The 230,256-nt window shown below is 40.8% G+C and overlaps 8 protein-coding genes across 13 annotated transcripts; 5 read left to right on the top strand and 3 right to left on the bottom strand.

Annotated features, from left to right (window-relative positions):
• Window positions 1-8,469: 8,469 nt before the first annotated feature.
• MCUB (mitochondrial calcium uniporter dominant negative subunit beta) lies at window positions 8,470-61,219 on the top strand. The gene is made up of 8 exons (XM_075751459.1): window positions 8,470-8,844; window positions 52,378-52,453; window positions 53,207-53,377; window positions 57,059-57,163; window positions 57,370-57,530; window positions 58,375-58,578; window positions 59,937-60,053; window positions 61,018-61,219. The coding sequence occupies exons 1-8, from the start codon at window positions 8,716-8,718 to the stop codon at window positions 61,093-61,095; spliced, it is 1,041 nt and encodes a 346-aa protein (XP_075607574.1). The 5' UTR covers window positions 8,470-8,715; the 3' UTR covers window positions 61,096-61,219.
• Window positions 61,220-61,616: 397 nt separating this feature from the next.
• CASP6 (caspase 6) lies at window positions 61,617-72,662 on the bottom strand. The gene is made up of 8 exons (XM_075751461.1): window positions 72,458-72,662; window positions 70,104-70,145; window positions 69,294-69,336; window positions 67,114-67,260; window positions 66,626-66,702; window positions 66,011-66,186; window positions 63,652-63,808; window positions 61,617-63,031 (listed from the first exon to the last, which is right to left on the bottom strand). The coding sequence occupies exons 1-8, from the start codon at window positions 72,486-72,488 to the stop codon at window positions 62,793-62,795; spliced, it is 912 nt and encodes a 303-aa protein (XP_075607576.1). The 5' UTR covers window positions 72,489-72,662; the 3' UTR covers window positions 61,617-62,792.
• A 2,466-nt stretch (window positions 72,663-75,128) lies between these two features.
• On the bottom strand, window positions 75,129-80,600 carry PLA2G12A (phospholipase A2 group XIIA). The gene is made up of 4 exons (XM_075751455.1): window positions 80,279-80,600; window positions 79,036-79,112; window positions 77,740-77,905; window positions 75,129-76,716 (listed from the first exon to the last, which is right to left on the bottom strand). The coding sequence occupies exons 1-4, from the start codon at window positions 80,481-80,483 to the stop codon at window positions 76,598-76,600; spliced, it is 567 nt and encodes a 188-aa protein (XP_075607570.1). The 5' UTR covers window positions 80,484-80,600; the 3' UTR covers window positions 75,129-76,597.
• A 2,644-nt stretch (window positions 80,601-83,244) lies between these two features.
• CFI (complement factor I) lies at window positions 83,245-99,669 on the bottom strand. The gene is made up of 12 exons (XM_010303607.2): window positions 98,613-99,669; window positions 96,938-97,256; window positions 95,825-95,969; window positions 94,300-94,478; window positions 93,210-93,320; window positions 91,513-91,629; window positions 90,287-90,325; window positions 89,706-89,809; window positions 89,001-89,116; window positions 87,080-87,354; window positions 85,860-85,961; window positions 83,245-84,231 (listed from the first exon to the last, which is right to left on the bottom strand). Exons 1-12 carry the CDS (start codon window positions 98,670-98,672, stop codon window positions 84,014-84,016), a joined length of 1,785 nt encoding a protein of 594 aa, XP_010301909.2. The 5' UTR covers window positions 98,673-99,669; the 3' UTR covers window positions 83,245-84,013.
• GAR1 (GAR1 ribonucleoprotein) lies at window positions 97,697-104,588 on the top strand. 3 transcript variants are annotated; one of them, XM_075751454.1, is made up of 8 exons: window positions 99,718-99,847; window positions 100,459-100,631; window positions 100,712-100,866; window positions 102,327-102,386; window positions 102,801-102,936; window positions 103,892-103,912; window positions 103,949-104,005; window positions 104,355-104,588. In XM_075751454.1, exons 2-8 carry the CDS (start codon window positions 100,472-100,474, stop codon window positions 104,366-104,368), a joined length of 603 nt encoding a protein of 200 aa, XP_075607569.1. In that variant the 5' UTR covers window positions 99,718-99,847; window positions 100,459-100,471; the 3' UTR covers window positions 104,369-104,588. The 3 variants fall into 3 exon arrangements, with proteins under 3 accessions (XP_075607568.1, XP_075607569.1, XP_075607567.1); XM_075751453.1 differs by lacking the exon at window positions 99,718-99,847 and adding an exon at window positions 97,697-97,718 and having other exon boundaries at window positions 103,892-104,005; XM_075751452.1 differs by having other exon boundaries at window positions 103,892-104,005.
• A 4,883-nt stretch (window positions 104,589-109,471) lies between these two features.
• RRH (retinal pigment epithelium-derived rhodopsin homolog) lies at window positions 109,472-123,539 on the top strand. The gene is made up of 7 exons (XM_010307205.2): window positions 109,472-110,984; window positions 116,455-116,645; window positions 118,273-118,372; window positions 119,093-119,246; window positions 119,610-119,778; window positions 122,336-122,514; window positions 123,413-123,539. The coding sequence occupies exons 1-7, from the start codon at window positions 110,879-110,881 to the stop codon at window positions 123,516-123,518; spliced, it is 1,005 nt and encodes a 334-aa protein (XP_010305507.1). The 5' UTR covers window positions 109,472-110,878; the 3' UTR covers window positions 123,519-123,539.
• Window positions 123,540-124,938: 1,399 nt separating this feature from the next.
• Window positions 124,939-138,644, top strand: LRIT3 (leucine rich repeat, Ig-like and transmembrane domains 3). Its single transcript, XM_075751451.1, has 4 exons — window positions 124,939-125,073; window positions 126,304-126,782; window positions 134,896-135,201; window positions 136,277-138,644. The coding sequence occupies exons 1-4, from the start codon at window positions 124,958-124,960 to the stop codon at window positions 137,377-137,379; spliced, it is 2,004 nt and encodes a 667-aa protein (XP_075607566.1). The 5' UTR covers window positions 124,939-124,957; the 3' UTR covers window positions 137,380-138,644.
• Window positions 138,645-158,199: 19,555 nt separating this feature from the next.
• On the top strand, window positions 158,200-218,923 carry EGF (epidermal growth factor). 4 transcript variants are annotated; one of them, XM_075751446.1, is made up of 25 exons: window positions 158,200-158,833; window positions 168,178-168,309; window positions 171,785-171,984; window positions 172,977-173,158; window positions 176,040-176,270; window positions 177,981-178,183; window positions 182,881-183,006; window positions 184,019-184,141; window positions 186,607-186,729; window positions 187,945-188,070; window positions 189,053-189,189; window positions 191,024-191,172; window positions 192,766-192,870; window positions 194,619-194,842; window positions 197,968-198,135; window positions 198,902-199,051; window positions 199,491-199,640; window positions 200,266-200,382; window positions 201,429-201,554; window positions 202,641-202,760; window positions 204,541-204,691; window positions 207,338-207,502; window positions 211,024-211,126; window positions 214,567-214,669; window positions 216,193-218,923. In XM_075751446.1, the coding sequence occupies exons 1-25, from the start codon at window positions 158,707-158,709 to the stop codon at window positions 216,396-216,398; spliced, it is 3,747 nt and encodes a 1,248-aa protein (XP_075607561.1). In that variant the 5' UTR covers window positions 158,200-158,706; the 3' UTR covers window positions 216,399-218,923. The 4 variants fall into 4 exon arrangements, with proteins under 4 accessions (XP_075607561.1, XP_075607562.1, XP_075607563.1 ...); XM_075751447.1 differs by having other exon boundaries at window positions 158,572-158,833; window positions 207,338-207,442; window positions 216,193-216,541; XM_075751448.1 differs by lacking the exon at window positions 200,266-200,382 and having other exon boundaries at window positions 158,572-158,833; window positions 216,193-216,541.
• The last annotated feature ends 11,333 nt before the right edge of the window (window positions 218,924-230,256 follow it).

Here is a 230,256-nt window from a genome sequence, read left to right as displayed (position 1 = left end):
AATTCTCACACAATTAGTGCCATGTAAAAGATTATTACGAGAGCAATGAAAAACCAAATAACCACGCTATAGGTGTTTTGTCAATTTGTGCTCCAATCCTGAATTCTTGCTGATTTCCACTTGCAGAGCCTTTGTCTTTTCCTTTACAATTTTGATAACTAGAAAATACCAAATACTTCACAGAGTTTCTTACTTTCCTCTGAAAGTCCTTAGCAAAAGTGATGAGGCTACCTAATTCAGAATACCAATCATGCACACTTTTACAGAAGATAAATAGAGGAGATGACAGAACTCCTGGAAATAGAACCTGTTTAAAAAAAAGGAGAATGAAGTTTTTAATCTTGTTTTTCTTGCACCTGTCCACCTTTATGAATTTCTGGTTTATATTTTCTTAAAGCCACCATGCTAGAGGCATCAGCAAATACCGATCTCCAATTACACCCTTAATCGTGTTACCATTAAAAGAAAAATGACGGTTTAAAAAAAGGTCAAGAGTGTTGGAAGGAAGTACTGTTTGGCTAGCAAGTAATATAATATTTCTTCTGTTTATCAACACAAGCAGAAAGTCTCTGCTTGTGAGACACTGAGGCTTTGTGGGATTCTTGAGTGAAGCGTTTACTGGCACAAGAATCCTCAGGCGCGAGGAAGAGTTGGTGATAATTAACCCTCTTGGTAATCTGCTAGCCATAGGAAATGTTATTCTCATAAACTGTTTGGAAAAAGTGTTTAAAAAATTAACAGAAGATTTTATTTTAATGTTAGTAAATAATTAAGGAAAATACTGTCTTTTGTTAATAACTGCTGTAGATACGATGCTTCAAACAAATTCTACAGGCTGTAAATCCCAGCTTTTCTGAATACAAAATGTTACTAAAAACTCCCTGATGCTTTCCTAATGATAAAGCAAAGAAAAAAGAAAAAACCAATGTGTAGTAATCTTCTGTAGTTAAGAAATTTTTTCTGCTTTTCTTTGGCGGCTGAGTACGCTGCCTTCATTGTCTGGGGTAGGGCTTGGGGAAAGCCAGGAGTAAGAGCAGAACTGGAACCACTGGTGTGTGTGCTGGGTGTCTTCAGCCAGCTTGGTGAGAATGTGCCTAGCTTCTGAAAGACTGGTGCTTTGGCTGTCTATCCAGATGTTGGAGTTTAGCAATTTCTTGTGATGTGACTGTATTTCTAAGTACCTTCTATTTTTGTTCAAAGTACAAGGCCATTTGAGTTTCCAAGCTCTCCCCTTTCCCCTATCCAATTACCAGAAGTACTTTGTTTACACAAAAGCATAATTTATTCGTGGAAACCAAGCACGAAATCTTTCAGCCTTCCAAACACGTATTTTGAAAATTTAAGAGTGGCAAGTGCCTCTGCACCCGTGACGTGGCGCCTCTAGCAGTGCAGATGGGGTGCATTGGTTCTTCAGGAGGATTGCAGCTGTTGAGAAAAGCAGCGCATGAGGGGTCTGTCAGCTGCTCCATCGCTGCCAAACTGCAGCTAGATCGTCGAGCCGCAGTGCCCATCCATCTGCTCCTGCATCCTGCCTCCTTTGAGAGTGACCGCTGTCGGATGGTCTGGGGCGAAACATGAGAAATCCCTCGCGTGCAGGTTGTCCTACCCTGACTTGCGTCTCTGCCTGACGTATTTAGAGATCAACTTGACATGTGAAACCCTGTTGGTGTTTTTGCTAATCTGAATAACTGACTATTGTTGACCTTAGAAGAAATTATTCATTCTAATGAAAAGCTTTGCAATCTAATCACCTGTGAAGAAAAGTATAAGTTATTTCTGAGAGTTGCTGAACACCGTTGCTTCCTGTGCTGGGGAGAAAAGGAAATACCAAACTGCTCTGTACCCTTCTTTCTTTGATACACTGTTATCATGTCCTCTCCTTAATTTGCTTTCTAAGGCTTTCAGTTTCTCGGTGTGTTTAAATTTTTAACGGTGTTCCATCTGTTCTCACACCACCTGCCAGGACTATACTTGAGATAGAGCACCTGGTACTATGCAAGGTATCGCAAATGGTGCTGCATGAACCGATTTACATAAAGGTGGGATATCACCACCCTTTTCTACTCTTTTCCATCCTAATTTCTTGTTACAGTGAACTTTGTTAACAGTAATACCTGGTTCTTTAAATAAGTCTGTTACAAAAATTAAGTTCTGGAGAAGTTTAAAAAGCAAAAAGGCAAAACAAACCTGTGAACTACCTTCCCTCCTCAGTGGCAGTTTCCTAAGGTAGCAGGAAGATTCAGCCTCTTACTTCAGAGTTTAGGACTTGCATTATAAAATAACTAGAAGTAACCAAAGTCTTGCAGAAACTGTGCACATTATGGAAAAGGTCTAGGCAAGACTGCAGGGTTTACTGAAGCAAGAGTTAGGACCTCTAGAAATGTCTTTCAGCTTTAACTTGTGAATTTTACGTCAATCAAATGTAAAATGGCTTAGAAGCCAGCCTTTTCTCCAACAAATTGTCATGCTCCTGGCAGTCTTTCTTCCTTAGCCTAAAACAATAACAGAGTGGACAACACATCACCTCAAAGGGAGGGAGAACTACTACCCAGACCAAGAATATTACCACAAAGTGCAGTATATTTTCTTGGGACGTGAGTGGGGTTGGAATGGATGCTCAGGGCCCTGAATATTTCCATAAAATGGGATGTCAGAATTTTTAGAATGAAGATGATTGTGACTCAGAGTTCAGGCTCAGCTCTGGCGTTCGTTTGAAATGACTGATGTGAAATGATGTAACAAAAACAAACAGAACCTGTGTATCTAGGCGTGCATGGCTTCCTGTGGTATAACAAATGTTTATGCTTGTTTGAGGAGTCCTTTGTTATTGCTATTGGCAGTTTTTGGACTGTAAAGTATTTATTTCGGTTCCACTCTTTCACCTTGATTCCAGGGTCTCTTCCGCGTATTTGGGTGAACAGTGTGTCGAGGTGTGCGTAGCTGTTACTGACTCTCAGTTACTAGCACTGAGTACTTAGAGGTTTCGCCGAGGACCCCTGACCATAAGGATTGCGCTGTGCTCTGCTCTGAGCACTCGTCGCTTCCTATCCCACGCTGATGACATTCATTTTAGATGTTCTCACGTTTTAAGCTGTGAGTCGCTCAAAGGTGTAGTGTAGGTCGTAAATACTGCCTGAGTGAGGAAAACCATGTACATAAACACTGGGTTTCTAACCTCTCTGATACTGCAGGTGCCAAGCTCAAGACTTGAGCTCTATCGCTGTGGCAAACTGGTGCAAAAGGAGCCAGAGCCTGAAACCGGCTGAAGTTCTGCCCGATGCGGGTGGTGTATCAAGGGAAGAGGGAACAGCTGAACTTTTCCATCGTGCTGCTGCTCTCTGATGACAGATTATCTGGCCTTCAGCAGGAGCTGGGCCTGGAATGGCTCCAGAACGAGGAAACCCTAAACGGGAGATCTCCGCCCTTATTTTCCGGGTGTGTTGGTTGTGTATTTCTCCCTGGAGCTGTGGCCGATTTCCCTGTGCAATGGTGCCAAAAGGGGAATCTCTTTCCTGTCCCCACACGCTCCCCCCACCTCCTTTGTGTCAGTGGCAACGATTGGGTGGCTACTTGTCCTGAGACACGGGCATTCACAACCGGGCAGCCAAGTAAACTCTCAGCACAGATTCAAAGAATGCCTACAGCATTCATGTCAGCCTATACAAGCCATTCCTCTCGGTTTCAGCTGGCTGTTCCTGCAGGGTCTTGACTGCTCAGCACCTTGAGGGACAGGGAATATAAACTTAATTTTATCCACCAGAAAAGATGTTAGCGACAGGGACCTAGAAACGTGCAGGGCTCTTCTCTTTGGGGTTGTAAGGAAGGCTCTTTGCTGAAGAGGTGCGCTGGTGTTGGGACCTGCTGTGCAACGGCCTAACGGACTGCTAAAATTGTACTGGGAACATGAAATTAAAACCTGTTATGCTCCTTCCACAACTAGAACAAACTTGACATTGAACTGGTGACTTAATATTAACATACTCAAACAACAATTTGTGCCGTAGATGCTATTCTGGGTAAATTCCTAATGATCTGGCCTGTGTTATCACACATTTAAATGTCAACTGCAGCCTTTCCCTCTTGGACAAGTTCTTTCTTAACCTGAACTTTTTTTGGGAGATGGGCTCTGAACTATATTCCATGCGCTGATTTCCTGCCTGGTGCAAGCCATCTTTGTGTGTGCAATCCCGACCTGAATAATAGCTTACTGCTTAGCTGTGATAGTTTTTTGAGATTTTTGTGTATATCAGGTGATCCTGTGTGTCAGTCCTGTGTTAAGTTCCTAAATGTGATAATTATTTTTGTAAAAATTTTTGCTTACAATGCATCTAAGAGAAATTTACAAGCAAGAGAAAGCATAGAGGAAAGTTGAAGCAAACAAGGAAACACAGTAAAAAGTCTCAGAAGAGGGAGGAAGAAATGACAACTGTGGATGATGCAACCTCCCTATAATCGCCAGTCAGGTCTCTGCTCTGCTGACTTCATGCTCCAGTGCAATTTAGACAGCCTGGCAACTCTGTAATAAGAGTGTAATTTACAACCCTCCACCTAGTCTAAGCACTTGTCATTCCTTGAGTAACAATTTATCTCTGTAATTCGAGTCCAGGTCTTTTCCCATGTGGCATTACACCTTCCAGCATGTTATTTAGAAAATCTTATGGGCATGATCCACAGCTCTATAGAAAATACAGAGCTTTTTTTTAGGTTCTGTGCGATTCAGTGATAGGTCTGAACTCACTCTTCCTTTACAAAAGCAGGAGGATTGGTATATTGGTACTGGCAGAGCTAACATTTTGCAATGAGCTCCTCTTCTATACTTTGAAGAGAGTTTTTTGTTCTCTGTGCACTGGGAGGGATCATAGTTTTCCCTGCTGAAAAAGTTTGTCTTTACATTGAAGGGCCACAGTGCTGTTACTATTTCCAGAAGGAGCAAGACAACTTTGTGTGCTCCCCGCTTCACAAAAACATAGGAGTTTGGGTTTCATCCTTGTGACTTCTGGGAAGATTCAGGCTGTTTGACTTGTAATGGCCTTACCTGGAATTCTGCAAGCAAGGCTCAAGACCTTAGCTTGTATTTGCTGCTGAAGAGGAGAGATTTTGCAGCAGCTTCTCATTAATAAATCTCTCAGTAGACACATTGATTTTGGAACACGTATCACGTAATTTTATTACATTCCATTATATTTTCTGGTTTGAGCTGTAGTATGCAATAGTTAAACTCTACCTGTTGGTTTTCAAGTAAGATACACTGGAAAGTTTTGTTCCAGGGGTATGCTGGAAGTGGGAGGAGGAAATCCTCCTTTCTGCATAGAACTGCCTTGAGGGGAGAGCTTCAAGCTATCTGCCATGGGTTTGGTATTGTTGTACAGATGGAGACTGTGAGTTTTGTCATCAGGTTTTTCCTACTCTCTCTCTCTCTTACCCCCCAACTCTGGAAAGGTACTTGTTAACAAACAAGGAAGCATTAAAAGAACTGTGATGAAGTAAGCAAGACAGAGGATGAGGAAAAGGGCTCTGGTTTCCATGTAATCATAACTGCAGTAAGCATATTTGTTCCCTTGAGTGACGGGAACATCATCCTTAATTGGGGTCCTGATTCATTTTGTCACTGGACTCCTATAGCTGGCTAATGAAGATGATTACCCTGTAGTTAGGCTGTGTGCCTTCCCCTTCTGAATGTATTTGGAATATGATGTACAGCACTTTCGGTCACGTTCCTCCCTGTGGTGAGAGATCTCTGCTTTCGCAGTTTTGTGCCTCTGACAATTGAGTTGGTGAGACATGTCTGGAGTTGGGGTGCTCTCCTAGGGCTTGATATTTTGCCCAGGGAAAAAGTTCTTAATTCAGAAGATCATCTTTGTCCTTCGGTCCTACCCTAAAGTTTGTTTGGTTTTTTTACCTCGACAAAAATTTGAAACGAATGCCGTGAGATTTATGAGACAGACCCTTTGCCACTTGGGAACAATGTGGCCAGGGTCCCTCTTATTCCCCCTTAGCTTTGCACTTCCCTAGAACTCCATCTGGTTTTATTTTAGTAAATAGTTTCCTCTTTAAAAAAATGTCCCTGAGAATATGACTTGAAACATTAAATCTTAATCCATTTTCTTACTGGAACTGAGGCCAGTCATGTATGTATAATACGATGACAAGACCCCTGATGCTGTGCATGCTCAAATCACTCCCCTTGAAGTGCCATTTCCTATTGGCAGAGCACATAGATACCAGAAGGGAAGAGATTAATTTGCATCTCAGAGAAGCAAGCTCATTCCAAGCTTGTTTCAAGTTAATGTAATCTAACTCCTTGTTACCAACTACATTATAAGCACAAGGCGGGGAAAAAAGGCAAAAGTTTGGAAACTAGCAAGTCATCCTAAAAGCTGTCCTCTTGAACAGCCTTCAGGTCCAGACCTTATTTTAGTGGTTGCACACAAGAAATGTTCCTGTTCGCTCTGTTTTATAGCTATTTTAATGGTGTCTGTGACCGTAGTGATGTTTCACAGGATTGTTTTATATTTACTGTATTCGATGGGTATGAACAGATAAAAACAATGATAGTTTTATGTAGACTTTTCTGTCAAGTGTTAATTATGTATAATGTTAATTTAGAAGTGAAGTACATTATAGATACATTTTGAGGTACGACTTGAAAAAAACCCGAAGTTACAGTGAACTTACTTACAGTGGAAATTGTAAGACACAAAACATGCTGCTTAACGAACAAAGCAGGAGCTGCCTCATAAGGTAATTTGAAAGGTGTGAAAGGTAAACATAGTGTAGGTTTTTCAAACACTCAAAGAACTTTTAAAGCAGAGTACAGAAAGTGTAGCACTGTACAATGACCAAAACTAATCAAGACTTTACAACTCCCTGAAAGGAGGTTGTAGCCAGGTGGGTGTTGGTCTCTTCTCCCAAGTAACAAGCGATAGGACAAGAGGAGATGGCCTCCAGTTGCGCCAGGGGAGGTTTAGATTGGATATTTGGAAAAAATTCTTCTCCAAAAGGGTTGTCAAGCACTGGAACAGGCTGCCCAGGGAAGTGGTTGAGTCACCATCCCTGGAGGTTTTTAAAAGCCGTGTAGATGTGGTGCTTAGGGATGTGGTTTAGTGGTGGGCTTGACAGTGCTAGGTTAACAGCTGGACTTGATGATCTTAAAGGTCTTTTCCAACCTAAACTTCTATGATTCTAAATGATCTCTTTTCTAGTCCTGATAGTGATTTTTTCCTCCCTAAATAATATTTTTGATAAAACCATTATTATGTGGTAGGAGTAAAAAAAAAAAAAAAAAAAAAAGCTGTTTTACCATGACCTGGTTACCTCTGCTTGATGACAACATAAATATTCCATCTTGAATTAATATACTTAACCCTTTAATCCTTTATTTCACCTTCAGCAACTTCATGGATATTAATATAATTTGCTTAATAATGTACATGAGTCCAGAAATTAACTCTTACTTTAGCTAAAGGAAAATTACTTCAATAAAACTTGAGGAATTTTTGCTATAATAAATATTAATTGGGATTGAATCACACCTTAATGCCTTTGGGAGTCAGTGCCTGTTAACAGTGCAACTTCTCTTCTTCTGCTGTCACCTGAATAGATTGCAGTGACCCTGCGATGGGAATGAGTGGCTCCATGAGCTCAGCTGCATAAGCTTTCCCTTGCAGAGCTCGCAGGATGGACACAAGTGGGGTCTTATTTAGTCCTCCAGAGTCATCAAGTCTGCAATCAGTTGTGGAGGTTTTCCGTGACAGTCTTTTAGATCTGGAACAGCCCAGTTTCTAAGATCCTTTTGTCATCATCAGGTGAAGTTGGTTTTGGTTTGTGCAGTGCTGCTTTGGAGGAACACCATAAAGGGCAGCGAAAGCTGAGGAATACGCCACTTTCCTCCGTTTCCCTGATGTATTGCCATGGGTCTGGTGTGCTTCAGTGGTTTGTACCGAACACAAAAACCTACATTTGTGAGCAAGGAGGTGCTGTAGGGTAAAGTGATACCAAACAAATGACTGACTAGAAAAGGGTGAAGCCTTGCTGATCGCTCTACTGCTGTAAGCTGAACTTTCTTGTAAAATAACAAACTCCGAGTGCTTTCCTTTTGTGCTTTGCCGTTCATTTCTGTGCTACGAGAATGTGTTTATTCCACTGAAACATGGCGGGTGGCAATAGTCCTGTTTCTCAAAAGCAGGCCCGTTGGAAAGTAACGATCCAATACCCAGCTACATAAAAGGCAGGTGTTCAGGTAAAACAGAAATTTATGCTTAATCTCATTTATAATCTCATTTATAAATACAGTTACTGAAATCCGTTTTCAATTGCATGAAGAAGAAAGGTGCAGAAGACGGGGGACAGTACCTGTATGCGAAGGGCGGTGGGTTGCGCCCAGCCGAGGCACCGAGTGGACGGATGGATGGACGGACGGACGGACGGACAGACACACACACACTCCCCCACACCCCCCACCCGCGCATCCGCTGCCGCCCCCGCCCGCCCTGGGGATCGCCCCGCCAAGCGGGACGGAGGGAGCTGCCCATCCCGGCCCGGCCCCTCCTCGGCGGCTGGCGGGAAGGAGAAGAGGAAAATCCACCCGGCCGCCGGAGGAGACGCCCTCCGCTCGGACTCGCCCACGCCCGGCGTGGCAGCCAGCGCCGCCCGCCCCGAGCCGAGCGCGCCCGGAGGCGGCCCGGTCCCCGCTGCCGCCGGAGAAGGTCTAGGACGATGCTGGCAGGGCTGGGGCGGGCGGTGCGGAGCGGCTGGGCGCCGGGCAAGCGGCAGCCCCCGGCGCGGCTGGGCGGCTGGGCAGCGCGGGGCAGGCGGGATGTCTGCCCGCCGCCCTCAGCGCCTCAGGTAAGCCGGGCAGCGGGCGAGGTTCACCGCGGGACGGCGTCGGAGAGAGGCGGAACTCCCCCTCGCGGCTGCTGGCGCCTCGCCTGCCTCCCCCCCGGCGGCGGAGCTCCCCGGCCGCCCCCGGGGCCGCCCTGAGGCGCGGAGGCACAAAACTTGGGGGAAGTTCAGCCCCGGAGCGGCGTTGCCCCGGCTGGGCTGGAGCCGGAGGGGCTCCGGGGGCCCGCTGCGGGGCCCTCCCGTCCCGCTGCTGCCCCGCTTCCCCGCGGCACGGGGACGGGGGGAGGTTGCGGGAGGGGCCCCCAGGGCGAGAGGCGCGGTGAGTCACGGCGGGGAGGAGCGGCTGTAACGGCGGCGGTGTGGGGACAGCAGGGGTGGGCGGCGGGGCGGCCGGGGCCTCGCCGGGCCTCCGTCCTCACAGCTTCGGGAGTTATTTTTCAGGTGTTGCGTTTCTTTTCCGACTCTGAGTTGGTTGGAGAGTAATAGGTGAATCACGGGCTGCTGTTGTAAAGGGCGAGAAATAAAATGGGAGCGCAAAAAAAGAAGTTTTCCATATGTGCTCTCATGGAACCGCCTCGTATGTATAAAAGTAATGAAGTCCATCTGCCTCTGAGCTTCTCTTGGCTTTAAGAAGTCTCAGAGATCCTGTGAGTAGGATGGATGATGGAAAACAAGAAGGCACAATGACTTTAAAAATAAGTATCTGCTGGGACATAGGACAACGTGTTTGTAGAGTCCTGAACGACAGCCTGCTGGGAGACGAGACAGTGAAACCGGTGATTATTGTTTTTTAAGAATAGAGATGATGTATGTGCCTGCTGAGATGGAACACAGCAAAACCCGGTCCCTTGCGTCCATAGCAAGGGCGTCTCTGGGGCGGGTGGTGCCATCCAGAGAAGGAAGCGCAGGGCGCTCTGGGGCGCGTTACTGGGCGGCTTCCACGACTGGGGTCTCAAACCCTGCGGTGGCAGTTGGAGCGGAGGAGTTGTGCAGAATGGACTCTGTACTTGACTCTGTACTTTTTTGCTAAGAATTTTTGTGCAAGCTGTTCAACGACCTGGTATTAATTTGCCCCACCTCTGTTAATATGAATGGCCCTTCATTGCTTTGTCACGTGCGTATATGAGGACAATTATGAAGGGAATTTAAGATAAATATTGACTTAGCCTCCTTAATCTTCTAAGGTTCAAACAGTGTGCTTGAAAACATCTTGCACCTCACTGAGAGCATTTACACTGTCATTCAGCACACATTGATACTACATATTCAGTTTGTCACCTCTAACTTCTTCAGAGTACTGCTTTGCAGACAAGCTTCATGCTTTTCTAAGGCTCCAAAATGAGACCGAAGGCTGATAAAGCTTCAAGAAGAGACACCAAAAAGGAGAGGAGGAGGAGGAGGAAAAGCTCTTGCTTTGCCAGTGCTGTCATTTATAAGAAAGAGTAGAAAAATGATCAGCCCTGTTACTTCGTGGGATGGAACATGACAGTGATGTCACTCAGGAATTAAAATCTTGCACCAAATAGGTGAAGGAAAATTTTAATTTGGAAAAGTGTTTAATGCAAAATTTTGTTTATTTCTTGGGTGGAATTTTTTGGAATAAATTAATATGAAATGCTTTTTATATATGCATTCCATAGTTCTAGTTTTTCTACAGAGTTTCTAGCATGCCAGGTAACGGAACATGTTTACTGATTTCCCCCTTCTATTTCCATCTTTGGATACCTTTCAATTTTTTGGCTATGTGTCTGCAGAACAGTTCAGGCAGTTAAAATATTTGTTCTTGTAAATATTAAATGAATAGCCTATAGCTGTAATTTCAAGCTAGTGAAAATAAAAAATGTCCCAATTGTTATTGCAGTTGCTTAGCTCTTTAGATTTCGATGCAATGCAGAATGTCAGACTGTGCACATCTTGTCCAGTGCAAACTGTTGTGGTTATTTGATTTTTTTTCAGCAGTATTTTTCAGTTTAGATTTTTTTTTTTTTTTAATCCTTGCTGTTGTGTGTTGCTAGCTCTGCTGCTTGCCATTTGGGTGACCAAATATTTGCTCTGGAAGGAAAGGTCGGAGTGCTCGCGTGGGGCTGAGGAAAACAGGGCTTGGTAGCTTGTTGCCTTTGCGCTTGGGGTGGTTGGGTGCCATCACGGGCCGTGTTCTCTGGCATCTTTCGTGCTGTGTTTCGCGATGGGAATCGGTTTGTCCAAATATGTTTTGGGGCATTGACTGTAGCTTTCCATTTGGAAAACCAGAGGTGATACTTCAGTGGCCACGCAGGGTTGTAGTACGTGTCCTTAATCATCACATACTGTGAGATACTCAAGTAGTGATGAGCAGATGTGTAAGTATGACATGTATTTGTGTGCTGTGTTTTAGACTAATAAATACACTGCCGTGGGAGCAGACAAACTATTTTGCAATGGTTAATTTACTGTAATTTCTCTGTAAAAGCAGGGACTCCTAAAGAGTTTTATCCTTAATTGTTAGCTTCTTAGCTCCACTTTTAGACAAAATCACAACTCTTCTGATAGCTGTGATTAGCTGCTTTGCCTTTGTAGCAATGCTTATACAAATTCCTCTTAGTTTTGTAAAGTTCAGCTTTTTGTTATGTGAAGGTTTTTCTTTTTTTCTTTTTTAAGTGGCTGGTGCTTAGGCAGACACTTAGATATTCAAACTAAGTGAAGCATGTTCTATTGTGTTCTTTGGACTGGCTTGCTTATTACCCATAATTTTGTTCCCAAAAGGGTGCAGTTCATTTTGCTGGAGTCCTGGATGTGTAATGCTGCAGTTTTATTTTGCATGTGGTAAAACCTAAAGGTTGCCAGCGCTTTCGCTTCCTCTTCTCTCGCACATTTTAACTCCCGCAGCTCTTACTGAGAGAAACACTCTGCTTGCACTGCACTCCGGGAGGAAAAGCTTCCCTCCCTGTGTTGCAATGGAGAACAGATGTGTTAACACAGAGTCAAAGCTAAAAATTGCTGGGTGGTTTTTGGGGTTTTTTTTTGGGTATATTCATAAACCTTCTAAGCCAGGACACATTGAAGGGGCTGGATTTAATTTCTTTTTTTAGATGATCTTAGTTTCTCTGTAGTGCTGAATCCAACTGATCTCAAATTGTGTTGCTTTTTATGGCCATTCATATATGTGAGATTCCCAGTTTAGTCCGTACTATGGAGATCTGCACCAGCATGCCTACATCACTGGGGATTGGCGGCAAGTGTGGAAAATGAAGCCTGGGTTATGCAGTTTCTCTTAGCTTAAAACCAGGTTTCTTTACAGTCATGCAGCCCCGTTCTAGCTAAAACTGTATCTGTCCTGTATGAAGATGCGGGAGTGGTGACATTGCAAGGTTTGCTTTGAAGAGGTATGAGTGAGGGAACTACAATGGGAAAACTTAAATAAATTCACATTTAAAAAAACCCCAAACATCATTAATTCAGAATGCATTCCATTTTTGTGTGCAAAGCTCTCTCAGAATTGTGCCTCTGGAATGCATTGGTGAGGGGAGAGATTGTGTGTAAGCTGGCAAGATCAAATTGCAAAGGCTTCTGTGAAAAACATTACGGATTTGTTTCTTCCTTGATTAGGATATCACGTATGCTTGTTGCTGAGGGGAATTTTCTTCCTAGTTGCAAACTGCAGCCAGTAGAAGAGTCATTGGTTGTGTTTATCTGCAGAAAGCAGAGAGGGGTTTATTTTTTGGGGGTTTTTTTTGGTGTTTTGTTTTGGTTTTTTTGTCAATTCCCAGTGTCTTCCATATCTGTCAATGTTTCTTTTAATGCTTTCAGCTGATAAGTTGTTGACTACCGAGTTCCTCAGACTGGCTTGAACTTTTTTCCTGTCCTTCCTGTTAGTTTTTATAGTTATTCTTCTTACTCCCAGCATTATACCTATCCACTTTGTCCTCCAGTTGTATTCAGTCTTATAAGTGAGGATCTAAATGTGTCCAGATAGCCACAGAATAATTTGAAATGTGGGTTTGGTGCAGTTTTTTATTATTATTTGGATTTCTAATTTTGCCCCGTTTTCTTTTGCACATACTCTGCTGTGGGGATTTCTAAATTACTCTGTCACAGCAGCAACGCCAGGATGTCCCAGGCAGCTACAGAGAAGTGAATTATCATTGAGTGTCTTGTGCAGCTGAATATTTCACATAAATGTGGTTAAATTTCCTGCTTTGTATTTTCAGCCTACTGGAGTCCTTTGGAAATTGAGATCTAACTGGGGTCAAGAACTGGGAGTAATTTGTGAGGGCTGGGCCTGTTTTCCTGTCTTTCCTTCCCATTGAAAGCCTTGCACAACAAAAGTGAGCTTGTTGATCCACGTCTTGTTTTCTAAACAGAAACCTTGTCTTTATACTGCTGTGTATCAACAAAAACACACAACCCAAAAAACCTGTTTGTTTATGGAAGTCCTCTTCACTCTTACAAATATAAATGCCCTAAAAAGGCCATTTGGGAGATTTCCAGCACTTGCTGTAGGAAATGTGCGTGTCTCAGCAGGTTCGTTTATTTGCCTTTGATACTGGGTCTATGCCAGAATAACAGGACGGCATTGGCAATGGCTGCTAGCCATTTGCTGTTGTCTCTTCTCATCTGGCAGCTGGGAGGTGGCTACATTTGCTCCGAGAAATACACTTTTAGGGAGAGATGTGATGTCTAGCACAGAAATTCACAATCCTTTGTACTTCTACAGATGGTCTCTTATACTGCTTTTCTGCGTCTTTTCTTTCCAGTACAGTTTCTGTACAGTAACTCAGTGGGTTGTGTGATATTCTTGTATGTGTATATATAATTACCTGCTAAACACCATTTATTTTGGAGGTTTAGGAAATTTCTAATAACCGGCTTCACTCAGTGTTTGAAACTGGCATCAACAGTGTGACTTCCCAAAATTGTTGGTGTTTTTTTTCCAACAGGGCAAATGACCGAGAAGAGAAAAATTGGGATGTGTAGATCAAATCAGCTGTCTTTGCATAGAATATTAGAATGGTTTTTTGCATATTCTGATTAATAGGTGCGTGTCTTTGCCGTTTGTGTGAATATGGCAATTCCTAAGAAAGGAAATGAAAACCAGCTCCTGCAAAGTTGGAAAAGGTGCAGTCGTGCTCTTCAGGATCACAGGCTTAAAGAAGTTGGAGCTTTCGTGTGCTAAGTAGAGGCTGTGTCGTACTGCAGAAAATGTAAAGAAACCCTAAAACTGAAATGCTGGTCTAACATGACTATCTATGTACTGTTATACTATGTATAATATTTTAGCAAACTTCCTGAAGAGCTTTCTCCTATGTGATATGGGAGTAATAGGCTGTGCTTCCCAAAGGTCAGAAAATAAATGACTCCAAATATATGCAACAGGCTCATGATAATAGCAAATAAAAATTTACATAACTTCCTGTTGATAACCATAGTGACATTGTTTATTCATTTCATATTTTTTTTTAATTTAGAATGGGGATAGGAATAGTCATACCATGAAGTGCTAACTGTATCGGGTGCTCTGTGTGTAATAAAGTAGATGACAGAAAACGATGCTGTGATTTCATTTGAAATGGGTGCTGTGGTCATCCAAACATTGCTGTAAATGTGAGTAATTTTTTTTTTTGTTGCTCATGGGATGAGGAACATCTAAGTCTGGCACTGTTCCTTCTAGCACTCTGTGCAAGGCCCTTACTCTCAGTTTTTGTGTACCTGTAAAGAGACTAATACTAAACCTCTAGAGGAAGTCTGAGAAAATTGCTTTGCAAATGCCTTGGGTGCTCTGATGGTTTACCACAAATCACTGAAGTGCTGAGTATTTAATGCTGTTTACAAACCTAGTGCATGTTTTAAGAATATTAGTCTCTTCTGATTATGTGGTTTGGGGTTTTTTTTCTTTTTACATTTTTATGTTTTAAAATCATGTTTTACAGCTTGCAGGGCAAAAATGTAGACCCTATTCCAGAGCTTATAATATCCTAATTTCTGAAGAAGTGGGAGAGCAAAGAGAGGAAAATACAGATTTTTGTTTGTTTGTTTGTTTGATTGGTTTTTTCTTTTTTGGGGGTTTTCTTTACCTTCTGAAATCCTTCTTACACAGAAAGATTTCTGACATTGGAGAGGCAGCAAACAGTATACTTGTTCTCAACATCTAGTTAAAACATGAAAATCTTGATTTTCACCCTTCCCTTTGAGGGGAAATGAGCTGAAGGAAAATGAATGGAATAGCTGGGCTTGCTTTCTCTAGGACCATCTTCACTCTGACTCATACTTGCAAGTCAGCAGCAAAGGTTAGTTTCTCTTTGGGTTGCTCATTGCCGGGGGGTTTCCTACAGCCAGGTGAGAAGGCAATAAGCTCTTCTGAGCTTGGAGGTGTTTCACAGTCACTTCTGGGCCTTGTTAATAATGATGTTAATTAAGGGCATGTAACACAAGCTCTTGCTCTGGGTTGTTTTCTCTTCTCTTTTGCTGTTTTCCAGAAAGATGAAAGGGAGAGACAGGTTGTCTGTCTTGCTGCCTTGTCCTCTATCTTGCTGTCAAGATATTGACTAATAACTTGGTGATTAGGTTTACGTGGGGAAGAGGTGGCTTTTTATAAGGTCACTTCTGCCACTCATGACTTCTTACTGCGTCATCTCTGGTATCCCAAGCTCATCTGAGGAGCCCAGTGAACAATGCAATTAAGCTATTTGTCCTGTGAGTTCACATAGGGAGGCTAGGAGGACAGTTTTCAGGCCTGCAAGTTATTTGCTGTGACTTTTTCCATCCCCAACTGACCCATGAGTCCTGGATCATCTTGAAATTGCATCCAATGCAGGTATTCTTACATGCTGTCCCCACTATACTTTGTGTTTGCCAGGCAGGCTGCTCTTTAATTCCTGCAATATGTGGAGAGTGGCTTGGTCTATCAAAGTGCTGCTGTACACCCCTTTGTAACTGACACAGCGTATGAGGAATCTGTGACGTGACCATGGTGAGGATAGAGGGCTTACGGGGAATGCTTTACCCAAAGTCCATGATCCCCAAGTGCTGGGAAAGCACAAATCTAGACTCTGAAGGTCAGGTCCGTCACTAGTAAAATAAATCCGTTGTGTTAGAACGACTCTATTTACTGTAACACAACAGCTGAAGAAGGAAATAGAAGTTAAAAATGAACATTGTTCGGCTGCCTGCCTACTAAAGGTGGTAACTTTTGTGGTCCATGAACTAATTCTCCAAGGGGGGGCTGGCTGGGGTAAGTGACCTACTACTCTGTGTGGAGCAGTCAGGTGTCGGCAGTCATTGCATGGATGAACAAATAAAACAGGCTTTGTGTTTGATGATGACTGGCAAGCACAACCTCCCCTTACTGATGAGGAAACGTTCAGTACTCAGGCTGAAATGGAAAAAAGATGCTTACTCTAAAAATGGGAAATTTATACCTTTTAAAAGCTGCATTTCTCATGATGAGCACAGGCAGTGCATCTTCAAAAGGGGAGAAAAATTGAATACATTATACACAGGCAAGATATAATTTACTCTTTTTTTTTTACTTCAAATAAACAATTTTGAAGCAATTATCTTCACATTTACTGTCTGGTCATTTTAGATAAAAATTACTTCAGTCTTCACTGTCTAGTCAGATGGAGAGAAAAAAATTACCATCTTTTAAGAAATGTTTTGTTTATCTGCCAAGTAGGCAACGATTTCATCTTCCCAGTATTTCCCCATTGCTACTTAAAAATACGGAAAAAGACCACGAAGTTGATTTAGAGATCAGAAAAGCATCTTTAAATTTCTTGCATGTTTGCCAGAGTGGAGGAAAAATTACATTGCTGCTCTTCCTGCTTAATATATCATGAGGACATCACTTTGGTCAGAGTGCCGTGATGGGGAAATGAGTGCTGTCCACGTACAGTGCAGTCGCCTGTTTTACCTGAAGCGCTTCTGCCGTACTGTTCACAGAACAAAGTTCCTGCGGTTTTGGTTGAAGTTTCTTTTTTTGAGGGCCTGACCTGACCTCCTCTGTACCTTCTCGTGCAAACTGTTCATTATTTGATATTTTGTACTTGCTTTTTGAACCATCCTCTCTCTGCCTGTGACAGCACACCTGTGCCCATATTCCGTGGTGCTATCTGTGGAAGAAAGACCTATTTTTTTTTATAAAACATATCCCTCGCCTTTAAGTGTTTGTTCTAAATAGAAATATGAAGGTGCCAGGCCCCTGGGATGCAGCAGCATCTACACTCCTAGGGACCTCTGTGGCCCTGGCTGCTCCTCATCCGGCCCCTTTAGGCTGGAGTCCCTCACGTGAAACGCGGTCACGGCAGGGTTCCTGGTCCAAGGAGCAAACCTAGCGCAAATGGGGGTTCGCAGTGACAGGGCTGGAGGGAAGGTTGGTGTAGCGGTGGGCTCGTGGCCAGGCTGAGCTAGGCAGAGGCTGGGTGCTGGAGGGATGGTTCAGCTGGGAGTGGGGCAGAGAGTTTGGCTAGCCCAGGATATGCGGTTGAAAAGTGTGTTGGCAAATAATCAAGTTTTAAGTTAATTGCAATAAATTAAGGTGGATTAAACTGTCAGAGAAGATGGCAAACCCACTTCATAACCACAAGGTAGTTTGGCTTCCTTTTCTGCAGATGCTATCTCTGCCTTGCCCTAGGGAAGGAAAGAAGCTGAAAAAAATGTTTGCAAACAGTGAAATGAAAACGGTTACAAAAATATAAGCCCAGTGGAAGAAATACATCTGTAATAAAATAAAGACTATGTGAGAAGTTTGAGTTAATGGTCCTGCTGTCCTGAACGCTGTACCCAAGGCTAGCAATTCTGAATCAGCTGAGTGTTGGAAGTCAAGGATCTTGATCAGTGGCTCAGGTAAATACTTGATGCTGTTAACATATAAAAAATAGTTGAAACTTAAAGGCAGTCACCATCCACAGCTATATCATAAGAGCTGCCTATCTGATTTGCATATCTTACATGTTTTAAGTAGAACGGATATCTGTGAAATGGCAAGGTTAGGAGTTTATCTTTGCTTCTCCGTGGATCAGTTTCAACTTACTGGCGCCTTCCTTCCCCCCTCCCCCCTCCTTCTTGCAGCTTTTGAGAATTTTAGAATTCCAGAGAAAACTACCAGGAAGTTGTTAACAACTCAGCAGCTTCTTTAGAGTTAAAGTTTACACTGAGCTCATGAATTCAGAACCTAGGCAGGTGAATTCCTCAGCTCTGTAAATAAAACTGTTTTTTAGAGCACTACTCATGCTAATATTTTTAACTAAAGGTAGGAAGTCTCTTAAGCGACACAGCAGTTAGTGATCTTGAGCAATGTTTTCTGCTGGTGCCAGAGGCGAGAGGGTGAGTGTGTCTCTTCTGCCTTCCGCTGGTTTGATTTGACTGCTGCGTGGCCCCGAAATATGTTTAAACAGGAAAACGGAATCAAGTCCTTGGGGCTCGTTTGTGAGGAGCTTTTGTGCTCAGTAACCAAATGCCATGATTCAACTCTATCTGTGTTAGATGGGACTTTGCTTTTAGTTTACACGTTCCCTTTTAATCTTACATGCTGCTGGTGGTATCCTGGATTCTTATTAGTGCCTTCCCAAAGGCTGCTTTTCAATGAACCCTTAACTATTCAGGCACCGTGTTACTTGTGTTTGTTGCGCATCTTGTGGCAGTTTGCTTGTTGGTTTGGAAATGTTTTTGAAGCCATAGTGTGTTCCTTATAATATCCCAAAACATAAGCCTTGTTAAAGGTGTAACACAAGGAGACTGTGAAGGTTTGGAATGGGGAGGTTCCTGGGAGATTTGCCCTCAGTTAGTTGGCTTGGGCAATGACCAGTGCTGCAGGATGAGTTGCAACACATTTAAACCAAGAAAAGTCTAATAAAAATCTTGAGACAAGATTCCTGCCAGAATGTATTCCCAGTCATCAGCACCACAGCAGTATCTTTTACCTTGCAGTCAGTTCTGACTGGTACAGTTTCTCAGCTAACTGCAATGGCTTTCAGTCAAAACCAGTTCCTTGTAAGGCAGGTAACACTATTTTTTGCAGAGCTGGAGCTAGTCCCAATTTAATGTGCAGACACTGAAATTTCTGCACTAAGTTTTCTACCACTTTTTTCTCATTTTAATTTGTTGGTTGCTTATTGTAGTAATTTTAAAAAACATTATCTGAAGCCATAAGGTTTGATGTGCTATAGGATACAAAACTGTAGTTCATATTTAGGTCTGTGTGCTTTAGTCAGAAACCAAAGGTGTGCATTCAGTGTTTGTAGCCTTTCTGGTGTAATCAGGTGTGCTCAGACGATTGCAGTTTGAAGGCTTGGTCTTGCAGTACCCTGTAACTGTAAGCAAGCTGGAAATGTGACTGAGCTGGAATAATTTAAAGAGACATAGAATCATAGAATCTTTAAGGTTGGAAAAGACCTCTAAGATCATCAAGTCCAACCATCAACCCAACACCACCATGTCTACTAGACCATGTCCCGAAGTGCCATGTCTGCACCCTTTTTGAACACCTCCAGGGATGGTGACTCCACCACCTCTCTGGGGAGCCTGTTCCAATGTCTGACCACCCTTTCAGTGAAGAAATTTTTCCTAATATCCAATCTAAACCTCCCCTGGAGCAACTTGAGGCCGTTTCCTCTTGTCCTATCGCTTGTTACTTGGGAGAAGAGACCAACACCCACCTGGCTACAACCTCCTTTCAGGGACCTGCAGAGAGCCATCGGTCTCCCCTCAACCTCCTCTTCTCCAGGCTAAACAACCCCAGTTCCCTCAGCCGCTCCTCATCAGACTTGTGCTCCAGACCCTTCACCAGCTTCGTTGCCCCTCTCTGGAGATGCTCTAACACCTCAATGTCCTTCTTGTAGTGAGGGGCCCAAAACTCAACCCAGTACTCGAGGTGTGGCCTCACCAGTGCCGAATACAGGGGGACGCTCACTTCCCTGGTCCTGCTGGCCACACCATTTCTGATACAAGCCAGGATGCTGTTGGCCACCTTGGCCACCTGGGCACACTGCTGGCTCATATTCAGCCAGCTGTTGACCAGCACCCCCAGGTCCTTTTCCACCAGGCAGCTTTCCAGCCACTCTTCCCCAAGCCTGCAGCGTTGCCTGGGGTTGTTGTGACCCAAGTGCAGGACCTGGCACTGAGCCTTCTTGAACCTCGTTCAGTCAGCCTCGGCCCCTCAATCCAGCTGGTCCAGATCCCTCTGTAGAGCCTTCTTACCCTCAAGCAGATCGATACTCCCTCCCAACTTGGTGTCATCTGCAAACTTCCTGAGGGTGCACTCTATCCTCTCATCCAGATCATTGATAAAGATATTAAACAAGACTGGCCTCAAGACTGAGCCCTGGGGAACACTGCATGTTACCGCCTGCCAACTGGATTTAACTCTGTTCACCACAACTCTCTGGGCTTGGCCTTCCAGCCAGTTTTTTGCCCAGCGAAGAGTGCACCTGTCTAGGCCATGAGCTGCCAGCATTCTCTAGGAGAATGCTGTGGGAGACCGTGTTGAAGGCATCAAATAGCCCAGGCCCTAAAACTGAATTATAGCTGTTAAACCATGCGTGTTCCTTGGACTACTGAGACCAAGCCGTTCATGGCAGTGGAAGTGTTAAGTGAGTATATTTTGCTATAGATCAGATCTTGATATGACTTTAATCTGGGCAAACCATCATAGTGGTGCTGTTCTTCAGCATTTCATAATGCTGCACATGCTGTAGCTTGTTTTCTTGAGAGTCGGTTACCATTCCTTCTGCAATGGCCGTGTTACCTTTCTCGAGAACAGGGCTGTAACTGTCATGGGGGATTCCCCTGAGGCAGCAGATGAAAGCTCTACTCTCGTTGGCATTCAAATATAAGTACAGTTTTGGGTTGTTGGGAAGTAAGATCTTACAACCTTGCACTTTACCACTAATGATTATAGCACATCTTGTCTTACTTGGCATTTGCTATTGGTAGTCAATAGTTTTCTTGACATATTGTAAAAGCTTTTGTGCAAGTTATGAATATTCATAACTAATGTAAGAAGTAACTGCATAAAGCTACATAATAAGGTAGATGCTATCGGAAGTTATTAACAGGCTTAAACAAAAATGCTGATGTTGATTATCCATATGTTGCTAATAATTTTGAATGTCATATAACATTTAGAATTCAAACCCTTTGATACTGCTGTTGGCCTTTGCGGTGTTCCTGATAGTTTTCCAGATTTTGGATGAGGCTCTGCAATGGTGGATCAGCCTGTTGTGTAATTCAATGACTCAAGGATTTGAGCTTTAAGAAAAATACACAGCACCTCATGGCAGCAGTCAGACCAGTGAGGTTCACCAGAAGCAGCCAGCAGCAATGTGCTAGTTCACAGGTCAGTGCATGCTCTTGTGGCACAGGCTGATCTTATCTGCAAGCGTACAAGAGAGAAATAATGTATTTCCATGAGACAAAATTTGAAATACTCCGTATGCACAAGCAATACAAAGTTCTGGAAGTGGCCATCATAAAAAATAGTCAGCAGCAGCTATTCCTAGGCCTGGAGCTGATGGGGACCATCTTCTCTGCTGTTTTTTTATTTCATTTGTAGCCAAACTCAAACCTGGGATGGCAGGTCACATGTTACATTTAAAATCAGGTGGTTGCTGGTGTCAAAGGGGCTCCCTTGCTGCTGTTAGAAATTCACTGGTGTGTGTCATTTAAAATGAAAAAAAAAAAAAAAAAAAAAAGGCAAACCAGTTTATCTCTCGTAGTGTTGCTGGCACCCCACGTAGCCCAGCCCAACGCAGTTGGCCCTCAGTCTGTGTGTATCTCCTGCTCCAGGCGCCTCTCTGCTCTTTCGCTCGGGAGGTTGCCGTACGGTGCAGCCCGGAGCCCTGTGGAGCAGTGAGGGTCGCTCAGCTGCAGTGCTGCTTTCTCAGCCGCTCTTGGGTCGTGGTGTGGTTTTCACTGTTCTCAGGGGATCCACTTCAGCGGGAAGCTGTAGTTGGAGGAACTTGTTTTGTTTTGTTCCCGGCTTTCACGCGCTGTCCCTGTCTCTTTATACTCTGTGTAGCCATAAAACAAGTGAGGAAAGAGGTTTTTCAGTACGTTTATTAATCCATACAAATCCTCGCTCTTGGAATTGGCACACTGAAAAAGCATATTGCAGCAAAATATGGTGGTGTCAAAGAGATTGTGACTGTATTTCCCTCGTACTTTCTTCCAGGATGACAGGTTGCAAACGTGGTTATGAATCTGTTGCTCACTTGTTGTTAATCAGGTATTTTTTCTAATTTGCTAGACTTTTGATAAGCTATCACTGAAAAAAATCAGACACTATTTTACACTCCAGGAAAAGTTACAAGCTACTGCAGTTTCTCCAAACTGCAGTTTTCTCAAGAAGATGCGAGTTTTATAATGTGAGAAAGATTTACAAGAATCCTTTTACTATGTATTTGTGGGGAACTTAGCTCAACTCCCACTGTCTGTCTTCCTCACCACAAAGCAACAGACAGTCTGTGAGCATGGCGGATCCCGTTTTCTCCATTTCGGTAGGGATGATGGTGAGTTGATAGTCCTGGGTATCTGCATTTCATGTTGCAGATGGTCTTGGATGCAGACTGGGCTCTGTGAGCATGAGATTATGCTTTCCACTGCGGCTCGTTCTGAGTGGGCTGCTATATCCAGAAAACACTGTCCATATGGAGGGACTAGCTGGGATCCTGGAAGCAGCGTGTAGCTGCTCAGTGTGTTGGTGCACCTGGACCAGAAAGTCCTTCTGTATTGCACGGTGTGTATGTAGCGTGCACCTACAGAAGAGGTAGCCGTGGTGCCAGAGCGTGTTTGAGGCTCTTGCTTCAGGATGCAGCTTTTTGTCAAGTGTCAAATTCACAAACACAAACCAAAAATATTCCTTAACCAAAGTAGATTATAGGGTACAAAAGACTTTTTTCCCTCTGTATTTCTAGCAGTGAATATATTCTGTGTCCACTTCAGTCACTTGACAGCAAGCAGTCCTTGAATATTTTGTATGTGTGTGTGTGGTTTTTTTTAATGTCATAGCTTCTCAGAAACGTTAGGCACTTATTTTCTAAACAAAATATTATGGTTCAGTGTACTTGCCTTCCATTAGGATTTGAGCTTTTGAGATGGATTTGAATAGTGGGTTTTTTTCAAGCTCTTTCATAGTCAAGAGACTAATACATTCTTTTATAAAAACTGAGATTCTTATCCTGTAGACAAGCAATTATAAAAGATCTGAAAAAAAATAGCACAAGGATTTGGAGCGTGTGCATATCTGTGAGTAGCTGATGGATATGTTTGGCTGGCTGGGATTGGACTTTTTTAATTTGTTTTTTTAACTTGGTCAGCAGTATTGACCTAAGGTAAAGCTTGACTGAATGTGATGGGTGTTGTTTCAGAAGAGAATGGGTTTCAGCATCAAATAGATTTTCCAAACAAAGGAAGTCTGATTACTGCCTCGATCATGTTTCAGGTATTTTCCGTCGAAGTATTTTTTGATCTCATTCAAAAACTAAAACCACTTTCAATTTTAGTGTTCAGCCTCTTCTACGTAACGAAAGAGTCAGTTAATCTGTACTAGCATGATTTAACACAAAGTAGCTTGAGCAGACATTGTTTTGCTAATAGAATTTACAAACTGCTAAAATTAAGAAAGATGTACCAGTCAAAGCACTACTTGTGCTGGTACAGCTCCATCTGCAGTAGGAATTCTGCCTTTTGAAACCTGTAATGAACAGAGATTTTTCCAGCCAAAGTCCTAGAGTTGGTGGAAGCCAAGGAACTGGTGTTAATCCTAGCTTAAGATCTTTGAAGGAAGAAGAATAAGTGTAATTATTTACCTGGTTTGCATATGTGAGATGTTTCTACACAGACAGGCTTTGTTGGTATATTATGAATCTTTTTTGTGAACACTGACAAACAGGAGACATAATATTTATAACCACTGTTTTCGGTTTTCGAGTTTAACTTACAGCATTTACTAGTCAGCTGTTTTCTGTTTACTTTGAAAGTTCTAAGCTTAAAATACTTAGAATAGCATGCTATCATTAATATTAATATACTTACACATTTAATTTAGGGTAGATATTTAAAATAATAAGAAATATGAAAGAATATGAGTGATGCTCTGATAAACGTACAGGGAGGTCTCAATATCTAGCTATGTAATTGCCTCTAGATTTTACTATTGATTGATCATATTCTATATTGCAGGTGATAGCTTTGATAATTAATGGGGAAGAAAAGTGGGGTGGATTTATTTTTTTTATTAGATGCTTCAGAGCCAGTAGTAGTAGCTAAAGGACTCCCATAGATATATATATATCTCCTGTGTTTTAGTTGAGATGTTTCCTGATGATAGCTATATCAATAAGCTCTTTCTAATGTTGATAATGCCTTAGCAGAGCTAATGTGAAAAAAAATTTAAAAACATGTAACGCCATCTTTTAGATCTTAATTACAGCGAGGCAAGAACTAAATCCAGTGTTGAGCCAGCTGGACACTAATCACATCTATCCAGTGATGCCATGAATCAAGGTGAGCAGCTTCTCAAGAATAACACGTCAAATTGTCTTTTTCTTTGCTAAAGCAGAGGTTAAGCCTGCTGATAGGTACTCAGTGGAAGCCAGAGGTGCTGTCTCTCAAAGAAGTGAGATGCTGCCAGCCAGCTAATCAGCAGTATCTTGCCTCTAAGTGAGGCAGCAACTCTCAGTTTCTGTTCAGCGTAGAGCACTGTGGGAGTCCGGAGCTGGGAGCTAGTGACTCTCAACGCACTGGGACACCGGCCTTGTGCCAGCCTGCCAGCATGGTCCCCAGCACTAGCCATAGAGCATCTTTTGGCACCAGCACCAAGGGATGCTGAGCTCTCCTTTGTAGAAAGGACAGAGGCCAAACTGGAAGCTGTTTTTTCTCAGCCGCTGGCAAATACAAAATAATCGTCTGTTTTGTTGCTACTAATGCTGAAGTAAATTTAACTCATGCTAATAAAATGCTTGCAGAGAGTCTCCTGCATTCTTAGTGGAATACGGAAGTGAAACAGCTGGTGTAATAATGAGATCTGCTGCTTGCTATGGATCCAAAGGTGTATTTGGGAGTGCAGTCCTGGCATCAGTCTTCTAATGGTGCTGGTGACAGTTGAGCTGGAGTTACAGAAATACGTAATGTTCTACATTCTCATTAAAAAAACCCATTTCTTCTGTTGAAAACAGTCTTAACTAGAGGGTTTTGCTGCAAATCAAGAGATACGAATGTAAGCTGCTTTGTCATATCTTTGCAGTGGCACCTAAAAGATGTAAAAAGAAATTGTGATGTTGCTTAGACCCACAGATGTGTCGAGAACTGCACTTCAGATTGGCCCTTTGGATTTGATGCCTTTTGTAGCGTTTTAATCAATATGAATGTATTTGATTTTCTTAGCAAATAGATTTACAGATTGGGAGCCTGTAACTCTAGTTCTTGGAGTTTTGGGTAGTGCCTATTCTTTTCTGCAGGCTGCTCCAGTGATCCTTTCAGTTTTGAATGCTGGCAGGAGCATGGCTTTAGAGGATTCTGTTCAGACTTTTTCCTAGGGAGATCTGAACATGCTGGATACTGTCAGCATAAGTTTAAAAGGCTCAAGACATGAGGAAAAGAAGAGGGAGAAGTGATATTTGTAACTCCAGCCACTCCCTCCTTCAAAGTCTGCAGGGAAGGAGATGCCTCGAACAGACAGTGGCCAGGACTCGTCTTGCACCCTCAGAAGGCTGCAAGAAATTGGGGCTGCTCTACACTTGCTACTGACCTTTCCCTGTAGCTGCCGGGGCCTGGAGTTGGCTGATGACTTTTTCCATGCCTGCCCTTCCCCACCCCAGTCTATACCCAACTGGAGAACAGTTGATCCATAGCTGTGAAATGCCACCCCTCTGTCTCCTCCCAATAATTCTAGAGACTAAGAAACATTCTCCCCCTCTGCTACCACTTGAGAAAAGGGCAAGTTGGAGCTCATAAAGCAACGTGTAGAACAAACATTCAGATGATTCCTTATCTGAACAGGTAAGAGGAGTGACTGAAGTTCATCTCATATTAAACGCTGTTGTAACCTATTAGTAGGATCCATTCACATCCTGGATGAGGAGTACACGTACATTGCTAAATATGATACGCTATCAGCTTCAGACCATAGGGGAAGATGAAAGCATGATGCTGAAGTAAAGTTAAGGAGAATCAAGCTGAGAAGTATGTTGGCATGATTCTAGTAGTTAAATATTTACCAGAAGCAGGCTGTTCTTAGAGTTTCATTTTTCTTCAACCCTTGGTATAATAAGGTAATAAAACATGCATAGATCATAGTTCTCCAGGGAAATGGCTGCAAAGGGTCCTGCTTCTTGAGCAAGGAAAATTAATGTCTAGTTACTTTAAAAAAAGAAACTAGAATATATTGAATATTTGTTGAGAGTTGCTGGAAAACAAAAGTTTCTGCTTGAGCTGTAGAGTTGGTATAACACCAATGTAAGGAAATACTCTGCCTGAGTTCACTTCTGTGAGTATCAGGACAGGTGCTGGCTGTAATAGGGTAGCTGTTAAAGTGGATGTGAATTTAGTGATTTGATGGGGTTGGATTTTGCTGTTTATCAGCTGTGAGTTCAGTAGCCAATCTTGTCTCTCTTTAGTCTGCTGTCTGTAAAGGAGTTTTTGAGCCTGCAGTCCCGATGGTAATTTGCGTTAGTGTTGGGTCAATGGGTACAGCGATTATGCAAGGCCTCTCTCCTTATCATAAATCACTTTTGCAGGCATGGTCATGAGTTTGCCAGCTTGATTTGGCATTGTCCTCCTCCACAGCCCCTTACATGCTCACCCTGGTTTCTCCCTCTGGACTGAAATCCTTAACGCTCCTGCAGAGGTTACCTGGAAGGGGAAGAGCAGCAGCAGTACGGCAGCGCCTGCTGTGTCTTAACGCAGCTCCCAGCATCGCCCTGCAGCTGCTGCTACCGAATAGAGAGACCCTGCTTACCTGTACCTTACGTTTCGCACATGCAGAATACAAGATGAAGTTCTGAAGTGGCCGGTGTATTTTTTTCCCGGACCTTGCTGGTGCTGAAAATATAGAGCCATTTGAAAAAGAGATGAATAACTATAAAACCCTCTTGTGTCCCAGTGAAATCCAATGGCACAGATGTTGAGAGAGAGTCTGAAAGGCATCTGAAGAGCAATGTAAAAGTGACAGGCTTTAGGGGGATCAACATAGTACTTATTTTGTAATTTATATTGTAAGAAAGTAAACTTGAAGTCACTTGATACTGCATTTTACTCAGTGCTAGACAAAAAATTGTTAGACAAAAGGAAAAAAGCAAATTTACTACCTTTGTCATGCTCCTCCCCGTCTCCCTGGGAGGAAACCCACTGAATTTTGGCATTCCTGAAAAAAAAAAAAGTTTTAATGATGAGGAAACGGTGTGAATATGCTAGGGTGGTAGGAAAGACGAGTGTCATTTGTGTTGCATGTGTGGGAGGAATTGTTTCAGGGGACAAGAGAATAAGAGCGCTGCTATGACAGTACCTGAAATATTCTATTAGGCTTCAGTGTTCCTATTACCGTAAAGATATTGATCATTGAAGGGAACTCAAAGCAGTGTGAATGGGTAGAAGCTGTAGAGATTCACTTATGAGGAAAAAATTAAGAATTAAATATGTATAACTTGCCTAAGCAATGACTACAAGGGTTCATAAATCTAACAAGCATGAGAGGTGCAAGCACAGAAAAAAGAACTATGTGTATAGTCGGGGATAGGCTGAAGTAGAAACTTTGAGTGTCCTACATGTGACTTTCTGAGAGTGAAATGGTCTCAGCTATTAAATGCCTTGCTTTGGGAGAGGACAGGAATCCATTACTTGACATAGACAGAGCTAAGGTAGACAGTAATCTAATAAATATGTAGTAAGAAAATTCCTGTCCTTTTAGGATGGTTAGATGTATGTATTGAGTCTGGCTTCATCCTGTGATGTTAGTCACATTAGCTGTCAGCGTTATTTGTATCTAGTGTGAAGGACATGCTACGCAACAAGAGTTATCCGTGCTGTCTTGCGTCCTGCAGACAAATGTGGGTTTATAAACCTGACAAACTCCTTACTCTCTTCTCACCCTTGAACACCAGGTTGGGGGGAGGAGAGTGTCATAGTCCTTTTGGATCTCTCAAATTTACAGGACAAGGTACTCTGTAAATTAAATTTTATTTAATGAGCTCATTAGGAAACAAAACAAAGGACCATATCAAACAAGAGCTCAGTCCCCTTTGTACAGACTAGTCTAACACATGAATTCACTGATTCTTCACTTAATTCATGAGGGTTCTGACTCCCAAGTTCACCCATTCATAAAAGCAAAGCGGTTACCTCGCTGAGGGTGGGAGTACTCCTCCTCCTTCCTCCTGCACAGCGCAGGCATCCCCTGTGTCACACCGGGAAGCACAGAAGCCTCAGCAGTTCTGCTGCTGCTCGATCTGCCTCAGAAGCTTTTTGGGTAAGCTGAGGAAGTTGAGTCTATACAATTTCTGTAGGTCAGTGGATTCTGGAAAAAAAAAAAAAAGCCAAGCAATTGAAATGCAAGGATGATGGCTGCAGGAGGCAGCAAGCTGCAGGAGATAGCAGCTGACTAATGACCTTTAACCCTTCCTGCCCTTTGTGTCCTGCCAATGCATTGCTCTCGCTTTGACCTAATGGCGCTGCTCCCGGCATACGTCAGGCCTGGGGATGGGCTGCGTGTTAGCCAAAACCTGAGCAGGAGCTGCGTGAACAGGCACAGAGAGACCTTCTCAGACCTGCCTCTCCATCTGATGGTCAGGCCGAAGCTAAGTGGTAACAACTCCTCCTCCTTTGCCAGGGACTCGTTCTTAGACTTTTGCTGCTCTTCCTTGGGATTCCCCAGTTGCATTTTCTGCTGCTTACAGTCACTGAAGTATGCAGCCATGACAGAAGTCTACCTGAAATGGGCCAGAGTCTGAAGTAGACTTGGCTGCTGTACAGCTGCTCGGTGCTGCACTTGTTGCTTCCACTTGTTGCAGCTATTTTCTACATTTAGCAAAATAGCTGAAGGCTATGAAATTGGGTCTTCTAAAACCGAGTTGCTGAGTGTCTTTAATATGTGTTATCTTTGCAGTGATAGTTGTGAGACAAAGCAGAATTATAGCATGACAAGGACATCAAGCTGCCATACTTTGTGAAACTCCCACTAAACGCACTTGTATTTTGCTTTTTCAAAGAGGAGATGTGCTGTGGAAGGGAATGAAAACATTATTGCCCTGTTCTCATTCCTCCCGGGGCATCCCTAAGGGATCTGCCCACCCACAGTTGGGTGGGGGGGATGTTGAGCTAGCTGGACTCTTGTCTGGACCATGATGGCCATTCATAGAGTCTGAGACCAGTTCTGGGGTTCAGCGTGGTTTGTTCTTCTTGACACCTGATCTGCTATGCCCCCAAAATACATGCAGCAGTTGGGACAGCACTCCAAAAAAACCCCAAGGTCCTTTGATCAAAAAATAGTTAAATCAACAAAAATATGCACTTATTAAAAAAAAAAAAAAGCAGGATTTAGACATAGATTTAAAGTTAAAAAGTTGTAGGTGGATAGTTTACAATGTAATGTTCATCTTGGTAGGGTTTTTTTCTGCTGAGTCCTAGAACAGGGAAGCACATGGCACTCTTTCATATGTGATGCAGAGATGATACTTGATGCTCAGGTTTTGTTCTTTGCTCCACCATAAGCTTTGTGTGTTACCTTTGGCAAGTCACTTAAGCCGTGTTTTTTCAATCCAGATAAAGAAGTAATTGTACTTCCCTGCCTGCAGCAGTTGTCTGAGGATCAGAGACAGAGATGGTCAATTATAGCATGAAGAAGAGACTTATAATCAAATTAGCTCTAAGTGCTCTAAAAGATTAGAACATGTTTCCTGCCTCCAACCTTTCGCTCTTTTCCAAAGCAATTTTTTCCAAAGAATCTTTTGGCAGGCTCACCGCTTTGTTGTTGCGCGGCGAATACTGATAGCTGTTATGTTCTGGGACGAGGTGCTCTTTACTGTCTGTGCCTGAACAGTTGAAAATAAAGCACTGGAAAGGATTAAGATGCCAAGTGTTCATTCTGTTTCATGTTTAGGAAGCCAGCTGTGATTAGGATACCAACCGCCTAGGGTCAGGCTGTTGAAGTGGAGGCATCGTTCAGAGAAGGTGAAGTGAGGAGCTGTGAAGGGCCATCTAGGAGCACCCACTCTTTCTTTCTTGGTGGGTGTCATCAGCTCCTGACTGTCACAGGCTGGAAGTGCCTGAAAGGAGATATCAGAGCAGCTTCTTCTTGGGCATTGATTGCAGTGAGACAGGAGCGTGACTTTTTTTCCACAACAGGGGCTAAACAGTAACGTGAACTAAAGCTAACGATGTGGCGTAAAGAGGCAGCATCCCGCAAAGACCTAGGAATCCTGCAGCCCTATAAAAATTTTTGCTGTTGTTGCCAGTTCAATTTTTGGAAAGGACTTGTTCTTTCCTAATTTGAGCTGTTTTGTTATTGTTTAAAAGCAGCTGTCCCTTGAAGGGTTGAACTCATGAAGCATATTGTTAATTTAGTCAGGTAGTTAACAATTACTTTATAAAGTCCCAATGAATTACGCAGTGTGCAGTAAATACAGGTTTTCAGCACTTTGACTCATATACAGGTATGTTTGGGCTACTGGAGCCTGGCTAAATCTTCACGCTCCGAGCCAATGGATATTGCCAGTAGTTGTTCCAGTTCTGTCATCAGTGAAATATTCACAAATTTATTGTCAGCTTGGAAGTGAAGCTGTCAAAACAACCTGCCTGATAATGATAAAGAAATAGCTATCAGAGAAGTGGCAGGCAGCTTCCAGGCTGAAGTGTTCCGCTTCAGAAATTTCACCACGATTTGCTTTTTGTATCATTTCTGAGAAATGCATAAATAAAAATTCTTTCTCATTTGTGGGGTTTTTTTAAGGATTTTGAAATGTCCAAACTTGTCATCTGGCTATTGTTTTTAGTGAGTTTTGACTATTTTTCCTTGCAAAGGAAGAAAGAAAGAGGAAATAGATTAATGACTTACTACACAGGTTTTAAAAAAAAAAAAATACCCAGTGATGGATGAATTTATACAGCTGAACTGCCTGACCACATTGTCTGCAGGCCAGTGGTTGAAGCTTATTGTTTTAAAGTTTTCAGAAGAGACTGTCATATTGATGTCATAGTAGTGTGGGTTCAGTACCCACAATTAGAAACGCAGTAGTTGATGTCAGCTATTTCCTATCTGATTTCTTAAACACAGATCTACTTTTCAGATGGAGGAAACGAAAGGAAACTGTGCTATGGTACTGGGTTGTTTGGCTCTGTGTGGAAGCTCTTCCTTTCACGATCTAAGGGAAATAAGAATGGGATGTGGAAATGGTCTCATCTGGGATCCAAGCGAGGGTATATTATGAAAGCAAGTGCAGACTGAAAAAGAGAGCAACTTAGAGAAATATGCCAAAGCTGCAAACAGAACATCACCCTTCTCTGTAGGAGGGATGAGGATATTGTGTCTTTGCCACTATGCAGTGTCCGCCTCAAAAACAGCTGCTGACTGACTGCTTTTTTTGTCCCATTGCAGTAGTTTTAATTTCCTTTGCCTTCCATGCTGTTCTTTTTCTCTATAGCTTCAAATGAAAGCCATAAAGATGAGAGGAGCAAGGGGCAAAGACACTAGGGAGAAAGCCCAGCTTCTAAGGAAGTAGATGCATGGGGTGAGAAAGCAGCACGCAGTCTGTGTTCCCTGCAGCACACAGATCGTGGTCGGCTCCGCTGCTCTGGGATTTGGCTCAAGTTCCACTTGGACACTGTGCATGTCCCAGCCCTCTAAATCCATGTCTGCAAATCTTCATTTGGGTCACTCTGATATTTGGCCTGGCTGTTTGGGGAGCTGATACCTAGTCAGCTGGTGACCTGCCCGAGGTCACCAGCCAGGGTTATTGTCACTGGGGACATCTTGTGCAGTGGCAGAGGAAGATTTCGGGCAGCGAAGGATGAAGCAGAGCTCGGAGTACAGGTTGCGTGCCTTGCCGGTCCCTGGCCTTCTGGCGCTGTCTGCGTGCGCTGTGTGGGCATCTCAGTCCCTCCTTAGGTGAGCTCCTGTTCCTCAGCTTTGCTCTTACATTGCTAGCAACCATTAAATTGCTCTGTGCATCAGTGCCTCAGATAAAAGTTAATGCTTTCCATATAATATATTTAGCATACAACATAGTTACCAGTGCAGCAAAATTCACCTGTTCTTGTGACTTTCCTTTTAGGACACAGATTGGTTTTTTCCATTCAGAGGACAACTGACGTCCTACTTGATTGTTTCGGTTGGTTTGTCTTCTGATCGAGTTCAAGCTAAACAGTTTCCCGTAGGTGCCGCCTTCAAGATTAGTTTAGGCTAAGATGCTCCTTCCCTGGTTCCTTTTTTCCTGCCTTTTGTGCTCAGAGTACAGAGTGAATCCACTTGAAATCTCTCCTGCCTCTCCTCTCCTCTCCTCTCCCTCCTCTATCCTTTTATTGTTTTTCTTCTCTTTCTGGGCTGGTTTTCACTTGGCTCAGTTTCCTGTTGTGGTTGATCAGGTGGTTGTAGTGATGAAGCTGGGACAAGCCATTTTGCTGTGACCTGCACTCCGTACCTCCTTAAGATGATCATAAAATTGTCCTGATGTTCCTGAATGCTCAGCCAAGGAAATATGTTTGCAAGCACCTTCAGGCTAGCTGAGGGAGTTGCCAGGAGTATTGGAGGTTGAGAGCAGTGCTCCCAACAGAGATTCCTTGAAGCCTTTCTTCTCCTCCCCCGGGGGTCTGTCCTTCCTGCCCTGTCCTTATTATGGGGGGTCTGCCCACCCATTGCTGTCAGTAGTCAAACAGTTAGCTCTAGAAACAAAGAAACTACACCCTTAATTTGCGGTTTATTTTTGTTGACGTCTCAGGCTCTTTTAGAGAAAACACAGGCTGTACCTAGTACCTGTAAAATTGAGGTGGTAATAGCACAATATAGGTGAGATGTTAGGGGTGATTAAAATGCAAATTGAGAGTCAGAGGGAGGTGTCCCATAGGAATAGTGGCACCGGCGCAGGGTGCAAGATCGAGGTGGGTAAGGAGTTGCGGATAGAAAAGCAGCGAGTCTCTGGTGCCATAGCTTGGTGTTGTGATGCCGATCACGCCTGCCCTGCTGAGCTCCCCTCTGCTAGAATTAAACAGTACAGAAAATACAAACATCATTGCTGAAAACAGCTAATGTGCTTCAATTTTATACCTTTAGGCCTGCAACATACTGTGAAAGCTTTTATAGCTGCAGCAACCCCCTTCCCTCCTCTGTCTACTTGGTTTTGCAGAATGTTTTGTCAAACCTACAAGTGGTTTGGATTCATTCTTTGGAATATGAGGAAGCGGGATTTTCCTTATTTAAATTAATATGGGAGAGCTGGTTAGTTATCACGCTTTCTCTGAAATATCTGCTTAGTTTTGGGCTGAATTGCTCTGGAACAGCAGGAAACGTGAGTGTTGCCTGGTGGGAACTCTCTGTTCTGTGTAAATTTGAGGTATGTGCAAAATTGATGCAGAGTTAAAGATCCCATAACAGCTTTTCTTGATGTTTATATTCAGGTAGCCTGTAGTGATGTGATTATAGGTTGTGTAGGAAAAGCTGTCATGGTTAGATGGCTCGTAGACTTAAGGACCCTGTTTTTCTGCACATGCGTGCCAAATATTCCCCCGGTCATCCTTGTCCTCGCCCACAGGACTTGGGTTGTCGGGCAGGGAGCGGGCAGTGTCGGCAGGTCCCCGGCTGGTAACACAAGGGCTGTCTGTGTGCCTCTGGGAGTGGGTGAGCCATTGCCTCTCCCTCTCTGGGGGTGTTAATTTGCATTAATTTGTCTCTCTTCCATTCAGTCTCTGTTTTCTTCCATGCAACGTGCAAGAACATAATAACCTTGAGACCTCTACCATCTCTCAGGATGAAAACTGAAATTTGCTGGCAGGTTCAGAAGCTCTTTGGATAAGGAGAACAGGCAACTGTCTTACAGAAGCATGGCTTCCTTACAAACCTGTGCTATCATCATGGTGCACAGGTACAGTGCAACGAGTGGAAAAATGGAATAATTTATCTTAAGAAATACTACTGGAGGGGATTTGACACTCAGTGGTCTCTGATGGGGGGAGGAAGAGCGATGTCTCGGCGTGTGTGCATGCTTCAAATGCTCATTTCTGGCTAGGCACAGGCAATTCCGTGCCCTTAAAACCATGAGTTCAAGCCTATCTTCCAGTGTCTCTTTACACGGAGGTAAAATTGTGGTGTTGATTTTAGAAGAAAAGTTCATTAGCCAGAGGTTTTTTTGTTTGTTTTTAATCTCATAGACAGCAAGGAGGACAATCGGTTTTGCTCAGTGGAGGAGCATGCTGGAGAAACAGAACAGATGGTAAATGGAAATCTTTGTAATTCTATGTTTAGATTATTTTCTTCCTTTTGTTAACTTATTTGTTACTATTTTGACCACTTTGGTCAGGTGGATTTGGCTGAGTGCTGGGATACTTGATGAATCTCTGCCCATATGCAGCTGTTCAGCATGCTGATAAGAGTCTAAGAGATTCCTTTTAACGAAAAAAAATTCTCTTTAGACTACAAAAGCGCTTTGGGAGCTCCACGAAAGCGGTCTCAATGCCTGTGTTTGTATTCCTGCTTGGTATGAATAATTACTGCCCTAGTTTTTGAGAATTGGGCGCTACGTGTTACAGAAAGTTTAATGAAAATACAGTGTAATATACAATTTATCAAGACCAAAGAAAAAGCTATATGGTTCAGTACATTGTGGAGATAACACCGTGATAGACAAGTGAGGATCTTCTGCAGGCGTGACCGGCGTGGGAAGACCACCTTGGAAACCTGGGGAGAACTGCTTACCGTCACTACCAAACTAGGTGTTCAGCTGGTTAAAAACAAATCCCCAGACTCCTACGCTCTTATCTTGTTTACAAGTCCTCTCTTGATACTGCTCAATTTTATTCTCATCTAACAAACTCCTGTGGAAAGCTACTGGATGTTCAAGAAGACTTTCTTGGGAGGCAGCTGCTCTTTTTGGCTGGCGAGGATCAGCAGCCCCGTGCGGCCATATGGGGGGCTCTGCCCTGGTTCCCTCCCTCTCAGCGGACCTGAAACAACACACGGGATTTTCTCCTTACTGCGGGCTGCAGGGTGTGATTCCAGGTAGTGAGGCTGGAATGCAAAGTTTAAAGTTCTGCAAGTAAATGAGTGCTGTTAGGTGGCAAAACAGAAATAGAATCAAGTTGGATCCAAAATAATATTGCTGTTTCTTACCAGAAGAGAATTTTTAAATGAACTGGGGCGTTCACTGACCACATCCACCTGGTTTTCAGGCTTTTCTAATTTAGGCCAAGGACAGGAAGGATATATCTACCAAATAGCTAGTTGTATTTCATGATGCTGCCTCTGATGTCATTTTCCCATAGCTCAGGGCTTGAGATACTTGTCTGCTCTAGGCAGGAGTATGAGTCTCTACGGAGTGACCTGTCATTTACCTTTGCCAGTTAACATGAAACTCTGGCTAATAAGTATTCCTTGATTTGTTGCTTTAATCTTCGAGAGGTAACGCTTAGCGTTTGACGTTGCCTCCCTTTCCCTGGGAAAAAAATTGAGTCTCTAAGCCTCTTAAAGAGCATAAATGGTTTTCTTAGAAACTTCTGACTCCATTTCACTTACATGTGAATGCTATGATCTTACTTGTAGGACATTAATTATGAAACAAAAGTGAGTAATTTTTTTAAATTATGATGCTAGAGACGTCTTACTGATTGCCTCAAAATTGCCTGCTGCTGACAGCTTAGAATTTCAAAACAGAAAGGAAAGGACAAAGGTTGGGCTCTGGCTGGTATGCAATTTGGTAAGGAAATAGGTAATCACATGTAATGTAATAGAGGTACGAGATGGCAGGCAGGCTAGGTTGACCATAAGGAGAAAAAAAATAGGCAGTGTCTTCTGATTGCAGGGAATCCTTACGCACTGATTATGATTGTGCTGTATGAAACCTTTTGCTGTTGTCTCTATTGCATTTCATCTTTAATTTATATTCTTGAAGCCAGTTCTCCTTGTAAAATTCACCTGAAAACTTGTCTTTCTCCTTTTTGTACAAGGAGTCAGTCTGGCACTGTGAAAGGTACAGTAATCCAGTTTAAATCTTAGTTTGACAAACCAGAGGTAGGAACCAGTAAGACCTAACTGAGCTACCAACATGCTGATTAGTAATACCTACTAAAATGTACTTGTCTTTGATTCATAAATAAGATGTCAATAAAGCGAGAGCACAAAATTAACTGTAATGCAGTGATGCCATATGTTTGGGGTGGCTGCATAAGAGCTCTTACCTGCTGCTATTTGAGTATCCTAAGCATCTAGAGCAAAATACAATTACTGGTAAAATGTACAGATTACCTAAACAATATGGTTTACCAGTTGTTTGGCTGATTAATGGAGAGGTCAGTGGCGGGTAACCCTGGGCGCTTGCTGAGGTTGATCCCTTTTCATCCCTTGTAACATGTAAAGGCTGGTAGAAGTTAGGGTAAGTGTCATTATTTCTATCTTAAGATACCCCTATTTCAAGATATGGGGAACTGAGGCACAGTAAGAGGTCCAAGGTTTTTGCAGTATCTTGTGTATCTTGCTTTCACCCAGTGGTGTCGTTTGAATATGTTAAAAAAAAAAAAATTATAGGACGTAAAAAACAAGGTCCTCCATCTGGAACAAAGAATGTAAATGGCAGACTATGTCCTGTAAAGCAGCCGTTCTGAAAGGGGCATGGAGGCTGTGATGGTTGGATTGGAATCCCATCGTGAGGTTGTAGTCAAAAGATTTTTGGGCAGATGAGTATGGGGAGGGAACTGTAAGGTAGGAGCATTATTCTCCCGTATAACATACGTGAGTCTGGAATTGTGAATGCTGGAAAGCTGGAAAGTTTGAGTTTCATTTAACAAAGTTACAAGAATTGCGTTCAGAGTGGAAAAATATTCTAGAACAAAAAACTGAAGACTTTCTATCCAAATAACTATGGGTACCTACAAAGGAGAGACATTTCTGAGGCTCATCAGCTCTTAATATAAGCAGGTTAAACTCTACAGAGATTAACTTGCTCAATCCATTACAGGGAAACATAGTACCTGGTTGGGTTTTTTTTTTATTATGGTAGTTTGTAATTGTCATCTCTAATTTATGGAAATTCTACAACATCCTTTTTTAATCCATTTAAAATCTTTTAAATCAAGGCAAAGATATTTTCTGAAAAAATCTGTTTCAGCTTAGGCTTAGCTTTGTGCAGAAATTGCCATGCTGTATTATACAGCATGTCAGATAGGATTGATCTTGCTGGTCCATTCCCTTCTTAATATCTCTGGGTGTGTTTTCTGATCTGTACGGTGCCGGTCTGATTCCCTAGCTATTTTTAATAACTGAACTCGATAGCAAAAAAACTCCCCAACAAACCCAAACAACAACAAACCAAACAAAAAGCCCCTAAGGTTCTTACTCTTCATTTTTCCATATGATGCAGGTACCAATGTAAAGGTCCGATAAACAGTGATGTATGGAAATGCTCTGTGTCAAAATATATAAAGGGCTAAACAGAGCAAGAATTTAGGGAGTTTGTCTTGTTTGACAGCCAGCACTAAGAAAACTTCTCCCTGGAATGTAGGCTTGTGTTTAGATGGTAGAGGTGTATTTTCTGGTGAGACCAGCAGGTTGTTTACCTGTGCAGAAGACATGGACCCTGCAACATGACGTCCCGGTGTGTGCTGCAGAGCTGGGACACCAGCGCTAGTTCTGCTGGTCGGGCGCTGCTCAGCTCCTTTCTGACGTGCGGCGTTACTCACACGTTTCTCTGTTCTGCCTCCCCCAAACAAGTACATTTTTGTGGAAATAAGAATCCCTGCCTTGCTGTGTTCTGTTTGATTGCTTGTGAGGTCCCTGAGCTGAAATAGCATTGAGGCAATTTAAATAAGGTTACGCTCCTGGCTGCGTGTATATTGGAAATATATAAACAGTACTAATATATTGTGACATTTCTTACGCAATTCTCTTTCTAATAAAAATGTGGGAAGGCAAAAGCTAACAACAACCAGTTATTTGCTATCCTCATGTGTTGTTTATCTGATCATACTAGATGTTTGATTGTATTCAGTTTTTATTACTGCAAAGACATGGATTGGATTTCATGTGGTTGTTTACATGAATTTAATTTACTTATATATAGGATATCATATTTGGGCACTACCTGAACAAATTAATTTGTGTACCTGTTGGCCGTTGAGCTTTCAACCTTAACTAAAAAAGTAAGTTTTATTCATGGCATTTTAAATATGGGGAGAAAAAAAAGAATTAATTCAGATACTGTTAGTGGTGTTCTATCACTCTGAGCCACCCTGAGGGATACCAGTGAATCTGTATGCTGTTTCTCCTCTAAATTCACCATTTTGTTTGTGATAGGAATTTATGACTAGACTTTTCATTGTTTTGTATCCTGCAGTTCCCTTCAGCTAGCCGTTCACGTATTGAGTACATTATCTGCTTTATCCTTTTGAAAAAGTAAATCTTCAACATCACTATTTGTAGTTTGAAGAATATTATTACCAAAAATGTGAAGATGGCTGAACACTTCTTATAAAAACCCAGGAATGTTGTCTTGCCTGTTTTCCATACGCTTTCTGACATACACACAAACCAGTTATACTTTCCTGCAAAGCTGAATATATACCATGTTATCAGTGAGGGTATCCATTAATGGAGATGTAAATCTGGACAACTGCAATGACCTGTAGCACAAAATCAGATTGTTGGTTTTTTTTCTGGAGAAAATTCTTAAAATATCTTAGAGTAACACTGAGGTTAGTATTTTTTCCATATACGTGCGTTTTGAGATTAAAGGAAAGGTTGGAGAAGAGGACATCGTTCCAACCTTAGGAAGATATTACACTGTTATGTCTCACGAATATAAAAACATGATGCACAAATGTATGCTTTCAGCTGAATCTCTTCATCCCACTTACAATAAACATTGTAAGTGATGAATGTATTACAAATCCCTGTAAGTGTCCATATGGAAATCTCCAGTTCTGATTACTACAGCTTGCTCTCTGCTAGATAGATCCATGACCCAGCTCTCCTTAAATCTCATCCTCATGTGGAAGTGGATCTGTGTTAACCTCTAGTGGTCTAGATTATGGTGTGTGGTTGGCTCCATGGTCTGCTGAAAGTCTTAAGAGTATATTTCCGCTGCAAAGCTGAAGTTTAGAGACTGAATAACCCTACGTTTTATGACACGTACGTGGATTTGGGGTGCTCGGTTGGAAGGCAGGTTGTAACTGAGGCAACTTTTGGGTGCTCGATGCCAGGCTTAAATACTCAAGTGTGAAACACCTTGAGGTTAGTGCCCTGTCTGAAGACCTGGATGTGAGTGACTTGGCCAAGTCTGCATGGTGAGTCAGAACCAGAATTACCGCCTGGTCTGACTTCCAGGTCACCTGCTCGCATTGCCAGCAGGAAGAAAATTGCCACACTGTAAAATAGCAGAGAATCCATTAGTGTGTTTCTTTTGCTTTTATGGATGTTAAAATTGGTACTTTTACTAAGATAAGAAAGCTATGCTCCTATAATAGATTCCAGGAACAGTCTGTGCTGTCCCTGGCTGAGGCAGCCTGGGTTGGGAAGAGCTTGCAATAGGACTGCAAGAAAAATGACTGAAAAGTGCATCAAAGATTAGAGTACCTGTGTATACATTAAGTAGCTTATAAAGCCAGTTTCCTACAGAATGGTGGGTTTTCACCGTAGATTGCACATCTTTTCCATGCTTCTAACACCTTTGTTATAACTTGATTGTTCTGAGACTGGTACTAAATAACCTGTCTGAATATGGTGCCCGCAGTGCCCTTACCTCGCCACCATCCGGGCTTCTTGGGGACCCCAGCCCCTGAACAGCAATATTTGCAATGCTCCAGTGCTCGCTCTGGAGGTAAAGCTGCTGGTGACCTTTATGGAAGATGACAGTCTTTCCACATTGTTAGGGATAAAGAGGCAGAAAGTGGGTTTTTTTGTTGGTTTGGATGCTTTTGTCCATATGCACAGAAGAACATGTTAAAGCTATTCTAAATACAAATTGATTGTTGTTAGAAGGGTGCTGAGTAAACACCTTGAGATGGAACAGCTCGCCCTTGCTCCTTAATAGTCGTTTTGGTGGTACGGAATGGCAAGCGTGCTGCTAGGAATAAGCAGATGTTAGATATCAATTTTGAGTAACCTCTCTGTAATTATATTTAATTTAAAAGTAACATCTCTAATGATTTATGCATCTGAGTAGAGGGAGTGTAGGCTGTTGGATCTTTGAGCGCTTGTTAACTGTTTCTGACTGTGAGTGGCTGGTGGCTGTGTAATTAAATAATCTTAAATCGTAGTGGAAACTGACTTTGGCAAACAGATATCCAGCGTGATTATGTGCCTTGTTCCTATAGGAAACCACACTACCAAAGCAAAGGACAAATCCATATCATCCATAACTGCACAATTGTCCTAACGTGAAGTGGGATGTTACTGACGGGGGGTTTCCCCTCTTCTTCTCTTGGCAGAGTTAGTAAGGCTTTGAATTGCCCCTGATGGACTGAGAAACTTCACTTGGAAAATACTAGCTCACTTGGAAAGTCAAAAGTACTAATTAATGAGATATGTAATACGGAGCTGCCTGGCTAATCAGTTTACGAAGATAAAAGTGCAGTTAAGACACTTTAGATTTGGAGATTTTGTAGCTGCCAATATAACCTGTGTCTATATCTTCCTTCAGATCAAAGCTGATAAAAGGGAGAAACAGGATCTGTAATTTTTAAGGGCTAAGTGTAATTTTGACATCAATTTTATATTTTTTCACTTTACAATTAATAGCTTTCCAGTACATGGTTTAATTGGTGTATCAAAAATATAGACTGTCGCTCTGTGTTAGTGTTTTCAGGATGAATTTCTTGGTTGTTTTGAAGAGAAATTGAATGCAACATGCTAGAATACCTGTTGGCTTCCCCCTCCCACCACCCCACCCACTGCCCCCAGCCTGTTTTTTGGGGTTTTTTTCTGCACAAACTTCATATACATAATGCTTTACAAAATAAGACAAACTCGATATTCTTTGATTCCTAATATCGAAACATAGTGGCAGAATATTTTCCTGGTAGGAAATCTCTATGCATATGCACATTTACATAACAGAGAAGGAGTAACTTTAATTTTCCAGTGATCTTGTGTTAAAATTCCAAGATTAAGAACTAAACAATTTTCAAATCCTTTGGATGTGAGAAGTTTCTGTGTTCCACTGCTTGCTCTGATAGTAAAGCATTAACAACGAGTATGTCAGACCCATAATAATTATAAAAGTTATTTGAAATTTGCCTTTACATAGAATTCTTGTACTCATTTGGGTGCATGTGGGGGGTGGAGTGAATAGAATGGCTACAGACCATTCATTTTCTGCGTGGTGTGGTGGCTTGTTCTGGAGTACAGGCTGTAAACACGGCAACCTGACATTGAGCACTCTGCAGGATTTATTTACCTTACTTTAGAGTTTTCTTTTAGCAATGCTTTCCCCAAATGATACGCTCCCATTCAGTTAGGAGCAAGTCTGAGGACAAAACAGGGCTTTAACTGCAAACGTCACTTGATTAATCAACACGGTGAGAGGATTTGTTGGAGAGAGCTTAGAGAAAACTTGCCGCCATTAACCAGACTTTCATTGGCATTGCAGGCTAGAGATTCTGCTGTCCGCAGGGGGCTGATTCATCAGTGGCAGCTTCATGTAAATGTGACCCAAAGTACGGAGCTGGATAGAAGGTTCTACTTCTGCATTATAGCAGTCTGCTTGTGTTGGAGGACCAGATGACTACATCTGATATACATTGATGTTACTGTTGGCCTGGGGGGAAGAGCAGCAGCTTTTGAGTATTGTCTGCTTGTTCTGCGTGGCATTAAATTCTTGTTTGCTTTAGCATTAAAATGGGCTCCTAAAAACAGATGGTAAACCCTGTATTTACAGAATGCCGGTTCTTGTTCCATCAGTCTTTCAAATACATGTCCTAAGTGAATTAATAGAGGAAGGGGAAATAGAACGACTCTTAATTGCCTGGAGTTCAAAGGCTTTGGGGTGAAAAGTGAGCAGCTAACGCGCAGATTTGCCAGCCCCCCTGGGAGGCACGCCGGGCGCATCGGAACACGCGTGCTGGACCATCCGGGGCATACAGAGCCTTTCATCTTCTTGTATGTACTGGTTTTAATTGTTTTTCTCATGATAGTAAGCTTTAGAAAAAGCCATTGGAAACCTCTTCAGGAAATCTTTAGTTTCTCTGTGTGCTTTGCCTGCTTTATTGAAAGATATAAATGTACAGACTTGTACAGAGTAAAGACTGAAGGGCAGAGTGATAACTCAGTGTAGCACAGCCAGTATTGGTTGTTGATTTCCAAATATCGCTGCTGTCTGTATGCTTTGTACTTTTACTCCTATAGGAAGAAGGTGAAAATCAGACAAAGGTATGTTTTTAAAACACTGGTGTCAACAGCTGAAACACGAATGTGGGCAGCATCAGTAAAGCTACAGCCATTTGATGTTTTTAGATTAAAATAGCTTCTTGAACAGCAATGGAAGAAGATAGACTTCCAAAAGAAAAAATAGAAATTAAAGCAAAGATGTTTTTTTCTTAACATCTGGCACTGAGATACTTTGGTGTATCTCATTGGGCGATAGCAATGTTTGAGACCTCCTGTCCACAAGTATTTAAGTGTGATAGTTTCCTTAGACAGAACTCTTAAAGTGCCAGGACACGCTCCTCAGGACCTTTGCTGAACTCTTGGGTTAGCGAGACCTCTGCACGCTCAACGGCACGGCCGTGTTTTGTTTCATGCCAGAACAGCGGTGGGATTTTCTAGGCATCTCTGCTGTAGCTACCCATTTAGCAGGAACACTGTTGAAGCTACTTCTCCCAGCAAAGCTCTTTTCCAAGAAAACAAATAGGTGGTTGTAAGCTTTGCCTACTTAGATGAGTTTTGTGGTTTTAGAAATATTTATGTAGACCTCCGATAAGGGACTTTGAACAAAGTTGTCTTCTAAAGTGAAGTGTTGCTGTTGCTACGACAGTGTTGCTAAACCCAGCTTATTCCAACTTTTCTGTCAAGTGTGCATGAAGGCTGGAAGATCCTAAACACATTGGTACTGATGTGTTTGTAGTGGTCCCTTTTATCTTGTTGCTTAGAAATGTTTACTTGCTTTGCTTTTCTCTAATTATTATTTTTTTAATTTACTTTATATTTTCCTGCTGCCAGGGTCTATTAAATTGCAGCTGTACAGTTGCTGACAAAACCTGTTCAAGTTTCTATTAAATTGTGATCTTAAGTTCACTGTTGGTTAATGGCTACAGATGTTCTTACAGTATCTGCCCTAGAATTTTTTAAATGTTATTCAGCAGAAACTATAGAAGGGGAAAGGATTAGCCCTCTCTGTTTACTTGTCTGTTTATGCCTTTTGTTTTCTTTGGTTACTTTCTAACAAGTAATTTGAGCATCCATGGGACGCATATAAAGCTGGAATATAAACTGACTACTAAGTTCCTTTTGGGAATTACTCTGTAACTATCTGTTATAAGGGATATAAATCATTGTATCTACATACTAATACCAACTGCTAACAGAGAAAGACTTTTGATTTTTATCTAATCTGTCAGTTCTTCTGTTCCTACCTTTTAAGCAAACACTGGTTCCTAACTGTTTGGGCTTGTCTAACTGCAGACCTTTTAAAAATAAAAAATGAAGGAATGGTGATGTGGCGATGCTTATAGAAACATCTTTTTATGGTCTGCCGTGTTAAAATAATTACATAAACAAATCATTCCTAGAAATGTCGTGGCAGGGGAAAAAGGAGAAACCTCTCTAATAGTGCAACATTCAGATCCTTGCACCTAGATTTGCTCTAAGTTATGCTGGGGCTAAGCCAGACGCGGACATAAGACTAAGTACCTATTCTCTGTTACTGTCCTTTGTTGCCTTAGATTTGATCCCTAACATTTTCCTGCCACTCCAAATACTAATTAATTATCTAATTAACAAAGCCTGTTTGCTCAGTTTGGGTGGCCAAATGGAATGAATCCACTGTGGCCGGCTGCAGTCAAGGGCAGGATTTCTTGGTCTGCGTTTTCTTGCTGGGACGGCGTCCTCTGCGCTGAGGTGACCGGGGGAGTGTTTGTGAGCGACCGAGAGGAGAAGGGCTCTGCCCGCAGCTCTGCCCGTCTCAAAGCCGGGCTGGCGCGGGTGGCTCTGGATCTGCAGCTAACAGTCTGCACTGCCAAGAAACGTTCTGCTTTGGGGATGATGGTGCTTGGGTAGCACCCAAGAAATTGCGAGCTGTGGGGAAGTGGTCTTCAAGAGAGAACAAAATTTCACTACTACTGTATAAGATTAGTGCAGTTAAGGGTTGGTTTTTTTCGGGGGGGGGGGGGGAAGGTGATGCAATGGAGTAGTGGAGATGGTTGCTTTGATTTTTCAGGGTATTGAGGTACCTCATGGCTTGTGGTCAGACGCTAGGGAGGGCTGAGAGGGGACAAGGTGGGAAATGCACCCAGCGGGGAAGAGACGGAAGGGATTCGCTGGGGAGGTGGCTAAGTGGGGAAGGGAGGGGATGCTGCGGAGGAGAGCCAGCTTTCCCTGCCCAGCACGTTTCAGCAGTTGTGCAGCTGGGTCTCTTGCCAAGGTCTGTTTGATGGAGCGGATCTGCAGCGTGTTGCCTGCTAAAAAGCTTGCTGAAAAGCCAGGTGAGAGCTGTCGCTGGGAATTTCTCCACTGCTGCTAACTCTGACCTTTTTGCACGCATCTGTCAGATACTAATTCCAAACCCTGAGCACGCTCTTCTTTATTAGCCAAGCTGTAAATCTGCATAATTGAGTAAAGAAAAGCCTGGGAAAACAATACTCATAAAAATTAACAAAAGTGCATCCTTGTAGGTGTATAAAAAACTGGGCTTTTTTTGTGTTGGAGGTAGGGTTATTTATATTATAAATAGAAGTGTCCATTCTAAATGAAAATGTTGACAGGCGGTTCTGTTTTCTGAGTTATATCATCTTTTTCCTGTGTGCCCGGTGCTTTCAATCTGAAGAGCTCTGTAAGAGAAAAGTGAGAGTTGGCTGTAACTTTTGTAAACCTGCAAGTGCATTAATTTGACTTTGCATCCATTTGACTTTGCATCCTTATCTCTCTTCCGTTATCTCATTTCAGCTGAAATTTAAACAAGCCTTTTCTTGGCTGGCAATTTGGAGAATTAGTGTTATTCCTAGAGATGCATTTGAGAGGTTTTTTTTGAGAGAGATGCAAAAGCAGCTTCGTGCATTAAGGTACGCTCTTCTAAGACCTTTGTAGGAAAAGATACAGCAAGCCCATTTTCTTATCTAATGAGATGTACTATAATCGTATTTTTGGAAGCAAAGTCACTCTTGTTACCGTTAAAGTAAAATTTTGCAACATTTCCCAGGTTAGGATGCCTGTCCAAGAAGGCATGGCACAAGAGCACAGATCCATTCTGTGGGACAAATAAAAATCCTGTCTGTGCTGACAAATTAATCTTTTGACCAAGACTGTTGGTGGGGAACAGATGGCACAGTTCTCAAATGTAGCTTGCTTTTGCTTTTGATAAAGCACAAACATAGTTTCACGCTGTAATCCCTCCCTCTCAAAGTCTTAGTGCTCTTTGATTTGCAAACTTCCTTCTACATCTTCCATTCTGAAAATAAAGTAGGTTGGGAAGAACAGCAACTTTCACATGAGTAGGTTTATTGAAACCGGATGAAGATGCAAGATTTCCAATACCATACAACCTTAGACTCAGAGGAGATTTTAGATCTGCTTCTCTTTGTAGGAAGGGAAGAAGGTTTGATGACATAATAAGACACAATTCTTGGTGTTCCTCCTAACAATGTACTTGGCCTTGGTCTTGTTTTTTAGGCCTGTCCTTTTGCCTGCTTGAAAGTGCGCTTGCTTTGAAAGGCAAAGATTATCTTCAGAGTAGTGCCCAGAAGACACTGCAGGCAGAAGATGTCAGCTGGTGTTCGTTCTTCTCATCTCCTCAGCACTTTCTGGTGTTGCTTCTTTGCAGTGAGGGGTCATTGTTACTGAAATCATGCTTTTGGACAGAGGAGGGAGTGGCTTAATTTCGGCCTGTTTTCAGTATTTTCAGCAATAATTTTTATGGCTCGTAAAACCGATACGGATGCAAATCCAGGTGCTTCCCTTGATACCTGGAGCTCTGCATCCTCAGCTGCCCCATGGAGAGTCAGATGACCTCGGTGACATACAATGTGAGAAGAGGGACTTTGCCCCCTGTGATCACCCATGACTTGCAGGGGCTGCATGACAGCTTCTCTCTCCTACCTGCACATGCTGAGTGGAGGGGGGAGTGTGGGTGAGTGGAGGAAGAGTTTGAGCAGGGAGTGGGTGAGAGCGCACAAAGGAATCGTGAGCAGAAGTCAAGTGGAGGATGAGCACTTGCTCAGTGGAAGCTGGGTGGAAGGTCTCCCCAGCAAAGCCCTGCTGCAGTGGTGGATTTGACCAGCTGGACCTTCATAAAAGGGGTCTTGGTGGCTCGTCATCTCGATGCACTTCTCATCAGCTGTCACTTTGGTCATTGGTTGTGTTTGGCTGCTTAAATCTAGTGTTAACTTTTCTTGCAACCTGAGCAGAGGCAGGAAATGAAAGATCATCGGGGATGATAATGGCACAAAGAACAGCAGGCACATGAAACTGAACTATTTTTTTTTCCCCCAGTACTGTAAGACAAGTGAGTTTTGAAGAAAAGCCACATGAATCCTGTATTGCTTTTGCTTCTTCAAGATCACTGGAACATGCACAGTCATGTTGACACTTCTGCTTTGCTGCAAGACACCTCTTGGTTACCTTTTTAAACTTTGATTTGCACTGAGGAAGGGGTTGCAGCGCAGTTCTTGTAGTGCCTTATGGAGCAGCTGGGAGAAGGTATTCATCATGGTCTGTATTGAGGCAGAAAAGCCGTGTCTCAGGAAAATAAGAAAAACTGTCTTTTTTTTTTTTTTTTTTCCTCTCTCTAGGGAAGAGAAATATTTCCTGAATGCTCCCAAGTGTCAGAAGTATCTTCCCTGGCTGAAACTGTTAGTAGGTGTAGGGGTATTATGGCAGAATGAGTGATGTGTCTGTTGTGGGGGTTATGTTTGTTTAATTTAAGCTGGGCTTCCAAAGGATGTTGCTAAATCTGAGTGATGTGCCTTGAAGCTGCTGTTTGTATTGAGGCCGTTGTTGCATGATCATCTAAATAGGTTCTAGGACTAGTGGAGAAACAATGAAAATCCTTCCAGTGTAAGCAAAGACAAATTACAGAAAAGTTAATGAGAGAGAAGGTGTTTCTGTAACTCAGATGGGCACTTGCAAGATGATTGTAGATGGTTGTTAGGGCTCCTGGTGTCTTATTTTCCTTTTCATGTGGGATTGCTTGTAAAAACAGCACAGAAATTTAACAGCAGATTATCTCCAAAATGGCCTTTGTGACTCATTTTAAAAAGGGAAATACCTTATGTGTAGTTGTTATAAACTTGGTCTGAAACTGATTCCTTTTTGGTAATCTTGGTTGCACAAGATCTGCAAACTCAGTAGACTGTGACAGCACCTGCTATTTTTCCTCCTTTCCCTTGATTTAAACCTTTCTGCCACATCTGTGGATAGTTTATTCTGAAATTGCAGATTGTTACTCCATAATTAATTAATTGCTTGGTATGTTTCCCTTGGAGAATTAGACGGGAGGTGACATCCTTCATACACAGAGAACTTCTAGATGTGTTTACTAGAGATAGAAAAACATATTAAGTCAATATGGAAATTATAAATAGCCATTTACAGTACATGCACTCACTGAACAGTGGCTAACATGTTCCTGCCCTCATTTTCCTCCTGCTCCAGACAAGCAAGCAGCATGTAGAGAGGTGACTTGGCTTGCCCTCTCCTTCACAGGCTGGGCAAGATCAGCGCGTCGGGAGAATGATGCATACCGGGGATGTTGTCTCATCTAGTGACACTTAGAAAGAGAGGCCTCAAAATTCATTTTTAGGCATTGCAACTACTAGTTTCCCCCCTGATTTTTTTCTCCCTTCTGCTCCCTTCCTCCAGTGAAGGGAGCTGTACCAGGTCTTGGAGGAGGATTCCAGGAGATAACTGAGCTCTCCTCTCCTGCACTGTAACATCACTGTTGGAAAGCATGCTGCAAGATACATGTTAATTAGAGCGTGTTTTGTTGCAGTGTAATTACAAAAGGGATAAAAAGCTTACGCTCAGTGGAGTAGTGTGTTTTATCACTGTGCTTTTCTATTTCAGATTCTTATCATTGCCTTAGAGAGAAGGAAATGAGAATATGAGAGACTATAGCATTCATAGTAAGAGTCTGCGGTCATAATTTTTTGTGAGGGCTGCTTATGAGTTTGACTTGAGGCATTATCAACAGCATCTCACGCTAGAGGCATATAATACTTCAGTTGTAGTACTGCCTGGCACTTCAGGAAGAGTGCAGATGGAGTTGAGCTGACTTTATGTATTTTGGTTGGAATGAACAGCTTTCCACAAATGCAAATTATTGGAGACTTGAGTGTTGAAGGAGCATTACATTATTTTTGCTGTTGAAATAACAAACCAAAACTAATGAATCTTCTGAGATTTATATAAGCAAAGTCAAAACAGTTTCAAATATGTGATTGTTGGCTAGCTGAGTTTTGATTCAGATTTTTTACAACATTTTGGTATGGCAAGTCAAAATGAAATAAATCAACTAAGTGCCAAAGATAATTCTCAGGAAGTCTCCTAATGGCATCTTTTTGTAGAATTCCTTTTTCAAAGTCACTTTTTCAGGAGAAAAATATTTTTACTTCTTACTCTCTCCCTTCCCACCCACGTTGCAATTTTCCACAGAGCAGAAGTTACAGTTCCTGATGAGGTTTCTATTTGCATATGCAGTGCTGAGGAAGATCAGAGGCTTTCATGTCACCTCATATGCTGATGATACCGATTTCTTACACGTAACTGGTAACACATAAATTTGAGCTTAAGTTTGCAGCAACAGTTACTCAACATCCTAAGAGATTGCTTATTTAGAACAGCTAACTCCAGAAAATGCAATGTAGGTAGGTTCAGTGGTTTGCCACTCTCAGAAGTGGAAAAATACAGTATTGCTATCCCTGTCTTTCCCACCCCCCATGTCTGGCTGCTTAGTTTTCCAGCTCAGTTATGCTGCTACATTAGTCCCTAAAGCTGTGCTGCAAACCAGATCATTGACATTTCCACTCTGACTTTTTCCACTCTGACTTCAACAGCAGCAACTTCTCTGCTACTGGAGACAGGAGGTACCCTAAAGAGAGGAAGTACTTCTTTAAACTGGATATATATTTGCTTTTTTACACTAACTGCTACTTTTTAACAGAATATATTGGATTATTTTTACCATAATGATCATTCTGTGCCTGAAACTCTCATGAGTTTTCACTTCCAAAGTCCATGCCTTGAACTGAGTCAAGAGATGTAGGTCAGGGTGGCTGAGTGCTGCTCCCAGCTGGTTTGTGTTGGGAAGCAAATACAGCTGAGGGAGAAAGGATGTTTCACAGCCAAATGCTGTTCAAAAAACCTTTGGCCCAATTCCAGAATGTGGTTGTGATTGCATTAGAGGTGTTTTAGCCAGATGTCCTGCCATGTGCATGTTCGAGTTGCAGAAAGATGTAGAATAGCTTTGTTTAGCTTTTGTGTGGTTAGGTGAATTAGCCAAGGGGTGTGTGTACTGGCATATAAAAGAGTTAGTACTATGCTGTCCTCCTGACAATATCTCAAAGTTAAAGTCATGATGCAGTTAATTCAGGATATGTCCCTTCTGTTCCAGCTCTCACTGATGTTTCTGTGAGGGCAGTCTCATTGGTTTGGTCCCGTAGTTCAAGTCTTCCTTTTAGCTGTTGTGGTTGCCAACTTCATTTCTTTTCCAGTGGCAGGGTTGGGGTCATTCCAAGCACCTTGAAAGGGGCACAGTGATTTGGCTGTAGGGCACAAGCTAATGATTTAATAATTTCACTGAAACTGGAGATTTAAATCAGGGAACATAGGGAGAAAGTTAACTCAGCCCTTCATGTTTCCCAGCTAATCAACCTAGAGCTTGTATAGAAAGAGCGCATTATTTAGAGCTCAATTCAACTCCATGGCTTGGTGGCTTTTGCTTTTCTTATACTTCACATACTCTTTGCAGGTGATTTTAATGGGTAGGCTGCATTAACAGATATTCTAAAAAAGACAAAAAAAGCTTCACTATATAGAGATTCTTTCAATAGATCATGAATGGTAAATGTCAAAGTCAAAAGAATAATAGAATAAAATAGCTTAAAGATCTTATTTCAATAAATGGAATTTGATATAATAAATATTTTAAACCTAACATATTTAATATATCTAAATATTTTAATATATTAATATGTATTAATTGTTTAATGCATTGTTTCCTCCATAAGTGAAGTAGATATACCCAAATTCACCAAAATGGGGCTTTGGGCAGCCTGGTCTAGTGGAGGGTGTCTGCCCACGGCAGGGGGGTTGGAACTAGATGATCTTTGAGGTCCCTTCCAACCCAAACCATTCTGTGATTCTATGATTAAAAAAATAAATAAATCGAGGAACTTTCCAATACAAGCATGAAGCAGTTCCATGCCTGAATTCTTTATTTAACCTAACTGGATATTCCTATCCAGACAGTTGAGCCTGTGATTCTTTAAAAACAAATAAATCACATGAACGTGGTGAGCAGTGCTTGGCATACTGAATGGGCAGAGGCCTCTTGCATTTGTTGCTTTCCTTTCCTGCCTCATTGAAGCAGGTTAGCTTGCAGACTATGAAATGCTCTGGTCTTCAGGAAGATGAGCTATAAAGCTCACCGGAGGGAGAATCGGTCCTTGTCATCTCTCCCCACAATGTTTTCCACTTCCCTCAGCTATCATATTTCCATCCCCATGCCTTGGTCCAGCCCACGCACAATTTTTGTAACCAGCTTGGGGATGTGATTTCCATTCCTACTTCTTACACTTAGCTGATAGCCGTAACGCCTGCTTTCTGGGAGTCACTGCATTAAAATTGTTCCTCTCCTTGTGCAGGGGGACTAGCTGTAGAAGCAGAGGACTTTTGTGTTGGAGTAATTGCATCTTCCACAGTGTGGCTGGACTGCTTTAACTACATGGGTCTAATCAGAGCAGTGTGTCTTCTCTGTTTTGAAATGGCCGTGTTGAAGTGTCTTGTGGTTTAGCCCCAGCTGGCAGCTGAGCACCACGCGGCTGTTCACTCACTCCTCCACCCGCGATGGGATGGGGAGGAGAATTGGGAGAAAAAGGTAAAACTCCTGGGCTGGGATAAGGACAGTTTACTGGGACAGCAAAGGAAGAGGAAAATAACAACAACAGTACTAATAAAAGAATATACAAAATGGGTGATACGCAAAGCAATTTGCTCATCACCTGGAACCTGATGCCCAGCCCGTCCCCAAGCAGCAACTCCACTTCCCTGGCCAGCCCCCCCTTATATACAGAGCATGATGTCATCTGGTATGGAATATCCCTTTGGCTAGTTCGAGTTAGCTGTCCTGCCTGTTTCCCCTCCCAGCTTCTTGTGAATGTTAACTCTATCCCAGCCAAAAACCAGGACCCATCTTGATGGTTCCCACCAATGTCCCCGGAAGAGATGGGCTTGGGAGCGCCACCATGCAGGTTCAAAGTCCTGCTGTCGGGATACTTCCCACATCTGGGTGTGCCTCCTTCAGTGTGGTACCAGAGGCTGGTGGTGCTGTTAGTTGCAGCAACATCTCAGCTGCAGCTGAAACAGCCATTCAGATTTAAAAAATAAAAATATTTTTCATACTTCAGCAAGCTACATTGTTACCGTCTTTTAGCACCGTGAATGTCAATAGTTAACTTTTGGTATATGATATATAATTACAAAGCAAAGAGGAGTGACCTCAGTCTGCATTGGCTTTATTTTATTTGAGATTATGAAGAGTGCTGTTCTGTTTATGATTCGGCAATAAAAGACTTCACTGTAACCATGCACACTGTTTTAAGTTACACTGCTGACTCTGAATGGCTGCAGAACACTTCTGCCTGCAGGCACCATGATGTAGAGATCTTTCAAGTGGCTATTTTTGCAGTAGAGGAGAGAGCTTATTGTAAGAGTTGCATGAAGCACTTCAGAAACACTGCAATTTTTTTCCCTTTCTTTCCTTCCCCTTTTTCCTTGAGTTATTTACACCATGCTAAGTTGAACTATGGGCAATACCTTGGCAACATTTATGCTTCTGTAAGGATGGCTCTGTCTTTTAAACAGAAATCGGTAAGAGAGGGGTTTTTCTTCAGAAACCTCTGCTGTCAGATCACACAGAAGCAGATCACCATGACAGGCTGGGTACTGCCTTTGACCAGATAAATCTTACATGCTAACATTTCTAAAGCAAGCTCCCTGTGTCCGTGCTGCAGGTGTGGCTGTGGAAGCACACCAGAGCTTGGAGGGGCCAGGAAGGAGCACCTTACAACACGCTGGTGCCATCTGACGGTAAGCTTGCCTGGCAGGTTTTCCCCTTCCCATCAATGTCAGTAAGCTTTTCATTTATTTTGTGGGAGTAGGGTGAGATGACGTTAGTTGCATGTTATCATAGAATCATAGAATGGTTTGGGTTGGAAGGGACCTCAAAGATCATCTAGTTCCAACCCCCCCTGCTGCGGGCAGGGACACCCTCCACTAGACCACGTTGCCCAAAGCCCCATCCAGCCTGCTCTTCAACACTTCCAGGGATGGGGCATCCACAACCTCTCTGGGCAACCTGTTCCAGTGCCTCACCGTCCTCCTCATGAAGAATTTCTTCTTTATATCTAATCTAAATCTACCCCTCTTCAGCTTAAGGCCATTACCCCTTGTCCTATTACTCCATGCCTTTGTAACCAGTCCCTCTCCAGCTTTTCTGTAGGCCCCTTTTAGGCACTTGAAGGCTGCTATAAGGTCTCCCTGGAACCTTCTCTTCTCCAGGCTGAACAACCCCAACTCTCTCAGCCTGTCCTCATAGGAGAGGTGCTCCAGCCTTCTAATCATTTTTGTGGCCCTCCTCTGGACTCACTGCAACAACAATGTTATTTTTTTATATATCTGTATCTAATCTCCCAGAAATAGAAGTACTATATTCATTAAAGAAATCTGGAATGTTTTGTGTGGTTTTGTTTATTCATTCTGTGTTTTAAAAACAGCTTTTAAATTAAACTACAACTTCCAACATGACTTCTTCACTTACTTTTCTTTCCCCCCCCACCCCAGAAGTAACGATCAATTACAGACATGGTCTGCCTGTGGTAACTCTTATTCTGCCCACAAGAAGTGAACGCTGTCGGTTCACTGTGAAGCCAATGGTGACCACCGTAGGGGCATTCCTGCAGGATGTGCAGAGAGAAGATAAAGGAATTGAGAGGGCGGAAGTCTTTGCAACAGGTATCTTACATTTCTGTCATTCCTGAAAATGAGTACATTCCCTTTCAAATGGACTGTATGTCTCTCCTGAAGCATGAGTTCAGTCCTCCATCAGTTTAGCACTGCTGTTCTTGGGGTAGTTCTTGAATGCTTCTGGGGTTTATTGGTGTTTCAGATTTAATATCTGAGTCGTCTTGAACAGGATGATTAAAAATGCAAAATGGGACACATTACTTTAACCTTCTCTATATCCCATTTGTAATGTTCCCTTTCTTCTGGGTTGATATTGCAGAGGGCTGCAGGGACTTTTAAGGGAACTGAAACTAGATTGATGCTCCTAGAAGATCAGGAAGCCACAGATCTAGGAGAAGCTGCTTTAGTTGCCTTTGAGAGCATGTTTAGTAAAACAGGAAAATACCCCACAGAGCAATCTATTTATATCCTGTAGAACAACGGAGATGTGATCTGTGTGGATCCCAGTGTGTGCATGAGCTTCACGTACACAGGAACTTTGGGATTGTTGGTTGTGGAGGGGTTTGTAATGCTATGTCTGCTAGGCAGCAAAGGTAGAAAATTGTCTTGAAAAAGATAATTTTGTAAGAGGTTCTTGTATCTTGAGAAGCAACTGTAACAAATGGGCGTTGCCAGCAGCTTGCCTTTCTCCTTAACATGGAAATTTTCACTAAAAAGGTTTTCTTACAGGGGTGAGGCAGGGCTAGCCAAGAACATGTGTCTGCAAACAGTTAACCTCTGAGTACTGCTATCTCTGCAGAGACATCTTTGCTAGAGGTAGTTGTGATTCACTGCTGGATCCCATTCTTCTGTGGTATGTCAGCAAAACCTAACTACTCATTCTGCTTCACTGCAAATATCCGTCACTTGTGGAGCATAATTTCTGTAAGCAGCCTACAAGTCTGGCATTTTTGGCATGGAGGGGCAGCAGGTTCCAAAGTGGAAAGGAATTTGGGCTGTTTTCACTTGTTTAACACTGCTGCCTCCCCACCCCCCCACACCCCCCCCCCCCCCCAACTTTGAACTAGAAACATTGTCCAGTTTGATTAAAACAATGACTGTTAAGCAGCTATCTGCTCTGTATTTTTCAAGTGCTGGGCAACTGTAATGTTAGAGAACAGCTTAGATGTTTAATTTCTTAGGAAACTGGTACTGTAAAGAGAAACTATTGGTCAAGTATCCAGAGTTGAATTTAAATATTTATTATTAAAGAAAAATTATGAAGCCTTGATTTAGTGCAGACACTTCTTCCGTGTCATTTAGCCATTAAATGAAACCCAACCTTAACTGAACACATTAGTGCTCTGTATGATGACTCATTTTCATTTTCTGTGGATTCGATTTTGGTCCTGCAAAACTTCTGTAGACAAAAAATGGCCATTGGTCCATATTTGAACACTTGTGCTTAGGTGTAGGAAGGAAAGTAGCCTTTTGCTGAAAGCCTGTAAGGAATTTTCTAAAATAAAACACCTCCCCCCCCCCCGCAACTTTTCTGCTTTTCAGTTAATGAAAGGTTGGACAGGTTAATAAATCGGTGTTGTATCACATCCAGAACAAAGAGCCTGTCTGGCACTTCTTTTGAAAAGCATTTTTTGCTTAAATGTCACTTTATAAATGTCACCTTAATAATTTACATGCAAATGAGCCTTGATGTTCTACTACACTGTGAAAAAAAAAAAAAGAAGATATGAGTGGATGGGCACATTAAAATTTCAGATTGTGGATTGAAAGTGATAGCCTTCCAGGTTTGCTTTGCTACCCACACAGAGTGGGTCAGGGAGCCAGCTGGTGTGTTAGCTCAGGGCGTTCAGTAGTCTCAGCCTCAGCAGATGGGGCCTGAGAGCAGAGTTCTAGGGAATAAATAGTTGCAGGTGTGGGGTTATCTATGGTACCTTTCGTAGTGGGCATGTGGGGACAGATGGAGGAGCTGGGGCAGTAGCTCTGTGACAAATATTTACATACAAAAATCTTCATATTTTGTAGCCTGATCATTTTTCATCTCTGTCGTCCGCCACTGCCCGCCCCTCGGCAGGGGCAGAGGAAGATGCTGTTTTTATGTACAGGAAATGAAAACCATGTCAAACAACTACTGTGGAGCAGCTGTTGCGTGGCTTTTGAAAACCCCCCCCAATGCTGCAGCGGTGTGTCCAGCAGCAATGGTGTGCAGCTCCAGGGGTTCTCAGGCCACCCGAACCCCCTGCAGGGGCTGGTTTTACTGGGCACCTCTGAGATCTGCTGGACTTGAGCCAATGAGGGCTCTGGGGATCCACCATTACATGTTGTTGCTAATGACTCCGGGAGCTCCTTTTTGGTGTCTTCAGCTCCCTGTGGGACGTGATGTGTTCCTTTGTGTCTTGGCTGCAGTGAGGTGCCACAGATGGTGAAATGAAGAGGAGATATGAAAGCCATCAGGCAGGAGGAGTAGTAGTATACTAAAGAAAAGAGATTATTTACAAACTTCAGGCCCCTTTAATCAGGGAAACAAAAAGCAGAGATGGGACAAAACAGATCTTTTATATTTTAGCAGAGGTTTTGCATTACATCTGCCTTTGTGTATTGAATGTAAAATAGGAAGGGATCCATTTCTCATTGGGATGTAGCTATTTTTTCTGTTGTTCAAGAAATCAGAAATGTTGCCAGAGTACTAATCTTGCAAGATCTGCTGCGTTGAGCATGCCCTGAGAAGGGCTGCAGCATGTCCAGCTGTTGGATGAGAGCTGTTTCATATGCTGAAGTTGTGGTCCATCTACCAGTGGCAAATCTTTCCTAAGCCCTAGGCAGACACAGATACTGCCTTTTGGCTGAAAGACCCTTTGGCAAAGAAAAATGGTAGAGAGGGAATGAAAAGAAGGAACAAATATAAAAGCAGGTTAAAACCTTCAACAACCAGCTTTCCTGCTTGAATGTCACAGTTGTCCCCTTGTCTCTGATTTTAAGTCATGGAAAATAGATATGATGGTTTGTCTGGTTTTTTTCCTCAGTCTGTTCTCTGTGTTGCTGATGGGGTAGCATTCATGTAAATTTTTGCATAAAAAAGAAAAGTAGAAAAGGGATCTCCAGAGCTTTTTAGACTAATGCCTCTCTGGCTCTGGGTCTGCCTTGTACTGGACAGTCTAGCTATCTACTTCTGAACTCCCAGTCACAACTGATAGTGAAACAGAGTGATTGCAAGTACCCTTAATAAAAAATCGGAACACCACTACTGACAGGAATTGCTCCTTTTGCCTAGAAGAGCTTGTTTAAAGAAAGACATAAATCTATAACTGAAGATGAGGTCTTTGAAGGTCTTTTAATTTCCCAAGACCCTTTGTCCTAGTGAAGATGCAAACTCATGTGTGTATGGAGAAACAAAAATGCAGATCTTTATGTTCCAATTTGTTGCTGGTTTACATAAGGCTTCTTTTTCTTCTGCCCTCCCCTTCCCGATGGGTCAATACTAGTTATTTGTAACACAAGAAAATGTAAGTCTGCTCATAGGAATGCCAAGTCCGAATGACTCTGCTAGAGAAAGCATTCACTCTGCGTTGATGTGTTCTTTCTTTTTAAGTATCAGCTACCAGATTTACTAGAAGTACAGTTCCCTTCCAAACATTCCTAATAAAGAACTCCAGCACTTTTCCAAAGGGATATCAGCTAATGTTTAAGATTCCTTATGATAAATGATGTAGAACTTAAATCTTTCTTCTACAGATGGTAGCAAGGTCTCTGATGCAACCTTGATGGAGGTCTTATTGATGAATGACTTTAAACTTGTTATCAACAACACATCATACAGCGTGTCACCTCCTGTAAAAGGTAAGAGTGATGCTTAATAACTCTGATTATCTCACTTCATCTAGTGAAAGGCACAGGAAGTGTCACAAAACTGGAATCTGTCTGGAGAAAAGAATTTCTCTTTTTTTTACCATTGGATGGTCCTGCCTTTTGGGGTTGGAGGTGGGGAGAGCATGAAGACAGGTAGGTTCTTGAAATGTTTTATATGACAAACATTTTCTTTTCAGATAAGCTGAGTAGTGAGCGTGCTACTGAAATGGAAGATATCAAATCCTTGGTTCACAGACTGTTTGTGGCTCTACATTTAGAAGATCACCAGATCAGGAAAGAGAGAGAATTGCTACAGAAACTGGACCATCTGAAAGAAGAGCTACTGCCTCTTGAACAGGTTGGAAAGTGGGATTGCTTTTTATTTTAAAAAACTCAAAAACATTTCCTTTCATCAAGAGTAAGTCCTTCAACAGAAGAAAATGGGCATGAATGGCTAGGGTGTGTCTAATTTGTTTGTTATGCAAACAAGAGTCAATTCAAATATAATTCAACTTATTTTCAATTCAGTTATTTTCCCTGCTGTTATGCATGTGCCCTGGGCAGAAACCACAACACCTGGAAAAAGCTGTCATGAACAAGCCTCAGCATGGCTAGTATGGGGATTGAAAGTCCTCTTAGTCATCTGTTGCTCTACAAGTTCTGAATACCCATTACAGAAAAAACTATAGTGAGCTAGAAGTTGTTTGTGGCTTAGGCTAGGGTTTTCTATATTGCCAAGGTAGCAAGGCAAATTGTGTGGACTAATGGTTGCGATAATCCAAGAAGGGAAGGTATGAATGTTGATCTAGGGCAGGCTAAGCTAACCCAGCATGATGGGGGGAAGCCAGCAAGAGCCTGACAAAGTGGACAAAGTTTTCCTTGCCTTCAGACCTGCTTTGTGAGGACCAGCCTCAGCATTAACCAGGGCTGCCTTGAATGGTAAATGGAAATCCAGTAGACATAAATCCCTAGTAGTGGGAAGGGGAGATTAAAAGCTGTATTTCTTGGTGCACTACAGCCAGGAGATCTGGTTGCCCTTGGATTTCAGTCCTTTTCTTTCTCGGCAGGGGAAGTCGGCAAAAGGAGTCCGTAAAAGATCCTGAAAAAGGATCTAGCCCAACAAGAAGAAAACATAGTTGAGGAGCCGCTCATCAGTTGCACTCACATTTGCTTGAACAGGTTTCTGTATTTCTCTTCCTTAGATGAAAGCCCGAATCATGGACAGTGCCAATGCAAAGACCTCCAGGCTTCTGTGGGTTGGCTTAGCTCTGATGTCAACACAAGGGGGAGCGTTGGCGTGGCTCACGTGGTGGGTCTATTCGTGGGACATCATGGAGCCAGTCACATACTTCATCACTTACGGGAGTGCCATGGCTTTCTATGCCTACTTTGTTCTTACTAAACAGGTAAGTCCTCAATTTGTAAATGCCTGGAGTCTTGTAAAGGAGGAAGACTGACTCTGAGAATCACAATGTTTGGGCTCTGATGAAAACATTATTCAGTAAGTAGTCTTGCCATCAGATAGGGACTTGTTTGATCCTTAATGGGGCTGGATACATCATGCAAAGTCAAGCCAGGTACTGTTACACATAAACTGCAGACCAGGGGCTGAGCAGAACTACTGTCTGTAAGATTTCATAACCTAGGGAATGAAAAGTGATGAAAGCAGTCTTTCCTTTTATTTTGAATTGTTATAGATCACTTTGAATAATAAATGGCACCTTGCTTGTTGCTGTAAAGGGAAAGCAATTAGTAGCACTGTGCCAGTTTGGGAACGCTGCCTTACAGCAGGTCAGGAAGCAAATCACTGAAGAGTAGCTGTTATTTGCTGGAGTTTACATATATATATGGTGCAGGGTGCCAAACAGTTTGGAAATCTGGCAGTTGCATTATTGAAATATACCTAATTTAGTGCCTGAAAAAATGTTATTGCTTTGTTCTTCCCAATCTGACTGCTTTTTCTTGACTTTGAATGAATGGAGGTAAATCTAGGGCAGCTGAAATGAGGCAAGAAACAGGCTTTGTTTAGAAGAAAAAAATTTGATGAATAACAAAAATCCAGATCTTAACTGAGCTGCACAATACAGACGTGCCCTGAAATCCTGTAAGACTTCGAGGAACGTTTCTTTTTCCTGTTTTAACTCTGTACTTTACTCCCAAAGTGGATATCTCAATGTCGAATTTCTGTGATGCAAAACTCTTTTTGTTATGGAAGTGTGTGGAAGAGTAGCCAACACTTACTTCCATAATACCAGTGGATCTATAGACCTCGGAAAAAGCTCTGAATGCGAGTTTTAGTCATTCTCACTAATTTTTAAGAAGGGCTAAGGCATTCCCACTTTTTGTATATCAGTAGATAAAGAGATTACTACTTGGCGTTTTTAACAGCTGCTGGCGCCATTGCTTGAGACTTTCAGAAAAGTCTTTGAGAAATAGTAGTTGAACTTTCTCTGACTTCTTGGAAGTAGTGTTCATTGACTCAGGCAGCTCCAGTCATGAAGGTCACGCTATGGCTTTGTTATGATTGAAAATTCCATTGGACACAATAGAAATTATTCCTACCGTGTGTCTAGAAGTCCCTCATGACCTATAAGGGCATGTCTTCATATGTAGCCTCTTAACAGAACATGTGTGTGTGTTGAACTAGATAAATCTTCCTGAAACAGGCTGAATTTCTACGAAAAACTCATTTGTGCAGATAATCTTCTGACCTCTACCCAGTTTTCTTGCTAACCCCCCATATGTGCCCTGCTTTCTTCACCAGGACTACATTTACCCTGATGCTAAAGACAGGCAGTTCCTCCACTACTTCTATCGGAAATCCAAAAAACAGCATTTTAATGTGGAACGATATAATAAGCTCAAAGAAGACCTAGCAGAGGTATTTAAATACAGTCCTTAAATAATGATGTAGCCTCTGGGTTAAGACTTTTTCAGTAAACTCTCAGCTAAAATTGAAAAATTGACCTCGAAGTTTGTTACATTCAAACAGTGTATTGCTTATCAGCCATGTTTGAGCTGTTTAAATAACCATACAATGTTTGCCAAACTATATTTCAGTAAGTCATCAGAAAGGGAGACCTTCATGAATTTAATTTAAAACAAATAAGTCGGTTTTATCAGCCCTACACATCCATTTTTGCATATTTGAATATGTTGCATTTTTGGCCATTTTAATAGAATATCTGTATTACTTTCAGAGACGGTGTGTTTGCTGCACTGCTGTGGTAGCACAATCTTCTCCCTTCCTTGGAAGGAAATTGTCTTGTTCAACATTTGACCACTTAATCCTATTCCTCAGGGAAAAGCCTTAGATTTCCATCCAGTCACTGTATTCTGTAAAAGGCGGTGGTGCTTGTGCCTGGGAGAAACTCTGTAATCTTTGTGCCAGAATGTGGCAGATCCCACTCCTCAGTTCATACTCCCCCATTCCATCTCCCCAGCCCTGTGTTCAATGTCTTGTAGAGGAAAATTGAAACTACCCCCAATTTTAGTTCAAGACCTGTTGTTCAGGGTTATCATTTTATGAGCCACAATTGGCCTAAGGCTGGAGTTTGATGCTTTTTCAGTAGCCTTTGAGTATGAATTTTCTAATTGTAATTTCAGGAAAATAATACTTTGGGGTGGGGGTGAGTGGGTGGACGGGCAGAGCATGTGCTTTGCTCTGGAGCCTGGCTGAATGACCTGAGCAGGTCTGTAAATGTTCAGTGTCCTCCATTTGATTAGTTTGGTTCCTTGCATAAGACCAATGCTTCTGAGAAAGGAAAGATACTGGGTGTGTGGAAGAGGAGGAGAAGATGGAGGGCTGCCCAAGGATGAACTCACACTCTTTCTTGCACTGGCAGGCAGAAGAATCCCTGAGGCGACTGCGCCAACCTCTGCACCTGAGGCTGCCAATCCAGGAAATCCATGACAAGGACTGACTTTGGTTTTGTATACATTAGAATTGCCATTTCAAAGCTGATACGTACATTTAGTTACTGTATAGAAACTGGATATTTTTGACCACTATAGTTTTGAAAGTTGCAATAAATATCTATAAAACTTATTTGATCACTTGACAGTTTGGGTTTGGTTTTGTGCTGTTTTTCGGGGGTTTTTTTTAATACTATAAGGAAGGTGCTGAAGCAAAGTTCTTCAAGATATTTGTCGAAGCTCAGTAAAATGGAGGCATTCTGCTTTGCTGGTAAAATGACAGGGATGTTTCATGGAAAGAGGGCTGTCCATTTAGGACTATTTACTATAGCACAGCAGTAGCTCATAGAATAATTTTCTGCATTAAGTATTAAGGATTTTTTTCCCCCTGAAATTACCTTTTTCTTTTCCTTAGCTCTGCGCTTTGATATAACACCATTGCTGGAGGTTAGACTTGCATTACAGTCTGCTTTTTTAGTAAATATTGCTGGGAAAGTAAGATATATCAAACTCATTTACTATAAAATCATTCATGTTTCAGTGTTGCATTTTATTGAAAAAAATTATCAAAACATTGACCCTTATACATTCATGATTTATACAAAGCTTAAAAGTAGCCATAGTAAGATTTAACATCTGTGACTCAGAACACTGTATATGGAAAGATTTAACTAAACCGGAGCCAGTAAATCAATTCTTTTAGACCTAGGAAAGTGGATTAAGACACTTTCCTCAGCTTGAGTTCTCCACTGTCCCCCAGAGTTAAGCATATGTACCGATAATGTAAAAAATAATAAAAGAAATATTTGCTTCTAGTAAGTATTGAAAGTTCTGATGCTGCAGTAGTAGCAATCCTACAGTGATACATCCTGTGGTGATGAACGCTCCATCACTTTTATATACACCATGACAGTGTAGGGCTGATCTCCAGGCCAAGGGGAGGAAGAGGCTTATCCAACAGCAAGGCCTGAAGCATGAAGGTTTGCAGATGTTGTATTCTGCAGAGCTGCCTAGAGATGTCCACCAGTTGTAAGTGAGCCTGGAACCTTGAAATGATTTGCTTTAGCTTTAGAGATGTGTACAAGCTGTACGTGGTCTCATTTCACTACTGCTTTTCTCCTGAGGATGCAAAGCACCAGCAAGCTTTAATTATGCCCCAAACGTAAATGATGCGCAAGCAAAAAGAAGCCCTTTACCTATGTTAATGCTACAATTGTACTCAAGGAATTAAGTTCCTTTTTAGTGTTGAGAGAAAATTAAAAAATGTCTAAAAAGCTATAAATCCATAAAAATTGGAATGCTGTCTACAGATTTAAAAAGATGCCCTACTAACATATTCCCTGAAACTGTGCTCATGGAGCAGGAGAAGCTAATGTAATGCAACATTCAAAATGTTCTGGAAATAGTAAAGTGTGCCATAGGTAGACAGCAATCAAGCAAAAATCTTTTAAGAAAAAAGTAATCTAGAGCACCAATTTCAATAAAATCTGAGCACCTCTCAATAGTTTTGCACCAGCCAACTTTTCCCCTAGATGAAGAGAGCTGTAATACAAGCTTTAAAATTGCTTTAAGATTTTAGAGCCATTATATATACAAACTATAATGTTTGATTCCAGTGTTTTTGCAAACAAACAATCTTGTAGAAGATTAGTCTCCTAAAAGAAAGTGGTGTGTTTTTCATAGCAGTGAATATTAGTATAACAATCTACTTAGATTTTGGATGAAAATACAATTTTTTAGTTAACATAGAGGCAAAACAGGGAATCTGTTTTTTTCCTATAGCATTACTATCTCTGCACCTATCCACTTTGCGATGAGATACTTTCCTGTTAACGATGGTAAGCAGTTCCGTGAACTCCAAGGAAGAGCCGTGCTTCCTAAGTGCCTCACACAAGTCTTGAATGTACCAGGAACCGTTTAAAGTGTCACGATGAGAAAAGTACCCTATTGTAGAACAGGAACATAAAATTATATCCAAATGTAAGTAGTGATGCCACTTGAAAAATATTCATGAGAGTTACTGCTTGCTAGCTGTATCCGTAAGAGATTGCTAATGGGTGCAAATCTCACTTTGCCAATTATGTAATTTCACTGGAAATTGTAGATGGGAAGTGGCTTTGAGATGACTTATAGTGTTCAGCCAAGAGGAGCGTGGTTCAGGGACTGGTAGCTTACAGGACTGTATCTGCACGTTACAAGAGAGCAGATGGGACTGAGGACAAGATAGATGGAGGACTGGAAGACAGCCACATAATGCAAGGAAATTTATAAGCCACCAGAATCCTACAACCCTGGAAAAGAAGGGAATGCTTTCTGTCAGCAGACAGCTCAGTAGCAAGATTATGACGATAATGTTTCTACTTGGCAAATTAACTGCAACCTTGATGGTTTATTTTCACTTTTTCCCTAACACGTGAGGATTTTTCGCAGATGAGATGTCACTTATCAGACATGCAAAACAGACGACCTGGAACTGTACTCATTATTTTGACTGCAAAATGAAGAAGCATTCAAGCTTGTTACAGTGAGGTATCAGACAGCAGATGTAAAATATTAGAACTTACCTTGCGCCACAGAGTAGCACATGAGAAAGTCTGCACCAGCAGGCAGAGTATAGACACCAGCTGCATCCACTTCCGTCTCATTGATGATAGATTCATCGCTACTGTCTATTGAATCCTGAGCAATAACTGGATCATCATGTTTATCGCCTCGACATGCCTGTTGGTGAGAAGTATTATTATGCTTTCACCTCTGCCAACCTCACCTGTGTTAATACGATACTTCTGACACTGACCAGAGGGGACTTCTGTTCAGTTAGGTGTTCCACATTACCATGAGTCTGGATTGATAAAGACCCATGTACTTCTCTATCAATTAAAATATTGGTGACGGAAGTCCTGTGAAAGCTCTGAGATTATCACGGAATTGCTGATACTGGGAGGGACCTCTTGAGATGACCTAGTCCAACGCCCCTGGCTCAAGCAAGGTTAGCTAGAGCAGGTTGTCCGGGACTGTGTCCAGTCAGCTTTTGAGTATCTTCATAGGTGGAGACTCCATAACCTCTCTGGGTGACTTTTCAGTGTTTGATCATTCTCACAGTAAAAATGTTTTTTCCTGTGTTGAGATGGAATTTCATGTGTTTTAATTTGTGCCAGTTGCCTCTTGTGCTGTAACTGGGCACCACTTGAAGAAAAAGCCTGGGTCCCTCTTCTTTATTCCCTCCCACCAGGTGTTTATAACATTGATAAGATTCCCCTGAGCTGTCTCCTCCAAGCTGAACAGTCCCAGTTCTCTCAGCCTCTCCTCAGATGAGAGATGCTCCAGTCCCTTAATCATCTTTGTGGCCCTTTGCAGGACTCACTCCAGTAAGTCCATATCTTTCTTGTACTGGGGAACTCAGAACTGGACACAGTACTTCAGATGCAGCCTCACTGAGCAGAGAGGAAGAATCACCTCCCTCAGGCCTGTTGGCAAGGCAGCATTGAATAACCGCTCTGAAGCATAGCCATCATTATATGCTGTTACACTTCTGCTCTTAGTTCAGTCTCAAATGTGTTAGTTAAGGGAGGGGTTTTTTTTTGTGAGAAACCAGTAAGTGAGCCCAGTATTGTCAGAAAGGCTATACATGGAGGATAAGAAGGTAAGAACACATTGAAAAGGTCCAAAGTAGGTGAGGAACATTACTTAAGAACTATCACTAAAGACAGAAACATGAAAATCTTCTTTCATTTACAGTGATGAAGTTCCATCCTTGCTGTTTCCTCTGATTTCCAAAGGTAAATGTTATCCCAATTGTGCTGTAAAAGAACTCAGTTGATGAACTGACCTAAGCTTTTTGATGAGTATGTATTATAAATGTTTCCAAGTATTACTTATAACTTAAAATTTAAATATGTAAATATTTTTCCATCTTTCGCACCTGGTTAAAAAGAAATAAATCAAAGCTGAATGAGTCCTAATGAAAGATGAATTAACAATGTGCTGATTCTTGCAGCAGCCTTGTGCTTAAGGAAGCCATCATTTGGAAAAAAAAAGGTAACTCTTAGAATTACTCTACAAACTACTACAATTACAGTCTGCTGAAGGCCAGGTTCTCATTTGAGTTTGCTAATTCTAATCTGGATAAAGATAGGATAAAGCCCTGTGCAACCTGGTTTGACCCCATAACTGACTCTGTCTTGAACAGGAGGCTGGACTAGAGACCTCCCAACTCACATTATCCTGTGAACCAGGGAGTGAAACAGGAAGTTACATATGGGCTTTATATGACAACTTAGCACAAGCAGTATTTCTGAGACAATAAAACCTTAAATTGATTCTTTAAATTCTACAGAGATGCTAGGTATTGCTTATGGACAGAATAGAAACAAAACAAAATGGAAAAAAAGAAAACCAGAAGAAACATCACCACCACCACCAAAACCAACCCACCAAAAAAACCCTACAAAAAACAACTTACGTAAGGATCAAGTAAAGCGACTTGCCTGGAAGAAAACAGTGAAGGTAAGGAGCTTTGATAGCCTTCTACAGCCTAGTCTAGGGCTGAGAGGCGTGAACAGTAGGAACTGCACTGAGGCTGTACACAACTTTCTCAAAAAAATGTTACTGTCTTCTCTGCCATTAAATACATTAAATATACACTGACAGCCAATCCGACATGGGCTTAATTTGGGTTGCTCTTCATAAAATTGCTTATTAAATACAGCTAGAATCATAATATCAACACCTATATACATAAAGTGGTTTTTTTTAAAAAAAGAGAAGAATCCTTGCCTTTAAGGAACAGTTTTCCATACCTTCTTTCCTAAAGATGCAAAAACCTTCTCTTGCGGAAAGACTGTATGGAGAAAACTGACTTCTGTATTACAAGAAGACATAGGTCAGTGTTGACTCCACTGAATTCAGAAACAGACATCTTACCTGAATAATAAATATCTTTGGTTTTCCTACCAGACTCTGGCACTGGTCTCCTCTGAACATGTCTGTGATTGTCTCAATTTTAATTTGGCCATCATATGCGTAAACATGATCATTCTCACCGTGACTCAGGAACACACAAACAAAGCAGTCAGCATTGCTGTGGTCATCCTTAGAAGCTGAAATAGTCAAGCGGTGTTTAGATGACTAAACAGCAATCTTCAGGTTTAAAAAACATTGTACAGTTGTATCATATAACTTAATCTCCTATCAGTCCTTTTTCAAATGAATGCTCTTTTCACATAGTGTAACGCTGCAGAGATTTGAAGGTGCAATGATTCAACATGGCTGAAGGTAAAGGCCACTACAAGTAAAAAGAAGAAGATTATTAACTTCTCCCAGCTGCAGGTAGTTTCTTCCAGCTCTTAGCGACTTCATTATTTCTCTCTACCGAGAGAGACAGAAATAATCTGAAGTCTAACCCTTAAATCCTTCTAATGTTAAACAACTCCCTTGTGCACAAAAGTTACTTTAAGTTAGATGAACAGAGAATGGAAGAAAAGATACCTGGAAATCCTGCTAAAAATAGTTAGATGTAACCAATATATAGTTTCCTACCTTCACGAAGTTTCTGCAGCACATCTTCTGCTTTCAGATCATCAAACTGTCTGACTTCAAATCCAAGGTCTGTCAAACTATTGTTAAAACACATCAGTATCAGTAAAAATCTTACTCAAAGTTGCTACCAACTCAATTGTGTTCCCTGTGAGAGAATGAATATTTTTGTTTATGCATTATTTACGAAAAAAACCTAAACTTGAATTTGTACTCAAACTGGTGTCAAGTGCAGGTCTAATACCTAAAGTTACTTCAAAGAGTTTGCCCTAAGAGAGGTCTGGACACACTGGAATCATGGGACTTGTGCCAGCAGTTTCTGTGACTCAAAGGACTGTGCCTTGAAGCTTTTTTATTATGGTTGCGTAGGTGCTGATGTCTACAAAATCTTTTGTTCTATACTTAAATTTAAGATTTAGGTAACTGCTTATTTGACCGTGATTTCTGAAGTTTAGCTTTTTAAGCTTGAGTAGAGAAATGAAGTTTCTTACCTGTGTTTCAGATTGTTTCTGTCTGCAATAGTCCCACGTCTGTCTGCCAGCTTCAAATGCCAAAAAAAGTGCTCGTGATTGAAGATTAACGCAACTCCTCTTCTTTGATGGTTCATTTTGTATTGCACTGCAGGATCAAGTGTTTGTCTGTTGCCAGAGACGGAAAACATTCTTGATAAATAAGTTAATGGCTAATTGAATTCCCTTCCTGTATTCCTGCTAGGTGAGATTTTTGTAGTTGACTAGAGACTTTGAGGATCCAATTTCAGAAGACAAGACCTCAAAAGGTGCAGTATTTTAAGAAGAGCCTGAATCACTAGGTCTTTCTGAAAAGCTTGGGCATGTTAAGCAATTCAGTAAAAACAAGTGTTGGGGGCGTACCAGACTCTATCAGGTAGGTTGAACAGTTTCTCTACAATGTATTTCTATTTTCTCTTGTTAGGAGGCTGTCTCATTGGTAACGCAGTAAGGCATATAACTGCACTTTAGACTTGGCTCCAATTCTCTATGTGTTTAGCTAAATATTATTTTAACATAATTGGATAGTGCATATATACTTATTTTGAATTGTAGCTGTCTGAGATTTGCTTCAAGTTCAACTAACTAGAGTGCTGCATCATAACCAACAGACTATAAACTGGTGATGAGTTGGTATGCATAGTGTATCTTGCAAAAGGAGAACAAATTTGTATTATTTACTCTAACAATATGAAAGCTATGACAATACAACTGTTCATCTTAAGTTTTTAGCAACCAGCCAAAAAAATCCTAAAGCTGAAGGACAGTGTTCTGAAGAACAGAACAAATGACCAACACAGCTTCTAAGTAGAGCAATTAAAACTATCATGGCAATAAATGTATGGAGTACCTGTGTGTTTGGAGTAGTATTCAGCAATTTTATTGGTTTATGAGCAAAACACAACACAGAAGTCTGTGCTGGCGTGCTATGGACTGTACACTCGGACCCAAAAGGTTGTTCCCAAGTCTTGGCATGGCTGTATTTTGAGAGACAAAGCAGACAAGCTTACTGCTTTTGTAGACAGAGAGGTATCAGTGCAGGGAACGGAAACTAAAACAGTTCTGGCAATAGCCCTGGCAATAGACAAGGCCAGTGCTATAGATGTACAGAATGACAGTTCAAGTCATGCTGCCCTAGGACTGGCTCTAGTCAGAGCTGTCATTTTTGGCATGGTGGGTTTTTTTTCCTGCTATGGAATATTCAGTTTTCATGCCATTGGTGGAAGAAGTTGCTTAGAATATTTGCCTGCAGATGTTACTTAAAGATCCCAGTTTCATCAGCAAAATGCTTTTGTTTCACTACAAAATGACCAACGTTATCAATAAACTATTTCTGCTTCTCCACTTTATTATGAGCAGCCCCTTAGTAAAACATCTTTTTGTAATGTCTGCATAAGAATTCAAACAGGGAACAGGAATTCTGGATGACTGTTCAAAGTCTGGGGGTTTCTACAATGTTGGCCAGATAACCAATGAGAAAAGTTAAGTGGGGTGCTTTATCACACTCACCCCAATTTAACATAAAATGCAGATGATAAACTTTAGTCCTGTAATTATGAATATCTCTGTAAGAGAGTTTATTGAGATTTGGGCAATTTACCTTCCTTAGGATTCGGCTAGACGTAGGGCTAGAAGGTATTTTGGACAGTTAGGTCCTGGATTCTGTGAATGACCATCAAAGGATGGTTCCCTAAATAGTTCTTCCGCTGCTCAGCTGTATTCACTGAGTGGGCGAGGCAAAGGAAGTTATCAGGCAGGTACTTTACCTTTCCTAGGGCTAGATGATGTTGTAAGGTAGAGTAGGAAAAATTCATGGAATCACTATCCCGTGGTCCCTTTACCCTCCTTCTAGAGGAATATATTCCTGTGCAACACACTATCACTTCGTCTACCCAACTGTTCCTTAGATTCTGATGGTATTTTTGCCACAGTCTCTGCACATTGCCTAACATAAAAGGAGTCTGCTCCCAAGAGTCCCTTCTGCATGCCCTCATGATAAGAAGGGTGGTTCTACGTCTGGTGTAGCTAAAACTAGAAATGTATTCTATAAGTGGGTGGAGTTGAGTTGAATAATCCAGTCACACTCTTAACAAAAATCAGCAAACCCTGCACTGACCTCAGCACCACAGGCCATCTCTCTGTCACTGCCATCAGAACTTTACCTTATATCAAGTGCATCTACTTCTGTGATGTTCTGATTTCCATCTGTTAGAGAGATCAAAAAGTGATTTAGCCACTAAATCATTCATTAAAAAGAAACAATTAGAACTTGTGCACCCAGCCTTAAAGTTTAGCTCTTAATGTGAACCAAAAGCTCATTCACACATCACGTAAGTAGGCATGCAGTTAAACAGCTTCATTAGCGTTTGTACCCACAGTTTTTTGAGGCTGTTCTTAAAGTTCTGACTCAAGTAGTCTGAATTTTAGGTGGTCAAGACATGCATATTTTATATCTGTCTGTGTATCTGAATCTATGTAGACATATTCAGAGATCATGATTTTATATAACTAACTAGCTGACTGTACTTATTTAAACAGAGTCTCTAACTCAATAGTTATGATTTTACATAATCTAAAAATACTCTGGTGTTTCTTTTATTTCAGTAATGCTGCTAATGCAAAGCTGAGCATTCTGTTTGAGGTTGGATGCAGTATATGAGTCATAGCAGGTAGGGTAACAGTATGCGTAGCTAATCACAGCTGGGAAGATGCAAGATTTATACCTTTTCTTCTGCTAAACTATATATCAGAAGTATCGCCAGTAACAGAACACACATAAAGGTAACATTGTGGGAACAGGGAACATACATATCTTGAGAGCATGCAGAACTAAAGACTTGCAGATGGTTAGGCCAAAATATTTATTCCTTTTGCTTAAACATCTCAATGGGCTGTAAAATCACAGCTCCTACTACTACTACTGCTGGTGGAGACTAACTACCACATTATGAAAACTATGTACTGTGCTATACCTGTGGTGGTTAATGTAGGTCTGCTATCCAACTGGACATGGCCTGCAATGAGAAGAGGAGATGGGTCACATATTCATGTATTTTACAAACTATTTTGTATATGTGATACTACCTTTTCACATCTAATTAAAGCCTTTTGCAAAACAAACTAACAAAACTATGTAGTGATAGAGTAGAAAAGTTCATAAAGACATTAGAATAAACTTGCAGGAATCTAGAATTGGTTGTGGAAACTTTTATGTTGAACACTATAGCACAGGAGGGGGGTGGCTCAAAGAAAGTCACATGTTTCTAAGTGTTACTATTTACATGTAAACTTCCCACTGGCAATTCCGATCCTGCTTGCAGGTGTTGGATCTTACAATTATCACTAGTAACCTGAACGCACAAAAAAAGCTGTTGCAATTTCCTTGAAACATAACATATGGGTCAGATTAATGACGAGTGCTGAAAAATGAGCGTAGATAGAACATAGCAACAATACCTATGCCTGTGGCTCTGTTGATAATATGAAGTCAGACATCTTCAAGAGTCCATCTGTATGTTTAAATTTACACTGTATTTTTGCTTGTGTACCTGAGATCTGGCTGATGCTTTTGCCTCAACTTAAGGGGGGGAGGGGGTAATCCACCCCCCAAAAAAAATGAACTGACCATAGAAATGTTACAGTCATCAAACTTTTTGACAGAAAATTATGTCATGTAGACACAGGAAGAACAGGATTCCCAGGCCAAAGAAAACTAGGTAAAGATGGTTTTTCTGTTCTTGTAATCCTGTTTAGTCAATTCCCAGTCTTTAGCTTTTCATTGCCTGGACAGTCGCACTCAAAGAGTTGTGGTCAACAGCTCAACATCCAAGTGGAGAACGGTGACGAGCGGTGTTCCTCAGGGGTCGGTAGTGGGGCCAGCACTGTTCAACATCTTTGTGGGCGACATGGACAGTGGGATCGAGTGCACCCTCAGCAAGTTTGCCGATGACACCAAGCTGTGTGGTGTGGTCGACACGCTGGAGGGAAGGGATGCCATCCAGAAGGACCTTGACAGGCTGGAGAGGTGGGCCCGTGCGAAACGCATGAAGTTCAACAAGGCAAAAAGTACAAGGTCCTGCATGTGGGTTGGCGCAATCCCAAGCACGACTATAGGCTGGGCAAGGAATGGATTGAAAGCAGCCCTAGGAGAAGGACTTGGGGATATTGATTGATGAGAAGCTGAACATGAGCTGGGAGTGTGCGCTTGCAGCCCAGAAAGCCAACTGTGTCCTGGGCTGCATCAAAAGAGGCGTGACCAGCAGGTCAAGGGAGGTGATCCTGCCCCTCTGCTCTGCTCTTGTGAGACCCCACCTGGAGTACTGCACCCAGCTCTGGGGGCCCCAGTACAGGAGAGACATGGAGCTGTTGGAGGGAGTCCAGAGGAGGGCCACGAAGCTGATCAGAGGGCTGGAGCACCTCTCCTATGAGGACAGGCTGAGAGAGTTGGGGTTGTTCAGCCTGGAGAAGAGAAGGCTCTGGGGAGATCTAATTGTGGCTGACCAGTACCTGAAGGGGCCTACAGGAAAGATGGTGAGGGACTGTTTATGAGGGCATGTAGTGACAGGACAAGGGGTAATGGGTTTAAGCTGAAGGAGGGTCGATTTAGATTAGATGTTAGAAAGAAATTCTTTACTGTTAGAGTGGTGAGGCACTGGAACAGGTTGCCCAGAGAGGTTGTGGATGCCCCATCCCTGGAAGTGTTCAAGGCCAGGTTGGATGGGGCTTTGGGCAACGTGGTCTAGTGGAGGGTGTCCCTGCCCGCAGCAGGGGGGTTGGAACTAGATGATTCCCCCCCGCCTTTCATTTCCTCCAACTGTGGCGGGGGGAGGACGCGGGACTTTGCCCTCAGCGCAAATCTACTTCCTTGTTGCCTGTCTCCACTGCCGTGCCGTCCTGCTCGCCTGCCACCTTTCCCTGCTCCCCTTCCTTCTCTGAAGAGAAGCAAAGGCCACACTCTCCCCAGGCGTCGGCAGCGACCTCCGGGCAGCGCACCTCGGGCATAGCCCCCGCTCTGTGGCTTCGGGTCAGCTGAGGGGAGAGGCCCCTCTCCCCGCACCACCCCCGCAAAGACACCCCGCTCCCGCTCTTGCCCCGCGGGGGGCGATCGGCCCCGTGCCTACCCCTGGCGCCAGAGCACGGGGGCGGCCTGGAGACCGCCCAGACCGTTTAACGGCTCCGCACGTTAACAGGGGGCGCGCGAGGCGGGGGCCGCGCTGTTGGCTCCGGCACGCGCCGAACAAACGACACCCCCCCCCCCCCCCCCCCACCGGAGCCGGTGGCCGCCATTACCCGCCTCCCCTCTCCGTTGTACCCCGCGCCCACCTACCTGCCGGCGGCTGCTGCTCCGAGCCCGACATGACTGCGAACAGAGGTACCCTGGCACTGTGCTGTACTGTACTGTGCCTTCCCGGAGCCGGCCGGCCCGCCTTCTGGGCCCGGCCCAGGCACCCCTTTGGGGGTAGGGCGTTTATCGCCCTTTCATCCGTTGGCGGCCGCCGCCTCCGTAAGAAACTGAGTGGGAGAGGAGGAAAGCCTCCGGGGCGGGAGGCAGGCAGCGGCGGCAGCCTCCAGCCGGCGGGTCGGCCCGCTGCGGGGGTTTCGGGCCCTCCCGGGGCTGCGGACAGACGGCCGTGCTCGGAAGGTAAATCTATAATGGCAGTGGCGTGGTGTGGCGAGTCCCTCCTCGGGAGATTGCAAGGGCCGGCTGCCGTAGGTCGAAACTCAGCCGGGAAAATTGAAGGGGGATGTGTTAAAGCGTCTCCTATTACTTTTATAAGTTTATACGTATTCCTGTGATGGGTGCTTTAGTGGCCATGTTTCATTAACTGCACTGTCATATACAAAGGCGTCATACTGAAATACGGTGAGAAGCTACTGTGTTTGCTAGTGATTTTTCAAAACTGTATTAGAAGTCCCCTTAAAGGCACATACTGTTTGCTGTAAACGGTCACTCAAAATGCTTTTTCATTCGCACACCCGTGTATAAACCCTTGAGAGCATCAGTTCTCTTTGATGATCTTAGAACTGTGAGGAGAATGCCAAGGTATTGAAGAGAGTGCTGAGGTGTCTTCCAAACGCTGATATTCTTTTCATTATATGGCACTTACTGTTCACTGATTGCATAAGAAACAACAGATTCTAAACCAAAGTCAATGACAAAAAAAAAAAAAATATCCTGTATAAGAGCTTTGCAGACTTGTACCATGGATGAATCTGAATTTCCTATCCGGCCTATTTCTAGGTAGGTTCTAGGATAAACTCAAGTGCAAACACGCTCTTAGAGAGTGCTGCTACAAGCACGAAAGGAAGCAGATTTAGAGTGGGATTTTAGGTATTTTTACCCAGTCTGTTTGGCCTGTTTTTACACAGGCTTCTTGCATGACTAAATCTTTTAGACAAGATGTCTCCCTTTTGGTTAAAGGAGCTATTGGTATTTCTGTTTTTCTTTTACTTGTTCTCTCCTTGCACTCATTATCCTCAGACTGCCAGTAGGCAGCTAGATCAAGATAAAACTTGTTTAAATCGTCTTTGCATATTTTTTAGTTAGAACATGATACTATTATAAGAGTTTAGCATTTTCCACTGTGAAACATTTAGACTTTTATCCAGCAGATTCATTTTTTGCAAACTGCAAACCCTGGATCTCTCAGCTCAAGCTAGAGCTGCACCTAAACCCACTGGCTGCAAGAATCCTGTGTGAAGTAGCAGCTGTAGAACCTACATCTAGGACTCTCTAACAGCTTTCTGTTCAGCAGAGTTTGAACTTGTATCCTACATCCCTCAGACCAACAGTTAGCTTAGATCCTAATAAGACAACAAACATCTTTTCCACTTTGTTTTGTTGGAGGCTAAGAGCATTACTCAGACAACCACTGTGTTCAGATGAGCCACCAGTAACTTGATCACATGTATGAAGCCTAATGTACCATTTGACTTGTGTGCATTTCCACATATTTTAATAAATTAAAGTTTTTGTTATACATGCATGTACATGTTCTGAAACAATTTCAGATTGTTGCAGTAGCTCCACCCTAAAAGGGTATTTTTGGAAAAAAGCATTATGGGTATATCAGAACTGCAGTTCAAAGAAGGGAGCTTGATTATGGACACATGGCTGTTATTCAGATCATCCAGAAAAGCAAAATAGCCTGAGGGAGTATGAAGACTATAACCTATACAAAAAAAATTAAAAAAAAATCACTGCAATATTTAAACAGTATTGCTGACTACATAAAAGCATGCAGTCATGAGTCAAATGCCAAGAGCTGCTATATATAGTATTATATTTTTTACAGAGATTTTTTTTATATATATAAGTTGTTAAGTGGTATGATTAATCCTGGGACGATAGCTAGCCTTCATTTTGGGGCTGTGGCTTGTAAAATGTATTTTGTATAGTTTGCAGGTAACTGTAATCAAAGACTTCTGCTACAGGAAAAGCTTACACAAAGTAAAGACTCCCTGGAAGAAGTCAAATGCTTCCTCTGGTTTGCAAGCAGAACTATCAACAGGTCAGTTTTGGTATCTAGCTGTGTTAAAGCTCTTTGTAGTGTTATGAATGGTTTAAAGGAAACTCTTGAAGGCTTTCATGGTATAATTACAGGTCAATAGAGAAGGGAATAAACCCCACCTCTTTCTAACAGTGAAAGTTTTCTGTGTTCATTTAAGCATCTATTTTAAGCATGTTTCTATGCAATTCAACAGCCATCTCACTGAATTATAATGTTTTGGACTTGTTGTGGTACTTTTTTAATTTTAACCTAGCAATGCCATGGCCATTCCCTGCTTTGGTGCTAAAAGACTTTTAGGGTTCCAACCATGGAATTCAAGGGTAATTTAGAGTCCTTTCAATTCTAGGACAGAAAATAAATTTCACCAAATTGAGAGGAACCACAAGTTCTTCAAACATGGTTTTGTAAAACTCTATGGTAATACCTCTCTTGCAGTGCTACTTCATGTCCACATACATGAAAAGAAACTATGAAGCATGGCCAAAGAACTTTAGCAGGAACTTTATTGAACTTACATTCAGTGTCATGTACAGTAAGCTCTAGTTAAAAACAAAACACGAATACCACAAACAACTGGTAAAGAAAAACATATAAAAGTACTTCCAGAGGAGAAATCACATTATAGTCCATGAGTCTGGTAAATTTTAGGCTTTTAGCACGGTTTCCACTCCCTGTTCACAGATGCAATATTTTAATGTTCAGTCCTCTTCTCCTGTGGATTTCTAAGGCAGAATCAGGTCACCAGGAAAGCAAATGAAAATTTTTGACAGAGGACCTAATGCAAAAGTTAACTAAGGTCTGACAGCTGGAGATAAGCAATGAAAGATCAGTACAGAGAACAAACCCCAAATAATTGGACATCAGGTGATCACAGCTAGAGAAGTCAGGGAACAGATGACAGAAGTGCAGGCTCAGATGTTTCTGAGCCTCACTGAGGTCATGGGAACAGATGACAGAAATACAAGTTCAAATATCTGTCAGCCTCACAGAGGGCATTTTAAATAAAGGTTTGTTGGGCATACTGACCCTATCTGTGAACCTTCTTTTACTTTTCATCAGAATGGACTAAATGAAAGCAAAGATGAATACAGTAACCAAGTTGTGCCACAAGACAAATATAAATCAAATTCTTTGAACAATATATCCTTTCTATGCATATAATACACAAAACAAAATGTTTTATTTGAAAAATAAACATTTGATTCGTTTTTAAAATAACATAGCGACTACATTACACCTTTTTGTCAAATCAAAAGTCTCCTTTGGTTGCAAACTGTTCATTTTAGTGGTCAAGCCTTAAAAATATCAACATACTTGATCTGAAAAGTGCTGCAGAAGTAAGGTTGATATAGAATCAGGTAGAAATATGTAGTGCAGATGTATACCCTTGCTAAGAGTTTGAGGATTTTTGTTTGGTTTGGGTTTTTGTTTTTTTGAAGAAACCCATGGGAGAGCTTACATCGGAGAGAACTGAAGGCAATTGTACCAAAAGCAGGAAAGTACAGGCTATGTAAGATGCCATATTAACACACACAAAACACTCTTTCCTGTTGGATCTATCAGATGTATTGACTGCTAGTGAACATAAAATTTGACCTATATTCAAAATCATCTGAGAATTCAATACAACTCTTCTGCGCCTCTGATTTCCCCATTGTGGAGTTTTCTTAAAAAACTTTAAAATGGCACTAGTGTTTTACAATAGCATACCCTGAGCAGACATACACCAAAGGAAACTGATCTCAGTTTCCAAGCTTCTGGCGTAAGGGGGAAGAGAAGGAAGACTTGTTTCCTTTTTACAGGAAGAATATCATGGTGACTTTCAAATCAGCATACTGATGTCAGTGTTTAATATATTACTGTCTGAAAAGCATAAAGCTTTGTAACCAAACACTTGCTTTATTCCAGCTGAGTCTTTGACTTTATTTTACACTGTGTGATCTCAGTATGTTCTTTCAGAGATCTGTCTTATCCTCGTAACGACACATACATGCAGCTCTCTGGCTATCCAGGTATGGTTTACATCCTAAATGTATGACCGCATCAAACAACAGCTGAACAGTTGATTCACAAGCTGCAAGCAAAGAGGAATTCAGTTAAAAGTACCCTTTGAATGGAATATGAAACTAACAGAAATAACTCTAGCAAACTGAGGATGATTTTAAGAAAGAAGCAATCTTCTCTGGGCATAACAAATAGATTGTAAAATGAAAGACTAAACTAATACAGAATCATTTAAGTTGTGAGTAAAGACGTTCCTTTTGGTTAGCATATGAAAAAAGAAAATTCATTGTCTGTGGAATGTTATCAGTGTTAAAAATATTGCTTAGTCTTGGAAAGATGAAAGAGCTGTTTTAGTCCCTCACTTTTTGCATCTCAGTTTACGCAGAGGTTGTGATCTTTAACGGCGGCTCAACAGAACTGAGCAACTATTGACCAGCGTTAACACTACACAGTAACATGATGACTTCTTTGCAGTTAAATGAATTTGAGCAAGCATAGGCTTGTTCAAAAAACTGTCTGCTCTCAGTGGGACTACATACTGTAAGAGTGACATTGTCTAAGTTAAAAAGTGTGGTTATGTCATGTACTGATCAGATGCAGGCCAACATCCAGTAGTATCATATGTCCTGTTACTGAAAAACCTACAATTTAGTCACTAAGGGATGGCATTAACTACTTCCACTGTAACAATGTATTATTCTAATATCTTACTTTATAAAAGGAAACAATTCAGTATTTTCCTACAGTTTACTAGCCATCACATGTAGTAGACATTTAGAACTCAGCAGCATAGTGAATATTCAACAATACTACAGTAAATGCAAGAATTATACATGCATTTTGATCAACTTGTATTTCCATATTCATACTCCTAAATGGGAAGCATTATTTTTCCCCCTCAAGGTTAGTTTTAACCTTGATCATTTTCCTACGCTGTGTCATTGCTCGGCTGTACAAGTGTCTGGGCCACATGACAGAAGGACAGAACATAGCATCAGCTTAGGAAAATGTGGCATTACTGCGCTGCACAAAGATTCTTTGCAAAATAAGCTCAGTTAAACTTGAAAAAAAAGAAAGGCTTTTTCAGACTTACCCTGGACACTCTCTGAGATTCCAAGTGTTTTCTGCACATCTCTGCAAATTTTGGAGAGGCAGGACTGAAACTGCTCATCACAATCATTTTTTTTATTGCCACAAGTATCGTAGCATCTGTCGTGGTGATTGCAGCACTTTGTCATCGAAGGGATACCGATGTCAAACTGTGAAGAACCCCCCCGACATACTCCATTGGTATTCCAGTTAAGAAAGATATAGCCTATGAATATACTATAACAGTTAGAAATTAAAACCTAATGCAGTCAGTCCAGCTGTCATTCACTTATCTCTGCATTTTGCTGTTCACCTCTAGTAAGCTGTGGTGGTTCGACCCTGGCCAGCAGCCAAGCACCCACAGAGTTGCTTGCTCACCCCTGCCCCCCTCCAGGGAATGGAGGGGAGAATAGGAAGAGCCACAGCAAGAAAACTTTTGTGTTGAGATAAAGACAGTTTAATAGGTGAATGAAAGAGGGAAAAAATGCCCCAAAATAAGCAGTGCAAAAGCAATCATTCACCACATCCCACAAAGCAGATGCGCAGCCAGTCCCTGAACAACAGCCACCTCGGCAGCCAAACACACCCCACCGCTACCACCCGCTTCCCTTCCACTACTCCAGTTATTATTGCTGAGCATGACTGTGTAATACGGAATATCCCTCTGGCCAGTTCAGGTCAGCTGCCCCAGCTGTGTCCCCTCCCAGCCTCTTGCCCAGCACCAGCCTATGATCTGGGGTGGCAGATAGGCAGAGTGGGGGAAAAAAAAGAGAGAAAGTCACAAAGCTGTGCGATCACTGTTCAGCAATAGCCAAACCATCAACACTTTTAACCAAAAATCCCAAATACAGCGCCATGCAGCTTGCTATGAAGAAAGTTAACTCCATCCCAGCCAGAGCCAGTACATAAGCTAACCCAAATTTTCCTTCTAGCATTAAGGAAAAGGGGTTAGTGTCAGTAAGGATGGCAAGAGTCGGAGTCAAACCCTCCACTCTCACAGGGCTACACTTGGGGTTATTCACTGTTTTCAAGATTGTCAGAACAAAACACAGTTAACAAATTAGAAATTAATCATCATCATCATTCTATTTGATGTCAATGATGAAAATGTTTATGGTATGTTCACTTATAATACTAACATTTTCCATGTGTTTTTACCAAAGCATGTGCTGGAGCTGATAAAAGCAGGGACACTGTACATGGATGCTGTCTCAGAATGGGGTAGGGAAAAAACCACCCACATTGAGGAAAGTTGATATATGAAAGACACACAAAGAAGCCCCAAAACGGAAATACTTACCTGAACTCCAAATAAAGGAGATCCACAACCATTTGGTGGTGAAGGTTTATATCCGTAGCGAGGAAAGGGCTTTGATCCTGAAAAAGGTAATTTATCATGCCTCAAATAGATTTTTTGCACAGAATTTTAGTACTGTCAGAACTCACCACAGGTATTTATTTGTTGGGCTTAAGACAGTATCACTTAGATTTTTAACTTAAACATGTATTCAGGCACCCGAATATCAACAATTATCACCAAATTACAACTTAGGGGTACTAAGCATTTTTTTAAAAAAGGGGGACAAGACACCTGAGGAGATGTTAATGTTAGCTTCCCAAATTAAAAAGAGCTTGAGTTACTAAAAAATTGATGTGTCAAGTTGAGTGTGCAGTATGTAAGATTACATTAAAGAACAGAGTACTTTAGACTAAGTTCACTAATACTTCTATGCTTTATATGCAAGCAACAGTAGTGCTCTGATTTTTTAGCTTAACCTTTAAAATTAACTGGAATGAAGTATCTTTTTTATTTCTACAGTTGTAACATTAATAAAATTTAAATTAGCAAAGCCTGCTAAAGTCAAATCTCCCTGAACACTGACCACTGCAGCAAGACAGGGAATTCTGCATCCCAAGTTAAGGAAGGCTGTGGAGTTAATTTGAAAACTGACCCTTCACCTTGTTTCGGTATTGGAAACAGATTGAGGCCACAAGTAAAAGTAATGGAGAAGAAAAAAAAGGATTTGAAAAGTGCATATTCTAGTACAGAGAGGAAATGTCACGGTGTCCTGGTCACTCTGGTGGAGCCAGTCAGGGTGCCACCACCAAACTCATTTCCTCACTCAACAGATAACCCAGCCCGGTAAGCTGGGGGAAAGGCGATTCAGCCGAGGCAGACCAAGAGGATCTACGTGAACCTCCCGCTTCAGGGCGCTGCTGAAGCGCCGGTGAAAAGCAGAGCAAGAAACCCCTTTTCTGGAGCATCGCCCGCCTGGCACCCCTCCGCGGCAGCCGGGGACGACACAGGGCAGCCGACTCCAGTCAGGTACTGAGGTTTCCTCTGCGGCTGTGCCCCGTTTCCCTGGGAGCGGCTCCCGGGACCGGCGGGAGCGCTGCCACCAGCCGCCCGCCCTCGTAGCCCCAGCCGGTCTGATCGGGCCGGGCCCCCTGAAGCGAGCCGGCCGCCGGGAGGGCAAGGGTCGCCGCGGGCCGGCGGGGTCTCGGCCGCGCCGCCAGCCCCCCCTCCCCACCGCCCGCCTCACCGTCGCTGCACTTGTACTGGCAGAGGCCGTCCTCGCCGCCCAGGAGGTCGAGGGCCGCGTTGAGGTACACGTCGATCTTGTGCACTCCGTTGCGGATGGTCTTCAGCGTCATCCGCCAGTCGGGGGTCTGCGGCGCCTCCTGGCACCGCGCCGGCCGCGGGCCCAGCCAGGCGCAGGCCAGCAGCAGCAGCAGGGCGCGGACCATGCCGAGCGGCGCCCCGCCGGGCGACCGCTAAGCCCCCACCGCCTGTCCGCTCCCGCAGCGCCCCGCCGGCCCGGCTCGGCCCGCCGTCGCCATCGTCCCCGCGGGCACCGCCCCTGCCCTCCCGGCGGGGAGGGGCCTTCTGCCGCCGCGCCTCCAGGCGTCCCTCTCCGACGGCCCTGAGAGAAAGGGGGCCCTGACTGGCCGCCTGCCCGGGCTTCCGCCGGAGGAGGGGAGAGGCTTGTGCGAAAGTACGGGTAGAGCGGGCCTGGAGTGATTTAGGGGCAGAACGCCTTTCCCTGGGCTGCTGCCGACAGTCACCGGTCAGAGAGAGGGACTGGGGTGGGCTGGCCAGAGAAAATCGGTGATGGCTCTGAGGGGGAAAGTGGGGCAGGGCCTTCACCCCGCCTAGCGATAGCAGGAGGAGACGTTGCAAAACGCGGTCCAGCGCCCGCGTCGTTACAGCACGGACTGTTTCGACAGGAGAAGCGCCGCCGTCTCCAGTGGGTCATCGTGCCCCTTGTTCATGGGGGGGACCTTTTCCAAACCTGTCCGGATACAAACCGGGAGAGCAGCTGGCTGCCAGTTTGTATGGCAGGGTGGTGCTGGCTGAGCAGGGCCCTGGGAGGAACCGGTGCTATCGGACAATACGAAACCCCAAGCATTGTTTATTTGGAAAACCTTTATTTGATGACTTTGTTAGAAGTGGTAAACTTGGCATTGCTTAATGTGAAAGAGACAGCAATAGCGTTTTGGAGGAAGACAAAGGCTGATTTTCTAGCCAGCCGTCGAGATATGGTGGCCGTGGGGCTGCATGGAAGGAAGGGCAGGGTTAGTGCCCGCCGTGTCGGGGCTTGGTTAGCCTGGTGGCTCAGGAGCATGCCCAAACCACGTACTGCTCTTCACGGCAGTTGGGGAGAACCTGTATTAACACAGCTAGAAAAACATGACCTTTTAGAAAGCACACTCATTTAGAAGCCAAAAAAAAAAAAGCACTAGGGAATATGTACTTGAAGTGTTAAAATTTTAACCTATTTTTATGATGATGTTCAATGTGAAGGAAACTGATCCAGTGACCTTTACACATGTGAGTGATTCAGTTTCAGGTGACATCATTGAATGTGCAAGACTGGGTTGTAAAAGAGGACAAAATGAAAGAATATATTAAACACTAAAAGCCTGGTCTTGATTTGCTGAAAAGGAAAATCAGACCAAAATAGACTAGCTTGCTAAACATCCTGTTTGGTTTTGTGGTTTGTTTTTTTTTAATTATTATTATTATTATAAAATGCTTATTAATTTAATATTTAAATTCTAGATGCTTCACAGATGAGCTAAAGAGGAACCATGTGGGAATTGTTTTTGTAATGAAAGCTCTGTTTTAAGACCTGTGGAATCCCTCAGAACAGTAATATTGGGCTTCAGGACAAAGTTAACTATAAAGAAGAACAGGAAATGGAAAGAAAACTGAGAGAATTCCAGATCAACAGGCAGAGCAGAAAAATACATGTACATATTCTACTGTAGTTTTTTCTTCCTTTCAGCCTCAGCATCTAGTATTATTTGTAGTTAACTGAAAAAAATAGGTGGAAAAAGTTCTTTACAGAAGTTAATTAAGTCAAACAAAAGAGGGAGCTCTTCCTGCACCTGGCCAGCTTTTCCCTATGATTAATTTACAAAGACCCTGATTCAGCAAAATAATTCCTGTGTAGGAATATACTTAAATGCTTTCCTAAATAGCAAGCCTTGAGGGGGGGCGTGTTAAGCAATTCATACCCTTTAGTTACTGGTGATTGACAGTGTCTTTGCATGACAAATTCATGCTGATGTGTGTTTTTTACAAACTGGAAGATGAAGAAAAGTCAGTGCAAATGTAAAAATGTTGTCTGAAGCAGACTATGGTGAATATAGAAAAAACCACCACCACAAGAACAGTGTTGTGTGAACATATGCCATTTATTCAACAGATAATTAATTGAGAGGAATGAAGTAAAACAGATACTAAAAACCTTTGTAAATCAGAATACAGTGAAATATGTTCTAAAACTATTGAGCACTTTGATAGAACTGACTGAGATGGTGCTGAAGCTATTTGACAGTTTTGTGTCGAGGGTACCATCCACAAACCAAATTCTAGTACTTCTAAAAAATTTTGTGCACGCCTTCTGTGCATAACTCTTGCTGAGTGTGAGACTGTTATGTACAGACTGACATTTTCTTACAGCAGACACTATTACTGCTGTCTGAAAATGTGTAGCTTACGCAGCGGTCCTTTGAGCTGTCCTTCCTGATTATCATATGTGCAGAAGTTCCTCACAAGGATTAGTGAAAGCAGAAGGATTTTCTGCCTAATTGTTCCAGTTTTGTGGATGGCATGGTCTTGGTGATGTCTTGGTCCAGTTCTGGGTCAGTTAAGGCAGTTGCAAAACTCCCCCCTGACTGCACATTGCAGGATCAGGCCCTGGATGTTCTTTCCTGGTGTCACTGTTTCACGCTTCTGTATGTTGGTGTGGGATGCTTGTGCTCATTAGAGAATCTGGTGAGGTGTTATGACTGAGAGTATTAATTTTTTAACTTTAGATCTGTAACTTGGTTTTGTAGAATTAAGCCTATATGTATAATATATAGACTTTTAATATATTTATATAAATTTTGTTTATATGTGTGTGTATAAATATATATATACACATGCAGTAAAACCGTACTTGATGTTAAGAGTTTGTTGGATACTAGAAATGTATATATATACACATACACAGAGAACTTAAGATAGTAAAGATGCTTTTTATTTAAGGTGAAGAGTCAAGTTTTAAAATTCCTTTGTTTTTTGTGACCAGCTGCGGTTAAATTAATAAATCTTAGAGCTACAAAAATTACCCCAATCTAGATGATGAGATGAGGCGTATTAACTAGATAAAAATTGTCTGAGTCTGAGTTTGTAGCTGAAAAATCTACCACGAAGCAGAGTTGTTATTTGGGTAATAATTGTTGCATTACAACAAATGTCATGATCGTAATCAATCTGTCAATTAATAGGTGGTCTGAAGTCTACTTTCACAGTAAGCCTAAAGAATCAACTGCCAAGCAGTCCTGAGGGTTTCTAGTGACCTTGAGATGATGGAAGTTCTTTAAAGTACTCTGGTTGCTGTCCTTTCTGTGAAGTTCACATATTGCCAGTGCAGTCATTTTCCAACCACTACTTTCAGTATGGTTGTCCATTTTAAATAAATAAACAACCGCAAATGAAATGCTAGGTGAAATGTGGAAAAAACCCAAAATAACAACAACAAAAAGATATTTTATTTTCCCTGCTTTTATTAGAGACTTTTGTTGCGACTCATGTGACTAAAATTCTCTTCCTACAGGCTTCTGTAAAATTGTGATATTCATAGAGCATTAAGAATTTTCAAAATATATTCTTTAAATATTTGTACTAATTGTTGCTAAGTTATATGGTTGCTGATTGTAAAAAAGGACTAGCATTCATTTTTGCATGGGTGGTGATAAGAAGGAAGTATTTAATTTTCAAAGCTTCAGATATTATACCGTGAAATGAGATTCCTTGTCACATGATGGCTAATCCAGTCATAATAGCTGGCAACTTTTGTATACACGCCAGGGTGACCAGCCTCCCCGCAGTTCTCGCCCCAACTCACAATACCCCAGACGTACGCCACATTTTCTGCATCAAAACAGACCAAGGGTCCTCCTGAATCACCTTTGCAACTGTCTATGGAGCCATCATAAGTACCTGAAGCGAAAGAAGAAATAAAAAGCAAAAACAAGTTCACATACAAGCTAACAGACAAAACAGAGCTCAGGAAGTTTTTCAGGCCCATGTTGCTTCCTGACAGATGTTTGCCTGCTGGTCACCAGCAAAGGAGGTTCCTAACCTCTTCAGTCTGTTACTTCTCATTTCTTTTTAAGTGCGGAGCCTCTCTTTACATTTGTGGCTGGCCCAAATTCTCCTCATTCGCTTTGATGTCACTGATGTGAGTCTTGTTTTACTCTGTGCGATAGAGAAGGATTCAGCCATATTGCCTATTATATCATTAGAAGTAGCTCATAAAAAGTGTACATCAGTGCTCATGGAACTACTTGTTGGCAATTCAGCAAATACAGTGCTTGTGAAAAAATGAGTTAGGAGTGAAGGATGTGAGATAAACAGAAACACCACTACAGAGCTAGAATATGATTTATGCTTTGTCCTATATACTCAGTAAAAGTTTATTAATTTTTACACCCTTATCACACTTTTCTGGTTGACTGACCTAGTTTGAAGGAACCCATACTAAGCATGAGTCTCCAAGTTTTTAGAAATGTAACCTGTTTCTTGAATCTCTACATTACTGAGAAAGAGTTTTGTGAACTTTTCAGAGTTGGAATTACTAATCCTATAAAACAAGATTTTATTGCCTTTACTCAGTTTAATTAATATTTGCTTGTATAACTAACTCCTGTGGATACTAGCCCTTAATTCCAAAGTTTGTATTTGTGTCAGGGAGGGGAAGCTAACCCCAGATACCCCTTTTCTGATGTTGTTCCATGTGATACTGTCTTTGTTCCCTCCTGGTAAAGTATGATCACTTGAAATACATTGAAGACCAAGGAGGTAAGTTACGGAACTTGCACAGTAAACAAACCCAATATATTGCAGATATTATGCTGAATTTATCAAAAATTACTTGGCTTTTATATCTGTTTTTTAATTTTCTCATTAAGTAGTTTGTCTAAATATTGTCTTTACTTTTTGATTTAAAGAACAGTTGAAACTATCTGCCCTGTAAGTTGAATACTCATGACTCTTTTAGTCATGTATTTGGCAATACCTTTTGTTACTTGAGAAGCAAAAAATGTGTATTCAAAATCCTTAGTTTAGTCCTAGGAGTGACAACGAGTTTCATGGCCAGACTAACCTTAGTTTGAAAAGTTAATCGTATTTTTTCTGGGGTGCAGTGTGGTAGCAGCAAATGTCTGAGCGGATGGAATAGTCACTTTGTAGTCAGTGGGACTACTCATGTGCTCTAAGACAGGTATTTGCTTAAGTATGTTGCTGAATCAGAATCAAATATAGTAAAGGTAGGAAGTTCAGTGGGCTGTAAAGTGCTTGTTTATTTAGAAAACATAACTCAAATTGCATGTCGAAATTTGCCCACATAATCATAGAAACTTGGCACACTGTCATCTTAACTCTGTTTATAAATAGATATATGATGGTGGATGCAGCTAGGGTCCTGTGGCTAGCATTTGCTAATGGTCATACTGTGGCAGTCAGTTTATTGTCTTTCCCAAGTCTAAAAGATTCCCAGCTGGTATGTCTGACCTTATAAACAGTGGGTTTGATGGTAGAGAAATTATAGTAAGAAAACTGATGCTTGCCTGCACATGCCATTTGTTTAAAAAATCGTCCTGGATACAGTTCAGAACAATTCTGAAATAAATTAACATTGCCCCACTTGAGGATAAATTGTTTGGTGTAACCTAGAAAAGAAAAGAAAAGAAAAAAGAAAAAAGAAAAGAATAAACTTTTCTGAATTAAAAATGGTAGGTACATATTAGACACTTTTAATATAAATTGAAAGTTACATACTTGCTTATCTATAGAATATAATCTTCAATATTATAACCAGATACCTTAAACTGCCACTAACACTTACCCATATGAATTGCAGTACATTGGCCATATATTTCAAAATAAAACAGAGTGGTTTAATTGTAGTGTTAAATACAGTACTTTCATTTTGTGGCATTTTCACCCTTTCCCTTTCCTTGTCTTCCTCGAGTTTTTTCTGTGTTTTCCATACCAAGGTTTCCAGACACTGGGAAACTGGTATATTGTTTTCTCTGAAATGGAGATGTGGCTCTTATCATCCTTGTTACCTTTTTTTCCAATTCTGCTCTGTCTTTTTGGGATGAGTGGACCAGATATTGAAGATACAGGTGAACTAGGTTGAGATGCTCTGTTTTGTTCTCAGTCCGTTTGCTAGTAATTCCCAAATTGACATTTGCTTTATGGACCGCTACTGAGTATAGGCAGGAGAAGCCTCTCAACCAGTATGTGGTAACTCCAATGCCAGGCTGTAATCACTGTGATACAGAACAAATGCTTCCCAAATCTTTGACAGCATGATTACATTTGGCTTATCTGGGCCTGCGCAACCTTCTCTGGGCTAAACTTAAACACAGCTGAGACAAGATGTGCTGAGTTGGCTGCAGCTCAGATCCTCTTGTGTGACTGTGCGTACTGTGAGCTACTAACCATCACTTGCTAAATATCGTTACCAGGTCTCCACAGGTAATATAACTTACATTGGCAAAAGGAACATTTCTTATTGTGAGGGTAGTTTTCAACCAGGGGTGTCCTCCAGATGAATTTACTATGTGGCTGAAACAGCAGAGGAAGCAGTACAGAAAAGAGAACCAGCAGTGATGGGCGAATGCTGTACCACAGCCTATGTTTTCTGTACGCAGCCTCTTCTGAATCCACAACTTTTTTGTGCACAACTTACTCTTCAGCCTTTTCAAAATGAAAGTTCACCACAGTTAGAAAACAAGTGATAGAAATAACGCATTGTTGTAGTAAGCACTACAGCAATTACCTTTCTCTAGTCCCCATCCAGAAACCTTGCATTTGTCACCAGCCTTGAACATATACTCTGACCAGGGGATACAGGCAGGTGTGCTGTATGTCAGGGTGCATTCTCCTTTCCCAGGACCTTTCAGCTCCAGCAAAGCAATGTCATTTTCGTAAGTTGACGCATTATAATTTTCATGGATTATCACTTGGTTTAGTCTGAAAGTATCTGTCTCTTTGTCATAAGATATTGTATCCAACAGTCCAATCCAGACACGGTACAGATGAACTCGATTTGCCCTGGAAAAAACAGTGAAATAAAATATGTTTTGGTACTTAAGCCCTGTACATTTCAACTAGCTGTAAACTTTTGCATTTTATTAAATTGAGTGCACCCTCAGTAAGTTTGCAGATGACACCAAGTTGGGAGGGAGTATCGATCTGCTGGAGGGTAGGAAGGCTCTACAGAGGGATCTGGACAGGCTGGATCAATGGGCCAAGGCCGACTGAACGAGGTTCAAGAAGGCTCAGTGCCGGGTCCTGCACTTGGGTCACAACAACCCCAGGCAACGCTGCAGGCTTGGGGAAGAGTGGCTGGAAAGCTGCCTGGTGGAAAAGGACATGGGGGTGCTGGTTGACAGCTGGCTGAATGCGTGCCAGCAGTGTGCCCAGGTGGCCAAAAAGGCCAACAGCATCCTGGCTTGTATCAGAAATAGTGTGGCCAGCAGGACCAGGGAAATGATCGTCCCCCTGTACTCAGCACTGGTGAGGTCACACCTCGAGTGCTGTGTTCAGTTTTGGGCCCCTCACTACAAGAAGGACATTGAGGTGCTGGAGCATGTCCAGAGAAGGGCAACGAAGCTGGTGAAGGGTCTGGAGCACAAGTCTGATGAGGAGTGGCTGAGGGAACTGGGGTGATTAAGTCTGGAGAAGAGGAGGCTGAGGCTCCTGCAGCTCTCTTATGGCTCTCTGCAGCTACCTGAAAGGAGGTTGTAACCAGGTGGGTGTTGGTCTCTTCTCCCAAGTAACAAGTGATAGGACAAGAGGAAATGGCCTCAAGTTGTGCCAGGGGAAGTTTCGATTGGATATTAGGAGAAATTTCTTCACTGAAAGGGTTGTCAATCATTGGAACAGGCTGCCCAGGGAAGTGGTTGAGTCACCATCCCTGGAGGCATTTAAAAGCCATGTACATGTGGTGCTTAGGGACAGGGTTTAGTGGTTGGACTTGGCTAGTGCTAGGTTAACAGTTGGACTTGATGATCTTAAAGGTCTTTTCCAACCAAAACAATTCTATGATTCTATTCTAAAATTTCTCTAGAATAAAAATCCATATTATATACATGTAGGTTCTTTCTGGACTTGATGTCCAGGTTTTTCTGAAGTGTAGCAAATGCAAGGCAGATGACACTTACTGCTGAGTGCTGCAACTAATACAGAAGGAAATATTAAAGGCCAGCCTCTGTGTTTAGTGCTGTGACAAAGAGAAAGCAGGCGTGTTTGCCTCTCTGATTTCAAATGAAACAAGAGTGAGCAGATGTGGATGGGATGCTGGGACTGGCAAATCTTCCCTGTCTGCTCTTGCTTGTTCTGGGGAATATATGACCCCAGGGATGTTCTCAGGGAACAGATCACCAAAGCAGAGATGAGGAAGAAAGGAGGTCCCTTGTATCTATCCACCTTTCAGGCAAAGTGGTTACGGTGAACCTTTCCTGCCTGCCTACTATTTGACTGAAGAATGCCATGTCTCTTCAAACTCATCATTACTTTTTCATCTTCCTGTTCACTACCAAAATATTCTACTTTCTCTGAATCTTCCCATTTGTTAATGTGGTGAGCCTATGTTTTAAATTGTGTTATTCAATAGGCAAAAAGGAATTAGCAAACAGGTAGCTAAGAAGGGCAATAATATCCAAGAAGAAAATAATTTCCCAGTTTGTTGTTTTTACCTGACACAGTGTGCAGCAGTCAGAACCCAACAGCCACCAATATAAACCCCTCCACAGTACACTGTTGCACCTTCACTGCCAGTTTCTTTAATTGCCACTTGCCAAGGGAATTCACCCTATTCAAACAACAAACACCCAAATAATGTGAAATCAGAATACTATGTGTACTATTTTTAGCAGATAAATGGAAAGACACTTCTTGGTATCACCTCATCTCCTTGACTATATCTGATTGTAAATAAAAAATCTGCTGTCCCGAAATTGTGACTAGGGCTCCATCTGATATAAAGGATACATATTCTAAAATGCAGTAATTTTATTCCATCTTCTGACTTTGTGTGATGCCCTCCAGCTTTCTGTCATGAAACCCCTTGCAGCCAGAGAAACAGATGTAGAATCTGACCTGCTATGCTCAAGTATTACATTCCATTTTGTCAGAATTGTTATTTCTAGCTATAGTATTAAGTATTTTTTGGAATAATTTTCAATGTGTACTTGTACTGTAATGCTCAATTTTGCAACTTCATATTTTACTTTATAAATTGAGCTTCTCTTGCTTTCAGTGCAATGCCACTACTGCTGCAAAACATGAAATTAGTGTTGTAGCTGATTTTGTTATTTCTGTACATTGTAACAGAAGGACAATAATGCTGATTTAAATGGATGCTGAATGAACTCATATCTGATAAGGCTGGGGTTTTTTACCTTTCTTGCAATCTCTCCACCTACGATTCTTTTCCGTCGAGTTAATGTGTGATTTGTACGACCGCAGTGTATTTGGGGAAGAAGTGTCTTTATCATTTTTCTTTCTTTAACAAAAAGGAAAAATGTGTCTCAGAATTCAGGTATCCATTTTCTCTATTTGGAAACAAATTTCTCTTTATCTTGAAAATTTGAGTGCTGTGAATATGCCAGGAGCTGAAGTAGCAGGAAAACAAAGACCAAATATTTTAGCCTCTGTTTTTGCTTTGAAAATTGCTTGTATGTTAGCTTCACATTACTTCTTTTCATTTTCCACTGCTGCTTACGTGCAGGCAAACAATTTTAAAGCAGTTCCCCTAGATTTGCTGAAAGTTTACCTCCACTATTTGCTAAAACATGCAGATGTGTCCTCAGCCAGGGTGAATTATTATGGCATTCTTGAAATCAGTGGAAAGCGAGACAAATGGTAAGCTCCAGAGTGTATATTACTAAATCTGAGTATTCTGAATCTGACCAGCTGGCTGGTAGCTAGAAAGCCGCTCAGGAGGGTATGCTGTTCTTTTGGGAGCATTAGTTACACTTACCTTCATCCATACTGTGACTTTCAGCACCTTTGTCTTTGCCTGTAGTAGAATAACACAATACTGAAAATATTGGTAAACATTTACATTTGTTCTATCACTTGAATCTATGTTTGTGTGCCAAAATAGTGATACACATTTAAAATGCATAAGGGCGCACCATTTTCACATGGACAGCAATACTCTCAGCCTGGTGCCTGCTGTTTCCTTTTCTACTAGACACTCTTTGGCTGCCTCAGCCTACAAATGACCTACATCCAGCAAATACACATTTGTAAATACATGACATCTACTCTACTTCCCATGCCTAGGGAGCCCTTCTGGAAAGAAATCCTGAGAAATGGCCTTTGTTGTTGTTTTTTGATCTCTAAAGTGATAGCCCATTCTCCTCCACCAGGAAATAACACAAATTCCTCCTCCTGCCCCATCAACCTTTTGGAGCTTTCTAAAGCCCAAAGGAGCACTAGGTAACAGGATTTTTTTTTTCCAGTTTAGATGGTGCTGTTGTGTACTGTGTGCCTCCTTTAACAGGGTAAGAGAGGGTATTCAACATGAGAGGTAAATGAAATGCTTCCTGAATCTGGTTTGTCAGCTTTTATTCAAACAAAATGCCCATTGAATTCAGTGCCTAAATGGAGGCTGAGGATTGGGTCTGTTCTCATGTTACTAACAGTAATGTTTACATTTAGAGTTCAGTTTACCTTTACCAATTATCTTTTACCATTTACCAACAATATTTACTTTTTGGCTTTAGACTTCGTCTCTTATCAGAGCAAGGAAAAACATTCTAATTTCAAAACAAACCAAAATCTTTTCAACAGTGAGGGGAACAGCACAGAAGAATTATTATACTGACAAACTAGTTGAATTCCTCATCTGTGAGGAAAAAATTCCTGCCCACCCTGTCTATGCTTTCTTCACAAATAGGCGATACCAGTTTGATAGATGGCCACGTAGGCAAAAGACATAATCTGCCTTAAGCCTCCAAAACCATCATCTGTTTCTTCCTTCCTTTAGTTTTCTTGCCATTCTTTTCTAGAAGGAAAGGGAGCAAAATAATGTAAACTTTTCTTCCTACTATGCATAACATAGTATTGGGAAGACTAATTCTTGCATGCATTTTGGTTTTGCTAATTTGTTAAATAATTTAATAATATGTATTGTGTAGTCTGTAGTTATAATTGAGCAGAATGAAAAGAAAGAAACAAAAACATCTTTCAGAGGGAAACCTGCACAGAGAACTTGAGCTTCATCCTCTCCTGTGAGGCAGTCAATTTCTTTGTTGCAGACGTTCTTATTTGGAATGCAGATGTTTGACCGACAGTGGAAACTGTTGTCTCTGCACTCTGTAACACAGGAGAATTACAAATGTAAATCACAGGATCATATGATTCAGCAACCTCACATAGTTAGAGAGCTTTTAAAAATATAAACACAATATAGTATCCATGTTATGGGTACTTGGCTGTTCATAAACAGATGACAAAAGCAGGCTTTGTAAGTGTAAAACAAAATGAATACTTGACTATCCTCATTTACAATCTTGAAGTTTTTAGGACTTAAAAAAATGTGGATCTCTGTTACCAGTTCAGTACTGTACTTCTAGACTTGGTATCACTCCTTACCAGTCTCATCTACAATACACGCTCACACTCAACCTCAGCCAAAGGATTTCCAGTTTTGCCAGCATTACCGATCACCTCAGATGAGGAATTTATGATGCTTGGATTAAATTTCCACCCTGAAATCAGAGTCCAGGCAGCCTTTTGGTTGAATGAGCTAAATGCCTAAAGGGTGGGTTAGGAATCAAGAGTCCTGTTTTGAAGATACTGGATTTAATAAGTTATTTCTTCTAAAACTCTTGATTATATGAAATGTTATTATAAACCTGAGAACTCCCTTCCTTTTAATTCTTGTGATGACTTTGTATGTTATCAAAAGCAAAGCAGTGCTTGAATTTATGGCAGGTTTTTTTGAGCTATTTTATAATTTTATATGACTCTACTATTTAAGGATATATGTCTTTAATAGAAAATAAGATAGTTCTCTAAAAGTATCCAGATATCCCAACATGATCCTAAGACCACTGAACTCAGTTGAAATACTTCTTCTGACTCCAGGAAGCATTGTTTTCAGCCCATACAGCTGAAACAGCACTATTTTGGTCATGTGGAATCTGAAGAAATGTCCTCTAAATATATGAAGCCACAGATAATTTTTTTTTTTTTTTTTCTAAAAGGCCCGTGACTCTTTTTCCATGATTATCAGATTAAACTTACTGACAATTGTAAAACTACAAAAATAAGGTTATTTAGGGATAGTGATGGGATTTGCAACCCACATTACCATTTGGCACCTGAAACCCAACTTGTGAAAGTATTCTGCATTCGGGTCATGCTAGATCCATTCCTTGTTTCTAATCAAAATTGTTACAGCTGGAATTGCAGATGCTGAAAGACTGACTGCTCATGAAGACGTAATGTGACAGGAACTGTTCGCAGATATTCTATGGATAATCTTGTATTAGTAATAAATTTAAGAGAGATCTTAGTTTGGTTCAAAGATAGTTCATTGGAAAAACAGTGTCTTTGTTTAATTACTATTTATTTTCCCAACTAAAAAACCATTTTCATTCTAACACAGCTCATTTTTTATATCAATGTTTAACAGCCTCCTAAATGGTCTCATTGTATTTCCTCATCCTCCAAGGAAATCCAGATTCTCAGAGATCACTTGCCTGCTTCAAAGAATTATACTATGCCTACTTTTTTTGCACTTGTGTATACACTAACTATGGTTTGATTGCTTTAATGTAGTGACTTACTGGAAAAGACACTGTAGCTGTAACATCACTGTAAAAATTCTTTGGGGGTGGTTTTCTGCTGAAATGATTTTGAAATAGCTGAGAAAGAAAGGAAATTATTACCTCTACAGCACAGTTCATCACTTAGGTCTCCACAGTCATTGATTCCATCACAGGTTTTATCCAGAGAAATGCACTTCTTGTTGACACAATGAAACTCAGCATCTGAACAAGCTGTGAAGCACGATGAAAATGGAATTAGTGTGGAAATGTCTGTAGGTTCACAACTGCCCACGGAAATATTCATATATTCTGCTTGCATATTTTATTCTATCAGCAGTTTGGCCTATCAACAGTAGGCATTCTGGGACCCAGTAATGTGAATAGGAATCTTTTTTATTGTTTTAATCACCTTCTCATCAAGCTTACAATGTGACCACTTATTATCCTCCTCCAACTTGCAGTAGCCTGGCAAAAGGGAATGTCATTTCTTCTAGAGAAAGGCTAGAAATGATTGGTTCAAACCCACTGTAAGAGATCCAAGCGATTAAGATGATGAATGTTCTACTCTAGAAGTCATCAGGAGTCTGTGAACTCCTACTTCTGTGGCATAAGACAATTCATAGCTCTCCTAACCAGCAGCATCTCAGGCTGATGATTATCAGTGCCAAAGAAAGCCCACCACAGAGAATAGAAAGCTGTTCAGAAGTCAAAATAAGAACTCGATTTCCCCTTGTATCAGTGAAAAACAGGAGTCCCAAAACCCCCCAGAAGACATGAGCAGTTCTGCTATAGTCGTGCTTGTCTGGCTGCAGTGCTACTAGTGTCCTAATTGATCTCCCTCACAGACAAAGCAGTGAGTAGGAGGTTTTCACCTGTCTCTTCACCAGTTAACCCAGGAGAGACAAGACTTGTGGGATACCATGTACCTAGGTACCCTTGGAAGGGATGGAGGAACAAAAAGAACCATGGGTGAAATGTATTTACTTTTGGGAAATATCTGTAAAAATATGTTAGGAGCAACAGTGATTTTCCAAACTCAAAAACTCAAGACTGTCTTGACCTAAGACTTCCTCAATTGTCTTGAAGCCTGCAAAAGGTTTCAGTGGAGGTTTGCTGTGGCCAAGAATTCAGCAAACTAGGTCCTAATTATTTAAAATCAACTTGAAATGTAAGAACCCCAAATAGATATAAAAGTAAAAAACCTACTAACCTCTGATATTTTCATGGCACTGGAGGCTAACAAATCCCTCATTACTATCTCTTGATTTCATCTCTATGTGACATTCAGCAAGACTTGTCTCTAGGCCCCTGCAAGTTATTTGCAGACACTGCAGCGAATTTAAAGCAGATTCTGTGATGCTGGAATTGGCTTGGTAATATTCAGCACCTCTGTGAAGATACAAATAATAATAACAAATTACATTGTTTCGCAATGGAGTCTCCATGCTTTTATTGTTTAGAATGTGTGCGCGATTTTCCTCAGCGTTAAAAAATTTTGATCATGGCTTAATAAAGGCAGACTTCCCATGGAATTCTCTAGGAGTAAGTAGGAGATGTTAACTTTGAAGAAAAAGTAAAACAAAGTGCTAATTTTTGCGGGTTGCTGCATAGGACTGTCCCTAAATCCGTATGTAGCTCCATGATAGTCACTGTGTATCATGATGGATAGAAGAGTCTCCTTATGTAGCAAAACTTGTAAGCCCAGCTCTCTCCCTGTGTAGGCATAGGTGAGCCATAATTTGGAAACCATCCTGCATGTGGTCAAATATCCTTGAGGTCATCAAAACTAATGCATATTTAGGGAGATCAGGCCCCTGCAAGGCTGGGATTAATACATTTTATCTATCATCTCCCTTGGTTTTACCTGAGCCATGTCCTCCTAACAGTGTATGTGTCCCCTGCCTTAAAGTCATATGGAACAAGTAAATAAGTAACTAGAGAGGCTTACAACGGGACTCCAGGGCTGGATGCTCTGTCCCAGGAGAAACCCTTCTCTGCTATCTAAAGAGATACTGATCAGGACTGGGAAATACTTGCTTCCCACCTAGAGGGGACAATTTAGGGCACTGCAATAGCATTTTTAGTCTTCAGGTAGGGTTGGGGAGGCAGCCCTTCCTAAGTTAAATTAGTTGTATATGTGTAAAATTATTATGAACAAGATACAGAGTTGAGTCTCTGTGAGGAGCTGAATGTGCAACTCAGGTCATCAGTGTGGTGGCAGGAAACAGAACAAGCTCTGCGTGACTTCAGCCATCCCTGCGGCCAAAGCCAGCAATGGCAGCGGGGGCAAGGGGTGACCAAAAAAACTACGTTCTGGTTCGTGTTAGCCTGGCTGGTGCAAGTGGCAAAACAGAGCTGTACGCTGTTGTCAGCTAGCGTAAGGAACTTTTCTCTGCACACAGGTTATTGCTCAAAGCTACCTGGGGATGGTCCATCTGTGCACTTTCCCTTACACAGACCTGAGAGAAAAACCTCTGCCTTGGTCTTCAGCTTTATTTTAAAAGTAAAACAATTATGGTTTGTATAGTTGTAATCTGTAATAGAACACAGAAGTCTCTGCTTTAGCTTTCACTCTCAGGTATCAGTTTAAGAAGATTTATCAGAATATTGTAGCCAATACGTTGTTCATGAATTTTCTGTCTTAAGCGTTGGCTGACTGTGACTGACACTTATGTAAGCACCGCTACTTTTTCAGATTCCTTGCAGTTATCCAGAGACAAATTCCCCAGACTTACAATTCAAAGCCAAGGTGCTTGCAAGCCACGTTTGCTTCATTCATAGTCCACTCACTATCACATACAAAAACGTCAGTTTTTTGACTCACAGGTTTTACTCGAAGCAAACTTGAATCTCCATGGCCCACAGAGATTGAAAATGTTTCTAAAAAAAAAGAGAGAAATAAAAAAATCCTCAAATAAAATCATATTATATAGATGTATCTAGTGGAAAGAGAGCACGGAAACAAATCAGGACTGATTTTGTATTGACAGCCAAAGTTCATATGGAAAGAACAGTAGATTGGGAATCAGAAGCTTCAGGTATTATTCCTGATTTTTCTGAGGATTGACTTTGTGGCTTTGAGCCTGCCACTTTTTCAAAATATACCAATTTCAGGACAAATGAGGGTAATGGTACGAGTACCTGGAGGTCTACCGAGGAAAGGTTGCATCTTAGTATAATGACTTCCATTAGAGGACTTTTGATAGCCAACCAGTAACACTTCAATTGAGATGGCCAGATCCTGCTTCCACTACCTGTGTAGCAAAACTTCCGCTCTTTACAGTGGAGCCAAGGTCCTCAGCTTAATTTAGTGATGGCGTATGGGGAGCGCACCAGGAACACACAGAGGCTCTCTGACCCTTTTCAGTGGAACAGCTTTCCACGTTCATGAAATCCACAGCGTGAAGATGATTGAGGTGAACATGGCTTACCTTCTCCCCACGCACTCCCACACACACCTCAGCAGCTTGACTCCGTTCCTTGGACTCTTGCTCCTCTGAGGTCTGTCCCTCTCCCTCTCACTGCTAATGTGAGCAATGTGCAGGCCCTGTCCTGCTGTGCCTCCCACCAGTCAACACCCTGCCTGTACACCATGGAGCTCTTCCCTGTGCCTATTTCTTCCCTTTCTACCTGCTGATTTGAGCAACTTACCAGCAGCAGGGTGACCTGGGCCTGTCAGTCACTTTATTTTTATGAGAATCAACAGATACTGCCCACTTTCAATGACCTCTCATTTTCCGTTTCATGTCCTTACTAGCGCAAGGAAATGACCAGACTTTCTGAGCTGTAAACATCTCCTTGGCCACAAATGACTGACTGATACATTTTGGAAAAGGAGGTGTCAATACCTGCAGACATGCATTTTCCCTTATGCAGAAACTTTGCTTCGGGGCGTTGACACTCATAGCTCTTTAGGTGACAGTAAGTATGGAAGTACTTTCCATTGGTAGAACAAACTGAAGAGCCATTCTTTGGGCACTGGTAGGGAAGCTTACAAAGGCATTTTCCCTCCACGCATCTTTCCCATGGGTGACAAAAAACTTTCTTGCAGGACCTGTGTGTGTATTGGTTCCTTAAGCATTCTTCTATGAGGCACGTGTCTTGCTCAGCCAGCTGGGCAGGCTCAACCTGCTGAAACTGGTTTTCTTCAGCATTAGATGCTGCATTCTGCAAGGCACAAAATAATTAAAAAAGGGGGAGTAAAACTAGGAATTGCACCAAGAGTTCTGCAGATCCCTTTACTGACCTCCACAAAGTGTTCATTCGTAAGCCTTTTCCTATCTTACGAGCAAATCAAAACATAAGGGGACTTAAAACACCAGAAAAATAAAAAAATAGCAACTTGTTTTTTTCTGAGACTTTTTTTATTGACCTGGTTGGCTTTGGGTTTAAATATCACCCGTAAATATTTATGAATGTCTTAGAAGCAAATAAAGAAATCTAAAATGAATGTTTTGTTTCACCGAGTGACTGCTGAAGTAGCAAGTATCTTAAAGAAATTTAAAAATTAAGTGCCCTTCCTTATCGGCTCTTTTCCTGTCTCTTGCAGAGCAGTGGATTTGCAGTGTGGGTGCTGGTCATCGCTGGACTGCAACGACAGATTCTGACCCTCCGTCCGACTGCCTCTAGGTGAGTGACTCTGCACCTGCGTTTGTGCAGCTCTCTGGTGACTTCGCTGCTGGCTGAGTGCTTTTGCTTATTAAGATCTATGGGTAGGAAGAATGTTGAAACATGAAAAATATATATGGATGGACTTTGCCTAAAAATGGGAAAGAAAAATTAGTCCTCAAATGTGATTTATCAGCTTTGAGTGTGTCAAGTGAATCAATAGAGCTGAAGTTTAAAGTTCTCATGAAGAAATCCTGGCCATAGTAAAGTCAGTAGGGATGTTGTTGGGGCAAAATTTAATCCAACAAAACCCCTTTTAACAGTTGTATAATGTTACTAAATTCTCCCTGCTGTTCTCAGGTCAGTAGAATCCAAACCGTGAGCCAGATCTGGCTTGGCATAACTCCCACATTGTACTAGGCGGTCCTCCTGAATAGGAACAAAAGCTGCTGATTTTTATCTAAGGTTTTCTCTAAAAGACTCTTGGGGCATGGTGAACACTCAGCCCAGGTGGACTTTCTGGGACACTTCTGCCAGAAGTCATTCTGCAGCAACCTTCAGGCAGTACGAAACACGTTAGAAGACTGTAATCTCATTTCTGAAAAAAGGAAGGAGGGGGGCAGGGAAAATTGCAGCACCTTTCTGTGGTCAACCATGCTTGCAAATTGGGTTTAGGATGGGACTGAGATTAAAATCTTTTCCAGAAGCCTGTTAGCATAAACCCCAGATAGAATCAACACATGAAAGAGAAATAGCAAGCTTCAAACATTCATACTGGGCTAAAACAAATGTATGAAACACAAATGCTATGAAAAGAAGCTTAAAATAATAAACCCGTTTTTCTAACAATAAACTACTTTTTAACCGTTTTTTTTTTAAATAAATTACTGCTACCACAATAAAATAAATTCTTACCTTTGATCCACAAAACCAAAAGAGAGACAAGAAAACCAAGAAAACTGGGACTACTCGCATGATGAAATTTTATCTCTCTTTGTAGATAAATTCTGCTGGCTGGGATTCTTTTGAATGTCAGTTGTTAGGTTTGTGTTTAATTTTTAACCATTGGTAAAATAAAGTGTCTTTAGAAATAAAGTACAGGAGCCTCAACTATTAGCTGATAAATCTGATCTCTCCAAAAGGATCCTGCCTCGATTTAACTGGTTTTACTGTAAGCGCAAGACGAGATAACAAAAGTAAAGCCCTTAAAGTAAATGATTAAAAGAAGCTCTTATTAAGGATACACATTCCCTTTCTTTTGCTAGAGACTGATCAAATCATCACGCTGGTTCTCCTGATTGTACGCATTCATCTTTGCCAGATTATTGTAAAAGATACATGTGTTTTTACGTAAGAGATATATATGTCTTCATATATATATGGAGAGAGGGAGACAGAAACGCTCATATCCATGTAATGTCCATTACATACTCAGCTGGATTACCAGCTCATATTACACAACCCGCATAGAGAATTTTCAAGTGTTTGACAAATGCTTGAAGCGCTCTGCTGAAAGTCGGCTTCCAGGAACACGTAAAGGCAGCAGGGCCAACCCACCCCGTCCCCAAGCGCCCGCCAGCAGCACTGCTCTCCCTCCCGGGCAGGGGCTGGCAGGGAGAGGCGCTGGCTCGTTCCCCGTGGCGGAGCGAGCCGGGGCCCAGCCCGCCGCACCAAGCCCAAGGCTCCCCGCACCACGGCTGCGGAGGCCCGTCCATCGGGAGGGCAGAACCGCGCCGCCACCCGCAGCTGCGAGAGGCCGCACGCCCTGAGGCCTACAGCCGCACAGGCGGGACCGGGGCGCGCCGCCGGCTCAGACGCACGCCGTGCCGAGGGCGGCTCGTGAGCGCCACGGCTCCCTCCGGCTGCCCGCTGTTTCACACGGGAAAGCCGTACTCGCGAGCGGAGCGGTCGCGCCCGGCCGGCCGGGCCAGCCGCCTGTCCCCGTGCCCGCCGCCGCTCGGGTGAGACTTGCTTTGGGCTCCTTTTGCGACCGTGCCGCGCGGAGGTGCCGTTTCATTTACGGCAGGCAGCCTCGTTTCCGGCGGCGTGGGCGGTTTCCTGGTGGCGGTGCGCGCCGCTGACGCAAGCATCTGGCGGCAGTGGCGGCGGTCGGAACGGCGCGCACGTGGAGGTCCGCCACGTGCGAGGAGGTCGGTCTCGAGCCGCGTGTGGGGGCAGGCGGGAAGGGGGACGGAGCCGTTAGCGGCCGTCGGTGATTCCTGAGCGCCCGGGTGCGGGCTGCGGCGGGGCTGCCGCCGGCCCTCCCGCCCCGCGGCCCTGAGGACCGATGGCAGCCCCGAGGGAGGGCCGCGCTGGGCTGCGGGCGGGCGTCCGGGGGCGCGGGAGAGGGCGCCCTTCGCGGGGATCCCCACAGCCCGGCTGCAGGCCGTGCCCCGTGGGCCCTCTGAGGCGCTTGGGAAAGGCGCTGCGGTGTGCGCCCGGTGTGTGCTCGCTTTGTGCCGCTCCTTCGGCTGGGGAGTCGCACGGTCTTCTCCTGGGGCTGGAGAGAGTCGCGTTCAGCCCTCATACATAGGGATGGAAAACATGCCGACATCGCTGCTGGTCACGTTTTACAGGTGGGCGTTGCAATGGATGACGTCTCAGGTGTAAACTTCATTTTTTGATGTGCCTACGTGCGAGGACTGAAACAGCTAACCATTCTATTAACAACCAAAGCTGTCAGGAGACTTTAGTTTGTACAGCAAATCAAGAGTGAGATATGTTTTCCGTCTTAAACAACTGATTTTTGTCCACAATTTAGGAGGTAGTAGAGGATGTCTTTTCGTGGAAGAGGAGGCGGCTTCAATCGTGGAGGAGGTGGCGGTGACCGAGGTGGCTTTAATCGTGGCGGACGAGGTGGCTTTGGACGGGGAGGTGGACGAGGAGGCTTCAACAGAGGCGGATATGACCAAGGCCCTCCAGAAAGGGTAGTTTGTAAGTTACATGAAGGGATTATATTTATTTCATTTAGAATGACTGCTCCAGTTCTTTAGCTTGTTTGTTCTTTATTTCAGTATTGGGAGAGTTCATGCATCCGTGTGAAGATGACATTGTTTGTAAATGTAAAACAGAAGAAAACAAGGTGCCTTATTTTAACGCCCCAGTGTACTTGGATAATAAGGAACAGATTGGCAAAGTGGATGAAATCTTCGGACAGCTGAGAGATTTTGTATCCTTCAAAAATGTGTGACGTGCAATATTTTTTCTTCAAGGGCTGATTGATTATTAAATGGAATTTCTCTAGGGTTATAAAATAGTAAAGGCTTGGCTACCAGTTAGATGTGAACAGTCGTAAGTCTGGCTACAACTGTTGGTGTCAGTAGGTGCATCGTTCACATTAAGTGCCTTATCTTAAAGCTCTTTCAATATGACAGAGTACCTTATGTCAGGCAGGGGTTTTCAGTCAGTACCAGTACTGGCAGACGTCTTTGGGATTCATGGTGGTTTGAGATGTTCCTTTTTCGAGCTATTTGACCAAATTTTCTCCTATAGGTTACTCACCTATAACAGTTGATCAAAGGAACAGGGTATTTTTGTGTGTTAGGGGGACCTTGCTCGTGCTCCAGCTTATTACTTAATTATAAGTGCTAGGATCTCGTATTGCCCATTGTCCAGCTTATTACTTAAACTGCCAGTAAAAGTGGGGTTGTGCTAGGATATCCTTCTGCAAAGCAGGCTTGTTGAGACAGAGGCACTGGGTCCATTTTGTTGTCACTGCCAGATTGACAGAATCCATGACAAAAGCCGGACAACCAGGGTAGTAACCCTGTAACATTGCAGTGAGACTTAGCCTGCATTGTTGGTTGCTTGAGCATCAGTACCTAGCTGCATGCATTTTCCTCTCCCACATTAAACGTGAAGTCAAATGCACAGGTTTAAATCACTCTTGTGCTTTGAATGTATTAACTTGCAGATTTACCTTTTGTATCAGAATTATTTGAATTTCAGAAACTTATTTTCTTCCTACAATAACACATTAAGAAAGTAGGGATTTGGCCGATCCTTGCTTCCCCATTTAAACTTGAGTTTTAATTAAGCAGAGTTGGCCAGCAGCTCTTTTGGATCTTAGGAACTGCATACCAAAGTCCTTGTGTACTGGAGAGGCCTGTGGGGTTACAGAGAGTGTCTGTCACCTCACTGTAGAGTGAGGCTGGGCACGTGGTTGGCCCAACCATCCCTGTTGGCTCTTACTGTTCCACAGCCAGGCAGTTCTACCACCCAGCAGCAGCAGCACTAGCAGAGCCTCTGCAGCGTCTAAATTGTTCCAGACATGCCTTGATGTCACCCCGGGGCTAAGGGGGTAGTCGCTTGCTATACAAATTTGTTTCTTTACAGTTCTGGTTTTATGTACTCTTGCCACTGGTATGTTCTTCCTTATGCCCTAATACATGGAAAGAAAAAATGATTTTACCACAAAACACCATACTTGTAACTATGAAAAAACCCTGAGAAAAATTGAAAATAGTTTTTCCTGATTTTTTAATTGTAATTTTTCATTTGCAGTGATGATGTTTAACTTCATTGATAAAATACTAATGTAGAAAATGTCTGAATGTGCCTTTCGTATAATAATAAAATCCACTATTTCTAATGTTTTATTCCTGCTATGTTCCTTAAAGAAACTAACAGTATTTTTCAGTGAAACTGTCTGAGAACATGAAAGCCTCTTCATTTAAAAAAATGCAAAAGGTTAGCCAATCTCAATAACAGAATTCTACTGTATGTCATTAGTTAGGTAAATCTACTCTCTGTTGTCAGATAATAAAAGCTTTATTAAGTTTTTATTAACTTTAAAAGCTAGTTTTCCTTTGTAAACATAGGTATTCATTCCTCATTCTTTTCACTCATGTATCTGCCACATTCTTCCTTCTCGCTGCCCTGCAAAAAAAAAGATGTAAAAATGAAACTTACGCAAATATCATCTATATTTTAATAACTTTATAACACTGTGATTTATTTTTTGCATGCTTTCTTCATTTGGCTATTTGCAGAAGACAATTTGACTAAGGGCTAAGACCAAATTGTGGATATTTGTAAAGGGAGATATTAACATGCTCTCTGTCCTTGGTATTTTTAAAACCTAATGGAACTCTCTTCCTACAGTTTTACATTGATCCAGCAAAGCTGCTACCCCTTCAGAGATTTTTGCCAAGGCCACCCGGAGAAAAAGGTCCTCCCAGAGGAGGTGGTAGAGGAGGACGTGGCGGTGGACGTGGAGGAGGAAGAGGCGGTGGTAGAGGTAAGATCCCAAGAATGGAAGCTGCATAATGTTGGGGTGGTTTTGGGGTGGGATGTGCTTTTGGGGGGCTTTGTTTTGTTTCGTTTTGGTTTTTTTTTTGGGTGGGGGTTTTTTTTTGGTAAAGCTGCGGTTGAGTGGTTCAGTATCAACAGTTGTATCGCAAAGAAAAACGTTACACGTATTTCTGTTCGATAACTCAATGAAGGAGACAGTGATATCTTCCCAATGGCAAGACCTGGGCTTCTGTAGCTAGCTAAATAATAGCTCCAAAGCATAGGGAGGAGGGTACGCTGATTTATGACCAAGACAGAAAGCGTGACTGCTAAGAAACTTCATGGTAAAAGGTTGTAGATAATACGCACTCAAAACTCAGTGAAAACTGTATTTTTAGTATGTTCTAAAAATCTAGTTTGGACAAAATACTTGAAATGCAGTGTTTGAAAGAGGGGTGAATGACCTGGTAGATCTCATCCTTTTTTTTTGAACATATCTATGATGTACTCCTCAATTAAAGCTGAAGTTTAATTTTTTCTTACATCACACTTCCTTGCCTCTTTTCCCTACCCTGCCCCTTTGCAGTGAGGCCTGTGTTTCAAAATTTTTTTTTTTTTTTGGTTGGTGTGTTTTAATGTTCTGTTGAGTTGTAAGTAATAATTATTAATTAATAGTTGTAATTAATTTTTTGCTCCATGAAGGAAGTATATTGTGGAGTTTTGTTAGTGTCTTTAGTATTTTGGGCATTGTATATCAGATATTAAACAATAACTAAAATGCTGTAGATGGTCCTTAGAAGAAACAAGGTACTAGTGATTGACCTAGTAACTGTCCAGCAATTGACAGGTTCTGGTTTTTTGTTGTTGTTCTTTTCCTTTCAGAAGCTGTCAATGAAGTAAGTTGTTATGCATAACAAAGAATTAATATGCTCCTCAAAGTGTAATTTCTTTCCTGTGTTTAGGAGGATTTGGAGGAGGAAGAGGTGGAGGAAGAGGAGGAGGAGGAGGATTCAGAGGAGGAAGAGGAGGAGGAGGAGGATTCAGAGGAGGAAGAGGTGGTGGAGGAGGCTTTCGAGGTGATGTGCTGTTTTTACATTTCAGTAATAAGAATGGCTCCCAATTTCTCAATCTTTTAAATATTAAACAGAATGTTGTATTTTTTAATGTCTTATAGATGTTTATAGTTTTATGCAAAAAGTTTCTGTGCATCACAGTAGCTAGCTTAAACTGAAGCCACAGTATCTGCATTTTCTGATGCTTGTGTAAGACCATGCTAGGTTTTTTTGCTTTCATCTGTGGGAACACATAATGATGATAAATTATTTTATTCTATCAACTCATTTAGTGTTATGTATATAATTTATTTGCTTTAAATGCATCTAAGATGTGAATTGTTAAGTGTATTTTTCTTCCCTCTTAAAATAGGAAGAGGATATTAAAAATGGAGCCACGAGTATCTCCCTGCTGTCTTACCGTATCACCTGCAGAAGTGAAGAACAAGGAAAAGGACCCTGAAAAAGTTCTTTATAAAAAGAACTTGAAGCTGTAAAATGACAATTATTTTTATACTTATTGACTGTTGATCAACACAGGAGGAGAGCGTAGCCCCAGGCGAAGAACTGAAAACTGCTCTGAATATACTTGAACTTTTTTAACTAAGCCAGCATTCAATGTTTTTCTTAAACTGTTTCTGACAAGTGACGTAGTCAATTGTTGACTTCACGTTGGAGTTTGGAGTGAACAGTCAATTGAAATGTTTTTTCAAAAAACCCTACGGGTTCACTGCATGCACATTCGTCAGTATGAACCTGTTACCCAGGTGTGACTGATCCCTAGTTCTCATCCTCTTTTTATATTGAATCTTCTGGGTTGCTCTAAAGTGGACATGCTGTTTAAACAACCTTTGTGAACCTTTTTTTACAAACTAAACTTCAAAATTTTGTGCTGATAGAATTTTTTTTATACATAATAATGTATAAAGGAAAGGAAGATAGCAAAGGATGTTTTGTCAATTTTTCTGTATAAATCACAATGAAAGCCAAAGGCATTAAGATATGTTCTTCTGCTATGTAATGAATAAGACAAGGTTAATTAGAATTGCTCAGGGTTTATAACCACCCCCACCTCCCCTTTAGCCTGTTTCTCTTGAGGTTTTGATGTCCTGGCACTGCAGCTCTGTGGTGCTCTGAGTTTGCGTAGGGCTAAGATTAAGTAGCCCATCATAGGCTTCCTCTGCACACAGTGCTTTCAGTTACGTATTGCTTAAAAAAGGCATGAAAAAAAATCTGCAGGAGTCTTTTTTTCTCTTTAATTGGGTGCATTATGAGGATTGTTGAAAAGCTAGTACCTCTCTCTTCTGAAGGATAGAGGAGAACAGGGTACCTCTCAACTCTTTAACTTCAGAAATAGAATATAAAAGTAGAATCTCCCTGGATTTCATCTGGATACAGGAGTCCATTCACAGACTCTAATACCAAGCACTTTGAGGATCTGTAGAATCTACATGAAAGTATTTTGAACATCTTGTTCAGTGTGGAAAGAAGTACATTTCAGAACTGATCGTACTGTTACTCTTTTTAATTAATGACTGTAGTAACAGGAACATATTAGCCTTCTGCTTAACAAAAAGAAATAGGTAATTTGTCAACACCAGGATTGGACAGTTACTAGTAATTTTAACAAACCTAACTCTTAGGTTGAATAATCTCTGGAACAAAACTTGAAACAAGGTAGCAAAACAAATGTTCAAGAATTCGATTAAGTCTGAACAGGTGCTGTATATGATAATAGATTAAAAATGTTCTTCAGCTTAAAAAAAGAACGACAAAACATTGGAATTTCTGCTTTTGTGGGAAGAAACTGAGTATGCTGTTCAGCCACAGCACAATCAGGAGTTGAGGGATACTGATTATTTTCCTGGTATTGCTACAGACGTAACTTTAATGAGGTCAGTTAAATCCAGACCTCTGAAAATGTTTAGACTTTAGTTGCTGTGTATGGCTAGGCCTAAATGACTTAGGGCTCTGACTTGAGGCATTGTGGAATTGCCCCGTATCTAGACAAAATCCTATGCAAGTCGTTGCATCTCTGGCATGCCACACTGCGGTTGAACAATACCAACCTGCAGTGAAGCTGGAATTGTCATTACTTTTGTCACATTTGTCATTGCATCCTCTGCTGTGCTGTACTTTCTCACTGATGCTTCAGTGTAGCTAGTTGTGTGTAGCTGACTTAGATCTTTCCTTATTCTTCCGGCTTTGGAAGACTAAAACAACAGAGTCCTCACTCTTACACCAAATTCATGCTGTGCTTTGATATTCTCACTACATGCTTTAGGGACATACTTTTTCCCAGGATAGCAGAAGACTGTGCTGACATCACCTTTAAATTGCATGATGTGACAGCTGATGTTTCAATTGCATGAAGTACCATCTTGCAGCCTAGGACACGAAGTGTATGCTTTGAATCTCACAGCAGATGGAGCGGTGAGTCAGCCTGAAGCTGTTGCAAGGCCAAAGCAAAGACTTTTACATCTGTGTGCGGAGGGGTTAAAGAAATAGCCGTTGCAGCTTTAGAGGGAAGATTGCCCTCTTGATTATAGGGAACTGGATTGCAGTCCCAGCTGAGAAGTTCATGAGGAGCATGATGGCATGCCCTGCGCATACAAATGGTATTGGATGGGATTAACACAAATAGCCAGAGAAAACTTAAAATCTTAGGTCTTTGTGGAGGTTGTAGGATGTTCAGATGCTGATGGAAGAACGTCCTTAGTGATTTGGTGTGAAATGAGATGATATGAGGAAGCAGTGTCTGGATGTGTCTGCAATGTGGTGATGCCTTTTTTTTTTCTTCTTTTTTCTTTTTTTTTTTTTCTTCCCTCCTTCCCTGTTTTGGGGAAGGATGGTGTTTGGTTGTGGCAAGGCCCATCCAGTCCCTGTTCTGCCTTGTCTTCTCTGCACCGTGGCATAAGCCTGCCCTCCGAATGCAAGTAGTTGCTAACTGTAATGGATGAAAATACAATGTCTTAAAAAAATTAAGACAATATTTGTCTGCAGTGTAATGCTGCAATGAGCTAAAATACAGGTTTTCTAATTTTATATGATGTCTTCATCACTGTCTTGAACTTTTTATTCAAATCTTATCTGTGATTCTGTCCCTGTGCTCCTGATCCTAGTAAGCGAAGTGTTGAGTTTTATATATGTGCTTACAGATGTCCTAGGCTTTTTCTGCAGAGATTGGAAAGGTGGGCTCACCAGCACCCTGACAGAAATAAATACGTTGGCAGAAATGGGAAGTTTCAAGTAGCTGTAGTGTCTGGGGAAAAAAAAGTCACAGTGCAGTTTGAAGCCAGGGGGATGGGGGGAAGGTGTTAGTGGCAGTGTAGGCTCTCGGTGACAGTTTGGTTTTTCCCTGGGTTTCTCCTCACTGGCAGCTTTTGGGGCAAATGACTTGGCCACCTAAAGAACTTCTCACCTGCCACCCGCTCCAGCAGCAGAAAGGGGGTGGCTGTCCTGCAGTACCCCTCTGAAGCTCGGGAAGAAGGTAGGCTGCAGTGTGCCCCACGGGGCTTGGCCTCCCACCCAGGACACAGTAGTAGTGGTGTCACCTACCTGTCTCCTTGTCCGTCTGCATGTGCTCACTGCTGGCCGAGGCAGAGCATTCAATGACCAAGTCCCATTTCCAAAATAAAGTTGCAGGTGAATGCGTTAGCCAATGCAATATTTCACCCAGACACAGGGTCTGACTTTCAGCTAATTTTGAAAATGACAGCTAGTAAATCACTAGGATCAAGTTGCTTAAAGGTATTTAGAAGACCTTGAGCCTTTTGTCCTTGCCACACTAAAATTCTGGGGTTTTTTTGTAAAGCTTAAATTGTTGCCCATTGAGAAGGGCTTTAGCATCCCTGTGTTTCTTCTTGGAGGAATGTTTTTTCTCCTTGTGTTTTCTGTAGTTGCTGGGAAGAGATGGTTCAGTATAGTTCATAGATTTGCTATGTTACTTTGAGAGAGAAATCTGATGAAGTGCAGAAAATAATTGGGATATTTTAATTTACGTCTGCAGCACTGGCTGTTGCAGAACAGAAAGGATTCTCTAGCACTGACACGAAATTGTGGATGTTTGCCTGAAGCAATGCTGGATGGTCACATACATACTGGTGCAAAGTTATTTGTGGTTGTGCAAAGCATTGTCTTGGCAAGAAACAGTGTTGTCTTTAAGAAAAAGCATAGCTGCTGCAGGAAGTATGGCAAGTAAAAAGCTTTGTGGAATCACATATTTTTCAGGGCGTTTTCTTCAGTCAGCTGAAAAATCTCTTTGGAGTCAAACTTTTCTAATCAACAGTTTAAATGTTGTAAAAGTCTCTGTGGTGAAGAAAAGTAATTTATTAATTTGATTTCCAGTGGTTTTGAACTATTTGCACTTGTTTGTGAAAATAAGATTGAAGGGAAGTTCTGCCTTCTAGAGCCCTCTTGTGGTGATGTGCTTAATAAACGTGGGAGGATTTTGTTCTGGTGGTCTAGTGCAGTTACCACTGAAAATAGGAAAGAGGTTTTGTTTTGGTTTTGTTTTTTAATTTTTTTAATGCAAACGGTAAGTTACTTTACTCTTGTCGCTTGCGGATTGACATATACTTTCCACATGACTGAGAACAACTTGCTAAACCCTGTAATGAGTCTTGCATTGCCCCGTATCTATAGAGATACCTACAAATTGAAGAATGGACTTAAACAGAAATTGCATTTTGTTGCTACTGATCTGTGACAAGCAGGAAGTAAAAGCACCATTTGAGGTTATAAAGTGCTCCCCCTGACACTAGTAATTCTGTCTCTATTGGAGGATTAAAAACAGCCTGAGGTTTTGGATATTATTTTTTTTCTTATGCCAGCATTAAAAAGCAATGTGGTAAACCATATTTTATCTGGCTTAGGAACTGTTGTTCCAACTTCCTGGATTACTTGTATACTTTAATATTTAATTCCTTGCTTTATCTTTTTGGCTTGTTTTATGAACTGCAGTGTTCTAGAAAAAATTACTTTAGGTTAATGATAAGTAATGTCTACCTTTAATTTTCACTTTTTTCTCTCAATTTCTGTTGCTGTAAAATTAGCCAAATTTAAGACAAGAGGAGATGGAGACAATGGGATAGTATATAGGATGGACTGCGTATATTAGAAGCTTGCGTTTGAACCGATAAGTATAAAATCTGTATGGTCCCATTAACTGCTAGTCTTAAGTCTGGAATCCTATTTGAATAAAAATAGTAATGCTTCGCTTCTCTGAGACAACCGGCATTGCAAGCTCTGACTTCTGTGGAAGCTGCAAGATCTGAGATGCTTTTGAAAATCTTGCCAAAGTTTCAGGGGAGGAAAGCAAAGATATCAAATTATCACTATGCTTTTATCTGTCGAGGCAGGACTATGGGGCACTAGGGAAGTGGCTTCATTGCCAAACAGATCATCTTTCCTTTCGGAACCCTCCCACCCTTTTCCTGCCTAATCCTCTTCTGACAGGAAAAATACCGTAATAAAACAAGTACTCTGAGAACTGTGAGTCTAGATCTGTGGCATTAAAGAAAATGTTTCCTGGTAGAACTGTAACACATGATCATCTGTAGTAATGATGACTAAATGTTGTGACTGCACAAGTTTTATATCAAAATTTTCTTACCTTTAGATTCGAATGGGTGAAAGATGCAGGATGTCTGTTCTGGAAAGCTGAGGAGTGGGAGGGAATGCTCTGTGAGTGTTTCATGGGTTAGAGAGCACTCTTCAGGTATGCTTCCTTTCTGTGGGATGGCTTTATGCCTCAATACTGCCTGTGTCCCTACACCCTTACTGCTGCTCAGAAGACACAGCCCTAGCCAGGGAGCCTGCTTGGGCTGCCTGTCAACCACAGACAACTGAAGAACCACTGGTTGCTCATCCTTGTCACTTTTATACCCAGTCTGAGTACAAAACGAGACAAAAACTGTATGAAGGGGAACTGGTAGGAAACACCTTTGATTACTTACACTGATACTGCATATGAGCTCTTTGGGCAAGGGCTTACTGCAGCTAATATTTATGCAGGATTTTGTAAAAGGTCTTTACTTTGGTGTGCTGCTGCTTTGTCATTGCAGAGAAGAAAACTTGAGCTTCTGCTGCACAAGGCTTTGGAAAATGCCTAAAAATTTTCTGCCCAGTAACATGCTTAGGTAAATTTGCCGAAAGTAACCTTACATGTATGTGTTCAGGAGAGGGAGGGTGTTCAGACTTGTAAGGCAGATTCAAAACCATTTTCTGCAGATCAGGCTATTTTAGAAATGTAGCAATTGGGTTTTCTGAAAGTCGTGCTTCGCTTTAGAAAAATTCTGGACTGTGTTCTTGTGTCTACCTCAGCTTAAGAGTTTAAATCAAACTAAGAATCTTGAAGAAGTAGGTCTTTAAGGATTTGACTGAATGGACTTTAGTGTAAGTGTATCCTGCTTTTTAAAGAAATTTACATTTGTGTCTTTATGTTGTGCTGTGGTTTTGTGTGTTCGCTGTGATGATGGGAATTAATTCCAAGCCAGGCTGATGACCAACTGACCTGAGCCAACTTTTGTTAAGGTTTCCAAAGCATTGCACAAGAGGTTTGAAGGAAAAAGTTTGGGGGCATGTGACAGTTAATCTCTTTAGCAGTAAGAATGAAGTTTAAGCATACTGTTGGAAATGTACGCAGCTCTGTGCTGCTCTTTGTTTTAATTAACAATCTCCTGCATAGATTGGGAGCGTAAACTTCTTTGCACTTTAGACCAATTAAATCGTGCTTGGAGGCTGTCAATGGTGGGGGCAACTCCCCTCTACCCCCCTTTTTTTAATTGTTCAGTGAGTCTGTTGAATAATGAAAGAATTTGCCTGGCAGGGTTTTGTAGTGTTTCATCGTCTTGATGAATTATTGCAGAGGATAGACGCCAGTCTCTTTTGTCCAAAATGCATTGGAATGATTCATCCAATTCCTCAGAAAGTGACAATGAAGCTCATTCAGCCTTTACACAGACCGAGCACAACATAGTTGCAGCTTACTTAATAACAGCAGGTATGGGCCTTGGCAAATTGTTGCATAACTTTTTAAAATAGAACCGTAGATCTGAATGCTCTTTTTGTATAGTACCACCGATGGTATTTCATTTTGTATTACACAAATGTCTGATCACTTTTTCTCCATAGTTTCCTGACAAGTTAGCAATCAGCAGGCTGACTGAAGTGTGCAGAAATGTCTAAGTTTTCTGCTCTATATTTGAAGGCAGCATTGTGTCTCGAAAAATATATTTTGTTGATATGTAATTATAGAAGAGAGTGAGAATTAATTTCTGCCAGCTTGCAGAAGAGATAAAAATAAGGCATAGCTGTCACATCTTGCATTTTTCTGTGATGTGCTCGAAGCTATCTTGAGATTTCTCTTGGGCCACATGTTCGTAGTAATATATGTGTAGTCTGAGCATGTGAGCGGGTGTCTGTTAGGGGGATGTAAGGGGAAGGGTTGGAATGTGACTTAGAGGGAGGGAGCTGGTCATTAATCAGAGAAGAGCAGACTCCAGTTGCAGCTGTATTTTTCACCGATGACACATGTTAGAAAAAGCATGCTGGAAGGCTTGACATCGTGTTTGTTGCCTGTGACTGCAATGGCCTTTGGCTAAACCTGAATGATTATGGAATTCTTTTTTTCTTCCTTGAAAACTTTCTCATTGTTACAACCACAGCTGCTTCAGTAATGTTTTTCTGAAGCAGAGTGCTATAGCACTGACCAAATACTGAAACCTACTGTGTTGAAATATAGGCCTTTTATACCTTTATTATGGAAAATTAAATCCATTTATAAATACTTTATTCATAGACTATACCATATATTTTCTGTGTTATCATTAGCTTTTAAACTACTTTAAAATATTAATGTACTTTAAGTTTGTATGAAATAGTATTGCTGATGGCCACATTTTATTTAGCGTATCTGGTACTTATCATCTGAAGTAGTAAGTATCAAATTGCTGTTCTGGTAAAAAGGGTATTTTTGAATGCAAAGGCAGTAATTTATTTCAGTTTTTTAGAGAAATCGGTAGAACAGCTACACAGATCAGTAGACTTGTTAAGAAGCTGTAGATGATGTAGATGATGGTCAAGTATTGGAAGACTAGATGCAGTGCTGCAGTACTGCTACATTATTTGCAGGTAACTGGATCTATTAGGTGCTGCAAATATGAATGATACTTGTTGTGTTTTTTACTTAAAATTGATTACATTGTATGTAAAAGGTGGTCTTTTCAGATAGTTTGACCGCATGGTGTTAGGGATCAAAGCTATCGTCTGATCAATGGGATTAACCAGAATCAACCCAGCTCTTCTTTCTTAATCTTGCAGGGAAATTAAATGCTTGGGGTTTGGTTTTTTTTGTTTTTTTTTTTTTTAATACTTTGTGGTTTATTTGTTGGTTGTTGGTTGGGTTTTTTTGTTATTATAATTGGGGGAGTCTAGTAAATTTGCACCTGTAGCTTGGACTTTGCTTTCTTAATGAGGAATGTTTTTGACAGTTGGGTCTATAACGTCTTTGAAAGTATGATTGATTGCTTTGCAAATGCCTTACCATGGCAAATCTCACATCTGGAAAATTTAAGCTGTATTAATAAGCAGATGTCTAAGAATAAGAATGAAGTACAGGTACGGTGTTCATCATTATGCTGCTTTTAAAAAGTTTGAATGCTTTTTACAAATAATTGCTTTGTTTTCTGAGAAGGAAGTCATTGATAAGTATTGCAGGCTACAGTGGTCTGTATTAATTTTAGTGATGACAACAGGGATACTCAGGCTGCAGGAAGCAGTACTGTCTCATGGATATCCTTCAGTTTATAATGGTGAAATGCTCTGGTATCATTTTAAAATGCTAACTGGAAAAGTAAATTCCGTGTTATACATTGTTTTCATGCTACTATGTGTATTGCTTAACTCTGTTAAGGCTTGAATTTGCATTTGATCTGCCTTTAGTTTTTGTTGCTTCCTTGAGAAGAAGGAATATAAGAAATTCTTCTGCTCTTGATCAGGTCGTGATGTTTTTATCTGCATCTTGACAAAACTACAAGGTTTAATGGAAGAAATATGGGAATAGCTGTCTAACCCTACAGTGTTTCATAGGCCAACTGGCAGCATCGGTGTGCTTTTTTCTGAATCACATGAGTTTGTCCCAGCTGACAGTTTCAGGTTGCTGAAAGTCTTGGCTTGGTCTGCACTCCCTACCCTCTAAGAAATGCAGAAACTTTGTTCTACTTGACCTGATTCTCAGAAACAGGGAAGAGAGCATGTCTTGAATCGACATGTTTTTTCTCACTTTGTTCAAGATGGAATCCATCTTCTTTCTTACATTTTGCTCCCCAGAACATTTTTTTTTTTTTTTTTACTTTGGCTCTTTAATTTGTTTTAGTGGTGCTGAAATTTTTAATGAATATAGGTTTAGCAATTTCCACTTTCTCTTCCCTGGTTTGGTGTGTCATGTCCCCCCCCCAACTTCATTTTAAGATTGGGCTCTGAAGCACTAAATTTAGGTGTGTCTGACACGATCCTTCCCTCACCCTGAGGATATGAGTTTACAGTCCTGTTGTATTTCTGATTTCATTCTTGGTAGCTGTAGTATCTGTTCAAGCATGCCTCATAAGAAGGCTGTACTGTTTTATAAACATGTAATTCTATTTTGCTTCCTTTTTCCCAAGAGATGACGTACTGCCTGTCAACGGGAGAGCTGACAGAACCAGCGCTGAGAGCACTTTTACTATGGTGTTGGTTTCAGATTGGATCCCCAGCTCCCCCCTTTTGTTCATTTTAGGGGCTCATGGCATCGCAGTATCATTCCTGAAATGTGTGAATATATGAATATGATAGCTGGTGGCATCTATGTGGCTGTGCACCTCCAATGTAATCTTTAAGGTGTGTTTTATGTACTAAGCAAGAGACTTGCACCTGAGAACAGACATGCTTGGTGGTTTTAAAAAGAGAATGGAAAGAGAGATAGGCAAGGATTAATTATCATTTTGTCTCATTTGATTTTAAAATTACTGAATCTGTTAAGAGAGCTTCTGTTAGGTAGGAGGTTGGTACTGATTAGTAAAATGTTGCAGTGCAACTTCTTCTATGAGTTATAGGTATAATAAAAAGGTACCAATTTACATATTTGAAATGGAGAAACTCCCTTTAAGAGCTGAAGAATTGGTGGTGTCCCTAGTGTCCATTATCCAAAGTATCATCTTTGTTATATTTTTATGGATGTTGTTATGATTGCACTGGCTTTCCTTCTGCCCTTTTTCATATCTGTCGTGGTATTAACATAGCTCTTGCTGAGCATAGTGGTTCAGATGGTACTTCTGATGTGTATTTGACCCTAGAAATATCTGCCTCAGTTTGATGCACCGGGGTGTGTGCTGATATTTATACATCTATGGATTGTGTTCCTGTGGACTGCCAGTGATGAAGTCCACAGGACTTTCCATGATTTGAAGGAATTTCCATATTAATACTAGTTAAAGTCTTCAAAATTCAACTGTAGAGTTGAAGTGCTTGAAACTGATTATTGCCCTCAGGTTTTCTAATCCTGCTGATTTGAGGTTATTGTTTGAACTGCAGCGTGTTTGTAGTCAGACTGAAACTGATGTTAGAGATTTTTAACTGGGCTGCAGCATTGACAGTGACAGGTGGAAGAACATCGTATAATACTTAAAAACCCTATTGCCCTTTCCACAGAGGCGTGTCGGCAAAAAGTAAGCTCTGTGTGTCAGGTCTTTGGTGGAGCCAATAGAGGAGCAGAAATCCCATCAGTGAGGGTGATGGGTTGCTGGGGGACCAGAGCAGGATGGGCAGTGACTGTGAAAGAACATGGGTCTGTTTTCAGAAGTCCACATTCAGTATGACAGCCATTCACTCAAACTCCTTGCAGAACTATCCCTCAGATCTGTGACGATGAAAAGTACAGTGTTTTGATTCATAGGTCAAACTTTTAAAGTAAAAAAAAAAAAAAAAATAAAAATTCTGAGGGGCATTTCCATGGATAATGTGTTGTTAGGCTTTTACCAAAATAGCATTCCACTATGCACTTGTAATTTAAGGTGCCCAGGCTATACAAGTGTTTGTAAGTTTAGGATTTGGTTCAGTGATACTGTAACAGCTGTGCCAGACTAAGGGATCTATGGATGACTCTTACAAATTCCTGTTGTTATTTGCAAGCTATTTTTTTAATGGCTGTGTTTGCTAGAACATGTTGGAATTTTCTGTTGGTAAGGGCTGCGTGTCTTTCTCTGCTGAGGTGTGAGGGGGAGTTTTTAACCTTAATAGCTGTCTAGTAATAGTAGGTTAGTAAAAGTCTAGAAGATGGGAGTTTGCTCTGGATATATCTGCAACAGACTAGAGTCTGAAAAGAATAAAACCACAGCAAAACCCTCCCGTTCTGTGGGAGTGCCATGTAAACTCACTGCAAGAGCCATGCAGTGGGATTTGGCTAGGAAAGAGGAATAGCAGGAGAAAAGCAGGATCTGGAGGTTTTAATACAGGTCACCAGGATCAGAAAAAGCTTGCTGATGCATAGGGTCGTGAAGAGTGTCCTGGATGCCTTGGAGAGCATTGTTAAGTCCAAAGTAAATTCCAGAGGGACTGGACACCAAGAGAGGAGAATGTACATTTTAGCTTTAGTACTGTATTTCTTTATTACAACTCTTTGTCTACTGGCCTTTTCTTGGCTTGCCTAATAATAGACTTCAGGCACAGTTTGAGTCAAGCCAGGTCAAAGAGGTTTAAAAATACACAGGTTAGCGAGGCAGGAGCAAGTTCAGTGCACAGCTGGACTTTTACCGTGGCCATGACACAGCCCCAGAGCTTGTCAGGTGGAGGGAAGAGCTGCCACTGTGGCAGGCTGTGCAGATCTTCAGACCATTTGACAAGCCTTAGAAAACACCATTTGCAGCAACCTGAGTCAACTCTGATGCTTGCAAAGAACTGGGACCTCATGAGCAGAGAGGGAGTTAGTCTGGCTAGAATAATGGTAGCAAAGTCAAAGCTTCTATATTCCTTTTGCCCAGGATTATTGTCTGAATGCATTCTCTGCTGAGAAAGGAAAATCTCAGGTGTGGCAGGGGCCTTCTGCTAGATCAGGTGAATCATAAGGCTCACTTTTTTTAGCCAGTCACCAGCCTGCACTCTTTTTTGCCATGGAAGACAGCACTGTACTTGGTGGCCAGAGTGTTTGAATTGTAAGCCTAGATGCTTTTGAATTTCTGCTATGCTTGTTGTCATTGCATCAGAAGTCCCAGGTTGAGAAAAACACTCGCTTTTGTCCCTTACTAAATCCAAGTGCAAGTTATCTAATTGGAAAAGGTTTTTTTCTCCTTTTCAGGTGTCTGTCCTCTTTGCAAAATTGTGCTTGATTGAAAATAAAACTTGTTTAGGACTTAGATGTCAATAGGCTGCATTTTCTTCTACATGTATATTACTGGCTGGTGTGCATCTTTTGTAAAATTTCCCTTTTTCTGTTTCTACAGGAGTGATAAGCATTTTCAGTAACATTGTTGTGTTAGGCATCTTTGTTAAGTACAAAGAGCTTCGGACAGCAACCAACGCAATTATTATCAACTTGGCTTTTACTGACATTGGTGTTAGTGGCATTGGTTACCCCATGTCTGCTGCTTCAGACCTGCATGGAAGCTGGAAATTTGGATATACTGGATGCCAGGTATTGCAATTCAGTCAGAGAGAAAGTTTTGAGCACTTAAAAGCAAGCTGAGAAATAAGTAGTAGCTCTACCTGTTATTAGTTCTTTTAAGAGATAAGCTAGAGATGCAAAATTTGACTCTAGACCTGAAGCTGATGTTCTGTAATGTCAGCAATTTCTGGGTGTAGGATTTGGTGTGAATTTGATTCCAAACTTATATTTATAATCTGAAAACATTAAAATGTAACCTTATATTTATCAACTAAAGATTTTGAAATAGCTGTAAGCAAGTTTAGGAAATTGAATCCCCAAATGAAAATGTTTTATAGTAGCACATGCACATTTGATGACTTGATAGTTAAAAGACTTTGGATGTGGCTACTGTTTTGATGATAATCTTGACAGATCTTAATGAGTTCTGCTTGGCAAATACATGTTCTTTTGGATGGGACTGTTAGGATATCCAATATGAAGGCCTGCAAGGCTATTGGTCTCCATTTAAGATTTAGGCTAATTTTAATAGCTGTTTGCTTTTAAAAATAGATTGACTGAAAAATCATACTTTGATAGCAGAGAGATGGTGCCCTTTGCTCACTGTGTACAGTGATTTAAATCTACTTTTTTAAAGACTGTTGGGCTTAGGTGCCCAGGAAAATTAATAGTAGTGTGAAGGTGTATGCTGAAAATGTGACTCAAGGAAAATATTTGCAACACTGTACATTGTGGACCTTTACATAATGGATGTTTATAACAATCTGACATCCCTTGCCTGAAAACACAGTTATTTCAAGCTCAAAATTCAGTCACTGTTTGACAGGAAGCTTCACTTTTAACATCTTTTGATCTAAACTGACTTGTAGTGGGTTGAAGTTGATGTGAAATCTCACTACCGATGCTTTGGGAGTAAAGATCCCTTGAAGTACAACTCCTGTCAACCTAAACCAAATGAATCATGTGAACTGAGATGGCTAAATGTCATGTAGTTCCATCATAATGTCTGGTAGCATGTGGTCTGGCACAGGGCTCTATTTTGGGGGTGCCAGTGGTACCACAGCCCTCCCAGTCATCCTTCCCGGTCAGGCTGTCCGTGGGATGACTGGGCAGACACATTTAGAGCACGTTGGGATTGCAGCATATGTCAGCGTAGTAGATCTGACACGTGTAAAAATGGAGTCCGATGGGGAAAATCCATGTACCATATCTGTGAATTAAGTGTAGTTATACAATAGAGGAGAGAGTGACAATTCAGAACCTCACATTTGCTAAAGCCATAACTTTTTCAATGAGTCAAATGCTCTTCAGGTTTCTTTAACATATGTTGAAAACATTAATTGAACTCCCCTCCCCCCAACCTCCAAACTCTTTGTCTCTGAATCTCGAAATTTACTTATTGAAGTATGGTGTTTGCTTTTTAGACTACTGTCTTTAGGATTTCTGATGTGCACATGAGCAGGTTGCTTTTGAAATGTTTAATTTTAAATAAGCCAGCTCCAAATTGCCTATTTTGAATTAGTTCAGTACCTTGCTTATGGAAGAGAACACTGGCTGAATGTCATGTGTCATAGTGCCTTTGATTCAGTCCACAAATTTGTACTTGTACCTTTGAAAGATTTCTCAGAAAGGATTTTTTTGTTTGTTTTAATTTCAGATCTATGCTGCATTAAATATCTTTTTTGGGATGGCAAGTATTGGTTTGCTCACTGTTGTTGCAGTTGACCGTTATCTGACAATCTGCAGGCCTGATATAGGTACTGTACTTATGGTCAAAAATGGCTCACTGTTGGGCTTCTATGAAATAAGTATCTAATTGTATTGTTTTCTCATTAATAACTCCAGAATTACAGTGCTGGGCATAAATTGAATTTAGGGCATGATCCTACAGTACTTAGTTAAATAAGTTGTCTGGTTGGTGTGGATGGTACTGCTTGTGAAAGTGAAAAATTTCACAATTAGGCTGTTATTCTGTTTATAAGTTGCATTTTCATCACTGTTTCCAGTCTTTAAACACATCCATTTAGAGAAGCACGTGAAAAGCCTCTAGCTGTGGGAGGTTTTGACCACTGTCAAGCTGGTGTGTGCCTCTAGTCTTAACACAGTATGGGATGTTTTTCTCTCTTCTCTGTTACAGCTGTATTGTAACAGTTAATTCCTCCCCCGCAAGTATGCAAAGATGTACTTGAATGCAGTGCTACGTAATAAACTTTTTGGCTCGAGGTTAGGATCAGGTATTGCCTGAATGCTGTGAGTTGCAATGGGTGATGGTATTTAAATGGTGTTTAAGGCTGGAAAGCTTGAGATGTCATTCATCAGCACGAAAAAGGTATGCTACAGTGTTTGGGAGTGTAGGCCTTTGAAAGGATCATTATTAACCTGGTATGTGCTTGCTGGAAGCCACTTATTGTTCAAATATAACACAGGAAAGCAGCAAAAGATGACAATGGTTTGTGATTGTATGTGCTTGGCCACAGGAAGAAGAATGACTGCCCGTAGCTATGCCACTCTAATCCTTGCTGCTTGGATAAATGCAGTCTTTTGGGCTTCCATGCCTACTGTAGGCTGGGCTAGCTACGCTCCGGATCCAACTGGAGCAACTTGCACAGTAAATTGGAGGAAAAATGATGTGTAAGATTCCCCTTCACCTTTTCTTTTAAATTTGCTGTCTCATTGGAGGTTAAAATCATTTAATTCACCACTATATGAGCATAACTACTTCTTTCTGAAGTATGAAGCCTAATTTATAAAAATAATTTTAAAACAATGGAAATAATATAGACTGAGTCTAGAAAAAACATAGGAATTGAGCCATGCTTGAAAACTGCAAGGCTTGTAGTTGCTAATAGAAAAAATAAGGCTGAAGAAAATTTTCCTAATTCTTTAAAAGCTTGTTTTAAAATTTCATAATCAAATCAAAATATCAAATTCTGTAGTAACTTTTCCTGGATGGCTATTTGTAAGTTACTGTGTTTTGTTTTTCTGTCTTATCAGGTCCTTTGTTTCCTACACAATGAGTGTAATTGCTGTTAATTTTGTTGTACCCTTAACAGTCATGTTTTACTGTTATTACAACGTTTCCCGGACAATGAAACAATGTGCCAGCAGTAACTGCCTGGAGAGCATCAACATAGATTGGTCTGACCAAGTAGATGTCACAAAGGTATGGTAAATGAGGCCATGTTTTGTTTTAAGCATGTTCTTTTGTGTTAAAATCTTGGAGGCAAAGGAACCTTTTAAGCACTTCTGTTTCCTACATTCCCCCTTTTCCTTTCATACTAAATATTAACTGAATTTTAGCCTTGCTGAAAACTCTTGGCTTGACTTAAAACACTAGAATCTTTACTTTTGGCATAATAGTCTTTCCAGATGAATAGTTACTTTGAAGTCCGAGAACAACGTGAATTTTCCTTGCCTCTGCCCTCTGTCATTACATAGAAATGCACGTCAGAGATGTCCTAGAAGGACTTTTACTCTCTGTGTCTGCGGAGTCCTTAGGCTTTCTGCTAGGTCCACGGGTGTATCTGGTCTGAAATGGTTTGGTCAGCTCTGGCTTGAACTAATGGCCTAGAAATTAAAGTGCATTTCTAAGGTCCTGAGCTGTGTGATTCTGACTCCTTGTTCTTTTTAGTCTGTTGAACTTATCTCTTTCTTACGTAAACAGTAGTAAGTGTGAGTTATGGCATAAAATGATACATCCTGCCTTGGAAGGTTGACATTCTTTTAATGTATAAAAGTCCTTGAGGAACCTTGAAGTTCTTGAGCTCCTTTGATTTTGTGTAAAGGTATGATTTATGGTTAGGCATGATAAAAAAAGTAGGAGAGAATTGGACGGAAGAGTGTGTACCTATGCTTTTGAATTACTTATCAATGCAAACGTAACATTCCTGGGAAGACTTTCTCATCGCTAAACTTTGAAAAATGGTATTTTTACCTAAAGATAATAATTTGAGCATTTTGCTCCTCTGAAGAACTTTCAGAATGCTTGAAACTGAGGATTCAGTTATAAATTTAGACTCACATTTGTGAAGAAAATGCATTTTTCCTGTTTTTGCAGTTGAAGAGAGCTTTAACTTTTTAAAAAAAGGAGAGAAAAAGATTGACGCTTTGGAATTAAGCAGTGTCCTTCTTTAGAACTGGACTGCTTGCTTTTTCACAGATTAGCATCTTCTAAGCTTTCTATGCACCAAACAAACTTTTAGACAAAAGCATTCTTTCTTTATATTATTATCAGTAGGTATTGCATTTGCATTTAAATAGGAATCTTCTGTGGAGAGAGTCACTGCTCGTTTATTGGTTATGCTCTAGGACAACTCATATAAAGTAGCTGTTTACTTCTTTTTTCTCATTTTGTTTATCATGGAAAGAGTGAATTAGGGTAAAGGTAAAATACACTAGGGAATCCTGTACATACAGAGAGCCCTGCAGTTTTGTTTTGTTTTCTAGTGATTTGTTTTGTCCTCTTGATTAATTCAAGATTTCCATTACTGATTCATGTTCCTGACAAAAGCCAGGAAAGTCTGTCCTGGTTGATTCCTCTCCTGCTCTCCCAGTACCCCCAGTTTGTTGCTGTTTAGTTCTAGCTGTGGCATGGTGTGTTCTGGGGTGTGAGCCCCAGCGTGCCCACATTGGTCTCTCTGGCAGGCAGGCAAAGATGACAGATGACTGCTCAGATCTCTCCTCAGTATGATGCTTGAGCATGGCTATCACATTTCATTAAACCAAGCAGACACTTCTGGGTTCCTTAAGTATACGGAACTGAATCTTTGTGTCCTGGAAAATTTACTTTCTTTTATTTAACTGTTCTGTAGTTAAGCCTTATGAAACATTTTTATTAGGTTGGTTGTTTGGCTTAGATTTTTCTCTCTGTTCATATTTATTGTTTGTAGTAACATCCCAGTGTGACCTGGTTTTTGCTGGATTCCTTCTACTTGGGCTCTTCAGAATGGCAAAAAGAGGTTATATTGGAACTTCTTTTTGTTGATGTCTGTGTCAAGTCTATTTTGAAAGGGAATCTGTCATTCTGATAGAGCATTTTGTCTTCAGGAAGCAGTTTTATCATCTTTTCACTAGCAAGGTCAGAAAATTGATTTCAGGTTGTTTACACCTGAACAGAAAACAGAGGAAGGAGCTAGGAAGTAGTTAAACTAAGGTGATTTGTTTCAAAGTTGATGTCTCCTATGGCTCAGATCGTGTTGATTACCTGACCATTTGTAAATGTAGCATTTTCTTTTCATAGGGATGGATAGCCATCCTCTGGTGGATATCAGACTGCAGCTCTTCAGATATGTATGATAATAAAAACAATAATACAGCTAAGGTAACCTGCAGTTTGAAGGAGGGGATTTGTTGATAGCTTGCAGTGCATTTCCAGCTCTGAAGTGGTGGTCATAATTCATGTGTGAAATCCTTTCTGGAGTCCTCTCTGGCCATGTAAACTTTTGATGGCCAGATTTAACATAATCAGTAGTGCTGACTGTGAGGGATGATTGTATATAATGAAATAACAGCATGCCAAAATAAATGGCAGTGTGATGAGATATTAAATCCCCTAAGTGAGATTCCAGTATAACCTGTCAGAATTTGTCAGGTGTGCTTGTTTATGTGTTGTTATTTGGTTCTGGATAGCTCTATTTTCACACAGGTGCATGTGCTTTTGAGGTTAGGTTGTGAGGACGTAATCTTCAGGTAATATGGGCTATGTTCCTCTTGTTTTACAGATGTCTGTTGTGATGATTGTAATGTTCTTGGTGGCATGGTCTCCGTATTCTGTTGTGTGTTTATGGTCTTCCTTTGGAGATCCAAAGACAATTTCTCCTGCAATGGCCATCATAGCTCCTCTGTTTGCAAAATCTTCCACATTCTATAATCCCTGCATTTATGTAATTGCAAACAAAAAGTAAGTGCTCCTAATTTAGTACCAGTCTACTTCATGATTTTAGCATATCGTATAACTATGGAATGATCATCTGTAGCATGTGACAAACTGATTAGTGAAGGGATCAAAGGGTAAGCCACTGTTGATTTACCAAAGATGACCTTTTGAACAGGAAAGTCTAAAAGAAATTGTTTTGATCATCATCAGAACTTATTGAATTGATAAAGATTTTAAAGACATTAGTGAAGCTTTTGTAAGACAGTTTTGAAAGTCCCTTTGTGGTTTCTCAAAGGCACTCATGGAATTTGGGTTGTATCAGCAGTAGACTGGTTTTAATGACTGTGACCAAAATGTGTGTCGGCTTAGTGACATGTAACTTCTGTGGATTTCCTTGCTTGATTTGGGATGTGTCATATTCTGACTGATTAGGATGGATTGACACTTTTCGTTAAAGTAAATCAGTGAAGTCTATTCTTCTGTTTTAAGCAAGCATATCAAATGCTCTAACCAACCCAGCACCTCTGACTGGGAACTGGGTTTTGCAAGGAGGCATGCTTCCTTTTTCTACTACCAGAGCTTGGGCGACCTTATCTGATCCTGCTGAGTCAATGAAAAACTATCTCATTTTTACCCTGTTCTGTAAGTTCATCTTTGTCGTGGCTATACGCTGTCCTGGCACAAGCAAAAGCTGCTGCAACCTCTGTTGTAGAAGAGATACAGAGCTTAACTGAGTTATTCCTGTACGTGGAAGTGAAAAAGACTCAGGTCCTTCTGAATTCCAAGTACACATTTTTTATTAAGTAAGTTTTACTAAAATTGAAAACTGTTGTAATACTTATGGCCAGCTTATTCAGTTTTTCTTTTGTATTTGGCTCTCCAGCTAACGATCTTTCTGCTTTTCCTTTCTTGTCCTTTACAGGTTTCGGAGGGCAATCCTGGCAATGGTGCGATGTCAGACAAGACAAGAGATAACTATTAACAATGCCTTGCCCATGAGTGTATCTCAAAGTGCACTGACATCATAGAACTCATGTCATTGGCCTGCATAAGTTACATGGAAAGGCGTGAAATCTGGGTGAAAGTTAATTAATCTTTTGGAAGATTAATCTTTCGGAATAATAATCTGCCCCAGCCAGCAGTTTTCTATTAATCACAATAATCTTTTTTAGATAGGTTAAAAAGAAAAAAAAAAAAAAAAAGACAAAAACCACTAAGACTTTAGTTTTTGAGAGTGAGGTTTATTGGCCCAATATGTCTGTCCCAAACAAAAAAGGCTAGTGAAGTGTTCACTGTGACTCTTACAGGATTGAACAAGGTGACACGGGGGCAGGGAGAGGCTGAAACAGGAAGTGCTTAAGTTCAGTAACATAGATTTTGCACCTGTAATTCCTTTAATTAGTTACTTTCCCTCAACTTCCCTTGAAAGTTTTCCAGACTTGAAATACTCTGGATTCTCCCTGTGTGAGTGTATTTCTATACCAAGTGTCCGTGTTGGTGTGCCTTCTAAAGTGCTGTTTCTGCATTAAGATATCAAAATATCTAGCCAAACTCTATAGAACCTGTTATTAGCTGTTAGGAATTTGAAGGAGTTTCAGGATATTTAATGTATTTTTGAAGTTTTGCCTCACACGACCAAATGAATTTGTAGGAAAGATGGCTTTTGTTTTAGTAATAGTACGTTTCTAGTACTTGTGACTGCACAGCAAATCCTGAAAATGAGACAAAATGCATCCTAAAGCTTGACGCTTGGGAGGCACATAAAACTGAGTAACGATGGTAATTTCAAAGACAATCTTATGGTCATATAGGACTGTTGTGTAATTTTCAAAAACTACCTTTGACGATGTGAGCAATGGATTTATTCAGGATGGAAGAGATGACTATGTGTAGATCTATTTATGAATGATAGTATATGCACTCTTGATTCTCAGATTTTGAGAATAAATATCTTCTATTATTATGTATGCATGAATGAAGTTTGGCTTTGCAACGTGTAACTTATTTAAAATACACATGGCTTTTTTGGTAAAAACTTGCTTTTACAGGATTTTTTAAAAGCTCTGGAATCTTGGCTTCCTATTAATTTATAATTTTTAGTATTAAAGAAAATGTCATGCAATATCCTCATGCTGTACAGTAACTAATGCATTGCCTCTTAGAAGGAGCAAAGAGATATTTTATTACATACTAACCCTACAAGCTCTACGTATTAAAATAGCCTTGAAACGTGCTGTGGATATGTTTGAAACAGAGTGTGTTCTTCTGACAGAATAAAGAATCAGCTGGTTTAACTGATCCCTTTTAGGATACATTTGAAGGTTAAGCAACTACAGATCTCGGCTAATCTGATGTAATCTGCTGTTACTAAATGGATGTCTACATTCACATTCGTAGCACACTGCACATGAGTACCTAGGAATAAAGTTTTCAAATTTTTTCATACCAGTTCTGCTGGGAGGAAGCCATGTATCTGTTTATTTACTTCTACCTCCTAATGAGCTTTTTTGAAGAAGTGCACGGTTTTTGTCCTTCACAATGCACTTGCGTTTACCATGGCAGAAGTGATGGCACTGGAACAAGGTAAATATTTTATTATTTGTTTTTCAAGGCAATTTATAAGGAAAAGGTTTGAAGAAATTGGAAATAACATTCTCATGCATTGCAAATTAGTTCTAGCATAGTTGAAATAAAGGTGTGTCTTACTCTGGTGTTATATGGCTAGCAGCATTCCTGAACAGGAGCAGATGGCGATTATGGCTTTGTACTTAGCAAATAGCTACTCTAAATCTTCAGTTTTTGCAGCAGGCAATTTCTTTCTGCTCCGTGATTTTCCTACTATGGTAATGTCCTTTCTATTTCTACAAACTAGTTGTCTACTGTAAGGCGATTCTGGTTTAAATAAAAACAGTAGTTTATTCTTTTTTAATCTGCAGGAAAATCATGTAACTTTTGGTAATAAAGAGACTGATTTGAAATTTGACAATCTGGGTATTGTCATGTCAATTTTGGGACATACTGTTTGTCAGTGCTACTTATTGTTACAACATATCTAGTATAACGCTGCATGAAGAGAAAGTAAAATAGAGGGAGAATATAGAGAAAAGGGGGAAAAAATGAAAGATAGGCTTATTGAGGAGAAGGGAATCTTCGAGCTGATATGTGCAAACAATGTACCTGAAAGAAATGGAAACATACTGATTCTTGAAAATGCTAAAATCCCGTTTCACTGAAATCAACAGGAGCAGAAAGTTCTTAGCACATCTAAGAAGCAGGTAATTTCTATATGCACACCAGAAATAGGGCTACGAAGCTCTCCTTTAGAGAATTATGTCAATATTTTCTATTTTCAGTCTATTCTGAAAAGTAAATATAGACACAAAAATACTTTGAATCTTCATCATGCAGAAAAAATAGAAATTAATAATCCAATATTCTGAATTTTAGTAAAATAAATGGCATGCAGTTCCCACTTGAGATACATGCATGTATTATTCCTTATACAATGGCTTCTGATTTTCAGTTGTCAGTAGAATGATGGACAGAAGGTGGTCTTCACATGCTTTAGGATAAAGCAAATCTAGATTTCATGTGAAAGTGTCATTGCTACTTCGTATGCTTTTTCTCATTAGAAAATCCATGTTTATCTCTGCAATTTTGAAATGCAGAGGACTGTTCTTGATTTGACATTCTGTATTCTACTAGTAGTGTTGCAGAAAGTAATAGCACTTGCATTTAAATCTGAAATACAAATTTATGATAAATGCCAATTTTTTTTTTTTTATTTCCTTCTTTTTTTTCTTTTGATGCTAGGTCTGTGCTCTGTAATGATCCTGACATGTATGAGATCCCTGTGAATGTTCCTGTGGATACTGTAAAACTTCGTATAGAGAAAACTGTCATACGAAGGATTCCAACTGAAGCCTTTTACTACCTAGTAGATCTCAAATACCTGTGGGTAACTTACAACTGTGTAGCCAACATCGATATCAGCAGTTTCTATAACTTGAAACAACTGCATGAGCTACGGCTGGATGGTAATCTGCTCTCAACTTTCCCTTGGGAATCGCTGGCAGAGATGCCCAACCTACGGACTCTTGATTTACACAACAACAAAGTGACCAGCATTCCCACCGATGCTGGCCGGTACCTGAGAAACCTCACCTACCTGGACATATCCAGCAACAAGCTAACCACCTTGCCATCAGACTTGATGGACATTTGGCCCCCCTTCTCAGAAGCTGTCCTGTCTAAGAACATGGACATTCTGGTGACCCAGAGAGTCATTTTGGGTACGTTTAAACAACATGTCTCATTCCTTATTAAAATGTAGCTAAACGTTAAGTTGCAAGGCAGAGCAGGTGGGGGACCAGACTGGGATTCAGGAGAGGGGGTTTTATCCAAGTCAGTCTTCTGGTTTGGTCTATGATTGTTTGCTTGTTTATTTATTTATTTTCTGTTGGTGACAGAAAACTATAAAATGAAGATAGTGACCTCCATGTATGTTGTTGTCTCAAGGTTATAAAACTGAAGTAAAAACTACAGGATTCCTGTCTACAAGAATATAGGCCATATGTAGCATTCAGTATCCATATAAATGTAGGACCTCCAAAAAAGGTGTTTCTGATGACATTTCCCTCATCACTGTGTGTGATTGCAACTGTAAGCGTATCTATTTGCAATGTTTTTTTCCAGTGGCTCACAAGCCAAAGTAGCTAGAGCTGATGCTCATACGAAGCCTGTCCTGAGACACAGTGCTGCAGATAGTGTTGGTGGCTCAAAAGAGGGTGACTCCGCTCTCCCCAGGACTCCTGTTGACCTGGCGTTGCTCTAAAACTGACTGATTATCCTCAAGTTTTTCCCAATTTACATGTTGAATATGAGAGCGAGCGTAGGAATCTGATCCCTACAGCTTCACAGTACTTTTTATAGTATTTAAGGTAAGTATTTAAGAGTAGTTTGGCCAGACTCTTGATTTTTTTCCATATTTTTATTCCATCTCTCTAGTATGCCATCACATCAATTCTGTTTGTGACTCTTGTGTTTTATCTTACACTTCCTCTCCACTTCCTAGTCTTGCAGGTAACCCCTTCTGCAGTTTCAGAACATGGCTGGAACAGCTCTATCAATCGTGTTCTCTTCTGTTGCTGTTGATGTAAAAGTGCATGTTTTCATGCTGTTGTAGTGTAGCAGGTGGAAGGGAAGAAAACCACCTGACTCTCCATAAACTAACCGTAGTAGTTCTATACCCATTGGTATAGATCTGCCCTGCGTTGTACTGCCCAGTATTTCCAATTTCTTGATCTAAACCCCCGCTATTCAGTGTTCATTTGTTCAGCTGCTTTATTTCACAGCAGAAGCTGCAATTTGAAACTCGTTCAGATAAGATTGTATGTAAATAACTTAATAGAAGCAAGTAGGCTGAACGAGTTCCTCACATGCGTGGTAACTGTAGGTTTGCAGCATTAATTGGATCTTGGTTTATTCAGGATTAAAAAAAAAAAAAGAAAAAGCAGTTAAAGTAAGCCCCTTTGCCTGTCCCCGCACTGAAGGCTGCAGGAGGCAGTAAAGTAGGAGCTGACTGTGCTAGATCTAATCCTCCTGATGATCTCATGTGGGAGTCCCAGAGGTTATTTGGTTTCCTTGTCTTACATAGCCCTGACCACTTAAAGAAAACAAACCAAAAGGAACAAACAAACAAAAAACAACCCCCCAAAAACCCACCCAAAAAGCCCAAACCCACACCCTCTTCTCTCCTCCCTTTCCCTCTGGCAACCATCTGTAGGCTTTGTTGGTACAGGCACTTTGCCAGCCTCCTCTAGTCCTGGCACACCCTCTGGTGCCAGCATTAAGTTCTCTAGAAACTTGGGATGTGACCTTTGGGTCATTTGCATTTATGAACTACAACTCAGTGTGAACACAGATCTACAGAGGGGAACACACGCTGGGTTCAAACAGCACCTTGCTTCTCTTTTTTTAACATTTTGTGCTGAGGGAGGCTCTGTGCAGTCATTAGAGATTTGGATCTGAGAATGCAAAATGCCAGGTAGTACTTTCATTGTGTTGTGTTGAGCAAATCTGCCTTAGGGAAGCTGTGAATAATTAGCAGAATTTTCTTTCACTGACATCATAGCCTTCTGATGAGTACATCCCAATGCAGACAGTACCTGCTATATAAGAAACTCTATAGTGAATAAGAAAACATCCCCTTCCTCTGGAGATTAAAAAGTGCAGTCCTCTCTACGTCACGGATTATTTTGACAAGCTTAGTCTCCACTAAGTGTTAGTTCTATTATCTATATTACTAGAGCTTGTGAAGCTGTAGTTACGGCACTCACGCTGGCTGCCAGAGGCTCATTCTTAGGTTGCTGTTGATGGACTGTTACAAAGCAGTTGTTTTTCAGGAATGAATGATTGAGAGAAACTATCAGGCTAGAAAGATGACCTAGGAGTTGAGATGGCTCTATAATGCTCCGACCATGGATGTCAGCTTAGAATGACAGGAGCAAGGGGTGCTCTGTGGCATTGTTTTCTCTCTGACACCCCTCCTGTCTCTACCGGGATTGCTGGAGCCTGAGAGAGGAGAAACATATCCCATAGATACTCTCCTCCTCCTCCTCCTCAGTGGAAATAGTAATCACAGAGGTATGTAATCAGAAAGGGTTTTGAAATGCAGATCCAGACGAACTGAACGGTTCTGGTGAAGTCAGTGCTGTTCTTAAAGCCTGCAGCCAGACCATTCCAGAGCCTTCTCTGGTAACCTCTTCCAGTGCTTATCTATCAGGATAGTGAGAAAGTTTCTCTTAATATCTAACCTCAATCTCCCTTACTGCAAACTAAGCTGATTACCTCTTGTCCTACATGAGATGGACATGAAGAAAAACTAATTACCATCTCTTATAGTAACCTTTCATACATTTTCCTTTACTGTTTGCTGCCTTAACCAACTGCACCGTGTCTTTCACCAGTTTCTTATAGACTGTGGGTCTTGGGGTTTTTCCCCTCCCCCCATTTTCTACCATAGTTACTGGTTACCCTTTGGACTCGTTTGGGTTTGAAAAAAATAAAATAAATGTGATGCCCACAACTGCACACAGCGCTTGCTTTGATGCTCAGGAGTGTCCTGTGTGCTTCCAGCTGTTCTCTGTGGGAGCATTCAGCCCATGTGCCCACATGGAATGGTAGCTGTAGCCAGAGCTCTGCTAGAAGCTGGAACCCAGAGCAAATAAATGCTGTTTTGTCCAGTCAGGAAAGCAGCAGTCAGGTTCTACATAATGTAAGCAATTACGGTTTGAGCTAGCTTCTCTCCTAGTTCTGGCAAAACGAGATTGTCTCTTGTATTTAAGTAGCAAGATCAACAACAGCAAAGCCCCAAACTCAAATGTTTGTGCATATGTATTTTTTTATACCAGGGGGCAATTTTATCTTCAGTGTCTTGACTGAGCATCAAGAGGGTTGGGTGTAAGAGAAAGTTCAGGTTCCCCATGTTTACTTCAAGGACTCTTGGAGCATCCACAGGCTACTTTTGCCAGGGGACTGGCAGCTTAGCATCTTGTTATTCCAATTTGTAATCTCTGTACTTAGAGGTTTGGGATTTTTTTATTACCTCACATTGTTTGAAGTTCCTCTGTGTGGGCACTATGCCAGATGAAGAGGGTCAGGGAATGATTCCTGGACCTATGGCCAAGTGGCTCACTCTGGCTCTCATCCACACAGTTTAGGGCCAGGTCTCTTTAAAGCTGATTAGCTGTTTCATGCTTTGTAAGATTTAGCCATTGGTTTTCTGTGGGCTCTCGGGATGCTGCAGTGACTCTGAAATGTAACTGTGTGGGTGAGGATGTTTTTTCTTCAGTTCAAACTGCATGAAGTAATGTGAGAATTGCATTGCAACCCATAGAATTGTGCTTTTGTAATATAAAATAGCAAGGGTATATTGTATGCCTGATGGGCTGATAGGCACGCAGGATAGTTTGGAGGTGCAAAGCCTGCTGCACTTATGTTGCGGGGAAAGAACAGGATGGGAAGAGATGTCCTTGGTGTAGTCTTATCCATAAGCCCTTCAGGGAGCAGTCCCTGCAGTGTGAACTGTCCCTGGAGCCACATCTGACTTTGTCTTGGAGAGTGCCGTTTGGAACAGTTCAAAACAAAGCTGTGGAGTGAGCTGACAATTGAGCAGTGGAAATCATCAAGGGACCAATGTGTGAGTTCATCTGGCCCTCTCTTGGTTACGTCTGGAGCTATAGCCTAATACTTTGATCCAAATCACAGCTAAGTTTCGGCATTGGCTGCTGTACAGAGATTGAAATTTCTGGCGTGAATGATGGCAGAAGCATTTTCCGTATGGAAAATTACACCTAGTGAGTCACTGAGAGAAACAGAGGAATCCAGGGTTTGCTAGAGTGGCAGTTAGATGAGGTCTTGCCTCTGTTGCATGTAGAGGTGCCAAAAATTTGAAATGCTGCAGGTCCATCAGGCTCCCAGCTGTTATGCTGGGCTGTTGGGTAGATGCTGAAGTTACTCCCTAGCAATTACTATGTGTAGGAAACACTGGGACACGGTGTGGGAAGTGGGCTTTATTGTTTAGAACCCTGGATCAAAAGTCTTGTAGCTTCAGGTGGAAGAGAGCCTTGGGTAGCTTGGCCCAAGCTGTGGTGAATATTTCCATCAGCCCCTATTTCACATACTGCCATTTTACAGCACCTGAAAAGCAGTATATTATACAAGTTCTGGTCTGAGACTGGTTACTGATTTACCAGGGAAATTTCGCTCATAGCTATTTCAAATGCTAAAGTCCATATTGACACACCCTGCGGAAACCCTGCTTACTGAGAAGACTGCAGAAATGTGCATGCACAGACGCACATATACATATATTTGCCATTGTGTATGCAAGCATATATATAAATGTGTGAGAGTAAAATACGTTAATCTAGAATAAAGAAAGGTTTTTAGAGCAATTTATAATCCATATTTAATGTTAAAATACACTGCATTGGTATATTACAATGCATAAATATTTATCAATGTTTGTTTTGCCTTCATTAGTATTTCTTTCTCAGGTCAACAAGCTGCCTTAGTATTTCTACAAAAGAATCCAGGGTTTATAAAGACTTCGTGTTCCATCATATACACGTGCCATTGGAGACTTATCATTATTTCTATTTTCTCTTCTTAGGAAATTATTTTCCTGAGGGGATTCCATCTCATTCCTTTATTAAAGCTCTCCATTTTTTCCAGTTTCTTAATTTTTTCCTTTTTTTTAACCTTTTCTTTATTCTTTCATGTGTGTGTTCTCACTTTTACCATCTTGTAAACACAAGCTGTTAAATTTCAGAATGCTCTTTGTAGTTTGGAAACTAGGTTTACATTCCCATTTCCCAATAGCTAACTGAAGTATAATCAAAGTCAGTGTTTTATCCGTGCTTCCAACTCAATAGTACTTTCATCTTTTTATTCTGGGAATTCACATGGCTTGATGACATACAATGGCCGTGCAAGTTTACTAAAAATAATGTGAATACTGCCAGATATTTGCAAGACACAGATAAATAGAAGGAATGAGCCATGGGGCAAGAAAGGAACTCCTGTAGCTGTATATATTATATGTATTTATATATAAAGTCCTGCTTCTTTAGCCAGTTCCACTGGGAAGCATGATGGATGGGCGAGATGAGGTGACTAACTGAAATAACTCTCTCTTTGCACTAACGCCCAGAAGTACAGAGCCTTCTGGGACTAGAGCTTTCTTCTGAAGTTGAAACCAGGCCTTCAGAATGATTTGACATAGTCAAACCTGTGTCCCAGACTGGATTAAACAACCTTTCAATCTAAGGACTATCCATCTTTCCTTCATCATTCCTTCTATTTTGTCAGTTTCTGATACCTCATAACAACTTTGGGTCTTCTTTGGGACACTGGGAGAATATGAAAGCCATGTATTTATATATATTAGGAAAAAATTCTTCACCAAAATGGTTGCCAAGCATTGGAACAGGCTGCCCAGGGAAGTGGTTGAGTCACCATCCCTGGAGGTATTTAAAAGATATGTAGATGTGGTGCTTAGGGACAGGGTCTAGCGGTGGACTTGGTAGTAATGTTAGGTTTACGGTTGGAGTCGATGATCTTAAAGGTCTTTTCCAACTTAGATGATTCTATGATTCTGTTTGAAAGGCCTTTGAGCGCTGGTAGTTGTATTAGAAACAATAATAACCCCATCCTTTACTGCAGAAAAGCTTGTAGGATGCAGGAAGGTCACAGAAGAAATATTTTCAGTAGTGTTCAAAGTAATGGAGAATCTGCTGCCTGGTCTGTGGGATGGGAGCCATACTGGTGCTGCAAATCTGTCCTGATTAACACTGTGGAACCCCGAGTTCCTGCCCTGCTGCCTGCTTTTGTAGCACAGCTTCCCCGTGCTTCTGTCCTCTCAATAGCACGGAGGCCATGCTGGGAGTTCACCTGCATTTTAGCAGTGTTTGTTACGGAAGGTCTCTGGCAGTTGAGGCCTTGTCTCAAGGGGATTCCATCTTCTCCCTTATACTTTAGGGGAATGTAATTTCAAATTTAATTTTCAAATGCCCTTCTTAACATAGTGAGGAAAATTGATTCCTTATAAGGAAGTGAGAGTGAAAAAAGAAAAAAATTACAGGCATATTGTCTCTAACTACAAACTAAAGCTTGCCTAATTTAAAAGATGAGCACAAATAGTTACGTATGTGTGCTTGATTGGGCAGAATTTTTATGAGCACAAACAGTTGATGTGCCTAGACACATGGAAGACATTTGGATGGTATCTCTTTTCCTCTTTCGCTTGTGAATATATGTGTGAAGTTCACAGGAAAAATTTTTATATTTTGGAGACTATTTTTCTTTTTATTTTTTGAAGAAAAGCAGTTGCTGATAAGACTTTCCTTGATTTCTCCTTCTCCGTTCTAACAGGCAATAAGTAGTGAATAAATGTAAAATCTGTTATGTCTGGATTGAGTGAAATTGGATTGTGATGTCAAAGTCATGGAATCTCTTCAGGTCAAGTCTTGTTTTAAAGAGCAGGGATTAATCGAGATTTACCACAGTTTTAACCAATCACTGCCATTGTGCTTAAAATAACCTAACCTTGGTCATGCGATAAAAGGAAGCAGTAGTTAATTATTCATGTATTCTTTCATCTACAGGTTTCTTCCAGAACAAAAACCAGAATTCTTCCATTAGCTCTTTTGATAATTCCTAAAAATGCACACTGAACAATATATATTTTTTCAATTTTATTTTAAATAATTCAACTTGTCAGTTGCACTAATCAGTAAATTCAATAGTGAGGGGCTCTTGCATACCATCCCTTGTTTCAGACTGTAAGTTCTGTTTATTGTTAAAACTTGAAAAAAATGAAAAAGGTATGCCCAAAATTGTAAGTTGAATGAAAAAATATTTGAAAAAATATTTGAAAATATTGAATATTTGAGTGATATGCTGTGTGGCGTTTTACCTGGTGAAGCCGCTGTTGCTCTATGAAGGTCAACAGTGGAGTAATCAATACCAGCTGAGGATTTAGACTTATATTCCTCAGAAATGGCTACTCTCTTTCACCATAGTAAGTTCACCAAGAGGGAGAAGCCTCTCATTCAAAGACTTTGGAATCAAGAAACAAATGTTATAGCCCCTAACAGAAGATGAGGGATAATGTTCTTTTGTGCCATCATAAAAATATTGTAGTCATCAGCTTTTTTCCAGGGTCCTTCTCATTTTCTACTCCTCTGCTATTCTTTTTGAATGTATTTCAGAGGCTGTCCTAAATTGAAGCCAGATTTATAAGAATATTGGTATAGTTCAGAGCCAGATAAGAATTTTATTGGCCTAAAGCTTTTTCTCCTTAGCCTTTATCCTTTTTTCAAGGGGCAGAAATGTTGGTGTCAGCTCTAAACTCTGAAATCATCATGGGCTCTGCAAACATTGAAAAAAGGGTCTGACAGGATCAAACTGTAAGTGCCCAAAGAAGGACTAAGAGCAGAGAGTGACAAAATGCAATAGCCCTGAGAAGCTATCTTTCCAGAAGGCATGGGCAGGTGAAAATGTATCATCAGTCTTAAGACATCTTTTCAAAGTGTTTTTCCTAGATAAACAGAAAAGCTAAGCAAAGGTAGTGCCAGTATATTACTGTGCTCCAGTAAACTTCTGTGAAGAAAAAGTTTAGCTTAATAAACATTCATACTGTTCTTTCTCACCTTTGCAAAAACTCCCTCCACCAGTCAACCAAACAAAAAAGACAAACTGAAAGAGAAAAGTTTAACTCAGAATAGGTCCACAGTTCTCCTTGATTGTACATGGTGGTAGTCATGCATCATACTGTAATCACAATATCTGTATGCTGCCTGACAATTTTTTTTTTCCCTCCCTCTTCCCTCTCTGCTTCAGGTTTGCAGGACAACCCATGGTTTTGTGACTGTCGCATTTCAAAGCTAATTGAATTTTCCAAAATTGTGGACAACTCAGTAGTACTTCTTGATCCATTGGTTTCGTGTAGTGGACCTGAGAGCCTGGCAGGAATCTTGTTCCAGAGAGCTGAGTTAGAGCAGTGTCTTAAACCATCTGTGATGACGTCGGCGACAAAGATCACTTCCCCACTGGGAAGCAACGTTCTGCTACGCTGTGATGCGACTGGGTACCCAACACCGCAGCTTACTTGGACTAGGTCAGACAATATACCAGTGAACTATACAGGTATAATTACTCTTTTATAGGAAATGGGAGAGCCTGAAATTGTTGGGTTGCTGTGTCTTGAGATCATTATCAGTAACAATGGACCAGGGATCGCACCAAGCTGGCAATGGTATCTATGCAACAGCTTTTATGAAATTCTTTGTGTAGGTCTTGGTCTGAACAGGTGCAACAGACTGTTCTGATTCTGGATGTGGTCTGTAATAAGAACAATGTGCGTGGAAGAGGGAAATGGATGAAGCGGGGGAAGGATAAAGGAAAACGGAGGTTGGGATAGTTGGGCCCTAACTCCGAAGCTGAAAAAGCAGAAAGGAGAATTTGTTACTGGAATCTCCATTTTGGTTCAAAGTGTTCATGCTAAAAAAGTTAGTAAGGCCATAACTGAGCCCCTTAAAACTCACCATTGTAAACACAAGATATTCCAAAATCATGTTTTCTGTGTTATTTGCAAATGTTTATTGTTTATTTGCAACATCCATCTTGAATGCTAAGGAGGCTGTGATTATCTGATACCATTCTAGCTACTGTGCTAGATACTTAGGTGGTAACACAAATATAAAAAATGTTTCTTGCTAATGCCAAGTAGTTAGCAGTTATCTTAAATCATAGGTCTGAAGAAGGTAATAGTCCAAAGTACTTAAATATCTTAAGACAAAGGTAATTTTCAGAAATGTTTTAAATGGCTAGTGTGTTCAGTGTCACTTGAAATCAGTGAGACTTCTATTTCCTAGTCACTTAGCAGCTTTAAGACATTTGATTTCTCTTTATGTGGTTTTGTTTAACGTAGGGAAACTGCAAATTATATTGTAATTCCTCCAGACATTCAATTCCATTTTGCCCCAAGCTCCCAAGCTAAGCACTTTTCTGCAATAATAGAATATGGCAGGAAGTTTCGTAGTTTGTGTGTTTGGGGTTTTGTTTGTTTGTTTGTTCTTGGGGGTTTTTTTTGTTTGTTTTTAAAGTTTAATACTTGTGATTCCTTCTGGCAGCAATAACTTAAGGGAAGAAGTAGTCTAATAATATTTACTTTCTCTTCAGGTCCTTTTTATAATATTTTACTCTTTGCATTTTCCTGTAGTAATTCAAGAAACACCTGGAGAGGGTGTCAGATGGTCCATAATAAGCTTGACAGGGATTTCATACAAGGACGCAGGAGAATACAGATGTAAAGCCAAGAACTTAGCAGGAATGTCAGAAGCTGCTGTTACTGTCACAGTAGTTGGTGTAGTTACTACAACTGTGTCACCACAGAAGTATGGAAGGAAGGAAGAGGCAGAGAGACAGAATGCCACTCAGCAGAAATCCAAACCAGAACCTGAGAGGACAACCACGCCTCTTCCCACCACACCAGCCACCAGAGCACTGGTTAGCACTGAAAGATCAACGACCATCAGGTTTACTGACAAGAAGCAATCCAGGCCCCTGTTCGACGGAAAGAAAAATTCAAAGGGAGTGACGAATGGAAACAAAAAGCAGACTGGGGAGATAAACAAGAAAGGTGAGGAGACAAAACAGACTGAGGAGATGAGCAACCAAGGTGAGGAGGCTTCATTGAATACAGCAGGTCTGACTGAGGAAAATGTTACTGTAAAGAACCTGAGAGTGATCAGTGAAACTGATGAAAGAGTGACCTTAACTTGGAAAACTGTCAATGCCACAAGCAACTCTGCAGTGACGGTGTTATACTCAAAGTATGGTGAGAAAGATATGTTGCCCCTGAGCACTGATTCTAGTAAAAACAAAGTCACAATTGATGGTTTGCAACCTAGTACTCAATATATGGCATGTGTCTCACCCAAAGGAGTGCCACCTACAAAAGGGCAGTGCATTATTTTCTCCACTGATCGGTTAAATGATGAAAGCAGCTCTCAGTTTTCAATTCTGATATTGGCCAGCAGTGCAGCATGTGTGGTTGTTTTACCTTTGATATTTTTCTTACTCTACAAAGTTCTAAAACTTCGTGTGAAACCAAAAACTGCAAAGGAAGCTGACCTTGCAAAAGAGACGTATGTGAAATTTGAAACACTATCTCTGAAGCCTCGAACAGTGAATGCAGGAGAGCAGCTCTGGGCACGAAGGTACACAGATGAGTCGGAAAGACTTCTCCTTTGTTCTAGGTCAAGCATGGATTCTCAAATGACCTTCAAAAGTGAGGGCTCTAGATCTGAGTATCTGTGTTGAACATGGGTGAGGGTGGAGGAGATGGAATATACACTAGGTAAAATTAATCCAAAATGATAATACTGCATCTGGAAACAGGTTGGTGCTAGGTGGTGGTCAGAATATATTAACTGATGTGATGTACTGGATGGGTAGGGTGGTGGGTAGGAAGGAGAAGAAAAATGTTGCCTGTTTATTTTCTTTTTTTATGTTTGTGACTTTGGATGTGAAGGAATGATATTCTTCAAAAGATGAATACAGCATGAAGTGGTTGCCTGGTTAAAGATCTTCTATTTTTTCGTTTTCATTAAAACATCGTTGTGTTTTCTCTTCTCTCGTTTTACTGTATGATGTGCTAGTTGCATGTATCAAACATTAATCACAACCTTCATAAAAAATATGTACTTAAACATAATAGGAAAACAGTTTAAACTACTTCTATTGAAATCAAAACTCTATTTGAAAATACAAAGTTTTCTTGTGACATCAGCTTGTGCTTTGAGACGTCATACAGCTCTGTACAGTATCTTGGACTGGAAGTGATCTCAGGCCAATCAAGATTGAAGCTAGGTAGCCACAGCTTATGGACTCTGGAGAGGTACAATACACATCATATGGTCATTTTGCAGATGCTACAGCAAAGGAGCTTCTTTAGTGTTCTGAAGCTCAGGTAGGATATCACTATGAATAACTCTGTGAGAAATACTAGATATTAATAATGTTGATATGATCTTACTGCAAAATCTCAGCCTTAGAATTTACTTGGATGCATATGACTATATACCTCAATTTCAGAAATCTCTGTACGGAAAATGTTGTGGTACTGTGTAATACAACACACGCTCTATATATTACATAGATATTGCACAACATTATTTACTACGCCCTAGTAATATAATACATTTTGAGATACAGTAAGAGGAGGTCTTGTTCTCGGGTCATGTTGGATGTGTAATGAAGTTCAATGAGCATAGTGAAAGTTAATTGTGAGCATGTTTCCCAGTGTTTAAAAAATCAGGTATTAATATTAATAGTAACAATGAATGCAGAATTGCCTATTAATGATAACAATGAATTGTCTGTTCTGAGGCTGCTTTTTTATTGTCTGAAGTAAATAACAAAGCTTTTATTGGTTTAGGTTCAGATATTATGGTTAGGAGTATGTATGAATTGAGAACCAATTTTTCCTAAAAATTACAAATGCATTGTTTTCTTGGACCTTTCTATGCCTAGGAGAACTGTTTGTTTTGCTAGGAAATTAGGAATCTTCTCTTTCCAGAGGGAGAACTGTTTGTTTCGCTAGGAAATTAGGAATCTTCTCTTTCCAGAGGGAGAAATATTACTCAAAGCTACAAACCAAAGCTTAGTTAATTAACTTTAAAATAGTGACATTTCTTGGTGTCACTAGTGTAGGACTAAATTTTGCCTGCTGGAATGCTAGAGAGCTTATCTTGTAAGGCATAGTCTGGCAAGAGGAAAACACTTTGCCCAAAAACCTCCAACATAAAATCGTGGCAGAAAAAGAACACATTGAAAAATCTCCATAGCATCTACATCACAATGCTCGATGGTCAGGGATAACAGAATGAGTATTTGAGACCATGGGAGTAAGGAAGCAGGTGAGAAGTTCAAAACTGCAAAATTAGCTTTCCTGCCTATGCGTTTAGAATTAACCTTGGTATTCCTTGCTGTATTACTAGTATGCATGCTTAAAAAGTGATCTTTCTTCTTTCTCCATGGATAATTTTGATTGTAGTAAAAATGGTTTTAGTTTTCTGAGTGGAAAGTTTTTACTTTGGCAGGTTTTTTTGAAATTTGGGATTTTTTTAGGGAAAGCAGATTCTTTTTCTACCAAAACCAAGGTACATCTGACGAGCAATTTATGGTAAACTAAATTTTTAACAGGCTCTGAAGTGTTGTAATATTTGCCTTCTGTTTTCCATATAGGTACTGTAGCCAGTAGTTGTTGCTGAAGGTGTTTCCAATTAAAAACACCATGTTTGTCATTAATGAGAGCAATTATTTTAACATTTATTTTTTAATTCCTGAAGAATATTTGATTTCAGGTTTCAAAGCTTTGCAAGAAACTTGAATCTAGTTCTGGAGTTCAAAAATGGTATCACCTGACTTGTAGATGATACATCAATATGTCGGACTGAGGTGGTGCAAAACTCGTTTGAGAGAGCTCACTTGCAAATGTGAAACCTTTTGGTTTGACTAATCCTTGTGGAATTAGCACGTCCTAAAGTTAGAAATGAATCTTTATGACCACGTGTGCTATCGGTATATCAAGGATGGAATGTATTATAAAGGGCATGTTCTTTCAAGAAAACATGAGATACGTTGTTTTTTTCTGCAGTTCTTGAGACAACAGAGTTATATAACCCGGACGTACTTCTGTACCTCATGTCAAAAATTTGCTGGGGAATTTTGATAGAAATTTGATGCACAGACAAAATCACACAATAAAGACACATGCCCTGCATCACCCAGGACTGGTTTAATTAAAGAACTGAAGAAATACTTCTGGTAACAGATGCAAATTTTTATACTGTAAATTGTTAATGATGGAATCATTATGAGATAGATTATGTCACTTGTAATGAATTTGTATAATATCTTCTGAAATGTAGTAGTGACTCAATCATCACTATAAACAGTGATGACTAATCTATGCTTGCCTGGTAGGAGAATTTGGAGAGGATTTAACCAATGTTTATGCATCGCTTTTCATATATTTTTGCACTTTGTAAGCTCAATTCATCCTGCATTTCACCAAAAAGGTTAGACCTCTTTTTATACATTACCTACAATGGGTGTGTCAGAATTGGATGGTTAATGAAATAACTGAGTAATGTGAGCTGAATTCCAAATAGACCTCGTTTTTACTTAAAGCTTTAGCGGCCCTCAGCACTTGTCGTAGTTAACCACAACCCTTGCTTCAATGTGCACTTACTAAGCCAAACTTTAGGCATCCATGCATCTATTTTAGTCCTTGCCACTGCTCACAGTGGACTTTGTATTCCTTGCACTATCATCAGGTTCTCATGCTTTTCTCAGGCAGGGGACTGAGAGAGAAAACTCTTTCATGTGTACCATGAAAATGTCTGTAATAGCAAAAACATTCAGACTTGGGCTATACCTAAGAGGCTAAACAAAGAACATTTTAAACTCCTTACCTTTTCAAAAGAAGCAATTAAAATAGAAGTTGTTTTGATGTTAAAATAAAAGATTGTTTTTATACGTGACAGTGTGTTTGCCTGACCCTTTTATCTTTGTTTGTAGCTTTACACAATGTATGATGAGTGTAGCTGTGGGGACAAGAGGAAATCTGAGAAGAAATGAGAGATAATACATAAAGAAGGCTGACAAACAGTGGAAGGGTAATATCCTAGACAATGCTGCATGCCATAAAGTCTTTTGCTTCCAATTCTGCTATGTACATTGCAAGGTTGCTGGGCTGTCTGCAGACAGGTAACTAAAAAAAGGATGGATGAAGATACTGCCAGCTTATAGCAATGAGTGGAGATCTATACGTGCCCAGTTTCAACAAGGTAGAGGCAGCTATAAAATTGGAGTGTGGAACAAAGGTGCTAAGGGAATTTGAAGAATGTACTTGAAGTTGGTCTTAAAGCCTGCCTGTGTCCCAATGAAAGTTGTGAGAGCTTTTTGAAGAACATTGCTTATGAACTGAAAAGGGGAGAGTGAGTAGTTTATGCATTTATTGCAAGGAAGATGGGTATGTGTCAGTAGCAATTCTGGCTAGGGTGTGAACCCTAGATATAACATACTACAATGGTCTATTGTGATCTATGATTGTCTTTTAAAAACAACCAATCTGTTAGATTTGTGGCTGGGAGGTAGACCAATTCGAATTTCCTTCATGAGCACAGATGACATTTCAAAATGAACCTTTTTTTAATTATCTAACTGGGTGTCAGCTGGAAACATACTGACCTGGATGCCTCCTCTCACAGAATTCATTGCATCGTTCTAGGTGTTATAGTCAGCCACAGAAGCTCCAGGCAAGCACTGTCACTTCCCTCTGTTGAAAATGAGAAGTTTTCAATAGAATAGGTGCTTTCTCTTTTCTTTTTAAATCACTGAAAAAATTTTCTTCTGAATTGCTGAAGATCAAAATTCACATCAGACTGGAGGCATGATTGATGTGTCATTCTTATAAGCTATTTTTCACAAATCTGAAAGTCTCCCTTGCTAAACAGTGGCAAATCCAAGCTGAAATATCAGCCTGGAACAGCATATAGCAAGGAGACAATTATTTTTACAAAGCTGTGTACATTGGTCATCAGTGTTCAGGATGGGAATCTTTTCAATCAATAAGGCAGAAAGCAACTATGAACAGAAGGATATTGTCTTTCCCAAGACCTAAGTAAAAAAGATGCACTTTTTTCCAAGTTTCTATTTTTTTTATGAAGTAACATCCTAACCTTGAGTTTAGAAAATAATGTGAAATTGCTCAAATTATTGCAGCAAGTTCAGTAGCACCTATCAGGTATGCATTTAAAATATATTTGCTCTAACTTAAGGTCTGGTATTTTTTAAAGACACTTGATTGGATTAAGAGTGTTATGAAAGGAGTTGACTGTACAAACCACATAACTTTAACCTCTCATAATAGTCGAATACCAGTTTACTGACAATGTGTGAATTACTACATTTTGGAGAAGATACTCTGACAAGAGAATACTTTATTCTAAAATGCAATGAGTAATCAAATGTTTGGTACATCTTTTTAAGGAGGAGTCAAAGGAATTTGGTAGCAGTGTGCAGGTTTTGTTTCGTTTTTTTTTATGGAACTAAGGTGACTGAGAGAGGACTTGGTGAAATACTTCATGTCCAGGGAAGGCTAAAATGGAATGTGTTTTCTTCTTCTCTCTTAGTACAGGAGAAAGGAGCTTTATGTATGTGTGTATTGAGGGCAGGAAGAGAGTATTCCAGTGTTGCCTCGGACAGAGTTCAAGTAGTTTCTTCTGAGGGCTCTGGTACCAGGCTGCTGATACTTGAGAAATGCTATGGGACTAGATGGAAAGTAAGAACAATCCAAAGTGACAATTACTGGTAGGTTCAGTGCAACTGTAATTTGAATTCAGCGAGTTGCTTGTTCATTCAACTAAACAAGTGCTTTGTTGATCTATTTTTAGTCTTTTCATTCATTTAGACATACTGTTGGAGGAAACCTTTAGAGTCCTCAAACAGCTGTTTCTCTAATCCTTCAAAAAGTAAATTAATAAACAAATCTCCAGATTGTGTTCTTGCTTAACTCTTTCTCACTTATTCTTTCCAGTTTAATATTGTTTTGGAAAACAGGAACAAAACAATATGTATAGTCTGCTTTGTAATATTTTCCAGCCTCTGAAACAATTACACCTTTGTCAGAGAAAAAGGAAAATAAGTCCATTACCCATAAGTACCTTTTTTGTAAGAACCTGGTTTAACTAATGACGCTGAAGTCTAATGCCATGGGCTGATCGGATGGACTTCTGAGTCATGTGTCTTGAATTTTATGCTGCTAAGATTTGGCCAAACATTTGAGCCTCCAAAAAGAACTCGTACCAATTATATTTTTTTGCTTGATAGCCTAGTCCCTTGTGTTTAAGATCATGTGGAAGTTAAACCACAGAGGGAGAAAGAGGACAATATGAGAGTATGGTAAGCAGCCAGCTATAGAGCATGGCAAATTGCATTCAGAATAATATTACTTTCTCTTTTAATATTACTTTTCTCTTTTCTTTGTCTTTTAAATTTTATCATAGAATCATAGAATGGTTTGCATTGGAAGGGACCTTAAAGATCATCTAGTTCCAACCCCCCTGCTGTGGGCAGGTACACCCTTCACTAGACTACGTTGCCCAAAGCCTTATCCATACTTGACTTTGGATAGAGCCATGTTCTATGTTAGACTAATCCTGCAGTGTACTCCCAGCTTCAGATTACACATGAATGACATTATCCATGGGTATTTTTCCAGAGCATGCTCTTAGGTCTTAAGCGACCTGTTCTGATTTCTCACTGATTGGTTTAAAAAAGAAAAATACTTGATATTTCTTGTTCTCTCGCATAGAAGTGACATGGTGGAGTGATTTCCTTCCTGCTGAAAAAGGAATCATAACACTCCTGCTTGTTCTGGCACTCAGACTTCACAGCTGAGGATCACTTACACCTTGTGATGGTAGTGTTTGCTGTTACATCTGTATTGTATCAATATCCACAAAACACTCCATTCCTGGAGTTCTGTGCCAATCATTCTGAGTTTGGTCTAAAATCTGAGCATAATTTTTTTTTAGTAGAAGATTGCCCCAAATTATTTCTCAACATTAGGGGAGAATCTCTCTATAATGGCAGAGGTACATTTTCGTGCACAAATGTGCTGCTTATTTGTTCCTTAGCTTGCCTGAGCATTCTTTACTCTTTGACAGAGGAGCAGACATTCCCTTTCGATAGGGTAATCAGTAGCAGAAACAATGCAAGCCACGTTTTTCACAAGCCAGAAAAATAACGGTCTTTGTTCTGGTCAGGCACAATGATTGAATAGACATTATGTCCAACAGCTATATGAACTATTTCTTTGAAACTGTAACAGACTTCATAAGGAGAGGTTCCTTGTCTATTGATAGAAAAAAAAGTGACATTTTCTTGTGTCTTTAACAATGACTTGGCTCTAGAGATTGCCTGAATGTGAATTGGTACAGACAAAAGTTCAGCCTGTCACACGGTGATTAAGTTTTCAGTTTCTTACTACTGAAGATTCACGTAGAAATGAAGTCTGGATCAAATGACATGAGAGAAAAAATCCTGTTTTTTAAAGCTCATTGACCTTCATAAAGAGATTACAAAAATGGTCATGAAAATTCTTTTAAGGATTGATCAGCCAAAAATGATGCAAAAAAAAAAAAGGAATAATGGTTAAACAATTGTAGGGTTTTTTTGTTTGTTGTTGTTGTTGGGTTTTTTGTGGGTGGGATTTTTTTGGTGGTTTGTTTTTGTTTTGTTTTGTTTTGTTTTTAAATAAAAGACTAGAAAGGCCCAGCATCAGCAGAAAGACATTTGGAAAGGCGCTCAGTACAGGCAGAACACATAAATGATAGTTTGGTGGCTGGGACATGAAACAAGAATTTGTAGTATAACTATTTATGTGCAAGTCTGCCTTGGAAGAGAGCATTAAATTGGCAACCTGATCAAACACAGATTCTAAACAAGCAAAAAGGCTGTGGTGAAGGGGAACGCATGAGTAGTAAGGAAGAAATTCCTACAGGAAACACAGAAATAAGATTCAGTAGACAGTTAAACCACCCTGCTGAAGAGTACTCAGTTCCCTGTGTGGAAAGACCTCATTCACCAATCTTTCAGCTTATAAAATCACAGGTAAGAACTGGAAGGAGGAAGAATAGTGAGAATTCACCATTTCCAGTAAATAGATCCTGGGAAGATCTTTAGTAGAATTAAGAGAAGACTGGTCTGGGGGACAAAAGACCATATTCTTGTACATGTTTTGTTCATTATTTTTAATATCAATTCAGGAGTTGAGGTAACTGCTTGTAACAAGGCTTGTAGAAGGGGAAACCCTGGGCTTAGGCTGAAGGAAAGAATAAGATTGGCTTTCTGAGTCTGATGAGGCTACATAGGCAAGGAGGCATGTGATTGACACCTTTGCCATCAAACGAGTCTAACCAACCTGTAAAAATGAGATGAGCCACATGTTAAGAGGGAAAAGCTAGGACAGTATTTGATGGCAACTGCTAGCTAGAAAGATAGCTGGAGTGAACTGGGACAGCATTGCCTGAACGATATTCAGTCTTACTGAGAAGAATACTGAAACAGAAGAGAGAAATAAACTATCAAGATGATGTGCTTTTATGGGATCCATTATAGTCAAAACATAACCTTGTGTATCTTTCTGATCCTTCACTGTTATAGGAAGTTCTGGGCAGAATGAATTGACAAAACTTGTAACTATAGGAAGCCCATTACAGAACAAATAACTTGTGATTCATCAAAAGGGCATGGGGACAGGCCTGGAGGAAGTTGAAGTCAAATGTCGCCACCTAAAAATAAATCTGAAATGATGAAGTTTCTTCCTTTGATGAATATTTGGAGTAAATTCCACAAAAGGCCGTGCTCTTTATGAACTGTGTGATGCCAACCTTGCGTGGGCTGGGGATAAGACATAGGAATGGGTTCTGAAAAGATGCTCTAAATAATTTATTGACCACATCCTGGGAACTGGCATTTGATGATGTTCCTAAGCCCACAGCCATTTCAGCAAATGCCAGTAGCTCAAGACTTAGTGGAGTGGTACTCCAGTTACAGTGAGATGAATCCGGTCACACGTTTCAGGCAGTTTTCAGATGCCAAGAATAAGTATGCACAAATAGCGAGAGTGTCTGGCGAGAGGTTGGGCCAGGGGAGAGATTCAGAAGATGCTTCCACATCTTGATAGTTTCAGTGAAGTGACAGGTAGATTGTAAGCCACTTGCTTACAAGTTTTTCACTTATGTGCAGCAGTTTCATAGCAGTTCCACCATCCTCAAAGGTCAGCAGTTTATGAGAAACAGCCCTGCCAGCTCACATAAAGTTGCCACTCACAGAGCTTAACATAACCACTACCGAAGTAATGGGGCTGCGGAAAGGTAAAGCGACTGCCATTCAGAATGTAGCGTGCCATTTCCTTCTTTGGTGTTGGCTGACTACTTTTTCTTTTTTGTGGAAATGCTGCCTCTCAGTAACTCTGCAATTCAGCTGGTCACAGAAAAGCAATTGCATTGGGTTCAGCACTCCAATCTCAAGAGTATTACTTCAAGCCCTAACCACTTTGCCGGAGAAATTTGCCTGCATCAGACAGACTTGTTTGGTTGGTGGGTTTTTTTTCTTCTAATCTACTGAATAGCGACCACGTTACTTTCAGGAATAGTCCAGTTGGTTAGACAGGAGAAATCCTGACAGCTTTGGAGGTAAATTTTCATTGTAAATCAATCTATATTAAACATGTGAGGCTATGATATGGCAGTCTTTTTCTGTCTGTCTATCTGAATTAAACAATATGCTTAATCTGATGGGTTGTGGTAAAAACAGTGATGTGAAATATGAATATCATGGATGGAGCTGTAGCAAGAGTTCTCAACAGCCATGCAGCAGTACAGGCAAACCATTCAGCCTTAAATACTTACAATGCTTTCCTCTTTTGAATTGTTCTGCACTTAAAAGATTGTGCTTCATCTGATGACAAGAGCATTAGTAGTAGGTGAATACTTGATCCACAGAACACTAGAACTTGAAGAATTTTTAATAGCTGATAAATTCTGAAGGTATAATTGCTTTGTTGTTTAGTAGTAAACTGGGGCCTGTTATTGGCGGTAGAGGAAAAGGAATGTTGATGTCAATTGCTAGTTAACGTTTGCTGCTGGAACCTCTCATAGACTTAAGAATGAGAAAAGAAACATGCATTTCACAGGCTCCCGCAATGGCAACTTGTGTTTTGGACAGGTGTGAAAGCGCAAAGCATGAAAACCATATCCTGAAGCCTTAATCAGATTGTCCTCTTATTTTGCCTTTACTTTTACTAATATTTTCTAAAATACTAGAAATATTTTTAAATATTTCTGAGTATCAGGCCTAAGTTAAATCATACAGGTTTAAAAAAAAAATACTTAAGTAGCCCCTGGAGAGCATATGACAGATATATTCTCTTATCCAAGGACCTAATCTCTTGTGATTTCTGTGAGAGAAAATGAAAAGTACTTATTTAGAGCTTTGTTGACGGTTAAGACAAGAATCTTAGGCCTAGTCCGATGTTTTTAATGCAGTCAATGGGAGTTTGATACTGACTTCAGTGAGCTCAGGATCAGTTTGTCCTTCATGTCTGGAAGCAGAGAGCTGTCACTCTGGGTATTTAATCCTGGAACGTGAAGATGAGCCTGTGATCCAGCAACATTCAAGGAGAGTCCCCGCCCTTGGGCTGCATGTTTTGCGGCAATAAGCGGCTATGGGCATTGAGAATGTATGCAGGAATCAGTGTCTTTGACTTCTGTGCCAACATAGATAAGGTAGGTCCTTCTGTAAGTCTTTCTAGAGATATATAGATGATATTACAATTTTACTGTTTGGTCCAGGTATTCTAGGTATTTAGGTTTCTTCTTCTGACACGTTCTGCCTTGCCTGTCAGCCCAGTTCTAAATAAGGCAGTCAAACGCAAACACGCAAATGGAGAGGTTTCTTTAGCGTTGGGAAACACGTGCAAACTCTCAGAATAGATTTCCCGTGCCCCTCTCCTCTTACTAGAGTCTTGTTTCATTTTGGAAAACTGGGCACCTACGGCTAATTTTCAAAGCACTGCCCAAGAGGTACATCAAACCCTCTCCCACGGGCATTGCTGAGAAGGATTTGGGTGGGTACTCCCTTTTACAATTTTATCCTACTGCCCAATTGACCTTAACTGCAATAGGATTGTAATATTACACAGAACGGCCCTGAAGTACTCTAGTTTTTAATAAAGATGTTGTAACAGGTTGGGATGTATCTTATAGATGGTGATTTTGGAGTAGCTACTGTGTTTCTTATTATTGTAGTTTTAGTTTGGTAACTTGTGAAGTGACTTGAGAATTTGAAGCACTTCTTTATATAGTGTACAAGGCAGCGAGGCTCAGAAATGCTTGTTACTTTAAGCTAGCTGGTGTATTCCTACTGATGTGTTAGCTCTAGTAAAGTCACAGAAAGCTTCTGCGTATTTTATCTCATAGCACTAATAGGAATTTTATTATAATAAACTTAGTTTGCACTTCTAGAAATAAAAGTTTCTACAGTGTAGTGTAATGATTTTCAGTAGGAATGAAGTATAAACATTAACATATCTCCTTTGAAGGGAATGTATTTTTACTGTGCTTTTCTGTGTAGAAGTAAACTTATACTGCATTCTGAGAGTAACAAATGATATTTAAGTTTTCAGTGCTTTGCAGCACCATTTGGAAAGAAGATTATTTTTTATTTCTGATACAACTAATGTACAAACCCAAATTATTTTTCTCTTTTTCCTTCTGTTTTGTGGCCTAATTTATTCTATGTGGTCTTAGCAGTAATAAATTAGCAATTACTTTGTGATTTTGAATACTACCTTACATATAAAGATCGCAGTGCAATTTTTAACAGCTATTAAATTAAGTAACCTTCCTTCATGCAAAAGGGAAGTTTTGGTCCTTTTTATTACAAAAAGGTAAATAGTGAGGTGCAGAGATCTTGTACAGTATGCCAAGATCACGCAGGAAGCCTGTGGCAGGGAGGTAGATGGAATGAAGAAATCTTTTAACACGCTATGCATATGGTTAGAGCAGCCACAGAGTTTGTCTATGCATCCATAGACATTTTAATTTACAAAGTCTAACTGTGCCTCATTTCACTGTTACTTTTCCTGGTTTGTCAGTTGACAGCCTAGTGTCAGGCACAGGCTATGCCAACCAATACATGCTGGCAACTATAATGGAGGTAGCTATGTTATCATAGAATGGTTTGGGTTGGAAGGGACCTCAAAGATCATCTAGTTCCAACCCCCCTGCCATGGGCAGGGACACCCTCCACTAGACGAGGTTGCCCAAAACCCCATCCAACCTGGCCCTGAACACTTCCAGGGATGGGGCATCCACAGCTTCTCTGAGCAACCTGTTCCAGTGCCTCACCACCCTCACAGTAAAGAATTTCTTCCTAATATCTAATCTAAATCTACCCCTCTTCAGCTTAAGGCCATTACCCCTTGTTCTATTACTCCAAGCCCTTGTAACCAGTCCCTCTCCAGCTTTTCTGTAGCCCCCTTTTAGGCACTTGAAGGCTGCTATAAGGTCTCCCTGGAGCCTTCTCTTCTCCAGGCTGAACAGCCCCAACTCTCTCAACCTGCCTTCATAGGAGAGGTGCTCCAGCCCTCTGATCAGCTTCATGGCTCTCCTCTAGACCTGCTCCAACGGGTCCATGCCCTTCTTATATTGGAGGCCCCAGAGCTAGATGCAGTACTCCAGATGGGGGTCTCATGAGAGTGGAGTAGAGGGGTAGAATCCCCTCCCTCAACCTGCTGGTCACACTTCTTTTGATGCAGCCCAGGATACGGTTGCCTTTCTGGGCTGTAAGTGCACACTGCTGGCTCATGTTGAGCTTCTCATCAACCAACACCCCCAAGTCCTTCTCCTCAGGGCTACTCTGAATCCATTCTCCGCCCAGCCTGTGCTTGGGATTGCCCCGACCCATATGCAGGACCTTGCACTTGGCTTTGTTGAATTTCATGAGGTTCACATGGGCCCACCTCTCCAGCCTGTCAAGGTCCTTCCGGATGGCATCCCTTCCCTCCAGTGTTGGCTGCACCACACAGCTTGGAGTCGTCAGCAGAGTTGCTGAGGGTGCACTCGATCCCATTGTCTGTGTTGCTGACAGAGATGTTAAACGGCACTAGTCCCAATACCAACCCCTGAGAAACAACTTTCATCACTGGTCTCCTCTTGGACATCGAACCATTGATCACAACTCTTTGAGTGTGACCACCCAGCTGATTCCTTATCCATTGAGTGGTCCATCCATCAAATCCGTGTCTCTCCAATTTAGAGACAAGGATGTTGTGTGGGACAGTGTTGAATGCTTTGCAAAAGTCCAGGTAAATGACATCAATTGCTCTTCTCTTATCCACCAATGCTGTAACCCCCGTCATAGAAAACCACAAAGTTTGCCAAACATGATTTGCCCTTAGTGACGCCAATCACCTTCTTATTTTCCATGTGCCCTAGCATAGTCTCCAGGAGGATCTGCTCCATGATCTTGTGGGGCACAGAGGTGAGACTGACCGGCCTGTACTTCCCTGGGTCTTCCTTTTTTTCCCTTTTTAAAAATGGGGGTTATGTTTCCCCTTTTCCAATCAGTGAGAACTTCACCAGACTGCCAGGACTTTTCAGATATGATGGAGAGTGGCTTAGCAACTTCATCCGCCAGTTCCTTCAAGACCCGCGGATGCATCTTGTCAGGTCCCATGGACTTGTGCACCTTCAGATTCCTTAGACGGTCTCCAACCTGATCTTCTCCTACAGTGAGTGGTTCTTCATTCTCCCAGTCCCTGCCTTTGCCTTCTGCAACTTGGGTGGTGTGGCTAGAGCTCTTGCTGTTGAAGACTAGGTGTCCCATTACCTTCTGGAGAAGGGGTCCATTTTCCCTCATCTTTCTTTTATCATTGATGTACCTATAGAAGCTTTTCTTGTTCCCCTTGATGTCCCTGGCCAGATTTAATTCTGTCAGGGCTTTAGCTTTCGTAACCTGATCCCTGGCTGCTCAGACAATTTCTCTGTATTCCTCCCAGGCTACCTGACCTTGCTCCCACCCTCTGTAGGCTTCCTTTTTGTGTTTGAGTTTCTCCAAGAGCTCCTTGTTCATCCACGCAGGCCTCCTGGTGTTTTTGCCTGACTCCCTCTTTGTTGAGATGCATCGCTCCTGAGCTTGAAGGAGGTGATCCTTGAATACTAACAAGCTTTCTTGGGTCCCTCTTCCCTACAGGGCTTTTTTCCATGGTACTCTACCAAGCAGACCCCTGAAGAGGCCAAAGTCTGCTTTCCTGAAGCCCAGGGTAGTGAGCTTGCTGTGTGCCCTCCTTGCTGCCTTAAGGATCTTGAACTCCACCATTTCATGGTCACTGCAGCCAAGGCTGCCCTTGAGCTTCACATTCCCCACTGGCCCCTCCTTGTTGGTGAGAACAAGGTCCAGCATGGCACCTCTCCTCACTGGCTCCTCTACCAGATGGAGAAGGAAGTTATCATCAACACATTCCAGGAACCTCCTGGATTGCTTATGCCCTGCTGTGCTGTCCCTCCACATATATCAGAGTGGCTGAAGTCCCCCATGAGGACCAGGGCTTATGAACGTGAGGCTGCTCCTATCTGTCTATAGAGGGCCTCATCCGCTTGGTCTTCCTGGTTAGGTGGCCTGTAGCAGACCCCCACTATAATGTCTCCTGCCCCTGCCCTCCCTTGAATCCTGTCTCATGAGTTCTCAGATGGCTCCTCACCATCCAGGCAGATGTCCATGCACTCCAGCTGGTCATTGACATAGAGGATGACACCCCTTCCTCATCTCCCCTGCCTGCTCTTCCTAAAGAGCCTGTATCCTTCCATCCCAACACTGCAGTCACAGGAGCCATCCCACCACATCTCTGTGCTGCCAGTGAGATCATAGCCCTGCAGGTGTGCGCACATCTCTAACTCCTCTTGCTTATTCCCCATGCTACGTGCGTTTGCATTTCTTTCGGGAATCTGTTCATTCATTTTTCAGCTAGGCAGACATTGCTTGTTGCTATGCAGCCGAATAGACATCTTGTAAGAATGTATGTGACTGTTAATGACTCCTTTGCTTGCTGTTTGTTTTTGGTTATGCAATCACTCGTATGCTGCTCTGTTACAAAATGATTTTCCCTGGTCCTTAATGCTTAACCCAGTAGTACTTGCTTGATCAGTCCCTGAGACCAAGCCTTTGTTAGATTATTTCATTTTCTTCAAAAACACTGTGGGAATAATACTATTTCTGACTACTACAGGTAATCTCAGGGGGTTCCTGTAGCACAGTAGTGTTTTATAGGGCTCCAGAGGCAAAGGGACTACTGCAAAGAACTGTTTCTCCCCTTTCTGAAATCACCATCACTGGAGTCTGAACTGGAGCCTCCGTATTCACACTCCCACCAGCAACACAGGATCTGTCTGAAGATTTGGAGTAAGCAGAACCGCTATCTAAAGGTTAAATATAACGTGGGCTATTGCTTATGCTTAGTACGCCTGCCTTTTCCCCCTTTGCTCTTCTCTCCTTATCCCTGTCTAGATGTAGAATTGACAGCTGTGGCCTCAAGCAGGGTGTGTTTGGTAGCTGCAGGATTTGGATGCCAAGTTCTGGGATATCATTCTCACAGCGGCATTTGGGTCTGCGATAGGGTCTGGCATCGCGCTGCCTGCAGCTGTGAGGCTCTCTCTGAGGTGGTGTCGGGTCAAGCTGCCTCCTCCATGGCAGAGCCCCTTGCTAATCACTTGCTACTTTCTGTACCAACTGCTTCCTGATATGGGATAAGAAATCCACATGCAGGACTCTTATGGCCACTGCAGGTAGGGTCCTCCTTCGGAGTGTTGGAGTCTGGCAATGCTGGGAGCATCCTGCAGTCTGCTCGCAGGAGCTTGGTGCCAGGCATTGACAACATCTCTGGTAATTCCGGTCTTTTGAGTTTATCTCAGGTGCTTTTGCTGTGGAAAGCTGACTATAACAGTGCCTGTTTCTACTTCTACTGCTATTTATTGCCCATCTTGTTTGGTTCTGCCTTTGTGATGTGATACACAGATGTGAGATTATGCAGGTGTGTGTTTGTGTAGGTATGCCAAACTGCTGTAATAGATGCACCAGGTGAAATGGCGTTAATGTGACAAAGTGAATTAGATTGATAAATGCAGTGATTCTGTTCCACATAGCCAATGAGGCAGCTGTAAAACAAAAACATAAAATGTTCCCTGGTGTTTCTCTTCTAAAGAGCATCATGGTCAGAAGAAGAAGGAAACATCTGAAAAGAGCTGTAATGCAAAGACAAAAGTTGACCAAAAAAGTAATTTTAATTCTTCATCTTCCCAAACCAGAACTCACGGGATAAAAATAGTAAAAGTAGCAACACCTGTGATAAGTGGGCTCCAAATAAGAACCGACAGGGCAATATTTAAAATCCTGATCTCTTACTGTTATCAGTGGAAATGGTGAGTGCTCAGCAACTCTGAAATCAGATTTCAGCCAGTGTCTTTGTTCTGAGAGATCTGTTAGAGTGGCTGTGCACTAGAAATCATTTTGTCGTGGGTGAAACAGAGTTATCCCTGGGACGGAAACACAGCAAACAACCATGGGGAGGATACATTTTTTTTTTTGACCTTGATAATGAAGTAATGCCATACCTGTTACTAAGATCCTTTCTCAAATGTTCTCACGTAGCAAGCTGCATAAACCTTATTCACGGTAACAAATGACTTGCTTTATCTTCAGTTTTATCTCCACTTCAGAGAGCCAAATGACTGTTTCAACATGCTATTTTAATGACTCCTTTATGTCTGCTAACATAGAGGCCTAATGTAGTCATCTAACATTGATAAATGTCATAAGTCAGTAATGTGCTATGTGGCTTCCCCAGAATGTTTCACTCTTGTTCTGACTGTCTGGGTACAAGAGAGAGCATATTTAACTTTCTTTCTGGATCCTTCTGTGGATTCCAGTGTGGTCTAGCTGATTAAGTAAGTATTCACTGTACAGCAACTGGTGAAAGGTGCCAGTCAAAACGTTAAATGTAAAACTGCTTTAAAAAGATAATATCAGTTATAATTAACAGTATGGTTTTAACATGGATTTTTTTTTTTGTCTTTTTCTTTTCTTTAAGATCAAATTGCAGTAGGAAAAATTGTAACCCTAGCAGAAAAGACATGGGACTCAAACTGCCCAAAAAAATCCAGTGGGTATTTGTCGTAACTGCTGCTGTGAAACAAATTGAGACAACTGGAAAGAGATTGCCTACAACAGCACTTGGTTTTCATAAAGCTTTCATGATTTAAAGCCCCGCTCTTTAATTAATTTTACTAACTAAATTAAATTACAATATCCTACCAGCCAAATATCATCTTCAAATTGTTGAAGAGAACAATGAGTGACATGCTTGAGGACAAAACCAGAATGGCCATCGTACCTCGGGAGGAGATTTCAGGCATTCCTGGCTTTTAGAGATCACTGGAATATGCCATTCTCTCACGCTGTGCCTCCCCCTGCTCTGTCTGACAGGCAATTTCGTATCGCATAATGTCCCTTTTGTCAGAATTATACACGATGCAGACTCAACCTGCTGAAATGACGTTAGCAGTACTGAATCACGCGCTGACATGTCAGAGAAAGCGTGGTGATCAGAGTCAGCCGTCCCCACACTGACCCTGAGATCGGGCTTCAGTAAGTAGGCGTAAGGCATGGCTTACCAAAATGTTGTGTGCTTTCCCTGAAGGCTATTGGAAATCCTCCGTATCATCGTAAAAGTTGCTTGTGTCAATTAGCTACTGCTCTGGTGACAATACCTTTTCTGACAGAGTGACATGTACATGAGCATGTTGACCCAGGGGCTGGCAGATTCCCTGATCGGGGAGGATCTGGAAGCTGTTTTGTGGGATCCGAGTGTTCCTTACTGCTCTGTGCTATTTGTGCTACAGATAGCCACTACACCTTCCTACACTCTTTCAGTGAACTCTTGCATTTAATCATTGACCTGTGTTGGTGGTAATTTGGATTGTGATGACTATAAAATATAATTTTCACCAGATTAGAATATGCCTAAAGCCCAGAATCAAACTTCCAGAGGCTGACCGGAAAAGATATCGAAGTGCTGACGAACTAGTGGAATGTGTAGTAAGCAAGAATAAAAACCAATATATGATTTAAACAACGTGCTAATTAACACAATATAGATAGTGAAAGCCCTGGGAAACTGAGGGAGGGCTCTGTTACCTTCACGGTTGAGAACCAACCAGAACATACTGTCCTTGAACTAGATAACAGCAACTCTTTGCCAAGGTAGGGGAGAAGACTCTCCATTTGAATCGCTAGGTGGTCTTTACCAACTCTGGCAAAGCAAGCCCTCCAAAGATAACTGACATAGCGGGAAGTGCAAAAGAAAGGAATCGAATGTTTATTTCTTGTTAGTTCATCAGTCTCTTAAGTCAGCAGGTCAAATTAAATTAAGTCAATTCTTTGCATTTGATGTATGGGGACAGATAGTTTTAAGATTGTTTGGACTGATTCTGTAGTGAGCTTTACAAATGAGACTACTGTGCTATTTTAATCTAATTTATCTAATTTATCATATGAGTGCTAGACTAAATTGCTGTACTTAATACCTGTAGGTGAGCACGATAGTGTACTTTGTAGAAACAGGTTTGAATAACTTCTTAAATGCTGAATGACGCTAGGTGTGAAGGAATTACTGTGTGCTGTATGCTGAACTACTTGGTGGAAAATGGTTTGAAAAGTTTGTGTAGTACAGCCTGATGCGTTTTGTACTTGTGTTGGTTCTGTCTGGGATAGAGTTAATTTTCTTCACAGTAACTAGTACGGCACTATGTTTTTGATTTGTGCTGAGAACAGCGTTGATAACCCAGGGATGTTTTCGTTATTGCTGACCAGTGCTTACACAGAGGCAAGGCCTTTTCTGCTCCTCACACCACCCCACCAGCAAGAGGCTGGGGGTGCACAAGGAGTTGGGAGGGGACACAGCCAGGACAGCTGACCCCAACTGACCAAAGGGATATTCTTTACCATACGACGTCATGCTCAGCATATAAAGCTGGGGGAAGAAGGAGGTAGGGGAGGACATTTGGAGTGATGCCGTTTGTCTTCCCAAGTAACCGTTACGCGTGATGGAGCCCTGCTTTCCTGGAGATGGCTGAACACCTGCCTGCCCATGGGAAGTAGTGAATGAATTCCTCGTTTTGCTTTGCTTGTGCGCGCGGCTTTTGCTTTACCTATTAAACTGTCTTTATCTCAACCCACGAGTTTTCTCACTTTTACTCTTCTGATTCTTTCCACCATCCCACTGGTTGGGACGGTGCAGGGGACAGTGAGTGAGTGGCTGCGTGGTGCTCAGCTGCATCACGACAATACTTTGAGAATTTTCTGGTTTGGTCTAAGAGGAGGTGATTGGTTCTGTCCACTTTCAAGTAACTTATTTACATCCTTAGATCTAGATCATATCGTATCATATTGTGGATCTGGGGATTAGTTCTGGTCTGAGCCATATTTGGTTTTTGAAGGTTAAAAAAAAAAAAAAGGTAATCGCACTATTAGGAGATTTTTCTTCCTGTTTTTAAAACATTCTTATACTTCTAGGATGGTAAAATTAATGACTTTATTAACCACTCTTTACCTGACTGCAGTGAAGAGATCTCCTCTTCCAGAAAAGATCATTGTGGTATTGGCATGTCTGGCAGTTCTGTTTTCACTTTTACTTTAGAGAAAAAAGAGAAATTCCAGGGCATGCCTTTGACTGTGTTTTGACTAAAGGCAAAAAGACCAGGATGGAGGGAGATGTTCAGAAAAGACAATATGTGTAAATGAGAGACTAAAAGAATGTAAGACAGAAATTGCTTCTGGGTTTTAATAGGAAAGGCAGAACTTATTCGTTTTGTCTCCTTCAGTGAGTTTCTTTGAGTCTGCCCTGGAAGAGGTCAGGGCTGTGCTGGGACGGCCACCCTCACGGTCTAGCAAACACTCTGCTGGTGGTTGCTCACAAAGAAGTGACACATTCCTTTTGAGCTGTTTAGGTTGTGTGCTCCCAGCTTGAACACTGAAGAAAATTGTGTGAGGAGGAACCGATGGCTGCAGAATTAGTAAAAGAGGTTCACGTGGAACATACCACAGTTCCTGGGCAGGATCCTGTAATCCTAGATGGGATGGCATTATACTGTGCTTTCACATTGGTTGCCCTTTTGTATTCCAGGGGACTATTTGGAGAAGCAAATGCTGTTTGGCGTGAGTCCGGCCCTGCATAATTTACATTGCTCTTATTGTATTTTATAGAATGCAGAATAGAGACTTGGTTCTGAACAGAGTATATGGAAATGTGGCTGCCATTTGTCAATCCGGATTTAATTAGTTGCTTTAGCTGTAGCAGTGAAGATTGAGCGAGCAGAATGTGCCTACACACAGGCAGAAACATTAAGAAACAGTTGTGTTTAATGGAGAGTGGCCCAATTTATAATCAGGTTTTATGCTTATGTTCTGACAGTGCAAGTCTGGACTCTTATCGATTCAGACAAATATGGGGAGGTGGAATTCCCAGAGATGGAACTTGTACAGCTGTAGGTTACTGTCTGCTGCTGCTGCTGTATCCAGCTGTTGTATTTGTATTTATTCTAGCACAACACTGCAGAAATTTAAAAAAACAAAAGGGAAAGAAAAAAGTGACAGAACCAGAATGCCTTACAGTAGTTAGCTCAACAAAGCCTGGCACAGTCAACCATTTAAACACCTGCTTAAACCTCAGCACATTCAAAATTCAGCAAATCACTTATGCTTGTGCTCTATACCTTTGCTGGTCTGGGCCAAAGGACTGGGAAAAAGGAGATTTTTTCAGTACTGGAAGAATTATGAACTTGATGCACCTGGAATTCCTCTAGTTTATATACCTCAGCAAAAAAGGTGTAAAAGAGCACCGCATCATGACAGTAGCCTCCTATAGCATGTGTGCATATAAATGACTGCAATGTGTGTGAGAGATGCAAACTCAGAACGTGTTGCCTCGATCTGACAGCAGGTATTTCCCTGGAAGTGCAGAAAGGCCAAATTCAGACCTGAGAGAGATGGCTGCAACTTCTTCGAAATCAGAATTATGCATACCCTAGATCTGAACTTGACTTTAAGCCAATTTCTATTTCCAGTAACAGAGAAACCAGAGGGATTTTTTTCCCCCTTTTTGCATGGAATGTTCTGATGATAAAGTTTGTTTCTGGTGGTAAATTGGATGATGATATTAAAATAAATGCAACCAATCATGATTGAGCAGGCATGGTATAAACCTGCCCACAGTCCCTGAGAAATAAAACGTAGCTGGCATGCCGCAGGTACTTCTCAAGCAGGAGGGTCTGCTTTTCTAAATAGACTGTATTTATTATGGGTGGCTGGGTATCTGCATTCTGGCTCAGTTCTCTGTAGTAGGGAGCTGACCACATTACTATTTGCAAACACAGGGTTCACTCAAGTGGTACTAAAAAGAGAAGAGGTGGGGCAAGCAGAGCTTTAAAAAGAAAAGAGGAGTCCGTCCAAGTTAGTATGTAACACAGTTAGCAGCTGTGTTTTGCCGAAGGACAGTACCTGGAGATCTCACTCCCTGCACTCCACTGAGGGCTGTGGTGAACAGTTTTCCAAATTCGTGGCTTTTAAGATTTAAACAGCAGCTTTGCTTGTTGCAAGGAAATTTGTAGTGATCCTTGCAAGCATCGCTTTTAAGCTGTGTTAAATTTGTGGCAAGAGTGTCAGGCATTTCATACTTGGCTTCCAAAAAAGAAAAAAAAAAAAAAAAGAGAGAGAGAAAAACCGATGTGTGTGGGGAAGAAATCTCCCAGGAATTTCTTCAAGGTTGTAGTCAGACACAGTAAGGGCTAAAGTGACAAGAAAAGCAAGGCAAAGATAAAACTTGGTATTGTGATAAGATGTCTGAGTGTAAAGTGGGAGATTGCAGAAACCTTTTGGGATTACACGTGCTCATCTTGTCCTGGATATGACTGAACACAAGCTAGTTTTTCTGTAGTGGCAGTTCAAAAAACCCTCAAGATTATGTTTGTCTTCCTTGTTGCTTTTTTGCCAGTGGTTTTTAAAATTGGTTTTGTCAGCCTCTCAGCTCTGCAGCACTGGAACTGTCCTAATGGATACAGATTAAAGACTGAAAACTCTGCTTGTATAGGTAAGTTGCTAACCATTCACAGCTTAAGAAAACTGCATTTGTGTTCTCTTAACTGAGCTTTATAATTTTCAAAGGGTTTTTTTACAGATTGCTTGTGTGTTGTCCTGGCAGAATTGATAAGTCAGCTTCTTGATATCTTTTACTTCTCATGATGAATCATTTTATTTGGTTTGTTTTTCAGAAATCAGTCACTTGTCTGTCAGTTTAACTATCAGAAAACAGAATAAACTTTTATATGGTCATTAAGAGATCTGAACTATTCCTTACCATAGCTTTAGTGTTTCTGTATTTTCAATAAATGTGAATGCACTTATTCTTGCTTCTATATATGTAAAATTTGTGTGTAGGTGTATTTTTGTATTTCCATATGCATATAGAAGAATTATTTTAATGATTATGTATTAGTATATACCTAGATGTGTGCTAGATAACTTTAAAAACTACTCTTTCTGTGTTTATTGGTGCATGTAGATGTGTGTGCTATATTTAATTACATGAATCACAGGTGTGTTTGATACTGTAGTACTAAAGTCTGGGTGAAATATATGACACTAACATTAGTATAATCACCTCCAGTGATTTGGAACATGGAAAATGCCGATTCCTATTCTTTACAAAGTGTAAGACAAAGAATGACAGAACCCTTCTCCCTACCCTGCTACGTTGAAGTTTTTTTTGTTTTGTTTTGTTTTGTTTTGTTTTGTTTTTTAGAAAGTCAGAGCCAATGAAGTCAGGGGCTTTGCAGTAAGGAGATGAGGAAACACTCTGTAAGGATTCAAGCAAACAGACCTAATACTTGGAATTATTAATGCTTTTGCATTAGATTGCCTGGGCTTCAGAGGCTCTGACTCAGTTCTTGACATGATTCCAGTGATTTAATAACAGGTGCCTCCTCTGTGCGTTCTGCCAAGAGAAACCATCTTCTAAGCAGAAAATAGAAGTATGCATGTTAAATGCTCTCATATGGAGAAAGGAGGCACTAGGCATTTTTTGTGTACAAGTGATAAACCTGACCAAAGATTTGTCCGAGAGCCAAACACACCTAGGGTCCTTCCACACTGATGCCTGAATTCAAATGAGAAGCATACTTCTGAAATGAATCTCCATACTGCCACTTCTTATCATGCTTGTCTTCGCATTGTGAAGCGCTCTCAAAGTGCACAAACTGGATTCCCTTTAGGCCAAGCTAAACCAGAAGATGTTCCCATAGGAGAGCATCTATCCTTTCCGCTGTTGATGACCATTTGATCTGTGGGACCAGACTAGACCTGGTTCCCCGTAACCTCAGCCTGAAACATATGCAGTGTGTATGTCGTATCCTCAGCAACTGTTGCACTTTACACAGTCTCTCCTATAGGTCCGCACTATTTGCTAATATGTATGCAGCTTCCACAAGCTAATTAGGATGTACATTAGTTATGACTTCTACATTACTGGGCTGCCCAGTTAAGAGCTCACTTCTAACAGGAGAATCCTGCTGACACGAAGGGAATTAATTGCTTGGCTATTGTTTAATGAGTCAAAATGCACTCTAAATATAGACATTCAAAAGGCTGCAAAGATGTATTTTTTATTTCAGTTGACAGATTTTGCTTATTGATGTATATCACGCTTCTATTAATGGCGACATAACCTACCCTACATTATGTCTTTGCTGTTGAAAATTAAATACATTCTGCTGCTGTATGAAGCTAGGTAAAGCACCAAAACAGAATGGCTGGTAGCTCAGCAAACTCTGAAAGAAATAGTAATAGAAGAAGTCTTTTGTTTAAGAGCCAATGTTGCTATAAATACTCTGAGCAATTCCGTATAATATAGAATACATTAAAAATGAGATGTGCTAGGGAATCTTTTCAATTAGAGACCACTGGATTACAGGAGATTAAGCAACGATGAAATTTTGACATGAAATGTAGGACTGAAGGATGCTTTGGTGGAATGGATTTCCCCTGTTCTTTCCTCTGCATGCTGGATACACAAGTTGTGTTCTGACCAGAAGACCGGCTGTATGATATTCTAGCTCATTAATTACATGAGATAGAGGGTACAGTGGAAGCAAGTGGTAGGAAGCTGGAGGCAGGCTTTGAAGGTAATAGTGGGGATAAAAGCGATGAGTGGGAGACATGACTCATACCACTGAACTGTGAACAATGACAGCAAGCTGAACTGTGGCTTGGCGACCATTCTTGGCGAGCTGTAATAAATATACGAATTGTAAAATGTCCTTTATCGTCTCTGACTGTGGTGGCATCCTGCCAGCCATAAGGACTTCCCTGAATTGAGAAGGTGTCTGCTCTCTGTTAGTGAACTGTTACAAGTGGCACTTACCGCAAAGCGTGTGGGCTTTTCTAGATTTGTTTTCTATACTGCCACTAGAGATGAAGGCCTAGGTCATGCTCTTCTTGCACTGCTAAATAACTCACTTCTCAATTAGTTCCTTTTGTTTCTAGGGATATTCAAAGATCAAAGACCTTCTCATCCTGTGGAAGGATAATGAAATCTAACCCTAAATATCTCACATAATTTTATACAGTTATTTTAAGAGAGATTATTTGAATCCTGACTTGGTATGCCGAGAGAGGAGAGGCCTTTCAGAGGGGCCGTGTGTCCCACAACAGCAAGGCTTGTAAGAGAGAAAGTGTAGGGGAACAGATCATGAGGTCAGAACAAGACTAGTCTGGTGAATGAACGTATCAGTTTATCAGCAAATTATGGTAGAATTGGAAGTATTTCTGTGATTTTTGACATTGCTGTCTTCATTTAATCATTCATTTTAAGCTGATGTCAGGACTGGGGACTCAGTTACCTTTAAATAACTCATTTTTCTTAGACCACAGTGGAAACATAGAACCTTCTATCTCTAAAGAAAGTGGTCTGGGCTACACAGGAGTTATTACTCCTACAAGATAAAAACATGTGCATAGTTGGTCCTGGGAGAGCTTTGATTTCGAACATATTTGACCATGTAAGCATACATGGTACACCAGGGGATGGGCCTTATGCCTTTTGGAATCAGTTGCCTGTGCCCTCCTGAAGTACCAATTTAACAGCACAGCTTTTTATGGTCTCATGGTGTATAGATGCTTTCCCCACTTGAGACCACAAAGTGTCCTACGTGGCACTGTTTATCTAAAGAAGCCCCTATAGCAGCCCCTTGCAGTTTTAAACTAGATACTAATGCCCATTAGTCTTGGGCTACTCTAGGTAAATATATTATGTTCTGGATACTGTAAGACTGGAAGTGTACTTTGGCTAACTTTGAATACTCACTTTGCAAGTTTTAAAAGTGAAGGAGGATAGTTATTTAAAAAAACCTCAACAATATTGTAAAAAAAATTTTGAAGAAGGCAAATTCACATTATTGAAGTTTTACCTAATCGTAGGTTCTTAAATTCTGCACATCTCTACTAACTTCTGACATTAACTGATCAGACCTTGTCACTTCTTCAGGGCTAGCTAACACGCTGTGCATTCCTACAGAGCTACAGCCTGCAATAGAAGGTGACAACTGTGGCTATCTAGGTCAGCTTGTTTGGTCAGATGCTTCTTTCTGTGTCTTAAGCTTTCCTCCTTTCTTTCTTACTGCTTACCACTCTCCTGTCATGGAGCACTGGTGATACAGACTATTAAGTTATTCCTCTTTGTATTACATCTTTAAATTCACCTTAATTAGCTAAATCCTGGTTTCAGTTTGCTCCGTACAGGCTTCTGAAGACACACTGTTAAAACTTCTTATGTTGTATTCTGAGAAACACGACATGCCAAAACCTTACTAATTCATAGCTATCCTTTCTTTGCAAGCATCGCATAAGGAGCAGTAAGGGCCAATGAAATGGAGACCTGTGTTGTCTACCCATGTCATGCCATAGGGATAAGCCTGTTGAGACCCCACTGCACCCCTCTCTATTTCAGAAGAGCTACAGTCGAGGCACGCTTGTTTGCATATTTTAAGTAGCTGTCTTCCAGCTACCTTGCTTCATATTATACTGCCTTCGGGAAAGATGCTTGAAAATATTGTTACCAAATAGTAGTCAGGAATTCTTGAACATGGGTCTGAACCCACAGACCAATTCATGAGAAGATTCACATTGAATTCTCTGGAAATTGGATCCAGCTGAATGTAGACAAATACTATCTTTAGCTGTAAAAACTTAGATCAAAATAGGAAGGAGACAAATATGTTACAAGAAATGACAGAAATGGCATCACACATCACATGAGGCTTAATCCTGAAGAGGGCTAAGGGGCAGACTCTAGGACCAATGGCTAATACAGCAAGACTCATAATTGTTTTTCTCGGTGGAAAATAGCAGATATTAATTTTGCATTCTGTTTTAAACTAAACCGACTACTTTCTAGTTTCTAATTTGAAACCTGATTTTAAAGGGAGCTGGATGACAGTATTTGCTGATGCCTTTCGAAGAGAGTCAGATGATAGCCTCATGAACTTCATCTTTGAAAGGCAAGCCAATAACAGTATGTTGAAAGTTGCGTGATGTGGGAAGTAGAGGTTTATTTTGTAGTTACTAATTTACACATAAAATTTATTTCAAGGAGAAAATCAGAATATATTTTTTCCATTCCCAAACCCTTGAGATCTGAGTCCAAAAAGGTAGAAAACTAAAGATATTGTAGTCCCTTGAGATCTTTTTTGCCATTTCTCTTCACAATGTCTACAAGTGGTTTCTGAATTTTATTTCAGTTCTAAATTTGATTCTACTTTATATTTGATTAAATCCTATGATTGCTTTTGCTGTCATATCTGTGATGTGATCACCTCTGTAGCTCTGGACTGGAAGAGTCCAGGATTTGATAACTACTTTATTGTATTCACATTGCATTTCTGACGATAGTATTTAAGCACTTTGCAATCTCTATCCTCTGAAAAGTTGTGGGTGATCACCCACTTGTACTTTAAACCTCATTTAAAATTAGAGAGAGAAGATACTCATCTATTTTATTGTGACCAGATGGAGCATCTTTTTCCCTTTCTGGCTATCTTCTGTATGCTTTTAACGAAATAGTTAAAAGGGATGGGCTGCTTGCTTTGTAACCCAGATGAAATTTCATGTTAAGCCTTGTTAAAAAGATTATGGTGGTGGCTAGATATTGCAGATTAAATTCATCCCCAGTCCAACTCCACAGGAACCAAATTTGAGTGAGGTTATTTGAGTGTGTGTATCTGCACATGTATATTTTATGTATATAATGTATGTACTTGGGGCCATAATGAAACGCAAGTTCTGACTCACTGTGGTTGCTCTGTATCCCTGCCAGGAATACTAATGCTTCACCTTCTGCAATCAGAGCATTTCTCAGGACTCTCAATAAAGTAGCATATTTGTATGCAAAGTCATTGAGAGCTGCCAACATCATGATGACATGATTCATCGTTTTTGCTGATTCTCAAGGCATTTTTTGCATAAAGAAGCTTTTGAGAACTGAGCAGAACCTCATTCTTCCTTTCAGGGCTGGCTGTCAGGGCACTGCATACAGCTTTTGTGTTCACTAAGCCGATTTCTTTCACAGGGTAAAGTTCCCACTGGGGGAAGCGGTTGCCTGGAGACGTAAAACAGCTACAGCAGGATGCAATTCTGCGCTTTGCTTTGGCACTAAGAGTGCAGGTGAAGGCACTGATAGTTACACCTGATGGATGGTTTTATGATCGAGCTCTCCTAAACCTTGAGAAACAGCTTTTTTTTTGGTTGGTTGGTTGGTTGGTTTTGTTTTGTCTTTTTTTTGGGGGGGGTGGGGGGTGGTGTTTGGTTTTGTTGGGTTTTTTTGTTTTGGGGGGTTTTTTTTGGTGCTTTAAGCAAAGAGGAGATCATGTTAGGCATAGGACCCTCTTCCATTGTTAGTGCCGTAAAAGCTGAATGTTCACGGCGTGTTTTACAATAGTGCTGTGTCTGTTGGCGCTTCCTGTTTACCGGTGGAAGGGGCATTCTCTGGTGGCTGAGCTGCCTGAAGCCACTGTGCCCCTTGTCTTTTATTGCGTGGTTATTCTTCCACTATAGCCTTTCTTCTGGGCGATTGCTCGCTTTTCAGTATGTGTGGGATTTGCTTTATTATGTGAACCTTGATGATGGTGAAAATGGGCAGATTGATAACCCTGAAATCCTCTCTTCAAGTACAATTACTGGGGAGGCAGTGTAAATTCTTGCAGCCTGATCAATCAGCATGCTCTGTCTTGGAGAGTCAGTTTTGTACACTCATATAAAGCTGGAAAATCCATCCTGTAAATAACAGATCATTGTCCAGTTACCTTGGTACGTAGCTCAGTAACCTGGCTGAGCATGTCTTCCCAGTCTGAATTAAGAACATCCACTGATGTGTTTCACACCTTCACAGTTTTTCTTGGTAGCTAGTTCCCTTAGTCAATCACACTTCCTGTTAAAATGTGAGTTTAATGTCTAAATTTGATTTCTCTGGCTTCAGTTTTCAGCCATCAGTCCTTGTTAAATCTTTCCTGAAAAGATTATAGTGTCCTTTAGAAAATCTGGTACTTTTTCTTTGTGAAGGTATTTATATACCGTGATCAATCCTTCTCCCAAGCTCCTTTCTGATAATCTAAGCAGACTTAGCTCTTTAAGTGTCTCACAGAAAGGCACTTTTCCTCACCCTCAAATCAGGCTTTTTATCCTTGTATACACTTTCTAATTTTTCAGGATCCTTTAACCACTTATATCTGAGAAATACAAACAGCATTCCAATATAGTCTGATCACTGCCATATACAGAAGTAAAATTATTTCCCCTCTGTCATTCATTTTCCCTGTGTTTATATGTGTTGTGATTTGAATTTTCTTGCCCAGTAACATGCTAAGAGATCAGCTTTCTGTCCAGTATGGATACAAATCCTTTTCAGAGTAAGCAGTTTTCCAGATACAATCTGTAGGTCAGGCCTGTCTTTCTTATTCTTATTTAATGTGCTCTTTATTGTAACTGAATAATAGTTCTTTCATCAGTGTTTCACATTGCTTAGTCAAATGACCTCTGTCTTTAGCAAGCTTACATCTACACAGTTGCCTTTATTACCCATACTTGTGATTTCCTCATAGAAATAACATCAGGTTTATTTAACAAGCCGCTATTGTCATAAAAGTATATTGACTAACATGAACTAGATTACAGCTTTATCAACAAAGTCTTATACCTGCTTTTGTACTGGTGACTAGATCAGATCAACCGTCCAGCTCAGCCAGCCAGTTGCTCCATTTGAAAACCAGTGCATCAGGGAGAGATACAAACTGTTCATGCCTGCAGACCCCTTCATGTCTCTGCTAACACTGACAGCAGCTGTGACAACGAGCTGAGGTCACCAAAGCCCTCCTGTATGGACTATCAAAGAGCCCTTTAGTTTTAATGACATCCAGGCAATGTTAGCCAGGAGTGGCTAGCTTTAAACTGGTAACCTGGATCTCACGGTTCCTGTAGCCCATTAACAAACTTCTAAGCCAAACTTCTAAACCTTTCTAGAGGGGATTTGAAGGAGTTACTCCTTTAATGCTGTGGAGAATGGCATGTATGTCCTTAGTACGTGTGGGAAAATATGCTCCTGAAAGCTGATTGTTTGAAGAAGATTGTGGGTTAGAGTGCTTTATGGAATTAAGACGCTGAAAATGCTGCTTCTTTACTTTCATAATCTGTTTAGCAAAAATCAGTTGCATGTGCTCTGATTACTTTTCATACATTGTCAAATCAGTTCATCTGCTATGTGGAACATGACGTTGTGGGAAAACTCTGAAAACAATATGGAAACATTCCCTAGTCTGTATAGGCACATTAGGTGGCTGTAAAGCATTGACATTCTTTTTGAACAGCTTTGATACCTGACACAGAAGAAACCGCTAAACACTTTTGCTGCACATAGTTGTGTGGGTTTTTTTAAAGCAGTTAAAGGAGAGAGGTTCCCAGACCCATGGGATATCAGAGATCTGGTTGCTTAGCTCTCCCTAGGTTATTGAGAAAGTTTTTTTCAATGTGCTAGTATGAGTTGGTTAAATTGCAGTTCCTTGTAGTTACTATGAGGTGCCATTTCTGAGCTCCTTTGAACTAGAGGAATCCTCACCTAACACTCACAGACCTCGTGAAGCACTGTGGTAACTTGCACTTGATTCAAATGATCATCTCAGGTAAGTTATCCAAGGAGAAACTCTTCTTCCATTGCCTAAATTCTTGATCAGGAATACTGAAATTGTTGTGAGCTATACTTGGAATAACTAAATTCATATATGTAGTTTTGGTTACAAATTGATGTCCTTTAGTGACTTCATAAAATGTGTTTCATTAAAATAATTTGATTCCTTTTTTTCCTGCATGTGCAAAGTCACAGAACAAAAGCCACTGACATCAAATAGATCTTGGGCAGGGAAGAAGCTGCTCCTTAGAGCAACCTTGACAGTGGTTATACAAGAAATATAGCAGGACATGGTGCTGCCAGATGTGAAGCACCTCGGGAAATTACTATATCAGATGCATTTGTTTTCAGTAGGAGCTGAAGTTTATCTAAATTTTCTGGGACAATCACCCATGGTACTGCCAAAGGGGTGAATTTCTTTTCCCCTTAGTGTAAAATATGCTCCTCAGTGGTGACCTTTGTTTTGAAAAATGAGTCCTTAATTTAGGACTTAATTAATAGTTACTGTCTCAAGCCCTGATAAAACACCATAAATACATCAAATATATTTTAATTCCTAAAGGCTACAGCCTAATCTACCAGTTAAAAGCCCAGTTTTTAATTAGTTTGCTTGTTGCCTTGGTATGGACTTGTTGCTGTCAGAATACAGTGGAGGTTTAGTGTTTTGTATGTGTATTTGAGATTTGACTCAAACCAAAATGAGCTCAATGTGGAACTCAGTGCTGTGGCAGTCTGTTTGTTGCTTTGCTGTTTTGAAAAGTTTATTAATTTGTTGGCAGAATTATTACTGTGGAAAGAAGGATAAAGATAGAGGGAAGCAGCTGCAGGCAGCATTTGCATAGCAAATGATAATGCAAATCACAGAAATTGAGTACAAGGCAAGTCTGTTCTCTGTGTTTGGACAATCAGAGACCAGAGTGTCCAGACACTAGGGAGAATGGTAATTTCCCTGGACAATATTCTAAAAAAAAAAAAAAAAAAATAAAAAATTAAAAAAAAAATCACTGTGCATGTGACAACGGACGAAACAGTAATTCTGAAACCAATGCATGAAGCAATACAGCCATCCTCCTCTCCTTTTTTAATGATAGGATATTAAATTTAATGACCAATTTATCATTAGGTATCTATGTCAAGGGTATTCTTTCTTTGCTCTTTTCTGCTTTTGCTAGCTGAATTTTCCTGATCTGTTCAAAAACATGTTTCAGATATTGATGAATGCCTTGAAGGTGGTTTAGGAACCTGTGGCCAAACCTGTATCAATGTTCCGGGGTCCTACATCTGCTCCTGTTTGCCTGGCTACACTTTGGATATTGACAAACGGTCTTGCTATGTGAACGGTAAGGTCATTTTCTTTTTTGATGACTGAAAAAGAGCTTTAGAGATTTAGTTACCATTATTGTTCAAAGTGAACCATGCCCAGCTGTTCTCTATTGGACAGCGACTGGGGTGCTTTGGTTTGCTGATGGAAAAACTGCCTCTTCTGCTGTGTAGGTAAGTGGCAAGGCCAGAAGTGCGTGCCACAGAAGAGTGATGATGGAGAATGGAAAGTATGGTGGTGGGAAGATGAATGAACATATGAAATCAGACAAATAAAACTAAACAATGGCATCCTGTTTAGTAGATATACTCTTTCTGTGTGCTTGGAACCGTAAAGTCTCTTATCCCACCCTTACTACTTCAAGGAAAACATGTCAGTACATGAGATTTTGCTACCTTTGCCTCTTTCAGTCATTGATGTCTTTCAATGGTTCTAGGGACAGTGCTGTGAAATCATAAGTAGGAAGCCCTTATTTTTGGTTTGGTCCATTGGCGGTTTCTGAATAAACATGAGTGCTACTGTGAGTTCTTTCTCTCCCTTGTTCTGTCCTGAGTGTATAAATTTATTTCTGAATGTGTAAGATGCATTTAAACTTTAAAAGGTTTTAGCCCTTCTAAGACGAAAATATTCACAGTTATGGCCTTTGAATAACCTTCATTTTGTCCTCAACTGATACTACTCAGGGAAAAAATCTAGTTGGATTTTATTGATTGGTTTAACCCTATATTGCATCTAGAGTATGAGGTGTGAGTGCTCTGAAGTTCACTTCTCACCTATCCACCTTGGTTTCCTGAATGTCTGGCTTTGGTTCCTGTCTGGGATATGCTAGAGCTGCCTTCTGATCCAGGAGCTCAGGTTTTCTTTTTCTGACTAATGTTTCCCTGGGACTGTAATGCGGAGATGGGATCCGACAGGGCATGTTTCTGACCCAAGAAGTAGGCGACGTACTTGAGTTCCTGTGCATGTAGCCTTTGGGACCATGAACATGACCAAAAATATTCTGTGCAGCTCCCAAATTGGTATCAACACAATTACTTTGGTCACCTCCTAGAATCATTGTTACTGACAGCAACACGTGACTCACAAAGACCCAAGCTGGATTTTTTTGTAGTCATGTCTAAACATCTCTAGCCTCTTAAATAGAATTTTTAGATTTTTAATCAAAAATTTTTTAACCTTTTCACTTCTGAACTGAAGAGAAAACAAGCACATTACCTCACAGCAATATTTGTGCACAGGTATCTTTCAAAGAACAATTCTACCTTAGTATCAGAGGACTTCAACTTTTTAAACATTATTACTAACATTTATAGCACCAGTAGAAAGTGAGTGATGGTTCAGGAGCTACTGTAATGGATAAGGAACCCTCGTGCTAGGTATAGACCATTCTGTAGGGAGTACACCAAGTGAAACACCCTCATGTCTTTAGACAGGAAGCTCTTTGCAGATGTTTTTTACCTGTTCATTAAACCTCTGATAAAATTAAGTCCCAAATCTGACTTCTGCCTCTGCAATCAAAGTTAGATTTGTTCAGTCCCTATTTCATTTACAGTCCTGTTCCATTCACAGATGCCTGACAGGAAATTCAGAGAGTGGAAAGGACAAAACCAAAGTATATGAATGCTCTTGGTCAACTAATTGGCAAAAAAGCAGGCGGTACAGCTGTCAAATTCCTGAGATAAATCAACCTTGCTACACTTCACCGTTCATTTACCATTTGCGTAAAGCAAGTCTTCATAGTTTAAATATTCTTACATGGGGTTGCTCAGTGCACATAGCAGCAGAAAAAGGGAGTCACTAAAATCCTAGAAGCAGCTGTTATAACTGCATGATAGTTTGAAAACTTTAGATACAAAACAGTCTGTTGTTATACAAACAGAGCGCTGATCATCTTCCTTGAGAACAGAAGAAGATTACATCTTGGGTGCTTGTCAGAACCTTCTGCCTAACTTGCTCTTGACTTGGATAAATCAAAATTGGTCTCATTCTACTGCTGTGAAAGAGATTGAATCAAAAAAATCTCACAACCATGATGAAGGTGGAGCATTCGTAGAAGTGATGTCTGTTGAGTTTAAAGCCTCAGGTTACATGCTAATAGTAAGATATTCAGTTAAAAAGTTGCTAAACTGGTCAATAAAACCAGTTTAATTTTCAAAAGTATATGTGCAAGAAAACTGATGATAGGGCATCTTTGATGACATCCATCCCTTATAAATGGACAGTTGCTTCTGCATTGCAGGAAGATTAATTCAACGAGTGATTAGACAGGCTGGAAAGCTGTCATTCTGTTGGATCTATATCTGTAATTGCATTTCAAAGTAACTTGATTAGAGCATTACTTCTATGCCATAATCTGTTGTTTCAGGCAACCATGTTACAAATCCCCACCATTACCACCACAGTGGGCTTTCTTCTTTGAATGTTGTTTTAGTGGTAAATTAAAGACTAGGCTGTATACCCCCAATTTTTCTTTTCTTTTTTAATTAGAAAAAAACCCACCTTTCTTTTAACATGAGGGCTAAAATGTGACTGGTTACATAAAAACTCATTTTGTCTGCTACACACTTGGTAGACATCCACAATATTCAAATTGCCTAAACGAAAACCATTGCGGTTTGGAAATGCAGTTAAAGTTCCTTTGGCAATCTTAACCCTGCCCTATGGTGCTACCCTAAAAATAACAGAGAGGACTTGATAAAACTAGGTTAGTGTAATCTGCAGCCCCAAACATTATGTCCTACTAATTGTATTTCCATACTTATCACCTGATTTTAAGGCTGCATTGAGGCAATTTGGACCATCCTAGTTGCTCATCACTTTCACCCTTAATTGGATTTCTAGAGTTTGGGGCATAATTGAAACACCTTTCATTTCAACATATTTTATGTTAAATTAATGATACAGTCTTACCCTTCACTCAGCAAGAATACAGTTTTGGTCTGGAAGTTGTTGTTGAGCTGTAGAGGTCTTTTGGCTTCCTTCAGCCCTCTGCATCACAAGAAAGTCTCCACAGTCTCTAGCTTCTTCCTTTGCCCTGACTTGGGATCTTCAATTTCCCTGTTTGGATAGGTAAAGTGAGACTCCAGACCACCTCTCTGTCCTATAACAAGAATTCATCATAATACTTGGGAGCGGTCTTCAACTTGGAAATGCATCCATGGCATAATTCTTCCAACCTCTGTTGGCATGCATGCAATGGTTCTTCTGAACTCTGACTAGGCTGTAGGATTTGGGATTAGTGGTAACAACCACTGCAATCTTGGTTTCATGACTCAGATTTTTGACTTAACTTTCAGCATTAAATGTGAAAGAACCATTACATTTATGTCTTATTGGTTTTCTGTGATATGCCTAGAAAGTTACCATTAAAATATGAGAGACATAGTTAGGTCCTGAACTATCTCTTTGGCTAGTATAATACTGATGAGAACTTACTGCAGCAAAAGTGCAATGCTTATCTATTAATTGGTCTCTTTTTGTTTTCTCCATACCAGACCCGGCGCCATTCCTACTTTTTAGCCATGGAAATGCCATCTTTAGAATTGACACTGAAGGGACCAGTCATGAAAGACTGGTGGCTGATACTGGTCAGTCAACGCTTATAGATTTTCATTATAGAGAAGAGAAAGTGTATTGGGTAGACTCTGAAAGGCAGCTATTTCAAAGAATTCACCTGAATGGCACAAAAAGAGAGGTAAAGTAATCAGTTCTCTGGAATTCTCCAAGTTAATGGGCATAAAACTCTCTGCAGAATGATCTTTAGGTACAGTTCTGATGTTCCTGTTCATTGATTAGCACTTCAGACTTATTAAATAGTTTTTGCTGTTGTAATGGTTATGTTCCTGAGTCTAGTCTGTTTTAGTGGCATTCACAGTACATTTAGTATTTTTGTGAATCAAGTGAAGGGGAGTTAAAAAGGAAGGAGAGGAAATTCAGCCAAATTAAAGCTTTGAAGACAATACTGTTTCTATCAGTTTTAAATTAATCCCTGGCATTATGGAAGTTTGTCTTCCAGATTATTGTAACTCAAACTGGCACAAATGGTATGAGAAGAATGTGCTTGAATTCCTGCTCATTTTTTCTCAAACCTTTTATTGGTTTCTAGGGTTGCATAAATGCTCCTTTTAGCACTTCATCCTTTGTTCAGAAAAAGATGTGCAGTTCATTGCATCTGGCTCATTAAGAAGGGCAGACAGGCTGTCATGGCTGAACTTTAATGCTGCAAGTGCCTTCTTTTGTTTGAGAGAGATTGCCAGTGTTCCTGTACCCATGTGGAGTCTTCACTGATGTATTTTACGCTGATTTTTAAGGATCAGTGTCCAGCAACAGTGTGTTAGGAAGTCTTCCACCTGTAACAGTACAGGTCTGAGTGCTTCACAGTGTGCTAAATGCAAGAAGTTGTAGCTAAGCTACAAGATTAGTCTGGTGTATTTCTCATGGAGAACATTTTCCCCTTTTGCAGGGGGTTATTCAGTTCAGAAGGGGTATGTGCAAGTACAAAGACCAAATGAAAGTGATGGTTAAAGAATAAGAAAGAGAAATATCTACAAGTCTGAAAGAAAATGAAGCAGGCAAAGGAATGAAATGGGAAGCTTCAGTCTGGCACTCTATTTCCCTATATTGAAAGTCAACTTTAGGGTAATCCATTAGAATGCTTCTTGTGAACTTTTTTTGTTTTGTTTACAGAGACTATGTTACATAGACAAAGGCATTTCAGGATTTGCTATTGACTGGATAAATCAAGACATTCTCTGGGCCAACAGACAGAAAGCAACCGTAGAAGCGACAGACATGAATGGGAAGAAACGCCGAGTTCTTCTAAGAGATGTTGGTCGTCCCACAAAGATTACCATTGATGCTGAGCAAAGGTAATTTTAACTAGGTTAGTAATTTCATTGAAAAGGACTCAAAATACACAAAGAGCTATGATTGTGATTTATAGGCTGCTGGGCTACTCTGTGCACACTGCGTTATCTATAGTCCAATACCTACTTGAACTTTGACAAAAGAGGATAAAAGATTTATAAGCATGTAAGAGAGAGAGAAGTGAGTGAGAAAAGCCCACCAAAGTCTAATGCAGAATCTATACCTCTTGGTCATCAGGGAAAATTTTGCTGGCGAGGAGAGCTGAGGGAAAAAGAGGCATTGCTGGTGCTTTCTCAAAGACAGCAAAGTTTCAGGGCAGCAGAAAGCAGGACTGGAACAGCAAAGGGAACGATGCCTGCAAATGCAGGAAGTCCCTTGTGCTCCAAATCTGGCACACTCAGAATATAAATTGGTATGTTTTCTGAATAAAAGGTCTAAACTTAGTTTTTCTCCTGTTTCCTTTGTCTCTTTGTCAGTTGCTCTGAATATTGGTTCTGACTCTACTGTTGCTACTTTGTGTCACTAGTAATTTGCTCTTCATAAAGACACTTTTTTCAGCTTCATGCCATTTACACTGAGAACCATGCTTGCATAAGAGATTTGGTCTCCTCAAGAGTTATCAATATGAATTGTCACAGCAGTCTCTTCATGCTAATTTCTCTTTACGCATAAACCTCTTCCATCACAGCTGCAAAAATAAAAGCTTGAGGAGACTTTGGGATGCTTCTGTTTTGTACACCAAAGCATGTTTTTGTTGTCACTTTTGATTTGCAGTAAAGTTGCTCAGCAGCGTGTGAAACTATTTTAATATTAAGGCTTCTGTGTCGTTTCCTAGTACATTTATACATAAACCAATCTTCTGACGCTTGTAACATTACTAGTATTCTTTGGAGTCTTGTCATTTGGGTAGGATTTAAAGATCTGAACATCAGACTATATATATATATTTTATTTTATTTTTTTTCTTTTAAATGTGGTATTTACCAATCTTGGAAATATTCACAAGTTCTCAAACCCACTGTCAAATGCCATCGAAACACATGTTACAAATGGCATTATAGGGATATATTTGCTGAACTTATGTGAAAGTTTAGGGAGACTCAAGTGCGTATATTCACCTAGGTGTGATTCACCGTGCATAAAAGCTGTACTCATGTGCTTACAGGGAGGCCAGTAAGCCAGTAACAAAATGTAAAGAAAGTAGACTCCAAGAAGTCTAACATCATTTTTATGCCCTATGGTAATTTGCTCGTATGAAAACTCTGAGGGCTTTATTTTTAATGTGAAGTGAATTAAACCCCACAGTATGTTTACATGCACAGGCATAAACATGAACTAAATCTGATATTAACAATGTCTTCCTTCAAATGTGTGCAAGTCTTAAGTAATGAAGGTCAATGTGATACTCTGTTATTAGAGTTTTTCTTAAAAGCTGTGTCTGCAGATTAGCAGTGATAAGATTATTTTAGTAGTAATAATATAACTATTGCTGTAAGATTGATTTAATTTTTTATGGTGTTTAGAAATGCCAAAAAAGAAGGATTAAGACTAAAGAAAAATAGAGGGCAAATACAGTATAGGCTGGCAATTACTCAAGCCAGTTTCTAGTCTTCATTCTTCTTCTGTTTTCCTGTTTGTTCATATCATACCCTGTCCCTACACTGATTTGCAAAAGTTGTGCATAAAGACTATAAGCACTTAGTTTCCTTATCTGTAAAAACTGAATCCTAGCATTTGTCCAAACCTCCAGAATAGTGGAAGTTTCTTAAATAACAGGTGCTATCGAAATGCAAGCTTTAGTACAGTCCCTTGCCAGCGAGATCTAATCAATTTTGGGGTCTTTAACAAGTGATTAACATAAACATAGTAAAGCTGACTTTATGCTACATTGTTTTGTACATATAAATTCTGCAATTTTGTGAAAATAAGGCAATATGATGATGCCTCTTGGAATTCTTGTGCGTAAGAAACCCAAGCAAAGAAGCTAAACCCAAACATTAAAAAATAAAATATATACCGGAACAAGGGGTAACTTGCTATTTTGGAAGAACTGTTGTTAACCTTAGTCACATCAATAAATCCTTGTTCTGATCCATGAATAACTTGACAAGCTTTAGTGCATAACTGTTTTGAATATTGGAGCTGTATTTTGACTGTGTCTTAATTTAATAACAGCATAGTCTGGCTACTATAACCAGCAGGAAGGTAGAAAGAAATGAGAACAATAATAGAAATGGTATTTTTAATTTAAGCACTTAACTCATGTGTTCAACTAGAGTATCTGGAGATAGATTCCTCCCCAGAGGCAGAGGGCAATGTGTATCTGCCTCAAAGACGTGCCTTTCTCCAAGTTTGCAGGAGTTCCCCACAGATTTGAGAGAGTATTCCAGTTTCCTTCTCTGACTGCATGGCTGAACAAAGCAGAGACAGACAATAGTGCTTCGTGCTTCAGTTGGGCTGATTCCTGCTTGACCTACATGAGGGAAATTTCTAGTATCTAACTGCCTCCTAAACAGAGTCTCTGAAAAAACATATTTATTAAAAAAAGAAAACAACTGTAACAACAGTTCAGTGGTAACATTGCTTCTGTTAAACAGACAATGCTTTGTTGTCAAAAATTATTTCCATTCTTAATAGAGCTATATTAAGAGGAGGTGTCTATGGGGCTTTCCTGAAAAAGGGGAGTTCGTATTAAGGAAGTCCCTTGCTTTGTTATCAATTTTGGCTCTCAAAGCACTGTGGTAAGACTGAAAAATTCTGTATACAGGAATAACTAAACAAGGAGTGTGTAGCAGTGATGTGATCTTGAAAATGTGGGTTTTGTGGGTTTTTTGGGGTTTTGTTGTTTGGGTTTTTTCCAAAACATGCCTCTCTTGCCTGCAGGCTATTATTTTGGTCTTCAGATGGTACAGTTTCCAGCATACACCGAATGTCCCTGAGTGGAAGCGACGTGAGAAATGTTTTAAGAACCACAGAAAAAATAAAGGCCATCTCACTAGATTTGGTTGACACAAGGCTCTACTGGATCCAACATGACCACAGGAAAGAGATCTCCCATATTGGATCATGCGACTACGATGGCAGAGCTGTTCGTTTGCTCAAAAATTCTATTCGGTGAGTTTTCTTGAGCTTGTCAGAAATAAAACACTCATTTCCTGGGGATGCAGTTAAGCTCTCTTCTTCATTCTCCTCATTCATTATTACGGAAATAATTTTACTTTGTCAGTTCATAACACAATAAGGAGTATAAAGTGCAGTGAAAATGGCCTGTAACTGTAAATCTAAAACTACTGATAGGAAAATGGAAAAAAAGTCACTGTTGTAAGGATAACACTGCCACTCAGTACTCTCCATCTTCCAAGCTTTTAGCAAATGATAACTACTTAATCCTTAGAAATCCTCTCCGAGTGTTTATCAGTGGCCTTTTTCTACAGATAGAGAAGCTAAAAGCAAGAGATTAAATGATTTGTCCAAGGTCACAGTGGGTGAGCTCAGGTGTCTGAGCTGTGCTCAAGAGACTGAGCTAGATCAGGTCTTTCCTATCCTCCTCTAAGCCTGTTGTCCTCTTTAGCTGCCAGGTGGGGAGACTCGGATAACCCCCTGTGCTCAGACCTCCAGCAAGCATCAGCAGATGTGGTGAAAACTGTCCTACACAATGGACTTGTTCCCCTCTGCTCCCTGGTGCTGGGGCTGAGCATGGCTAAGGGGGCTGTTAGACCCATATGCTTCTGGGTGCCTTTAATATTTGGCCTTCATGCTTTGCAGTGGTACAGATGCTCCATGGTGGGCATGTTTTCGGTGAGGTACTCAGGAGAAGGTTACCCTGTACTACTGCAGTTTCTGTCAGTATGGCTGGATTGGCATATGTGTAATACGGACTGCCAACTGCAAAATGAAAAAAATACATGGTTTCGCTGGCCTGCTGATTTAATTATGCAGCACACCATTTGCACATGATGAACACAAGGTGGTTGCTCCCTACATTGCCAGCTGTCACACTGGATTTTGCCTTACGCTTTTCCCCTTTCTCCCTCGAGTTGGCTGGTGTTCACTAGGGCATCAAAACTTTCCCTTTGAGCCTGGATGATATGGATTCTCCTTCTTCCACCTGGAATCTGTACTGGAAGGTGGAGGCCAAAAATCCCTCCTTCAGTATTTTTTCTGCTTTCCCTCTTATTTAAAACTGGGCCCTTTTTTGGGTTTTGCTGGCTGCTGTAACAGACCGGCGAATGGAAACTAGATTCACAGATTGGTAGGGGTTGGAAGGGACCTCTAGAGATCATCTAGTCCACCCCCTCTGCTAGAGCAATAGGAGATGCAACAAGATGGATTTTAGGAACGCCCTACTCCTACCCCTCTATCTCCACCCTTATTTCCTAGGACAGTCAAAAACGTCAGAGCAGGCACTGGAAATTGGGAAATGGGGGAACTTATCTGGCCTACAGCCTTCAACAAAGTAAGTGCCATTTTCAGTTGCTGAGTTCACCAGAAGCAGGGTGATACCTAGACTTTCTCTGTCAGTTGAGTCAGTCCTGAACAACAACTCATATAACCTGTGAGAAATGCAGGTTATCTATTTTGCATCTATTATTTCTTGCAAATCTGCAGGATTCTGGGTGCTGGATTATTTGGGAATGTCTGTGGCACCACATCTGATTATCCTATATATAAGAGAGAGATATATATAAAAATATATATAAAAATACAAAAAAAAGGTTATTTACAGTGAACTTGACTGAACTAGATGCTCAGAAAATGTATGAGTGAGTAAATGTATAGCGACTGGGTAATGTGCCACTTTGTGTTATCTTCTCTTTGTTGTAGACATCAATTGCTTGGTATGTCTCTCTTTGCGGAGCACCTGTACTATTCAGAGTTGAAATCTGGTATGATTTGGAGAGCCAACAAGTATACTGGCAAAGTCTTAGTCACAATTAGCCTGAAGCCATCATTTTTTCCACCAGTGGAGATAAAAGTGGTGCATCCATTCAAACAGCCAGGTGCAAGAACAGATTCTCAGGATTTCGGTAAGTAAACTGCAATGATACAGTTGATGTGTGAGAACAATCGTATTGAATCACAGAATGGTTTGGGTTGGAAGGGACCTCAAAGATCATCTAGTTCCAACCCCCCTGCCATGGGCAGGGACACCCTCCACTAGACCAGGTTGCCCAAAACCCCATCCAACCTGGCCCTGAACACTTCCAGGGATGGGGCATCCACAGCTTCTCTGAGCAACCTGTTCCAGTGCCTCACCACCCTCACAGTAAAGAATTTCTTCCTAATATCTAATCTAAATCTACCCCTCTTCAGCTTAAGGCCATTACCCCTTGTCCTATTACTCCAAGCCCTTGTAACCAGTCCCTCTCCAGCTTTTCTGTAGCCCCCTTTTAGGCACTTGAAGGCTGCTATAAGGTCTCCCTGGAGCCTTCTCTTCTCCAGGCTGAACAACCCCAACTCTCTCAGCCTGCCTTCATAGGAGAGGTGCTCCAGCCCTCTGATCAGCTTCGTGGCTCTCCTCTGGACCTGCTCCAACAGGTCCATGCCGTTCTTATATTGGAGACCCCAGAGCTGGACGCAGTACTCCAGATGGGGGTCTCATGAGAGTGGAGTAGAGGGGTAGAATCCCCTCCCTCAACCTGCTGGTCACACTTCTTTTGAGGCAGCCCATAATGTCATACAATCTGATTTTTCACAGTAATAATTTCGTTCGGCAAAATTCCTGGCCTCAGTGAAGTCAAGGAAGAAGTTTCCTTTCACTTCAGTGATCCACAGTTCCACTTAGTGTGTATAACTCCAGCTGGACTATCAGGCTGGGAGTGTGCTGAGCATGAACTGCTCATTTCATTAATCTGAATACACATGCAGATAAATGTGGTTTTCTCCTTCTCTTCCCATTACTTACACAAAGATGGTTTTATATTTTCCTGCTAAATGCACAAAGCATACAGCTTTTTAACCCGCCATGCAGATTATCTTCATCAAATGTCTGTTCCCTTCTTATTCTAATGTACATGTAAACACCTCTGATTATTATGGCACTGAAGGATTTTAAGTGCATAGTGATACTACAAGTATCACTACAAGTGATACTGTGGATGTCTCAACTTTTGCTGTGAAATGACTGGATTAAAAGTCAGCCTGTTTCAGACAGACTTGAAGTTGCCATAACAACTATGAAATAAAAGCCTTGGGTCTCTTCGATGTCAGTTGCAGCCTACAGTATGAGGTGGTCATGTCACTGTCTTTCACCGTGGATCAGAAAATGAAGGTAGTTGACTACGGATAGCTCATCCTCCTTGAGGATTCCTGCTGAGGCAGTAGGAAGTGGATGGTGTCCAGGGGAAATAAGGTCTTGTTCTCTGATCTCTGGAAAGCAGACATAAAGTATCCTTGCTTTAATGGAATAGTTTTTGTTATCGGTTTTGCTTGGATATGAACAACTATGCAAACAGCAGAGAGGCATTTGTGTGTTGAGCAATGGTTGCAGAACTCCCAAGGGAAGATGGTGATGGGTTCCCAGAGGTATAGGTGGTATAAAGTCAGGAGGAGAAAGTAATGTTTGTTCGTATGAGCAAAAATGAAACTGCAAATATCTCTCTTGAACCATTTCTAAATATCTACTATAAAATAGGCTTTGTCTTTCTTCATGCCAACCAACAACATTACATGGTACTGTTCTGTCTCTCCTTCCTGAAGCCTGGTCTGAGTGGGAAAATCAAATTTTCAAGGGAACTTTCCCCTTCAAATGCTTTGTTTGCAGTGCAGAGAGCTGTTGAGATGCAGAAGAGCTGTTGAGATGGAAATCAAACTTGTACTTAATACAGGGACCTTCCATTCAGAGACAATACTTGTTCTGTGCTGCCTTCGAGGAAAACATTCATCTTGGCAAATGGAAGCTCTTTTTTCAACTGACACGTTTGGTGCTCTCGCACAGAGTAACTAGGGAAGGAAACGTTTGTGGTGCAAACAGTGACATGTCCACACATCTCAGGATTGTTACAATGAGATTTGGAAAGTCTCGTGAGGCCTCTTTGGGTGTCTGTCACCATGTCTACATATGCTTGAATACAGAGAGGAAGAAACAATGACCAAGAAAGGTAGTTCATGACAGTGGTCTCTTGAACCAGGGGGCTATTGGTTGTGTTACATATGTCCTCTGCACAAGAGTGTGTAGCATAATTTCATTGACTGTTGGCACTTAGCTTTTATTCTCTTGGACGATTAACTCCACTCCTTCCACCAGAACATGCTGCTTTCTGGTGTTTCCCTTTTGACTGGAAAGAGAGTTTCCCTACCTTTATTAATAAATAAACTACCAGTGTTTTTAAATGTCTTGCAGTATATACCCTTGTATTTCTAACGCTTTTAGTAAATTTTTGTATGGTAGTAATTGTTGTCAGCAGTAGACTTTTTTTTACTCCAAATACCTTTTTGTAAAAATGTCTAGGAAGTGATGGAGTAGAAAGAAGCTTAACAGGTTGAATCCAGATGAACCTTTTGGACTTTGTATGTACGTTGCTTGGTTTATCCAGTGCAAGAACTGGGATGAAAGGAGGACTAATGAGCCTGGACTGCAAATAAGATTTATAGCTAATCTTACAACAGAGAATCCTGGACATAAAAGCATACCTAGACTAATTAGATGCTCTGTACAAGCTAAGAAAGTGTATCTTGCAATGTAGTGTCAGCTGTGAATTATCAGACCTTTAAAGGAGATAGCAAGTGAGTTCCTTCAGAAAAAAGGGAACTGGCAACAAGTGCTCAACTGACATGATTTGATTTTTATTTTTTTTTTTAAACTGGAATTTGGATTATTTACTTCTTAAATTCCTCATGTCCCCTCTTCCCTTTCTCTTTCAAAAGACTTTCCTGGATTGGTCAGGGCTGATAAGTACAGAGAAGAGCACTAATTCAGCTACGGGTTTGCCATAACCCCACACAACAACTGTACTATGGCAGTGTCTGAAAGATATCCTCTAATTTACCTCAACTCTCTTTGACAGCTAACCTTAGATTTGATGATAGTATATATATTTATAAATGCCATAAATTTTTATTAATGGTTTATAAAATATTTTAATTACCTTAAAATTTCAAAGACTGCCTCTGGAATTTTTTTCAAGCATCTTCTCTGACAGATTAATGATATTCAGTACAATCAGGATTTTTTTTTTTTTTTGAGGAATAATGTTGTGTTTCTTTCCAGTCTAAGATACCAGCATCAGGCTATTATTTGAGAACGCCCATTTCCATATAAGAGAGGTGATGGGAGGAGAAAAAAACCACAAAAAACAAACAAGCTAGAAAGTATGGTTCATAATGGTTGTCCTTCCAGAAAAGATTACCTTAAAAACTTTGCGATTCATAATTTAGTCACTGTTCACTTTACGTTTTGAAATGTGGTTATTTTTTTATATGTTGATTTGGCAATATCAAGTTCTAACAATTATTCAGTTAAAAAAGAATATCTTCTTGAGATTGCCCAGATAGCAAAATTATTGCTTCTGTTATTTCTCCTGTAAGTCCTGGGTGTCTTAGGTCTCATTAGACCAATAATGGTACAAGCAAGGGGCAAAAAACCAGCACCAGTGATAAGCATAAGGTGCAGCCTTCAATGCGGTCTTGTTTCTGTTTTGTATGGTTTTGTGATTGCGTGTACTTGCACTTTTGTCATTCTAATGAATTCTGTATTTGAAGATTAGACACTCTGCTACTGCATGTTCCTGATTCAGTTGCAGTAGGGACAAAGATTAAGGGTCCAATTCGAAACTAGTTGTACGAAAAGAGAGGCTCAGCTAAAAATACGTAAAATTCAAGTCTCTCAAAAACTAGCATTCTTAATAACATAGATAATATCCATCTAGTCATCCATTCATCATTTTTCATTTAGTGATACAACTTTTGTTAGAGAAGAATTAAACAGGTTGATGCAAATAATTGCAATGTTGAGGGTTTCAGCCAAGCTGAAGTGTCAGTTTGGGAAATTATTTCAGTCTTTTATAGACTTGATCTGTCATTCCACCAAATGGCCAGCATTTTCTCTGTGGTGGCTAGCAGAAGACTAAATGTCGAGCTTAAATATTGTGCTGCTTTCCATCTATTGGAATTTGGAGGGTGAATTGGAAATAGCACAAGAAAATTGTTCACATACAAATTTCTTTGCCTGTGTGAGCTCATGATCTCTTATATGTTGCACAGATAGCCCAGGGCAAAGCCAATGTTGTGTGTGGGTGGCTGCACACCCACATTCAGCACCAGCAGTTCAGCTATTCTTAGCTTGGGAAAGGGGCAAGTAACCCCAGAAGAAGATTAGGAAGATTAAAACAAAAATAATAGTTTGGGAGACAAAAATAAAACCATGAGTGTTGCATATCTGTGAAAGCACCAGCTCTAAAAGATAGCTGAGCACAGACACGAGGCTCTGCAAGTCCTACCACCCCCTACTTCTAGATCTACTTGTGCTGACATGGGAGCTAGAAATGATCGTTTGCACAGACCTACTCTTAGTCCTCCAAGTACTTTCATTTTTACAGTGGCTTTTTGGCCGAATTTTACCAATAGAAAATAATAGAAGTTATTTTCTATTCATAAGTTGTTCCTTGGATCGAGCAAGTAGCTATTGAGAAAACACATCACTGAGCATCTTTGCTCAAAATAGTTTCTCCTTGAAGGTTAATATGGTAAGAACTCTATTACATTTACACTATATTTGTTCTTCCAGAAAAAGGAACTTGTGATTTGAACAAAGAAAAGTGCAGAAGAAGAATCTGCAGGCCAGACTCAAGGACTCATCGGTGTAAATGTTCTAGTGGCTTTATTTTAAGTCGAAATAAACAGTTTTGTGAAGGTAATACATGAATCTCCTGTAAGATTTATTCCAGTCAGATGAAAAAATTCTTCTATTCTTTTACTTTACTCATATCTTGAGTATGAAAAAACACTCTGAGGTCTTAAAACTTCCAGGTGTATCATTTCAGTTTCATGCTCTTCCAGGTTCTGAAATAGTCTAAAAGGAGATGTATGAACATGTCATAAGTGCTCTTCTTGTGAGAAAGTTTGGTCTTAGCCTAAGTAGTTAAAGGAGCTTCAGATAAGTAGACATGCTTATGGGTACTTATTTAACTTTTAAATAAAAATTAGAACATATATATTGCTAAAGGTGAAACACTGAAAAATCCTGCAACAAGATGGCTGTCTTAAGTCCCACTTTCAAAGAAGACACAAGTTCTTAACATGCATCTAAATGTTTTAATCTGGATTGTTTTAATAAAAAAATCTAACATTACTATTAATAATAGTTAACATATCACTTTTAGAAGCATCTTTTTCACTACACGACCAGATTTGAAAAGAGATAATTGCATCAAAGTTCCTAGCTTACAGGATTTACAGACCTACCTGAGCAGCAGCCATCCAGTTATCAGGAAATTCATCAGAATTGCTTTCTGAATTTCAACTTCTAAACCACTTCTGTTTTTTGAGAATTTTACTTAAGTCAAGTTGGAGCCAAATTTTTTAAAAGAATTTTTGTCTGAAGAAAGTGTCTAATGTAAATTTTTTGCGTGCACAGAGGATTTAATTGGCACTGGAACGTGTATGGGAAGGCATAGTTTTGAAAGTCCTCTAGGCACCTATGACGGACACATGCAACCTGTGTAGGTTTTGCTAGAGGGTTTTTAAAGCTTATTTGATTAATGTCTGCAAATTTGCTTTTTAATCACTTATTAGGACCAACACATTTTTGTAAACTTAATGGGAAAAAGAGATATTTCTTGAAGACTCTTAGGTGTTTCATTAATCTAGTTACGAGGCACTGGTTGATGATGTCATTCTGACACAGCGAGTGTTTCTTTTGGCAGATATCAATGAATGTGGCTTCTGGAATCACGGCTGTACTTTGGGCTGTGTGAACATCCCTGGTTCCTATTACTGTACCTGCCCGAGAGGTTTTGTTCTGCTGCCTGATAGGAAAACGTGTCATGGTAAGTAGCGATAATACATTAACACCTCCAGTATGATATCAGAGGGAGTCCTCATGTAACACTGCAACCGCCGAAAGTTTTGTGTGTTGCGTTGCTTGCTTCCAATCCCTTATTATGTAAGTAGGATTAGCTTAAACTGAGTGAACCAAATTTGGATGTCATGTTTAAGGAAGTGTAAGTTACACGTGAGTAATCAAGTGTGAGCCTCTTCAGGAGCGGGGGAAAAAAAAAAAAAAAAAAGACAGGTCTCCAGAGAGACCTCTTAGCTCAGATTAGGTTCTGTGGCACATTCCAGGTGGGTAAGCAGTTACGTCTTTTTAAATGCTGTCTCTGAATTTGGCTCATTCTATCTAACCTGCGTAACGATTTGCACAGTCTCTGAATGAGCAGCTTACAGCATCATCTTTTTTCTCTTCAGATCAGGGTTGATGATAGCATTGCTTATGTGCATGAAATTAATGATATTAAATGTATGTGCATCTGTTGACAATGAATAAGACACATGGAAGTACTCATAAAGTTGTTTGTTCTGGGGGACTGCTGCACCAAAAACCATTTGGTGGTTTTTTTTTCCTTTCATTGATGAAATTGTGTATAAGAGGTATGCCTGAGAGAACTTATCCATATAATATAGGTATGTAAATGAGGAAGCTCTCTGAAGCTGGATAAATGTGAATAAACTAAATGCAGAGAACAGAGAAGTGGAGGGGAAAAAAACAAAGCTCTGTCTGTCAGTAAGCTTCAAGGACCATATTTTAGTCACAGTAAGAGTCAGAGGGAAAGTTTTTGTTCTTCCTTTATGTAGCATTGTGTATATTCAACCTACAAATGAATTAAACCTTTCTAAAGTAAGTCTAGAACATAAAATGTGAAACACATTCAAGTTTTGAGGTCTTGGGATATTCCCAGTCACTCTTCTATTTCATAATGAAGTGGAACGTAGGCATAAGCAAAGGGTCCTTCTACCTTGGTTCCATGGTAATAAAACCTCGGTATATGCCCCCAGTAGAAGTGCCAGTGCGGACCAATGAGTTCAGTCTGGATCATGGCAGAATCAGGACCTAAGGTATATTAAATATTGCTACTAGAGAGTAACAGAGTCTAACAAACTCCAGCAGTCAATCTATTTTAGACCTCCAAGAGTCACTTCTCCCTCTCTATTAAGAGGGAGCCAGGAGTAGGATTCAGTGACTCAAACGTGGGGTCCAGGGTGCGTGACAGCTACAGAAGGCAGCCAGATGTGACAGAAGACCTGCAGCCAGAGGCTGTTGGGATGCAGGATATCCTTTTCTATGCAAAACAACACTTAGACGCTGTGCAACTCAGTCCTACTCTGGATGACTAGCTTGAACTATATGCCTACATTTTAGGTGGCTCAAATTAGATAGAAAGTAATGTTTTTCTAACACGGGCTAGGGATGCAGCATGGACAGTATAACTCCTTAACTACTGCAGCACAAGGCAGATATGTCACCATCTATGCAACTTGAGAGAGATGCAAGGTGAGAAGTCCACATGCTGACCAGACATTTTGATGCTTTCTCCTCCAAGTCCTGTGCAAAGCTCTTCATCTGAAGCCACAAGCTCTAGTCAGAAAGAAACAAGATCAGTTTCTTGACCCCCTTCACTGTGCTTAAGGAGTTAGAACAATACAGTCTGAAGCACAGTTGCCCTGGTGAGCAAAATTTGCAACAGCTATGCATCATTTAATATGCAGCTGTGGGAAACCTGCATTAGTTCCAGTCTCCCAGCAGGTGTTGCCATATGGCACTAGTATTGGCATAAAAAGATGCAGCCCTGCAATACAGAGGGTGGAAGGAGGATACCTTGTGAAATTGCATTAAAGAAATACTCAAAAAAATGTTGGCAGTCCAACAATGATAATGGAAAGTACAGGAAAGCTATTGCCAGGTCCTCAGATGGTTTTGCCCCTACAACTTCAAAAATTACCGCTGAGGAACATAGTTGTATTTCTGGAAGGTTCATCTGCTGTTTTCATTGGTTCTAGTTCTGTTACCCTTGGAGTAATAGGATAGTAGTTTTTCCTCATTCACTTTGTGTTTTATACTTATTCTTTCAGCATAACTTCTTTGTCATTTTCAAAACCTGATCTATGTAAAAAAGAAAGCTTTCTCAATTATTTCTATTTCGGTAATACTTCTTCACGCAATTGTGGAAAATTTAAAGCTGATCAGTATAATGGCTTTAGGACCCAGCAATGTTGGCTTTCTCCTTTGCTATAGTTAGGAGAAGGTGGGTAAAAATTTTGGAAAAAACCAAACCAAACAAAAACAAACCCCAAAAGACCACAGAAGTGGTGTACTCTCAACATCATAATTTCATTTTTTCCTTCCCTTCCTTCCCTTCCTCCCTCTATTTAAGAAAGTGTTAACATATCTTTTGGGGGCATTAGTAAAAAATTTTATCATAATTTAAGATTTTTTTTCCTCTTTAAATTACTGTAGAGCTAATTTCCTGCACAAGTAACGACACTGAATGTAGCCATGGTTGCCTTCAAACATCTAAGGGGCCTGTTTGCTTTTGTCCTGAAGGATCTGTACTCAAAGTGGATGGCAAAGCATGCACAGGTAAGTAACATTTTTCTACCTGTAGTGACTGCCAAACTCTGTTTGTTCTTGGCACTGAGAGCCAGAAGTGAATGATGGCATTTTACACTTATTTTGTACAGCTGTAAATGATTGTACAAGGTAGGAGGCAATGGAATGTCAGGCTCTTTGAGCACTGAGATGAGCAATATTCATCTTCTTTTTTTGATATATGTGTCTTAGCAGCAACATCCAAGGATTGCAGGTGAAATTCTTTTGTTGTCAGCACAGATCAATGCACCTTCCAGATGTTATTTGCAGAAGACATCTAAAATTTATATTTGAGGGGAAATATAGGTACAAAACTAGGGCTTGAAATCTCAAGATGCCTTTATTGACATCGTGCAAGCCAGTTTCAGAGTCACTCTAACTTACAGCAATTTTATCTAATTACCCACAGATGGAATTTTTGCAGAGTATTTGAAGATGCTACACCCGCTAATTTGTCATTCCTGATTCCAGCAAGCTTTCCAAATTCAGGGGACTGTAGCTTTTTAACTGTATGTTTGCAGTCTTAGAGGTCAAGAGAGCTCCATTAATGCCAGCCTTGCACCTTGAAAAATCCCCTTCCCCTTTTTCCCTTACGTACTGTGGACTGTACTGTATCCATGGATTCAGTAGCATTGCTGTTTTGCTAGGGACACTCCACGGAGTAAACTCAGATTGGCATTGTGGGTATAATCATTGTACAGCCCCAAGAAGAAAGAATACTTTCTTTTTATATGAAATCTTCATTTGTTGTATTAGAAAGTCAGTGTATTTCATCAATTCGCCATCCTAGCCTAATTAACTTCTGGGCAGAGAATAGCATTAATTTGCTGTTTCTTCGCACGTAGTGCAAAGTCTGATAAAATTTGTTACTCTGTTGTAGATGGGATGAGGTTTGCATGGGAGAAAGAGTTCTCTGAAATAATGAACACATGGAAGCCCCCTTCATATATCCCACTCCCTCAACCCCCCTATCTTGTGTTGTGAATTTTCAGGAAAAACTCTGGAAGAAGTTACTACTAATTTGATTTCATTTCACTAGACTTTTGCTTTTAGCAGAAGGCCTTTCAGTAAATCTGTCCGTCACTGAGATGCTTTGCAGTGTAGAAATCCTAGGCAGAGTGAATCCTGCTCTTGCTTATACTTCTGATTTTGTTGTATTATTTTCTTAGAATGTCAAAATTAATTTCTTCAAATGCTCTGTTTAAGGTTGTACATCTCCAGATAATGGAGGCTGTAGTCAGATATGCTCTTCTTTAAGCCCATCCTCCTGGAAGTGTGCTTGTTTTCCTGGATATAAGCTTCAGCGAGACAGAAAGCACTGCACTGCTATAGGTTGGTATCTTGGTATGCCTGCATATTTCTGCCAATAACAGCAAAACCATTTTAGAGTCCTTTAAAGTGGATTGCATGACTGGATCCATCTTTGTACTGGTTCTGGGTTACGTTGTGAAACTTGGGAAGTATTAGTTGTTTGGAAAAGTAACCTATTACGGAAATATACCAGAACAAGCACCAGTATATGGTTCCGTCTCCTTCAGAGAAGATTCAGTCTATTATCCAACTTCTGCATTTCACTCTGGGCTCCTGTACTGTGGAGGTCTATCTGCATTATTCAGGCTTTTGTGCCTTCATGTAAATGTGGGTGTAGTTTCTGCCCAGTGTTACAGAATTGGGGGGTGAGGTGTCTACATTTGGAGAACAGTCTGTTGAAGGACTTTCCCTACAAGGATATTTCTCCTCCACTGGCCACAGGAAACCCAGGTATGTGATGTGATGTTTGGATTCCAGACCCTTCTGTTTCTTCTGAGCAAAGGGCAGACCCTGGTGAGCAGCAAGGTATAAGCAATTGCATGAGAGACAGGAGGAAAGAGAAGTTTGTGATTTGTTTCAGGAATAAGGGAAAAGCTTTAATTTTTTTTGGAGGACAGCATTTTTCTTGCTTTTACCGTGAAAGGATTCTCACGTGCAAAAGTCAAGTCTTCTGGCATTTATGGTGATGCTGTGAAATGCAGAGGGAAGATTGTCTTGAGGCTAAGTCACTCAGCGTGAAGTGCAGCGGGGCTAGAGACTGCCTTTATCACAAATTTTGAGGCTGTTCTTGGTCAAAGTACTGATGCTGAAAACCTGTATTCACGTTTATCTTTGGTTTCTGAGGCAAGTGGAATGTAGGACAAGGGCCTTCATTTCTTTGTGCTTGTGTTTCTCATTTTGTCTTCTGCGGTTACTTACTTACAGTAAGTGCTGGGTAGTGATACAGGCTAGAGATCACTTTGAACCCAGTGGGATTAACAGATCTGCAAATTCTCATCAACAGGTCCTAAGCCATTTTTGTTATTTGCAAATGGCCAAGATATCCGCCAGATCAGTTTTGATGGAACAGATTATGCAAGTTTACTTGACTGGCAGATGGGAATAGTCTTAGCACTGGACTCTGACCCAGTGGAAAATAAGGTAAGGCATTAAAAATGAGAGGATTTTGAAGTGTTGCAAGGACAAATGGATTGTGCTTTCATGTGCCTTAACCTTTCTGCTGTCAGTGATCCAGATTACACATTGTGCTGCTTGTTGTGCTGTTGCCTGTCCAGGAGCACAACGGGTACAGGATGCCAAACATTAGTTGAAGAGTTTCATCCTTTACTTACCAGTTTAATGGGCTTTGTACATTGACATGGCTAATTCACAGAGAATTTGGATTTCTAAATTCACTTCAGGCATGATTTCAATTTCAAATAACTTTTGTGTGATTGATAGTTTTCTCCTTTAAGGTTTCAGTACTCTTTTCTGGAAATAAATTGTAGTTTGTTGATTTTGTATCAAACAACAGTATCTTTTTTCTGTACACCTATGTCCCACAATCCCTACTAAATGTAGGAGTAATCTTAACAAGAATGACTTATGTCCTGATGTTATTGAACAAAACTGCTGAACACTCACTGGGTTTATTGTTCTTATGAAATATATTCCTCATATTACAAGATATTGCTGTTGGAAACGGGAGTTTTCTCTGCAATAAAGAGCTGTATGTATGTGTGGCCGGATCCCAGTGCCCTACTCCTTGCCTGCAGAGGTGGGAAGAAGTTCAGCTGCGCTTTGCTAAACCTTCTGTGGCAGACAGTTTGGTTTTTTTCCCATGGTGAGACTTACACTGTAAAAGCGTTACAAAAGATACTGGATGGTACAGTGAAAGCTGATGAGGAGCTCAGTTAAGTTGCTGGAAACATCTCAAGGCCTGGACGGACACAACTAAACAAACGAGAACGTTGCCAGATCTGCGTTACAGGAGAATTGTTTCAGGCGCTGCTGGAACATCGCCACTTGCTCCTGAAATAGGGCCCTGCTGGGCAACTAGCAGTTGTTCTGTGCTGTGCCGGATATAAATCAGCCGCACCGGTGACGCTGGGTGCGCGCTCTTGTTCCGCTCCATAGGGAGCTCTGGGGTCGGCGGCGCGGAGGCGATGCGCCGTGGGCCGGCCGGGTTGCAGCAGTCTGGTGCTGGTGGCACAGAACAGAGTAAGTGCAAGGTAAATTAGCTCTGCATCGCTCTGTGCTCCCATGATAATTGCGTTTTAGCTGGTTTAATGCTAGAGGCCTCCCTCCCGCTTTGTTTGGCTTCATGGTTAGCATCAAAACAAAAAGTTATTTGTTTTGTTGTTACCATTTGCAAAGAAAGCCTCAGCAGTGCTTTGTACATGGTTCTGCCACACAGTGTTTGGCTCCCTCTGGGTATCAAATACAAGACAAAATTTTTTTCCTCATCCTTGGAAAACACAAACCTAGTTTCCCCACCAGCAGAGAACCTCTTCTGGAAATTTTAGAGCCTTGGGGGGGGGGGGGGGGAAGAGGAAATTATATAACTCCTTTTCCCTTCCCAGCTCCTTGACACTCATGTGCTACCAACCTCTTCTTCCCACTCCCCGCTTTTAAAAATGAGCAGCCAGTGAAATAATAACATGCTGCTTTTTGCCCACTCCTACTTTTGCTTCCTCAGCTGTCCTTCACGTGAGGTAGCTGAAACAAACCCACAGGATATTCAGAGGGCTGTATATAGGGCAACCAGGATTTACAGCTAAGCACAAGCTGCCTGTAGAAGTCATCCTGGTTGAAAGATAAGTGCCTTTTTATTTGATCAGGGATCACAGGTTACCTGTGCAGCTTCTTGTGAATAAGCAGTTCAGGGAACTTTCAAGATGAAAAAGTTATTTTAGAAATGGAACTATTAGATAAGGGAAATGGAGCAGAAAGTGAGACGGGAACTAATAACACCTCATTTATTATTTCTTCACAGATTTACTTTGCCCACACCGCCTTGAAATGGATAGAACGAGCTAATCTGGATGGCTCAAATCGGGAAAAAGTTATTCATGAAGCTATAGATATACCCGAAGGCCTCGCTGTGGACTGGATTAACCGTAAATTGTATTGGACAGACAGAGGGTACATGCTCCACAGTGCATTTATGTTGAAGCATGCCATAAAATATTTGGAATAAATGACTGGTGATACAGAAATAGCTGAGATATCACTCTAAATTCAGTAACGCTTCACATTCTGATTGGGTAGCTGTAATCTCAAGTATATACAGTTGGAAGGTTCTTTAAAACTGAAATGCTGGAAGTTCATTTTGAGTCTGCTATTGTATTTTTATCTTTGTCTTTCCAAGAAGCAAGGGTTTGGACACAGTTGCAAGGAATCTAAAGCATGTGCTGCATGTATACATATATGTATGTCCACATGCACATGTGAATATATATATGTATACACTCATATTTATATACACACACTGCATGTGTGTATATATCTTTACGTAGATATAAATAACGAGTATTACTGCACTGAGTACATCTTGGACAGAAGTCAGCATTGTTGACAGCTAGAATCATGCCCCTTTAAGCTAACGTCAGGCTTTGTCAATTATCTCTGAGAAAAGAGGAATGGCCACTGGCAGACATTATGGCTTCGCATTTCAGCTGATACCCAATCTTAAATGCAGAGAGAAACAAAATCCACCTTTGGTGAAAAGCCAGTGTCAGATCAGGACACATAATGAAGACTCCTTGAAGAGCGGTCGTGATGTTTCAGTGTGACCCATGTTTTATTAGTCAATAAAAAGTGGTTTTGAACGTCCAGATCACCCTCCTTCGCCCTTTTAAATATGCTGCTAGTCCACTTCCTTGCTATGAAGTACAATCTTGTCTACATGATTGTACTCCTGTATAAATATGCCAGCGTTTCTTGCGAAATGGGAAATTGTGGTGCTCGTCTCAAGGGTGAAGCCATGAATTGGTATCTGCCACGTCCTTCTCACTCACTGCATTTACCTGCTTGTATTGCACATTTGCACAAATATATTTCTCCTTCCATCTCTGTGTGGCCTTTCTAGGCAGGTTCAGGTGGGCATGGAAGGCTGTAGACTTGCTTTCAGGTAGAGGCTGATATTTGTTTGGCAAGGTGAAGTCTGTAGCAATAAGCAGAGTTTTCTGGAAAAAAGTTGGATTGTGAGACTGACAATGTAGATTCTATACTTGACTCTCCCATCGATTTTATGAGTGATCGTGAGGGCCTTAGCTTCATTCTTTCCTGTAAAACAGATATAATGTGTAAAATGCTTGGTGATTTCTGGATGAAAAATGCTATATAAAAGTACTACTTCAAAAAAGTCTTCATACATTTGATAATATCCTTCAGTTAGGAGCTTGTTTTCCTCCTGACTCCCTTGAAAACTAACATTCATCTATTAGTGATCAAACTTCCACCTCATTATTTGCCCAAAAAAGGAGAACTTCATGTCTTCTGCAGAGCAGCAGGTATTTTATCATCATGCCCGGGACAAGATAATGAGGATGTAGCATGAATTACTTGATAAAACAACTATACATACCACATCAGCAGGATTATTTCCTGTCACTGTAAAGTTATTTATTACAGTTCTGTGCTAAACTAAAGCAATGCAAAAACTTAGTATGTTCTGCCTGAGAAGGTAATTAAAAAGATAGCCAGGAGGACCTAACAGTGCCCTGTGTGTTGCAGGAAGGCATGCATCGAAAGGAGCAACCTGAATGGAATGCAAAGAAAAATGATCATCTGGGAGGATATCTCCCAGCCGCGAGGGATTGCCGTTCACCCATTTGCTAAGTAAGGAGTGATAAACCTGCGTAACTGCGTAATACTTGGGGAGGCTTCTTAAAAATGGGCATGCCAGCCTTGCCCTTCTGGTAGTCAAAAAGTGCATTAGTCTCATGTTAGGAGAGTCAATGCCTTGCAGAGCTGTGTGAACTGCAAGGTTTTATTGCTGGGTTTCTTTTGTGAGTTGAGACAGGTTCATTTCTCATATAGATTTAAAAAAAAATACCAGCAGCATTAAATATATTGTATGCAGTTTAAGCTAAAGAAAAGCATGAACAGCTGAATTTACCCTGACATTTGTAAGCACCACACTACAAACTTCGATGGTTCCACATCTATTAGTGTGAAGAAGGTAGTCACTTTTAAGTAGTGGTGCTTATAAAGGATTTTTTTGGACATGTTTCAGTTTCTGAGGAAGCTAAACCAAATCCAATTGTGGAGATGTGTTGATTTAAATGCACCTTATATCTTCTAATATCTAATACATCCAATGCTGAGATGATCACAGGAGTTTTTGAATGTTTGAACTCTTGATGAAATTCTGGCCATTTTAATCAATGGCAAAGCCCCGTGGATTTCAGTCAATACGCCTGTAGTAGGATGGCTTTAAATCTGTTGATTTGTTTAGTATTTTTTTTAATGCTCGTATCCTGCTGTAACTAAGAACTGATGAATGAAGCTGAGTTGGGGAGGGTGTTTTGTTAGCTTCACTCTGTACATAAAAGACCTGAAAGAAACTCTCAGTAGAGACTGAACGTGATAGAGACATTTTGCAAATAAACTTTTAAGAACAGGTAGGTTCAGGGAGATTGTTTTTCAGAATTTTTGGTAGAGGCAAGGGCTACAAGGGGAAAGGGAGGAGGAAAGATCACTGAAACCTTTCTTGTTAGAAAGTTAATGGTGAAAGGAGGAACAAACATTATAGCAATATCTATATTTGTAAAGTCAGTATTAAAGAGAGATCTGAGACACAATTAAGACTATTAAGAATACTGATCCCTGCATTGGCTCTAGCAAAACTGCTCATGTAAATAAAACTAGGTGAATCTGTGAGTTATCTCAGTAAACCTGACAAAGGCAGCTAATGCCTATGACAACTGGAGTTCACACTTCAGAAGTAATTGGTTCCTGTAAATGGTAATAAGTAAATGGTTTGGCTATTTCCATTTTAAGTGGCCATCTTGCACTGCCTGTTCTTCAAAAAACAGTAAGCACTCAGGAATCAAGAGGGAGACCCTGAGAATCATGATTCTATTAAAAGAGGAAAAGAGGCTGGGCCTGATACTGGTTTATTTTTGAAAACACAATAACCTGAGGACTCTTGCTTGCTTTCCACAAGTGGTGGGTAATTTTGGTTCCATTTGTACATTGTTACTTCTTTGTTTAGACAAGGGGCTGGCTAATGCATCGTCTTCTGTTGTCTGGGTTTGCTAAACCACTATCACGAGTCACGTGGAAAATGCAGAAAGCAGATATGAAGGGTTAGCAGTTAGCATAGGTGGGAGGAATTGTTTTTCAAAGGTTTTGTGGCAACGAACAGAGTGGGGATTCTGCATAAGTCCCAGTGTAATCACCTGGAGTCTTATGGCAAGTGTTAAAAGATCAGCAGCCAATATATTTGCTTGAAGTGTGCGCTTTTTCTCACGTGCCTCAGGCCTCTATTGCTCTGATCTGATCTCTCTGCTTTGAAAGAACTCCATGGAGAGGAGGACAAATATTTACTTACTGACTTCCTGTATGCATTTTGTTTTTTAAAGGAGATTATTCTGGACTGACATGGGGGTCAATCCCCGAATTGACAGCTCTTCGTTAGAAGGCATCGATCGCCAGGTTATAGCCAGCACTGGTCTGGTGTGGCCCAGCGGAATAGCTCTCGACTACTTAGCAGACAAGTTGTACTGGTGCGATGCTAAGCAGTCAGTGGTTGAGAGCGCAAACCTGGATGGTTCTGGTCGTCGAATTCTTGCACAGAATGATGTAGGTGAGGCTTTGGGCTTGATAATTACCTACTACTGCTTGTCAATGTGCATGTGTATCTGCATATGTGACCGTGCATGCAAATTACTGGCCAGCAGCTGTGCTGTATGTCCCATGCAACTCTGTGTTGAGGTTAATGGCATCACTTAGTTCTTCATTCTGTCACCCAGCTGACTTTTATTTATCCATTTTAGGAAGAGAACACTTTTCTGACATTCTCTGCTTTTACTAATCAGCCCTTTTGCATTGTACAGAGAACTTCTCTGCCTTCATAGAAAAGTGAAAAGAAGGAAGAAGTGGAAAATGTGGTTTGCTTGTTCCATGCGTGGCTGCTTAGTGTAATTCAGGTGTGCATACAAAACATGGGCAGGTCTCTTGGCTCAATACCACAACCGTGGTGGGTAGAGACTTTATGGTTACTCTGTTAGGCAGCTGCCATTCTAGTCTCTGCTCTGGGAAGGCTTGTGTTCATCTCCTAAGCCAGATGCCCTCCCACTTGTTTGGAGGTGAGCAAAATGAGGTCTTGGAGGAAGTGATGTTCTCCAGTTCATAAGACATCGAAAGCCCTGAGCAGAGTGACTTGCCAGCATTCCTCTCTTCCCCTCTTGCAAGTGTTCTGCTTTACACGCCACCTTGCAACTGATCTGCAAAGGAGGACCTTGAAGCCTGTTGAAAGTTTCACTTTATTTCTCCACAAGGAACGCGACAGTGTCTTACAGGGAAAAAACAGAGAAGGAGAGCTAGAAACACTGGAGAAACACAGGGTAAGGGAAAGGAGGTAGGCTTAGAGCAGTGATACAGATGTTTGGAGGTGGGAGGAAAGGACATCAACACCTGATGGAAAAAAGTGAGAGAGATGAAGTGCAGACCTGTAGGGGTGTGAATTTAGAGAAGCAAAGAGACTTGACATCCTGATGTTTTGCTAATGCTGTTAGTGAGACCAGAATTCAGCTTCTGTTCCAGGAGAGCTGTACGCTGGAGGGTGGGAAGGTGGCATCTTCTCGTTCGTAGACGTCCTGCTGTAACACGGGTTTTTATTACAGCGGCTCCCTCTAGTGCCCCTGTACTGAGAATTCATTCAGTATAGCTGCATGCAAAATAAGTAAATTATTTCTGCTCTTCTGCTAACCCCGTTTTCAGCTGTAAGTAAAACAGCCTCAAGGCATTTTAACAACACAACCTTTCCTTTTGTTTATGCAATGGGTCGGGTTGCACTGTCGCAGAAGGAGTTCCTGTGATTATTAACTGTTCTTCGTATCTTCATTGATGACACTACACTTATTTTTTTAATCCTTAATGTATTTATAAGTTAAGAGGTTCAGGAATTGCTGGTCAAAGTGGGGTGTTTTTTGTTGATAGTGGAAGCTATAGACCCTAAAATTGTGAATAAATATCTGGATGGGGACAGTATCCAGATCTTGGGCTAGCTGCTCAAATTTCATGGAAAGAAAAGCTAAGAAACATGCCCAGCAATTAAGCATGGTTCAGTGGAGGTAGTGAAGTGCTAACAGAATAAAAATATGCTCTTCAACTTAACCTTTAAGGACACTTAAACAAAGTCTTAGAATTTATATGTAGGAGTGGACTTTTTTTTCAGTTTATTTGTGATGCGTATTTAAGATGTACCAACACATACTCCTTCTCCAAGGTTCTAATTTATCTGTTGTTTTGTTTGCTTGGCTTTGATTTTTATTTTAAATTTTTTTTTTATTTTTTTAAACTAATAACTTTTGGGTTCCCAATTTCATTACCTAGTCGAGGCCTACATCAAAAACCAAAAACACAGATCATAAAATCGTGTGCCTGCAAAACATATTTCTCAGAGAGGCTCAGACAGCAGTGGTACAAAGTGAGGTGCATATTCAGACTCTAAGTAAAGACCAGAACAAAGAAAACCTGCTTCAGCTAGGAAGCACCCACTCTGAAACCAGGTGGATATCTGTGGAATATATGTTTTTACCTTCCATTAAAAACAGTTACCCAAAGGCTATCTTGAAAGCAGGAGACTTCTAAATTTATAGAAAGAATGCATAGTCCCATATGGACTAATGACAATTTTCTATCGTGACAGACATCTTAAAAAGAGTGAGAATCATTTTGCAAAGATCTTTGTAAGTATGTCTGCCCTTATATATATGAAAGTGTCCTTTGGATACTGAATGGCTGAGCTTCTCTCTGGAAGTCAAACTAGGGATCTGAGGTTTTTCTAGTGCAGATAATGTTGTGGTACCAAGGAAAACTTGCTGAACTATGAACTTGGGGTGAGATTTCTCTCACCTACTGTTAGCCAGGTAAGTGTGAGGTGCCTGGTCTAAGCTGGTGTCTAGTTTCCTGTTGTAATTAGCAAAAAGTGAGGAAGCTACCTGGATGACCTGTTGCATCCCATGGTATGTGTTAGCTGTTACTGTTAGCTGGCTGACAGATAGTGACTAACTGGTCACAGCCTAATGCTGCTAGTTGGCTGAAGTGAGGAAAAGGAATTCCTCTCTTCAATTTTGCACTGTGATGAATTGGCTAGTGAATGTCTGAGCATGTTTATACGTACATCTGGACTACTGTGTTGCACTCGTGTGTACTTTCGGCACTTGCAGAGACCACACACTGGCTTTGGAGTCCTACCATGAGTCAGTGGCTATAGTGTCTGTAGCTCCCAGGCTGCCCTGTGCTGGTACACTTATGCGGTATGACACGTGCCATGAGCTCCTCTCCTCCCTGTTATGTGAAGACTGCAAAAGGAGCTGTGTACCTCAGCAGTTCTGTGCTGGGCCACTTGCTGGCAGAGGAGGGAGGCACTCCTCTTCTGAAAGGCTGATCCCAATGCTACTTTAATAAATGATGATGTCTGATGTAGAAGCATCTTGTGGATTTGATCTGGTTGGAGATCACCAGCAGTATAGAGACTGTACTGAGCCAGGCAAGTGTCATAGGCTCCTCTGCTAAGAGCATAATTAACGTGCCCGTGGTCCATCATCCACGGCCACTTATCCGTCCCCATGAGACATCAAAGTGGAGAAGTGGCTATGGCTATGCCACTTAGGAGTAGACCTGTATGCAGATACTGCTTTTGTTTACATGGTTTCTTATGTATGTTCTACAGAGGTAGAAATGAGAAATCTAATTTCTTTGTAGGTCACCCTTTTGATGTAGTGGTGTTTGAAGATCACCTTTGGTTTTCTGACTGGGCTAGGCCATCGCTAATGAGGGTGGACAAGAAGACCGGCCAAAACAGGGTACGTCTTCGAGGCAGCATGCTGAGACCCTCATCAATGGTTGTAGTTCATCCTTTGGCGAAACCAGGTATACTGCAAAAATTAAGCAGTCATTCCCTTCCAGCCTCCTTTTGTTTAGTGATATCAATAGAATAGATGTCCTTGGGGAGAGGATTATCTTCTCAGAAACAGGCTCTTTAAAAGGCCTTGCATAGTCAGACTGGCATTTATTGAAAGCATCATCTGGGCATGTGTCCCAGGAATACTAACAGATTTTGTGTATTTATGATCATGCCCAAGAATAGATGCTGATCAATTGCCACAAGGCCACTATAGTCTTCTAATTCCTATTTATCCTAGCTTATTATCACCCTTCATGCATACAAATAATAACAAATGACATGGAGAAAGATTTTGTAAGATTTATTAATTTTGGATCAAATAATTTGTTTTCTATTGGGAACAGTCTCCCTGTAAACAGGAAAAAGTAATTCAATACACCAGGATTGAGAGAAGGTAATCACAGGTTCCCTGTGCCCTTGTAATGTTCTTTCAGGGAATGTTAAGACTCTAAATATTAAATGAGAAATAATAAAGGAAATTTAAAAAAAAAGTGATACATTTATTAGATAGAGAGTATGCAAATCTGCTTTCCTGCCAGAGACTAGGTGATCGATGCTTTACCATGTGCATCTGTTTTTAATTAAAAAAAAAAGAAAAAAAAAAAAGAAAAAAAAAAGATGTTCTAGTTTTTGTCAGTTCTTATTCTTTTTCCAACTGCTTCAACTCTGCACAGCTAAAAGGAGATGTGACTGAAGAAGCAGCTTGTTAAGTTGCCTATTTTTCTGCATTAGGGGCAAATCCTTGCCTTTATGAGAATGGAGGCTGTGATCAGATCTGTGAAAACAATTTTGGAGTTGCCCATTGCATGTGCCACCCAGGATTTGGGAAAACTCAAGATGGAAAAACCTGTCATGCTCTGGATGCTTCCAGCACAACAGCAGGTACAATCCTCCAGTTCCAAAAAAGACCGTCCCCATACCCTTGAGGATCCTGACAGCATTGGAAAATATTCACTCTACATAATGAGTTATGGTTTCTCTGAAGAATGCAACCACTGGGGTGTTGTCCTAGGACAATAACATGTTGTTTGACCATTGTAATTTTTCTCTAGGCATATTAGCAGTAAGAGAAATGTGTGCAGTGCTGACAAGTATTGTGAGCAATGAGTTGCATTTCTTGTCTTTTGTATTTGAGAAAACCCACTGGTGAATGGTTTTAGGAATAATTTGAAGCCAGAAACAGGCTAGCCTGAGGGGATACAGATGGTTTTTTTAGAAGGAAACCACCATGATTTTTGGAAAGTAGACAAATGATAGAAAGTCAGAAAGTTAGTTCAGTAGATTTAAACAGTCTGTGTCACTTCTTTCTTGTCTTTTTCAGGAAGCGTCTCTGTGCGCAAGGCAGCAGTGCCGATGCCAACACCAGAGACCTTGCTCTGGAGCACACAAAGCAGTGGGATATTCGAGGATACAGACAGTGGGGAAAAGCAGAAAATCAGCATTTTGTTGACGGCTGAAATCATGGTATCAGGTAGAGTCTGATGATTGTCTCCCTTCTATTTACTGTGAAGCTCTAAACAGGTTTATAGAATGGAAAGAAATCATAGGCCTTAAAGGAAGAAAGGCTCAGTGTCAAGACTGGTGACATTCACGCTCTTAAGCCTCTAACAAGAAGTTAAGTCTATGCAATTATGCCGGGTAGGAGTGCTTTTTTGTTTGTTTGTCTCCATGTTCCTTCTCTATGTCAACAAAACTTCATCATGCTATGCAGGCCTAGAGAACAAACATTTCTAATTTGGAACACTTGTGAAAGTCTCTCCCTTAGATTTTATAGGTATAATAAGTTCCTCTGACCAAAATTGCAGTAAACCCCATTGAATTCTACATATTTACCATGACACTAGATCATTAAATTGTACAATAGGTTTTGCATACAATATTCAGAAATCCTGATACTAAATGAGACTTCGAGTCTATCTAGACAAAGACAACAGCCTGAATGATTGTATTGGCTGTAGTGGAGAGCTGTGTTTCAAACTTTAACTGTATGTTCTGGTTTTCTTGTTGGTTGGTTGGTGAGGTTTTTTTATATATAGTACCTCCTTTGACCTGTCCAAACACATCTAGTGGCTTTTTTGGTCTTGTTTATGCTATAGATCAAGATGACTGCACTGCACTAGAATGCGACGTCAACGCACAGTGTGTTTTGCTGGAAGATGGTGCTATGTGCCAGTGTTTGAAAGGATTTACCAGGAAGGGGAAATCATGCTATGGTAATAAAAGACATTAGTACAACCTTCTGGAAAACTGTAGATTGGGGGAGAGGAAGAAAATCTATCTTTTCTCACATTGGTAGGTCTGCTGCGTGGGCCATCACAGAAAGGTCAATGGTATTCTTTGTTTTGAAAGGGATGATGAGCAGAGAGCACGTGAGATGAAATGGCTAATTATCACATGCCTTATTTTCCCCTGAGTTATGAGTGTTAATCCTATTAATATTAACAAGCAATAACAGGGATAATAGGAATAAAAACATAATATATTTATTTGTAAAAATTGCCTAATTGTAAAATCTCAGTCCATAGATGTGATAGTTGATGTATAATTTAGAAGTAGGTATTAAGGAATCTCTTAAAAATTAGTATTCCTGATGTAATGTTTATATAAAAATGCTGCTCTTGTTTCTTTCTAGCACTAGAAAGGAATTCTACAAATCAGATAACACAGTGCTCAGAGTAATCTTTAAGTTTTTGGACTTGCATACAACATAAACGGAAGCACTTTGTTGTCTCATAAAGACCAAGACAGGAAGGCATTAGAAACAGAACAATTTACCATTTGGTGGCTAAGCATGAAGACTCACAGGAGTCTGTGTTGCTATGGAAAGGAAAAAAAAAAAAAAAGGAAGGTGAAATGGGTGTAAATTTTTTTAATTGTAGTACTTTTTTTTTTTTTTTAAGCTTACGTGTTCTTTCTCAAAACAAAGTTTCTCTCTGAGTAGGGTTTAAGAATATAAGGCTAGTTTTGAATGGGATCATTCCCTTCAAATGGGATTTTTTTGAAGAAAGTGGTATTTGTGGAACTTCTACATCTCCAGTTGAAAGTAGCTGGTTGACTGTCTTAGGCTCTTTAGAACATCCCCATGAAATTTCATACCAAGAAAAGACCACAAAGCCCTTCTCTTGCCATTTGCTTCAGACGTACAAATGACAGGTGACAGCATTGTCTGAGGGAGATCCATGATGTAGACATTTCTTTTTATTGATTTACCTGATGGTTTCATGACCCATGTGTCCCGTCTCCTTGTTTTGTCTCACAGATGTTGATGAGTGTGCTGTAAATATGGATCACTGTAATCGAAACGTTTCGAGCTGTATCAATACGGAAGGGGGCTACGTCTGTAAATGTCTGGAAGGCTACACTGGAGACGGAGTCCATTGCTACGGTACGGGCACATGTGAGGGCTGTGCTGTGTCTGGAAGGCTGAGGCAGGACAAATGAGCAAGAGACATGTCTTATAATTTGGGCTAGCCTTGCACCAAGCTATGAAGCTGTCAAATGAGCTATTCTGCTTCTTTTTTGAAAAATCTGGAAGGGATATGGATCCTAACAGTGGCTCCCCCAGACAGTTGACATTTATAATTTCTTCCTTTTTGATCCTTTCCTTCCTGTTTGAAGTGTGGCAACCTCAGCAACTGATCAATATGCAAAGCCTGTAGCTGTCAGTGGATACCTGCTCTCGCTGTTTGCACTCTTTTTAGTAGCTACAGCAGGAGAGCAAGGAAGAGTGAAGGGGAGGGAGGAAACGGAGGCGAAACAGTAGAGCTTTATTGGAAATCGTTGCCATGAATATAAACGAAAGCAGGTATTGAGTGTGTCATAATACTCATCAAATAATTCCAGGTTGGTTTAATAGGTATGAAGTTCAAGGTGTTGACACTGACAACTTGAGTACATTTAGAGTCTTGTTAATAATCAGATCCACAGATTTTCCCATCCAGCTCTAATGCCAGTTCTTAAGTTCATTCCTTACATTTCTTAATTTTTTAAATCCTTTTTACTAGTAAATATGAAGGAACAGGAAGCTTTTTTCCCCCCAGTATTTGACTGGCACACAGTTTGTTCAGAGCTTTATGAGTCTTGTCTTCTTTTTTGTCCTTTTCTTTTTCCTTTCTCCTTTATAGCCTAATTCAAAGCCCATTAAATTTGACCCAATTCTTACAAATAAGTCTTCTCTTCAACTCTGCTGTACTTGTCTTGTTTCATGGGGAAGCCTTTCCTTCCTTCTCCCTGTGGAGAGCTTCTGTAGCAGCATAGCATGCTCTGAGAGGCTGGGGAGGCCATGATTACTTGGCGTCAAACGTATGCTGGTTGCCTTTCTGTTGCGTTTTCCGTGAAGGCGTATTTGCAGAGGGAAGGTCTTCGGTGTTTTTCCCCACTGCCAGGAGACTGCAAATGCTGCAACTGCTGCCCTTTTAACCGATGCTCTGAGGTATTTCGTTCTTCTAACTGCAGACTGTTTGGGTGACAGATATTGATGAGTGCAAGACGGGGTCCCACACCTGTGGAGAGAACATAACCTGCATAAATACAGAAGGAAACTTCACTTGCTCATGTGCTGATGATGCTTCTGGAACTGGCATCGGTTGCAGTGAGTAAATGGAGTGAGCAATTAAAATGAAGTGTCCCTTAACTGACAACTGTGTTCTTGGATAAATTGTTATACCTGGAAATTAGGGAAACCCTGTATAGTGACATACTGGGCAGCTTGTGGATCCATTTAGCATTGCCTGAGGGAGGCTGTTTTGAGGTGCACTGAGAAGACCAGATTCGAGTTTAGTTTGGAAAAATCTATATTAAGGTTCAATGCTTATTTTTACTATTTAATTGTAATGACACATCTATCTAATAGCCTTTGCAATCAACTCCTTGGAGGTAACAGTTTTGGAGGTGATTTCAGTCTGTGTCATTTTTCAAACTCCCTGTGCCTTCTTTCCCTCAGCAGAAGGCTAGCACGAGCACTGCACATAATTTAAGTCCCATTTATTTCTTCAGAATAAGCTAGTCTTTCAGATCCAGTGGCTAATTTTTCAAAAGGGCTCTGAAACGGTTTAGAAAATCTGGTTACCTATTTAATGAAGGGAGCTCATGAAGGTTCAGCACTAGTGACTATCTGATCCTTATTTCAGTGCTTCAATGTGACAGCAGCATTCTCTGAAAATGCGGAGCCGAGTGACTCATTTTCTTACTCTGTGTCAGCCCTCTTCATCGGAGTGAGTTTTACTTCAGATCAAGTGACTGTCTGATGATGGAGGGACACTGTGTGATTGTCACAGATCTGTTTCTGCAGAAAAACAGAAGGAAAATATGGCTTTTTAGAGTAGAACACCTATCAGGATCCCCACCCCCTTTTCAGTTACTTAAGCTTTCAGTAGTTTCAGGTGTCACTCAGGAAATGATGACTTTAAATGATGCATGACTTGGGAGTAATGCCTTCTAGGTCCCTTAGCTGTAAGTCTTATCTCATGTCTTCATGGGTGTTAAGATACTGTTTTAGTTCTTTGCCTAATAAGTTCTTTTAGCAAGCTGAAATTTTCTTTGCAGAATGCAGTCACACCTGGGGTTCACTAAAAACACTCATCCCTTTCCCTTTAGGCTCTTTGCCATGGCAGTTCTCCTGCAAATGAAATTTTAAAAAACAAATGTCATTGAAGGTCATGTTGCAATAAAACTGGTGTGAGTCATAAAACTGATCCCATAAACGTATGAGAGCGTTCAGGCACATTTCTGCTAAGCCATACTACTAGAAATTCTTTGCCATGTAGATGTTTGGTTCTGACCTATGGATTTGCTGTAGCATCACAGTAGGCAAGAAAGTGCTCCTTTTCTGTAAGGGCATGTCTGCACTGTAGGTCACGCTGTGCAGAGATATTAGAGCTACCTTTAAAACTAGCTGGTTTGGATATCTGTGTAGGTGACAGTGTGTGCAATTCAGAGCAGGCTACAGAACCCTTTGAAGAACTGTGTCAATAGAGTTCCCTGCTTCCCCAGTGATGCTGTTATCTGTACCTGAGGTAGCTGGAAACAATAAAAAATGTGATCTGCAGTCACACGCATATGCAATCAACTGGACTGCCAGTGCAGTTTCTCTTCAGAGCTGTACTCACACATCTAAACACACAGAATGCAGCCAACCTCTGTGGGTCTTTCATTGCAAATCTAGAATCAAGCATATTTAGTATTTTGATCTAAAGTTCTATGTGCCTAAATTTGATAAGCAACATAAGCAAATAGGTAAAACACAAGTAACTCGTTGAAATTAGAGATTTTTACCTACTTTCCTATCTCAAAATTCTAGAACTCTTTTGTAAGATCATGTTGCCAATGCAGCCAAAAGTTTAGAGATGTCCTTGTGAAATCCTGTATTGCAGAATCTACCGTGTCCCCCCCTGTTGTCAGCAATGAATACTCTACACACTCTGTGCAAGGTGATGTTGTAGGATGCCCTCCTTCCTACGAGTCATACTGCCTCCATGGTGGAGTGTGCAATTATGTTTCTGATCTACAAGACTATGCCTGCAAGTAAGTACAGAAATTTGTATTGCCTGTGCTGATGAATGGTATCCTTAGGGCTCAGTTGAGTGCAGACTGTGAAGTGTTTGTCCATAAATTATCTGTTCATCACTCATGTTTGCAATTATCATTAGACTCTGCTCTTTTCTGTAAGTGATCGCTGTAAGTTTCTGTAAGTGGTCACTCCATTCACACCTGTTACAATTAATAGTAGGATTGGATTTGTTCCCTAAGCACTCAATGCTTTGCTTTGGAAATGTGAGATAAGTTGTTAAATGACTTGGTGCTCATGGCTTTATGAAAGAGGTGCTTGCTGTCTCTCCTGTAGGTATTGTGCTGACTTGTACCTCCTTGTTGGCCTTGCTGTTCATGTGTAGCACTCACTGGAATGGAAGAGGACACCTCTGCCTTGTCTTCTCTGACTGGGACCAGGGAGGAGAAGTCTGGTGTCAGCATCTCCCCTTACAGTTTGAAGAGTCTTGGTCTCTGGCAGAAAGGGTACAACATGATAGTCCTCTTAAAAACAGAGTAGCAATGAGACCTCAAAAACGAGACCACCTTCCTCCTGTCAATATTTCTGTGTGGCTTAATTCCTGCTTCCCCAAATGCAGTTACTGATAAAAACAAAGAGAATCTCATATCTCTGACCAAAAGTCAGCCTTGGGCTGGTCAATGTGATGGCCTAGTCCCATGGGGTAATAATTTCTTCAAAACCATTAGTGCTAAAGCTTAATTGTGTAAGTTGATTATATGTGAATCTGTGAATCTTTCTTCAAAATCAAGCATAAAAGTGTTTACAGTGGGACAAATCCAATGCCTGCCTCTTCCCCTGGGGTCTCGCCTGGTAGACGAGGACCTGTGCAGGGGATGGATGCTGTTCCATAGTGGGCAAATCTCCCTCTGTGTGAGGGACAGACCCTGGAGTGAGGAGAGCGAGCTTTGTGCTGAAGCGTTTCTTTGACCCACCATCCCCCCAGATCTTCCTTGTACTGAATGGCAGGAACCTCTGCACTAGGCCATTCCTGCAAGCACTGTCAAATCCTAGGCTTTCTTATTTTTAAGTGTGAGTGGTCTCCCCTACCTGCAGACCTCTGTACCTGCAGGAGTATGAAAAGAATCTCTCTCATGTATATACATGGGAACAAAATGGATGCTTTGTGCGATGGATTTCCTAAGCTCAGCAAAACCATTACAGGAGATGGACTCATGGTCATGTCCGGTATTTGTTATGAATTTTTAGTGTAAATTTTTTGAGGCATTGAAAACTATCTTTTTTTTCATCTCATTGAGTTTCTCCTGTTGAAACTGAAGAGTCTACAAATGCAGAACTTTCAAATTGGATCTTTTTGTCTTTTATTTGTGCATAACAAGAATCCAAATGTATGTATTCTTCAGTTCTAGAAGTGGAAGCCGTTTAAAAAATTAAGGAGCAGCCATGCTTAGCCATGTTCTTGGGAGTCAGGGTTTGTGTGTGGACCTTGCTGAACTCTCACTAGATGGCAGCATTCATTCATGTAGGCTGTAACGTATTAAATACCAAAACGAAGTCCTGGAAAAATGTTATCTAGCAAAAATAACATACCAAATGTGATTTGTATTTTAATTAATAAAAGCACTTACACTAGAAAGTAGATCTTCTAGCTTGTTTGGAATTTATTGTGATCTTACACTAAAAAAAATAGTATTTTTCTGCCTTCCAACATATATGCATTCTAATTTGTGACAGAATGAGAGTGCTTGTGCCTGATTTAATAATGAATGCTGATATAATTTTTTCATGACATTAGGTAAGAGATGCTGCAGGTTTAATCATGCTTCTTTTGCTCATTTGACTAGCTGTTTTGGCTTGAGTAAAGGTAGACTGATAAGAATTGTGAGAAGGATTTGAGCCTATGTTGCTGAGAAATTGTTATGAATTGGGTAGACTTTTCATTTTTCATGTTTATTATTTCCTTTTTTGTGTCTCACACCATGGACAGTAAAACTAGGCTGAGATTCTTTTTTTGGTATTTTTCACTTTCTAGTAATTTTGATTTGAGGGTTTTATGCACTGATAAGATATTTCTATGTTGGGTTTTAGAGTGGTAAAAACAAACAAATAAACAAAAACTATCTATAAAAGAAGCTTGTATTAAAACTAAACTATGAAGATATTTCTAACCCATACATTTTTTTAAAACACTTTCATTTGTTTTTTATTTTAAAGTTAGCATTCAGATTAAAATTTGATTCCCTTAACCAAATCACTCTGAAAATATAAGTAAGTCCTATATTGCCTATTTCAAAGAAAGGAAAACTTGCTGCTGGGCACAGTTAAATGGGAAATCTTAGGGAAATACTAATCAAACATCAGGATTTAAGAGAAAATTATTTTTTTCTATTCTTTATCCATTGGAATCTGGAAATTATAATTTCTCTGTATAATTCTGTAGGTGATTCAATAGCTTTACAGTAAAAAAAGTCTTTTAATATTGAATTCTACAGGTTTTGACAGTCATTCCTTTAAAGTCATTTTGTCTTCACCACTACTAAATTCAACCCGATATTTCCGTAGTGGTTGCCAATGGTAAATCAATACACAAGGTGAGTGAAGTGATGATCTGAGGTTTTTTCCTGTGCCGCCAGTTACAAAGTGTGCTCACTTCCTTTTGGCAGCTGCGTGACGGGCTACGTCGGGGAGCGGTGCCAGTTCAGCGATCTAGAGTGGTGGGAACAGCAGCACGCCGAGCGAGTGAAGATGCGGAATATCACCATCACAGTGTGCGTAGCAGTGCTGGTCCTCCTGCTACTGCTGGGGTCCCTGGCTGCCTACTGCCACAGGTAGCGCTTCCAAACATGTGCCGGGAACGTGTGGCAAAGGGACCGAGGTGCTGCTGACTTTCACAGAGGGCTCATGGCAAAGAACATGAGCTGTTCCTCATCTAGTGGAAATCACCATATCATCCTTGTTACTTTTCAGTAATTGGATCTGTGAATAGTTCAGAAAGTTCTGGCGTGTCCCTTGCTTGCAGTACTCGCATTGGTGTTAGCGAGTGATGTGTGTCTGGGGGGAAGAAGAATACTTTATTAGGTTTGAAGAGGAGCCATAATTTGTATTGATGAGAGCGTTCAGGAGCATGCTATTTACTTCTTCATTGGTTTTCCTCAAGAGCTCTAGATGTCCGAAACTGTCATGGTGGGGCTTTGCTCTTCTCTGCTATCTATCCCATTAGTTTGGGTTTGCTTCCCTTTCAGTGTAGAGTGGCACTTGAAAGGTTCCTTGCCATTGAGAAAAGCAACGTGCTAACTTTCCAATAGCAAACTTCCACAGTGATGCCTCCAGCAACGAATGTGAAAGCAGTTTTCCTGGCAGTAGAAAGAGTAAAATCAGGGATCTGAGCCTAAGGCACATCTGTTGTAAAAGTAGTCCCTGGCATTTTCTGTGGCTGTAATGAATTGTGCAGGTTTGGGATTGTTATGGCAAAGGAATCCCCACAGCCACTATTTAAGAACCCAGTTTGATGTGAAATTAAATGTTATCGATGTCCCTTGCACTAGAAATTATTCACCATTTAATAAGTTAGAGTGTTTTGGCCATGACCTTGGCAGAAATCTGTTCTCTGAGGCTCTTGTTTAAATGCAAATTTATATTTAAAAATAAACAAACAAAAAGCCAGACAGCAGCCAAACCAAGAGTGTCCTGCTGCATGCTGACCTACCCTCTGTGTGCAGGGGGTTTGTTTGTGGTTTAGGTTAATTTTAAAATTAGACTCTCCTGGGCATGAAAAGTTAAGCTGCAAAAGAAGTTAACTATGGAAGCTAATATTTTCCATTCTTATTTAGTGATTCCTAGCATATTTAGTCTGTAATAGTAGAGAAGCTGTCATGTTTCTTATTTTCTATTAACTAACTAATGGTGGAGGTCCAGAATTAAAGCTAAGCACATCCTGGAATTCTCACGACCTAGAATTCAGAGGCTAATCAGTGGAATGATACATGCAGAATAGACAAACTGTGAGATTCATATATTTTCTACAGATGTCATATAAACTGTCATGAAAAAAGCCAGAATATGGCTGGTTTTAAGGTGTGAAGATACTCATTCTCTTCCTTTCCTCCATCTTTTGTCATTTCTCCCTGATTTACCTTTCTTGCCAAATGCTTTTGATCAATATAACTATTTACCTTGACAACAAGTTTTCAATTACATGCTTGACTGAATTTGTACTGCAGCTATTACTAGCATAACTAGATCGAAATGAAACCACTGACCTAAAATCTCTATTTAACTGGAGTCTGGAAACCAGTATTTGGGTTGAAATTGCTATATACTGCTTTTTCACATAATCTACTGTATTTTGAAATGTATCGATTAAGTCTGTAATAGTCCTGTTCCTTCCCCTGTAAAATAGAGATACCTATCTCCTTTTAATTGGAGGAAATGAAGTTGGAGATCTACACCTGCCAATTTGAAAAATGTGTGAACTGGAGGCCAAGGATACCAAATTATTGTGTTGGTTTGTTCGATGACTGTAGCCTACTGAAGAGCATTGTGTTATTCTTAATGTTAGGTTTATGTAGTCTGACTGTATAGTATGCCAAGTTTCCTAGCTTCCTTGGGAAGCAAGGAAACAACTCTTTTCCAACAAAAAAACCCAACACCTGAATCACAGATTTAATGCCCACAATCCCTCCACCTCAACTGACGAAGGCTATGCAAAAATTGACAGTAGGGCTGGTGTTAGGATTGAGTAGGACTGGTACTAGGATTGAGAAATTCTTGGCCTCTTGCACGGTCAACTAGATTTCACTGCCTCGTCTGCTTGTGCTCAGTCGCACACGAAGACTCCGATGCCCGCCAAGTCCATCTGGCATCTGTTACTCTGCATGCTGTAAAGTAAGATGTAGAATTAGTGATCTTCGTGAGCGGGGCATCCCGCTGAGGACCGTGTCTATGTGTGAGCTCTGTGCAATGGATTTTGCGACTCTTGAGTAATGGATTCACGTTTTGTCAGCACTATGAGCCGTAATGCAGAACGGGCACATCCAGCTGACAAAACATGAACAACAGCCTTGCTACAGCATCAGGAAAAGTTAAAATGGACTAATTTACCTTATTTCTCATCATTCTGCTCTGTGGATATACCCTCAGATCCGACACCTATTTGATTTCATATTAGCAGACCTAGTCTTATCCTCTACTGGAGACAATAATATTTTTTTTAAATGTTTGAATACAGAGGAACATGTTATAGAGAATCTGAGGAGAAAATCCATGGCGGAGACAGGTCTTTTTTGTTTCCAGCAAAAAGAAAATTTTATTTACATTGTATTTTTGTGAAGGAAGCAACATATGATAATTACGACAAATGCGTGTTCCCACTTAGTATATGAATGTGATGTAGATATAAAAGGAAAATTAGTATTTTCTTTGGTACAAGTCTATTAAATTTCATTTAAAATAGATCAAGTAAAAGGATGTTATAATTTGAGACTTCCGGAATTTGAAGAGTGTAACAGTAATTTTGTTAGCTGATGTCTCGGAGGGGAAAAAACATGTATGTAAAGTCAGTAAAGATGTACTGGTTTGGATCTCAAGCAGTGTAAATGAGCTCTTTCTTATGACCATGTTTTCTATGTTGGGGCATATACGGGCTTTTAGTACTGGCTTATAAGTGATTGCTGTTTAACTGCAAAAATAACAATTTTTGAATTTATGGAGCTAGTCACTTAGAGCTGATTATTTGTTTCCTTTTCCAACTCCAGGTTGTACTCTTGGCTTTTTTCCCTTGAGCTAATTCTGTTGGTCATGCTTTTTCCTGGAAATGTCTTCGTTCCGAGCTTTTTGAGGCTTTCAATTTGTTTATTTTACAGTAATTTCTGAAATTGTTGTTTTTCATAAATGATGCAGATGAATGCAGAAGTGACTTTCATAATTGTAACTATCAGTGGTGTACAGAATACAGTCAGATTTTTATTTCTGAGCTTCACCCACAAATGCTGTTCATTGTATTGACTGAAACATAAATCTTTATTAGAGGAATGTATTATAAATAGAATAATATAAGAAAATGGAAAGGGGTAGTTGTAATTATGAGGCCTATTGTTTTTTCTAATGAATGACCCTTTACAGATGGCACAGTAGAACAATCATTTGTTCACTTCTTACTGACGACTGTTTCTGACAAGCTGTTTGTTTTAACTACTGTGCAGTAATTGACAGTAATACACCCTTTCAAACCAACGAAAAAACCCGAAATATATGTCCCTTCTGTAAATACGAATAGAATAATGTGTGAAAGGAAGCAGCTTCTGTTCCTCCCAAAGCAAAATAATTTGTTTCTGCTTTTGTTCTGTTGCAGAAGTCAAAACTTGTATAAGAAGAATCTCTATGCAGAAGCGATAGGAGATGCCAGCAGCCCCACTGACAATGAGAACGTGACACCTACTAGCAACAAGTCTCGGGTAACTATATTAATGTGGAGTGGAAAGGGAAGCAGGAAGGATCAAAGAGTGTTAGGGATCCACTTGAGATTATCCATCAAATAATTCACATCTTAAATATATTAAATAACTGCTACAGTCATCAAGTGCTTTGCTGTGAACCCTAGTTCATCTTACCTCATTGTTATCCCTCAAAGTTCACAGCTGCCTGGATGTATTGCAACCATTAGCCAGTGTTATTGTTAGCTTTGAACACAACAGTTGAGGAACTGTGTTCTAAATTAAGGAAATGGCAATGTGATGACATGGCATATCACGGAGTTATCTTCACAGGAAAGTATGCCCTCCATAAAAAAGGCTTCTTGGAAGCCAAGTGTGGTGTGTGCTACATGAGATGTTGAACTTTGTTTTGGGGGTTGATGAAATTACATGTCTTTGTATTAGAGGCTGCTGCCTTGTAAAGAAAAACAACTAGGATGTTATCGGGCAGCTTGGGAGGGAATATAAAATACCAATTTTGCACTGGTGTAGGTAGAAATGCTGTCATGATCTGGTTGTACTGGCCTGTTTCTGTTGTTTTTGAAGTTGCCTGAGAGAATTTGACCCCGTAAGATCTGATCTAAGGACCTGATTCTTACTGCCATTAAAAGGACATTACACTGCTGGGTGATTGCTATTGAAACCTGAAGTTGGCAAAGGTGACATATTTGACATCTGTGGCTACTTCTGTGCCCAGTCTGAGACTCCTTTCTCAGAATGGTGTGACTTACCCTGAGAGCTTGTCTGCATGCACATATCATTCAGCTCTGAATAAGGCGCTGGAATACAGGTATCACCATACTTGTCCAGGTAGCATCACATTAGCTAAGCAGCATACACTCTTCAAAACAAGCAGAGTTATTGCAGTGGAAAAGGCTACTGGAAGAGTTTATACTTGTACAGGATTGGTGATGAACTCTAGTGAATCACATACCTTTTGACTGGGGTAACTGCACACATGTTTTTCCAGTATGGGTATTACTGCAAGGTTTTAAAGCCTTCCACACCCAACTATAACTGGAAAGGTACAAGAACTGTGTGTGTAGTAGTCATGGTCACAAAAGAATTTTACTTTAAATGGCCTGAAGTTTGACTCTGCTCCAAATCTTTGAGTCCAGAAAGAGACGAGTTTGTTCTACTTGGGACTCTCTTGGAGGGGTTAAATATCATTAAATATTTACAGTGGAAATCCAAGGATTTTTAATCAACCCGAAGAAGGACTCAACAAATGGTTTAGATTGAGTGTCTGGCAGGATTTGTGAGCGGGTAGCAATTGAAACACACGGTCAAACATATGTTGGCAGTACTGAATTGACTTCACCCTGGTTATGACATACTGTTCCTTAGCTAGTCAACTGCATACTCTTGTGGACCTTTCATTACCAGCACTTTGTTCCTCCAGGTACTGGACAGCAAATATGGTGGTGCCATCATTTGTTCACAGCAGAGACAAAAACCACAGTTTGCAAAATATCTGAGGCTGAGAAAATCAGAAACATTTGTTGGGACTGAGAACAGCTCGTTGCCTGGGAGCAGTGCTCTAGGAGGCCTGCAGCTCATCAGCTCTGTCCCCACCTGCCATTGTCCCCATAGTTAATGCTAGTGGTCAATGACATTTTTGCTGAATATAGAGGTAATTTGACAGCTAAGCAACGGACTGAATCAACTAAACCAAATCCAACCTACTCATCTATTACACACTCATGTTAAATTTCACCATGCATTGTTGCACTGGGAGACATCAAATACATTAATAAAGTAATTTATTGCAAATAGTTTGTTGCAGGTTGGAAGAGAAAATCACTGACCCTTTGCTAATTATTGCTGCTTACGCAGTAGTGGACTCCTGCGGTTTCATGCGCGTGATTCTCTCTGTGCTGATGTAGCCATTGAGTGTTAGGTTCACTGGGGCTTCATGCATGCATGCACTCAGGTGAGAAACTGTAGCATTGCCAAAAAGCAGCACGAGGTTATCCATTCCTACTGTTCACTTAAAGTGGATTATTTGGGAGCTTTATGTAAAAAAAGAAATTATACTACCTCGGGGACAGAAAACTCTATAGTTCCTCACCTCTTAAGGTACTGGAATAGGTTTTTGGATGCTGTTGATTTACACAGCATTAATAATCCTAATTGTATTGGGACCGGATGATGTGTATGCAGTAACTAAAGAGCTCATGAAATTCACTCCTTTTGTAGCCCACAGTGCTACTGCTCATTTGTGAGGCTGGGGAGAGGGAGTGCAAATACTTTCTTGTTCTTGCCCATCTAGGTTAATGTAGAGGATAACAAGATTTTTATGGTATCACACGTATCAAATGCTAGGTATCATGATACTGAAACTATACCTATAAATTGCCCAAGTGCCATTCACTTTACCTCTTACTTCTATTCTGCCAGGTGAGGCTACATTTAGCTGAGTGTATGCTTAGGTATTTTTTCACATTCGTATTAGAGTACCATAAGCCAGGCTAGGTTTGTCCTAGGGATATGTAAGCCTTGGTAAACTTCTGCACATGCCTGGATTTTGATGCTTATTCTGAGACTTTTCATCCAGCAAGTGTTCTGTTTTGCACATTCAGAGATATTTTGCAGAATCTCCTCGGGGGTCTGTCACATGTGGGTTAGCAGCTGTAAGCCTACAGATTTTATGTAAATGAACTGATGCCTAAATAGTCACACCTGCTCCATCTGTGATCTATCCACATAAATCCACCAATTATCCACCTGGACCACTGAATCTGTCAGTCCTTCTGTTGGAACATCTTATTTACAGACGTTTTCTCTTCTTCCCTGTATCTGCCCTTTAAACATCCCCCCTTTACTGGGTTTCCCTCTTTCCCTCTATACTGCTTCAGTGCAGTGCTTCACATTGCTTTCCTCTACCCCTGTTTTTTCTATTTTCCCCCTGGTCTTTTCAGCATGTTCCCCCAGAGGGTCCCATCTTCTGCTTCCAAGGTGTCACTTCCACTGGGAAGTGGATGTCCATCTCTGGGACGATGGGACCACACTCCCCAGAAAGGGAGGTTTGCTTCTTTCCCTGTGTCTGACAGGATTTCCTGCTGTCTGGTTGTGGGTCTCTTTAATACTTTTAAAGTGGCTCTCAGTGCTATGGAGAGGGTTGATTTTCATGAGCTTTTGTTCTTGAATCTGGAAAGGTTGATTTGCAAGGCAGGAGAACAGGGTAGCTCTTTACTAGACTGGGACTGCACACTTTCCAAAGGAAGACCAGGGCTGTCATCAACTCTAATGTTTAATTATCTGCAGGGGAAGGGTCATCCCAGAAGCCAGGATGACCTTTTTCCCCCTGCTGTGGTTGGAGTGTGTGGCCCTTCTAGTTTTCCCCTTGGGTTTCAGAAAACCAGTTCATTTTATATTAATTTGGGCTCTGTATATTTTGTGCATATTGTATGTATTTGCAGCTTGTGGTTGTTAAGGAGTGTAACAGTTCTCTGGAGACTAAAGCGGTTGATCTAATTGAGTGTGAGACAGCAGATCCTCATCCTGCCTGTCCTTCAGAATATGGTGAGTAGGGTTTCCTTCCTTATTAGAACTCTCCTCACCTTTGTACCAGCAGAAGCAGTGGCTGATAGAGGAGACAGAGAAATCAAAATTATATTTCTGGCCTGTTTAAAGCTGTTGTACACAGCAGAAACATGTTTTTATTGCTGTGAAGAGACCATTCAGTCCTTCACTTTGCAGATTATTCATGAGAAATTACACCACAACAGTGCTTTCACACTCGTAAGAAGCCAGATGCTTCTCATGATCGTAATAATACCATATTTTTATATTTATAGAGAACTTCACAGGTTCGCTTCATAACAAGTGAAGTTATGCCCCTCATACCGATGAGGAATGTATATCTGTGAAACAATATACTTTGACGGTCCTTATTCATTCAGGCAGCATAACTGGTGTGAGGAGTCCAGGTCTCCCCAGAAAATTTTTGCCCTGCGGCAGCAACTGCAGTTCTGCTTTTTGCGTTAAACGAGGTGTTTGACTGCTTGGGGAGTGTTTGGTGCTTAAACACAGATGCAATGAATGAAGATGTGCCTCCCATCCCTGGTGCAAAGGCAGCAGGCAGCACAGAAGCACACAACAGGCTTCCATGGCCCTCAGGTTACCAGCTGGACCACTCTGAGTTTTAGGATATGCTGCCTTATAGATGGCAACTGAAGCTCCTAATTGCTCAGATGGTGAGAACTGATGGAGGAGAAAGACTGATACCCTTAACCATTTGTGTTAGTTACCATATATACCTTCTAATTACAGAAGTTACTAGAGAACCTGGTTTGCATCAGTCATTTAGAAATATGCGAAGACAAAAGTTTGAGGATCCTCGAATGGGCAGGCACCTTGCATTATTTTCAAAATTGCCCATCCTGTCCTTAGACATATGTTGGGAAGTCACTTTATTCATCAGTAGAAAATATGGCTCACATTTACTTGGTTGGACTAATATTGTGAACATGTGTAGAACTGTATTGTCCAGGAAAGGAATCCTGATGTTTCCCATTAGGAGGCTCTGTTTTCATTTATCGTTTTATCAGATGCAGCTATTGGAACAGAAATTTCCCATGACAGGTGTCTGACTTTTTTCCTAGTTGAAAATTTTAGCAAAAGAGGTTCAAACATTTTAGACAACAAGACTAGTAAAGAATCTGATGTCTTTTCTAACATGTTAAAGAAGGTTCTTATCTACCATGTGAGTGAATTAATTCTAGGATCTTTTGACTTTGGAGCAGGGGCTTTAATTTTGCCAGGCAGGTAGTCTTCCTGTCACGGGCATGCTTTATCCTGTTCTTATGTATTAAAGCAGAAAACCATGACATTTAAGAAATGACTTGTCCTCGGCAAAATCTGTAGCAAGTTCTTGACTTTGCCTCGTTTTGTTCTTTTGACATGGGTTGGGTTTGTAATTTTCTGAACCCTGTTCTGTGCTTCCTTTCATAGCTTTCCTCTCCCAAAGCTGCTATTAGCTTTCTTTTAGCTTAGTTGTTAAGCTTTTCAAATGGCTTTCAGTAATACGTATCCGTTTCCTCCAGTGGAAGAACAGACTGTAACATACAACAAAGGAGCAGAGACTTTGGCAAAAGAACGAGGCTGTCGACAAGACATTCCTGTTGGTGAGAAATTGCGTCAGCCCATGGGAATGGTGAAGGGCCCTCCTTGGAGCATCCACTCCCAGCCCCTGGTGGAAAGGGAGCCCTGCGAGCTTGCCCCAGCCAGCCGGCTGATGCAGCCAGACTAGAAGCAGCCTGGGTTTGAGAGGGAAAAGGCAGAAGGATGAAGTCTGTAGAGAATGGGAACTCACGAAACACTGAAGCAACCCTCATTTTTTCATTAAAATCTGGTCTAGGAAAAAAAAAACCCAACCACAAATCAAAACAGAACAGAGAAGTCCTTGCCACTCCTTCCCTGTCATCTGTGCTTGGAAGAATTACCGTGAGCAATGTATTAGCAATGAGTACTCTATAAGTATCACTTTAATGGTCACTGCTGCTAACTTCATTAACTGCCTGCTAAAAGGATACTGAAGAGAAAACAGAGGAGTGGGTGATTTGTCAGAGATAAGTATTTTCTAATGGACTTTGTTGCAAGTAGTGGTCTTACACAGAGTCCAGAAACTGCCTAGAAAATGGGCCACAAGGACAACTGCAGAGAAACTGGAATGGAAGTTGAAGAAGGAAAATGATTTAATAATGAATCTTTTTATTACAATACTGTTCATGGACACTTTAAGCCTCTCCCCAGCACTGCTGTCAGGTCAGTGTAACTTCTTGGACTTCACCAGAGAGATTCTCGTATCTGCTCCTGTAAGTGAGCACCAAATGGGATCTTGCATTTCTCAGGTTTGGTGGGCTGGACGATTGTTTATGAGCATATGGTATTAATGATGGTCACATCTATGAAGTCAGAGGTAACTCTTGAGATGAAAAGTGATTCTTCCATTAAATTTTCCAGTCTACACTGGTACTTCAGAGCATTGCAGGATTGTTTCTGGACTGAGGCAGGGGGGCTGAGTCTGCTTTCAGCCCTGCGAGGAAGCACGTGCTGGAGCTGTCCTTGCCTCACAGAAATGTGTCTGGCAGCAAAACCTGGTCCATTTTATAGGACTTAGTGTGCGGAAAGATGTCCAGCCAGTTGCTGCTCCAAAAGAACAGGAGGAGTGGGACAAAAACAAAAAACCCTCCTCAGTTTAGACTGACTTCCATGTAACTGATTTGTGCTGCCATGGGAACAGTTGGAAAACAACACCAATTTGTCTTGTAACTGACTTTCTAACAGCTACAGTTCCCTTCCAGTTATTTACTAAGAACTAACTCACTTATAAAGGTCTGTTGTATACAGAGTTTTAGCTTAGTTTTTTATCATATCAAGTGATTTTCACCACTGATCTTGACTTCCTAAGGCTGTTTTCAGAACGTTTTGGAACATATCTGGAAATCAGCTAGATTACTAAAAATGTTTTTTCATTGCGGGGGGGTCTCTCAATCCTCTATCTTTGAAGCCTACTACCATAACTATCAGATGCCTTCTTTAAACTCTGCTACAGTGTCCACCACTAGTGTTTCTTGTAATTAATTAGCTGGATAATAGTGCCAAATGTTATTAATATGTGTGTCTACCATCCTGCTTTTTGGTTTTTTAGAATCCTGCCAGGAAGGTATGGGATGTCATTTGGTTACCAGCTTTGTAGGCCAATGACAGGGAAGAGTATTGAATGTCTCTTACCTTTTGTCCAAAACAGTTACACACTTGAGTAACTTTGCAGAGTCAGTTCTGATTTATGTTGGTGTAAACAGTAAGAACATTGAGCCCAAGGTGTCTAAATTACAAAAATTATAAAGCTCTGTTGTGTAGAGAGTTTTCTTTTAATTGTTTATCTTCTAAAGTGATTTTTGATGGTGGTTTTGAATTATTGAGTCTGTTTTGTAATCACATCAGTTCTGAACTCAGAATAAATTTGTAAATTAGGCATTCCAGAGGTTAGTTGGAACTAGTAGCAATGAAGATGCATTCTCTTGTGTGAATGACAACAACGGTACTTCCATGGAAAGCGAAGTGGTTGAGGAGAGTTGGCATACTAAACTGTGTTCAAGAGAGAACCACCACTGGGTTGAACCATTAGTATTTGGTAGATTTGATTGTAAGTTCAGTATAGCTTATTCATTAACACTGTTAAAGGCATCTAGTCTGGATTCCCTGGTCTTTCACGGTTAATCACTGATCTTGTGTATTTTGATGGGAAGAGAGTCCAGCTATAAAGGCCCCAATTCACTAAAGCATTTTATTTCCATGAGAACTAGAGAGTAAAATGACTTTGATCACTGCACTTTGGTTATCTCTGGTGAAATATGTTTGTGTGCTTAAAATCAAAGTGCTGTGTTGAATGACAGTCAACATTTAGTTGGAAATTTCCCCGATCAAAGTAAATAAAGATTTGTAACTTTGAATCTTGTCTAAACAAAGGTGTTTCAGACTCCTTACAAATTAGTTTCATATTCTATCCTATGTTTTGTTTACTTTGCTTTCCTCCAGTCTAAGGATCTAATTTTTAATTCGACAGTGTTCCTTACAGAATAAGATATGAAAATCAAGCTGATATGTTTTTGTAATTGGGTGTTTTGAGTTTAAAATGTTTCCTAAACTCAGCTCTAAACTTAAAATAATCTTTAGTGTAAAACCTTGAAATGATATTTCGATACAAATATAATATATTTGGTTTATTTGTATGCTTATAAAGCTATTGATTTATAAAATAAATTTAAAAAAAAAGACCTGGTGTCCCTCTTGTTTTAGAAGAAGAGAATGGAAAATTCTGGTTTCTGTCAACCCATGTCATATTTGTTGATAGTTACATTGGTTTTGTACAGCCACAGTGTGTAATGCATTGGTGCGGCACGTGCAGATATCAGGGGGTTTTTGTTCACCGCTCAGAGAATCTATACTAATGAGGATTATCTTCTGCAGCTCACAGGTAGATCCCAGCTTGAATACGGTACATTTTTATTTATTATTTTAGTTATATATTCCTATAAACCAGTGGTAGCTATATACTCCTTTTTGTGCACATTTAAATGACTGTTATGAATGTTGCTACTTGCTTGTCTAGAAATATTATCCATGGCTTCACAATATGTTTTCAAACTGATCTCCAAGATGTTATTCTCAGGCTTTATGTGCAGATCAGTTGAAATCAAATGGTTGAATCCTGGAGTTCCTCAGGTTTTTTGGCTAGTTCTTCTGGTGCGCAAAAAACCCTGAAAACTTTTAAAATTATTAGACTTTCTGGGTATGTAGCTAACTTAGTTTTGACCTCGAATCCTACTGGTATGCTGTGACTTCTAAAAATGAAATTAACATGTGTTATATTAAGCTGCAAAAGAGGAATTTAGAAACATAGGGGGGGAAATCTTGACGAGTCCAAAGTGAGAAAACTTTGGCAATTCTAAAGAGCAAGCGAGAAAATATGTTTGTTTAGTTCAGTAAATCCTGACTTTATTGACATTGACATTTCAATTCTCTAAAGCTATGTTTTCATCATAAATAAGTGAGGAATGATCCATGCTCATTCATAATAGACGTAGGCAATGCAACGGTTCCTAGTCACAGAAATGCATGACACATCTCATTTTATGTCCCTTTTGTAGTCACTTGCAGCTTTGCAGAGGTTTATCTGTTCAGGCAAAAATTTTCCATCCTGGTAATCTCTTTCAGGATGAAAATATTTAAAAAAAAAAAAAAAATCTAGGGAAAAAGTAAAAAATTATTCAGAATGGGCTTAGGGGAATCCTCTGCCTTGTTAAAATATGTTGATTTTTTTGTCTTATTAGGAGTCATTTTATCTCGTGTTATTTCAGGGTGTTGCCTACGCTGTTCAGTTAGTCTTCAGGACACACTTGGTGTTACTGCTTCGCACCCTGATAACTTGCCATCTTTATCTCTGTGCATGTGAAAAGGAAAGATGTTAGTGGCATTAGAAGCCTCCTCCAGAGCCCCAGGAATGCACCCCAAACACAATCTGCAAGGGTGATAGCCTAAGTTGGCTCACGTTCCTCTGATCTTTTATTGAGACTGCTGTTTAATGCCAGTTTTGATGTGGACCAGGAACAGCCAACTTTGTGAAGACTATTCATCATGGGATTAACTTTCAGGCACTCCTCAGTACTGAGGTGGACTAGATTCAGACTAGTGAAAAGCTGTAGTCACTTCTAACCAGCCTTAGGGGCCCTCAATATCATGCGATTTCAAGACTTTGAAACTTGTCTTTTGAGGCAACTGCAGCAATAATCATCTATAAAGGTGCAGAAGACTTTTTCTACTGGGACCCTGGCCACTATTATGTCTTCCTCCTCAAGCCTAGATGTTACAACCAAAATGTCTTCTCCCTGCCTACTTTCTTTCTGGAAGGGATGAGTTCTGAATCTTTTGTTCTATTAGACGCAGCAGAAGCTAAACCAAAGCCTAGAAGGAATTTCTACACTTCATAGATCAAGAGCCCGTAGTCTGACAGCTGCCTCTTTTCCGGGTAAGAAGTTAGGATATGTCTTCAAGATTAATTTTAAGAACATCTGGGTCCTAGACCATTGGTTTTGCTCGCACCCACTGCTGCATGACACCAGTACCTTTCCAAGCATCCAGCTTAATACCACATGCCTTCCAGGAGCTTCAGTTCACTGATGGACTTGTCCATGTTACCCCCAATCTGGCCCCGTTAGTCTGACCGTCACTGTGTGCTCGTTACAGGTTATGGGGTCCTGTCTGCCAGCCAGTTTTCAGTTCACGTAGCAATATTGGCCTTACTCACGTAGCCTCTATCCAAACCAATTTGGAATGGTTTTTAAAAGTAAGTCAAAGACACTATGTAAGGGCATTTCTCACTTTTATATGACCAGCTACTGGAAACATTGCAGCTGGAGTCCTGGTTCATTAATAAGTCCCTTAGGTATTAATATGATGCAAACAAAGAAAAGGATACTTAATAATTTATAAAAGAATTAGCTACTCATGCCCATATAAAAAGAGATTTATTAAAAAACCCCACAGTTTAATAGCTTTGTAGTTTCATGACCCAGCAATTTTTGTGCAGCTCTGGGATTTTCATTGATTAAAGCCAACAAGTTTTATGTGCTGTATTCAGTCTGCAGAACAGTGTGCACATTTTAATGGACATGATCTTTGTTAATATTGATTGCACAAAACAATACATTTGAGTGTGATGTAATAAATTGAGAGAATGCACAGTTGATATTTCATTAATCTGTTAACAGTAGTTAGTCATAATGTAAGAGTAGAGAAAGTGTGCTATATATAAATTTATCCATTTTTCACTCAAGAAAGAACTAGAAATATTTAGACTAAGATTTTAATGGCCCTTTTTGCTGTTTACTTCTTGCTTGCAAAAGAAAGGTGAGATCAGTTCTGTGCAGCCCGTATGCAGTGTGTGTGCCTGTAAATAGTAAGTTAAGAAGAAGAAACATGTATTTTAAATGGCTCTTGAAAGGTAACTCTTTGAAAAAGAAATCAATAAACTAAATACAGCCAGATGCTGAACATCTCACTAGAGACCAAACGCACTAATAATTATGGGAGATTCAAGGATCCCTACAGTATTTGTATGAAATAATAATAGAGTTCAAACTTATTTCCGCTGACCTTAGTGTTGCTCATTAAAGGTTTTAGCAGAGACCTGGATACAGTCGCATTCAAGCGAGGTGTTTGGAATTAAAATATAGATAAAAGGAAAAAGGTTAATCCAGGTCAAGGGAACAGACCAAAACTGGGATTGCATGAGATTATAGTATCTTTCCTCATTTCTCCAATGGTCAACAGCAGTTAGTTTTAGGTAACACTCTTCTCTGTAAAATCTCCTAAATGAGAGCCTAAGCATGGTATTAACTGTCCATTTTTTGGCTTTGTCAGCATCCTTAATCACTATAAAATGATTTTTGACCTCTAAGAGAGTTTTGTTTGCCTAAACGCAGAAATGTGCAAAACATCACCTCCGGGAGACTGATATAAAGGCACCCCTTACTGCTTATTATATGTTGTAATCATAACAGTTCTTTTCTCCTTTCTCATACCTAATAATCTGTATCAATTGTAGGAAGTACATCAAAACACACTACGTGCCCATCTTTGTAATAGTGAGTGAACCATGACCCCAGAGCTGAACACTACCAAATGCTGAGGCAGTTGGATCTGGCTCTGATCTACCTTGTGGCTGGATGTAACAATAAACCAAACCTACAGCCTTCATCCAGCCAGCAGTTCCCTACTCTTCTTCTGCACCCCGTATAATATTCCCTCAAAATGCACGTTCAAAGCTTTGTGGCTGAGGATGCCGCTACTTTAGAGAGCGGTGGTGAGCAATCAAGAGCTCTTGGTTCTGTTCCTCACTCATGGGGTGGCATCAGGCAAATAACTTAGCAGGTCCTTGTGAGCTTCCTCCTCACTCGAATTAAAAAAAGAGATGGAAAGAAGGAAAGAAAGAGAAGGATGCAAGAATTCTTACCTATATTCTAATAGCTCTCAGTGTAGTGTGTTTTTTGATCTTTGAAAGAAATTCCCATGGAAGGGCTGCTCTTATAAAAAAAAAGCTAACATTAAAATTGGTGGACTTGGAATCAAGCTGACTGGGATTTACATTTCTTGCTGCTCCAGAGACAGACTAAGACCTGCTTGAAGTGGATGTATCTTTAGCACGCTCATTTTAAACCAGATCTGAATCTAACCCCATTCTCACACTATTATACAGAAAGAGTGGGTACTGTACACTCTAACTCGGTCAATATTTTATTTCTGAGTGCTGTTAACTAATCTTTCTTGGTAAACTCAGCCCTTTGCCTACAGTCTATTCACCACAGAGTACAACTTTAATCCTAAAAGAGTTGAACTGTGCTAACCTTTTGAGTAGAGATGAATTCCCCCTCTGTTTATATGTGTAATGATAAGCAGATCTAAGATTTTAGAAATGCTTTACAGAAGTACTGAAACTCTGCGTCAGGAGACTTCAATAAGCAAAACACAGGTATGTTTGCCTCTGTGTATTTTAGGATGAAGGGAGCATTAGAAGCATTCAAATGTATTGGTGCGAGGTCTTCTGATCTACAATAAGACAAGGCATGCAGTGTGAAGTCTGGTTCAAGAGTCTTTTCAGTTAAAGATTTCAGCCAAACCTGTAGTGTGTAAGCTGGGGTATGCGAATGTGCTGTATACCACCCAGCTTGCTATGAGCAAAGCAGGGAAGGGTGGCTGGGTTCTTTAAACAGTTAGACCTAACAAATGACTCGTTTTGAAGTCTTAGGAAAGAATGTGTGCTAGAGTGCACTAATACTGGCAAACAACAGAAGAGAAACGGATATGGCCAAAAGTTGGCAGATCTTCTCTTGGAATGTAAAGGGGGGTGGGGGGAAGAAGCCAAGAATAAAAAGGCTAGGTGTTATTCTTTCCACATGTGTTTATAGAAAAGGGATAGATTTCACGTTTCACCTTTTCCCAGTTTAATGTGTATTTTTTCTTCTGGTTTGATTTTTTGCTACTTTTTTTCACCATCCATTGTTCTATTAGAGGTCATTCAGCCTTACATTTAGATGGCCCTGTAACCCAGACAGTATCCCTCTGCTTCCCATCTGCAAAATCAAAGGGTCATATTTAGTACACTACTAAGCATTTGCATTTATCCTGCATGCTGTGCATAGATAACAAGCATTCTTCAAAAATATAAAAGCCAAACAAATGCCCAGAAGGACAGGAAACATCTTAAATGATGATGTCTGGCAGGTCTCAAATCTCCTCATCATAAAAATAAGAATGAAATAGGGAGTTTATTTTTTCTGCAAATGGTCTGGAAGAGGGAGAGGGAATGACAAAACAGTTGTTAAAAGCAATGGTTCATCAGAACAGGCCTTCCTGAAGACAAACCTAGATAATCTCTCACATGACATAAATTAATGTAAACTCTTCTTTATAGATCTCTCCTTCCATTATTTCAATGTGTGAAACTACCATTTCTGGTGCAATGTTTTGAGGTTCTTTTGTATGCATGTTTGTGTGTTTCTGTCTTTACATTAGCACATAGTGAATTAGTTTAAGGATTTGATAGGACGGATTATGTTATTATACTAATGGACAATGGATATATCCAAGAAATATCACGATCCTAAATGTAGTATTCAGAGGAAACAAGCTCTTTCCAAGGGTACAGAGTCTCATTCTTGCCCCAGCCTGTGGATGAGCGAGATCTGTGCTACCTCTGTGGGTTCAGTTCAGTGGCTCTGGGCAGGGCAGTGACCAAGTCACTCTGCAACATGTATTCACACTGGATTGTGCTTTACACACTTGCCCACTGGTTGCACTTAAGCTAATAGAGAATGCCTATCTTACTGAGTAACCACCTAGCCCCATCGAAACACACAGATTTATGTAGGAAGACCATTTGTTGTCTTCACCACTATGGCTAAGAAGCAACATCAATTGATGCTTTCTCAAATCGGAACTTTAGGTAGTCCCAGAAATGTGTAACTTAATTTAACATTTTCTGTCCTATCAGGTGACAGGGACACAGCAATGAATTGCTCCAGTATTTCAGATGTTAGATGAAGGGGTCCTCTGAGCTGTAGGATACATTTTTCTTTAAAACTCTAAAAGGTAAATATAGTTGTGAGTGTATGATTTGTCTTCTTGGCTGCTGGATATAGAAGTGACAGTAAGTTTGTGGTAGCATCTCCCTCTTGCTCACCATATATAATCAGTGTTGCGAAACCTGAGAGGCGGGTAAATGTATGTAAGATTTTGTGTTCAAAACCGTCTGTCCAACATTAATTCAACCACTTTGTTTATGTGCGTTACGTTCATTTATTTTCTTTGCTCCAATGTATTTTTGTTTCACTCATTAACAAAATTATTTAGAATAGATTTACACCAAAAAATTATTTTGATGCTTAATCCTGAGTGTATTTAACCAGCAAAATCCCTATTGTGATTTTAAAGAAAGGAAGTGTTAAATTAATTTAAACAGATTCATAGAAAGTATAAAACTATTTTCAAATAGAGCTTGGATTTGAAAGTTGAGTTCAAATGTGCCTGCTTCCCAACACTAACATCGTTGTGTAAACTATTAGCAATGACGTTCTGTGTTGTCTCTCTGTCCTGCTTTACTACCGCTGTTCAAGTTGCTCCATCAGGAAGCCTCAAAAAGTGGAACTGCCTCGCTAACGTCACCTAAGTCCAAACCTATACGCCTGTTGTGCTTAGCTTTCAGTAGGGGCAATGAGACTTGTGTAGAACCTGTTCACATCTGAGTTGCAGAAGTTAAGTACAATGAATTTAGGAAAGAATGGAGTTCCAGCTTGAACTGTGAATTTCCTGACTTCAGATTAAAACCAGATGCTCGGTACTGTTTTAACATAGATTTTTATGGATGAATACAGCAATATTTTATTTCATAAATGTGTGCTTTACAACAAATCTAGTGGGAATTGTAAAGTAGTACCTGACAACATCAATGTTTAAATGTCCCAGTGTAGCATATTAAAACAATAGCAATTCTTTGCTCATGACACAGCTGAGGTGCAAATCCACGTGCTGATACCCTCTGTAAAATGTGTCAGATGGAAGAGAGAAACAGAGTCTCCCAGGACAATATTTCAGGCCCAAATGCAGTCTCTTATGAGATGTCTTTACAGATTGATTCCTCAAGGTTATGAAAAATAAATGTAAACATTCTTGCATAAGTCTGTCAGCATTTATGGCTTTGCATTATGTATAAATTCTGTCCATTTATGGCAGAAAGAAACACCACAGTTTGTCATACAGACTTTTCTACATTACTTGCTGAATGTTACATTGGTGTGTCAATGGGATTTCAAAGAAAATCTTGGCTATCTCAATGTTTGCTTTCTTGAAAGAATTATTTGCACATCCACATCCTTCTCCAATGGGAAAATCCCATGTAAAGCACTTTTTTTTTAAAAAATTTTTCTTTTTTTTCCCCATCTCCCTGCTCTGGGAAGCCATCCAGCCATGTAGCAAGAAAACCAAAAGCACTGAGATGTGCTCCCAGCCATGAAGTGGTGGGGCTGACCTGGCAGCTGGCAGCCCAGATGCTGTTTCCCCTGCCTGAACTGTTCCTGCCAGTGCCAGACCCAGTGGCTCATATATGAAATAAGGAGGCTTTAGTTGCATCAAGGCTGCTTGAGCTTGGTGCCTCAAGTCTTCACCCTACATTGCATTTTATAGCAGAGGAAACTGTTGCCTCTGGGACAAGGCAAGGGCTGGACCTACTCTACAAACAGGGGTCAGTTGTGACTGAAACAGCCATACGGACAAAAATTCCTCATCTGAATGCATGCGTACACACAGATTAACCTTTCCCTTTATTGGGGCTGATGGTGAGGTGCAGTGTAAACTTGGCTTTCTAGGTCTGCCTTTCCTTTTTGCTCTTTTGCAGGAGCTGCTCCCCCTGCTTTCATTGACGCTTCGCTAAACCCACTATGAACATGAGCATCTGAAGGCAGATTTCAAACCCACAAGCAGGGTACCATGTAAGCAGCAGATTTAAGAGCTATAGTGTTTACTCTATAGTGTTTACTCCAAAATATTGGAGGAAGAGGGCTGACACAAAGCATCAAACACCATTTTTCTTTAGGACTGAGAGTCAGGACAAAATATCACCATGAACTCTCTTCCTCATTTCAGAATTACAGTGGTCAAAATGTTGCAGTTGTTCACCTGTAAAGTTCAATTCTTAAACTGGGAATTATGCTTTTGTTCCACTTTACAGTTGATATGGCTGAGATCGAACGTGCTGGAATGGGTTGGTACCTTCAACCTGTCTCCTGATTTCTGTGCCAGGGAGTCTGTATTTCTATCATCGGGAGTGAAAATGAAGGCATTATATAGATGAAAGTCTGGATCATCCTGGGCAAGGTCCATCACTGTAACCCTTTGATCTATGGGGAAAAAACCCTGTCTTCTTACGTTAGATCTATTTGGTGTTTGTGAAGACATATGGAGTGAGAATACTGGAAACCACATGCCCGCATTTATCTGAAGGTTGGGGATTACCTTGCTGACAGGTGAGAAAGAAGTTGTCTCAAATCTCATTCAAATGTTTCCTTTGTTTCAGTAAATCTTGGAAGAGAGACAAATTATACCGAATATGTAATTTTGACATGAAAAACAGTCCAAAAGGGCCCAAAATGAAACCACAAATTCCCTTCAGCTAGGCACAGAGATTGAACGTGGCTCTCTTGCAAATGATCTGCTCTGACATGTTGAAATTCCAAAGGTTGGTGTCTCTCCTTCTTTTTTTCTTTTTAATTGAAAAAAGGATCATTGTTCCCCCACCTCATTAACACTGTCAGTCTCCAGTGGTATTAAATCTCTCTTCCTAGTAGTTTAAAACAACACTTTTACATCATTTTAAACATATACCAACATCAGCTTGTTGAGGATCCTGCGTCCAGGTGTCAAGCTAGGGGTGGTGGTAAGAGCAGGACATCAAGGAGAGGGTCTTCATGTTCTGTCAAACTCTTTCTGACTTTGACCTTAACAGAGAAAAATATGGCCGAAGGGACTGCACGAATCTACATAATCCCGCAACTTTCTGTTCTGGTCCCAAGTTTGTCACTTAACTGCTCTTTGATGATGGACAATACAGTGCTTTATCTGTGCCTCTCTTCTCCACTTTGTCTGTACCTCTTGAGACACCCAGCTCTTTGGGACCACGAGACTCCCATCCTGTGCAAAGGCTACTTAGGCCATGCTCTGCAGTGCTGTGCCCAGAGACTTGCCCAGGTTTGCCTGAGCCAGGGCCAGAGCAAGATCACCCTGTTGGTGCAACAGGCTGGGCACGGGGCTGGGCCACGCCATTGCTGGGTTGGGAGCTGACCAGAAGAGTCTGGTATAGCTTAAAAATGCCCTAGCTGATCCACAAATGGTAATAATAAAAATAAAATGTACAGTGTTGCTGTAGGATGCAGCACTAGTGTTTATCTAGAAAATAGAACACAGGGGTTTTTTTTCATTTTTCACTGAAACTAGCAGATATGTTCTTTTTAGCAAAAAAGCATTCCACTGAAATAGCTATGAAAATTACCCATCATCTGAATGATCATTTGCACCAGCTCACTAGTCCTGTTGCAAGTTCTAATGTTAAACATTAATATATTTGAGTAAGTATCAGCTGCCAGCATATTTTTTATTAGTATATAGGGTGTCACATCATTGCTCTCAACACTAGAAAGTGATGGCAGAGTCAGAAACATAGCTGCTGTTATTTCGTCATCCTCTCCTTCGCCACTGAAGCTTCCTTTCCTTTAAGTGGTATCATTTGAACTGGAGAGCAGTGTTTAGCCTTGCTGTGGATTTGCTTAAGGCAGACATTGGTGTGATGGCAATCAGTGTCAGGCTTTCTGCTCACAACTGTGAGGCCACAGCAACTTTGTGATCACTTCATTTCTGTTTTTGACTTCTCTGGCATCACCCTTTAGGACGTGTTGGGGAAAAATAAACAAAACCCAACCATAAAGTTGCTATGTAAGCAAAATAGGATGTTAGGTTAAACAGTCTGCTAGAACTGACTGAAAGCTCTGCATTAAGGTGCAAGCCGCTTGTCGGACGGGTTGGAAATGGTGTGAGGAGGAATTTGCAAAACAAGGCGGTACTTCTGTGAGCTCTGTGCAGGCCTCTGGAGGGAGGGAGAAAGGGAGGGAGGTCTCCTCTTTTATTATCTGATGAACATCAGTCCCTTTGGTCAGACTGCTAGGCGCCTCCTGGAGCTTAACCTCAGATTAACATCTGCTTCATTTCAGTGTCTGTCTGATAGTGATATCAATAAACATCATCATCTTACAGTAAAAACTGATAACTAAATCTGTGCCTGCTGACTCACTATCTATTGTGCCCTGGGGAATAATTGCAGATAGAGAAGATTTTATAGATAACAAAATATTTTATATTTCACTGAATAATGAATATGAAGCTCTTGTAAGCATGATTAACCGCATATAATGTATGTCTATAGATCATATGAAGTGCAGCCAGAGGTAGGCTGCGTTTCCTTGTGTTGGTTCAGACCTGCTGTAAATGGGTAAGGCCTGTTGACCAGATTTGGACCCGTTACACCAGGATGGTACCTGCAGGTCTGACCCCTGCCTCCTTTCTGCTTTGTAAAGATCTGTGGCAACTGAAAAGAGCGTATTGGAGGAAAAACACAGGTGAGCACGGTGTCACATTGCAAATAAATTTGCAACTAAGAGCTCTTGCACTCTCTAGTAGGCAAATCTACTGTCAGGCTTTAGTTGGACAGACCTGCTTTTGAGCAACAAAAATCCATTTTTCATTACTTTCCTCTAGACTGCCCCATGGTGTCTGGTAAACAGCCTCCTGAAGTGGTGGGGCTGCATTTCCCACCAGTGATGAGGAGTAAGGAGTGGAGGGAAGTGTGAGGCATGAAACGCTTTGAGCAAGGCAAGGGCTGTCAAGCACTGTCTAGTATTACATGTGAGGCCCCATTAAGAACCGAGCGTGGCTCAGCGGGGAGACTCCTTGCCGGCAGGAGCAGTTCTCCTAGGGCCCTCAGCATGGCTGAAACCAGCGCGCAGCCCCCAGCGGAGTGAGCGAGTGGAGCTCCTGTCAACCTCCGTCCGTCACCTGCCCTGTCTCCTACCGTCAATGCCATGCTGAACCGTAGAAGACCAGGAGCTGGAAAGGGCTCAATCCCCAGCCTTGGAGAGGTTTATGTAGGTCTTGAACTACTCTGTGCACTGCCAGAAGTTTCTTGGGTAATGCTGCAGGCAGGATCAGAGTCTTGAGCTGAGGGGTTTTGGTTGGTTTATTGAAAAGACCAAATGGGAAAAAGAGAGAGAAAACAAAAAATTGAGTATTTAATTTTGCTTTTCTAAACAGCCAGCCTACGTGTTTGTACCTTCAGAAAAAGTCACTCTCAGGAAAAGAAAATACAAAGAGCGAATTGGAACAAGAGTGCAAAGATGTAGCTCTGCCATAAGCAAGACTAAGAGACTTCTTTCTTGAATTTTATATCAAATTCTGTCCTGCTGGTTTGGGAAAAAAGGTAACAGTAGGGGATGTTAAACTGCTTA

This window comes from Balearica regulorum, chromosome 4 (genome assembly GCF_011004875.1).
Source record: "Balearica regulorum gibbericeps isolate bBalReg1 chromosome 4, bBalReg1.pri, whole genome shotgun sequence".
In the NCBI taxonomy this organism is placed as follows: Eukaryota; Metazoa; Chordata; class Aves; order Gruiformes; family Gruidae; genus Balearica; species Balearica regulorum.
The sequence above is the reverse complement of the archived record's forward strand: the minus strand, read 5'-3'. Positions and strand labels throughout refer to the sequence as shown.

Coding starts and splice junctions, on each gene's coding strand:
- MCUB (XM_075751459.1), top strand. CDS start 8,716: ATGCTGGCAGGGCTGGGGCGGGCGGTGCGGAGCGGCTGGGCGCCGGGC. Junction 53,378..57,058: donor GGCGGAAGTCTTTGCAACAG/GTATCTTACATT, acceptor TTTCTTCTACAG/ATGGTAGCAAGGTCTCTGAT. Junction 58,579..59,936: donor ACTTTGTTCTTACTAAACAG/GTAAGTCCTCAA, acceptor TTTCTTCACCAG/GACTACATTTACCCTGATGC.
- CASP6 (XM_075751461.1), bottom strand. CDS start 72,488: ATGTCGGGCTCGGAGCAGCAGCCGCCGGCAG. Junction 69,337..70,103: donor ACCTACATTAACCACCACAG/GTATAGCACAGT, acceptor TCTCTCTAACAG/ATGGAAATCAGAACATCACA. Junction 63,809..66,010: donor CAAAGATATTTATTATTCAG/GTAAGATGTCTG, acceptor TCTCACCAACAG/GCATGTCGAGGCGATAAACA.
- PLA2G12A (XM_075751455.1), bottom strand. CDS start 80,483: ATGGTCCGCGCCCTGCTGCTGCTGCTGGCCTGCGCCTGGCTGGGCCCG. Junction 79,113..80,278: donor CCAGTACAAGTGCAGCGACG/GTGAGGCGGGCG, acceptor TACCTTTTTCAG/GATCAAAGCCCTTTCCTCGC. Junction 76,717..77,739: donor AATCTCAGAGAGTGTCCAGG/GTAAGTCTGAAA, acceptor CTTTGCTTGCAG/CTTGTGAATCAACTGTTCAG.
- CFI (XM_010303607.2), bottom strand. CDS start 98,672: ATGCGAGTAGTCCCAGTTTTCTTGGTTTTCTTGTCTCTCTTTTGGTTT. Junction 94,479..95,824: donor AAGCACCTTGGCTTTGAATT/GTAAGTCTGGGG, acceptor GTATCTTCACAG/AGGTGCTGAATATTACCAAG. Junction 90,326..91,512: donor AGCTCAAGTTCTCTGTGCAG/GTTTCCCTCTGA, acceptor ATTCTACTACAG/GCAAAGACAAAGGTGCTGAA.
- GAR1 (XM_075751453.1), top strand. CDS start 100,472: ATGTCTTTTCGTGGAAGAGGAGGCGGCTTCAATCGTGGAGGAGGTGGC. Junction 100,867..102,326: donor TCGGACAGCTGAGAGATTTT/GTATCCTTCAAA, acceptor AGAAACTAACAG/TATTTTTCAGTGAAACTGTC. Junction 102,387..102,800: donor CATTTAAAAAAATGCAAAAG/GTTAGCCAATCT, acceptor CTCTTCCTACAG/TTTTACATTGATCCAGCAAA.
- RRH (XM_010307205.2), top strand. CDS start 110,879: ATGCATTGGAATGATTCATCCAATTCCTCAGAAAGTGACAATGAAGCT. Junction 118,373..119,092: donor AATCTGCAGGCCTGATATAG/GTACTGTACTTA, acceptor GCTTGGCCACAG/GAAGAAGAATGACTGCCCGT. Junction 122,515..123,412: donor TATGTAATTGCAAACAAAAA/GTAAGTGCTCCT, acceptor TGTCCTTTACAG/GTTTCGGAGGGCAATCCTGG.
- LRIT3 (XM_075751451.1), top strand. CDS start 124,958: ATGTATCTGTTTATTTACTTCTACCTCCTAATGAGCTTTTTTGAAGAA. Junction 125,074..126,303: donor AGTGATGGCACTGGAACAAG/GTAAATATTTTA, acceptor TTTTGATGCTAG/GTCTGTGCTCTGTAATGATC. Junction 135,202..136,276: donor TATACCAGTGAACTATACAG/GTATAATTACTC, acceptor ATTTTCCTGTAG/TAATTCAAGAAACACCTGGA.
- EGF (XM_075751446.1), top strand. CDS start 158,707: ATGTTTGTCTTCCTTGTTGCTTTTTTGCCAGTGGTTTTTAAAATTGGT. Junction 184,142..186,606: donor TGATAGGAAAACGTGTCATG/GTAAGTAGCGAT, acceptor AAATTACTGTAG/AGCTAATTTCCTGCACAAGT. Junction 186,730..187,944: donor GGATGGCAAAGCATGCACAG/GTAAGTAACATT, acceptor GCTCTGTTTAAG/GTTGTACATCTCCAGATAAT.